Source organism: Prunus mume, linkage group LG5, assembly GCF_029339155.1.
Source record: "Prunus mume cultivar Tortuosa linkage group LG5, ASM2933915v1, whole genome shotgun sequence".
Lineage (NCBI taxonomy): Eukaryota > Viridiplantae > Streptophyta > Magnoliopsida > Rosales > Rosaceae > Prunus > Prunus mume.
In genome coordinates, this window is record NC_142702.1 from 19,793,945 (window position 1) to 20,069,250 (window position 275,306).

At 36.3% G+C, this 275,306-nt stretch overlaps 40 protein-coding genes, 1 long non-coding RNA gene, 2 other non-coding genes and 2 pseudogenes across 73 annotated transcripts; 23 read left to right on the forward strand and 22 right to left on the reverse strand.

The window, feature by feature from the left end:
* Positions 1-1,463: 1,463 nt before the first annotated feature.
* On the reverse strand, positions 1,464-7,887 carry GAUT1 (galacturonosyltransferase 1). Of its 2 annotated transcripts, none has more exons than XM_008234607.3 (11): positions 7,614-7,887; positions 7,376-7,530; positions 5,229-5,263; positions 5,055-5,114; positions 4,813-4,935; positions 4,617-4,680; positions 4,493-4,536; positions 3,926-4,260; positions 3,448-3,805; positions 2,318-2,905; positions 1,464-2,162 (listed from the first exon to the last, which is right to left on the reverse strand). In XM_008234607.3, exons 2-11 carry the CDS (start codon positions 7,515-7,517, stop codon positions 1,887-1,889), a joined length of 2,025 nt encoding a protein of 674 aa, XP_008232829.2. In that variant the 5' UTR covers positions 7,518-7,530; positions 7,614-7,887; the 3' UTR covers positions 1,464-1,886. The 2 variants fall into 2 exon arrangements, with proteins under 2 accessions (XP_008232829.2, XP_008232828.2); XM_008234606.3 differs by having other exon boundaries at positions 4,614-4,680; positions 7,614-7,886.
* A 974-nt stretch (positions 7,888-8,861) lies between these two features.
* On the reverse strand, positions 8,862-11,472 carry SAP18 (SIN3 associated polypeptide P18). The gene is made up of 6 exons (XM_008234608.3): positions 11,276-11,472; positions 11,149-11,181; positions 10,173-10,283; positions 9,866-9,961; positions 9,179-9,250; positions 8,862-9,098 (listed from the first exon to the last, which is right to left on the reverse strand). Exons 1-6 carry the CDS (start codon positions 11,375-11,377, stop codon positions 9,066-9,068), a joined length of 447 nt encoding a protein of 148 aa, XP_008232830.2. The 5' UTR covers positions 11,378-11,472; the 3' UTR covers positions 8,862-9,065.
* Positions 11,473-17,321: 5,849 nt separating this feature from the next.
* AGL6 (AGAMOUS-like 6) lies at positions 17,322-21,850 on the forward strand. Of its 3 annotated transcripts, none has more exons than XM_089052824.1 (8): positions 17,322-17,812; positions 20,234-20,309; positions 20,442-20,506; positions 20,649-20,748; positions 20,861-20,896; positions 21,153-21,194; positions 21,285-21,427; positions 21,540-21,850. In XM_089052824.1, the coding sequence occupies exons 1-8, from the start codon at positions 17,631-17,633 to the stop codon at positions 21,625-21,627; spliced, it is 732 nt and encodes a 243-aa protein (XP_088908950.1). In that variant the 5' UTR covers positions 17,322-17,630; the 3' UTR covers positions 21,628-21,850. The 3 variants fall into 3 exon arrangements, with proteins under 3 accessions (XP_088908950.1, XP_088908949.1, XP_088908948.1); XM_089052823.1 differs by having other exon boundaries at positions 17,328-17,812; positions 20,445-20,506; positions 20,855-20,896; XM_089052822.1 differs by having other exon boundaries at positions 17,330-17,812; positions 20,855-20,896.
* A 2,371-nt stretch (positions 21,851-24,221) lies between these two features.
* On the forward strand, positions 24,222-27,172 carry LOC103331939 (putative fructokinase-7). The gene is made up of 7 exons (XM_008234610.3): positions 24,222-24,543; positions 24,885-25,099; positions 25,262-25,474; positions 25,558-25,755; positions 25,842-25,982; positions 26,120-26,236; positions 26,363-27,172. Exons 1-7 carry the CDS (start codon positions 24,450-24,452, stop codon positions 26,495-26,497), a joined length of 1,113 nt encoding a protein of 370 aa, XP_008232832.1. The 5' UTR covers positions 24,222-24,449; the 3' UTR covers positions 26,498-27,172.
* A 123-nt stretch (positions 27,173-27,295) lies between these two features.
* On the reverse strand, positions 27,296-33,033 carry AGL20 (AGAMOUS-like 20). 2 transcript variants are annotated; one of them, XM_008234613.3, is made up of 8 exons: positions 31,989-33,033; positions 31,695-31,907; positions 28,616-28,703; positions 28,398-28,459; positions 28,178-28,277; positions 28,021-28,062; positions 27,850-27,891; positions 27,296-27,705 (listed from the first exon to the last, which is right to left on the reverse strand). In XM_008234613.3, the coding sequence occupies exons 2-8, from the start codon at positions 31,874-31,876 to the stop codon at positions 27,577-27,579; spliced, it is 645 nt and encodes a 214-aa protein (XP_008232835.2). In that variant the 5' UTR covers positions 31,877-31,907; positions 31,989-33,033; the 3' UTR covers positions 27,296-27,576. The 2 variants fall into 2 exon arrangements, with proteins under 2 accessions (XP_008232835.2, XP_008232833.2); XM_008234611.3 differs by having other exon boundaries at positions 31,695-31,917; positions 31,989-33,030.
* A 7,490-nt stretch (positions 33,034-40,523) lies between these two features.
* Positions 40,524-47,035, reverse strand: LOC103331941 (calcineurin B subunit-like protein). Of its 4 annotated transcripts, XM_008234614.3 has the most exons (14): positions 46,419-47,035; positions 45,662-45,842; positions 45,492-45,551; positions 45,089-45,252; positions 44,942-45,005; positions 44,771-44,839; positions 44,526-44,627; positions 44,257-44,301; positions 43,374-43,444; positions 42,694-42,760; positions 42,005-42,055; positions 41,368-41,478; positions 41,211-41,258; positions 40,524-41,076 (listed from the first exon to the last, which is right to left on the reverse strand). In XM_008234614.3, the coding sequence occupies exons 1-14, from the start codon at positions 46,865-46,867 to the stop codon at positions 40,906-40,908; spliced, it is 1,653 nt and encodes a 550-aa protein (XP_008232836.2). In that variant the 5' UTR covers positions 46,868-47,035; the 3' UTR covers positions 40,524-40,905. The 4 variants fall into 4 exon arrangements, with proteins under 4 accessions (XP_008232836.2, XP_016650293.2, XP_088908733.1 ...); XM_016794807.2 differs by lacking the exon at positions 44,771-44,839; XM_089052607.1 differs by lacking the exon at positions 41,211-41,258.
* Positions 47,036-48,897: 1,862 nt separating this feature from the next.
* LOC103331942 (RNA-binding CRS1 / YhbY (CRM) domain-containing protein) lies at positions 48,898-52,382 on the reverse strand. The gene is made up of 5 exons (XM_008234615.2): positions 51,735-52,382; positions 51,042-51,169; positions 50,164-50,389; positions 49,957-50,084; positions 48,898-49,633 (listed from the first exon to the last, which is right to left on the reverse strand). Exons 1-5 carry the CDS (start codon positions 52,273-52,275, stop codon positions 49,424-49,426), a joined length of 1,233 nt encoding a protein of 410 aa, XP_008232837.2. The 5' UTR covers positions 52,276-52,382; the 3' UTR covers positions 48,898-49,423.
* A 2,868-nt stretch (positions 52,383-55,250) lies between these two features.
* On the reverse strand, positions 55,251-57,320 carry LOC103331943 (glyoxylate/hydroxypyruvate reductase HPR3-like). The gene is made up of 3 exons (XM_008234617.2): positions 56,702-57,320; positions 55,649-56,192; positions 55,251-55,505 (listed from the first exon to the last, which is right to left on the reverse strand). Exons 1-2 carry the CDS (start codon positions 57,173-57,175, stop codon positions 55,668-55,670), a joined length of 999 nt encoding a protein of 332 aa, XP_008232839.2. The 5' UTR covers positions 57,176-57,320; the 3' UTR covers positions 55,251-55,505; positions 55,649-55,667.
* A 1,956-nt stretch (positions 57,321-59,276) lies between these two features.
* Positions 59,277-63,901, forward strand: XSP1 (xylem serine peptidase 1). Its single transcript, XM_008234699.2, has 11 exons — positions 59,277-59,455; positions 59,571-59,665; positions 59,777-59,874; positions 59,978-60,121; positions 60,255-60,360; positions 61,197-61,710; positions 61,927-62,024; positions 62,132-62,356; positions 62,440-62,548; positions 62,640-62,853; positions 63,188-63,901. Exons 1-11 carry the CDS (start codon positions 59,342-59,344, stop codon positions 63,724-63,726), a joined length of 2,256 nt encoding a protein of 751 aa, XP_008232921.1. The 5' UTR covers positions 59,277-59,341; the 3' UTR covers positions 63,727-63,901.
* A 1,007-nt stretch (positions 63,902-64,908) lies between these two features.
* SBTI1.1 (subtilase family protein) lies at positions 64,909-67,851 on the forward strand. The gene is made up of 2 exons (XM_008234618.2): positions 64,909-65,009; positions 65,502-67,851. The coding sequence occupies exon 2, from the start codon at positions 65,507-65,509 to the stop codon at positions 67,802-67,804; it is 2,298 nt and encodes a 765-aa protein (XP_008232840.2). The 5' UTR covers positions 64,909-65,009; positions 65,502-65,506; the 3' UTR covers positions 67,805-67,851.
* Positions 67,852-69,739: 1,888 nt separating this feature from the next.
* Positions 69,740-77,354, forward strand: LOC103331945 (phospholipase D gamma 1). 2 transcript variants are annotated; one of them, XM_008234621.3, is made up of 11 exons: positions 69,749-69,863; positions 70,224-71,917; positions 72,302-72,418; positions 73,083-73,277; positions 73,694-73,945; positions 74,135-74,203; positions 74,293-74,440; positions 75,006-75,154; positions 75,815-75,991; positions 76,143-76,340; positions 76,810-77,354. In XM_008234621.3, exons 2-11 carry the CDS (start codon positions 70,247-70,249, stop codon positions 77,101-77,103), a joined length of 3,270 nt encoding a protein of 1,089 aa, XP_008232843.1. In that variant the 5' UTR covers positions 69,749-69,863; positions 70,224-70,246; the 3' UTR covers positions 77,104-77,354. The 2 variants fall into 2 exon arrangements, with proteins under 2 accessions (XP_008232842.1, XP_008232843.1); XM_008234620.3 differs by having other exon boundaries at positions 69,740-71,917.
* Positions 77,355-77,356: 2 nt separating this feature from the next.
* On the reverse strand, positions 77,357-79,860 carry MEE50 (ARM repeat superfamily protein). Its single transcript, XM_008234622.2, has 3 exons — positions 79,715-79,860; positions 78,709-79,330; positions 77,357-78,560 (listed from the first exon to the last, which is right to left on the reverse strand). The coding sequence occupies exons 2-3, from the start codon at positions 79,313-79,315 to the stop codon at positions 77,686-77,688; spliced, it is 1,482 nt and encodes a 493-aa protein (XP_008232844.2). The 5' UTR covers positions 79,316-79,330; positions 79,715-79,860; the 3' UTR covers positions 77,357-77,685.
* Positions 79,861-80,012: 152 nt separating this feature from the next.
* On the forward strand, positions 80,013-82,793 carry LOC103331948 (RING-box protein 1a). The gene is made up of 6 exons (XM_008234623.2): positions 80,013-80,156; positions 80,954-81,140; positions 81,233-81,283; positions 81,395-81,454; positions 82,160-82,231; positions 82,365-82,793. Exons 2-6 carry the CDS (start codon positions 81,011-81,013, stop codon positions 82,400-82,402), a joined length of 351 nt encoding a protein of 116 aa, XP_008232845.1. The 5' UTR covers positions 80,013-80,156; positions 80,954-81,010; the 3' UTR covers positions 82,403-82,793.
* Positions 82,794-89,723: 6,930 nt separating this feature from the next.
* LOC148917257 (uncharacterized) lies at positions 89,724-94,068 on the forward strand (annotated as a pseudogene).
* Positions 94,069-95,540: 1,472 nt separating this feature from the next.
* Positions 95,541-98,656, forward strand: SYP81 (syntaxin of plants 81). The gene is given in 9 exon segments (XM_008234625.3): positions 95,541-95,702; positions 96,289-96,465; positions 96,552-96,635; positions 96,721-96,825; positions 97,254-97,397; positions 97,666-97,770; positions 97,772-97,909; positions 98,020-98,151; positions 98,312-98,656. Coding segments are annotated over 8 exon segments (930 nt in total). The 5' UTR covers positions 95,541-95,702; positions 96,289-96,387; the 3' UTR covers positions 98,456-98,656.
* A 640-nt stretch (positions 98,657-99,296) lies between these two features.
* On the forward strand, positions 99,297-101,259 carry LOC103331950 (Transmembrane proteins 14C). Its single transcript, XM_008234627.2, is given in 3 exon segments — positions 99,297-99,552; positions 100,271-100,869; positions 100,872-101,259. Coding segments are annotated over 2 exon segments (633 nt in total). The 5' UTR covers positions 99,297-99,552; positions 100,271-100,289; the 3' UTR covers positions 100,925-101,259.
* A 486-nt stretch (positions 101,260-101,745) lies between these two features.
* TCP9 (TCP family transcription factor) lies at positions 101,746-103,632 on the reverse strand. The gene has a single exon (XM_008234628.3). It carries the CDS (start codon positions 103,422-103,424, stop codon positions 102,534-102,536), a length of 891 nt encoding a protein of 296 aa, XP_008232850.1. The 5' UTR covers positions 103,425-103,632; the 3' UTR covers positions 101,746-102,533.
* Positions 103,633-106,701: 3,069 nt separating this feature from the next.
* TRNAM-CAU (transfer RNA methionine (anticodon CAU)) lies at positions 106,702-106,773 on the forward strand. The gene has a single exon. It is a non-coding gene; the product is annotated as a tRNA-Met (tRNA).
* Positions 106,774-107,173: 400 nt separating this feature from the next.
* TRNAM-CAU (transfer RNA methionine (anticodon CAU)) lies at positions 107,174-107,245 on the forward strand. The gene has a single exon. It is a non-coding gene; the product is annotated as a tRNA-Met (tRNA).
* A 1,588-nt stretch (positions 107,246-108,833) lies between these two features.
* Positions 108,834-111,215, forward strand: LOC103331952 (RING-box protein 1a-like). Its single transcript, XM_008234629.2, has 6 exons — positions 108,834-109,044; positions 109,493-109,632; positions 109,744-109,794; positions 109,879-109,938; positions 110,696-110,767; positions 110,897-111,215. Exons 2-6 carry the CDS (start codon positions 109,500-109,502, stop codon positions 110,932-110,934), a joined length of 354 nt encoding a protein of 117 aa, XP_008232851.1. The 5' UTR covers positions 108,834-109,044; positions 109,493-109,499; the 3' UTR covers positions 110,935-111,215.
* A 787-nt stretch (positions 111,216-112,002) lies between these two features.
* On the reverse strand, positions 112,003-115,188 carry SSE1 (shrunken seed protein (SSE1)). 2 transcript variants are annotated; one of them, XM_089053096.1, is made up of 7 exons: positions 114,826-115,188; positions 114,365-114,422; positions 113,724-113,940; positions 113,322-113,620; positions 112,978-113,243; positions 112,751-112,818; positions 112,003-112,368 (listed from the first exon to the last, which is right to left on the reverse strand). In XM_089053096.1, the coding sequence occupies exons 1-7, from the start codon at positions 114,892-114,894 to the stop codon at positions 112,218-112,220; spliced, it is 1,128 nt and encodes a 375-aa protein (XP_088909222.1). In that variant the 5' UTR covers positions 114,895-115,188; the 3' UTR covers positions 112,003-112,217. The 2 variants fall into 2 exon arrangements, with proteins under 2 accessions (XP_088909222.1, XP_088909223.1); XM_089053097.1 differs by having other exon boundaries at positions 114,349-114,422; positions 114,826-115,116.
* A 1,073-nt stretch (positions 115,189-116,261) lies between these two features.
* Positions 116,262-121,018, forward strand: LOC103331955 (zinc transporter). 2 transcript variants are annotated; one of them, XM_008234633.2, is made up of 11 exons: positions 116,263-116,464; positions 117,300-117,492; positions 117,601-117,686; positions 117,954-118,038; positions 118,430-118,508; positions 118,703-118,833; positions 118,986-119,072; positions 119,254-119,366; positions 119,485-119,615; positions 119,909-120,022; positions 120,554-121,018. In XM_008234633.2, the coding sequence occupies exons 1-10, from the start codon at positions 116,412-116,414 to the stop codon at positions 120,019-120,021; spliced, it is 1,071 nt and encodes a 356-aa protein (XP_008232855.1). In that variant the 5' UTR covers positions 116,263-116,411; the 3' UTR covers position 120,022; positions 120,554-121,018. The 2 variants fall into 2 exon arrangements, with proteins under 2 accessions (XP_088909215.1, XP_008232855.1); XM_089053089.1 differs by lacking the exon at positions 117,954-118,038 and having other exon boundaries at positions 116,262-116,464; positions 117,591-117,686.
* A 1,740-nt stretch (positions 121,019-122,758) lies between these two features.
* LOC103331956 (P-loop containing nucleoside triphosphate hydrolases superfamily protein) lies at positions 122,759-126,206 on the reverse strand. Its single transcript, XM_008234634.2, is given in 9 exon segments — positions 122,759-123,318; positions 123,899-123,972; positions 123,975-124,013; positions 124,110-124,178; positions 124,181-124,247; positions 124,648-124,758; positions 124,944-125,094; positions 125,238-125,359; positions 125,812-126,206. Coding segments are annotated over 9 exon segments (1,068 nt in total). The 5' UTR covers positions 126,070-126,206; the 3' UTR covers positions 122,759-123,141.
* Positions 126,207-126,941: 735 nt separating this feature from the next.
* LOC103331957 (SPX domain-containing membrane protein At4g22990-like) lies at positions 126,942-135,032 on the reverse strand. 8 transcript variants are annotated; one of them, XM_089053100.1, is made up of 11 exons: positions 134,781-135,032; positions 132,365-132,435; positions 132,173-132,293; positions 131,328-131,639; positions 131,060-131,173; positions 129,991-130,445; positions 128,820-129,121; positions 128,519-128,703; positions 127,704-127,906; positions 127,489-127,622; positions 126,942-127,307 (listed from the first exon to the last, which is right to left on the reverse strand). In XM_089053100.1, the coding sequence occupies exons 2-11, from the start codon at positions 132,415-132,417 to the stop codon at positions 127,069-127,071; spliced, it is 2,118 nt and encodes a 705-aa protein (XP_088909226.1). In that variant the 5' UTR covers positions 132,418-132,435; positions 134,781-135,032; the 3' UTR covers positions 126,942-127,068. The 8 variants fall into 8 exon arrangements, with proteins under 8 accessions (XP_088909226.1, XP_088909229.1, XP_088909225.1 ...); XM_089053103.1 differs by having other exon boundaries at positions 131,038-131,173; XM_089053099.1 differs by lacking the exon at positions 134,781-135,032 and adding an exon at positions 133,004-133,385 and having other exon boundaries at positions 132,365-132,432.
* A 2,847-nt stretch (positions 135,033-137,879) lies between these two features.
* Positions 137,880-140,449, forward strand: LOC103331958 (membrin-11-like). Of its 2 annotated transcripts, none has more exons than XM_089052056.1 (4): positions 137,880-138,262; positions 138,542-138,662; positions 138,751-138,900; positions 139,704-139,899. In XM_089052056.1, the coding sequence occupies exons 1-4, from the start codon at positions 138,015-138,017 to the stop codon at positions 139,797-139,799; spliced, it is 615 nt and encodes a 204-aa protein (XP_088908182.1). In that variant the 5' UTR covers positions 137,880-138,014; the 3' UTR covers positions 139,800-139,899. The 2 variants fall into 2 exon arrangements, with proteins under 2 accessions (XP_088908182.1, XP_008232861.1); XM_008234639.3 differs by lacking the exon at positions 139,704-139,899 and adding an exon at positions 139,979-140,449 and having other exon boundaries at positions 137,883-138,262.
* Positions 140,450-140,863: 414 nt separating this feature from the next.
* On the reverse strand, positions 140,864-147,291 carry LOC103332012 (zinc finger CCCH domain-containing protein 48-like). Of its 2 annotated transcripts, none has more exons than XM_089052054.1 (6): positions 147,171-147,291; positions 142,483-142,948; positions 142,211-142,396; positions 142,020-142,121; positions 141,743-141,892; positions 140,864-141,577 (listed from the first exon to the last, which is right to left on the reverse strand). In XM_089052054.1, the coding sequence occupies exons 2-6, from the start codon at positions 142,945-142,947 to the stop codon at positions 141,149-141,151; spliced, it is 1,332 nt and encodes a 443-aa protein (XP_088908180.1). In that variant the 5' UTR covers position 142,948; positions 147,171-147,291; the 3' UTR covers positions 140,864-141,148. The 2 variants fall into 2 exon arrangements, with proteins under 2 accessions (XP_088908180.1, XP_088908179.1); XM_089052053.1 differs by lacking the exon at positions 147,171-147,291 and adding an exon at positions 143,417-143,564.
* Positions 144,793-147,171, reverse strand: LOC103331959 (zinc finger CCCH domain-containing protein 48-like). The gene is made up of 5 exons (XM_089052055.1): positions 146,480-147,171; positions 146,192-146,377; positions 146,001-146,102; positions 145,724-145,873; positions 144,793-145,515 (listed from the first exon to the last, which is right to left on the reverse strand). Exons 1-5 carry the CDS (start codon positions 146,777-146,779, stop codon positions 145,084-145,086), a joined length of 1,170 nt encoding a protein of 389 aa, XP_088908181.1. The 5' UTR covers positions 146,780-147,171; the 3' UTR covers positions 144,793-145,083.
* Positions 147,292-148,650: 1,359 nt separating the features above from the next.
* Positions 148,651-153,530, reverse strand: LOC103331961 (uncharacterized). Of its 4 annotated transcripts, none has more exons than XM_089052816.1 (13): positions 153,134-153,530; positions 152,704-152,807; positions 152,570-152,608; positions 152,360-152,452; positions 152,148-152,264; positions 151,190-151,285; positions 150,711-150,824; positions 150,270-150,323; positions 149,992-150,039; positions 149,580-149,730; positions 149,223-149,388; positions 149,073-149,120; positions 148,651-148,970 (listed from the first exon to the last, which is right to left on the reverse strand). In XM_089052816.1, exons 2-13 carry the CDS (start codon positions 152,773-152,775, stop codon positions 148,838-148,840), a joined length of 1,131 nt encoding a protein of 376 aa, XP_088908942.1. In that variant the 5' UTR covers positions 152,776-152,807; positions 153,134-153,530; the 3' UTR covers positions 148,651-148,837. The 4 variants fall into 4 exon arrangements, with proteins under 4 accessions (XP_088908942.1, XP_008232865.2, XP_088908941.1 ...); XM_008234643.3 differs by having other exon boundaries at positions 148,651-148,989; positions 149,073-149,142; positions 153,134-153,528; XM_089052815.1 differs by having other exon boundaries at positions 148,651-148,989; positions 149,073-149,142; positions 152,570-152,624; positions 153,134-153,528.
* Positions 153,531-153,641: 111 nt separating this feature from the next.
* LOC103331962 (SET domain-containing protein) lies at positions 153,642-161,067 on the forward strand. 2 transcript variants are annotated; one of them, XM_008234644.2, is made up of 16 exons: positions 153,642-153,798; positions 153,888-153,978; positions 154,732-154,906; positions 154,992-155,097; positions 155,500-155,582; positions 156,345-156,371; positions 156,493-156,662; positions 156,799-156,912; positions 157,237-157,317; positions 157,665-157,726; positions 158,085-158,141; positions 158,399-158,470; positions 158,623-158,871; positions 159,735-159,850; positions 160,082-160,192; positions 160,715-161,067. In XM_008234644.2, exons 1-16 carry the CDS (start codon positions 153,745-153,747, stop codon positions 160,872-160,874), a joined length of 1,728 nt encoding a protein of 575 aa, XP_008232866.2. In that variant the 5' UTR covers positions 153,642-153,744; the 3' UTR covers positions 160,875-161,067. The 2 variants fall into 2 exon arrangements, with proteins under 2 accessions (XP_008232866.2, XP_008232867.2); XM_008234645.2 differs by lacking the exons at positions 153,642-153,798; positions 154,732-154,906 and having other exon boundaries at positions 153,889-153,978; positions 154,977-155,097.
* A 334-nt stretch (positions 161,068-161,401) lies between these two features.
* Positions 161,402-163,214, reverse strand: LOC103331963 (uncharacterized). The gene is made up of 3 exons (XM_008234646.3): positions 162,881-163,214; positions 162,135-162,349; positions 161,402-161,934 (listed from the first exon to the last, which is right to left on the reverse strand). Exons 1-3 carry the CDS (start codon positions 163,104-163,106, stop codon positions 161,554-161,556), a joined length of 822 nt encoding a protein of 273 aa, XP_008232868.2. The 5' UTR covers positions 163,107-163,214; the 3' UTR covers positions 161,402-161,553.
* A 3,280-nt stretch (positions 163,215-166,494) lies between these two features.
* LOC148917258 (uncharacterized) lies at positions 166,495-167,112 on the forward strand. The gene is made up of 2 exons (XM_089052391.1): positions 166,495-166,668; positions 166,952-167,112. Exons 1-2 carry the CDS (start codon positions 166,554-166,556, stop codon positions 167,110-167,112), a joined length of 276 nt encoding a protein of 91 aa, XP_088908517.1. The 5' UTR covers positions 166,495-166,553.
* A 5,323-nt stretch (positions 167,113-172,435) lies between these two features.
* Positions 172,436-175,450, reverse strand: LOC103331964 (UDP-galactose/UDP-glucose transporter 2-like; annotated as a pseudogene). The gene is made up of 6 exons (XR_016127356.1): positions 175,189-175,450; positions 174,579-174,607; positions 174,291-174,492; positions 173,661-173,903; positions 173,249-173,559; positions 172,436-172,984 (listed from the first exon to the last, which is right to left on the reverse strand). The product of XR_016127356.1 is annotated as a UDP-galactose/UDP-glucose transporter 2-like (transcript).
* A 7,047-nt stretch (positions 175,451-182,497) lies between these two features.
* Positions 182,498-184,858, reverse strand: LOC103331965 (uncharacterized). The gene is given in 3 exon segments (XM_008234649.2): positions 182,498-182,805; positions 182,807-183,198; positions 183,896-184,858. Coding segments are annotated over 3 exon segments (1,272 nt in total). The 5' UTR covers positions 184,664-184,858; the 3' UTR covers positions 182,498-182,693.
* A 3,190-nt stretch (positions 184,859-188,048) lies between these two features.
* Positions 188,049-191,869, forward strand: LOC103331966 (5'-3' exonuclease family protein). The gene is given in 10 exon segments (XM_089053431.1): positions 188,049-188,362; positions 188,752-188,928; positions 189,513-189,683; positions 189,843-190,024; positions 190,157-190,403; positions 190,564-190,699; positions 190,887-191,135; positions 191,138-191,361; positions 191,492-191,635; positions 191,680-191,869. Coding segments are annotated over 10 exon segments (1,869 nt in total). The 5' UTR covers positions 188,049-188,116; the 3' UTR covers positions 191,773-191,869.
* Positions 191,870-192,561: 692 nt separating this feature from the next.
* On the forward strand, positions 192,562-195,160 carry LOC148917259 (two-component response regulator ORR26-like). Its single transcript, XM_089053427.1, is given in 6 exon segments — positions 192,562-192,703; positions 193,017-193,169; positions 193,297-193,542; positions 193,577-193,687; positions 193,780-193,856; positions 194,040-195,160. Coding segments are annotated over 6 exon segments (1,701 nt in total). The 3' UTR covers positions 195,012-195,160.
* Positions 195,161-198,653: 3,493 nt separating this feature from the next.
* On the forward strand, positions 198,654-202,114 carry PFC1 (Ribosomal RNA adenine dimethylase family protein). Of its 2 annotated transcripts, XM_089053104.1 has the most exons (11): positions 198,695-199,025; positions 199,166-199,254; positions 199,331-199,480; positions 199,628-199,684; positions 199,894-199,992; positions 200,146-200,241; positions 200,534-200,618; positions 200,821-200,873; positions 201,037-201,120; positions 201,487-201,597; positions 201,709-202,114. In XM_089053104.1, the coding sequence occupies exons 2-11, from the start codon at positions 199,252-199,254 to the stop codon at positions 201,772-201,774; spliced, it is 804 nt and encodes a 267-aa protein (XP_088909230.1). In that variant the 5' UTR covers positions 198,695-199,025; positions 199,166-199,251; the 3' UTR covers positions 201,775-202,114. The 2 variants fall into 2 exon arrangements, with proteins under 2 accessions (XP_008232873.2, XP_088909230.1); XM_008234651.3 differs by lacking the exon at positions 199,166-199,254 and having other exon boundaries at positions 198,654-199,025.
* A 304-nt stretch (positions 202,115-202,418) lies between these two features.
* On the reverse strand, positions 202,419-207,195 carry LOC103331968 (AP2-like ethylene-responsive transcription factor SNZ). 2 transcript variants are annotated; one of them, XM_089053107.1, is made up of 3 exons: positions 205,971-207,195; positions 204,323-204,444; positions 202,419-202,956 (listed from the first exon to the last, which is right to left on the reverse strand). In XM_089053107.1, exon 1 carries the CDS (start codon positions 206,583-206,585, stop codon positions 206,064-206,066), a length of 522 nt encoding a protein of 173 aa, XP_088909233.1. In that variant the 5' UTR covers positions 206,586-207,195; the 3' UTR covers positions 202,419-202,956; positions 204,323-204,444; positions 205,971-206,063. The 2 variants fall into 2 exon arrangements, with proteins under 2 accessions (XP_088909233.1, XP_088909232.1); XM_089053106.1 differs by lacking the exon at positions 202,419-202,956 and having other exon boundaries at positions 203,564-204,444.
* A 148-nt stretch (positions 207,196-207,343) lies between these two features.
* LOC103331969 (Protein kinase superfamily protein) lies at positions 207,344-210,787 on the reverse strand. Its single transcript, XM_008234653.3, is given in 10 exon segments — positions 207,344-207,775; positions 208,033-208,109; positions 208,460-208,600; positions 209,212-209,330; positions 209,431-209,519; positions 209,601-209,675; positions 209,781-209,871; positions 210,000-210,092; positions 210,094-210,151; positions 210,612-210,787. Coding segments are annotated over 10 exon segments (990 nt in total). The 5' UTR covers positions 210,712-210,787; the 3' UTR covers positions 207,344-207,628.
* A 753-nt stretch (positions 210,788-211,540) lies between these two features.
* Positions 211,541-213,923, reverse strand: LOC103331970 (RING-H2 finger protein ATL5-like). The gene is made up of 3 exons (XM_008234654.3): positions 213,145-213,923; positions 212,455-212,552; positions 211,541-212,232 (listed from the first exon to the last, which is right to left on the reverse strand). The coding sequence occupies exons 1-3, from the start codon at positions 213,298-213,300 to the stop codon at positions 211,875-211,877; spliced, it is 612 nt and encodes a 203-aa protein (XP_008232876.2). The 5' UTR covers positions 213,301-213,923; the 3' UTR covers positions 211,541-211,874.
* An 8,203-nt stretch (positions 213,924-222,126) lies between these two features.
* LOC103331971 (putative xyloglucan endotransglucosylase/hydrolase protein 27) lies at positions 222,127-223,227 on the reverse strand. The gene has a single exon (XM_008234655.3). It carries the CDS (start codon positions 223,099-223,101, stop codon positions 222,454-222,456), a length of 648 nt encoding a protein of 215 aa, XP_008232877.1. The 5' UTR covers positions 223,102-223,227; the 3' UTR covers positions 222,127-222,453.
* Positions 223,228-223,830: 603 nt separating this feature from the next.
* On the reverse strand, positions 223,831-225,053 carry LOC148917260 (uncharacterized). The gene is made up of 3 exons (XR_016127268.1): positions 224,641-225,053; positions 224,441-224,528; positions 223,831-224,093 (listed from the first exon to the last, which is right to left on the reverse strand). It is a non-coding gene; the product is annotated as an uncharacterized LOC148917260 (long non-coding RNA).
* A 2,190-nt stretch (positions 225,054-227,243) lies between these two features.
* On the forward strand, positions 227,244-231,814 carry LOC103331973 (serine/arginine-rich splicing factor RS40-like). 2 transcript variants are annotated; one of them, XM_089052567.1, is made up of 7 exons: positions 227,288-227,447; positions 227,804-227,936; positions 228,929-229,170; positions 229,395-229,507; positions 229,929-230,164; positions 230,651-231,139; positions 231,404-231,814. In XM_089052567.1, the coding sequence occupies exons 3-7, from the start codon at positions 229,146-229,148 to the stop codon at positions 231,438-231,440; spliced, it is 900 nt and encodes a 299-aa protein (XP_088908693.1). In that variant the 5' UTR covers positions 227,288-227,447; positions 227,804-227,936; positions 228,929-229,145; the 3' UTR covers positions 231,441-231,814. The 2 variants fall into 2 exon arrangements, with proteins under 2 accessions (XP_008232878.1, XP_088908693.1); XM_008234656.2 differs by lacking the exon at positions 228,929-229,170 and having other exon boundaries at positions 227,244-227,447.
* A 3,097-nt stretch (positions 231,815-234,911) lies between these two features.
* LOC103331974 (uncharacterized) lies at positions 234,912-238,491 on the forward strand. 3 transcript variants are annotated; one of them, XM_008234658.2, is made up of 3 exons: positions 234,912-235,488; positions 235,672-235,785; positions 236,577-238,491. In XM_008234658.2, the coding sequence occupies exon 3, from the start codon at positions 236,624-236,626 to the stop codon at positions 238,304-238,306; it is 1,683 nt and encodes a 560-aa protein (XP_008232880.2). In that variant the 5' UTR covers positions 234,912-235,488; positions 235,672-235,785; positions 236,577-236,623; the 3' UTR covers positions 238,307-238,491. The 3 variants fall into 3 exon arrangements, with proteins under 3 accessions (XP_008232880.2, XP_008232882.2, XP_088909527.1); XM_008234660.2 differs by lacking the exons at positions 234,912-235,488; positions 235,672-235,785 and adding an exon at positions 236,163-236,319; XM_089053401.1 differs by lacking the exons at positions 234,912-235,488; positions 235,672-235,785 and adding an exon at positions 236,381-236,400.
* A 5,460-nt stretch (positions 238,492-243,951) lies between these two features.
* On the forward strand, positions 243,952-247,415 carry LOC103332016 (receptor-like protein EIX2). The gene is made up of 3 exons (XM_089053404.1): positions 243,952-245,358; positions 245,699-247,036; positions 247,209-247,415. The coding sequence occupies exons 1-2, from the start codon at positions 244,071-244,073 to the stop codon at positions 247,018-247,020; spliced, it is 2,610 nt and encodes an 869-aa protein (XP_088909530.1). The 5' UTR covers positions 243,952-244,070; the 3' UTR covers positions 247,021-247,036; positions 247,209-247,415.
* Positions 247,416-259,037: 11,622 nt separating this feature from the next.
* Positions 259,038-262,417, forward strand: LOC103332017 (receptor-like protein EIX2). Of its 2 annotated transcripts, XM_089053403.1 has the most exons (2): positions 259,050-259,443; positions 261,127-262,417. In XM_089053403.1, exons 1-2 carry the CDS (start codon positions 259,131-259,133, stop codon positions 262,050-262,052), a joined length of 1,239 nt encoding a protein of 412 aa, XP_088909529.1. In that variant the 5' UTR covers positions 259,050-259,130; the 3' UTR covers positions 262,053-262,417. The 2 variants fall into 2 exon arrangements, with proteins under 2 accessions (XP_088909528.1, XP_088909529.1); XM_089053402.1 differs by having other exon boundaries at positions 259,038-262,417.
* Positions 262,418-275,306: the final 12,889 nt, after the last annotated feature.

Here is a 275,306-nt window from a genome sequence, read left to right on the forward strand (position 1 = left end):
ATCATATGTGGGAATCTCCCAATGGACCAAAAAAAGAAAAGAATATTCTGAAAACTCAGTTGTCCCTTAATATCATTTGACCAAGTGTACCATAAAATAAATAGATTTTTTTAATTATTAAAATAAAATAAAAATAAAAATAAAAGAAGAAGAAGAAGAAGAAGAAGAAAAACTGCAAACAAAGAGATGGTTTTGTGACAAATGTCATTATTCTAGAAAAAATATGAACCTTTTGCATTAACATATACATGGGATTCTCAGTTGGATTGGAAGACAAGATAAAATATCTCAATCATTTATCTCATGACATCATAGCCTTTTCACCCTCTTCATTGTCCGTACAGGTGCTCTGTTTGGCTTTGGTTTGGAATTTTAATAGGTGGGTATACAGATAGGGATAGATAGATAAAAAGTGGTGGCATTTCAAGGCCTTAAGATAATGGGGGGCATAGATTATCCCAAGTGTTGATTTGTGGTTGTGGAAGATAGTGGGAGATAAAAGACTTCTGTTGTGCTTGGAAGATAAGAGTATCACATCACATCCAAGCAAAAGAGAAGATTGACTACCATTCAGCCAATGCAACATAGCCACCATATATTTGAAGTATAGTCTAGACTAGTAATATCATTGTTCATGCCACTTTTTGCTTTTAAAATAGACAGAAAAAAAAAAGCAGCATAAGTTGCTCTTTACAATGTAGCAGGAGCACCCAGCCAAATAATACAATATGTGCCCTAAACTCTTTTAGTTTCTAAGAGTTCTATATGAAATGAATCCCTCATTATACTGTACTTCAGATTCTGACTTCATGTATAGAGATGTATGTTTTTATTTAATTGTCAAGAACAATGTTCACTCCAACGGGTTTATAGCTTGAATCGTTAACATCATTTATAATTGCATAATAGGTCTCGTGTTCAATTTCTCATAGTCTAGTGAAAAAGGGTCTTGACTTGCAGACCAGCGATATCAAATTCCAACCTTCATGTCATTTTACTAATGTATGTGAGAGAGAGAAACGACCTTTCCTTTTCTAATTTAGACTATCACTTGTATTAAATACAAAAAGAACAGAAGTTCGTTGCTGAGGACAACAAGTAAATACAAAGATGGGGGATAAGACCGGACAGCCCAATGGACCCAGAATACAAGACAACCCCATATACAAGGGGAGGCCCAAAACAAAGTGGTCTCTTATCTCTTATATGGGTCTCATTATCTCTGTTCTTATCAAGCGCAATGCACATTAGAAGACCAACCACTCATTGCTAAGGAAGGATGCAAAGAAAATTGCCAATAGAAGTACCATTTTCAACCAATTTGCCTCCACAAGTTTACATGTCGGCAATTTCTGAAACGTTGAAACAGTTAAGTAAAGCAGAAGAATAGCCAGCCATCAGATCAGAGCACTCATTTCTCACCTCACATGTATTACATACGACACACTAGTAGAGAACACTCATTCAACAACTGAAAGATCATTAAAAACATGACAAGCTCATGATCCAAGCAATTCATATATCATGTCCCTTACACGTTGCACTATCCAAGCCAGCATGTTGTTCAAAGAATACAGAATCTTGGACATTTAATCCTAATCATGTCCAACATCTTACTTCTGAAACAAAATAAGGTATCGAGTTTATACAGGTCATCAAGGCAAAGGAATTTGTTGTTACCTTGTTACTATGGGTGAGAGAAATGATGGAATGGAATTGAATGAATTACAAAGAAGAATAAACAATGTGGATTATGGTAAAAGAAAAAAAAGGGAATACCTCCTCCCGATGAACCAAACATAACCTAAGTGACTTGTCAGATGAAGGTACCAAGGAACAAGAGAAAGAGACAGAGAGAGAGTTTCCACTATTTACGGTTATCACGTTCATTCACTTATCTTGCAACTGCGAATATAGGGATGATCATACTTAATGTACTTGGTCCAGTATCCTCGATACTTTGTCATCGCCAACTCCAGCCATGGTTTCATGTTGCCATTATAGTGTACAACAGCTGCGTTATCAATCTCAGATCGATCAAGACTTGGATTGTAACCTAAACCAAGTACATGCCATGACTTGTGTAGTGGATGTGTGAGCCCATAAAAGGTAATTAGCCCCGGAGGTAATGTTCCAAGTTTCCAAAGTGTCCTGTCTTCATTCTAAAACCAAAAAAAGGAAAAGAATTATATCAGATGGTCAATTTTCATAGGGGTAAATAAATAAATAAAATATTTATTTAAACAAAAAAGCAATTGCCAAGAGTGATGGTCTTGTGGCTGATTTCACCCCCAAGTGCAAGATTCCAGACTCTCACCATGTTCTGCCACTTGTGATAGATACCAGTAATATCTTTCTTTTTCCACTCCATAAGATCAAACATGTTCATTCCATAAGCCCATCCACATGCGTTTGGATCAAAGTTTCTTGCAATATGAGGATTTGAGAAGTTTAGGTACTTGTCAAACCGGTGGAAGCTCTCACCACAGGTTTCTACTGCACCATTCACTTTTCCATGAAGATCGACAGCCCACAATCCAGTTAAGTCTTTCTGAACAACAATATCATCATCAAGAAACAGGATCTTATCCAACTTGGGATAAACCTGTGGAAGATAGAACCTCAAATGGTTAAGCATCGAGAGATACTTGGGGTTCCTGTACTTCAGATTAGAAGCGCCAGATGAGAGAGTGGTAGGATGGTCAGCCTTGAAGTAATAGTTTTTCATTGCAGCAGACTCGAGCTGCCGCAGAACTGGGCAGTAGGATGAGTTTAACCACTTAAACTCATCAACATTTTCAACATGAATGGTGGCTTTTCCAGGAGGATTCAATAGGAACCACATATTCATGGCTCCAAAGTTAAGCTTATCAGTAACAAGATGGAATACGTGTTTTGATGGATCCTGCAATCACCCAAGAAGCATAAATAAGTCAAATGAGAAAGCAAGAAACCTGCTTCTGAGTTCAGTAATAAACATTATCAAGTACTACAGATGACGAACATGTCGAAAAAGGCTCTACCACAAGCTTATGAGCCTCAGCATAATAATAAAAGTCCAGTCAACTTTTCAAATTTCCCAAGGGTAAGGTACACTAAAGAGGCAGCCCATTTAGAAAATATATGCACAACTCATGATCAAACATCTTTTAATCATCTCATTAGACTTCCACACCTAGCATATTTAAAGATAGGTTATTGGGATAGATAATTAGCATGTGTCTCTTAAGAACAATGGGGTGAATTCTATAATTTTCAGGCCTCATATAACAGAAATAGAACTCCCATAGAAGTTGAGATGCCTTGGATTCTGACCTTCCTCAAAAGTATCATAGTGATAGCAAACAGCAAGCATAGTTAAGAAGAACGGTTTCCAATTCTTTTGGAAACAGACACAAAGACACGCAGAATTAAAACACCAGTATAGAATAAGACAGTTCAGCTCACCTTGGCATTTGTGACAGTAGAGTTGATGACAACCGATGCAGCCAAGACGTTGTCTGAGAAGAGAGCATAATGATAAAGATTAGGATTTTCCAGGTTCTCACTTCTGGGGAATTTTCTCTTCTCAGGAGAAAGGAGGTAATAATCTATGGTTAGGCGCATAGACAAGCAGTGGATTCCATTTGGAATGGTCTTGGCAGCTAACTGACTAAGAAATGTGCTCTGCTTTTTCAAGCTCCGTACTTGTTCATCTGCAGTCTGAAGCATTGCTCTCAGCTTCCCAGTGACCAGGTTGCAATCATACAGTTGCTCTCTCGCTTTTGAAAGAACTTGGCCCATAGCTTTTATTTTCTCGGGTGCACTACAAGCAAGTCAGGTGTTGATTTAGTAAGAAGTGTCATAATTATTAGCACAGATAAAAGGAAGAGATGCAGATTTATATTACACACTCAAGAAAATAACATGCCCACAATCATGCTACCTTTGAGATAAATCTGCATCAGCAGTTACATCTCCCACTGAACGCTGAGATTCTTTGAGTCGAGTCTGTAATTGTTGGAACAGATCAAGCTTGTTCTTCATCTTTGCAATACTTAAGTAGACCCTTGCCATTATGATTTGGTCCCGGATCAAGCGCACTGTTGAATCAGAGTTCTCATTCTCATTTTCTTTCCTCCAAATGCTGTATTTTCCCAGAACTGAAGAGTCAACTGATTTGGAGCGCTCAATGGCTGCATTTTCAAGCTTTACAATTGATTCATCATCTCGTTGTACCAACTCATTTGCACGCTTTTCGCGTCTCTTCTCTCTTAATTGCTGCAGAAGTGCTTATAAAAGCACATATTAGAACCTTTAGAAAAAATAATAAACAGGAGCATACCCAAGTAAACATAACCTTGGTTTAATTAGAGTTTATTTCATTTCCATTCTGAGTTTGCAAACATGGATTAGACAATTTCAAGCAAGCAAGAACCATATAACAAGCTTTGACAAAAAAAAGAAACATATAACAAGCAAAACATAGAGCACACTGGAGTATGATAATTACCCGTCGGGCTAGTTTTGCAGGATCAACAAGTTGAGCATGATCACCTGCAAATCATAATAAAATCAAAAAGAACGCAGAAATGTTTTACGGACAACAGAAAGTAATGTTGTAAAGATATTACCACCTGAAGATACATCCACTTTAACCTTAGGTGTCTCTTGTCTAGCATCTACAGCTGTAAAATTTATCTATATACAGACAATCCAAAACGCAAACAATCAGCAGCAAGCAACAAACGGATGAAATTTTTGCAGAAGTAGCACACAAGATTTATCAGGGATAGTTAAAAAATAAAGAAGAAACATGACAGACATACTAACCTTATCTGTAATTGAAGTCTTTTCCCCAATGACTTTCCATGAAGCTGACAAATTGTTTTTTCTGAAGATATCAAGGCTCAAAGGCCCCATGTCATTTGTGTTGGCTGCAATTACATCAATGACCTAAATGTTGATCCAATCAGTGTACTGGTTAGAAAGAAAACTCAACAAAATATAAAAATTGCCAGCACTTATATGAACGACATGTAGATAACTCATTGATTCAATCAAGTTGAACTTGCCTCTTTTGAGAAAAGAGATTTGACATGTTGCAGCGCCAGCCTTTCTCTCCAATCCACATTCTGCACCAGTCAATTAATTGTTTCTTGTTCACAATTTTTTTATTGGTTCTGCTAGAAGTAGTTATACACTACATAAGATTTGAGACAGAAATTGATGGAAGCATGAAGCAATACCTTTGCACCAGGACTGGATAAAATGTCATTTTGATCTGCACAAATAGCAACAATCAATTAAAGTAAAACTGATAAAAGACGAGTCAACTATGCTAAACGATCCATCGGGGAAGAAAAAAAACATTATTCTGTTTGGGTTTGATGTTACAAAATTTTTCAAGATTCCAACAGGAGTTGGCCCAGGTGTACATGTAAACAAGATATAAACAGGCATTTTTTCAATAGGATTCTTCACGGATTATAAGGTTGACCAATAATTGGCCAAGCATAAAACAATTGTGCAAAAACTGGTAAACAACTTCATATATTTGCTGCTTAGCTATGTTTTGCAGTCTTTGTTGAATTATTTAGCAAGCATCCTCTAGCTAGACCAGTGGACAATTAGTGCTTTGTATCGTTCAGTTCTTTCTTAATGAAATAATGTTTCTTATCAAAGAAACTTCATATCAAAAGATTGAAGAATTAAATTTACAACATTAATACATCTGAGCCAAAGACAAAGGAGCAAACTCAAAACATGGGCACAACGTGTGTTGTGAGTATTGTGACAGAAAGGGGCATAAATCTCTGTTTTTAGACACTCGAATAGCTTTATAAGATTCACAAGTAACTTTCCCGATTTGCATCCTCTCTGACTTCTTGTGAGTCATGATCAAGAGGGTAGGAAGTGCACTCCTGCGACCAACATATGCAATGAACAATACCTCCAAAAGACAGAGAATCCATGACACTTCTTCCATTTTATCACTTCAACAAAACTAACTGAACTTATTCATCAAGACGTAGTCTTGGAAAGAAAAAAACAAAAAAAGTATTGCATAAAGTGAACCATACGAGCCAAAAGAATTTTTGTTGTATATTCTTGTCTACATTATAGTAAAAATAAATATTCTTGTACAATAGGCTGCATGTTCACTTTTTTCCTTTCTATACATGTAACATTAGCAAGAAGTAACTCTCAAAGTGCTATAATTTTTTCCCCAATATCTAAGAATAAACCAGTCTAACACAAAATGGAGTTGGGAACAGGTTTTTCCCAGTAACTTAGCATCAGAATATTGAGCATTCTTTAACCACATATACAAGTATGTGACCCAACTACAACAACCTCTTGTAAAGGTAAAGGTAAAGCATATTAGTCCACAGAATCAAAGTAAAACAGGAGAGATGCGGGACAGTGAGTTATGTGAAGAAATTAAATATATGAATTTAACGCATAAACTCATATTGTACAAGCCTAGTGAGTTATGTGGTTCAGAATATGTACATGTCCAAAAGGAGACTGAAAATAGAAGTTACCACCTACTGAACTGAAAACAGTCTTCACCCCTCAGTTCTAATCTTCTTTATCACATAATATACCCATAAATACAATTTGATTCTATATGTCAACATCAAGAAGAACAAACAACTACTTTAAACCTGGAAATGCTTTGAATAATAGGCTAGATTGGTCCACAACTACTGCTTCATTTTATAAATACTAATCTACTCCAGTCGTATTTCCTAGCCAGCTCTCAAAAAAAACACAAACCAGGAAATGCCCAAGTGGTGCGCAGTTAAGCTCAAATATAATCTACCTACAAGATGTGAATGACTGACTACATAACCCACATACATCACAGCTGTTGGATAAAAAAAAGGTAAATCCTCATCAAATGGATAAGCGCGCTGAAAAATTTAAATTTATCATCAAAATCCACTTATAATTTGCCCACTGATGTACCAAGACAAAGGTAATTTCTCCATTTTAATCACGTAAGGAACAATCAGAGTCATTTGATTCAGAAACAAAGACAATTGCAAAGTCTGAAACAAATGTAGAGCATTCTTCAGGCTTCCAAATACACTAGCATCATATTGCTAACACTTGAAAAACTAACATTCATGGTTATCAAAGCAGTAATTGTATCAATAAGGCATTGACTTTAACCGTTTTCTGATATTCTGAAGCAAAGAAAACAGCAATTGCAATAAAAAAAGGTAATTCTCCTTAATGCGAAGCAGAAAAGGAACCTAATTGAGATCTAGTGCAAACCTAAATTTAAATTTCACACAAACGGCTACGTACATATAGACATATATACACATTTCTCAACATAAATAAAAAAAATTAAAAAAAGAAATTAAAAGAATTGAGCACAGACCAGATATGTGGAGGCCACGGCCGACGAAGAAAATCAACGGAACGAGAAGTGAAAAGAAAATAAGAATCGCAACAGGGAATCGAGATCCGGAGGCTCGGTTTCTCTGGACGCCCGCACTCGACAGCCCGCGCTTCAACGCCATTGCCAATCAATACCTAGAGTTAAAAATCAAGACAAAAAAAGAAGTCAGAGAATCAGCCAGAGAGAGAGAGAGAGAGAGAGAGAGAGAAGAAATTACAGAAGGATCTTGAGGAATTTGAAGTGAACAGTGTGGCTAAGAAAGCCTAATGCGAGCCAGAGACTCAGAATCCATGGAAGGGAAAAAGTGAAGAAGAAGAGAGTGAGGTCTTTGAGGAGTGTGATTTCAAGCAAAATTCCACGGCGATTTTGTTTTGTGTTTTATATAATTTTGGTTTGGGAGTGTTTTGCTTTCCTTCTCGCGTCTCTTTCTTTTCTGTGGCCCAATTACACAACAGACCAACACAGAATTTGATTAATAAAATAATTCATAGTGTTTTTCCTATGATAACGGATTTAACTACGTCGGCAACCCAAAAAAGAAAAACTACGTCGGCAATCGCTTTCACTATAGCTGTCATTGTGGCAACAACAAAAAAATAACACGCCAAAAATCAAAGACCCTGTTATTGTGGCGCTTTTATTCAACACATTTTACAAGTTGCCAAAGAAAAATCAAGGGAAATAAATCACTGTTTTATTTATTTATTTATAACATTTCCTTTTAAGAGGAATGATAGTATACTAAACTCACACATACTGTACGGATGCTAAGACTCGAACCAAAGACCTTTCATGTGGGAATAAATACTCCAAACCATTACACTAGTGAGTCCTTTGCAAAAATCACTATTTAAAGCTTACATTGTGCACGCACCATGTTAAATTGGTATTGAGTACCACTTCACGATTTACTTAACTTCTCAGAACCATCTATATTTTCACAATATAGTTCAACAATCATAACCGTCTATATTTGATGTTTTTCTTCCACGGTCATTCATGTAAAAAATATATATATAATTGGAAAATGTTTGATCATCTAAAATATGCAAAGAAATATGATTCTTACGATAAAACTGAAACAAAATGTGTGAATAATTAAATAGCTAACCTAATCTTATGTTTATGTTGAAAATTATATTTGTTAGTGTGTATGGGTAAATTAGTTGAGCTCTTCCATCTTTATCTATACAGAAAGAGGTTTGAAACCCAGGCACCCGGTGAATATTACAGATGATGTGGTTTTTGCTCCAAAATATAACATTTTAGCGTTTTTTTTTAAATATTTCACCAAAATATGGAAATAATCAATTACATTAACAATTTCAACTCTTTCTATTTTACTCCCAAACCCTCGCGTTATTTGATTCTTATTTTGGTTGCACCCATACCAGTGTTCTTTCCAAACACTACCTTACTCTTAATTTCCATCCTATATATTATACTGAAATTTCAGATGTAGTGCTGACACAAATAAGGTGGAATGTTTCTATGGTCATCTCATATCCCTTTACATCAAGCAAAAAGTTCTTACATAAAATTACCTAAGCGGATAAATATCCGAAAAAGCAATAAAAATATAAACAAATTCAAGCTACCATGGCATCTTCATGGCCTGAGCTTGATGATAGAGGCATGGTCCTATCGTAGAACGATTGCCTCCGCTTCTCTACATAATCGCCACATCCAAGTAATCTCCAATCTGCATATCAGAGGCATAAGTCAGAAACGGGGGATGTCAGTCAGTTATATAATATACGGCATGAAAAATAACATCTTTACCGCAAAGCCAAGTTCAGCCAAAACTTTGGCATCGTCTAATCTTCCATTTCCATAAGAAAGCGTCCTCCCCACCTTCATGATGCAACACTCAGAAGTCAGAATCTAGTCACATATCTAATTTGCTTATCAACCCACAAGAAATATGTGCAGTTACGTTAACTGTAAATATTAGTTGTGATGACTAACTTTTAATTCAAGCTGTCAACCCACACATGGCACAACCTGCTGTCAGGTTTGAATTCAGATTGGCATATCATAAAGAAACTTTTCTCTTTTTATGATAGGCATATCACTAATAGCACCTAAATCTAAATCACAATACAATCAACTTTTACACTGAAAACATCAAACTTACTAAACTAACCAATAAATTCAACTAAAAATTTCATCTGCGCAGTTTTTTTTTCCTTTCCCTTTTTGATTCTTGCGCTATTGATAAAGGAATTTGTAGAAATTGAAGATATATAGATAATAATAATAATAAATAAAAATATTGGCAAACAAGCCACACAAAGATCAAACAGAAATTACAAAACCAATGCAGTATTTGCAGAATTCTGAAGAGTCAGGATATTAAGCATAACCCTTGCATGCATAAACATGGGAAGTTGAGAGATGAAAATAATTTAGCATTAACTACATGTGGTTTCAAGATATGTATGCTGAGAGAGAGAGAGAGAGAGTAACCTCTTTGACCACAAAATGACCATGCCTATCTGGATATACAATAGCAAAGGACAGTTTTGCATTTCTCCTTCTAGCTGCAGGAGCAACCTCTTTGACCTGAAATACACAACCAATTACAAGACCCAAATGGTGAAAATAAAGAATAGTTTCTATGAATAACTATCTTCATACATACATATGGCTATGCTATGAAAAGAAACATGAATATTATACATGTGTACAAATGCAGATACGTAAGTATGTGCATCCACACAATGACATATATGATATACACCACACATGGAAGAGAGAGAGAGAGAGTTTCAACCAGATCAGTTAACTCGCGAAGATTAGCATCTTTCCATGTATAAATTTGAACTTCATCCTTAGGCTCCTTTCCCCTCACTGCAAAATCCTCATTGGTATGATGACTTCCAACCTACAAAAAAAAGCCAAGAAGTAAAATCATAACAATGAGAACAACTTCCACATATGACTTTTTGTCCAGAAAAATAAGAACTATTAGATCTTCAATAAGCAGAGACAGCCCACCATATGTACTATGGTCAGTCAGCTTACATGTTTTCTCTAAAGTTTAAAACAACAATAAACCAGTCTCGACATGTTGTTTTTTTCAGGTCATACAAATTTCTTGACATCTATGTCCCACCTAAGTTTCAAAATGACACTGCCTTGGTAGCGGCAATTGAGAACTGGAAAAATTATGATATACATACAGGAAGAAAGTACAAACAAGATAACACAAACAACATAGAATATCCACAATCACTTGTAAAAGACAAAGACCAAGCTTTATTGAGAGAACTTAGTGAAACTCTATAAAACCATTCAATGAAAGTGTACACATGAGACACAACATTGGCAAAAAAATTCCTTTTTTGCTGCTGCACAGAAAACCGAGGGAAGTATACCACATAATAACCTAATGCCCAACATTGCCCATGTAGATGGACAGAGAGAAACTTCCCTTCTGAGTCCCAGCAAGGCTTCTCCAAAAATTTGAAAACCCATCATATAACAATAATTTTCCCCTTCTAAAAGTATTCTCTAAATAGAATTGATCATGCTACAAAATTATTGAAAGCAAGTGCCCTGTATAATGGTTTTGTTTTTCGAACTTGTTTTAAAGCCTTTATATTTTTCTCACTTCTGAAACCATAATTCTCATGTATCATGAAGAAGGGTTTCTTGAAAAAATTTAAAACTGAAACTTATGAGCAACATAAATCGAATGACAGCCCAACCACACAAACCCAGTTCATATATGAGCATGGGTAACATACCTTAGTGAAAACTCGAAGCAACAGGGGACAAGTCTGCAATCCAATGAGAACCCAAAAAAGAAAACCCATCAATGTAACAAAAAAATAAATTTTTATAAAAGAAAAGTTAAAAAAACAAAAAGGGAACCTTTTCGCGATCGACTGGGGCAAAGCGAGGGCGAGGAGGAGAGCGAGGACCTCTTCCCTGTGGGGCTAGTGCTCTCTTCGGAGCTTGGGCTACTCCAGCCATCCCTACCAACTCTCTCGATTCTTCTTTCTCCAACCTTCTTCTGCTTCTGTTATTCCTTCTGAGCTTTTGTCTTGTTTGTTTTAAATTTTGTTTCTCTGTTTCTAGGCTGAGAATGGTTATGGACTGTGAGTCTGGGTTGTAAAAAATATTCTAAGCCTTCCAATAACAATGAGTTGGGTATACTTGGGCCAAGAGAGCCTAATTGAGAAGGATCCATTGTGGGCCAAATCCCAATTTAGCTTTGAATTTCCTGGTTTTTTTAAAAATTTAAAAAAATTTAAAAAGTTTGATACTCTTGATTTTTTTATATTCATTTTTATCTTTCTGGTTTGAGAAAAGTAGTCCTATATATTTGATTCCACTTAACATTACTTTTTTTTTTATCAACGGGGTCTAGCATAGTGAAAAAAGGCCTTAACTTGCATACTATGGTTTTAAGTTCGAATCCTATGACACTTTAGCAGTGTCTGTGTGAGAAAACCCTACTCCCCCCTAACTTTGGCAACAACAAAAAACATTACTTTTTTTGTTCTACTAAAAATTTGGTTTTCTTTGGTGAACAATGATAGTGTGTGCGCTTTGAGCGGTGGTGTTTATGCTTAGAGAGATACAATATTAGTCTGACGACTCAAACTACCACATTAAGAAAATAATGTACTAGTTAGACAATGTGAAAGTGCAACATTGCACCTGAGAAAAACCCAATGAAAAGAATGAAAGTCACTAAGAGAGGTATAATGCCTCTTAGTTCTTACACCCAACCAGTCAATTGAGCCTGGGCAATTGAAAACATATGTCAAATATGAGTTTTAGTGCAATTCATTTTAAGGGTTTTCTTATTTGTGACTAATTGATATCAAGACAATGACACATTGTTCTTTCTCCTGTTGAATTGTTTCTCCACATCCTTCTCCAAGTCCAAAACTCCACCCAACTTTACAGGACAACCCAGCCATCAAGTTTCAAAACCATATATGCATGTATGTACCCATCATCAGGGCCATCACCACATGAGCTGCAATGCCTTAACTAAAGCTTTCTTTAAATTCCAACCTACTAGGCTGGCAAAGATGGTGCTACAAGTGAAATTAATTTTGGGAAAAAGAGACAAAATATAATTCCAAGAAAGTCCCAATTTCACCTATGTACTCTTTGATCCCTATGGATTACAAGGAAACAAAGACAGGACACTTGGTGATAGGGGCTTGAAAGCTCAGTTGGTGGTTTGTAGAGCAGGAATGGGAAATGTGCATTGAAGAGCACAGCCCACAGCTATCAAAGCTTTCCTAAAATGGCAAGCCCTAACCACACCCCTACCAGTACTTTCTTGGAATATTATACCAAAGGATGGGGTCCTGTTTAAAATGTTGGGCCCCACTTTGGCATATTTATGTGCCACTTTAACAAATGCTATGTGACTATTTTTATTTTATTTTGTTTTTCTTTTCAACCCTTTTCCTATTTGCACACTCTTTGTGGTAACTTTGTGGTAAAAATTGGTGATGTTTGTTTGAGAGGTTTCTATGGCAATGGAACAGGAGTAGTATTGTTTTGCTATCTTCAGTCAATCACAGTCTGTCATGTGGAAAAATTATCACGCGTGACATACCATAATTGGTTGGGAATAGCAAAATACTGTTATCCTCAGTTCATGCGAGTGTTTCTCTTTCTATAGGGATATGAAAAAGAGCAGTATTTACACATCTTTCATACCAATTGTGTTGAATTATTGGCTTTACTTTGTCCAATCTTGTGACACCCCATAAAGAAAATTTGTCAAAAGGGAAGAACTTTTGATTGTGTGGCAATTGCCTCTAGGTGACGTTTTCCTTTTCTTTCTTATTTGGCAAAGTTGGAGCAAACGTACGTATATATGTATCTTAAGATTGTTAATCTTAGTTAACACATAAATGGTTACATTGAGTTTTCATTTTTGCCAAGAAAAATGGTGGTGATGACTTGGAAACAAACTTGGCCAAGCATTATTGCTGACTTCTGAATATGAGAGAGATCCATTGATGTTAAAGATTGCAATGTTATGAGTTATATTCATGATTTCATGTCATAATATATATTTCATCTTTAATGTCCATTTTGTTTTGGTGAATCACGTGCCACATATATTTTGGGTGGAACTCATGACTTGGATAAATTAGCTTTGACTCGTCAAGTGGTCAACCTTTAAATTATTGACCACCAAAATTTTGATATGTACAAAAACATAATATAAGGGTTGTTCAAGCGTGATCAAACATATGAAATCTTCTCATATTAGGGGAGAGGCGACCCAGTCCGACGGTGATTTTTGTCATCCCTACACACCGAAGATCACATGTGAACAGCATTTTTCACACATAAATATTCAAATGGTACATGATGTTGAAGGTTCTTTTATTGTTTGTCACCTTAGTCCAAAATAATGGTACCTACACTACATTAATGGGTGTTGCGTTTCTTGACCAAAACAATGGCTCAATACTAAAAAAGTCTTCCAGTACTCGATGCAGAGCATATGACTAAGTTCTCCTAACCAGTCTGGTTTCACTTCTTTCATTTAGTGTGAATCTAGCCACTGGAATTATTACCTTCTGTCCACTGTGATTTTGGAAAGAAAAATTGCTAGCTTTATACCCTTCTCAACAATACAGCCCATTATCCACGAAATATATTCTTTTACTTTCCCGGATACCAAACACATTGGAATTAATTCTTCAAAATTGAAAATTATGTTATTGCTAAACTGAAATTATTGTTTCCATAATGGTAATATTACATATAGTTGTGGTAAGTTTGTAATCGACCCGGATAATCAACTCTAAAGTTTAAATTCCATAAATCATTACTTGTTTGCATAAGGGAAGAATGCTAATTAAGGTTAGTTGCTCGAACACGCATGGACGAATCAAGATCATTAATGCATTAAGAGCATCACATGTATCAAAGATTAGCAATTCGTTCAGCGCCTACCCGTAAAACAGCTCTCTATAACACGTTTGATTAGTGATTAAAAAAAAAAAATCAATAAAGAAACAAAGGAAATCAATCTCTCACACTTGAGTCAGAGAAATATATAGATGAAAGAGTCCATTGTGGAAAAGGTAGTCTTGCCTGCAACAGAATCTACCATGAAAGTAAATCCAATTTATGATTTATCAATTGGGTAAATGGGTCAGTAAAAAAATAAATGGTTGAAAAATATACCCAAAATTTTTGTGCCCAAATTCAACTGGAGATGACAGTGAACAGCGGGCATGCTGGAAAGTGGAGACTGAAAAGAAAGGCCATCATAATCAGGCCGTACCTTCTATTATGGCCTTTAGCAATTTCATTTCTTTTACCCTTTTCTCCCTCCATTTAACCACAAATGAATGTATCTAATAACTTCTGCTTCTTTTTTTTTTTGGGTGAAAGCTAATAACTTCTACTTCAGGATTCACTTAATCGAAAATACTACCATACCATACATTCAAATATGATTTTTAATTTTAATTTTTTTAATATACAAGCGATATTGAAAGAAAAGTGGAATCGAGAATAATGTTCTTAACCACTTGAATTACAAACAACTTGCAAATATGTTATATTTTAAATGGTTAATTCGTATAACTTTTAATTCAGAATTCACTTTAACTGGAAATTATACCGTACGACCAAGTAAGTATGACATATCAACGTTGATTTAACTGTTCAGAAAGTGCATAACCCTACTCATTGTTCTTACTTTCCGAACACAAAGTAACTTACTTGAAAGTGAGGTACCAATTAGTTATCTCTAATTGTACAAAACAAAGCATGATCAATGCTTGACCAAAAAAAAGCATGATCAATGAATAACTACAAGTATTCTATTGCTAAATACACAATTGACATCGAACAAATCATAATCTGACACGTATATATACGGAATCACATGTATTAACAAACAAGTACAAAATACTGTTTGGTTTGGTGGAAAGTTCCCTATCAGATTAATCATGAGTTTCTTGTTGTCTTCCCCTTTCAACCATATACGCGTCTTAATTCGTCTTTATATATAAAGTTTCTAATTATGCTTGGTTTTATGTTTCTCATCATGAAGAATCCATTTTGAGTTCCTGGGTAATCCCTAATTTTGCCACTCATCTCATACTTGCATCCAATACAAGTGCATGTGTACTAGAAATAAAAGGCATAATATTTCATTATTTTGTTCAAATACATCAAATTCAAACTTCACATGCTAAATGAAAAGGACCTTTTAACCCTACTACAAATATAGAATCAAATTTTGCAGGTCTCAATAATTTAAATACCCAACTACAACCATTTCTATTATTGCTCCTCTAAGACCATTGGCATTAGTGGACTGTGATGCTGACAGCTCAGCAACCCAAGAATTCCATGAATGTATTTCACAAAGAAGAGAGAAAGGCAACCAATTTTTTTAGATTTAGGGCTGCATGTAGAAATTCAAGTCCCCATCATATAGAAATGGCCAATCATACACATTCATGGAATTTACCCAATAAATGTAGGGCAGTTTTTGAAATTTGCCCAACAAAATTTATTTCACTTAAAAATATTCAAGTCACCTTCACGATAGATGTAAACTCTTTTTATTCCAAAGGATAAATTATCATGGATTCGAGTATCTAGTATCTATGTAGTCTGTGAGTTTGATATATTTTCGCACTCTTAATAGAAAAAGTCCTTACAAAATTTAATCTTATTTATATTATTAAAATGAGTTTTTAAGCTTTAGTAAAAAAAAAATTATATAATTTTCATTAAATTTTAATTGATTAGTTAATTATATATTTATGTACAAACAATATTGAAGGAGGGAGAACTTCGGAGTAATAACTAATGTTAACAACGAGGACCAAAATAGATCCAGTGACAAAAAAAATATTTCACAAAAAAAAAAAAAAAAAAGAAGGTGATTGGACTGTAATCGAATGACCAACTAATTATAAACTAACAAACTCTACGCCACCTCGCATTCGTGACACGTCATACTTGTTCATCATTTTGGTTATGTTGATCTTATTGAGCCAATATCTTCCTATTATCTGTCTCTAATTTTCATCCGACAATTTATTTTTGGGTCGCATTCATCCAACAAACCTCAAGCCTAATAAGTAATTACCTCAGATTATTCGACGTTAAATGGCTAATTTCTTCATCTGGTATAGAACATTTCTCTTTAATTAAGCCCATCATTCTAATTATAGACCTCAAGTCAAGTGCCAGAGCTTGGCTTTATAGCAGGCTTTTGAGCTTTAAACCATCCAGCAAGCCTAACATTTCTGAGCATATGTTTCAGAATTAAGACACAAACTTCGAGTAATCTGATAATATAATATTTAATTAATCGTAGCCTTTTTTAATAGTACAGTAATATTTAAATTACTCTAATGTACGAGGAGAGGAATTGAACTCTAGTGCAAGGAGACGTGCACGCTACCTTGATCAATTGGTCTAACTCACACATGCATTTAGTTGATCATAGTCTAATGAGTACTTTTCATATTCAACTTAAAGATTGTTTAAGCTTAATATACACAATGATTGAGTATTTTCAATCATTAAACTTAAATCATTCACAAAATTGAAAATAAATAAATAAAATTGTCTTCTTTTACACTAATTAGGGTTAGGCCTTGGGGAATCTAACCCCAAAATGAAATTTTTTTGTTCTCCTCCATGTAACATTGTTGGCCCAAGTTATGTGAATGTGATACTCCATGGCTAGGTAGCGAAACTGCTTAGCTCTCCTCCACATGGAAACGAATGAAGTAGGGGCGCGTGGGTTTGATTATTATTCATTTGTTGCCCTAACACTTAAGGCAAGCTTGGTGAGGTCACCAAAACTTATAATTTGCTTAAAATTACAAAGAAAAGAAAAGGAGAATAAGCAAAGAAGAATTACTGGGTTTCAATTTTGTTGTAATATTATTATAAGATCACACAGAATTGGCACATGTGCCTCCTCTCTCTCTCTCTCTCTATTATCTCTCTGCTAAAGCATACATCCCATTTCTATATAAGCAAAGGTCCCTCTGAACTCCCACTTCTCCCACACAGACACCTCCATTTTTGTGTAAGCTCCAACAATCCCATCTCTTACAGAGGACATAAAAAGAAGAGGAATCTATATATATACATATAAATATATATAAGAATAACAAATAGACCCACATAAATACAATATCTCAGATAATCTCTTAATTGTTAAAAGAAGAAGAATTGAAGAGGTTAATATTGAGGTAAAATGGGGAGGGGGAGAGTGGAGCTGAAGAGAATAGAGAACAAGATCAACAGGCAGGTGACTTTCTCAAAGAGAAGAAATGGTTTGCTCAAGAAAGCCTATGAACTCTCTGTGCTTTGTGATGCTGAGGTTGCCCTTATCATCTTCTCTAGCCGTGGCAAGCTCCATGAGTTTGGAAGTGCTGGGTAAGATTGCTCTCTCTCTGTCTCTCTCTTTCTCTCTCTCTCTCAAAAGAAAAAACTATTTCTTTGCTTATCTTTTTGGTTGTGTGGTAATGGGGTATTTCTTAGATTTCCTTGTTCTTTTGTGTACACACTTTTTTATTCAAGGTGCATTGGTTTTCATTTGTTTCTCTCAAAAAAATTCATTCCTTTATTACACATATCTATATATATATATTTTTAAATTTCTTTTGGGCTTTTTGGTTTCAGATTTGTTGTTTTCAATGGAATACTACAAGCATCCTGCTTCTTCTGCTTCTCAAACTCTCAAAGATTTAACTTTTGTTTTCCTTTTATTTTGATCTATAGCTTTTAGATTTCTGTGCTGTCTTATGTTATTACATGTCTCTGACATCTCACCCTGCCTAAGCAATATCTTTTCTGGTACTCCTTGTGCTCTATAACGATTTTTGGATCAAGCAAAGAAGGTTTTTCTGCGTCTCTATGTAAGAGAGATCATTACCAGCTTCACCACTCACAGATCGACACGTTTCATCATCTCTCTCTCTCTCTCTCTCTCTCTCTCTCTTCAGCCCTCTAGCTTGCACTTCTGGGTATATGGATGGTTCCTTCTTTCCTGTTGTTTCATATATATGAGAACAAGTTCTCATCATATCATGTGGTTTAAATACCAACCAGCAGCAAACCTGACTAGGAAACTCCTCTTGTACCTCTGTGCAAGAACTGCCCTTTTTTTTTTCTCTCTCTGAAGCACTTTAGCACACACACACACTCTCCCTCTCTCTCCTTCTCTCTCAGAATCCAATGACTATCAAAACTTGTCCTTATTTCTTTAAAGCCTATGATCTTTTGGTTTTAGTACAGTCCCTTTCTCTCTCTATAAACACACCCATATCCCCAGATGTATATACTGGCCTCTTTGTTTCATCTTTTGATCCCTAGGTTCATTTGGATTCTCTCTCTCCCTATAAAAACTTCCAACGAGGCTGTGGCAAGTCAAGTATTAGAAGCTCCAGAGATGAAATCTTGTTCTTCATATCTTTTGTCCTCCAGATCTATGGTAATTTATTTTTATTTTTAATTTTGTTTTTGTTTTAAAAAACTAGGGTTGCTCATTTTCTTTGGTAAAGTCATGGTTTTGGTCCAGATAAGTATTAAGTTTTGAACCAGAGATTTTTCAGAAAAGGTGTTACCTAAAATTGCCTTTTCCTGGAAAGTGAATCCCAGGTTGATTTAGCAAGAACTGGTAGTCAAGGATTTTGGTTTGACAAACTGGATCTCAGTCCAACTTTCAAATTGTATGTTCCATATTGGTGAATGGTATATTAAATGATTTATCTTCTACTGCATATAGCCTGATGATGCATGTTTCCATGTTAATCAATGTATCCCAGTTCCCCCAGTAAATTTTGTTTTGTTTTGCTACTTTGGTGAAATTCCACTCTCTCTCTCTCTCTCTCTGAAAGCCTTTCATGTGTCAAGATTTGCCTGCAATCTGAATCACATCTGATGATATCATCAGTCCAGTAGTTTATAGGTATGCCTTGCCTGTTTAGTGTTTCCCTTACTTTTCTGTACAAAATAATGTCATAGACTCAGACCAAAAAAAAAAAAAAAATAATGTCATAGACCATATATTGCATAGCAAAAATTCCTTTTTTGGTTTCAAAAGTTTATTTCTTTTGAGTTTTGCGTACCTTCTGAAAATAATGTCTGAAATTGGATTCTAAAATGTTTCACTAAAATGAAAGCCAAAAAAGATTCAAGTATATATATAAAAGCTGCAACACTTGTTACAGACCATGTTGCCTATATGAATCAACCATGTATTTTATGGTGATTATCTGAAGATCTTTAGCCGCTCAACAAGGATCTGTGAGTCATGGACTCATTTGTGTATGAGAGAGAGAGAGAGAGAGAGAGAGAGAGAGAGAGAGAGATTCATTCCTTGTTTTTAACCATTGTGCTCAAAGAATGGCTAGTCCAACAGTTAATTTGCTGCAAATTTCTTGAAGAGTTCTTTCTTCACCATAATCACTTGTGTAACTTCTACTTCTTTAATATTTCTTTGTTCCAACTTTAAGTTCTTTAATTTGATTCATGGGTAATTATGCAAATAAATTTTCTGCTCTAGTACCACATTAAAGTTGGAGTACCCAATATATTTATTATTTGTCACATTCTTTCCCAATTTATCATATGTCGCATTGTTTGATTACCATCATCATATGTTACCTTACATAATCAGCACAAAACATTTTATTTCTTAGAATATATGTACATGAAATGCTTGTAACTTAGCTCAACAAAACTTGTGATATCTCCACTGTTCTCTTAGATGTGTTTGGTAAATTGCTTTGAATCAAGTTGCTATATAATAGGCTCAAAACTCAACACTTTTTCCCTTATTCTTTCTCTTGGCAGTATGACCAAAACCCTCGAACGATACCAACATTCCTGCTTCAATCCTGAGGAAAACAGCACTGAACGTGAAGCACAGGTATTTTGACTCCTTGTCAAATTTTCCTTTCGAACCATCGATTTCACGTAATTAATTAATTTGATGTATATATGTTTTTCTTAATGATTCTTCATAAAGCGTTCTTAATTCTTGTTTTTGGCTGTTGATCAGCAGAGCTGGTATCAGGAAGTCACAAAACTCAAGGCTAAATATGAATCCCTTCTGCGCACTCAAAGGTTATGCTGCAACTGATTAGCAATCAATAATTATACTTATATCCATAATTAAGTAAAAACTAATAGCTAGCATCACTGTATAATATCTATGCTAACCTTAGTTTTTTTTTTTTTTTTGGGTGCTATGTTTTTTTTAATCAAGGCAATTGCTTGGGGAAGATCTCGGACCTCTGAATGTGAAGGAGTTGCAAAATCTTGAAAAACAACTTGAAGGAGCTCTTGCACAGGCCAGGCAAAGGAAGGTAATTAAGTGTGACAATGTTAAAGTTTAAACTAACTAGTTATGAATTAATAAAATATAATTCGACATTGAGATATTTTATACATTCGGGCTGTCCTTGGTTGTAGACACAGCTTATGATTGAGCAAATGGAGGACCTGCGCAAAAAGGTATAATTTTATATAATTTATACAAAGTCAACTGTCTTGTACAAGAATTCTTACTTCTAAAAATAAACAGACCAATCTCATGATGAACACATAAAAATTCTACTAGCTAGGCTGGAACAGTAAGATATTTCAAACCCGAATTTATTCTCCTTTTCTTTCTTTTTCGGGTAAAGTTTCGTGTTCAAAATTGTCATGATTAGCATCTAATCCGACGTCCTCTGTGGTGATCATGGTTTCTAATAATTGAACATGGCAGGAGCGTCACCTTGGAGATCTTAACAAGCAGCTGAGGGTCAAGGTAATATATATCGACTGATATTTTTCTTGTTAAAACCAGTTGAAACGTATATATTTAGTATTTTTCTTCTTGCTTTGATTATTATTTCAGCTGGAGACAGAAGGACAAAATCTTAAAGCCATCCAAAACATGTGGAGCTCGAATGCAGCAGCTGGAAGCAGCAGCTTTTCTTTCCATTCTTCCCAAACCAACCCCATGGACTGCCAACCTCATGAACCTGTCTTGCAAATAGGGTAAGCTCTAATTTAGTTTAATTCTCTTCCCCTTTTTTCCAGAAAAAAACTTCAGAAAAAAGTGAGTCAACAATTGTAACTGAAATGATAGTTGTTGTTGTTGTTGAAACAGGTACCATCAATATCTTCCTGCTGAGGGGCCTTCAATGTCGAAGAGCATGGCTTGTGAGACCAACTTCATCCAGGGATGGGTTCTTTGAAAGTCTAATGAATATGAAAAATAAAGGATAATTTATATATATATATATATTTATGATTGTCCATATGCATGGCTTCATTGTACTGGGATCTGCAACTTCATATGTATCTTCTGATGTACCTGCAAGAATATATGACCCTACGGTTGCCCTACGTATATTGTTTTGTTTTTGGAATTGTAATGCTCTCCACATATATATATTTACTCGCTTTCAGATTGCTATATATTTCGTTTTATTTTTCATCAATTTGTTTATTGAATTGCTTCTTTTGTCCACTGTTATATTAAAATTGTAATACAAATTTATAAATAAACCCAATCCTAGACATGTATTTATAAAAAAACCCAAACACTATTTAAACATAGAAACACACCCAAAATCAACAATTGTATATTTTTTGGGTGTGTTTATAAATAAGGTTTGAGTGTGTGTAATGATGGGTTTTGAGTGTGTTTATAAAGTGTTTTGGGTGTTGGATTTTTTTATAATTTCAGCCCTCATTTTGTGGAAATTAGACCCGTTTTACATTCTTTTAACTAAATTCCGAGTTATTTTTCTTCTATTCAAACGGAAGGTTAATTCGATTGTATTTTTTGAGCCCTTGCTCATCCAATTGTTGATATTTCAGTTTGTCCCTTAAATTTTGGACCTCTGTTACTCTGTAAGCCCAGTAGAATTCTTGTTAAGGAGAAGGACCAGTCAATAGGGCCTTCGATCTTAGGTGCGCTTTTAAGTTTATTTTTTATTTTTTTGATCGAGTGGGCTTTGAAGTTCGATAAATAAAATCCAATACATTTCAGAAAATCCTTTTTTTTTTCCTTTTTTTTTTCCTCTCCTGAAGTTCTAAGGAAATAAAATAAAATATATTTTTTTGGACCCCAAAAAAAAAAAGGAAATAAAATAAAACAATTATAAAGGTGGTTTTTGAGTAAATGTTGATTTTTTTTTTTATATAGGGAAATGTGGATCTTTCTATTACTCATGAAACAACAAATTTTCATGAGTACTATGTTTTTCAATTACTTAATGTATTAGAGCAGAGCATGCGTCCCCTTATCTTTTTTTGTCTACACTTAATTTGTTGTAGTACGAGAAGAACTTGCATGTGATCCGAAATAACTCTATTTTGATATCCCATAATATATAAGTTTTTGTTATAAGGAGACATTCTTGGTTGCAGTTATATTTTTGAGAAATTATATATATATATATATATTATTTTTATCCAGAACGATAATTCCATTTCATTCAACAGTAAAAGAGGATACATCAATTGCCAACGAATTAATTAACCATAAAGGGGGAGATCCCTCCCACTTACTCAAACCTTGGGTTTTGGACACAAAGGCAGCAACTAAATGTGCCACCTTATTATTTATTCTAGGAACAAAAGACAACATCACCGTCTGCATCTGCCGCATCAGGAATCTAATATCATGCACAATGCCTTCAACCCGGGAGTCAGAACAGCCAACCCCTTTCAACATATCAATCATGAGCTTGGACTTAGACTCTAGCACCACCCGCTGCCACCTGGTCCACTCCTGCACACGGACCGCGTAATGCCTCAGCCAGCAACTATTGCAGCGCCGCATCGAACACCTCCTTCACCCCCAGCCCCTTTAAACACCCTAAATGCATCACATATCACCCAACCCCACCCACCACGCAAAGTTTGTGACGTCCAAGCCCCGTCACAATTCTAACTACTTTTTAAAGGGATATGATTTGCACTCCAATTTTAACTTTCCATACACCAAATTAATATAATATAATATTTATATACTCCAATTCTAATGAACCTAGGAAAATTTCTATATGGGAGCAAGATTAAGAAACTGAAAAAGAAAAGGGTAAATTACTCAAATGGTCCTCAAATTTATACTCAATTTACATTTTGATCCCTCAATTAAATTATTCGTTCAAACGATCCATCAACTCTATATTATTCTCTCCATTGGTCCAACCGTTACATTTTGTCAATATTTTCGTTAAATATGAAGGCAAATTGGTCATCATTTATCCTAAAATTAGGTTAAATCTAACAGAAAATTAGACGGTAGGATCACTGGGGCGAATAATATAGAGTTGATGGATCATTTGAACGAATAATTTAGTTGAGGGACCAAATGTAAATCATGTATAAATTTGAGGACCATTTGAGTAATTTACCCGAAAAAAATTTATGTTAAAGAATAAGGCCTACACTGGCCAAGATCAATGCAGGTTCAATTTGATCATCTTCTTACAAAGAATTTAGCTGACAGCAGGTTTCCCTTGGCAAGACTGGGTCAAAACATAAACTCCTATTCTATTTAACAAAACGAACAGCAAAGAACACAAAATGAAAGATAAATTAAGTTGAGATTCTGCTGCAGCCAACCCATATTTTGATTTCAAAATACAACCAAAAAAAAAAAAACTCATGAATATCTAAAATAGGGACCATGGTTGAAGCAGTCACTTGGCAAAATTATTAACTAGAAATGAGTTTCTAGTTATTTCGGCTAAAATTAGCTCAAAAATAGAGAAAGTTGTTGGAGATATGGAAGCATTCTAATAATAGCAGAGCAGGCCATGGTGGTGGTGGTGGTGGTGGTGGAACACAAAACCAATGTGCAATATATAAACTCTTTGTTTTAATCTGATTGTGAAACAGGGTTGATCTGGGTTTTGATTTTGTCAAAAACCAACGTTGATTGGCGTTTTTCAACTCGCAATTCAACGTTGGGTCACAATCAAATTCAAAAACAATTTTTACCAAAAAAAACAAAAATAAAAAACAATAACTTGATCAGTTTCTGTAGAGTTGATTCATTATAATGGCCCCAACAGGTTGCAGCTGCTTCCCAGTGACACTTGAGCGATCCAAAAAGGGTAGCTTCAAGTTTGTTAGGAGTTCCTCCTCTGTTGCTGGTATTAATAATTCATTGCACCTTTAAATTATGTGTTATATTACTGGGAATTCTTGAGTTTGAAACAGTTTTATTCTCATCATCTTTTTTTCTTCTTCCTGGGTTTTTTTTTTTTAAGTTTCATTTGTACCCAATTGGATTTTTGAGGTCAATGATCGGACGCTGATAAGTATTTTAACTCTCTCAGGAGAATTTTTGTGCTGATGAGCTTCCCAATCTGAACTAGTTGCATTCATGCATTACCATTTTGCAGTTTCAGATTAGTATTAGTAACTTGCTGTCACTAATTTGGTACTTCTATCAATATTGATCTTTAACTCTTAAGCAAATGGTCCCATGCAGGTTCATTTAAATCATTTTCTTTTAAGAAAAGGAGCACCCAAGAGAAACAAGCACTGATTGTTTGCTTTGGGGAGATGTTGATCGATTTCGTCCCAATTACTGCTGGAGTTTCTCTTGCAGATGCAGAAGGTTTCAAAAAAGCTGCTGGTGGAGCTCCTGCTAATGTTGCAGTTGGAATATCAAGATTAGGAGGCTCAGCAGCATTTATGGGCAAGGTGTTTTTTCTAAGCATGCAAGATCAATATTAATTTTCAGCTTCATTGTTTTGTTTATCGCTAGTTTTATGAACATTTTGGTTTACATCATATTCTTCTCTGATTCTCATCTATCATGTGAGTCTGTTTATAACTGTAAAGTCTCTACGTTCTGCATCTTAGGTTGGTAAAGATGAATTTGGATACATGTTGGCTGATATTCTGAAAGAAAACAATGTGGACAATTCCGGCATGCGTTTTGACCCAAATGCAAGGACTGCATTGGCATTTGTTACACTCAGAAATGACGGGGAACGCGAATTCATGTTCTACCGCAACCCAAGTGCTGATAAGCTTCTTCATGAGAAAGAACTTGACGCGAATCTAATAAAAAAGGTAACTTCAATATTCTCTTTGATGAAAGTTTATAGCTTATAGTCATTTTCTTCTTCAGTTCCTGACAATATTGACTGATGCAGGCTGGTATTTTTCACTATGGATCGATTAGTTTGATCGAGGAACCATGCAGATCAGCTCATCTTGCTGCAATGGACATTGCCAAAAAGGCTGGTTGTATCCTCTCTTATGATCCAAACTTGAGATTGCCACTGTGGCCATCTGCAGAGGCTGCTCAGCAAGGCATTATGAGCATATGGAACCAAGCTGACATTATTAAGGTGCATTTTCCAAAAACCACCCTATCACATTATGATCAACAAATAATATAACTAAGATATGGGGAATAATATTTGCAAAATTGCAGATAAGTGAGGAAGAAATTGAGTTCTTGACTGGAGGTGATGATCCTTATGATGATGATATGGTCATGAAAAAACTTTATCACCCCAATCTGAAGCTTCTGATAGTAACTGAAGGGGCAGCAGGCTGCAGATACTATACAAAGGTAAACATCCACGTTTTGATGCTAACATTGATCTTAAACCTTCTATTCACTGTCAAATCAAAACATTAGGCGTTTTGGCATCTTTTCTCATTCTTTGTCAATTTGTTTTTACTGATCCCTTTTTTACTGTGGTTTAGGAATTTAAGGGTAAGGTTGAAGGCATCAAAGCTGATGCTGTTGACACTACTGGTGCCGGTGATTCGTTTGTCGGTGCCATACTCAACAGCTGGGGTTCAGACCTAAATCTGTACAAGGTATGTAATTTGTCACCTTGTATGACTTGAATCTTGAGTCATATGCCACTGGCTTCGGTATCAAACCAACGATACGACTTGTTAAAATGTCAGTATGGTATTGAAATCTTGATTTTTCTTCTTCAGGATGAAAAAAGGTTGAGAGAAGCTCTCTTGTTTGCCAATGCATGTGGGGCTCTCACGGTGCAAAAGAAAGGAGCTATACCAGCAATGCCCACAAAAGAAGCTGTCGACCAATTTCTTCACCAAACCACTGCTTGAGAGGATCATATAGGACAACCGTTAGATCATAAACTTATATTCTTACACAAAAAAGGGGGAAAACAAAAAATGAAAAAAGCAGAAAAAAAAATAGATTTATTCTTTTAAAATAAATTGGTTTCCATGCTAAAGAAACCAGGTTTGAGGGATGATTGTGCTTGGAGGTGGACTCTGATGCTAAGCTTCTGGTGGTGGTGCACATAATGTTGAAGCTATCATTCATGATATCAAATAGTTGGGGTGTGTCATTTTTTATGAACATTATTAGGAGGGCAGTTTGGGCAGGTAATAGGGTGGCCCATGAGTTTTTTTTTTTGGGGTGAATCGAGTCTAGGGTTTACCCTTCGCGCCCCCACCCTATCTCATGCCATGGGTGACTCATGAGTTTTTGGCTTTACATGCCTCTGCTAGTATTAATTGGCTTGAATCTCCCCCAATATCTTTTACATGGATGTGGCAAGCTGCAATCTGTTCTCTTATATAAATTCTTTCCATCTTTTTTAATCATTTAAAATCATTTCTATCATGTGCTTCAAACAAAGAGAGGGAGAGGAAGCAAGGAAATACCTCAAATAGTTTCAAAGCATTTATCATTGCAACCGAGATCATATGTGAGATTCTCCAACCCGAATATCGGTTGTATATAAACAAAACCAAAAAATAAAGAGGCAGAGTGGGTGTACTTTTAAACTAAGACTATGCTACACATAACTATTAGACTCTGAAGAACATGATATTTAAGAACTACTGCCAGCTAACTGACGATAGATGCTCTGCATTTCATGCAAGCATAAGGGCTCAGGAAATAACACTGGAGAATTTTTCTTTTAAAAAATAAGATACATCAAGATGAGATAGTCCAATAGTATTTCGTGGTCATATATATATGCATCACAATCATTTCAAGAAGACAATTAATATGATCCCTACTACAATACAGTCTTATTGCTTGCAAAGCTCCAATGCAGCAATTTAGCGGAGCAACAATCTAATGCAGAAAACAAAACAATCTAAAAACTATAGAATTTTATATTCCTGCTCAGCCATGGCATTAGAATATTAAGCACTGTGAGGAGAAGCTAGCGCTTTCTTCTTTCTGGCAGTCCAATGAACAATTCAGTCTCAACATCTGAACTTGGACTACTTTCAGTGAAGGCTAAGTTTTCTCTTTGCTCATTTGATGCTTGCCTTGGTTGGATTCTACCACACTACAAAGAAGAATAAAAAATTGTTTTAACATATATTGAGTTTTTCGGTTTCTTGGAAGCAAATTCATGACATCATAGGATGAAAATGAAAACAGAAAAAGTTTATTTATATATAAAATTAAGAAATTGAAAGGAGGCACTTACCTTCTCAATTAGTTTTTCATTTTCAGCTGCTAGGGCTTTCCCCTGAATTTCATCAACCGAAAAAATAAAAGGTTCACATTTAGTTAGCTAGTAGCACAAGCACAAACTTTGAGAATATAGAACAACAAACAGCCCAGAATTTTTTTAAAACTTTTTATTGCGGCAGTTTACCTTTTCTCTCAGTTGCTCAATCTGTTCCTTGAAAACTTGAGTCTGGAGTATTAGGCGAAAAAACAAAAAGTAGGTTAAATATCCATTTAGTAAAAATGAGACTGTTACTATCAGATTCTATTGAAAAATGCAGCACAACGTTTGGTTTAAGATCAACCTTTCTTGCTCGAACATTGCTCACGCTCCTCTCCAACTGTTGCTCAATTTCTTGTAGCTCTTCAATACTGCATGATCCTAGACCCTCTCCCAAGAGCTTCCTGAAGCAATTGCAATTCCAGGTTCAGAAAGAGGCGCTTTGTAAAACAAGAGTAAAAAAAAAAAAACTGACTATTTCAACTACGGCGTGTTATAAGATACAAGAAAAGTTTCAGATGAACCGTTTTGATACTTCAAGAAGCTCTATCTGCTTCATCATGCTAGATGATTCTTGCTTCAGGTGCTGCACAACAATTCAAATGCAAACTCATCAGAAAACCAAGAGAAAAAAAATCTAATGCACTTTCATATGATTTGTTTAGAGTTCAGGGTCCAAAAAGTGCGGCCAGTTCACTCCAGTCAAATTTTGGAAGAAAGGTAATGGTTTCCAAGAAGTCACCTGCATATTTTGGTCAGTGGAAACGGATTTGTTGTTGGTAAGGTTGTCTTTTGTATGCTTCTGATAACGTTCTATGGTTGTCTGCATGCTGAGTATTAAAACCAATGTATTCAAATGAACAAATCCTGTATATGTTATCTGAAAAGATGTGCTTCATAGAATTAGAGATAACATGGCAAGCCAAAAAGGCGTAGGAAAATATATGGTGGTTCATCGTTTCCTCTATTGCTAAAACATTAGCATACACTGCTCGTGGTTTTGATAGTAGTAGTAGAACACTGCACGGGAAACTTGACTTGGGGTTTATTATGACAAGTAAAAGAACGAGAGAATTAATATAAATGAGTAAAAACAAATAAGGCAATCACAAAGAACATAGAGAATTACATTAGGTGGTTCGAATTTTATGTTAGGATAGATTAGTTATGAATGAGAATATCAATCAAACTCAAGCAACCAAGAATGAATTGGAAGATAAAATAAAATGAACACGAAGAATTTAACGTGATCCAAAATATGCCCGCGTTCATAGGCAAGGATGAAAATATCTGCCGATACATCATTATATCTTGAATCCGTTTTTCTAGACAACTACAACTTTCAACATAACAAAAATGCTTGATTTCCACAAAATATTGATTTGAAAGGAAAAAAAAAGGAAAAGGAAGAAGAAGCAAGGATGACACACCCAACCCTAATAATTTCTGAAAAGTACCAATCTAGAGGAAGAAGAAACAAGGATGGCACACCACAAAATACCAATCTATGACAACTTCAGCAATATAATTGGGTTGACAGAATTTGATTCAAGGTGAAAATTGCTGGATATTGTTTCACAAATTCTTAATCTGGCTTGGTCCATATAGTAAACTTTGTGTTTTAGTGAATTATTTGTTTGGCTTGGGTAGAAAAGATTGTATTCGTTGTCATCAAACAAGGAAATTCTGACCCAAATGCAATCACTTCATACATTTCCAGGATACAGAAACCTAAGGATGATTTGTGTGTTGATATCTACTGGTGATTATTTGGGTTTATGCATCTACACTCATGATTTTATGTGACTTAAATTAGAGTTTAAATCCAAACCCTCTACCTACTAATGTTTACCTTATTTTGTTCAGACTTGGAAAATACATTACAAGAGAAAGATAAGAATCTGGACATGCATGACACATCATTTCATGGCATGGCAAATAACTCTACTTTGGCAAAATATGTAGATAGTACAAGAAATAATGAGTGACTCTAGGAGCTTATGTCCTATATGGCGATTACAAAATCTGTCACGGGCACAGCTATGACATAAATGTGTAAAGTACATTGTTGTCTTTATCTCTGTCTCTCTCTACCTTTCACACAATCGTGTCCAAATTATTTTAAGCTTTCCAACTAAAAAACAAGTTACTTTATGCAAACTGTGCTCCCAAAACTGCTACTGCTATAACAGCCCTACCATGGAAGTGGTTTAAAGTAGCTAGGCAGAGTAACAGTATAGTAGCTGGCTATAGAATAGATTGACAAGATATGCATATACTACAGTCAAGAGTTTACTGAACTTTGCATTTGGTTCACAAAAGAAAGTGATAAAAGAAACCCTTAATTAAATCCCTAATGCCTATGGAATCCATCATAGAAAAAGGTTATCAGAATGTTCTACACATGCATAATAGTCTACATTAGAAGGGAAGGGGGTATCTCACACACACACTACTAAGTTGTCATCAGAGTTTGAACTTAATACCACGTATGTAAGTTAACGCCTTTTTCCACTAGGCTAGACCGTGTTGGCAACATATATAGAAGGTTTAGTTATAGACAAACATAGAAACCCTAGTTTCTGTACAAATAACATCCAAGCTGTTGCATAAATTTCCGAAGTTAACTATTAAAAAGCTCTGGAAATACTACAAAACACTACCTTAAGGGGATCCTAAACTAAATGAAAACTATAATAGGGACAAGTTCATGTACTACATGATGAACATAAACGTATGCATGAAAAGAAGGATAATGATCTTTCAAATGTGAAACATGTCATCAATCAGGATACTGTATACAAGTACACGTGTATATCATGAAGTGACTGCTGTTAATCATCCCTTCTGAGGCTATATACAGTGCATTATAAAAGTAAATTGTTTCAACTTTTTTTCGTACATATTTTCATGTGTATTCATTTTGAGTCTTAGTTGATAGATCTCAACAAATACAGTCTAATAATACGAATTTTATGGAAAACATACATGTATGTGGACTGAAATTGATGTTTTTTCAAAGCTGTTTTAGAAAATACAAATCCTATTTTATTTTATTTTTTGTAGTTTTTTTTTTTTAATTATAAAATTTTGCATGCACTCATCGCCATTTATCAAATAATTTTGAGAAAAAAATGAAGATGATGATGATGATGCATTTGTCTCTCAATATATTTTCCTGATGTGCTAAACTAAATAATATTATCTCCCAACTGAAAAAAAAAATTAAAAATAATAATAATAATTACTGTGCACTGGGATCGATTGTAATTTTAGGAAAAATTAATGGTCATCTAGAATGAAAATGATCATATCTCAAGGTTTGGACGAAAAAACTGATGTGGAAATAATGTCTATTCTCTCGCTCTTCCCACATCTTTGTCCTCTCTTGTTAATTAAAATTACAAACAATAAAAAAACTTAATCAAAGCATTAATTGTGATTAAGCCAGGTTTGTTTGATGTAAATCTGTTCGTACATTAGTCTTCCTTCAGTTTCTGAGGATGGAGAAACTCATTAGTAATTAACAATAGCAAGCCAAACTCAGTGGAAGGAAACTAGATTACTGTGCCACTTGTTCAAAGGTTACTATAAATAGAAATGCAAGTGCTAACGAAAAACAAATATGCAACTTAGAGGGAAAAGGAAAAAAGGACTTTATATATAAACCTACAAACCTCGATCGTACAGACCATTATTTATTTATGCTTGACAGTGATTATATATACTAATACTGGATCTATTAATTCTCATTCATAAAAAAGAACATTAATATAAATATATATATATATATATATGTGGGGAAGCTTATAAATAAATACCTCGAACTTGCAAATTCATAGAGCTTTCCCCTTGGAGAGAATATTATGAGCGCAACCTCAGCATCACAAAGAACTGAAAGCTCAAAGGCCTTCTTTAGAAGACCACTTCTCCTCTTTGAGAAGGTGACTTGCCGGCTGGTGGCGTTCTCTATGCGCCTCATCTGGGTTTTTCCTCTCACCATTTTTAACAGAAGGAAGCGCTCTCAGCTTTCACTGCACAAATCTATTCAGAACCCAATGTGTTAAAAAGGGATGAGAGTTGAGAAGAAGGTGAAGAAGTTAATTGAATCTTACCCAATAGGTAAAATTAACCCAAGAAGCTTTTTTTGGGTTTGTTTTGTGGAAGAGAGAGGTTTGTGACTTGTGGGTAGGACTTGGAAAGATGATAAAGATGAGGTTAAATATATTGGATCCTCTTCTTCAATTCAAATAAGCAATCAATATATAGAATTTGTGTAAAGGAAATATGAGCTCTTTAAGTTCTTTAATCAAAATGAAGATATGAAGGGGAGAGAGAGAGAGAGAGAGAGGCGAAGGGGAAGAATTGAGTGTTAAGAAATTGGCCCCAAATAGCCTCTTGGTTACAAACAAAAGAAGGAAGAAGAAGCCCAAAATGGAAAGAAAAGAAACTAAAAGAGACCTTCTCAGGTTTGTGAGCAAAGACTTGGACTAGACCCTGAAAAATACAAATATATATATATATATATATTACATATAATAGGTGGGTTTTTGTGATTGATTGATTCAACTCCGAGAACCAAAAGACAAAGCAAAACAGAAAACTTCTTCAGCTCAAATCTCCTCAACAAGCTAAAAAAGGAAAAACAGAGTTCAAGAGAAGCTGAGCCAATTTTCCAAATATGCAAAAGGAAACCCAGAAAGAAGCTATGGACAAATACGGGAGGAAGAAGATGCCAAAGAAGGAAAGATAGAGAGAGAGAGAGAGAGAGAGAGATGAGGAGGATTGAGAGAGGGAAACCACAAAGACCCAGAAATTATAGAGAGAGTAGGAAGGAAGATTTTGAGATTGATTGACCTTTACTTGGGCTCACACACCACCAAGCTAAGCACAAGCTGTACCTACCTTTCCTTTTTTTCCATATATATCTTCATTAATGTCTTTATTTTCCTACCCCAGAACCCCACCTTGAAAAAGAAACATAAAAATATACTATAATAATATATAAATCAGCGGTTGGCAACAAAAAAGCCCCATATCCTTTGCTTGTTTTGGTAAAACCCACAAAACTGACCAGAAAAAGAAATTCTGGACACAAAAGGCAAAAAACACTCAACTATCTATGAGAAAGGAAGCAACTTCCTCCCCCTTGCTTGATGAAAGTCCCTCAGACACTAAACCAAGTCCTCTCTCTCTCTCTCTCTCTCTCTCTCCCCCCCCCTCTATCTCTCTGTGATGTATTAAATAAATATATATTTTTATATATTTATCTTTAATGATTGTTTATGTATTTAGTTTTGTGTTCTTGTGACAAGAGGGCTGATAGAAAAATCAAAAGCAAAGAACGAAAAAGAAAAGAAAAAAAGGGGTGTGGAGTTAAAAATGGCAAGGATAGTACAATGTTAGCAACACGTCAACATCGTCCGTACAACTACGTACCCATTGGACCAATCAGAAGTCGAAAACGCAACAAGCCTGTATCATTAACTTTCCTTTTCAAAATAAGGGGTGCAGTCCCCACAGGCCACCACCTTTGTCTGGCATACATCACATTTTGCCCTTTTTCGCACTTTTTTTTCTTCTTTTTTTTTTTATTTGTTTTTAAGACCACAAAAAAATCATTGCATTAATGCATCTGGGTGGATGACGTGGATCCAAAGCCTTATGGATGTGAACCTGACGTGTTTTTATTTTTTTCTTTGGTAAAGAAAGAATCTGAAGCTAGGCCTCTACACAAAGTAAAAAGGCTAGTCATAGATTAACCTAATTAAGAAAGGATGGTTAGGTTTTTCTGTAGAGTTTGATTTTTCTTTTTTCTTTTTTCTGGTTGCTTTCTAATGATATGGATGTGACAACGAAAACACAAACAAATGGTGTACACGGCTTGTAAATAAATTGAATTCGTTTAACCTTTCTCTTTGACACAGTGTTACATGGCACGGCATGAAAACGAAATTATGTACCCTTAGCACATGGGTCAGGATATAGTTTTTTTCATGACTTTTTCTTTTCTTTTCTTTTTCAAATGAAGATGAGTTTTTATATGTGGCTGCTATAAGAGTGACCGACGTGTGATAATTATATGAATACTCTTACATGCCGAATTTTGTGTTATTCTTTGAAACGCATCCATTTTAATCTTAGGGTGCTACCGTAAAATTTGAGGAAAAAGGAAAAGACAAAGAAAACAATCATTTGCCTTATCCTTTGAACAGCAAGAAAAAGGAAGATAAGGAATAAAACAATAGTGATACATCCACAAACCCTCAAGTGAAGGGTGTTTTACCAGTATAAATTGCATGAATGTTCAAGCACATGGATGTAATTCAATAAAACACTTATCTTCTTGTGGGGTTATCCTAATCTGATCCCATAATTTGAATCGTACATGTTCAAGTCCCATTCTGATGTCATATATATACTTTTTTAAACCAACCAAATTAAGCAAACAGTTATGTGTGGCACAAAGTTCTTCAACGTCTTTTCTTTCATGAAAATAATTTTTTCATACCATTTATATTATTATATGTTAACGTTATTTGTAAAAGGCTTATAGCTTAAGTAGTTAAGAGTATTAACTCTTGCAGTCGATGTCCTAGACTCGATTCTCAACTCATATCCCCCACTTTCCCTCACCCCTTAGACCAACCATAAGAAGTTTTTATCTTAACATATAACATTATATTGACTTTCAACCAAAAGTGTGTATCACAAAATTCAAACATAATCCTTTATAATTGAGAGTTCAAATAACAAAACTTAAGACTAGAAAAGTAACCGTGAGTTTGTGATACAAGGACCTAGATTAAAAGTTTTTTTTAATATCTAATAAAAAATTATAAGTGGGGATTAACAGTAGCTAGCTAGGCTTCTGTGGAAGGGATTCTTCTCTTTCTTGTGTGATCGAAAGGATAAGGTGAAAATGGCAGCAAAGCCAGCCATTAGTTGCTCTGGAGAAAAACAATGCTTCTTTTTGCACAACACAGCCATTGGACGCTGCAAAGACAAATTTTACCTAAAAAATTGTTTCACCTTAGTATACCAAACCCTTACCAAACTTTTATACCATAATTTCAAATCCTCGAACACTTAAGAAAATAAATACAAGGGTTATATGCCGTTTTGGCCCATGAACAAAATGACATATAACCCTTGTATTCATTTTGAGTGGCCATGGCCAAAATAGAAATGAGGCCCTTAATGGTTTGATTCTACAGTTGGTCATATTCTTGTTCCTTCAAAACTTTCTTCAACAACCGACTCGACATTGCCACAAAATCCCAACCCGATGTTCTCAAGTTCTCAACCTTCATAATCATCTTTTTTTGAGAAAAATTACCGTTATTTAATAGATTGAAGTTATTTTTTTAAATTACGAATTTGCCCTTAATATTGGAGGAAATTTGGGTGCACATCCAAAATTTGACGAACAAGTCCGAAATTGACCTATTTCATATAGTTTAAGTTCTTGATTTAACAAAAAAGAAATCTAAGGGGTAAATTGACAATCATGATATAGCTCATGGGAAAAACAACATATCAGATAACCCTAAGTACAATATATAATGTGTGCTTCTATTACTAATTAATATCATTAATGCCTTTTGTGACAAAACCTCACACATATTAGGGTACGTAGATGGTTAAGTTGAGAGATAATATTGGTGTTGCTAGTAGGGGGTTGATGGTCCATCTCTCTAAAATTTAATATGGTGGTATCATAGCGAGTTGATTGAGGTCTTTACCCTTACCCTTTATCCAATACGTGGTGTTCACATGTTGAGCTTGAATGTTTCACATTACCTCTTACCCAATACGTGGTGTTCATGTGTTGGGCTGTAATGATACGTGGTATTCGTGTCTTAGGCTGCAATTAGAGGTGTCAAATGGGCCGGCCTAACCCGTTTAGAGTCGGTCCATTTAATAAACGAGTCATGCATGGTTCGTCCATTTACGAAAATCATCAATCTCGACTCGAGCTCAATGCCCAAGCCTATATGAGCTGCTATGCTTGTGCTAGGCCACTAAACGGGCCAATGCCAAATTTGACTTACGTATTGCATTTTTTTTGTAATTTTTTTTTATAACTTCATTTATATCTTTTTTACAATTATATATATATATATATATATATACTAATAAGCTTTATTATTTGTTAACAAAAAAAAAGGTTCAATAACTTTATTTAAAGTACATTTAAATAGAAAATTGCTAGATTATTGTTTGTGTTTTAAAAATTGAAACTTGAAAAAAAAACATTATTTTATATATATATATAAAATTATTATTTTATATATAAAGAAAACATTAATTTTTTATATATATTATTAGAGAAAAGAAATAGACTTGAATTTAAGATATATATGTAATAATATTATGTATTATTTTTCTCTAAAACAAGTATAACCTAACCTTTTTTTTTTTGTCTCAAAAGTCAAAATGCAATAATTTGACATCTAATGCCATTGTTTATATGTTTTTTTAAAAAAAATCATAATCATATTTTTGATGTCTTTCATTTTGGGGAAATTACTTGGGTTCTTAATTAATTAAACATATAAACTATCAACTATAAATTAATTAAACAACTTTGGACTTGAAAAAGACAGAGTCAAAATTAGATTATAAGGTTGATATCTAATCAGTACATATGACATATATGCTTCTCTTATAATTAAAGCAAGACTTTTCTTCACATATAAAATAATAAGTTGTTCAAAGTTGAAAAGTTGAAGTGGATTTTGTGTAGTTGGAAACTCTTAGCCAACCCTCTTTTTACATTAGAAGCGTACACGTGTGCCATTTCAAAGAGTCTATTTTAGGTTTTAGTGGCGTTACTATTTCTGATAAATTTGTTTATTGAATTTAGCAAAATTCAAACAGATTATAAAATATCTTAGCCTGGAAAACTCTTGGGCCTGAGTATGGCCCGAGCCGTTTCAATGTGGACTTGGGCTTTGGATCAGGCTGGGATCAATGGTTTTACTAAATGGGCTAGCACGGCACGGCCCAATAAATTAAATAAGCCGGCTCGGCTAGGCATGATATGTTAAAGGCACAAGTTTAAATGCTAGCCCAACTCGTTTGACACCTCTAGTTGTGCCCTACTTAAACTGGTCGTACTCATGCCGTTCTATGGCCAGTTCGATCCGTTTGATACCTCTAGGTGCAACGATTGACTCTGATGTGGGATTTGTTGCAAGTGTGACCTATTATGTGGTGATTCCACGAGGAATAAAGTCCCACATCGAAAACTTAACAAAATAAATACAATAAATAATGAGTGGTTCCACTATTAATATCACCGATACCTTTTATGACAAAATCTCACACCTATTAGTCTATGTATGTGATTAAGTTTGGGATAATATCGGTGTTGGTAGAAATAAACCGGTGATCCATCTCTTTGAAAATTAACAACTAAACTAGTGACTCACATAGCCAACACAAACTTTCTTCTTCTTCTTTTTTTTTAAAAAAAAAAGAAAAAAAAGAAGGGAAAATTAAATGGAAACTTAGAAAATCTATCGCATTAAGGCCTCACATTGGTCATTTTAAGAAGTTTGTAACCCAAGTTGGCTTTTAAGAAAAATTAGGCCCCAATTTGAGACTCGATAAAAGTTAAAGGTAAAGAGACAAAACGGTAGTTTACTCTCAAGATTATATTACATCATGTATTGAATTAGTTTTTGAATTTTAGCAAAAGATTATATCTTATTAATTGTAGATCACTTTTTCTGAAAAATCCATAATGTGTTTCTTCTCACAACAACATGCTTCATGCATTGATATGATAATTAATACCCCACATCCACCATGCATATTGTGATCAATAAAAAATCTAAAGAAAAAACTGCTCAATTTTTCATGTGGAATGATGAGTGGTTGGGGAGGAGCTATCCACATCCCGACCATATAAAGGGGATGCAGGCCATCCCACCCAGAAAAAGAAAAAGAAAAGGAAAAACAGTGGAGGAGCCGGGAGCCAAACCATCATCAACTCCCACTCTACACCTGTCACACCCAGTTTTCCTGATTTCTCTGCACGCATGCTACTCAATACTAATTGTCTACCGAAAATGTACATGTCACGTGTTTTTTCTTTTTGCCTGTAATAAATGTAACGTGTTTTTCTAAAAATGTCGCGGTCATAAATGTCTTTAACCAATTAATCTCTGTCATGAAAAAGACATATGTATTTGTAAGCAGAAGATACATATATATATATATATATATAATTTTTTACCTTGTATTTTTGACGAACCGATATCTTGAACTACTCTAATTTACAAAAGTTGATATTTGAGTTTGAGTGCTATATAGCGTAGACACTCCATCATACTGAAGTGTCGGAGTGTCTGACATGTAAACACGTGGACACGCCTCGAACATGGCTTGGACACGGATCAACGGTTAAGACACTTTTGGACATGGTCAACTGAACTGAAGTCAAGATACGGCAGGGACCATTTTGGATTTAAAATAAAAACTGGGGTCACAACGTAATTATTGAAACAGTTGTGGGCATATTTGAAATAGTTTTAAAAAGTGGACTTTTCTTCTCTCCCAACTAGCCGCATCTTTCATGAAAAAAAATCCCAACTTTTCTTCTCTCCCTCTCCACATGTTCTTTCTTCTCATCTTTATTTTAAATTATTTGAAGTTGAAACATCAATAAATGCTTACGAAGTGCTGTAGGAGCAAGCACAGTATCTTCACCAATATGATCTAATTTACGAAAATAGAGATTTGAACTTGAATGTAATGGAGTAAGCACAATACCTTTGCCAATATAACCTAATTTATATTACATAAAAAATATTTAATTTTCTTTCCTCTTTAATAATATATTATAATTGATTTTTATTTATTCAGCTCTCCTCAAATCAAGTGGAGACAATTACCATTATATCAAAGATTAGTCGGTTAATATGACTAACTATAATTATCTTTTGAACTATGAGATTCTGGGTGTGTTAATATTTGACTATTTACATGTAAGAACTCAACTCATGCGTCTTTATAGATAAATCACAATTTAACATGTGTACATGAATTTTTCTTTTTTATGTATAACGAAGTCAATTTTGTATACATGTTATAGATGCAAGGGGTGTGTAGGTTACAAGTGGTTACCCTATACTGAAAGTCATGTATTCGAATACCCTTTTTTAATATCACTTATGTAAAATAAAAATAAAATAGTATGTATGTATTTATTTATATATATATATATATAAAGCAAAAGACAGAGAATGGTGAAACATTCAAAATACCAGAAAATGCCCTTAATTAATTCAAACATTGAGAATTGAAATTATTAATTAAATGAGGATAATATGGTAAATTCACATTTTTTCATATTAAAAAAATTAAAATTAAAAACAAATAAGATAATAAGTCCTACTTTTATGGAAATATAACTATCCATGTTATCTTTTTTAATTCTAAAAATAAAATAAATAAAAGAAAAAATAAAACCAATTGGCGCATGTGTGAGCATGTGCCAAGGAGCTAGTAATAAATTATGATCGGGGTAGATTGGGAGGTTGGGAACTAAGAAGTGGACCCGATTCTAGGTGAAGGTTGGTATTGAGGATACAAAATTTACTTTGCGAATTTATTTATCGTGTGTGTGACCAAATGATAATAGCTCTGCCTGGCCTTCACAGGATAGATCTTGCTACTGTCAATCTCATCAGCCGAACTGATTAATAGAGGGATGAAGTTAAGCATCAATACATGAAATCATAAAAGAAAATTAAAATTCAAAAAACTTGGTGATAATATCATGGGCATCCATTAATATCTGATTTCACCTATAACCTAGCTAAGAGAGAGTATAATTAAATCATAAGTTTTATTATTATTATTTTTTTTTTGAGAAATAATTTTTATTTAATATGAGAAGATTCGAACACAACACCTTGAGAATTCCAATTGAAAATATCAACTATGTTCCGCCTTTGAGTTTATAAGGCAGGACAATCAAGGAAAGGAAGCACTAAGACAAACAAGTTATTGCAATGTTCAGGCAGTTTTTTTTTTTTTTTTTTTTTGACAAGATATTTTAACTATTCTAAAGTATGAGGAGGGGTCGAATTCGAGTGCAAAGGAGAGAGCACACTGTCTTGGCCATTATATATAATATAGCCCAGTTTCTACCATTTTGGTTGTTTGCTAAAGAATATATGCCAAGATTCTTGTTGGAAGAAGGTGATATTTATCATCTCACTGTCCCACCCAGACAATGAAAGCCCTCCACTTTCTAGCCTCAATGGGGGAGACTGGGACATTCCTTTGGCTTCAGCTGCTGAATTAAGGCAAATACAATGCAACTGAGGCCTAACATTGACCATTCCTTGCCCAAAATAAAAAAATTCTGATGTGGAATTTGCCCTGTGGTGGATCACCACTGCCTTACCATTCTAATTCTAGTTAAAGTAAATTAGTCTTTCCTCTTTTGATAATTGAAGGTGAGGAATTCAAAATTGGAACCTTTTTTCCGTAGGAAAGTTCTGGTTACCAACTGATGTCATTGTCACTTGTCTTCTTCCAGTTTTGGCCTGTGAAAAGTCTGTTTTCAATTTCCTTGACTGGCTCAGTCCATACCTGACATTGGATGCTAGGCCAGGACATGCTCTAAAAAGTTAAGAGAAAAATTGCAAAATTTTACATCAAATTTGATATCACACTTTTGCAATCTCCATTCAGTTTGGTTTAGCACTACATAATCTGCTACAAAAAAATCTATCTGGATTAATGCACAAACTATAATTATGTAAGATCACTTTCTAAACAATGACATATAAAGTTACAGATCAAAAAAACAATTAAATCTGAACTCCAGTATGCGCAACTTAAGGGAGCAAGGTAAAAATATTATGCCCCCTCCTCCCTCCCTATTACTTCACACAACTCGAAGCTCTGCCACTCTCTCTCTCTCTCAATCCAAAATAAAACCAGACTAATGGAGGTTACAAATGGTGCACAAAATCTCCACAAGCCATAAAGAGAATCTCTCTGCATCCACTACACAATCTCCTCCACCAACCTATTACCATCTTGTGAGATGTCCTTGTTAAGCAAACAAGGTGAGAAAAGCGCAATCAGTAGTGGGTTTTTTTTCAGACAGGTCCAAAATTCATCCTTGCTGATCCTTCCATCACCATCAGCATCAAATAGATTAAACAGTTCATGGACCTGCAAGCAATCAATTAACATTAGTCATCTTACCAAAGACACAAGTGGAAGATGCTTTGATGCTCCATTATGTGCAGGCAATGCTTAAAAATCCTAAGAAATTGGATGGAAGCCCAGAAGGGTATGCCCATCACCTCATCCTCATTCAAATCCGGGATTGCAGGCCTGATGGACTCTCCAAACTGATTCCGAAGCAATTAAAAACCACAAATTGCAAGTCAATTCATCATAACAAAGATGTGTGGACTTGAAAAGAAAAACAAGAAGGAAAAATCAATGCAAGCGGCATACTTCTTGTTCTGAAATGTAGTCATTCTCCCCAGAAACATATTCAGAAAAAACTAATTCACAGGCTTGCCGGAACAAGGGCCGCTTCAGGACATGCACTGACCCAAACAAGAACTGAAAGCAACAAAATGATACTATTATGTACAACTTGGTATCATGACATATAAAACCAAAGCCAAAAACAAAATCAAATGCACAAACAGTTGCATAAACCACCAAGTACCATATATGCCTGAGTAACAAGTTAATCATGCAATGAATCTAAATTATTTGGTATCTAAAAATATATGAAATATACATGCATTATAATCTCTAAGGTTTCTCTGTGGATTTCTATTCTAATATAAAGTATCACTTTTCATTCAGGAGCAACAAAAACCTCCCCAACCCAACATGCTTTACTTTTGATTCCAGATGATGTGTATAATATATACAAATCCTGTTAGTGTAAAATTTCATCTCTGCAGCTCACACCATCACTCACCTCAAATACACTGTAGAAAATATTCTATAATGGCGTAATCATTATTAATACACTCAAGCATTAGCGGATGCTAAAAAATGCACACATGCGTATTCACACACACACACACACACAGAAGAAGAGAGAGACAGAGACAGCCTGTGGGTGTTGGAGTACCTGCTTAAACGTGATTGATCCACTTTTTTCAACATCAATGAAAGCAAATATCTGTTATCCAAAAGATTTCCATGTTATGGGAATGACAGGGAAAAGTAAAAGTTATATACACATCGAAAAAGCATTTAACATGCACTAATGTTCAATTGGGTATAGTATACTTTATAAGGTCAGCAGCATGATAATAGAAAGAAAGTAATCATGATAGTTTAAATAAGGAAAAGACAACAGAAAGAAAATATGAAAAAGACAAGAAAAACTATCATGCATTTTCCCCAGAATGAACATCTTGTACCCTGCCAAAAACAGTCACCTGTCCCCATGTCCTTAATCAGGTAGAGACAATGCTAACATACTAACCACAAAGTGCTAATATAGGCCACTGAAGTAAGCGTACGGGGAGAAGGACAAACACGTAGAGCAAATATTGTCAGGGATAAAGCAAAAAGTAAGTCCACCTGGTGACCAACAGAAGGGTATCAAAGGCCATGCAATCATATTTCTATTCTAAAGGAGAGGAAAGAATTTGTTGGGGTGCTTGGAAGCCAAACACACATACAACTCTGATGTGATGATCTCTTCTATGCAAAGTCAAAAAAAAACCCAGAATATATCATATAGCCTGTCAAACTCTTTGCAAAACTACGAGACAAAGGGAAATTATTTAGCAAAAGATCATGGTAACTGACCTCTTCGGAAAAGGTACAGGCCTTGAGTCTTAGAACCCTCAGGAAACCACTGTAGTTAACATGACCTCTGCAAGCAGGATACAACAATAAGAATCTTACAAGTCTTGCGTTTTCAATAAGTTTGAACATACTTACACCATTTGTAAGTATAGTATTTCAGATGTCATGTCATTTAAATAAATTCATTAGTTAGCATCTAATCACTCATTTATGTCAGATTCGTTATCCCAGCTTTGCTCAGTGAACTGTAGAAGTTGCAACTGAAACAATATTCAGGACCAACACTTTACGGACATGAAAATGGTAAAAAAATTTGCAGATGCATGCAATATATAAGCAGGAGGAACACATATAATACCCACATCATAGTAAATGTTAGTAAGACTGATAAAGAAAAAAGAGAGAAAACATACACCTTTTTCCTTGTATTGGTTGGCAAAAGGACTAATATTTTGCAAATAAACACGGAATTCCAATAGCATTTTAAAATACTATCTTGAGCATGCAATTTTAACATACCTAATCGAAATTTTTTTAGGAGAAGGGATTGCCATAAATGTCGTTAAGAGCATACAGAGGGAGGGAAGATATCCACAAGGAAAAAGGTAGAGACAACAACAACTTTCACTCAAAAGATGACTCAGCAACAACTTTCACTTTAATAATAGTTTCAACAGTACCTAGGGTCTGGATTCATAGAAAGAAACTTATCCAGAAAGTCCACAGCTTCCATGCTGCTTATATGGAGTAGCTGCAAAACAAGATACAAATTACTTAATTTCTCTATCAGGTCTCACATACATCATTAAAATAAACAAAGGGCGCATTAACTTATAAATTAATGATAGGAACCATATAAGCTTAGACACTTTTGTATTGCAGCTGCTAGAAATAGCAGATACCATGCAGAAAAGTAGATGCATCAGACTGTATTGAAGAAGCTAAAGCCACTTTCTAAAGTTAGAACAATAACATGTCAATCTGTTGAATCAATGAACTAAGTAGGATCCTATGGGAAACCTTCATCCCTGTCTACTCTTGTATACTTGTGAAACTATTCTGCTTTCAAGCATCATGTCAGTTTGTAGAAGCCCATATATGAAGTAATATAAATTACTATTCTGCTTTCAAGCATCACATCATTATGTAGGATCCTATACATGAAGTAATCTAAAGTGACTTGTGCCTTGAGAATTCAACCACAGAAGCATCAGTCATGGCAAAAGAATTAAATAGTCATCTTCCCTTTTATCCATTAAGGGTACCATTTCAAAGGACTCGCCCTTATTTACTGAATGCTTCTATAAAACTTTGATAAGATCTACAAGTACTAGTTGCTATTTCTGCAATCATCCATAGTTCAAAAAAGATTGTATTCAGAGGAAATAAATGAGACATAAGATAAATAACACACGAATCTCCTCCTAACTTAATTATTATTTTTTTATCATGAAGAGAGATAAAGTTATTTTACAAAATTGTTCAGTTCTAGTTCCAGTTTCTAACATTATATATGCTAGAAACACAAGGATGCACAATTATGAGTTATGTGGAAGGACTTACTGATTTTACAGTCGCCATTTCAACCATATAAGATGCGGGGCGCTCCTGTGGAAGCCAGGATAGAAACGTTTAGTTCAGAATGAATAGGTCATTGAGTAGCTCTTATAACAGTCTAAATTTAAATTAATACATAGAAGCTCATATAATGCTATAATTGATGGGCTTTGGCTTGGGTAGTAAATGAAGGGGGTATAGAGTTAGGGTGGGTCTCAGGTTCATAGCTTGTTACAAAAAATTGGTAAGGCATCACTATAAACAAAGATGTATACCAGTTTCGATTTCGACTGAGATGCTTTCATAAGTAGCATTAAGTCCCCATAAGAATGAGATGTCTGTACAACATTGAGTGAAGTTGCCATAGCATGACAAGTCTGCATATATTTGTATGTGTCAACTTCCATTAATAATCTATAAAACAATGGCATAAAAAGAAAAAAAGAAAAAAAAAGCGATCCAAAACCAAAATCATGGCAAAAGAAAAATGGATTTTTATCAATTTCTGGCAAATTCTCACCCTCTCAGAAAAACAAACAGCACTTTCTTTCTTGTTATCAAGGGGTGAGACAACAGGAAGATACTCTACCTGCTCAATTCAGATCAAATTACCTAAATCAATGCCCATGCAATACAAAAGTTTATGATAAAACGCGAAGAAACAACCATAATATAATAGGAGAGAGATTACCTCCATGAAATTGTGAAACTGTGTGAACATTCTAAACATGAGCTTTGCCAAAGAAATGTGCCCCCTGACCAGAACACCACATGAAGCGTAATAAGATACCACTCAAGACAACACCAACAAAATTTTGAGATTGGAAAAGTGCCATACCAGGATTGGTCAAAGTGTACATGGGGATAGTGTACAGTTACTGGTTGTATGGGGAAACCAGGGATGAATGCACCAAGTTCAAATGAAATAAGAAATCTTCCGTTGGTTGTGGTTCCCTCAGGAAATAAAAGCACTCGAGGAAATCTATCGCTAGAAGCTTTTCTCTGTATTCAGATCCTTGAAAGCACATTTCTGTATCAAATAGCTTATAAAATTGATAAAAATCACTTAACTTATTAAATCCTAAATATAGATTCATGCAATTGCATCCAGTATGCAACTAATTGCGCGAGGATAAATACCAAAGAGGTTTAGAGACAAAAGTTGAGAACCTGTTTATCTAAATTGGTTCATGACTTACTAATCAAATAAGGATATCCAAGAACTAACAGAAACTTTTTACCTTTATTTCACTAACAGCGTGCTTCCTTGACGATGCAGAAAACCTGTTTACATATATCACCTGAGAACAGATAGCAACGAGACTCACCGTTACAACGGAACATAAATACCAGCAACTAAAGTGATTGTAACAAGTTGTTTTGCATATGGAGTGAAGGGACACGAAATTACCTGCATTGCTCTGATGATTGTTCCAACCAAGGGTAGGGAATCATGGGATTCGGATGCCACAATTGTAGGGAATAATTCATAGAAATAGAAGATAGGTTCAATGAATGATACATGGTTAGATACAACTATTGGAGCAATTTCTCTAGGAGCAGGTTTTCCTTTCCGTCTTATCCAATGGTAGCTAAAAGGTGAAAGAGGGAACATCAATCATTAGAAAAGAAAAAAAAAAATACTCTCATACCAATCATTCCACCATTGTCAAGAATGCAAATAAATATTAAAATGAAAAATCAACTCTGATATGAAAAGAGATGCACTGCCAAACCGATTACTTATCACCACCAGCCCAAATCATTTCACTCAATTATTTTCCTCATATTTCTCTCTACCAACCTATGTGAGCAGACCCAAAAACAAACACAGACACACCAGCTTCAAATAGAATTAGATTCTTCCTAAAATTCCTTTCATTCGAATCTAATGAAAGTATCCAGTTCACTTAATTACAGCACTTAAATCTCCCGAAACTAAAAGTCACATATCCTTGCTCAAAATTTTCAGCATCCAAACAGGTCGCCATAAACATTTCAAAAATCATGTCTTCACTTGACCATTTCCACTCAAACTACCTACTTGACTTCAATTAAAAAAATATTCCAAATCCCACTTTCTAATCTTTTCCTCCAAACACATCTTAACCAAAACCAAAACAGAACAGCATAAAAAACCCCAAAAAATAATTCCAGATCAAACTTACCCAAAAGAGAACAGAATACAACGAGTACAGACTCTAGTGATCCACATAATCCTGCACCTCCACTTAGGCATAGGGTTCTTCTTGTCCTTCCATCCCTGAAGAGCCAATTTTGTAGCCACAAACCCAATCAGCAAAGAGGCCCCAAAGAGCACAAGCCGAACCAGCGCGATGGGCAAGCAAATTCCGATCTTTAACCACTCGTAAAGCCCACGAATCTCCAGTGTGTGGTTCCTAAACGGGTCCGCAGTGGTCGAACCGGGTACGGTGAACCCATCCGACCCGAGAAACGCATATGGGTTGCGAAAGTGGTGGTGGGTGCTGTCGCTGCCGTGATTGCCGTTATGGTTGTTGTGGTCTGTGTCAGTGTCGTCTTGGACGGTGAGGATCAAGTGGGGGTGATCGGAGGGTGCAGAAGAGATGAGAGGCGAGGCGAGATCTTTGTCTGCCATTAATTACTGTGTGTGTTTTCTTGGGGTGGTGGTAGCTGTATGTAGCAGAGTATAATGGAATGGCAGATGAAGCAACAAGCTTGAGAGAGAGGGACAAAACGGTATTTAAGGCTAAAAAATGTCGATGACTCTCTACGTGTGGTGGTGGAAGATTTATTATTTCGCCGCGTTTTTCTTTTATATATTTTTTTCTGTTAAAAATAAATAAAAGGTGGCTCCAAATTTTTTTTCGTAGTTTTAATACTACTCCACTTGAGTTTCAATCTGAGAACGGCGCGTTTGGCACAACATGAAATGAGAAGTGGGTCGACGACAATACATGGGTTAATACAAAAGAGTTATTTACACTAACACCCATCAAGTCTTTGACTTTTTTACAAATTTTTTTCAAGTTTTAGAAATTACACGAACACCTTTGAGGTTAATTTTGTCATTTGCATAAGTTTTGTTTAATAAAATCATCAATTTTTGGACATACAATAAACGAAAATGGGTTTTGTGAAAACAAACGGAAGCCTCAGAGGGTGTTGGTGTTATTTTTGAGATCTGAGGAGATTTTGTGAAAACACAAGAAACCTCCGGGGTGTTGGTGTAAATAAATTGTGAAATCTAATTAAGAAAAACTATACATTCTGTTTGGATGGAGAAATTTGAAATAAATGATTTGTGTTTGATAAGTATACTAAATTTGCTTAAAAAACAAGAAACAGATACACTAGATTGAATGAATATGAAATTACTATATGGAAGGAATCATTTATAATTTATTTATTTTCATCATTTATTTATTGCACAAATCTTATTGTAATGGTCTAAACAAACAATGTAACCTTATAATGTCATTCAAATGGAGTCTCATTGTAGTAGTTATGTCGTCAAATGACGAGCAATGACTTCATACTCTTTCAACAAGTTTTTTAAGGAAAAAAAAAAAACTGTCGCAACTTTTTAGATAAATAATTTTTTATGTAAACATAAAATTATTACATAAATATTAAAATCTCATGCACATAATTTGAACGCAGAATCCCTCCACTTTGTTTGATTTGAATGCCTGAAATATAAAAAAATGTATTAATCAAAGAAAAAGGGAGAGGAAGTGTATTTACATATAGACATTGTATTTTTAGGGTCAAAGGGGGTTTTCATTTGTTTTTTCATGACTTTGTACAACTAAAGAATGGGGGAATTCAAAAGAGGCGCGCGGCATGACTTTGTATACATGAAAATCTTGATATTTTTTCGTTTGGTTTTCATATCCAAGTTTTTTTTTAAAGGATATTTCTTATTGAAATGGACGATAATATATTAAACTCGCACACACTATACTGAATGTTAGAACTCAACCTCATAACCTTATCTAAAAAAACAATTACTTCAAATCATTACACTAGTTGGTGATTTGCTATACCAAAGTTTTATTGGTACTTATTTTGGCGACCTATTTAACTTGAGAGATTCTTACGATATTGCAGTGAACATTATATATTTTTTTGGACGAATTGCCGTGAACATTTTGAGCTGTAATCTGAACCAATTCACTACCCCACTCAAATAATATAATATCCACCTGGCCTTTTGGCCTTTTTGGTGGGGACAATATAATATAAGAAGAGAATAAGCAAAAGCAAAGCAAAACACAAACAAGTTGCTGCAATGTGAATTGAATTGAGTGGATGCTTCCCAATCACAAGGCCCAGTTGCAGAGGAGCAGAGGGGTCCCACCAGCAGTCTCAGTGGGCCGACTCCCACTGCTATGGAGGAAATTATGAATTTGTGAAGCACATGCAGCAGCAGCAGCATGGAGACAATGGACATGATGCATTTGGGATGCATGCATTGGAGGGATCTTGGGGTCTACTTATTATGTAATGAAAATGATTTGTCAGAAAAATATTCCATTGCATGTGATGTAAAAATATAAAAAATGTTACCATTTTGAGATTCAACATCATTTCTGTTCTTTTTTGGTCAGGTTGGCATGGTTAACCATTGGCAGAAATAAAATTAGGGTTAAGTTGATCCAAGGCTAGCCCAATTAGGATTAGTATCAGTCTCTGCATATTAAATCTCCGCAAAACTGAGATGTCAGAGTTCACTTGATACATAGAATCACTCCATATTCACTCTTTGAACAATAATAATGCAAACATTTCATTTGGCATCCAAATGGTGAGAATCAAATCCAAAGAATCTATGCAATTCTTACCCTTGGTTTTTTCACCCAATTTCAGTACAGTTTTCTCACTTCAGGTTTTGGCTCCTTTTACCTTTTTTCCTCCACACTCAAACGGAATAAGTATCTCTTTTTTCCATTTTTTGCCTTGCAGAGGGGGACCTGTTAGATCTTGTTATCTAATTTCAATAGGAAGTTTCCTCGCTACAACACAACCCAAAAATGCACCCAAATACCATTTCCAGGATATTGTGGACCGGCTCCACTCGGCTCTCCATGAATTCCAAAATTGCAATTGGGAGAAGAAAAGCTTGATCAAATCCAAGTCTCCAACCGATAACACCCATGTGGTGTCTGTAACTTGTGGCAAGAAGGGACTACTACTCTTCACCAGAGTCGAATTCCTTTTCGCTACTGTTGCCATCTGAGTTACCACACCCCTCTTCTCCTGAAACCAAATCACCTTCTGGATTATCAAACAGTTCTCGATCTGGAAGGAAGTATCCATCCTCTAGAGGCTTATAGTCCTTTCCTCTCCAAACCACAATCTGTTCCTTCTCAAATGTCACCAGGATACAAGGCACAAGATCCTGTATCAATGCTGAAGTATAAGTGGTTGACCAACAAAAATACTAAAGTATAAGTAAAAAGGAAAAAACTTAGATAAACAGAAACAATCGCACATGCAGATACACATTCTAGGTTATGTAGGTAGTCTGCATCAACAAGACCAAGAAAGTTAAGAAAGAATATCATTGTGTCTTTCCCAGATATACAGAAAGAAGGAAAATGCAGTAGGAATTGCCCATGACTAGCCAGTGCAAGCATCTCATTGTACATGGGAGCAATAAAAGTTAGAACTGTACATAAAGCAAGCTTCAGCAGAAAAAGATACAATGGCTTGGAAATTTACCCTGAGTTTGCAGCCTATTTTCTTGTAATCACTCTTCTCAAGACCCTGGCAGTCTATCCGAACCAGCTCACAGCAGATAAAAGCATCTCTAACCATGGATACCAGACTACCATAATAACCATTCTTGGCTGCAGTTTCATCTAGCTTGTAAATGATCATAGAAATACGTATCAAGTCATAAAGACCATAGCCAGAAAAAGGATGTACCAAGTTTTGTTAAAGCAGGGACAGCTAATCCTCTCTTCCTCATTTCCTTTGTTTCCTCAATGCTTAGGCCATCAATTGTAGTTTTGATCAGCCTGGGATATATGGGCTCATGTGGCCTCCACAACATTAATGGAATCACGGGCCTTTTCTTGGGTTTATAGTTCCTGCCTCTGTATAACACAAGTACACCACCATGTCTGTGGATGATTTTTCCGAAGGTTTTGTCCTGCAACATACACATGAAACATGCACTTAGCATTTCTTCCAACTTCCAAGAAATAATAGTGAATCCTGAAACCATTCTCATATGTAAACTAATTCATAATGCAACGCAAACATTTATATGTTGCATTTAATTTATTCATTGATTTTACAATCAGAATTTATGTTTCATAATCTGAAACATAAGTGTCGCATTGTCCTTGCTGTCCCTCAGTGCCATCGTTGATTCTACAGAGATCCCCTTGCAAATTCCACAGCTTATCTTCCAACAGAGTTTGAATTTTTAGTTTTCATTGTGTATCATCAACCCAGATAATGATGTAATGCCAAGGGCATGCACGGTTAAAAGGTGGGTTGCTGGGACCAAAGGTGGATGGCTTCTGTTAAGGTTAATAATAAAAACTATATAACCTTGCAAAAGGGGTTGATAATGGGAAGTAGCAAGAATTTAATGCTTTAGGGAACTATACTATATGCGAAGCAGGGATTGGAATATGTAGCATAAAGTTCATAAGTCGTAAACACAAAAAAGGACCTCTCTGAGGTACAGCATGCATAACCACATCGCAAAAGACTCAAGGAGAAGAGAAAAGTGAAACAACAGTCTATCAGACGCAAGATGCAGTGCAGAGAGCGGTAACTAGAACATAAGATACCTCAAGTTGGGTGCAAACATTTTTCATGTCAACGGTGGGAACACCTAGACATTTTATCCTCACTGCTTCATCATGTTTCCAATGGTTTTGAATATCATTCAGCATATTGTGAGTTAAACCATCTCTGCCTACAAGAAATCAAACAATAGGACACAATAAGACGATAGCAGAGATAAATAAGAGTGAAGATTATCATAAAATACACTGCTTATTCTTGTTTAGGAATTGGGTTGTCATATAGAAAACTTTAAAACGTTGCAAAAGTGGGACATTTGCCTGATTGCCTCAACTTGTTTGAAAAAAAAAAGACGAAATAATACAAGCCTACAAAGCAAACACACCAAATAGAACCCAAGAACCCAAGACCATACACTTATTACTCACCAAAGTAGTAAAACCAAAATCCAAAACAATCACATTAGACAGTACAGAAAGCTCACGCCCCAACAATCAAACAAAGTCAGAATACCCTAAAGCTCAAGAAACTCGAACCTATATCAATTACAACAAAAACCAAAAACCCAATTCAGCAAGCACAAAAGAATATCAAGAAAAAAAGCTCAAATCTGCTCAATCATACAAAATTGGGAGTGCCCATATTATCAAACACTTCTTTTTTTGTTGGCAATTTACGGACCACACTCTAAGAAGCTCATAAAACACGAAACAGAAAGGAGAAAGAAAAAACCATACCCAAATTGATTTGCCTCTTGGTTTTGGGCCTCTGGCACTTGTCCACCAATATTTTCCTCTCGGCCGGAGTTAGAGGCTCTCCCTGAACCTTCTGTCTCCTCCTCTTCCTCTTCTCTTCCAATTTCGGATCCTCCTCTGCTCCCTGCACGGACCTCACCTTGGGGTCCACAGCCGGCGCACACACCCCGATCCATTCCCGGTCAATCCGCCCCGGCCCAAAAGGCGAGTACTTGGGCTCGCGCAGCCCAATGGGCCTCACCGTCGGGCTGCTCTCGGTGTAGCTGTACCTGAAATCGAAGGGCAAATCCGAATGTATCGGCTTCTGACCCGTTCGGTCGAAGGACGATGGCGGGCGATACTGGGGTTTCTGCTTCTTCTTGGGGTTATTATGGTTCGGGTTTTGGCCTTGGGTGTTTGGGGAAAGGGAGGGTGGGGGTTTGAAGGAGTAGCGGTCGTGGAGTTTCGAGGGGTTGGAGAGGTGGCGTGTGAGAATGAGTAAGAGTGGGTTTGGGTTTAGGCGGGAGAGCTTGGTGAGAAACATGGAGGGGTTTTACTGTGAGGTGTGTGTTCGTATGACTCTATAGGGTTAGGTGTCGTTCATTTGAGTTGCAGGCTGCAGCGAGTAGACAAGGTTAAAAAATGTCTTAACTAACAAAACGACCAAATTTTCTTTTTTTAAAGTTGACAGATTTTAGGTTTTTTCTTTTGTTTTAATTTCCTTTAATATAGCCGACCGGCTATACTAGATATTTTTTTAATTTTTTTTAAAAATAGTATAGCCAGCTACTATGTTTACACGTGGTACCTGATTACTACTTTAAATATAATGTATTTAAATCTTATCACTGCACGACTATATTATTTTTGACACGTGGCACCTAATCGCCACTTTAAATATAATGTATTTAAATAGTCTTGCCGGGCGGCTATACTATGATTTTCCTTATAAGAAAAATAGTACGGCCGGTCGGCTATACTATTTTAGACACATAACACATAAACACTAGGTGTCCTTTTTATTTATAAAAAATAGGACAGCGGCTTTACATGAAGTGTATAATTTTTTTTCAAAAATAGTATAGCCGAATGGCTATACGTATTTTTTTAAAAATCGTATAGCCCCACGGCCCTACTATTTTCACACGTCACACCTTATCACTACTATTTTTGACACGTGGCACTTAATAACCACTTTAAATCGTATAGCCGTTCGGCTATACTATGATTTTGCTTATAAGGAAAATAGTACAGCCGCACGGCTATGCAATTTTTGACACGTGACACCTAATCACTAGCGATTCTTTTTTTATATTAAAATCGTACAGCCGCACGGCTATACATGTGTAAATTTGTTTTATGCAATCGTATAGCCGCATGGCTATACTATTTTGACACATGACACCAAGGCGCTGTGCAGCAGCTCTGCTTTTTAAAAATAAATCTATACTCGATTTAGTTATGCGGCTAGACTATATATGTGTATACTGGGATCCTTTCTTTCTTTTAAATTTTTTGCCTTATTTTCATTTATCGAGTAGTTTATAATATTATTCATTACTATGAGGTCATTACTCAAGTCTCTATTGTCCCCGTTTAATTTTTTACTTTTTCTTAGTTATTACCCATGTAAACAATTTAACACTTTCACGTTTAATATTGTACGATACATGCACGTACGTATTTGTAAAAAAAGCAAACATAAGATACTTGTATTGTATATCTATGTTCATATTCCTCATGTTTAATACACGTATTTTTTACAAAATTTTCAATACAACATACAAAATTCACATATTATACAAATAATTATCACACATTATTGAATAAAAATAAAATACATGTTAAAATATTATACAATGGACTATCAATATTTACTTTGGATATGTTGAAACTAGCAAACTAATATCTCTAAAGTATAAATTAATGCAACAAGAAAGGTGTTTTTTGCTTAACTTTTTATTGATAAACAGTATAGCCGCACGGCTGTACCACTATTTTTTTTAAAAATAGTATCGCACGGCTTTACTATTCTTGACACGTGGTGCCAAATCACTACTTTAAATATAATGTATTTAAATAGTATGTTTGACACGTGGCAACTAATCTATAGGGGTTCCTATTTTCTATTAAAATAGTAGAGCCGGACGACTATACCGGATGTTTCTAATTTTTTTTTTAGTATAGCCGTTCGGCTTTACCATTTTTACACGTGGCACCAAATAACTACTTAAATAATGTATTTAAATAGTATTTTTGGCCACTAATCTGTAGGGGTTTATTTTTTATATTAAAAATATTACAGCCGAACGGCCATACTCGATGTTTCTAATTTTTTTTAAATAGTATAGCCGTTCGGCTTTGGCGTTTTATACGTGGCACCTGATCACTACTTTAAATATAATTTATTTAATCTGCAGGGTTCCTTTTACAATTAAAAAATAGTACCGCCGTGCGGCTATACTGGATAATTTTTTTTGAAAAAATATAGTATAGCCGAACGAGTTTACTATTTTTACACGTACTACTTTAAATATAGTTTATTTAAATAGTATGGCCGGCGGCTACACTGCAATTTTCCTTTTAAAAATGGTGTAGCCGCCCGGCTCTACTACTTTTGACACATGGCCCTTAATCGCTAATCTTTTTATATATTAAAAATAGTACAGCCGGTCGGCTATACGCAACGTGTTTAATTTTTTTGGAAAAATCCCGGCTATGCTTATTTTGACATGGCATCTGGGCGGTGTACGACAACTCTGCTTTGTTTAACTCAAGAGTATAGCCGGCCGGCTATACGCGATTTTTCAGTTTTCCCCGAAAAATAGTATAGCCACCCGACTTTACTGGTTTTTTATTTTGTTTTAATTTAATTTAATAAAGGCTATACTATATATGTGTATACTGGGATCCTTTCTTTCTTTTAAATTTTAGTTTATAACATTATCCATTACTATTAGGAATTTACCCGAGTCTCTGTTGTCCCATTTTAATATTTTACTCTAATCTAAGCGGGACAATTCGTACTCAAATGCGCTAGGGTCTGCTTCTAATTTGTTGCTTTATTAAGCTGCAATTTAGTAGGAGATGAAATTACTTTACCAACAAAAAATGTTCTCAAATTTACAATAATACTAGAAACGCTAACTCATTACACCAATTTCCCCTCACAAACACATAATCAAAAGAAAACACATAGATGGTGGCCTCAGAACAATAGAGTAGATCAAATCCTCTGTATCACATATCCACCAAGAAGCCGAAATCTTTCTTAGCACATGAATAAGCAATCCCTACTGGCACATATGCCACATCCTCACAGAACACATTTCTTGCATTAGCTATAGCAGCTCCACAATTCCGGCAGGTCAATGGAGTCAATGGGGTTAAGACCGACAATAGCATGCTCTGAATCCCAAATACTTCTAGTTTGCATTCCTCATTTCAATTAGTAACAAAACATAGAAGGAGGCTAGATAAAAGCAAGTTTATAAGAGCAAGCATCCTTTGAGCGCTAGGTCACGAACACTGAAGCTGATTTATTGATCAATAATTACAAGGCTACATGCAGTTTCATATAAGACTAAGGCATACTGATTAAATAAGGCATGAAACCTGCCAAAAAATCAGATTGAAAATTCAACAATTATTGAATCATAATAATCTATGTGGCGCTGATACGCAGGATTCAGGGGAAGCCCGTATCCGATGCCAATCAGTTCTTCATCCTTGTCTTCTTTCATCCCCTCATTAATTTCATCAATTTTTTGTACCCTGCATTAATTCAGAAGTGCAGAAAACTTAGCAGAAGAAAAGTTAAAACAGTTATTGCTAAAGCTCAATTATGCAAATGGTTTCTGTATGAATGCATGGGAAATAAACCATGATTATGACATGCAAGATATGGATATGCTAACCTGAAAATATAAATATATTTCAATTATTCTCCACTTGAGAAAGCAATGGTTTGTTTGAGAAGAATGCTTCCAAATTCCCTATTACTAGTTCGCGCAACGCCTTGAAACATTCTGGTGTAAGGGCAGCTTGATGTGGTGACAGTACGACATTATCCAATGCAAATAGCTCTTTAGGAACATGAGGCTCATTCTCAAACACATCCAAACCAGCACCTCCAATCTCTCCTCGCACCAAACACTGCACCATTTCCTTCTCATCAATTATAGCCCCACGTCCTACATTCACAATCACCCCCTCTCTTCCCAATGCCAACAAGACTTTCTTGTTAATCATGTGGTGGGTTTGAGCATTCAAACCACAACAAATGACAAGCACATCGCTATTGGCTGCAAGTTCACATACATCAGGAAAGAAAGGGTACGAAACAAATGGTTTTTTCTTCCTTGAGTTATACAAGATACTGCAACCAAAGGCCTCAAGTCTCTTAGCCACTTCTAAGCCAATGTTTCCCAATCCAACAATCCCAACTCGTTTGCCTCCTATCTGAAATTCCCAATCATCACAAAAACCATTTTAAATAACCAACAGTAAAAAAGAAAGATTCATAGCTCAATTATAAAGATGTGAAGAACTGTTAAAAGACATTCCTTTTTCACTACTTTCAGCTTCTAATCTCAACCAAGTTGTCTATAAGAAACTCAAGAAGAGTCTAACATTTTTGACTTTTTATTCTTAGACTCTAAACAAGATAGTGACTTCATGGAATTCTAACATACCCTACTAGATTGGAAACCAATGATTGACAACAAACGAACCAAACTCAATATTGGCTCCCAAAAAAAAAAAAAAGAAGAAGCTAACCAATCAAACTCCACAGTCGATAATCTATTCATCTAAACACTACAAAAAAAAAAAAAAAAAAAAGCAAAGCAAAGCATCAACAGTATACAAATAAACAAAGCTTCACTTTTCACATCAAATCTCACAGAGACCCAACAAAAGTATGTGACTTTATCATTTCAACTTCAAATAACTAGAATTGATGATGACACCTTAGAACCCAGAGCAAAATCACCCTTGCTAACCCAAAACCCATCTCGGACAAACCGATCGGAAGCCGAAATATTTCTCATGACATCGAGAAGCAGCCCCACGCCCACGTCAGCAACGTCCTCAGCGAAGATCTTAGAGGCGCTGGCAATGGCCACGCCGCGCGCTCGACACTCGGCCAAGTCGACATGGTTGAGGCCTGCGCTGATGGTAACGATGAGCTTCAAGGAGGGCAGCAAATGGAGGATCTGGGCAGTGATGGGCGGTCCAATGGCGGAGGACAGAAGGACCTGCACTGAGCCTGCTTGCGTTTCCAAGAACTGGTCTTGAGGGAGAGGAGAGACCCAGGCTTTGAGGAAGTGGAACTTGTGGGAGTTGTTGGCCTCCACGAGAGCGAAGCAGGGGTTTGGGAGAAGTTGCAGAACTTTTGGGAGGTCTTGGCCATGGAGATGATGGGTGTGGTTATTGTGTGCCATTGGATTTGCTTCTTGAGATTTGAGACTTGAGAGATTGAGAAATATTTTTTTCTTTCTGAACTGGGAATTGGAAAAGGAGCTCAAGCTTTCCTTTTTAAGTAAATATTTACAGTGCCCAATGGGAGTAGTAGCATTTTTGTCTATTTTGTTGAAAGAGATTCCGATTCAAATAGCATGGAAGAGAGTTTGATACCTTACTTGGCGTAAGCCAACGGGCCAATTTGATTGATGACGGTGTCTAACTCAGTGAACAATGGTGGAAATAGACTGATAGCTCTAATAAAAACAATGAAAAAGACATGAATAAATTGAATAAAAACAAAACTATAATTATCTACCAATTGGAGCTTAGCAAGTCATTATTGAAACATGCGAGTTTGGTTGTAATTGAATCAAACTTGAGAGGGTTTAAATGAAATTGACTCAAAATAAAAGCACCGCATAACTATTATTTGGTACGCACCCTTTATATAGATATCAAAAACCGACAATTTTAGAGTTGATTAGACTCATAATGACTATTTGATTTAGTGACATTCAGTCTTCACTTTGTTAAAAGAGAACCTAACTTTAAATTTCATGAATAACTATTGTTAATTATTAAAATAAAATAATAAAAAAAAAACTACTTATCAAGCATTTACCGCCCTCTAGATAGGCTAGTCTTTTATTTTATTTTTGGTTAAAAGCACTTTCAAATGAATATGCAAGGAACTTTGACATCATTTACTTCAAAAAAAGAACAAACATGGGCTTTGCGATGATGCAATAAAGTTTATCCAAGATATTTCAAGCATCGCAGGGCCTCTCCTTGATGATCCGAAAGCCCATTTATCCCAAAAAAGACCTTTGATGATCCAAAGCCCACATCCCCTTGCTTCTCCTCTCTTTTTCCCTTTTTCTCATGTCATACTGCATTACTCTCTATAGCTATTTTAAAATCTACGCACCTTTAGTCTTTTGTATCCCTTCTTTTTTGGGTGCCCTTCTGATATATTCATGTTTGGACACTCGGATTGGTTCTTGTTTTACTCTTGTCCTGTGATTGTATTTTGAAAAGGAACATACTTGCCTTGTTTCATTAGAAACTCCTATTTTCTTATCAATTATAGTTTGACATGTGTGTATAAATGTTTCTTTCTGTGCTTGGATAAATCATTTTCGTATGTGTGTCAAATTGTGGTTTGCATGAAGGATGAACGTCTTCAAGGATTTTTTTATAAAACAAAAACAAAAAGGGAAAGGGAAAAAATAACTGTATGCCCAATTTATGCTTAGCAATAGTCCAAATTATGCATATATTTCAAGTCAAGAGTAACAGTCTACAAATGATGCTTGTTTAGAAGTTTATTACACTAGACTTCTTCCTAGTCTGAGGTAAATCCTTTTTAAGATAAGCAAATCCATTTGGTAAGTTGAACAGTCGTTGTTAATAAACCCTTATTAGTCCATTTGATAAGTCATCCTTATTTCTACCAGTGGCAACAGAAAGCCCTTTTTGCTTGAATTGGAATTCAAGTAAAAGGTTATAAACTTATAGGCTCTTTGTTTCCAAGCAACTCATGCTCTAAATTTGACAGTGATCTTTTCATTGAACTTAGAATTTTTTATCTCTGCAATCACTCTTGATTTTCCAATTCAACATATCATAGTCTAAATTCAATAATCTTCGGATGACTCACTATCTAATGGTTGAGAAAGTGCGTCAAAATTTATGTTTTTTTGTGTTTCCCCCTATCCTGACCCATATATATATTCACATGGGCAAATATATAACCCCATCCAAAAAAATGTAAAGTGTAACAAAAACAAAGAGGGCAGTGACATATATATTTTCAGCAAGTTTCTCACAAAGAAGCAATCCCAGACCATACATGACATGACACTGACTTCAGCAGAATTCAAACCTGAACTTCTGTTAACTGACTTTCAAGGTTTCCCAACCAATTAAAACCTCAGCTATGAGGGATGTCAGAAGTTAAGTTCAAGCTTCTTCCTCTTATCTTTTGATTTTTTTTATTTTTATTTTTGTTTCTTGTGAAACCACCTAGGTTGTTATATATAACAAGAAGAGGTCCTCTTGTTGTTACATATAACAACCAAAGTGGTTTCACAAGAAACCAAAAAAAAAGTTGATCTTATAGAGCCAATACTAATCTTGCAAGCATGTGGAGCAAGACAATTAGTTTTCCCCTTCCTCTTGATCATTGGCTGCTGCTTCTTCTTCTTCTTCATTTGATCTTAGTAGGCCTTGCTTGTGTTCAAGGAAATGACCAAAAGGTACACTCCCTAGTCCCTTAATTTCCTTTGTTCCTTTTTTTTTTCTGTTGGCATTTGTAGCTCTATGATCTCATGCATGTACTTGCCATTTCTGTAATTATGAAATATTGAACAGAAGTTTTACATTGTGTACTTGGGAGATCATGCTGTGAATGAGGACTCTGAAGCAGCCCAAACACATATTGATATCCTCTCATCTGTGAAAGAAAGGTTAGTGGACAATTTATCTCATGCGCATATGTAAAAAAACATTGAACTATAATAATATACATGAAATTATATATTGGCATTCTTTTTTACATACATGTTCATGTTTTGCAGCTATGTTGAGGCTAAAGAGTCCATGGTTTACAGCTACACAAAGAGCTTCAATGCATTTGCTGCTAAGCTTTCTAGTGATGAAGCCGAAAGATTATCGGGTATGTCTGTGACTGAATTTGGACCAAACATTCAAACGATAATCTACTTAATCAATGGTTCTCAGATTAATAATCTCGCATGTTATGCGTCGTGAATGTATAGGAATGGACGAAGTTCTGTCCGTGCTTCCGAATAGGTATCACAAGCTGCACACAACAAAATCATGGGACTTCATTGGGTTACCATTAAAAGCTAGACGAAATTTAAAGCTTGAACGTGACATAATTGTTGGTCTCCTTGATACAGGTTGAAAAATTAGTGTTTTTTCTTTTTTTCTTTTTTTCTTACCATTTCTTAAACTATTAACTGATGTTAACAAAACTTACATATACATTGAGTTGTCTTGTTGTGTATATAATCTGTCTGTTCATGCTGTTAGGAATTACTCCAGAGTCCAAAAGCTTTAAGGGCGACGGCTTTGGTCCTCCACCAGCAAAATGGAAAGGAACTTGTGGCCACTTTGCTAATTTCTCAGGATGCAACAAGTAACTTTTTTCAACAGATTGTAGACAACAAAATCATTTGAGAAAATATTCCTAATTACATAAGTTTTTGGCAAATACCCTTTTCAGGTTTTCTCAGAAAGTTATTTGATACACCACACCAGAAACACGTTTCCTACATAATTGTCAATCTACTGTTTTCTTCCTTTTTTCTTCAAGGAACAAAAAACCTGAGAGGGAGAGAAAGAAAATGAGAGCATTTGTTTTCAGTTATTGCCATGTATAAGGGCCTTTCTCCTGAATATTACCTTTCAAAATTAAATTGAAAACGTCTTTTTAAAAATGTTTTTTTTTTGGGTGAAGAAACGGGCTAATGCCCAACAAAGAAATTAAACAATGGCTCGAGGCCTACAGACTCTAAGTAAATCTTCACTAAGAAATGACCTAATACTGTCTGGAGGGTCCTGGAAAGTTGATAGACTCAACTCAAGACATGAACCCAATTCAGCTAGTTTATCTGCTACCATGTTGCACTCACGATATACATGATGAATAGAACAAACCCAGTTTTTGTTTATGTTTAAATTGAAAACGCCTTTTTAAAAATGTTTTGAATCGTCAATATTGACACCTATTCTTTTTCTTTTTCTTTTTTAAATGCCATATTGCATGAGTGAATAATAATTTGCATAAATTTCAATGATTCAAACTTTTTATGAATATGTGTATTTTCTTTTTCACCCAAAAAAAAAAAAAAAAAAACTCTTTGCTAAATAAAGAAGATTCCACAAATAATATTTTGGGACACTATGATTGTACCATATAAGTTTGAAAATGGCCTAACCCATATATGTATTTTACCATTTGGTCACTTAAAGCAAGATCATAGGTGCCAAGTACTTCAAGCTTGATGGAAATCCAGATCCAGCTGACATCTTATCTCCTATAGATGTGGATGGTCATGGGACTCATACCTCATCAACCTTAGCAGGCAACCAAGTTCCCAATGCCAGCCTCTTTGGCCTAGCCATGGGCACTGCAAGAGGTGCAGTGCCCTCAGCTAGGGTGGCCATGTACAAAGTGTGCTGGGCTAGCTCCGGCTGCACAGACATGGACATCCTAGCTGCATATGATGCTGCCATACACGACGGTGTCGATGTTATATCAATTTCTATTGGTGGAGGGGGGCCAAATTACGTTCGGGACAGTATAGCAATAGGTGCATTTCATGCCATGAAGAAGGGCATCATCACTGTGGCCTCAGCTGGAAATGATGGACCAAGTTTGGGAAGTGTTGTTAACCATGCACCATGGTTTGTGACTGTGGCAGCGAGTGGCATTGATAGGCAGTTCATTAGTAAAGTTCATCTGGGAAATGGCAAGGATGTCTCAGTAAGTTTGCATTTCTTCTTAATAAGTGTGTAAAACTTCGAATTTTACCATGGTTATTTTGCCCACAAATTAATTACTAGCTTAATGATGAAAAAAAAGGCTACTTTTGGTAGGTATCTAAATTTTTGGTTTTTTTTTTTTGTTGCAAAAACCCGTAAAACTTAATCTGGATGTGTTGCATGGTGAAGTTTAATTGTGTTTGTATGAAATATGCAGGGGATTGGAGTGAACACATTCAATCCAAAGAAAAACTTGTACCCTCTTGTTAGCGGGGTTGATGTAGCACGAAACTCTCAAACCAAGGAGAGTGCAAGGTATTACTTTGTCTTTGTTCATCAGCTGTCAAGAATAACAAGTTAAATTAATCTGACCCAAAAAAATAAAAAAATAAAAAAGAATTCTGGATGGCCATGTATACCAGGTTCTGTCTTCAGGATTCATTAGACCCTAACAAGGTAAAGGGAAAGCTTGTTTTATGCAAACTGGAAAATTGGGGAGCAGATTCTGTTGTTAAGGGAATTGGAGGTGTTGGCACTATTATTGAAGATGATCAGCTTCTTGATGCTGCTCAAATATTCATGGCACCAGGAACCATGGTCAATGATACAATTGGAGAAATCATAGATGAGTATATACATTCAACAGGGTAAAATAAGCAGCTTAGTTTTTGCCAATTTATTTGATATTTCTACAAAAGTAAATAAGCAGCTTAGAACTTTTGTCATGTAGATCACCATCAGCAGTGATATCCAAGTCTCATGAAGCAAAGAAACGTGCTCCGTTTATCGCTTCATTCTCATCCCGTGGTCCGAATCCAGGATCAGAACGCATCCTCAAGGTCTAGTCTTAATCATTGATTTTCTTATAATCCATATAACTAAGATCAGCTAGAAACTGAGCCTCTTTTTTATGTCATATATATGGTGCAGCCTGATATTGCAGCACCTGGGGTTGACATTTTGGCATCTTACACTCTAAGAAAGTCACTCACTGGGTTGGAAGGTGATACACAATATTCAGAATTTACAATCATGTCTGGAACTTCCATGTCATGCCCCCATGTTGCTGGAGTAGTAGCATATGTAAAGTCCTTCCACCCTCATTGGTCACCAGCTGCAATCAGATCTGCCATCTTGACCACAGGTATGAAATAAATTCGTTTTACGGTTCATCTTAGGAAGACTTATGTTTGGGAGTGCTTTTGATAGTGCCAAAACACCTTAAGGGCTTTCTGGAGAAGCACATGATAGATGCTTTCTTACAAAGCGGTTTCAGGTGAATATGTAAGAAGCATGTGAGATTTTAGTGAACAATGTTATGAAAGCGCTTCCTAAGAAAGCACCTTACATGTGAGATTTTAGCGAATATGTAAAGAAGGATTTCCAAACAAGCCCTTACTCATAGTACTCGAATTTGTTCATGCTGCTCACTTTTGTCATGGTTTTACACTGATTATAATGTTGAAATCTTTGTCAAGCGAAACCGATGAGCCAGAGGGTGAACAGCGATGCAGAATTTTCCTATGGTGTTGGCCAAGTGAACCCAACTAAAGCTGTAAACCCAGGCTTAGTCTATGACATGGATGGGACATTGTCCTACATTCAGTTCCTCTGCCATGAAGGCTATAAAGGGTCCTCATTAGCCCCTTTAGTGGGCTCAAAGTCCGTAAACTGTTCCTCATTGCTGCCTGGACAAGGCTATGATGCTCTCAACTATCCCACTATGCAGCTCAGCTTGAAAAGCAGCAAACAACCAACAGTAGGTGTTTTCAGAAGAACTGTCACCAATGTGGGTCCTGCTAAATCCACCTACAATGCCACCATCAGAGCACCAAAAGGAGTTGAAATCATTGTTAAGCCCATGAGCTTGTCTTTCTCTACCACTTTGGAAAAGAGGACCTTCCAAGTTGTGGTAAAGGCGAACCCAATGCCTAGTATGCGAATGATATCTGGCTCCCTCGGATGGAAAAGCTCTCGTTACACGGTGAGGAGCCCCATTGTCATTCACAGTCCATGAGGATGTTACTTGAACTTGAAGGTACGTAGTATAGGAAATCAATGAAGGACTAAGTCCATGTACAATGAACAAGAGTGAACTATATTTGCATTCTCACATGCTCTCTCAATGTATTGAATGTAAAGAAAAAAGAAATACAAATAGAAATTGAAACAAATAAAAACTTTGTCCTCCACATTTGTTCATGTAACTCGAACACGTACTCGTACTCGCACAACTAATTTCTTGAAAATTGATCAGAACCGAAGGAACCAAAATGCAGCAAACCCTTGAGAGATGAAGTCGGTACATGTAATGTCATGTGTGTTAAGTGCATTCAATTTCAATCAACTTTCATTTCATTTCATGTAATCGGTACCTTAAATTGGACTCAAAGGAAGACTTGGTGATAAGGCCATGCGCTGAATGCTCAAGGAATTCAAACCGAGCGATTTAAAATTAATTTGTGGCCTCACATTTTCTAAATTAATTTTCCCAAAGGTGGATTTAAAATCAATTTACCAGCATGCACCAGTTCCATTGAGAAGGAGGACTAGTAAGTGCACCACCCATACCAATGATGTCATGCCTACAACCAACAAACATCTCTTTTTTTTCAAGGGACAATAATGCAAGGCTGCAAGCCACTTCCTTTTGGTAGATATTTCTCCTGCATTTTAGTATGATATTTGTTTCTCTATTTTATTTGGTTATGCTAAATCAAACATATATGTTTTTTGAAGTGAATAAGCTGAAGCAAGTTGAGGTCCCATCATAGTTCTAATATAAAATCTCCCAATCAAACTTCTATAGCAAGTTGATAGTCACTTGTTTCATGCAATGGTCTTGTATTTCTTATGATTTTCTGATTTTTTTAAACGACTAACTTAGGGCTCGTTTGGGAGTGATTTTGGATAGGCCAAAATAACTTTTGGTGAGAAGCATGTAGGAGGTGTTTCTCCATATAATCATTTAAAGTGATTTTAAGTGATTCTGGGGAGAAATCACTTAAAATCGACTTAAAGTGATTATATGGAGAAGTGATATATTCTAGAAGCCATTTGTTCAGCCATCTGTCTAGTTTTGGTCCAATTGAAGGCGTGCACTTCGGAGGAAAGAGAAAGTGGGCACGCTTCTTGTTGTATGGTAGGCTACTATGCAATAATAAGTGGGAAGAGCTCAAATTGTCAACTTGAAGTCACGCTTACTCTTTTTCTTTCCTATATAAAGAACCTCTTTGTTTTTATGTTGGAAATCTTCATTACACAGAGACTTTCTCCTTCTCTTTGTTGAAGCAAGTAGAGGTATCTATCTGAACATCTCTTTGACTCTGTCTGACTCTCTCCTTGTATCACTCGAGTAAACGTTAGAGGGATCACATTTTCAAGCCACATTAGCCGAGTAAAAGTTGGAATTTTTCTTCTAATTTTTGCTTAGATCAAAATGTTAAAGAGATCGAGCATGAAACGTTTAGGCTTGCTGCGATTGGGAACTGTTCTTTTGGTTTATCTTTCTGTTTTCTTTCCTTATTTTGGAGTCTCAAATAACTTTTCAACTTACTCATCACCTGTATATCTTCATCACAAGTAATTGTTACTTCAAACTAATCCCTCTAGCTAGCCTCATCTATCTGAGTTATAACTTGAGTTTTTCGTATGAGTCCTGGTTTCAATTAGCACCAAGAGTAGAATTTCTCATGTATTATTAATGGTGACTCATTAGTTGACATGTTTTAAGTGTTGTTCCTTGCTTTACTTCCTTATTATTTGTTGACTTATCCCTTTTGTCTTTGACAGCTACCATGATCATCATTAGAACATTCTTGTTCTTCTTGGTCATCATGGCTACAACTAAAATTGCTTTAATGGAAGAACAGACATACATAATTCACATGGACAAGACCAAAATGACAGACTCAGATCATCAACAATACTACCAAGCAGTGATTGATTCCATCACCAAACTCTCATCTCAAGAAGAAGAAAAAGAAAACAAGACACCAACTCCTCAGCTCCTTTACATATATGAAACTGCTATATCAGGTTTTGCAGCAAAGCTGTCAACCAATCAACTCAAATCCTTGAACCAAGTTGATGGTTTCCTCTTTGCCATACCTGATGAGCTGCTAAGTCTCCATACCACACATACTCCACAGTTCCTTGGCTTACAAAATGGCAAGGGACTTTGGAGCGCTTCCAACTCAGCCTCGGATGTAATTGTTGGCCTTGTTGACACAGGAATCTGGCCAGAACATGTAAGCTTCCAGGACTCAGGTATGTCCCCGGTACCCTCTCGCTGGAAAGGCACTTGTGAAGAAGGCACAAAGTTCTCATTTTCAAATTGCAACAAAAAGCTTATTGGTGCAAGAGCTTTTGTCCAAGGGTATGAGGCCATTGTTGGCAGAGTCAATGAAACAGTGGATTATCGATCCCCTCGTGACTCGAATGGGCATGGAACTCATACTGCTTCCACTGCAGCTGGTAACTTTGTGAATCAAGCCAGCTTATTTGGCTTGGCCAAGGGCTCAGCCAGTGGAATGAAGTATACTGCAAGAATTGCAGCCTATAAGGCCTGCTGGACATCGGGATGCGCTAACTCTGATGTAATGGCTGCTATTGACAGTGCTGTTGCAGATGGGGTAGACATTTTGTCACTCTCATTGGGAGGTGTTTCTAAGCCTTATTACAAAGACAATATTGCTATAGCTTCATTTGGGGCAATCCAACATGGAGTTTCTGTGTCGTGCTCAGCCGGTAACTCAGGCCCTTCTAGGTCAAGTGTTAGTAATGCCGCACCTTGGATTATGACTGTTGCAGCTAGCTATAGTGACAGAAGCTTTCCAACAGCAGTGAAACTTGGGGATGGACAAATTTTTGAAGGTTCATCTCTATATTCTGGTAAGAAAACTAAACGATTGCCACTTGTGTATAACAGAACTGCAGGTAGCCAAGGAGCTGAGTATTGCTTTGAAGGTTCACTGGTCAAGAAGCTTGTAAAAGGAAAGATTGTGGTTTGTGAGGAAGGAATATATTCGCGAACTGAAGTTGGAGATAAAGTGAAGAAGGCTGGGGGAGCTGGAATGCTTCTACTGAACAGTGAAGATGAAGGTGAAGAACTTCTTGCTGACGCTCATATTCTGCCGACCACTTCTCTTGGAGCTTCTGCTGCTAAAGCCATCCGAAAATACGTAGGCTCAGCAAAGAAACCCTCAGCTTTGATTGTGTTCCAAGGCACAGTCTACGGCAACACTGCGCCTGTGATGGCAGCCCTTTCATCTAGAGGGCCAAATTCTGCTGGACCGGACGTGATCAAGCCTGAGGTGACTGCACCAGGTGTGGACATTTTGGCTGCTTGGCCACCCAATATCAGCCCAAGCATGCTTGAAAGTGATAACAGAAGTGTTCTGTTTAACATAATCTCAGGCACTTCAATGTCTTGCCCCCATGTGAGTGGCTTAGCCTCTCTTCTCAAGTCAGTGCATAGAGATTGGTCACCTGCAGCAATCAAATCTGCACTAATGACCACAGCTTACACACTAAACAACAAAGGGGCCCCAATTGCTGATATTGGCTCAACTAGTACTTCAAAATCAGCTACCCCTTTTGCCTTTGGTTCAGGGCATGTTGACCCAGAAAATGCTGCTGATCCAGGACTAGTTTACGACATTACCGCTGAAGACTACCTGTTTTATTTGTGTAGCTTGAGTTATAACTCTTCCCAAATAGCTCTTTTCTCCAGTGGGGTTAATTTTACTTGTCCAAAAAATGCAGTTCTTCAGCCTGGTGACTTGAATTACCCTTCATTCTCTGTGCTTTTCAGCAAAGATGCAAGGAATATGAGTGTTACGTACAAGAGGACAGTGAAAAATGTTGGTAAAATTCCTAGTACTTATGCAGTGCAGGTGAAAGAACCTACTGGAGTATCAGTAACTGTTGAGCCTAGGAGCTTGGGGTTTAAGAAGATGGGTGAAAAACTGAGCTACAAAGTCAGTTTTGTTGCATTGGGAGGACCAGCTTTGACCAATTCATCCTTCGGAACCCTAACTTGGGTGTCAGGGAAATATAGAGTTGGAAGTCCCATAGCAGTAACTTGGCTGTAATAAGTTTTTTATTTTTGGTCAAAGCTATAATAAGTTTTGGGGCTAAATCACCATCAACCTCAAGTTTAGGACTAAATGATGGAGGGCACAGAAGTATGTAATTTTAACTGCCATAAATATTACCAGGGATTGCCAGTTAAGCTGGATATTATGCTAGAGAAAGCATGTAATTTCACCTGCCATAAAATATGATGGAGAAAAGTCTATGGGAAAAATTACTAATTTATGTGATTAACCAAAAATTATCAATAAGAATTTTCAAATCTATTTGGGTGTTAGAAGAAGCCACCCCGGGCCATTGCTGCACCAGTTTTACATGGCATCAGGTTCATGCAAGTTTATCATTAAATATTTGTTTTGTTAAACCATAAAACGTATTAAACTATATTTGTTATCGCATTCCTTGTCACATTTTCAACATAATAACTATGAGACCCACCTACGACATGATTTGTGAATGTGATACATGTAGCATTACTCTTAATAGTCTCCCTTACCGCTTTGTGATTACGTTGTTGTGGCAATTGATCATTGGACTTGAAAGAACAATGAGAATGAGACCAGCCACTAACCGGGCTTTTCTTAAAAGTTACACAAAACTCGAGTGTAAGGAGACGAACACACTGCCTATTAACTGACCTAACCCACATTTGCAACTTTCCCTATAGGATTGAATACACACAAAAAATCTTACATTGTAAGGCAAGTTTATATTACTCTTACAAGACACTTCTACATAAGATTACTTATAATACACAAGATTTGCTTTTCTAATTTACAGACAGATTTATCTTGATTATCCATACTATTTTAATCATGTCTATCACAAGAATTTTAGTCAAATGCAAAGTCTTAAATTTCATACTTTGAAACTCATGTGCGACCTAAACTTAGTTGACAAAAACCCCCCCAACCCCACCTAGCAGCATTTTCCACAACAAAACCTTATCTGCTCCTCTGTTTGTCCAATTACGTGTCTCTGCAGAGGCCGATCATATGCTTGATTTTGAAAAGAAAAACACATTCTGAAATAAAAGAAAATGAAGCAAGGAAGTTAGGTGAAAGCATATATGATGCCCCATGCACATCACATGCATAGTCTCATAGCATAAGAAAGAGATGATCACTCTAAAGATCTTTCTGTTGCCATAATGACTCCAATTGGGCATGTTGCAAAAGTATTTCTTCACATCTTAAATTGCCAAACCTTGTTTATAAAATAAATAAAAAACACACAAAACAATGAAATTTCAAAATCAATATCAGCATCTAAACTTTCAATTGATTAATTAAGAAGCACTCTCCAATTTTGTGTATCAATCAAACTATGGCCTAGACTGACTTTGGAACATAGTATGGAACGCAAATTACCTACTTTTAGAGTACAATATCAACTATTATTCACTTATATTATAATACGTGGACGAATTATAATATATAACATTACTTACTATAATTATTCGATAATTAAATTAGATTGTACTTGCATTCAATGTGAATCCAAAGCGGGAGGAGATTCTCTTCAATTGGTTCCAACATTTCTGTCAAATATAACTCATTAAATACACAATCCCTTAGATTGTGTCCAAATTTAAATATTTTCACGTCTTATTATTTTTGCTTTTTAAAGCACTTCTTTCCCTTTCCTTAGGGAAAGTAAGTAACGCGTTATTTTCAATTTTCATTTAATTTCGTACTTCTCGAAGTTCTTAAGACACACGTCAACAAGAAACGTCCATTTGTTGGCCATTTCTACTGTTTTGTCTTATCTATGTTTCATCCGAAAAATAAATAAATAAAAATGAAAGTTTGAGGAAAAAATTAAATAGGCATAGCATGATGCTGAGGTGGCCGTGGGTCCCAGTCTTCATCCAGTCAGAATGCTCCACGTGGACGGCAACGGGCTGAAACTGGAAGTTTGGGCACTGCGTACGTTGTCAAACACGAAGAAGTAATCATAAAGATGTTGATCTAAAAGTCCAGCTTATTTTCTTGGTCTGCATTTCTTTGAAGGTTCCAATACATTCTTTCAATCTTCCAGCATATCAACCCCAATAAGGTAAACCTCTATCTGGGTTTTCTCTTTCTGGAATGCTAAAGCTCTCTACTTTTGGGGATCTTTTAATTGTTATATAAAATATATAATTCTATTGAGCTTCTTCTCTTGTTGCACATAATATATATTCTCTCACTAGGAATCAAAAACCCTTTTGATCTCTTGGTGTATCCTGTTCACCTTCTGTAAAAGATTCATTTTTTTAAGTCCCAATCGTAAACCCTTCATACTATTAACCCTTAGATTTCAAGTTCAAAGCAGAATATATGTATTATAGAAATTTCCTTTGAAAACCCATTAGATATCAAGTTCATGCCTTTTTGATATTTGATAACAAGTTTTTGTTCATTTTCTGCCAATAAGAAGCTAAGAAACTGAATTGTGCAATGGATAATAATGGTTCTTCACAATACCCATACCCATACCCATACCAGAATTCTTACCCTTACCCTCACCAGCCTCCTTCTCAATACCCTCCTCCACCTCCAGATCAATATCAACCTGCTCCATATCCATACCCACCGTACAATCCTTCATATCCTTACCCTTATGCATATCCTCCATCACCTTCTTCATCCTCCCCCAATTCAGGGCCTTTAGACTATAACCAGCCTCCCTATCCGTATCCATACCCCCCGGCTCGTCCAATTACCCATAGTGGTCCTCTGCCATCCATTCAGCAGCATAGCAGTTTCAAGTATGGTGCTTCCCATTACCACTACCAACAGTCTGAGGCTTACCCGCCGCCTGAAAGCCCGCATCAAGCCCCTCTGCGTCCCAGTAGGTTCTCGAATCATCAACGGCATGATAGCTGTCCAGTAGGAATTGGGGGGGCTTCAGTTCATGATAATGGTGCAGAACTCGTGCCTCCTCACTCTTCTGCTTACCCGCCCTTGGATCAGCTTTTGAGTAATGTGCATTTGTCTGACAATCAATCTTTGGATCCCTCTGCACCCCCATCACCTTTAGTGCAAGAATTGGCAACTTCGACTCCCAGTAGTGCAAGGTATGATACTCCGGGGGAGTTGTATGCGTATCCTAATAGCTCATTTTCCAGTAGTTGGGAGATGTCTTATTCCGGTCAGATTGAATCACCGAGTCATTCTGCTTATACCCATTCAAGTTCGTTTAATGGGTCACAACATAGCCAGAGTTTGCAGATTATTCCGTTGCAGAATAAAGGTTCCTTGAAGGTCTTGCTTTTACATGGGAATTTGGACATTTGGGTATATGAAGCGAGAAACCTTCCGAATATGGACATGTTCCACAAGACTTTGGGAGATATGTTTTTGAGGTTACCAGGGAGTGGAAGCAGCAAAACTGATGGGCAGTCAAGCCGTAAGATTACTAGTGATCCATACGTGTCAATTTCAGTTTCAAATGCTGTAATTGGGAGGACATATGTGATTAGCAATTCTGAATTTCCTGTTTGGACACAACATTTCAATGTTCCAGTAGCACATCATGCTCCTGAAGTGCACTTTGTTGTTAAAGATAGTGATCTTGTGGGGTCTCAGCTTATTGGAGTTGTGGCAATTCCAGTCGAACAGATTTACACGGGAGCAAGAGTTGAGGGAGTTTATCCGATCTTGAATACTAGTGGGAAGCAATGTAAAGCTGGAGCTGTCCTAAGACTTTCAATTCAGTACATTCCAATTGAGAATTTGAGCGTTTACCATAATGGAGTGGGGGCAGGCCCTGATTATTTTGGGGTTCCTGGCACATATTTTCCTCTTAGGACAGGTGGAAAAGTAACTCTTTATCAAGATGCCCATGTCCCAGATGGGTGCCTTCCGAACTTGATATTAGATGGGGGGATGCCATATGTGCATGGGAGGTGTTGGCATGACATTTTCGATGCAATACGTCAGGCCCGGCGTTTAATTTACATTGCTGGGTGGTCAGTTTGGCACAATGTTAGATTAGTTCGGGATGTTAGTGGTGCATCAAATTGCACCATAGGGGATCTTCTGAGGTCCAAGTCCCAGGAAGGAGTGAGAGTGCTGTTACTTGTTTGGGATGACCCTACTTCAAGAAGCATTTTGGGTTACAAAACGGTAAGTATTCTTCGACTTTTCATATTTTGGAATGGTATTCTATCAAGGGATTGTGGTTCTAAAAGTTCAGTCATTTTGTTTTCTTTATCTTTGTAATATATAACTCATCTTGTGAAATTCTTGGATGCAAGTCCATTTACTTAGTTTACGTCACATCACAAAAAGCGTAATTGCAATTGACTATTGAATCACAAGATAAATGAATGCCAGAATTTGGCTATCATGATACATTGGTTTAGATTAGGGCAACTGACGTTGTTGATAGAGTCAGTGATATAATCCTTTTGTTGAATTGTTTTACACATTATTTTCCCTTTTAAATTCTAACTGGAAACCTTTGTTGTATGTATTTTCCAATTGAACATAACAATTTTTTTGTTGCAGGATGGAATCATGCAAACCCATGATGAAGAAATTCGGCGATTTTTCAAGCACTCTTCAGTGCAAGTGTTACTTTGTCCCCGCACTGCGGGAAAACGACATAGCTGGGTCAAGCAAAGGGTTAGGAATAATCAAGCATTTTCTGTATATTGCTGTGTTGCCATTTTTCATTACTTAATATTGTGCATCTAATTCTGTTTGTATTTTCGTGGTCCTATTATTTTCTGAACTTGATTTAATTTTTAAGGTAGTTGATTTTCTAGATCTCCATAGGCTTTACAGTTTTACTAAGTTTTGGAAATTCCGTAAGCATTCACAGCTTATTGCAGTTTTGAGAAACGTCAAGCCTTGGTCTATTAGTTGCAAACTAAACAGTTTAATGCTTAACTTCACAATTGTTTTTCAAAATAATAAGTCACAGGAAAGTATTGCACAAGATAATTCTTCTACACTTTCTTTACAGAGGACAAAAAATTGAAATACAGGTCATGAAGACAATAATTTTTCTGAAACCTTATTATGCTTTCCTTCCTCTCAGGTGCTTATAAGAGAATCTTATAATTTAACAATGCAAGTGAAACAACAGATCGATTGGGATTGTCTAAACACTTTATTTTGTAATAGCCGTTGTACAGCTGTTTTGCTGACCTTAATTAGCCTGGATTGAGGGTTAGCTGATATAACCACTTTTCATGTATTTGTCTTCATGTTATACCATTAAATTCTTGTAATTTTTGTCTTTGTTTTGTAATGTTTTGCATTGAATTGCTTCTATATTTTCCAGGAAGTTGGGACGATCTATACTCACCATCAGAAAACTGTAATAGTGGACACTGATGCTGGTAATAGTAGGAGGAAAATCGTAGCATTTGTTGGGGGACTTGACTTATGTGATGGTCGGTATGATACGCCACATCACCCTCTATTTAGGACGTTACAAACAGTGCATAAAGATGACTATCACAACCCAACATACACGGTAATTATGAGACCTTCTCTTTGTAATTGCATAGCTGTATAGTTAAGTTGTAACTTACTTTTCATTTATTGGAACTCCAACTTTTCATTTATTGGAATTCCATGCCAAAAAAAGAAGTAGCTTATAGCTCAAATTTGAACCTTATGTGTCCACTATAGTTGACTCATTGATGGAGGCAGAAATTTAGTTTATAGTCCCAGATATTTTTTTTTTTTTTTTTGAACTTATACCACAAAATCTTCAATACTTCAAATTTGTATTTACAAAACAATTGTTCTCAATGAGATTTGCATGATAACTTCACAATCATTGTCATCAAATTAAGTTTTTTGCCCCAGTTTACACAGTCTAGTTATCACTCATCAATTTACGAGTTGTTCTCTGCTATTTATCTATATGGTTTTATCTCTTCAAAGGGTAGCACTGTTGGTTGTCCAAGAGAGCCATGGCATGACATGCACTCTAGACTTGATGGGCCAGCAGCATATGATGTTTTGACAAACTTTGAAGAGCGCTGGCTAAAGGCTTCAAAACCACATGGGATGAAAAAACTGAAAAAAATTGGATATGGTGATGCTCTGCTCAAGCTAGAAAGGATTCCAGACATCATTGGAGCATCCCATGCTGCTTCCACTAGTGACAACGATCCTGAAACTTGGCATGTTCAGGTAATATGGTTGTAACTGATTATTGAGGTTGCCCCTGAAACTTGTATCGACAGGTAAAGGGGTGGGACCGAGTAGATCCTGTATTCAAATTTTCCAAGGCAAAGAAAAAGAGTAACTATTGAAATTAGTTTGCATATATTTGTGCACTCACAAATGAAAATGTTCTCTCTCTGGTGTTTCACCATGCAGATTTTTCGTTCAATTGACTCAAATTCTGTTAAAGGTTTCCCAAAGGATCCAAAAGAAGCAACAAGCAAGGTGAAGGGACATTTACTGACAGTTTTCTCTTTTCTGTGATCTTTTGGAGGTTGACATTTGGACTGATGATTAATGCTGTATTGTAACAGAACTTGGTGTGTGGAAAAAATGTGCTGATTGACATGAGCATACAGACAGCCTACGTGAAGGCCATCCGTGCTGCCCAGCATTTCATTTATATAGAGAATCAGTACTTCATTGGGTCCTCATACAATTGGAGTTCATATAAAGACTTAGGTGAGGAACATTTTCATATGTAGAGATATGGATAGATATAAATGGGTAAAATGTGCTGCTTTTTAGGATTGCATTTTTAGTCACCTTTTCAGTCAACACAAAATTACAGATGAACATCAGTTTCACAGATGTATAGAGTTGAATATGGAAGCACTCACACTGTCTCAAAAAGTTAGGTCCACAAAAAAAAGCTTCATGAACTCAACCTGCATATAAGAGCTACAATATTACTTTAAGTAGTCACTGTTGTAAATAATTAAATGGAATGACAGCTAGCATTGGAATTTTGTTGGACTCATTTGATGGAGTATCAAAATGCACTCTTTGTCTGCCATGTCCCCAAATCTCCGCCATCTATTATGGCAAGGTTTTTTGGTTTTTGTTTGGGTATCATTTGGCAGTATCGTTAATGGTAAAGCGGGGGTGGGGGGTTTCACCAAGTATAAATTTTGCCACCTGGCCACCTAAGAACTAAAATACCTTATATTGTCAATGTTAACTTTATATATGGAATCCAGAATCATGGTCAGACTTGGTCTTAGTAACTTTTTAAATTTTTATGCAGGTGCTAATAATTTGATTCCTATGGAAATTGCCCTTAAGATTGCTAGTAAGATCCGAGCAAATGAGAGATTTGCTGCATATATCGTCATTCCAATGTGGCCAGAGGGTGTTCCAACAGGTGCAGCAACACAAAGAATTCTTTTTTGGCAGGTAAGCCTTAATTATTAACTTGGTAATTGAATCCTTTGTTTAGTCAAGAATTCAAAAAATTTAATGCTTATTCCATAATTTCTGTAATTAGAAACATGTGACTCAGTGTGTGTGTGTGTGTGTATATATATATATTTTAACATACAAATTGGATTATTTAATATGAAAAAGTCTCTGTTATATGTGAAATCTGAAAGAACTGAGGTGTGATACTCCCCTACCGATGAGGGAAAGGGCATCAGCCTCTTGAGCAACGGTAGGTAAATGATTCCCTGCCACATTGAAAAGGATTGCTTATTGGTAGATGTGTGATTTCTCTTCTAGCAAGGACAGTAGCGGTTAAAGTGGGGAAATTTGTGATACCCCTGAGTTCTACATTGTGGAGGTAGTTAAGTAAGACCCAGGAATCTAAATGTCTACTGAGCTAGACCTTTTAGAGGAGGCTTTGGTTTGTCACATTGGTTTTCGCTTATATTGTTGTTTATAACTGTTGTTAAAAGGGGAGGGAGAGAAAGGAAGGCGGATTGTAAGATAAAATTTCTCCTGGAATAATTAAATTCAATGCTGGATGGTTTCATCATCTACTAATAAAATCTACAGACCCTGTATTGGCTGAGTTCTAAATGGTGTTTTTCTGGGATCTTTTATTGATTGTTTCAGCACAAGACAATGCAAATGATGTATGAGACAATTTACAAGGCTTTAGTGGAAGTTGGGCTGGAAGGTGCATTCTCCCCCCAGGACTATTTAAACTTCTTCTGTCTTGGCAATCGTGAGGCTATAGATGGAAATGACACATCAGTCTCTGGAAGTCCTACCGCAGCAAACACTCCTCAGGTATATATCTTTTATCTTTTAAAAAAATGCTCCATTTAGAGAAAAAGAGAGTTGAAACATTTCTGATGTTTTGTTGTTGAAATTACCATTTGTCCTTGTATCTGTTGTACCACAAATTTACCTATATATCTGCTGTATCTCATGTTTCTAGGCACTTAGTCAAAAGAGCCGGCGATTTATGATTTATGTTCATTCGAAAGGCATGATAGTTGATGACGAGTATGTAATAGTGGGGTCTGCAAACATCAACCAGCGATCTATGGAAGGAACAAGAGACACTGAAATTGCAATGGGGTCCTATCAACCTCATCATACCTGGGCAAGAAAACATTCTAGCCCTCATGGACAGGTAACCATATAACTAGTATCGTTAGTTTTTGAGTTATTATTATCTATATAAAAGGACGTACTGATAAATGTATGTTTTCCACTTGAACTTTATTTAATTCAAGCATGAATAATGGTGAAGAATATTCTAAAGTCATAAGTACCATAGGATTGAGGACTAGGTTCCAGAACGAAGCCTTCTCGATTGTTTTCCTCAGCATTTCGAGGCATTAATAAAATCATTAGAGTGGAATAGATCACTAAGTAAACAATATTGCCAGAAGGATAACGGCAACTTTAAATTTGATTCCTGGAATCATCACTTTTTATTGATGTCGCCAAAAGCATTTAATATGCGATACAAATTCTAAAATGTCATGAAAGAATATATGTTGTTTAATCCAATGCTTAACCATTTAGTTGTTTTCAGCTGTTTCAAATTAACTTAATATATGATATCTAACTTCATGTTGGGATTGTTTGCTTCATAGATATATGGATACAGAATGTCGCTATGGGCAGAACACACCGGAATCATTGAGGACTGCTTCACACAACCAGAGAGTCTTGAATGCGTAAGGAGAATTAGATCAATGGGTGAGACGAATTGGAAACAATTTGCTGCTGAAGAGGTAACGGAGATTATGGGTCATCTATTGAAGTATCCAGTTGAAGTTGATCGAAAAGGTAAAGTGACTTCCCTTCCTGGAAGTGAGAATTTCCCTGACGTGGGAGGAAATATAACTGGTTCGTTCCTTGGAATTCAAGAAAACCTAACCATTTGATCTGCAAATCAAATCCAGTTTGTTGGTTTTGGGAGAACAATTCATTTATGGACAGCACAATTTTGGGTTTTTTTTCCGGGGGTCCTTTTTACAACCCACCGTACAAGTTTGGCCCTTATAGATAGTATATTGTTAGACACCTGCCTTGTAGATTATTATAGTTCGGGTTGTGCATCTTTTGATGTTTGTTTTTGGTCTAAGTACTTTTCTTGTATAAAGCATTAAAGGAAATAATGAAAATCGTATTACAATATTGGGGGAAAAAAAATAGAACTTGATACTTAAAGACGTCTGTTGTGCCCACAAAACTTGTTCAATTCAATACATCCACACGTTCAAGTTCTTAAAGATTTGCTGAACTTGTTCACCACCAAAGAAAAAAAAACCTTTCTGTGCCTCAATTTTCTGTCATGCACATTCCATACCTATGAAATTTTGTTTGCCAACCAGAACAAAATACAAAGAACCACAAGAGACGCCTGAGCTTGGAAAAAAATAATTAATATAAGAAAACCATCAAGCATTTGAGATAGACGACATCAGGGTCGTAATCGGCTTCAGATTAACTACATTCTTCAATCATCATGAGACATTAACAAGCTTTGGCCGTCCAGTTTCTGGATTTACCTCGACTCGGAGACCAAGTCCAGCAATTTCTGGCGCATCAACAGACCCTTGAAGCTCCAATTCAGTCACTACCCGTTTGTTGTCTTCATTCCCTTCCAATAAATTTCTGACACACCAAATTCCCCACTCCTTTAAGAACGGGTTGTCTTCATCAAGACCACACTGTTGCAAGAGCAGAAGAATCCCATCCTTTTGCCTAATCTCATCTTGGACAGGCTTCCTTTGATATGTGCAATTGCCAATCACTGCAACTATATCTCTCCGAAATCCTTTGTACGGACATGGTTTTGACGAACCCGAATTTGTTCCATCTTGGCCCTCACCTTGTTTGATAGCTTTCCTAATTATTGCCGGCGGCTCAAGATCACGAAGTAAACATAAAATTAGTTCTATAAGACCATGGGATAGCAAAACATCAACGGCATCCCCCAGGTCCTCTTGAAAGCCTCTTAAAGTCTTCTGGGCGCACGCATCTCTCAGAATTGTGAGTGAGTATCCTAGAACGTCTATCATACTAGAGCCTGTTGGAAGTCCAGACTGGCCCCTTGTGACACAATTAAGAACCCCAACGGATTTCTTGAATATCCCAAAAACACACAAAGCAAAATCACTAGGGACAGTAATCTCTCTAAGTCGTTCATTTAAGATGTCTGATATGATTCTCAAGAAAAATGCTTGCTCTGATGAGAAAAGGTCTTCTCTAAATTCAGTATCTTCAACATTCTCAGTAGTACTAACAAAACCTAAATTAGAGAACAGTGATGAGAAGTAAGGTCCTTCTAAACAGATTCTTGAGAGAAGCAACTTGAACCAATCTTCTCCAAAGCCAACTGGTAACACACCCGAAGGGTAAAAAGTCACAAATTAGCACTTGTGTCATTAATATTAGGCTTCAGCACAGAAACTCAATCGGTATCAATGAAATAAATGTAGGATACCCAAAAAAGAAAAAGAAAAAAAAAAAAAAAAGACACTTACCTGCAGCAGTAGTCCTTACAATCTCTTTCATAATAGTTATTCCACCATCACCGCAAAGCTTTTCGAACAGTTCAGGGCTTCCATCACAACAAGCAAAGATAACCATGCACAATGGATCACAAGTTTCCCGGCTCTGAACTCTTGCAAGAGCCAAAAATTCTTTTGGAAAAAGTTGCTGCCAAATTGCATGCTGATGTCGTTCTCCAGCCAAAGAAACATTAGCAAGAACTTGCAACCCCATACGAATGATCCCAGAATCTGGCTCCAAAGAAAGATTTGCAGAGTTCAAAACATTCAATATGATTGCAACTCCACTTTGTTCAAGAAATGACTTCTGATTTGAACCCTCTCCCGCACAAAGATTTCTTAGGAGCTTTAATGACAATGTGAGAAGGTGGCGACCGGAAGGGTAAGGGAGAGATTGGATGAGCTGGACAACAGAGGGAAGAACACTCTTAGAGGCAAGGTCCGCGCGACCATCAGCTGTTCTGCAAACTTGTATTAAAGTTTCCAACGAATCTATGAGGGTAGATGAGTTTGACGCACTTAAAAATATCTGGAGAACATCTTCAGGTACAAAGAACTCTTGCAATGCGGTATTATCCATTACGAAACCAATTCACTGATAATGAAACCAAAGAAATCAGAACTTTCAAATCCTAAATTGATGAAAAAATAACAATGTGGCAAAAAAAATCACAAGTGCTCTATTGATCCTGCTCAGATAGAAAACATGATCAAGATGCAGACTTACTACAATATAACGGAAGATTTATGATCACAAAATCATCATCTAACAAGTAAATTTATACTCTTCTTGGTTTACAGACATAAAACAGCAAAACCTACAAACTCAACATCCACTAAACATAGAAACCATCTCCCTTCTACATAAAATCAGCTCACGTTAAAACCAAAAAATTCTTAAATCAGCTGAGAAATCCGATTGATAATGAAATCCCCAATTGATAATTGATGGTGGGAAAAAAAATACAAAATTTTATACCTGGGAATCTCAATGAAAGCCCCACTCGATAATTGATGGCGGGAAGAAAAAACCCTAAACCCAGTTGGAAGTTCTGCTCAGCTATGAAATCCAAATTGTTGCTGAAGGTTCTGTCTTGCTATGAGGGTTTAAAGAACGTTCGAGAAATTTAAAATATTTTCATTTTTTATATATATTAATTTTAGTCTACGTGGCAGTGGCTGAGCTTTCCTGAAAGGTCAGGGGTAAAACTTATATTTCAAAAAGAGCAGGGGGCCAAAACAATCATTATAATTTATAACTTATATGGTTCTCTCTCTCCGACTCTAGCTCCCGTTCAGCAATTTGTAATGTTCTCAGAAGCTTCTCTCTCTCTCGTCTTCTAGGTCGCGACATCTGGCCCACCCATCACTCCCAAACCTTCTTATATTTTCTGTTTTGCCTCCGATCGCCTCTTTCTCAGGTTAGTATTTTTTTCTTTTTCCGTTTCTAAATTTTTTCAATTTGTTTTTTAAATATCTGAAACGCTTATGCTTAATCATGATTATTCTTTAATTGCACTTTTTCTCAGGATTTTTTTGTATTCCTAAACATGGGTTGCGTTTAATTCTTGTGTTCTATCTGTGTTTATCCTTGTATTGATTTACTTTAATTTTTTATTTATTATTCTGCTTAATGGTTTTCCATTTTTCATTGTTTTCAGTTTGTATCTTTGGTTGATTATTTTCCCCTTTTGTGTTTGCTTTTATGTTTCTCATGATCAATGGTTTCTGAGTTGTTGGGGATTTATTGCACTGCTTTGCTCCTCCTATGAAGCTATTTTCATTAAAAGAAAAAAGAAAAAAACTGATAATATTTACCACAAATACATGTGTGAAAGATTTATCTGGGTATTGTACCCTTAACCAGTGGAGAATTGTTCTCAGTTGACTGAATTTGACATGCCTCTGCTTATCACTTCATTGGGTATATGGCCTTAGCTGGAACACAGTTTTAGGGATTGTTCTTTCCAATTCTAGCAACTATGGAAATTTTAAACATCGTCTCCCTGAAAATCCTTCTGTCGTTCAAATATCTTGGTAGAACAAATAAAAGATAATATAAATAAAATCTTCCTTTCAAATCTTATAAACCAAAGAAAAGGTGCTATTTCAACCAATTTTTTATGAGATATTTGATGAAATTTGACTTCCACTTTCTCACTCTTAGGGCATTCTTGTTTTAAACTAACGGGATCCTGCACACTTTTTTCTTTGCTAGTCCTTTCGAAGAAAGAAAGAAACACCCAAGTCCGTGCACTAAGATCAAGGAAAAGCCATGGCAACATTGGATTCAGACGTGCCTATGGTTCCGGTAGGTGAGGCTTCAAGCAGTGCAGGTTCATCGACCAAGAAGCCCAAGCGATTTGAGATCAAGAAGTGGAATGCTGTAGCTCTCTGGGCCTGGGGTAAACCCTAACTCTGATTCCTTTGGGTTTAGAAGTTAATAAATTTGGTATTCCAACCATGTACTGATGTTGTTTTGGTTTGTTGTATGCAGATATTGTTGTTGATAACTGTGCCATTTGCAGGAACCATATCATGGATCTCTGTGAGTAATTTTTTTTAGTTTTTTAGTTGTTATTTTTTTTAGTTTTTTAATTGTGATTTTTTTTCTTGATTATTTGTTTACTTAGAAATTTTGTTGTTTGGTGATGAGTAGGCATTGAGTGCCAAGCAAACCAGGCAAGCGCCACAAGCGAGGAGTGTACAGTTGCTTGGGGTATGATTCAGCTTTCAGTTTATGCATAAACTAATATTTTAAGTTTTTGTTCTGCTTGCTAGGCCCTTGATATTGATTCAGTATAGGAACTTGTATAGATCGAAAAGCTTACTTGCATTTGTAATCAAGACCATTGTGGTTGTTTTTTCTTTCCCAATACATTCTACATAATGGGGAAAGGGAAGGATTTGGTGGATTACAACTTTTCACCTGAGGTCATGCTATATGTACACATGGTGATTATCATATTACACATCTACTTCTCCTTGACATGTTTGGGGCTCGGTTAATGCTTTAAAAGTAAAGAAATAAAAGGAGGACTCCTTGATTAAAAAATAGAGATTATTTTCCTATATAAAAAATGGAGGTTCTTGAAATTGTATTGCAGAACTAATCATCCTATTTTCTCTAACGTCAGCTTGCTTGAGTTTCTGTTTTTATTAAGCATTTTATGCACCCGTGAAGCTCTATGTACCGTGTTTATACCACTCATTCACCTTATGGAACTGGTTTTTAGTTTTCATTTTATGCGCCCTTAAAGCTTGTTTGTCGGTTAACGCTTCTAATGGATGTTGGTAATGATAGTTTTCCTCGGTTTTTTCTGCTTGCTTTTAAAATAGTGAATCAGACATATCATACTTGCATCTGTCATTAAGCATGTGGTTTCTATGTCTCAACTGTTGGTTTTTTTTTTTTTTTCTGTAGGGGTTTGCAACCATGCATTCCACTTCCACTGCATAAGCCGATGGCTCAAGACCCGCCAAGTGTGTCCATTAGGTATGACTTTGCCTTAATCGTCCCCTTCTGAGTCTTATATTAAATTTTCTTTTCCTGGGCTTGTCTTTACAGAACAATTTTTCTTTTTTTTTTCTCTTTTCTAACTCTTGTTGTGGTTATCTTTTTAACCCAGATAATAGCGAGTGGGAGTTTCAGAAGTATGGTCATTAGAAGCTTCATGTGGTTGGGCGTTGGATCTTCCCTGAACTTCATCAAATGTTGGATCTTCCGCACACTTTCTGCTATGGCGATGCCGGCGAGGGTCCTTACCCGTTGTGCCTATTTTCATCCTTCTACTTTGTTAATTCAACTGGAGCCCTTATATTTTTGTTAAGCATTCGGCTGCTCAGGCGTCTGATTGTGAAGTTCCTACAGTCAAATTTGGAACTACCTTACCCTGTTCTTAGGATTAAGCATTAAGCTATAACTTTTCGCCTATATCTCGGTATGCTGTCATGCTTTCTTTCCTATAAATGATCATTTTATCCTAGGCATTTTTCGCTGCATGTTTGTTTGACCAAAGTAACAAACATGATGGTGAAAAGCCATGGGAAAGTAGAAATTCTACTGGCTCTCTCAACCCCGCTTTGACTATGAGAAATTTTATTTTCTCATGAAATTGAGCTTATGGATTTTCACTTTTGATCAAATAAACTGTTCTTTTTAAAATAGGGACATTTTACCCAAAATAATGTTCACTATAGGAGACATTAGTAAAATTGTATGATGGAGATACGATTGGCATATACAATGTGATCTTATTCTTAGATTTGTTGGGTCAACAAAAGGAGGGGGGCCTGCAAAGTTGAAAAAAAATTGTTTGTTTTTAGAGAACCTACAAGGTTGCATAATTAACCTAAAAAGAAGTTGCAAAACCCCTCATAGCATGTATAAACAGTTAAGACACCTAAATCTCACAGAAAATTTTAAAGATTTTGTTAAAATACCAGAAAATACCATTGGATAATTCAAACATTAAGAATTGAAATTATTAATTAAATGAGGATAATAAGGTAAATTCATTTTTTTATATTAAAAATTTTTAAATTAAAAACAAAATCAAATAATAAGTCATACTTTTACAGAATATAACTACTCATGTTATCTTTTTTTAATTCTAAAAATAAAAATAAAAAATAAAACCAATTGGCACACACGTGCATGCGTCAAGGGCTAGTATATGTAATATCTCTTTTAAAAAGGACGCTTCCACCCTAGATGCCACGTGTCAAAAGAGGAAAGCGTATTTTAAAAAAATAAGGGAAAAGAGTACACATGACTATACTATGATATATATATATATATATAGAGAGAGAGAGAGAGAGAGAGAGAGAGAGAGAGAGACCCGCCAACAGCCTAATCCCACGTGTCAAAGAGGTAAAGCCGGACGGCTATTTTTTGGGATAACAATTAGGGAAAACTGGGTACAGCAGTGCGACTATACCCTTTTCTTTTAAAGTATATGTTATTTTTATTAAGTAATACTTGTATAATACATGAATTTTGTGTCTTACTGAAATTTTTGTGAAAAATACGTGTATTAAATATGAGAAATACATGCATACATGTATAATACATTATTAAACGTGAAAGTGCTAAAATCTTTATACGGGTAATAACTTTGGAAAAGTAAAATATCAAAAAGGGACAATAGTGTTTGGGCCAAAAGCAAATCACACGCCAGCCCACTTCTCAAAGGCCCATGAAACAAGAGAAATAAAAGACCTGGGCTTCAAAATTATCAGAACAGGAGAAAGCTCAACCCACGTCTTTTCAAGAAGTGGCAGAAATGTAAAAAATGCCAAAATAAATGGCAATTACGTTCTAGGCAAATCAAGTAAAATAATTAGATTGGGCCAATCTACTACCATCTCTCAAAAAACCCAGGAGCAAAAATCAAACAGATCTTTTTGAAGGAACTATTCTCAAAGAAGCCCACGTGACTTTCTAAACACTTTGAAAGTCAACAATTTCGACTGAGTTGATTAGGAATTAATTAGAAACAGGTTAGTAGCAACAAGGCTTCTCTGAAAACTCTGTTAGCATGAGAACAAATCCCTTCTTATATTTAGAAAATAAATGTTTTTTACTCCAAGAATGGTGACTCTCCCAAGAGATAAGCAGGTCATGCTCTCAAAAGGAGATATGCAGAAGGACAGGGAGTTGCTCAAAATTGGGAAATCAAACTAACCATCACGGTTTTTTAGCTCTTACAGGGGGCAGTTGGAATTAAAGGAATGATAGGTTCTCTTTTAGGAAAAACAGAAGTGATCTTAAGAACTGACTGACAGAATTAATCAAAACTTCTTCTTCTTTATATTTCTTTGTATTTAAGTAAAAGATCTTTTGAAGGATTTACAGCCCATTATTTTAAGAAAGAAACCATACTCCAAAGCAGTTCTTATAAAATTAAGAATGAATGAACAGAAAAAGACACTCAATTTCATCAATCAAACAAACAACAAAAAATCAACCAAAAGCTCACTTGAACAACAAGAAAAACCAGCTTTATATCAGAATTCCCAAAATTCATACTAAGAGAAATAAGTCATTCACAACGAGATCTCTCTCGTTACAAATTTGGTTCAGCAGAAGCCAAGACAAGCAGAGTTTGAGTTTTCCCAAATATGAAAACCTCAACAAATTTTATGCAGTTTCTAGCTCATTAAGTCCTTAAGAATAGCCATTTGTCTCTTCAGATCTGAAGAAGCTGCAGTTCTACCTTCTCAAAAGCCTCCCAAAAGCTTGAAGTAGATTAAAGCTATGCCAAAATTGAATTTTGGTATTGATTTACAGCAGTTGAAGTTGTTAACAGTCCCCAAAGATATATCCAATCCAGCCCTGATCAAAGTCTTCCACCTAGGCAGAAATGGAGTTCCAACTATCTTTTTGTTTCTCTAGTGTTGATATGTTTATTCATAGTTTTGTAAAAGGCAGTTCTGCCTAAAACAATCCAATTTCTTATCAAGTATTCTGGCCAGAACAACTGATTTTATACTGAGATAAATTGTGAAAGTCCTCACCAGTCTGAGGCAATAAAAGAACTTACTTGAGAGATATTCATCACTCAAATTCACAATCGTTTGTTTAGAAATCAGTAACTTGGGGCGCAAGTTATCCATTCTAAAGAAAGTCTGCTAGAATCTTCATTGCTAACAGTGGCACGCTCTTCAGACATCTTAGGAAGAAAATTGATTTGCTAACCAATCAATGGTTGTCAAGCCAATGGGGAACTTTGCTCTTCCATCTCAGGAAAAAACACGAAATAGATGAACAAATAGATACTCGAGTAATGGCCATAATAGTAATGGATAGGGCTCTTGCGCTATCGAGAAATTGAATTAAGACACCCAAATGATTTCACAAAAGACTTAATAAATAGAAATGAATTGCTTTGTGTTCTTTTTCTTCAATCTTTTTACATTAAATAATAATTAAAATATAATTACTAAGCAAAAGTGATTAAAAAAGGCTAAGATATTACTTGATTACGTATAGTAAATTAAAGAAGTAGGCCAAAAAACAAAAGTAAAGAAACAAATTTTATATTTTAAAATATTAAAAATAAAAAAGAGTATAGCCGAGCGGCTATACAATGTATATCTTTAAAAAGGACGCTCCCAACCCCTAGATGCCACGTGTCAAAAGGGTAAAGCCTATTTTTCTTTTAAATAAGGGAAAATGCGTACAGCCAAACGGCTATACTATTTTTTAAATTCAAAAAAATAGTATAGCCGGGCGGCCAAGCATATGAATGATCATAAAGTTCGGCCACTACATAATATTTCGATATATATTATTTTTATTCAACAATATGTAAAATTGTGTGTATAATACATGAATTTTGTGTGTATTGTTGACAATTTTGTAAAAATACGTGTATTAAATATGAAAAATCTGCATGTACGTGTATTGTACCTTTTCCTTGTGTACGGAAAATGGAAGTATTGTTGAAAAATACGTATGTATATGCATAACACGATTATTAAACGGCAATATGCTATACTATTTATTATTTAAAATAAAAATGAAAACAAAATAGGCCCCCTAGTGAAATTAATTAAACTAATCTGAATTAATTATAAAATAAAAAAAAATTGTTAATTCGAAACTAAATAATTAATTTAAATCTTAAATGCCCAAGTGCCCAAGGCCCAAGGACATCTTTTTTTATAATTAAATATTATATATTATATATTCAATTGGCTTCAACTAGGCCTAATTCTCAATTGCCTTATGTGGGCCAACTTCCAAAAAAAATGTATTGCAATAGTATAGCCGTGCGGCTATACTATTTTTCAAAGAAATTTTCAAAAAACTCCGTATAGCCGTCTGGCAATACTATTTATTAAAAGAAAATTAGCAAAAGTACTGTTTCGGAAAACCAAAAAGGTCAAAAAAAAAGTATTTTAATCGTATAGCCGAAGGGCTATACTATTTTTCAAATAAATTTTCAAAATACTCAGTATAGCCGATCGGCTATACTATTTATTAAAAGAAAATTAACAACAGTACTGTTTTGGAAAACCAGAAAGGTAAAAATATATATATATTTTAATAGTATAGCCGACCGGCTATACCATTTTTCAAAGAAATTTTCAAAAAACTCGGAATAGCCGTTCGGCGATACTATTTATTAAAAGAAAATTAGCAAGATTACTGTTTCGGTAAACAAAAAAGGTATAAAAAAAAAGGGTATTTTAATAGTATAGCCGTGCGGCTCTGAGATTTATTAAACGAAAATTACCAAGCGTACTGTTTCGGAAAACCAAAAAGGTCAAAAAAAATAAATGTATTTTAATAGTATAGCCGTTCGGCTATATTATATTTAAATAAATTTTTAAAAAGCCAGTATAGCCGTTCGGCTAGACTATTTTAAAAGAAACTTAGCAAGGTACTCTTTTGGGAAACCGAAAAGGTCAAAAAAAATGTATTTTATCGTATAGCCGTGCGGCTATATTATTTTTCAAAGAAATTTTTAGAAACTCTCTATAGCCGCGCGGCTATACTATTTGTTAAAGAAAATTTTATAAAATCCCCCGCAAGAGTGGGTATGAATCGATTTCTTCTTTTTCCTTTGGCTCATTTACCTTACTACAAAGCATACGAATGATCATAAAGTTTGGCCACTATATAATATTTCGATATATATTATTTTTATCCAATAATATGTAAAATTGTGTGTATAATACATGAATTTTGTGCGTATTGTTGACAATTTTGTAAAAACACTTGTATTAAACATGAAAAATCTGCACGTACGTGTATTGTAACTTTTCCTTGTATACGGAAAATGAAAGTATTGTTGAAAAATGCGTATGTATGTGCATAACGCAATTATTAAACGGCAATATGTTATGCTATTTATTATTAAAAATAAAAATGAAAACAAAATAGGCTCCCCAGTGAAATTAATTAAACTAATCTGAATTAATTAAAAATATATATATTTATTAATTCGAAACTAAATAATTAATTTAAATCTTAAATGCCCAAGTGCCCCAATGCCATCTTTTTTTATAATTAAATATTGTATATTATATATTCAATGCCCAAGTTGAATTTGAAGCCCACTTGACTTCCACTTTGTCCAACTTCCAATTGCCTTGTGTGGGCCAACTTCCAAAAAAAATGTATTGTACTATTATAGCCGTGCGGCTATACTATTTTTCAAAGATATTTTCAAAAAACTCTGTATAGCCGTGCGGCTATACTATTTATTAAAAGAAAATTAGTAAGAGTACTGTTTTGGAAAACCAAAAGGGTCAAAAAAAATGTATTTTAATAGTATAGTCGTTCGGCCATACGATTTTTCAAAGAAATTTTCAAAAAACTCAGTATAGCCGAGCGGCTATACTATTTATTAAAAGAAAATTAGCAAGAGTACTGTATATGGGGTTGATATTGATCCTAGTGCTGAAACCCATTGTGTAAGTGACCAGAGTGGATTTGGAGTGCTTGGTTTTTCTTCAAAAGAGATATTTTCTTATATCTTCTTGGCTTTGTATTCAAGTCATGTTTACGTATCAAAGAATTTAGAAATCGGAAAACTACTGAATCGGTATAGGAAGAATCATTCTCATTAAGCTGTTTACTAAACATATGGAATTAGCAATGGAATGAGATTGATTCCCATTGTTAATGTTTACTAATTTGCATGAATCATAATCCAAATTAATTTTAGAATTATGGTAAAGTGATAAGGTTATTTTTGGAAGTTATTAAGAGAAAACAGGAATGGGAATCATATCGACTACTCCCCCCAAGTTGATCTGATTCCTAGTTTTGAGGGAATGTGATTACGGATTTTGAGGTAGGGCCCACTTATTTTTTAATTCCTAATTGCAAGTAAACGCAGGAGAGTGACTTATATGATTCAAGTTCAAAGTTCAAAATTAGTGATTGGTATTACATATTTAACTCTTGTAGATTTCTTCCTTTGTCAGAACAAAACTGGAACTTGGGGCTGATGGTGCATTTGTGGATTTAAGATCTCGATGTCTCTACTTCTATGAATTTGGATGCAATATAGCACCGCTGTGAGTCTCTCTCCTACCCATTTCTTGTATACATAACTTCATCAGTGTGTTCTTTTTATGCTTTCTTTGAGTTATCTTCTAATAGGTAGTGTGGTAGAGGGTTGAGAAAATGGTATATGACAAGACTCCCATTCTGGATGAACTTTTTTCACTGTGAATTGTCATGATCTTGTTCTTTGTCAATTTGAAAATGAAAACTATCCCTGAATTTGTTCAATTTCTCCAACATCATATGTTCATGCTATTGAAAATTCTGGTGAAGGGATATAAAACCCTCAATTTCTCCTATGAAAGCCAGGTCTATACAATAGATTAATGTGTATATCTGACACATAAAAGTAAATGAGAAAAACGCCAAAAGCGAAAATAGAAAAAGAAAATCCAATATGTATAACGTTGAAAATTGGACATTTATTGATTGGCTTGTGTCACGGCCCGCATGTTCAAGGCCCAACCCGTTGGATTGATCATGCTAGACCTCTTAGCCCACATGTCCAGATTCGTTGTATAGTAGTTGATAGACTACAGTTGGTGACAATAGTTGGTAGATGTTGGTAGGTGACATTGTATCTTAGCCACCTACTGTGGTGGTAGGTGGGATAGGGATAGTATATAAGGGGGATGACACATTGTGTATCCTCACCTCACAACTTGTAAAGCATTTGAGCAGCAATACAAGCATATATTCTCCCAAACTCTGTTAAGCATTCTTACTGTTCTTGCTCTTGCAATTGTTCTTTGCTTGGTTCGATCTTATGTTGTAGGAAGGAGGCTGACTTAGCTTGTTTGAGAGGCGATCAAGTCTAAGGCCGCACGGAAGGAAGAGTCCGAAAAAGTCATCCTATGACAGTTGGTATCAGAGCGAAAGCTCGAATCATTCGAAGAAGCATGTCGAAGAGTGGATCGATGTGGAGACTGATCTGTCCAAGGTCAATATAGATCGTGGGGGCAAATCAAAGAGGGAACGATCTAGAGATGTTGTAGCCATGATGGAGAAGCGGCTTTCTAAGATGGAGATTGCCATGGTCGAGTTCGATCAGCGACTCAAGGAGGACGTCCTTACGAAGAGTGGTTTCGAAGCCTGTGGTGGATGAGCTTCAAGGCCAATTCTAAGGAGCCCTCAACTCCGCGCTAGACAAAGCATGCGGCTAGATGTCCAAACCAAGATGGATCACTTCTTAGCGGAGCTTACTTCGCTTCGTGAGGAGGTGAAGGATGTGAAGGGAGATTGGGCTTTGTGCAAGGAAGCTGTCTTGAACAAGACCCGGACTCCGAAGGAACACAATGTGTTAGATTCTTTCAAGCCCAAATCCTATAATGGGAAGAGGGAGGCGAAGGAGCTAGACACATTTTTGTGGAATATCGAGAGGTATTTCAAGTATCGAAGCTCGAGGATGATGAGCCCAAGATCAACACGGCAACATTGTTTCTCACCGACAATGCTCTCATGTGGTGGCGTCGTCGATCTATGGAGATCGAACAAGGTACGTTTACACTTGAGACTTGGGATGAATTTAAGAAGGATATTATGTTGCATTTCTATCCAGAGAATGCCAAGTATGAGGCAAAGGAGAAGCTGAGATGGCTAAAGCAAACTGGGAACGTGAAGGACTATGTCGCCATGTTCACTAACCTATTGTTCGAGGTGCCTAGCATGACGGATGAAGACAAGCTCATGTACTTCATGAGTGGCCTACAGAATTGGGCCAAGCTGGAGTTACAAAGGAGACATGTCCAAACCTTGTCAGAGGCAATTGCTGCAGCCGAGTCTCTTGTTGAGTTCAAGAAGAAGGATCAAGGCGACTCCAAGTTCAAAGGAAAGAAAGATAGCAGTGGATCTAGTGGGGAGACAACAGGCCAAAAGAGGGTAGCAAGTCAGGAGACAAGTCTGACGGTCACAAGTCATCTGGGAGGAAGAATGACAAAGGTGACAAGGGGAAAGACAAGTCAAAGCTAGCTTGCTACTTGTGCGATGGAGCGCACATGATGCGGGATTGTCCGCAAAAGAAAGCCTTGAATGCTATGAACCAAGAGAAGGAATAGGAGGCCGACAGGGAAGCAAGAATGGGGGTCATTCACCATTTCAATGCTGTGCAGGCCAAAGTCGCCAACCACAGTGTTCAAGCCAAATGTGTGATGTTTGTCGATGCCATGGTGAATGGCAAGACAACCCGTTGCCTGGTGGATACAGGTGCCTCGCACAACTTTATGTCCGTGCAGGAAGCAAAGAGACTTGGGTGTCGAGTCTCGAAGGAAGCAGGCAGTATGAAGACGGTGAATTCAACTGCCAAACCGATTGATGGAGTAGCTCGTGGTGTGGAGCTACACATTGCCACTTGGAAGGGAGTAGCTGACTTCTCCGTGATCTCAATAGATGACTACGATGTTCGTGCTAGGAATGGAGTTCATGGACAAGGTAAAAGCATTCCCCATTCCATTTTACAATACTATGTGCATTGCACAGGGTGGAGCAATGTCATGCATGGTGCCAGTGGTGAGGCAACAAGGCGAGACCAAGCTTTTGTCAGCCATGCAATTTTCCAAGTCTTGGAAGATTAAGGCGAACCGACGTTCCTTGCAACTATGAAGATAGATATAGTTCAGAAAGAAGTCCAACCCGTCCTGAAAGCTGTGGAGGCAATCCTTAAGGAGTTTGCAAATGTCATGCCCAAGGAGTTGCCCAAAACCTTACCACCTAGGAGAGAGGTGGATCATGCCAATGAGTTGGAACGAGAGGTAGAGTTCCTTGGTCATTTGTCCAAGAAGAGGTAGAGTTCCTTGGTCACAAGATACGGGGAGGACAATTGCTCATGGAGGAGGGCAAGGTGCAAGCCATTCAAGAGTGGGAACCACCAATCAAGCTACCTGAGTTGCGGTCTTTTCTTGGGTTGGTCAACTACTATCACAGGTTCATCAAGGGATATTCAGCCATTGCCGCCCCCTTAACGGATTTGCTGAAGAAGAACAAGGCATGAGTGGACGCCGATGCCAAAGCATGCATTTGATGAGTTGAAGAGGGCACTTATGGAGGAACCCGTGCTGAGACTCCCTGATCTTAGCAAACCGTTTAAGGTACACACTGATGCATCAGATTTTGCAATTGGTGGTGTACTCATACAGGATGGACACCCATTGGCTTTAGAGAGTCGGAAGCTCAATGACACGGAGCGGAGGTATACCGTTCAAGAGAAGGAGATGACAGCCGTAGTGCATTGCTTGCGGACTTGGAGGCACTACTTGTTGGGTTCTCAGTTCGTGGTCAAGACCGACAATGTTTGCCACAAGCTACTTTCGTCTCAACCGGTTGTCACCCAAGCAGGCTAGGTGGCAAGACTTCTTGGCGGAGTTCGACTACAAACTGGAGTACAAGCAAGGGAAGACGAATGTCGTTGCCGATGCCTTAAGCAGGAAGGCCACACTTGCAGCTGTTGTACAACCACGAGTTCTCTCATGCAGAGGATACGAGAGGGCTTGTTGCATGATCCCCAAGCCAAAAATATGTTGGAGCTTGTCAAAGATGGGAAGACAAGGAGATTTTGGCTCGACGATGGCATTCTTTATGCAACAGGGAAAAGGATCTATGTTCCAAGGTGGGACAATCTGAGGCGAGAGCTACTGAAGGAGTGTCATGACTTGAAATGGGGTGGACATCCAGGCACTCATCGGACGTTAGCCTTGATGAGTGAAGCTTACTATTGGCCACAGATGCGGGAGGATGTAGACTCGTTCGTGCGGACTTGCCTTGTATGCCAACAAGACAAGACATTGCAGAAGCAGCCATGTGGGTTGCTAGAGCCACTTCCTATTCCAGCACCATGGGAGAGTTTGTCCATGGACTTCATTGTGAGTCTACCCTAAGTCAGAAGGGTGTGGCTCAATTTTGGTAGTGGTCGACAGGTTCACCAAGTATGCTACCTTCATCCCCTGCACTAACGGACTACAATGCAGAGGAAGCTGCACGCTTGTTTCTAAAGCATGTGGTGAAGTATTGGGAATTCCCAAGAGTATTATCGCGACCGCGACACTCGCTTTCGGTAAACTTTGGACGGAGCTCTTCGTGCTACTTGGCTGATTGAACTTTTCTACCACTTTCACCCACGCATGATGGTCGACGGAACGGTGAACGCATTGTTGAGTTATACTTGAGGCACTATGTGAGTGCCAACCAGCGAGATTGGGCAAAGTTGTTGGATGTTGCTCAGTTCTTATACAACTTGCAGCGGTCGGAGTCAACAAGGTCAAGTCCTTTCGAGTTGGCAACAGACAACAATCTATGACACCGAACACATTGGTGTCAGGCTACACGGAGTAGCCCACCTGCATACAAGACAGCCAAGGAGTGGCAAGAGACTAATGAGCGCTCGGACTCAATTGGAGAAGGCAACTCGGAAGATGAAGAAATGGGCGGACAAGCATATGCGAGATGTTGTGTTCTAACCAGGTGATATGGTCTTTGTGAAGCTCAACCCTCTCAACACAAGTCCACTAGAAAGTTACACAAGGCGTTGTTGAGGAGATATGAGGGCCCATTTCCTATCATCCGATCAGTGGGAAGAGCTGCTTACCGTGTGGAACTACCACCCCGATTGAAGATTCATCCGGTGTTCCACGTGAGCAATCTCAAGCCCTACCATGCCGACCTCGATGAGCCAAGTCGTGGAGAGTCTCAACGAGCTCCACCTTTGATGGTGACTTCATTTGACAAGGAGGTTGAGTGCATCATGGCCAAGCGAGAGGTGCGACGCAAGGGTGTACCGAGGTACTTTGAGTACTTTGTCAAATGGAAGGGCCTGCCAGAGTCCGAAGGCAACTGGGAGAAAGAAGAGTCTTTGTGGAAGTACAAAGACATCATCGAAGCATTCGAACGAGAAGGATCTTCCGCGGCGACGAGGACGTCTCCGGATTAGGTGGGGGAGAATGTCACGGCCCGCATGTTCAAGGCCCAACCCGTTGGATTGATCATGCTAGACCTCTTAGCCCACATGTCCAGATTCGTTGTATAGTAGTTGGTAGACTACAGTTGGTGACAGTAGTTGGTAAATGTTGGTAGGTGACATTGTATCTTAGCCACCTACTGTGGTGGTAGGTGGGATAGGGATAGTATATAAGGGGGATGACACATTGTGTATCCTCACCTCACAACTTGCAAAGCATTTGAGTAGCAATACAAGCATATATTCTCCCAAACTCTGTTAAGCATTCTTACTGTTCTTGCTCTTGCAATTGTTCTTTGCTTGGTTCGATCTTGTGTTGTAGGAAGGAGGCTGACTTAGCTTGTTCGAGAGGCGATCAAGTCTAAGGCCGCACGGAATGAAGACTCCGAAAAAGTCATCCCGTGACACTTGGCACTCTTGGTTTAACATTTGGACCTTCACTTTGTAGACTTGGCCTAGTGTGCTTTATGATCTAGTAGGAGGGTATTTAATGTTGACTGATGTTTCTTGGCAATGGGTCGAATTGGGGGTGGGTATGTCATTCCCATTCTCATCCCCATCCCTGTTAAGCTTTTTTCTCCCGTCTCCGCCTTCATACTCGCAATATTCATATCGAGGATTCCCCATCCTCACCTTCGTTGGGGAGTGGGTTCCCCACCCGCCCCATTAGAGAAAAAAAAAACCAATAAATAACTACTTTGTTGAAAAAGAAAAAAAAAACGTACGAAGGCAAGATAATGAATATAAATAATACATACTTACAAGACAATATAAGAATGTTTATATATGTATTGGAAGTTAACTAAATAAATAAGTATTATGGCTTAAGATTTGTACAAATTATATAAGTATATAATATAATAATATAAAATATAAAACTTAGTCAGTACAATCACTTTAATAGCATATTTATATATACTATAATATATATTTATATACCTCATCCAAAATATATATATATATATATATATATAGTCTCGATCTCTTGGATCATGGGAGTCCAAGAGATTTATGATCACTCACCGTTGGATATTAATTCAATGGTTGAATTTACATCTAACGGTGAGTGACCACAAATCTCTTGGACCCTTGTAGTCCAAGAGATTAGGCCTATATATATATATATATATATATATATATATATTCTAAACGGGAAGTTCGGGTTGGGGGACATGAGAGAAACACACCCAAAATCAACCTCAAAGTCAACGGGTTTTTTTATAATTTCAACCTCCATTTTGGGGTTTTAGTGAAACTCCCATTAAAATATCATTCTCGCCCCTCCCCAAACACCATACCCAAAAAATTCCCCATACACATCCCCATACATGTTTTTGGTCCTTCATACTCGACCCATTAGGGTCGAAGACCTTTACCCGCGGGGAAAATTGTCATCCAAAGAACGGTGAAATATTCAAAATACCAAAAAATGTCATTGGTTAATCCAAACATTAAGAATTGAAATTATTAATTAAATGAGGATAATATTGTAAATTCACATTTTTTTATATTTAAAAAATTAAAAAAATAAAATAAAATCATATAATATGTCATACTTTTGTGGAACACAACTACCAATTATATTTTTTAATTGTAAAATAAAATTTTAAATTAAAAAAAACCCGTTGGCTCGTGTGCCAAGGGTGTATATTATATTTTTAATAAAGTAACCATTGATGTTTTTTTTTTTCGGGGGTAAGTTACCATGGTGTTGTGTTGTCATAAGATGCAAAAGTTACCAAAACAAAATAAAAGAAATAGATTTTTAATATTCTAAAATTCACAACAACAAAAAAATCACAAAACCGGACCCAGCTTAAAATACCCGCCCCGATTGAATAAACCGAGCAAAACTCAATTGACGTTTCTCTCTCCCTCGTCTTTCATTCAAAGAAACTCTGGCTCTCTCTCCCTCGTTTATAACTTATATCCAGATCCTTCACCGTTCTCTCACTCTTAAGCTAGCTGCCGTTGGATTCCTTTGTTGCCGATTCTCAAGTAAGCTTCAGATTCCGTAAAAAAGTTTCCATTTTTCGTAATTGTTGAAATTGTGGGATCAAGCATGGAAATATTATTGAATTCTTGTAATTATGTGCAAATTACTAGTGTGTGTTTTGGTGGCTGGGATTTAGAGAATTGAAGTTCTAATTTTCTTTTCCTGGATTATTATTCTTGTTGTGAATCAATGGTTATGAACTCCACTTCTGTGGTTTTAGTTTTGGGGATCACCATGAAAGTGTTGGTGCTGAAAAAAATAGACCTTTTCTCCTATCCTTTGCCCTACAAAAATAATTTACCTGATTTTTGCCCCCCATTTTCTCCAATTGTCAACTAACAAGTCGGTTCTAGTTTCTACAATATTATGAGTCTAATCTCATATGAGAATTCAGAGAAAATCAGCTTCAGATATTCCTGAGTTTACCTATAATGAATTAGGACTTTCTGGTTGCTGGAAAAAAAAGGAAGTAAATTTATTCTTTTACTGCTTCTCTAGGGTTTACCTCAATCTCTCTGCTTCTCTAGGGTTTACCTCAATCTCTCTGCTTCCCTAGGGTTTCTAATTGAACTTTCGATGTTTTTTTAGCTAATACAAGCAGCATCCAGCTAAGCTTTCGGAGTTTTTTGAAGCCCTCGAGAAACTGGGAATTGAGGAAACTTTGGGTTGGGGTTCCAATTGTAAAGAATGTCCAAAGTCCGGGATAGGATGGAAGATTTCAAAGATGCTGTGCGCCACTCTGCTCTCTCTTTGGGTTACAGTGAGGTTCGCAAATTAATTCCATTGCTCTCTAATTTATTGAAATTATGGTTTTTCTTGTGAATCAAAGTCTTTTATCTGCAAATTTACAGTCCAAATTGGCAGCCATTATGGCAAAATTTATTATACATGCACCCCGCCAGAGGTCACCTTTCACCAGAGCCGCTCTCAAGACGGTACTTACACATTTGCTACTCTGCTTCTTCTTCTTCCTTTGTAATCTCTTGTGTTTTAATTCATTTCCTTTAATAAATGAATCAGATGGAAAGCATTGGAGCTCTGGAACAGTTTATGTTGAAACATAGAAAAGATTATGTGGATCTGCATCGGACCACTGAACAGGAGAGAGATAGCATTGAGCATGAAGTAAGTTATCAATTGACTATAATTTAAACCCATTTTGTCTCTGTAGAAATTTTGAGTTTCCACAACTTTGTTGGATTGTCAGTGGATAAGTAAATTCTAGTAAGTTCATTTTACTAATTATTAGTATTGTTTGTGTTGACGAAATTGATTCATTAGGCAACTCTTCAGAAATATATATGTTACAAACTCTACGACTTTGTTTATGCTGTTCAATTTGGTTCCAAAGTGCCTAAATGTGCATGTGTAAAACAAATTATTCTGTAATATTAAAGCTTGTTTCTTTATCATATATCTGTTTCAGTCCTGTGTATTCACTTGCATATATTTGTAAAAACCATGTTTGGTAAATGCTGTGGATTATGATATAATTTGGTTAAGCTGTATGGTTTTGTATTATGCTTATATTTCCATTGTGTCATGATATGCAGGTAAGTGCTTTTATCAAAGCATGTCAAGAACAAATTGATGTTCTCAAAAATAGCATTAATGACGACGAGGCAAACTCAAAGGGATGGCTTGGCATTAGGACTGATTACTCTAATGCTGATACTATAGCACACAAACATGGTGTGGTATGATTATTTCTCATATTGTATTAAGTGTGTCCATTGATGTTATATTCTGTCCTCATAAGCCTATGATCTCTAAGGCAGGAACCCTGCATTTCTCTACCTTGGCTTTGTTGAACATGGGACCCTTGTGCCTTTTAGTTCTTATGGGTGACTGTTAATATTCAATCAAGTTAATTAGGAATTTTATATTCCTCATTGTAAACATATTTGCATGAAATCAATGGCATATTTGGTAATTAATTGTCTAATGCTTATTCTTAAACCGCAGGTTTTGATTTTAAGTGAGAGACTCCATTCAGTCACTTCACAGTTTGATAAGCTAAGAGCCATACGCTTCCAAGATACCATTAATAGAGCAACACCTAGAAGAAAACTTGAAGCGGATTGCAAATTCAGAACCTGCAGATGCTTCTAACTCCAACAATTTGGAGCTCAGGGAACCTAATGAACTTCAACCTGAGCCTCTAACAGTCCAACAGCAACTCTTGGACGATGAAACACGTGCCCTTCAGGTCATCAGAATCTTGGCTCTCTATTGGTTTTTTATTTTCTTGTTGTTCCATTATGTAGAACCCTGAAAATGGATAAAGTTGCTTACTGCTGTTCTTGGTATGCAATGCAGGTGGAGCTGACTAACCTTCTAGATGCAGTTCAGCAAACTGAAACTAAGATGGTGGAAATGTCTGCGCTGAATCACCTTATGTCCACACACGTGCTGCAACAAGCTCAACAGATAGAGCAACTCTATGATCAGGTGACTAGATATATGATATATGTTGGTCCATATAGGTCTTGTTTATTATCTGCTCCCTCTAATTTGCCTTTGAATTGGTGGTATATGTTTAAATCAGACACAAAGTCTTAAGTGTACATTCCAAAGACCTACTGCTAATTATCTCTGTTCTCTTTGACAGGCAGTCGAAGCAACGAAGAATGTAGAGCTTGGAAACAAAGAGATCTCAAAAGCAATCCAGCGGAATAGCGGCAGCAGGACGTTTCTTTTGCTTTTCATCGTTTTGTTAACTTTTTCGGTTCTCTTTCTCGATTGGTATAATTGAATGTACTCATCTTTGTATAATTTTGATTCTATACTTGTTAAAGAGAAATGCATGTTCACCAAACTTTAGCAGAGGTAACCGAGAAAAAAATTCGAAAGTTGAGATTTTTCTTTCTCATCTTCAGTTCCAAGTTATGGAAAAACTGTATTTACAAATGTTGTATTTTTTATTTCTAAGACAAGGAACAAAACTTGAGTCCTAGCTATTTCCCAACTTGTTCCTGTAAAGACCTTCCCAATTTTATGATAGTTGGGACAACAACGATTTGATTTAGTTTAGGCTGGAAGAGAATTAAATTCCCAAAACTTTCCTCTATATTTTTCTTTTTCCTGCTGTATCTGAAGGTGAACAGAACACGCCTGTTGGTAAAACAAATAATTTATGAAGGGCTTAATTGTAATTATCAGCATTGAAAACTTGGTGTCCAATTACCCCCAACACCCCCAACACAACAACCACAACAACCGAGTAAATTTAGGTTTTAGCCAAAAAAAAATATTTTCACTCCCTTGAACCGCCATAAAAATAAAATAAAATAGACCACTCAAATAAATATATATATGAATTCCTTGATTCAATTAATTTATGTCATTTTAAATTTCATCATTTATAAATTTTTTAGTACTCTCAAATTTCTTTATCCAAACGGAAAAATGTGTTTCATAATATACTTTTATATTTAATTTCTATTTTCTGATAGTTATACTCAATAATCTTATGGATTACTGAATTTATATTGTTGTCTAAATTCAATTAACCTTAATTTCTCAACAACAACAAAAATTCAATTACCCTTATATAATTCTTCTCATTAATATTCCAAATAAGCTTTGACCAAAAAAAGAAAAAACGAAAGCCTACTAAAACCAACATCAGCCCTCATACACACGCCCAATTCCTTCTCTCTCTTTCCTTCTGCCAGCAGCTATGCCCAGTCAAAGCTGAAAGCTTGATCTGACGATTGCTACCAAAGCTTGATTTGTTCAAGTCTTCATCAACCCCGTCACATCCAGATCCTTCACCGTTCTCTCACTCATCCCTCTGCTCTCTCACTCTTGAGGTAGCTGTCGTTGGATTCCTTCGTTGCCCATCTGCAGGTAAGATTCAGATTCCGTAGTTTGTGAAATTTTGGGATCAAGCATGGAAATTTTACTGAGTTCTTGTAATTATGTGCAAATTACTGGTGAGTTTTGGTGCCTGGGATTTAGAGAATTGTAGTTCTGATTTTCTTTTGCTGGGTTATTGTTCTTGTTGTGAATCAATGGTGGCTGCCCATCTTATGAGTTGGAAGAATTTGCTTGTAATCCAGTTTTTTTTTTAAGTCTTGTCCTTTAATATTAATATTATGCAGGGAAACATCCTACAATTGTTTCTGGTTTTTTTTTTAAAAAAATAATTGTATGATTTTCTTGATTTTTAATTAGATGGGCTTGATTTAGACCTGACCAACAGTATAATTGTGCTTTCTCAACAAACAAAAAAAAACCATCATTTGTGATTCAAATCCTGGCCAGCCGAAGAGAAGTTTTAATCCTATCTGATCTAGCCTAGGCTTCATGCCATTTCAAGGCACTGGCATGACTTTAAAATCTTACTGTATGACAGTTTGAGCATGCAATGTGTGTAACATGATGGTGAGCAACAATGACAAAACCCGAGATCTCTCCCATTTTCAGATTTGTATCCACGAAATGAAGTCATTTTATATGTAAACTTGGAAGAAATTGACAATGGCAGATAAAATCTCTATGATTTCTTTAAAAATTTGATATATTTCTGTGGGAAATTTCATTAACTTGAATTTAGTTGGTACAGAACTAGTAACCGAAGCAACATGAGAACAATGGCAGCAGCAACGACTTCGCAGCTCTCATGCTTCTCTGCTATGAATCGCCACCTCAACCTCCCCAGACGTTCGCTCCTTTGCCCAACCATTTTTCGTCCCAAGTACTTGTCAACTACTGTTATGAGTCTTGAAGGCGGTTCCAAGACCAAGACTAGTTTAAGTTACACAAACGATGCACCAAAAGCAAAGTCAGATCCCATTTTAGATGATGAACAAATTGCTGAACCGAAAAGAGCGGCCAAGATTCATGATTTCTGTTTCGGCATTCCATTTGGTGGGATTGTTCTAAGTGGTGGACTTATTGGTTTCATCTTTTCTAGAAATCCTGCCACTTTGTTCACCGGCGTCCTGTATGGAGCGGCATTGCTAGCCCTTAGTACCTTCAGCTTGAAGATTTGGAGGCAAGGAAAATCCAGTTTACCCTTCATTCTAGGGCAAGCAGCTTTGGCGGCAGTCCTTCTGTGGAAGCACGTTCAGACCTACTCATTGACGAAGAAAGTATTTCCAACAGGCTTCTATGCTGTCATCAGTGCAGCAATGTTATGCTTCTATTCATATGTCGTCCTGTCTGGGGAAACCCACCACCGAAGAAGTTGAAGCCATCTGCAAGTGTTGCATCGTGATAGAAAGCCTAAAGGTCTGATTAGGTATAAAGGTTACAAAGTTTGTATGACTGAATGTTGTTTTGTTTATATGAATTATAGAGGAATTTGCTCTTGAATAATGTCACTGTTAAACTTCAAATGGAGCATAAAAGGTCAACTTCAATGGTGAGGCGAAACACAGCATGAAATTTGAGCGAGTCTGATATGTCTTTTTTGTACTTTTATGTTGTTGGTCTTAATCAACATGGTTGTCTTTCTTCTTCTCTGTTTCATGAAAGATTTGTTTCTCTTGGAACCCTGCTACTTTGGTGAAACAGGGGCTTGAAATGTCAATTTGAAAAGTTTCAGTGTGATTTGTTTCTCTTGTGGTCTCCCTCCCAGCTCTCTTTCTTTGATTTTAAAAAGAAAAAAGGCAAGAACAAAAGGTTATCAGACAAACATTGTTTTTTAATTTAAATATTTTTCTATGAAATTTCATCACATATCGATCCACGCACTTCTTTTGGATTATGATAACAACAATTAACCCTTCTTTTTTTAATGGCTTAGGAACCATCCATCTTTTTCAATGTATTTTTATAAGAGCAACTGCTGTAATATTGTGACAAAGATTGTGTAATAAGTTGGTGTCTGTAGTATTATTATTTTTATAATTTATTTTTATAATTTTCTTCGTCGACTGGAAAAAGTTAAACCTAGAAAGAGACACATAAAATCTTATAAATTTGTATAACTTTTCTTGAACATAATTCAGTGATTTATAACACCACATTAATCTAATAATGATTTTCATGGAAAGAAGCATGCAAGCAAAGAGGCAAAATGAAAGCTATAATATATGAAATATATAAAGATAGGGGAAGTTAAAAATTAGGTCTAAAGAGTAAATTTACAATTCTCTTGGTGAAGGAAAATACCAAGTTGGGGTTGCATCTAATGCGCCCATCTTCATCCTCACACCGTCACATTTCCATTTTCTGCACCCCCACAACCCCCAAAACAAAAACAAAAAAATTGAAAAAGGAAAAAAGAAAGAAAAGGGTAAACACTAAACGGGCCCCACAATTCTTCTGATAGAGATGGAAGGTGCCCCACAACAAAGAGCACCTACGAAGCCGACACCTGTCGGCATTTCCACCGGACCCATCCAACCTCGATGGGGACCACCACACGCGAAGGCCGCCTTGGTAATGGTGCTTTTGAACGGTCCAGCTGGAGGGCCCCCACACTCTTGGGCCCCGCTCCCACCATCACATGGACAGTGAGATGACGTGGGCCCCGCGTTTTATATTAAAATATAGCTCTCACAAGTCTTACCCACCACCCCGCGACCCACACGGTGCACAGAACAAACCCTAAAACCCACTCTACCCCACCATCACCCGTGTGGTCCCCACCTCCGCCTAATCCAACCCCACTTCGCACGTGCATCGCCTTAAACCCCTCCCTCACGTGACCACGTGCTTCCCCTTTCCCTGTCCAAAAACAAAACAAAAAAAAACTCAAAACCCAACGCTGAGGAAGACGAAGCTAAGCAGATAGCCGTACAAAAACCGTCAAGATTTCGCCGCCAAAATCTGAAATCCCAGAAAAAACGCTTTCTGGGTTTTTCTGGGTTTTGGGCTTGTCAATGGTTTGAAGAGCCAGACATGAATTGAAGCTCCTTCTTGTCGTAAATTTCCAAAGAGAAGTCTCTGAGCGTCTGAGGGGCAGTGGAAGCGGCCATATGGGTCGTTGCAGAAGCCGAACTGGGCCCCACGAAAGAGGATATGGGTCGGGCCGAAATGTTGATAAACGGAGCGGCGGCAACGGTGGTTGGAAATGTAAATATGTGAGGCTGGGTCGAAGCGGAAGGGACCATGAAGAAAGCTCCGGGAACGACGCCGTTTGACGGTATGGCCCACATGGGGAGCACGCCTTGAGGTACCACCGCTTGCACCGCTGCTGTCGGTGGCTGTTGGTGATGTCGTTCCGTTGTTAAAGGGGCTAAACCCGCCGAGGCCGAAACGCCGTCGTTCAAGTCCACGTACTCGCTGTTTGAGTTCCGCTTGCGCTTTTTCTTGTCGGGCGGGTCCTCGCCGGGTCTCGGGTCCGGAGCGGACGTGGGGATTTTGAGCGCCCCATTCACGGACATCGCGATCGCAGGCACGGTTCCGGTGCCGGTGGCGGCGATGATGGCCGGCTCGGCGTGCTCCAAGAGCCACCGGATGGTCTCGCCGTCGGACTTGTGCCCTAGCTCCCGGGTCAGCTGGAAGATCCGAGCCGCGCACGTGGCGGGCATTCGGATCCTCCGGCCCCGTCCCTCCACTTTCGTGTGCCGGTCCTTCGTCGACGCTCTCTTCGGCGCGTGCACCGCCACAGGCATAGCTACGTCCCGCTCGTCCTTGGGCGCGAGCATGAGAGCTTGGGATGGGCCGGCGGGCTCTTCTGAGTCGGATTCTTCTCCGCCGTTGATTCTGAGATCGACGGACGTTGTGGCTTGGTCTCGTTCAAGTTCTCGTTTCTCAGTCATGGTCATGTTGAAGCCGAAAATCAACGAAGACCCAATTGAGAAGGAGCAAAACCCAGATAGAATCACACAAGAAATTCGAAATTCGAAAGAAAAAAACGAAAATTTCGCTGCGGACAAAAAAAAAATAGCTGCAGAGTTCAAGTGGAGCGCAGAGACTGGAGGGAAAGCTTGAAAATGAAGCGTTTTCTCTATGCGCTTAAACAACACGTTGAGGAGGATATTCTCTGTAATTTATATACAAATCAATATCATGGGAGGAGGGATGGGGAGTGTAATTTGATTATTAAATTTTTTACGGTTATTATTAGGAGGAAACAATGGAAGAAATCTACGGTTCGCTGCCCATCACATATCAAGTTAGACCCACAGGTGATGACACATGGCGGGGCCCATTGTAATTGGGTTTATCTGTTCAGTTGAGTCAAAGGTGGTGATGGGTCCAATGAGAAATGCACTATAAAATCGTTTTAGCTGTTTTGATTTATTTTTGTTTACGCACACGGTATGCTATACGTTGTGATTTTGTGAGTGTTTATGCTTACGATATTCTTTTCTCTTCTTTTCTGTCATTTTGAGGAAAATTGGGCTTATGAGATTTAATTCTTAATTCTTTCTTGTTGTATTGTATGGAATATAACGACATGTTATAATATAGGTTGATCGTATGGCCGATATTTTTCATTTCTAAATATGCATAGACAAGTAATGTCATGTGGTCGTGCTCGTATACGGAACTATAATTACTCGTATTGTAGTCAAATTTCTTCGTCATATCTTTCATCTAGCATGATATCATCTGCCTCTCTAATCAATGAATAAAACGAATGAAAAGGAATATAAAAAGGAGGGACCAAGTCAAGCATTGAAAAGGAATATGCCCTGAGATGAATGAGCAAACTTTCTTTATCATTTCACAGTTCCACATTGCCAATAAGTTGTATCCGGAAGGGCCATAGCTCATACTGCATGGACCCAACTCTATCTTCATTTCATGTATAAAAAAACACATTCATCCACAAGTGAGACAACCCTAATTTTTCCTTATTACAGAGGGAATGTCATTGTCCTTATTTTGGACATACAAAACAAATAAATACAAAATAGAAAGACTGTGCGAGCTGATACTCGGTAAAAATACAGAACACAAGCAAGTTATTTTATGGTGCCCCTTAAAATGGAGTTCACAATATCAAAATGGAGTTACACTTACATCAGAGAATATGAGCAACTAAACATGAATCAAAAAGGTAAGCATTGTCGTAATAGATTTATAGTTCTTAAGTAGTTGAGGACAATTACTCATGTACTCAATTTCCCAATCACTCAAATACGGAATTAACTAAAAGCATCTATAATTGGCTCCCTAAATCACCTCTTTAAACAAATTTTAGGGAAGAATTGGAAAAATACAATTCCAACCATGATGCCTATCCACCTCTTAAAATAGAGAGATAGGAGCTCAGAATCTGAGAGAGAAACAACTCCTAGTAGTTCTCTATAATTTAATGCTGCTTTATTTTATGAATAGTTTAAACTTTTAATTAATGCTAACTAGTTTTTCATATTATTTTGCATAGAGATGGACCAATCATAATGAATTAAAAAACAACTATAGTATTTATGACTCCCTAAACTATGGAATATGATTAGAGTTCAAATTTTATAAAGAACTCTTAAAATAACTTTTGTGTATTTTTAGCTAAATTTTAACTAAAGAATAGGGAGCAAGATTGTAGCTGCTCTAACTTACCCCAACCTTCCAACATGTCGCGTTAAAATTGTGCTTCAATATCAAAATATACAGTGCATTTTGATATCTTTTTTGGACCATATATTCCAATCACTTTCATTTCGTATGCTTGGATTAGGCGAATTGTACTTGCGAAGAAGTTTAGGCCTATTTTCTGACTAGTTAGTTACATATATTAATCCTCCCCCGTTGTCCAATAGCCACATACTAGAAGTAAGGTAACAACAACTAATGGCAACGTAAAGAGAGTTGAAAACTAGTAGTACTAGTACTTGTGAAAATGGCGTTTATTAATGGGGTTACCAATTTCAAATGGCCCATTAATGTGCTACAAGGTCATTCCTAGGTGTGTGGACCAAACACCTTTGTTGTGCTGGTGCTTTGAAGAGACCTACCAATTCGACAAGGATTCAATATCATTTTTGTCCTTGTATTTTGCTCCAAACTTTTATTTTCGTTCTATGTTTTGAATTTAATCAATTTCATCCTTGTGTTTTATATTGTTGACAATTTTAGTTTATATTTCCTAATTTAACGTTGATTTATCATGGTAAGGATTTGTAGTTCAAGTAGAGAGTATTTATTTATGCACCTAAGGTCATGGGTTCAACACCTCTTCCAATAGTGCTTTGATAAAAACGTTAATTTATTATTAATGTGTGAGTCTTTGTGAGTGTTACGTTGTCACAAAACCAATCCATTATCAGACAACAAGAAAATATAACAAATTTGCACCAATCGACTTTCCTCTTCCATAAAAAGAGCAAATACACTGCAAAAGGATAGATCTATTATAGATTTACTCCATAAACTAGTCAATGAAACAGATAAGGAGACGATGCCAAGGGGGAAGCAAAGAGGATGGGAATGGGATGAGGTGGAGAGGAAAGGAAAAAGAGAGGAAGATGAGAGGAAAAGCATGGTAGTCCCCAAAACAGTTAACAAATTAAGACGCATGAAATAGATTAAAATGTTCTTTTAAAAATAAATAAAAAATTCTCTGATGGGATTCACTATCACAATTTTATTTTTGTCAACCACACAATTACTGTGAAATGGGTAGGCACATCTTCTAAACTGGTGGGGTCCAACCAATTTGTCAATCCAACCGTTGGATCCGACCACCCATGGTGTACCTTACCTCATTGGCCTAAAAGTTTTCTTATAAAGTGGGCCTACTGCACACGCACTTAAGACGAGGACCAGCGAGTTGCCGCTCGCTGGGGTTCGGTCTGGGATGGGACCCACCGTTTCTACACTAATATTAGTGATGGGCCTCACAGCTTGCGTAGGCCACAATGGGGTATGGCTGAGACAGAGAGAGACCCACTGGCTCAAAACTGGTCCCTGTTTACTTTCTAGATGGGGACCCCTCCTTTTGGGGGCCCCATTTGTTTTTCCTTTCCTTTTTATGCTATATGTGGACCCCATTTACAGCCTTGCCAAAAGAAACATGAACAAATGGTATCTCGACACGTGGCTTTAATGAATTTTTAGATATAAATGGAATTACAGTAAGACATGTATTAATAAATCAGAGTGGCGCAGCGGAAGCGTGGTGGGCCCATAACCCACAGGTCCCAGGATCGAAACCTGGCTCTGATAAAAAAGAGTGGCTTCCAATTTTTGTTTTTGTTTTTTTAGACTTTTTACTTTCAATTCAATCTCCAAGTGATTAACATGTATGAGATGAACAAATGGTATCTCGACACGTGTTTTTAATGAATTTTTAGATATAAATGGAATTACAATAATAAATATATTAATAAATCAGAGTGGCGCAACGGAAGCGTGGTGGGCCCATAACCCACAGGTCCCAGAATCGAAACCTGGCTCTGATAAAAAAGAGTGGCTTCCAATTTTTGTTTTTGTTTTTTTAGACTTTTTACTTTCAATTCAATCTCCAAGTGATTAACATGTATGAGATGAACAAATGGTATCTTGACATGTGTTTTTAATGAATTTGTAGATATAAATGGAATTACAATAATAAATATATTAATAAATCAGAGTGGCGCAGCGGAAGCGTGGTGGGCCCATAACCCACAGGTCCCAGGATCGAAACCTGGCTCTGATAAAATAGAGTGGCTTCTAATTAATTTTTTTCACTATTATACTTAAGCCCTATTGCCCTCTAACCTTAATCAATACTTGTCAAAATCGTACAATATTTTTGAAAGAAAAACCACTAATTTTGTTGAGGCCCAAAAAAGTAATGCTACACATTTTTACCACATTTCTATACCACATGATGAAGACTTAACTTCCATGCCACAAGCTTCTCAAGTCAAGCCATATTGCTAATCCGTCACAACCGTTTGATTCATTGGTGAAAGGGATCCAATGTGTTTTCTAAGGCTCCACGAACCTTTCAAAACACTCTTGGGGCTTGGTTCTCGAACTCATACACAGGGGCAACTCTATCTGTTTTTTCTTTATAGCAACCCAAGCTTATTTGTTAGGCTGTTAAAACAAAAAGACCTCTATAAATTTCAATCTAGTACTCTTGGAGTTAATAATTTACACTATAAGTGAACATAATGTATATGGTTAAGCTTTATGTTTTACGTTTTGTACCCTCCTAAAATATAAAATGTTCACTCCCCTCCTCCTCCTGTATACTTATAAAACTCTAGAAATTTGTATTTTTTTTAAAAAGCTTAAGGTTTATGAAACTATCAGATTGCATCCTTATTGTTTTTATGTGTCATTTGTGATTCTTAAGGTTGGTACGTGTGCTCACAAATGATATCTGCCGTTAGGTTCCATAAAAACTCAGTTAGTTTGTCTGACGTGGCATATATATTTTACAAAACATCCCTGAGGTTCACGCACTTATCACAAATGGTCACTGCATTTTTTAAATTATTTTTTCATTTAAAATTCGTAAAACTTTGGTTTTTTTAAAGAAAATTATTTAAAAATAAATATTGTATTTCAAATACACGTTACACTATATTATTGGAGATGTGGACTCCACATATATGCCACATTAACAAATTAGTGGAGTTTTTTTTTGAAATAATTTAAAATTCATAAAATTTAAAAATGAAAAAACCATTTATAGAAGGATTTTAACCTTGAGGACCATTAATGAACCCTAAACCCTTGGTTTTTTTTCATTTTTAAAATTTATGAATTTTAAATTGTTTTTTTAAAAACTCTCATTAGTTTGTTGATGTGGCATATATGTGGAGCCCGCATCTCCAATAATATAGTGTCACATGTATTTAAAATACAATATATATTTTTAAATAAGTTAAAATTCATAAAGTAAAAAAGAAAACCAAAATTTTATGAATTTTAAATGAAAAAATAAAAAAATTTCGCGGGACCATTTTTGATAAGTGTGTGAACCTTAGGGATGTTTTGTGATATATATATATATATATATATACGTCAAGAATCTAATGAGTTTTTGATGAACATAGATTATTTGTGAAGACACATACTAATTTTGAGGAACGAATGACACAAAAACATTAAGAATGCAATATGATAATTTCGTAAACTTTAAGAATGTTTTGTGATATTAAAGAGATTATAATTTTGGTCACAAAAGCACTAGAAATTCTTATCGGAATATAAGCGCCTAGAAATTATATTGTTTAATAACTTTTATGATAAAAGCTTATCTTCTCAAAATGGCATCATAGTGTTGTCACGGAAGGGATGTCAACATAGTATTCTCATTGAAAAACAAAAAAAAAAGAAAGAAGAAATTCTCATACCCACAAAGAAGAAAACCCGACCCAATTATAATAACCCAGCAAACTCAGTTAGTGTTTCTCTCTCTCGCTCTCTCCCTCGTCTAACTCTGATTCTCCTCATAGAGCGAGAACAAAGCTTCGTTGCCGCTAGCAATTACACCATTCGGTACGTCAAATTTTCAGGTTTCTTTCAATCTTTCTTCAATTTTGTTGTTTGGGATGCTTATTCAGTCGAAGGTTTTACCCAGTTTTGGAATTTCTTTTTGGGTTTAGAAAGATTTTCGTATTGTTTTCAATGGATCATTTATAGTTTCTTGTGATTTTTGTACATCTTTCTGTATAGTTTTTGTTCAACTTTAAAACATGATATGAGATTCCAGAAACCTTGGGTTATAGTTTTGTTATAATTTCTTGCTGCCGATCTGCAACTGAGCTTTCATGAATTCCACTTCTGTGATTGTTGAAATTTTGGGGCTACGCATCGAAATATTACTGAATTATTGAAATTATGTTGTTAGTTAAAGCCCCTTATTTTGGTGTGCTTGCTGCCCATATATGTAGATATTTGGTGTGATACGATGAATTTTGAGTTTTTTGTTTTGCTAATTATGAAGCTAAGTCATGGCCACATTGGACTCTGATGTGCCGATGGTACCGGTAGGCGAGGCTTCGAGCAGCGCTGGTCCTTCTTCGACCAAGAGGCCCAAGCGGTTCGAGATCAAGAAGTGGAATGCTGTAGCTCTCTGGGCGTGGGGTAACCACTCTAACCCTAACCCTAATTTATCTGATTTCCTCATGGTTTAGAATTTTAACTAACTTGGTGTTTAAGTCGGGTACTGATGTTGTTTTGCTTTGTTATATGCAGATATTGTGGTTGATAACTGTGCCATTTGCAGGAACCATATCATGGATCTCTGTGAGTGTTTTTCGTATAATTTTATAGTTTGATTTTTCTTGATTTTTTTATTTAGTTATTGATTTTTTGTTTGGTGGTGAGTAGGCATCGAGTGCCAAGCGAACCAGGCAAGTGCCACAAGTGAGGAGTGTACGGTTGCTTGGGGTATGCTTCAGCTTTCAAACCCTACTTTCCTCAAGTTTATGCATATGCTAATCATTTAAGACTACTATAGTTGATATGCCCTTGGTAGCTAATCACATTTATGATATTTCACCATTTATCTGGCTCATAGGTAGCTTAAAAGTTCACTAGTATTTAATATTTTAATAAATTTTTTGGATACCTGCCTTGTTTTTTATTTCTCATGTTTTCTACCCCCATACATTCTACATAATTGGCAAGGCCGTTCTTTGTAATTCTGTATCTTTGAAGTGTAATAGAGGGAAGGGAAAGAATTATGTATCTTAGACCGTGCAAAGATGGTGGTTAAGACTTTTTCTTAGTGTGGTTAGTATCTCTGTTAGGTGCTTAAATATAAAGAAAAAGAACGGAAAACTTCATTGAAAGGGAGATTTTTTCATAGAAAGAAAAAAGGAGATTCTTGAAGTCGTATTGCAGAACTGTTCATTATATTTTCTCTGGCATATCAGCTTGCTTGAATTCCTCTTTTTGCATTCTATGTGTCCTCAAAGCTGTATTTTGTAGTCTTAGCACTCATTCACCCTATATCGTTGCTTGAAATTGATTGCTTATATCATATTTGATCTATCTGGGTTAATGCTTGAAACAGATGTTGGTAATGATAGTCTTCTTCTGTGTGTGGGCACCTTGGTTGTCATTGCTTATTCTAAAATTAGTCAGTCAAAATTTACTACATCTTCATTAAGCATCTGGTGTTTCTTTGTCTGAATCTCTGTAGGGGTCTGTAACCATGCATTCCACTTCCATTGCATAAGCCGATGGCTGAAAACCCGCCAAGTGTGTCCGTTGGGTAAGATTTATGCCTTACTCATCTCCTTCCCATTCTTATATTATATTTCCTTTCCCTGCTGCTTCTGTCTTTATAGCACGACATTGTCTTATTTCCTAATTTTTTGTTGTGCTTGTCTGGTTAACCCAGATAACAGCGAGTGGGAGTTTCAGAAGTACGGTCACTAGAACCTTCATGTCGTCGAGTGTAGGATCTTCTATGCACTTAGTCGAGTGTTGGATCTTCTGTGCACTTTCTACGCTGGAGGTGTCGAGGAGGGTCTTAACCCCTTATGTCTATCATCTTTTCTTTGTGCTTATTTTTCTTCTCAACTTTAAATCAACCGAGCCCGTATATTTTTGTTTAGCATTCAGCTGCTCAAGTGCGTGATATGGATTTGCTACAGTTAAAAGTTATAATTGCCTTGCCCCGTTATTATCATTAAGAATGAACTATAAATTTTCAACTATATCTATTTTGCAGGCATGCTTTTCTTTTGGATTTAGTGATGTTTATTTATTTTTAACCCCAAGCATCATTTGCCGCATGTTTGATTGTGTCGAGTCTGGTGACTCAGACAAATGACACACACCTTTTGGCTTAAGGATATACATGTGTGTTTTGCCGAACGGCGTGCTTAAAATGCATGATCTTGTTCTCAATGACATGAATAAAATGTCGTTTAATGTTAAAACCTCTTTATCTTTGTTTACAATCAGAATTAAAATGCATGATCTTGCTGTTGGTCGCATACATAGTGAAAATGAGATCTAAGTGCATCTATTTGTTGTAAGATGGCTCCTTCCCTATCTGCGAGGAGCAGGCTTATTTTGGGGCAATGGAAATGAAGGCTTCAATTTAAACAGTGAAGAAAAGCATAACTAATCTTCATCGAACCATACTAAAAAGGCAGCTCTATTTGACATATTTGTTCAAGGCATTTGTTCCACAGTGAACAAGGAGCAGTTTGGTCAAAAGCTCTCAATCGAGCCTGGCGAACCGCATCTTGATTTAAGACCTCTACTCAAATATATTTTCCATACGGCTCCTTTTCATCAAACTAAACACGGACTTTCCACACAAAAAATTATGAAAGCCGGGGGGCAAAGCCCCAGCACCAGAAACCTGAACAGACTCAGAAACCAGCAATCTGTCTTGTGTGACACCTAACATGTCGTCACTTTCCACACAATATTTGACGCGCTAAAATCAACATAAAACCTTTTCCCTTTTTCATTTTTGAGAATGTAAGAGACTTGATACAGCCATTTGACACATTGGTCAGTTTTAAGAAACACATCATACAGCTGGGGGACTTGCTTCACCTACAAGAAATGTGAAAACTCTAATAACCATAACTCTCATTGCAGCCTCCACCTTATGATCCTGACATGTAAGTATACCTCGTCTGAGCTCCTACAATGAGCTCGACAAGTTTGCTGCACAGACCAAAGATTTTGTTTTTGAAAGATCAGATCATGAATACATCAGAAACTCGGCTTGAAAAAAGCAGTAGGGCAACATAAAATGAAAAGGGAAAAGAAAAAAAAGTAAACCAACCTGTAAGAAACCCAACAATAGGAACAGGTTCCAACACTTTCTCGGTGCTTTCGAGTTTTTGCCTGAAATGTTTGACAACAGAAGTAACCAGACACATGAATTATTCTTCCTTAGAAAATTAGCAACCTATTACTAAATTTAATTCAGAGTAGTGGTGCTGTTGTCACATAACACTTTACTTAACCAAACCTCTATTTTAAAATATTTACTTATAAGTTTTGTCTTTCTACAAAATTACTTAAGACAACCCTTTAAGAAAAAAATGAATTTCCCAAATACTGCCATAACTGCTCCCATGGCCCACAAAGATGGTCCTGATTCCCAGGTAGACCGAGTCATACTTTTTCTTCAAAAGAAAAATTGTGAGGGTAGGAAAAACATGTGTGTTGGGTTAGTGGTTTGAAGGGTGGCAATTTACAACTACATTCTGAAATTCAGGATTACCTGGTATACTTGCTGAAAAATGGATCTCTCATGAGGTAAAGTGCCCATAACATCTTTCGTCTTTTAACCTGCACCCATGCCATATTATAAAGAGCTATTCATAACCAGCTGTGATGACAGACTAAATACTGACAAAGGGGCTAATTTTAAAGATGACAGATTAGCACACTCAAGTAAATAAGCCAGGTTCTCAAGGTCTACAAGGTAAGAATTTTGAAAAACCTAACCTCATTCTTTTCAGAGTCAGAAAGATGAAACTGCTGCTCGGTACCACCCCTTGTCGAAGTAATTCGTGAAAGAATGCCCATCCCAGTGAAGTCCACAGCCAGCGAAAGAAACCAAGGAACCCACGAGCGAACTCCATATTTTCGAATAAATAAAACATAGATAAGTGGTCTTGTTATAAATAGCGCTTCCCCAATCAAATAAAACGCCCCATGAAGACCCTTTTTGGACAATATGGTGGAAAGAGTCGGCCTCTTAACCACTGGAGCTGTAAGAAAACAATATCAATATTAAATGTTGTAATTACATATGCTACCCAGTCTGTAAATTATATATTAATTGTTACTTGGAGGCTCCATAATTGCATGCTGGTGTTGAACTCTACGCAACCATACTGGTTCTGAAACCATCCTAGCATTCTCTCCAAACCTACTCAGTGCAGATAGTGCTCTTCCTTCTAAATTCCATGCGTCCTGTCCATTATTATTTCTTAAGTACCCAAGCCCAAGCTGCCCTCCAGGCTTTGTAAAACCATTACGTTGAGGAGTTGATGCAGCCAAATGCTTTTCATCATTTGGTGTCTCTCCTCCATGCAGAAGCATCTTATATCCACTGTTCCGGAATAAAGCTAACCTAACTAGCACCCTGATAAATAATGAAATCCATAATGAGTCAATGAACAGAAAACTACACACAATAAATGCTTGGAAATAATGAGTGATGATGCTAAGTAACAAATGATCCTTACTTGATAGCCTCCATAGCAGCAATGAAATTCCATTTTTTCTCATCACCAAAATACTGTTGAGCCACAACTTCAACCAACGTTTCCAAGTCCTTTAGTGCAGATATACACAATGCATAGGGAAAAGAATAACGCTCAGCAGAGCCAACATGCATTGGAGGTGGAGCTGTTTCGATGATATGTTCATTGATAGCAGTTATTACTCCAAAGAGAGCAGTTACTGCAGAATTCATATTAAACCAAAAATTACCAATTTCTTCATTGCATTGATATGTATATGATCAAGATAAGTACAAATCAGAATGACACATTAGTTATATGTTATTCAATTGACAAGATAACTGTTAGTAAATTTAAATATGCTGTCAAGATTGTTCATTATTCAGAAAACAGAAAAGCAAACGACCTGCTCTCATCATAAGTCTCCTAAGAATCTAAGATTGTTCATTACGTGTGAATTTCAATTTTTTTTGTTGTTGTAAATTTTGATAACTTTCATTCATTTTCTTAGCAACCAAAGTTACTTTTATAAAGGTATAATTACTCAAGAGAAAATCATATAATTACTATGTAAAAGAAAGAATCCCTGCCAATTTCTAAGCTATAACAAGAAGTAGCCAAATGTTACCAAAATTTCAAAAAACCTGCTTCAGGTCCTATCTCTGACTCAGAAAACCGTTCGGGTAGAAGCCATGTGAATCCCTGTACAAATTTCAACATTCAGATAAGATAACAAAAATTTAAAATATAAGACAATTGAAGGGCAGTCATTCCATGAATTTTCTCCAATTATGAGTTACCATTGCAGATAAAGAAAACCCACACATGGATAATATAAAGAAGAAGAAGAAGAGGAAAACCAAAAAGGACAGACAGTAAAATTAACAATACAAAAGACTATAAAGGAGTACAAAATAATTGCGAGTGATTCTTCTAAGATCATTGGAAACCCAGTTAACCATTTCACCTCAAAAAACCCAGTTAACCGAACGGCATAGACAAACCAATAAACAAGAAAAAGCGAACCATATGCCGATAAACTCACATAAATTGATAATCATCAAGAAATAAAGTAGTGAAATTTATAGAAATTAAGATAGCTCACATTGGCCAGAGACTCCAACGAGTGCACATAGTCCTTGTTCTCCCTAACCCATTTCTTATAAGCCTCCATAGCCTTCCAATCTCTCTCGAAAACCGAGATACAGATGCAAAAACTCCACCTTTCCAACTGTAGAACCCAAAACTTCGCTAAACAAAGCCTCGTACTCAGCCTATGCGCGTTTTAGACAAGACCCAGAATACCAAAGATGCCAAGAGAGAAGCCCTTTTAGGTAATTTGGATTTGGACTTTCTCAGCTGCCGAATGCTGTTGCCAAGTTGCAAAATGCACAGTGAGGTCTCAATGAGGTGTGGATTTTCAGTTTATGCTGAAAAATGGGTAGTTTTACCTGGACCGTTGATCGGGTCAGATTTCTCCGATACTGATGGAATTTGAAGGGTTTAATGTTGGCCTACACGAATTATGTGTATATACTTCATACAGTAGACAGCTGGACGGTGTGAATCTGATGGTGTCTCTCCCATTTCTATGGCTGATATCCCATGGACTCATAAAGATTATAGCAGATAAATATATATATATATATATATATAATTTTTGTTTTTTTCAGTTACAAGATAATCAAATAAATTGACGATGGGTTTTGCTCACCCCAATGAATGCATTCGTAAGCGCAGGACCATAGGATCTAGGAAATCAGACGGAAACGATCAGGGTGAGGTGTTTTTGTTTTGTGTTATTACCAACAAGTTTAAGAAAATTTTGGTAGTTTTGATGCTCAAAATATTAAGCCCATTCCCCACCAAAAAACAAAAGTACCAATATTGTTTGGTAATTTTAAGAAGGACTAAATTGGAATACGTGCAAGACTTGAAGAATCAAAATTACTCAAAAACGAGTAAGAGGATCAAAATAACATTATGGTAGAAGTTCACCATTGCAGTTAAAAACCCTAAAAAATAATGTTATTCCCACTTATGCTTTTAAATGTCAATAATGCACTCATTTAGTTGACTCACTTATTTATTGAATTTATATAAGAGTACAAGGTAGGTCAGTAGGACAAGATAATATGCATGCCCCTTTTACCAGAGTTCGAACCTCTTTTTCACACATTAGAATTGTTTGGATTATCATTCTTCTAAAAAAAGTGCAAGATAACTTTTTTATGGAGGGTTCGTACTCAATTTATGCACTACTTATCAGGATAAATATAATCTTTAACTGATTTTTTGGTGTTGATTTTGTGTTTTGAATAGAAATTTTTATTTTTATTTTTTGAAAAAGTAGACAATGAGTGCCTACTTTTTCTTCCCAAGCAAATGTTCTCATGAAAAGAATGGAGATCAGGGAAGGGCCCAATATGAATTGACCCTAACCAAGAGCTTTTACAGAACGGGCCCCGGAAGCCTTATGTCTCCGTTGATGGGCTCATCGACCCAACAACCCCATATCATTACAGAGACTGAACAACTAAAGAAATTGAACTTGGTAGAGAAGAAGCGTTATCCAGGTTTGCTTTCTTCTTGGGTTACTTATGAAGCAGCAGAGGAGCATATTATCAGCGATTAAATGCACAAGTGATTGAATTTTGTAATCAACTTTTCGATTAAGCATTTGTTTCGAAAATGATGTCTCCGAGGCAAATTCCTGAAGATCGAGGATCTTCTCCTCATTTTAGGTAAGCCAATCTCATTCATTTGCATTTTTTTGTTTTAATTTTCAAGGATTTGAATTTTAAAACCCTAGGGCTGTGTTTGATTCCCTAGAAGCATTGTGGAAATCAAACGGAAGGAAATTGCCTGAAATCTTATGCTGTTAAATATCTGGCTATGGAATTCATGAAACTGGCAATGTTTTTCGTTTTGTTTGGGTTGCTAGGAAATTTGGGTTTCAGTGTTCTTGGTGCTGAATGGTTCACGAGTATGAGTAATAGATTAAGTGAATAAATATAGATACACAAGGATAAGATAGAAAACTAAATTTAGCTTAGTCAAATTGTTAAGCTGGGTTGGTTGAGTATGAACTAGTTGTGAATTTTTTTGGTTGGCAAGTAGCTGCTTGGTTTGGCAAAATGTTTAAATCAGAAAATAGTGATGATAATTGCATTTGTGTGGAGGTTCTCTCCGTGGTTAGGTCTAGGTTAAGGAGTTATAAGTTTTCACTTTGTAATAACTAATAAGGAGCATTAAAATAACTGGTCTAGTACAGAAGCTGTCCTCAGGAGCTAAGGTTCAATGTTGAAGGAAGACGTGTAGTTGCTGGATGGCCTAGTTTTCAGTTTGGGTGTTGGTGGAATAAAATTCCTTTTCATCCCCTTCCACCCAAATTTTAAAAACCCCATAATAGAAGGATTTATGAAGTCCTGAGCTTTATCATTTTGTACCTAATATGTCAGCGTGTAAGCACAATATTTTTCTTTTTTCTTTTGGGCAAGATGATTATTTCGTGTGTTTTATACTTCGTTGTTCTTTTTGAGCGCAACTAATTATACCAATGATCTTACTTCAATGTAGGCACACACCCTTGCAAATAATCCATATTATCGGCAATTTCTTAAGAATATGGTCAATTTACTCCCTGTATCGCTACTTATCTGAAACGGGAGCTTCAGTTGTACTTTTCCTCTTCACGTGTCTGATCCCAGCATCCATCCTATTTCTAATTTTGCAAAAGCCTTGGAAGGGCAGGCCACTCTCAAACACACAGGTTCCGTGATATTTTTTCTTTCATTAGAAAATACATGAAAAAGGCATCAACATATTTTATTTATGTGATTCCCATTACATACTTCTTGAGTGTTCCAGTTGTTTTCAGGTAGTGCCTTCTATAATAAATGGTGGCATAACAGCTTTATATTTTGTTTTATGGGGAAAAGGCCTCAAATCATGTGGACCTCTAAGGTAGGTTTGGCTTAATACTAAGCACTTACAACTGCCTGTTTATATAAGTTTCCATTGTATAACAATCTCGTTACTAAGCACTTACAAATGCGTATCTCACCCTCCTTATTATATGCTGGCTACAATATGCTCCTACTGAATTTTAGAAACTATCAGCCAGTAGCAATAAGCATATGGCGACAATATCAGATTAAACCTAATTTGAGCAAATAGTATTTCTTTTGTTAATTATAACTGATTTTCTTTCATCTTTACATATTATGTTAGAGCTATATTAGCGGAATATTCTGGTGCTGTCCTTGGGGTACTGTCTGGAGTATTGTATGGGCGCAAGGGCCACATTTGGAAAAAGGTAGTTGGTTAGACGCTTGGTCCTTTGCTTAGACTGTTTTCTTCATATCAATTATCTACCATCATCTCTGAGCAAATAAGCAAAGGTTTTATGTTAGCATTTTTCTCTTTAAATGAAGGCCTTCAGTAAAGTCCTAGGTCATTTTCTCATTTCATTATAAGATGCCACAATGTTTTATTTAGCTATATAAAATAGTAGTTTAGGAAGGACTTCACTGTCTAGGCTGGTTCGTGTATGGACGTTTCTGTGTTCAAGCTTTAGGAAAGATTTATCCGAGGAATAGAAGTATCAGATCTAAAGTATTGGTGACTTAATATCAATTATTTTAATGGAAAAATAGGAGAAAACTAATTCTTGTTACTCACATGGATGTTTCTTCATCTTTTACCAGGTAGGTGGGCTTATTGCAATGGTGGCATCTTTCTACTTCTTATCTCAAGGGTGGGCCATGGCATCATATTCTCCATTCTATATCCTCTCTTATCGAAACTGTTGTTCTTTCACTACTGTATAGGATTAGTTACTGGTGTTTTATTATTATTATTATTATTATTCCTTCATCCCATTCTTCCATATCATTTTTCCTCATCTTTATTTTGTGTGTGTCTCTTTTGGACACTGATAATATTTTTAAGCGTTTTATTGTGACTTAACCTGAAATTACCATTTAAAGATAGCCTCGATGATGAGGTTCAGACAGAACAACTGTTGGGTATAAAAGAGATGGTACTTCCAATCTTTGCTGGAATCTTATCAGCACTGAGAAGGGTGATTGCGCGGCGTGTTTCACTCAAGGTGATGAATTGCTGATATTCGTCCATCTTCATTTATCTTGTTCATATTCTTTTGCTCTAAGCATACCAAGTAATAAATTGCTGTTTATTTTTCAATTGATTAAAACAGTTAAAAAATCATTGCTGCTGATTGTACCCTTCCTGTGCTTTCAGAATCAACTTAAAAGGCGACTTAATGCAATAACTATTGCTTCTGCAACATGTTTCCTGTTTCCCGTGGCCATGTGGGACATGATCATAGTAAGTTTTATGACATGATAAGCAGTCCTAGGCCGAATTTGATTAGATTTACATTATTGGAGTGACTCTAGTTTGATTTTATGGGGCTTGCCTTGTTTAATGTCTGATTTGTTCTTTATTTGCCCCCTCTCACTTTTTCTTTCACTTGTAATTTTTCCTGTTGGTTTTTTGGAGCACTTAGGGATCACCTTCAAGTACCAGCGATAAGGTGCCATTTTCCACTTGGGCTTTTTTGAGCACCATTCTTTTTGGAGTAATCTTGATATTCTATGTTGATAGTATCGCGGAAGAGAGGTATATATCACAACTTTTCTATGCAGTTTTGTCTAATACTTGGAAATGTTTTGCTTAATGTTTTTAGATCATTTCATATACTTCAAGTTTGATCATTATTGCTCTCAATGTGTTGTAGATTACACATGGTTTTCTCTTCTCCAAGGCATTTAATGGTAGCTGGAGGATGCATAATCGTCATGGAGATTGTGTACAATATGGACTTTTCTCTTCCAGGCTTCCTAATTTGCTGCTTAATTTTGGGCTTTGGTATGTGTGTAGTATGTATTATTGCCAATGTCATGTTGTGATTGAGATTGTGATCAACGTTATACTCATCTCTACTATTGTATCATGTCTTCCGTACAAATTTACTGAAAATGAAAGATGTGTAGATTACTGCTTCTTATGGATGCGATTTATTTATTTATTTATTGATTAATCTGTTAATTTATTCATTTAATTTTTGCACGTCTGCATTATTATTAATAATGATTTATTATGTTCTATTTTTAATTATTAATTTTGCATAACTTGTGTATAAATTTGAATAACACTTGTAGGGATATATGAGGCAACTTCTTTGGAACGTGGTAGAAAAGATTCTTTTCAAACTTCAGATCTATCAAATGGGATGTTGGGGGACGAAATTCAGATGTCTTCGCTTCCAACTTGAAGTATGTTTACTTTTTGACTAAATCTTTGTATTTATGGTTTGCTTAGTTATTTGTCATGTCTATTTGCTATAACAGTAGCAAATTGTTGCAGATGGTAGTCTTGAAAGTAATAGGCATATCTAATATGTTCGTTCCAATTATGTGAGAATTTAAAGATTTTATCAGAGTTATGAATCCTGATCAGTATGAGGGTTTGGAAACAAGGAAGTTGACATAATAATAACGAAGATCTACATCCCACCCCAAAATACCAGAACATACAGTCGGGGTGAACTAATATTGCAATAACATACACACAGGGTGCCCAATGTTTTAGTAAAAAATTTCGCTTATTAGTATTTCATTATAAAACCAGTATTTTAGACGTAGCAGGTAGTTTTGCATTCACTGGATAGTTTCAAGGTGAATGGGTTGGAAATACCCTCCCCTATTAAGTCCCCTTCCACCCAGTGTAAGATACGGCGCATATTGATCTATCTCTTTCTCTCTGCCTTTTTTCTTTTCCTTTGCTGATTATACTTCATCGTGCAGCTGCAATTGTGGGTTAATGTACATCAGTAGCAATTTCGTTGGCAGCAAGTTGCTGCAGAGATGTTGGTTCGTTAGTCGATGTTATAAACCATAACCAGCAGGAAGGAAAAAACACTCGTTGCAAAAACTCCATGCAAATTCTTGATTGTTGAAATGATAGGATACTCCTGAGAAATTTGTTGGCCGTCGATCTCGATCTGGCACATTGGGAGATCAGGCAACGTTGAATCCGTTGAATCCATGATACTAGTCGGAAATGTGCCATACAATTCTAACTGTTCATAGTTTACCATCTGCTAAATAAATATACTTGTACTAACTTCGGAGGAGTTTTAATGACGGGTTTTATAAGGTGATATTCTCTCTCTTACAATTGTTTTTTCAGGCAAATGGTTAGACATGTTAGAACATATTCTATAATTATGATATCATATAGCTCCAGAAACCCAGTTATTTTCCGAGGAATTCTAGTAGCTTCATTATGTCATTCCGTTGGTTAACCATAATTGATGTAGTTCAGCAGCATATTTTCACAGGCTAACTCTTTATTGTTTCTATCACAATCCATTTCTTTTAATTTTGCACAAAGTGAATGGGTTCGATTGTTTCTGCATCCAAATATAAAATGATGTGTTTGTTTAAGGAAATTGTTTCTTTTAGCAACAAAAAAAAAAAAAATTGTGATTGGTATTTGGTAGCATGACCAATTGATTCAATTAAATGTATTTAACAAAAGAAAAAATATTTGTAAGAACCCGGTAGATTGCACAATAAAGTTTCCATCATGCAACAGGTTTCATAACGTGAACCTTTACATTCATAAAACTACGTATAGGGAGGATATTACAGTTCCAAAGATTGTGAATCATTTCTTAAACACAACGCCAACATACTAAGATCCTTTCAAGAAAAGAAAAAAATAGTCCAGCATTCTCTCTTCAACCCCATATCATCAACCTCTAGCCGAAAATATAGTGAGGGTACAATTGTGGAATCTAGATGGCATCATATGCCCTATGATAATAATCAATCGGATTATATTCTCATCACGTAGTAAACTGTTGACATTGATGAATTCATGTAAATATTGATATACGTGTGCTAGCAACATGTATTGTTGGTCAGAGTACTGAGTTATAATGAACTTATGGAATTACTCTTATAGTCTCTAGGTCAATCTCATGACAAAACACCATAACCCATAAACTCTTTAATTCCCTCCAATAACTCAATCGTTTATTGAAATACCAAGCTTTACATTCACAAAACAATATTTTGCGGTACATAAAATTCTTTTGCACAATATGTAGAGGATATTGCAGTCCCAACAATTGTGAATACTTCCTGCAACACACTTTGTAGAACATGTCATGCAAACATAGTGAATAGTCTTCACCATGTGATCGGCATTTTCAATTATTTTAGAAGAAGAAAAAAGGGCAAAAAAAAATCCCAACAAAAACTATTCATGTAACAGTGTTTTCAATTAGGACTACTACTATAGTAAATTGACAATATGGATAGAATATTGATACTTTATTTATGCCATACCAAGAATATGTTGCACTATTTGTTATCCATATAACGTGAACAATATCGACATCATATCGACATATGTTAGCACACAGAATATTGATACTTTATTTATGCCATACCAAGAATATGTTGCACTATTTGTTATCCATATAACGTGAACAATATCGACATCATGTCGACATATGTTAGCACACGGCAACCTCAGCCTGTTCAACAACCCGAATAAGAGTTGGAATATCATGTTAAGATTATGGCTGATATGTGCTCCACAACGAAGTGATGCTTCTAATTTATAACAGAAAATTGTTCACATTACAAAAACTTGTAAGGATTACTACAAACCAGCTTAATTTAGCAAGAAAATCAGGCAACCATTATAAGTTTTCGTCATATCATATCCGGATAGCGGCAAACAAATAAGTGAACTTTCAAAGCCAGGGATCTGAACCAGTTCTTCTCAAGGAAATGGGTTTCCTTTCATTACCTGTCCTGCATAGGCATTCTAACTACAAAAAATTCATCTTTAATACCGGCGTTTATTAGAACAGAAACCAGATTTAGAAGTCACATATAGCACATCAACATTGTTTAACATAGTATTTTGCAAGGATCACTACCATGGTTCAAATTGTGAAATTGTAAAAGCAAATTGTATAGTGAGGCATAATCTCACCTAAGCAAAAAGATTAAATTTCCATAAAATGCCAATTCAGATTCCACAGTGGTGCCAGAATCCAATGTATACAAGCTTAGAATCCATTTACTATTCTTTCCAGAACAAAATTGCTGCATAATCTGATATAACTATCAGGACAGCAAAAAGGAAAAAAGAGTCTCTCCTATAAATTGTTCATTGTGGAAACAACTTAAATGAATAAATTACATTAATGTGGAAGACATGTCAGTTTTCATGATCTAAGATTATAAGAGGGCAGAAAAGAATTCATCAAATAAAGTAAACAACTTGAAGCATCAATCACTTCTCCTGGTAGGCCAAAGGTGGGAGATGATGCCATCTGATGCTAAACTAGAAAGCGGAGTACATGGAACTATTAGACCTTTTGCTTCCCTTTTCTTAGTTTTTCTAGTTGTGCTTCAGCATCTTTCAACTGCTGCCTTAGAGTGGATACCCTTTGCTCTAACGCTTCCACTGTGCTTTCGCTGGTGGAAGGTTGATACGGTGTCAGAAAATGACGTGAAAATGCTTTTATAGCTTCAACTCCGGTAACCTACAAATTCCACATTAATCAAAGGATTGATGAATAATAAGCAACCAATGACTTTAACAGAGTTGGATTTAATCATAGCATACACCTCAACAAAAAATTAGACTCATTTGCAGAGTTCCTCCGAAATGTTCTCCCATTGAATAAGAATACAATACCAAATTTGAATAAAATCAAAGACTAAAGAGGCCTTAAAGATCTGTAGTTGGATATTCTACCAAAAAATATCCAAACATTTGACTTCAAAATAACTAAACAAAAAGATTAAGCACACCTAATAACTGTGAAGAAAATTAAAACCCAAAATAAGGATTAATCCTAAAGAACTACAGAGAACAAAAGGAATCGTAGGTGGGTGAATCATGGGAAAATTCCATCATCTATAGCCCTCTTTCTAGCTAGATGGGTCACAGTTGCTACAATTTTAGTTAGAAAGGGGATATATTGAAGTAAACTTAATACTATCATCACTCAAATGAAAAGTACAGGGAAGCACACTGTAAAAGTAGACCGATCATCAACCCCTGCCTTCCCAGAATAAGAAGTCAACATTTTCACAAATTTTGGCACTCTATGGTTTTACCTCTTCCGGCAGCAATGGCAGCTTGGTGATGTTAAAGTCATCATACAACATGTAGAACTGGTCAAGGTACTTTGTTGCATTCGCATTCTTGCTTTGAGTAATTTGGATTCTGAGCCTACAACAACAGAATTACCGATAGATGGTTAAACCCTGCTCAGAGAATTTACACACAAAAACATGTAAAAGGACACGATGGACATAGTAGGCATACCTTCTTCGTCATAAAGTACTTGGTTAATGATAATATTGTGTGTATCTATCTCAAATTTGGTGAGTTCTGCACCAGTCTCTCTGTTTCATAGAGAGAGAGGAACTCTGGAATGCAAACGCAGACAAAGGTTGTCAAGTCCTGCCAAAAGTGAGATATGAGTGCATCCACAAATGCCTATAACTTGGGACATTCAATTTGGTTTGCAAGCAAGATTGATGAAGTTTGGCAAGTCACTTAAGATTCTAAAATGTACTACAATTTCTTCTCCTTTCCAAACTGACTGTGGTAAAAGTACTCTACATTTATAATAAAGAAGGAAACAAAAGGGTTTAGCTTCTACCTAAATAAGTGGAAAAAATATTTTCCTTCTTTTAAGAACCAAACCCAAACAAGGAAATACTTTATTCTTCTTTCTTTAATTATTTACTTGTTGCCGCTTTACCCTGATCCAAAACATATTTGTTACCGTACAATAGTCATCCTCACCAAAATCAACAATACAGTCAACAGAAAAAGGCAAATGAATGGGGAGACTTACTGGGTCTTTGAATTGCCTGTTAACTTGTTCAATCACATCTTTCATGCCCTCGAGCTTTCCCAGAATTGCATCCTCTCCAAATTCATCATCAACACCAAAGAGGCGGGTCATCTGCCCCAATCAATTTTCAAACACTTGATACCATCAGCATAGAAACAGTTGTAACTGAACAATTATAAGCTTACAGAACTCGGACAAGAAAGTCTGAGACAGAAGTAAAGATTCCACGCGTGTCTTTAACTCATAAATGTTTGCTTGCAAAGGAAGATACAACAAAAGGGTTCAACGATAAATACCTGACTCATTAAACCGCCAAATTTATTTTTCAAAGACATCACTTTTGCCAGACCTTTCTCCAAGGTTGATGGAAACTGCAACAGCCGAAGTGTATGGCCAGTTGGTGCAGTGTCAAATACTATAACCGAATAATCCATTGTTTGGACCAATCTGCAGGGAATAATTTACATAAATGATTTAGAACGATGGTTGGTAAAATATAAAATAAGTAGCACACACAAGGAACTCTACCCAGATAGTAAAGAACAAGTGTGAATTGCAAAGAAACAAACATAAAGGAATATGAATCTTACTTGAGCATCTCTGCAAAGCTCATGGCTTCATCAATTCCTGGAATGGCATTTGCTAGCTCAGAAAACAAATTGTCCATTCCATCTGTTCCCACGTCTTCATGCTCAACAGTAGGATCCACTTCCTACGGAGGATCATAACCAAATAATGAGACTGCACATAATGAAATCCACACACACACACACACACACACACACACACACATGCAAGCATATCGAGATTTTTAATAATAAATACAAATATCAACCATGGATAAAGAGGAAAAGATTCAGCAAGGCAATGACGAATTGGCTCTACTCTCAGAAAACAAATCAAATTCAAAAACAAATTGTTCACAGAACTGAAACAAAACACAGAACCTATGAACTGGGAATCCCTAACGTCATCAAACAGAACCAAATTCTAAGAAATATCCATCATAATCAATCAAACCAATATATCCAACAACTGGGTAATTCCCAAATTCATCAAAAACCCAAAATTCCAACAGAAAAAACCAAAAAATCACCGAAAACAACAACAATTAACCAGTACAAATAATAGAGAAGAGACAAAATTGTGAATCAAAAAGCGTACCATAGCATACAGATTGGTGAACCCATTAACCAAAGTTGGAGTCTTGGTGAACTTCTGTTGAAAAGCATCGCTGAGATTGTGAGCAGGGTCGGTTGAGATGATCAAAACAGAGGATCTGACCCTGGAGAGAAGGATCGAGAGAATTGAGCTACAGGTCGTTTTGCCTACACCACCCTTCCCACCAACAAAAACCCACTTGAGGCTGTCTTGTTCCAGTACGTTCTGAAGAGTCCCCTCCGGTAAATCAGCTGCCGCCATTTATTCACAGAGCACCGTTTACTCTCTCTCTATCTTTCTCTAAAGACTAAACAGTTGGAACCCAGAAATCTAGAGAGAGAAAAAGAAACAGTTCGACAGTGAAAGAGTCGAACTCAAGGACGTACTACCGTGCTAATTTTGGGTCGGGTTTTGAGCCCACGTTCCTCTTAAAAACCTTGTGTTTTGCTGACATGGCAGAAAAAAAAAAACAAAACAAAAAAACCTCATTTACAGAGAAATTTATCTGTCATATTTGAGGTGGTGTAGTTATATATGAATTATAATTTGAGTGAATTGGTGACACTGACATTATTTCTCTTTACGAATTTTTTCTTATATACTAACCATCGTATTTAGGTAAAAAATTATTCTTGATTATAGTATCCAGTTATGCTTGAAATTATTGAAAATACGTTGTGTTTTGCTTTTGAACATCCATTTACGTGCGTATGAACAATTATTAGTCATTGATGTGAATGCAACTTACTATAGATGTTACACACATGAACAATTGACAATATAATTCACAGGCATGACATGAAGTTAATGGTCTTAATGTCCGGTAAAACTTATTAACCACTAGAGTTGGCCCAACCCTAATACCTAGATATGCTTGTTAGACTTGTTAATTTTTTTGAAGGAGAAAAACGCTCTTATTTGTCAGGTCCAAAATTCTCACAAAACTATATCAGCATTATTGCTATGACATCAAATTGGTAACGTTTGTAATTTTGTTGACTGTTCTAATCAATTGTTGATTCTTAACAAACGTAAAGCTTCCCCATCGAAATTCTGTAATGGCTTGGTGAATGCCAAATGAAACCATGAAAATTTAGGCATATCTAAAGTCTGCCGTGTTACTAAATTGCAAAAGGCTCAAGTTCTCATTTTCATTGAAATGATCTGAAAACCAGCAAGGAAAAAGCATTGTTGGCATTGATTTATATTGAGCGAGTCTAGTTTCACTTGGCAACACTATACACAGAGAAGGAATGGAAATCAGTAGAGAGAGTTGTAGGTGAAGCAGGTGGCAACAATGGATGAGACGCAGATGAACAATGCAGGAATCAGGGTGGTATTCAAGAGCTTGCTCTCACCCCAAAACCCAGCTAGTGTTATTGTTCCATCTGCAATTACTCGAGCTAAGGTCCCTGCTTCGGTTGAAAGCAGTCCGCCATTGTATGTCCCACGAGAAAGCCTCGATGACATGACTCGAGATAGGAGTGATAAGTTTACACCTGGATCAGTACAGAAACTGTCATCTTTTCATGTTGGGTAAGCAAATCAAAAGTTGAGCACAAAATTTGATATATCTTAAAATACAGAGAAAAAAAATGAGGGTTTCAGAGCTAAACTTTCAAATGCTTAAAAAGATATACAAGAAGTTAATTGTCCTTCCACAACTATATATTGAATTACCTTCAAGGACTTCAGCTGACACGAATGTTATAAGGGCTGAGCTGACATACTGAGGCACAGAGTAAGGGATCAATACGTGGAAGCTTAGTAGTATACCTATGCATACCAGAATTTCAGATGCCAGTAGAACTTGCCTGCAATCAGGTCAGCAAAGAGAAGAAATATGCATCAGCTGGTGAGTTAATATATAGCAGATAATATAGTGAATTTCATACTTGAAGGTCCACCTTTCTTCAAACATGTTGCTGATGTAGCTTCCAACAACAACGTTGACTGGAAGCACCGTTAGCCCGAGACATGCAAGAAAGATTGCCACACTGCTAGTCGACCAAATAAAGTAATATCCAGTGATGACACTGGATTCAGCAAGTACAATCTCCATTGCATATTTCAGCATAAAATAGATATACAGTTGAACCTGGTGAGAATTAGCAAGATTCAAGTAAGATGTCATGAAGAATGCAGGAACAAGTTCAAATGAGATGAAAGATCTAAACACCAGTAATAGATGGTCCTACTAACTAAAGCAAGCTTGAGAGCTGGAAAAACAGGGGGAATGGATGAAGCGCAGCTAAGAAAATTGGAGTGAAATGTGCTGAGATGATGTAAGAGTGTACAGTTACAACATCATAGTGCTATATTCTTTTCATAAACCTAAACAGATTTGCTTCCAAATATACAAAATACCTTAATCATGTGAACCTACATAGTACATATAATTTTCAGATTTATTTTTTGGGTAACGATATAATTTTCTAATTTCAGCGATGTCGATGATATAATGGGTTCTCTTAATGAATTATCTTAATTTTATTCTCCTGGTTTTAGAGAACCGATATGCAATCTAGTGCCACCCACAAGAACCAGTCATCTAAAAGTGTATTTATCCCTTGATGGATGAAGACTTCAACTACAAGTAAGAGACTGCTTTGTCTCTAAAGTGTTGGTGTGTAAATTTCAAAGGTGGATCTTCATAGAAACTTTTTGATTTCTGTATAAAAATATTAGATTCTTAAGAAATAATCTATACCTTCACTGATGGGGTTAGTAATCTATATGCTGACACAATTGAATTGACTGGTTTTTGGATTTCCACAGGATCTTCTTCAGCATCATCACAATCAGTGTCTCCATCTCCATCTTTTTGCTTAGCTTTGGAGTTTGACAGCAATGGTTGTGTAGGACCATTCTCCACAGAAATATTTACAATTTTCCCTGTTTCAAACAAACTCCACATGAATAATGAAGAAATTGTGTGCCATAAGAGGTGACAAGAATGAACATTAGCGTGAAAGGACTAAGAAAAGAACTAAGAAATCTTGTTTACAAACCAGAATTAGATTCCCGTGGCACAATATTTTCTGTTGTCACACGAGAAGGCTCTTTAAAAGAAATCGACAACCACAGCAAATAGATTAGCCATGCAAGAGCCATAATCCAACCAGGTAATGTGTCTTCGTTGAATGTCAATTTGTAAATCTTGAAATTAGTTTGGAGTAGACAAGCAAGAGCAGGCCCACATGCCATTCCAAGTGCACCGGCACTGACAAAACCAGCAGAAGCCTGCATTCGCAATTTAAGGGGTACGCAGTCACTGATATAACGCCTATTAACTGCTCTTGCAGAACCTAACCTGCAAAGTTGACAAGATGACTGTCCATATTAATAAGGTAAAACGAACATACTAAATCCAAAGATAGGAATATTAAACTTTGTACTAATGCAGGAACTGCACCACAAGATATATTTAATAAGGATAAGCACCAATACACACACTCACACAATTGAAAACAAGTCCATATGCAGATTTGGAGTAAAGCCAAACTATGTTTTCAATAGATTCGGGGATGTGAAACCAAGGAGCATCACTTTTAGAACACAAAAAAGGTGAAATTTTACAGGACCTATATTAAAATAGTGGTCTTCTAGAGTTTTGAAATCTGGTGTTGCATTGCCACTGTCATAGTGGCCACATATCTTAAACAGTCATACTTGTACTAATATTTGAAACTTCTGACAATTCATGATACAATTTCATGTGTGTCAAATCTAATAGTAGAACCCGACCCAAAAAAAAGACCCTAATAGTAGAGATTCCAATTCTTTATTTTCAAGAAAACAGGGCATTTCATTGTAGTGCAATTTCTAAAAAGCTGCCTCAATCTCCATTCAGGCTACCCTTTCTCAAACTGTGCTTATATGCTTATTAATATTCAGAATGGAATTTGACAACAATCAGTATTTACTCCAGTCGCCAGTAAATTAGAAAGGTTAACAAAAGGTCAAGCTTAAGAAAATCCACTGAAAAGCACAAGGAAAATGAACAAATATACTCTAACCACTTACAAATATAGACTATTCATTACTTCTAAGTTCTGACATGAAAACAGAGACTCTGCATAAAATATTCTATAATATCACTCAAAATTAAGTTTGGCATGCAAAAGTAATCAGCTAATCTATACAACCAAATGTAAGTCTCACAATAAAAGAGTCACTTACCCGCAGAATAGTCGACCAATCAGAAGTACTGATATTGAATTAAGATCATAAGCCAATGCATACAAAGTATTTCCCACAAGAAGAATGATGCTGCTAAATACCAGTGGTCTCATGTATGATCTATTTGACCATGCACTGAAATAAACTGAAGAGAACACCTGAGCAACAGCCATTGATCCAATCACAACACCACAGACGGTTGCTGCAGCTCCAAGGGTCATGGAGTAATTGTCAGCTGTTGGGACAATTATATATGTATTAACCATATACAGAAATGTGTTTGCCAAGTTCAAGAGGAGTGACATGAAATGATATCTTCCATCATCAGCATGATCCTCAGATGGGCTTTGTAAATCATCCCCCATAAGAAGTGCATGTTTTCCCAAATAATGAAGGAAACTTGTTGAGTTTGATAACCTGTTTACTGCTGCCCTGATAGAATCAAGGACGGGATCCTGTAAAATCAGATTCATTAGATATTTAGATGTCAGTTGTAATGTACAAAGTGAACCAGCTAAAATTGCCTGCAACTATCATGTGAAATACTAAACAAGATGAACAACTTGAGTCACAAAATTTTCAATGTTTAAACTTCAACAACATAGATAAGTACATGGTTGAGAGAGAGAGAGAGAGAGAGAGTTGAAGTATCAATTTTTTGAATCCTTAAATTCAAACTCAGCTTGATAGAGGCGGATATTGTGCGAGGGTAAATAAATCTTCTCTGCTAACGCCTCTAAATTAAAGTGCTTTTTCATACCAATGCACTTGCTCACACAGAAACACATTATTAAAACTGTAGTTGCAGAAGATCATAAAAAATCGTATTCTCTTCTAAAAGCGGATTGACATTATGAATGAATCCTATCAGAATATTAATTTTCCCCAATATTCATTTCTAAAAACTATTAACATATTGCAAAGGCAGCCATTATCAAATGTTATGCCTTGCGAATTTCAAGCATAATAAAATTCAACTGCTAGCACAAACATTATGAAATTCAATCAGATGGATTAGAAGGAGAGTGTTGATGTTGTATATAATACTTCAATGGATATTAGAGTAAACCGGGTGGGAAAAGGCAGGCTGATCATAAATTGATATGTAGTTCCCACAATGTTGTTGAAAATCTTGAAGGTCTGCCAGGTTTCGAGATATGGCTCCAACAACGGCCCCAACACCCTGCATATTAAGCTTTTAGCTGATGATGCTTGTATTCAATTATAAAGATGGTAGAAGCTACTTTTTGTACTGATATTATAGTGTGCCAAAAAATTCGTAAGGTGCGGCTAAGAGGGAAAAGAAAAAAGAAATGAGAACAAGTTTAGCCCCTTACCACTTGCTTGCAAACTTGGCGTAACTGGGAATAAGGATGATTTGCACGAGTTTTGACATAGTAGTCAGTAAATCTATAACCAAACCGCTTGTCAAACTTCTTCAATATCTTACGCAGACCGATAGCATTCATCTCAACAAAAGAGAGGATTCTTAAAAGATCTCGTCCAACTATTCTATATGCTTCTTGCAGTTCAGGTATTTTTGCTCCATCTACCTGCTGTAAGACAGAATCATACTGTTCTCCAAGATTCAATAACTTGCTTGCAAGAACTCCTTGTTGTTGCAGCAGAAACATGACAATCTTTTCAATCTGAAGTCAACAACAATAACAGAAAAGAAAATCATTCTTACAATATATGATTCAACACCAAAAGTATCCATGAATGTAAATGTATTTGCTACTGGCGAAAATCTGTGCTCCGACCTCAATGAATACAACAATATGAAGGCGATCCTCACCAGAAAACAAAGGAAAAGGAAGCTTGGGAAGTGTATACATTTTTTTTTGGACCATCTTGAAACAGATAATGAGAATGAACAACATACAATGATAAAATTTCAGCATCATCCATCCATACATGCCCTTTTCATTTATTAGATGAGATGCGTTGATATATTGACGTCCCATCCCATGTAGTACAATTTAGCAGAAGCATAAAAAATTGCATGACTTGCAGTTTCATAAAACATCACAAATTGAGATGGAATGATATGGAAGTTAAAAAATGAAATTTAGAAATCCCACGGGTGATTTATCAGTCTGCACATGATAATGGTGTATAACAGACACTGCATTAAACTTGTGAATAAAAGACATAATTCCAATAATGCAACACTGGTTACCTCACTATCTAGCAATATTGAGAAGTCCTTAAGAACAAGGTGGCGATTTTGTGTTCCAACTTCAATTTGTTGTGTATATCGATTGAGCTTCTTCTTCATTAACTTGTAGTCAAGATAGTATCTGAAAAAGAAACAAACAAATTAAAAGTCATAGCAGAGAGCATTTTTGGTTCGAAACGTACTCCAACGTACCCTTGCCACTCTTGAATTTGTGATTCCCTTAACTTCTTCCCGAAGGCAACCATCTTTCAGAATCAATGCTACTGTAAGAAGAGTATCGGCAACACATAAGTTTTCTGCACTACTTTATTTATCAGAGTTGATAAAGCAGCAAATTGAAATCAACAAGTACATGGTAAGTTTTTCCTTCCTCTTAAATGTTAAGTATATGCTTCGTTGACTAAAAATTTAAGAAAATATCTCATAATAATATAAAATTTTCCATTTAGTTTGTAACTCATATCTAACCTGATGAAACTGAGGGAAAGATTGGAGAAAATTTCACTCTGACAGTCAAAATGGAAATAAAATGGGAAACACTGCTAATTCAGACAACCAAATTAAAATCTTTGATTTGCCCATTTTCTCAACTTCACTTTCCTTCAGGGAAAACTTCCAAATTCAGAAATTTTAACTCTGAAGTTCTGTAAAAAATTATTATTTTTGAAAGAACATCAATTTTCCAACAAAGTTTAAATTTAAATAAATAAATAAAAGAACAAACACAAAAACATAATCCCATGTTAACCAAAATGTAATTCTACACCTACAGCAGAGTTAAAAATAAATAAAAACCCAGAATTTATAAGAGCTTAAGAAAGAGAGAATTACCAAATCCAAACTGGAAACCGTTTGTTCATCTTCTACACGAGGTAGGTATGTTCGGTGGAAACAATATGAAAATGAGTTTTGTTTTGAGAGAATGGTTTTTTGCAAGAAAATATGTATGTGGGAATGGAATTCCAAAAATCTTGTAAGCTTCCAGGAAATGGATTCTAATTTATTTTTCTTAATTAAAAAAAACAAAGCAAAAAGAAAACAAACGTCAGAGAAAGAAATAAAAAGAGCTCTGCTCTCTCTGTGTGTTTTGTGCTCTCTCAACTCAAGGAGAGAGAGAGAGAGAGTCTGTCATGACTTAATCAGTCATCAATTGTCGCGCGAAATTGGTTTATGTGGCTAACTTCCAGGAAGGGTAGGAAATACCGTATATATCCTCGCAACACGTCATCTTTTTGCCACTTATGTGCAAACAAAACTAACAAACCAAAAAGTAATGCAACAAAAATGAAGACTTGGCTTTATATACACCGTACACGTCATATATATATATATATATATATTAAATTATTAAAATTATGGAATTGGATCAAGTAAAATTAGGATTTTGATTTGAATATGTGAGATATGCTTGTTTGATCTAGTATTGTAGTTTGTGAGTTTGGCATATAGCATGCAGTCTCAACTCAATGCAATCTTTTGGGGTTATGGGAAGGTACTATTAAGAGAGTTGCTCGCCTATAGGACATGACAAATACTTGAAGTTGAATTGTGACGGTCATATACAGTATATTGTCACGTGGTGTTACTAATGCACGTAATAAGTGATATAATTGATAATATAGTTGTGTTGATATAGTAATGTGACAATATAACAGCTACACTCGTAAATTGTAAAGTGAAATATTGTAGGCCATCGAAAGAAAATGACTTCATGTTTATAAATTAAAAAAAGGAAAGAGTTGGTCATGATGAAGACACTTAAAAGAGTGAAGATTCAATAAGAGGGCTACAACAAGGAAAGTAAATAGTTTAGCACTGGCTCACCCCACGTGATTAAAGGCTATGATGGGTATGGATTTAATTATTGAAAGTGATGTCAAGTCGTATGGTGATACATATGCATGCGCAACTTACAGATGATACTGTGTAACGGGAATGGAAGAAGCTTTCTTGTTTGGGTAAAATCTAATAAACCCAAAGATAATTTATGCATAATATATACACAGTTTTTCTCTTAATGGACGCTATTGTTGTAGCTATATTTCTTACATCAAAAGCTTGTTTTGTATACTCAATGATGCTCGTTGAAGCGTGGAGAAAATTGAGAAATGGACGAAAGCGTGGAGGAAAACTGAAACAACAATGACGTCTATTTAGAAATTTTGGATGTCCAAATATGAGAAAATATGTACATATATAATATGCCGGGAAAATTAATTAACTAGAAATGCTTATGCAAAAACTAAGAATGAAAATCAAGTAATACCAGAACAAGGTAATTACAAGTACTAAGACGGAATTCCTTATTTGCATTGATATTATTTTGGGGGTGGGGAACTCCAAGAAACAAAACCTCAACTCAACTAAGAAAGAAAGGTGAAGAAATGAAGGCTCTGGGCCTAGGCTGTAGGTAAAAATGGAGACCCAAAACAAAAAAGGAAAAAAAAAAAACAGAAGGAGAAGAAGAAGAAAACCCTGAGAAGAGATGAAGGCCATCTGATTGTTAACTGTTTGATAGAGAGATAACAAAACTGAAAACGAAGCTAGCTTTAGAGCTACATGAGCATTTAAAAGCATGCAGGATACGAAACACAGAGGGTGCACTTACAGTCAGTTCAAAGAACTCGGGTCCGCTGATGAACTTTGTTGCCCTGCTTTCACTGCAATAGACTAGTATTTAAAGAAGAACACAATCTAGTGGAGAGAGAGAGAGAGAGAGAGAGAGAGAGAGAGAGAGTTTTTCCTTGGAGTTGAATTAATTATGATTTACATGATGAAGCCGTGAATGAAACAAGGACCTGCCACCAAATTAAACGCAACTTTTACTGTACCGTTTAATGAAAGAATCTTGCTAATTAAACTGATTAACTATTTGTTAGTTTAGTGATATTTCTATTTTTAGAATAAATTAAACGCGGAAATGGATTATTTATGTTGTCCATAAGCAATGAGCCTTTATTTGTGGCTCACAACGAAGAAAATCATAGTTTTCAGGTGAGGGTCTCAAAGTCCCATGATCCTTAGCCACGTGTCGTGGATAAAGGAGTGTGTGGTAAAATTTAAATTTAAACATTCTTTTGTTTTTGTTCAATAAATAAATATAAATTTAAACATGGAGAAAACAAACAAAAAAAATCTTGTTGGACCTAAGTTTAGGCTTGGGATGGAAAGCTTAAAAACTTGGTACTAATAAATTTAGGCTTGTGTTGTGCCAAAATTTATTTGCCTTTATGTAGTTATTAGGGGCGATATACCTTGTGCGCTAAATTAATTATAGGACTTGTTTATGAATGATTCTGAATAAGTCAGAATACTTCTAGATATAATCACCTCTTATGTGTTTCTCTATATAATCACTTTAAGTGATTTAAGTGATTCTGGGCATAAATACCACATATGTACTTCTACATAAAATCATTTAAAACCACTTGAAGTGATTATTTGGAAAAATGATTCTCCATAGAAGCGCTTTTTGGTCTATCCATAATCACTCTCAAACTAACTTTATGTGTGATTACACTCCACCCAATCATAACTAACTCATCATATCCCAGGAAAAATTAGCACTTGTTAAAGTTCGTGTTCAAATTATCATTCTAAAAATACAAGCACACCCAGAGAGGGGAAAAAAAAAGTTAATCTCGTCATTCGGATGTGGAGACACCTCTTGATATTTACGAAAAAAAATAAAAAAATTAACAAACCAGAAAATTCCACGTGTTGTGTATTGCATGCCACATAATATATATGTATGAGGTGTGAAACATAAAAGTTGAAAGAAAACTGGTCATTGTATGGCTTTATAAGAACAAATCTTTTTGTTAGGATACCTTATCTTCCACGTGGCCCATTAATTTACTAGGGACAGAAAATATAAATAGGTCAATTTGGTGGCACGTACTTTATGTCTCGTCCGTCTTATGCATTCACATGTTCATTTTCCTTAATCATATAAATTTATATGGGCCGGCCACTTGGAATATTCTCATTTCCATTTTTTTTTCAGTGAATTTACGATATTATGACATCACTAATCTTATTTATTAATATTTCTGGGTAAAAAAGAAAAGAAAATTGTGGTCAGGAAGCTAGAATGAGCATGAGCCATATAGACAAGCCAGAAAAACATAAGCCATGGAAGTGGAAATTGATGTTCTTAGGAATATTCTTAACTCTTCCAATTACAATTACAGCAGATGAATAGACTGATCAAATCAACTGTAAGATTGACTTTTAGGTTGTGAAATAAAAAGACAAATTTGTACGCAAACTCTCTAAAAGCAGAGTTGATTTAAAATTTTATTTTGCATTTTCAACTTTAAAATAAAAAAAAACTAAAATACAGCCTGATCGATCAAATCAACTGAAGAGGCTAGAATCATCTGACCTAATTTCCCATGGTTGATTTTCTCTCTCTCTCTCTCTCTCTCTCTCAATGTAGGGTTTAATGTAGATTGAGGACTTGTGTTTAAAAAGACAAATTTGAATTTAGGTCAAAAGGAAACTCGGTATGAGTGGAGAATCATTCTATAATTTCTTCCAAATTAGAGTATCAACTTTGAGATTTTTTTATAATTATGTTAGCAAATCAACATTGAGACTTTTATTAGCCTAATATCTCTATTAGGGCAAAATATCAACCGGGCAGTGTTTGTGACGTGCTTGGCTCATTTAACTTTATTTTTTTAATTCTTGAATTTCTTTAAACAAAAAATTCATGTTAGCATATTAAATTTATACAAAAATAAAATAAAATAATATGTTCATATCTTTCTTATATGTAATATGGGACTAAAAATTGAGGATTTGTTGTAGTATTTATTTATTGGCCTCCAAATCAAAATCCATATATGTAGATATCAAGAGGGGGAGGAGGTTAAGACATAGTTTATGTAAAGTGCATCTTGACAAAAAAAAAGTTCTTAAATGGGTTAGGCCAAGCTTGAAGCGGGTTCGGCCAAGCACGGCTCATGTTGGGCAACTCAATCCATTAGGCTTAATTTTCTAATCCCGGCATGACCCAGGCTTTTGTGTTATGCTTAGCACGGGCAGTCAATAATCGTACTTGAGCCATGCCGTACCCCATTTAAATGGGCTAAGTTTGTGCTGTGTTGGACGGATCCGGCACATTCGACACCTCTATATCTAAGTTTGAATTCTCATTCCTTACAGATAAAAAACTGTTATTCACACTCTAAATTAGTCATTATGCACTCCACATGTATTATTAAACTCATTCAATAAAGCTAATTAGTTTCCATCACATTGGTGGTGAATTCCCCCTCTCCCATGACACATAGAAGCATCGAATCCAATAGAATTTCTTTTCTCCAATGTAACAAAGAAAACTCATTTAGAAAATTAATATAAAAACGATACACAACGACTTTTTTGAGGTGCGAATAACAACTTGGTTTGGAAAACATTCGTCGATATTTATCCAACTACACTGCTGAATTATGAACTTTAGTTTATGTCCTACAGTTGGCCAATTTTCTAAAAGCAGAGCAGGTATTGAGGATTAGGTTGATGTAGCCTACACTACAAATGGGCTTGCCATTTCCATTTTGTGCTTAGATTTGGGTCTATCTACACTTGATAAAGTGGGCTTGAATTTCAGCTAGAGTGATCTGTTGTTAGTTTGGGCCTTTAGCCTCCATTGTCTTCTCTCTGTTTCCTCATTTCTTCTTCAGGTCTCTCATACATAAACCCCTGAATTAAGGTACCTACCTGTGCTGCGGTGACCAAAATCAATCGAAATTCAATTCAATTCAATTCTGCAGTGAAACCCAGAAAGAGAGAAAGAAAGAGAGAAAAGTCACCAATCGGAATTGCAATTGTAATGGCAATGTCGGTGGAAATCGGAGGAGGGACGTTATCGGAGATATATCAGAGCGCCAAGAAGCTATTGTTGAGAACAAGAGACGGCCTTGAGAAGCTGGAGAGATTGGAGAACGCAGGTGGCATCGACTCCCCGGACCTTTCCACGTCCGTCAAAAGAGACATTTCTCAGATTCAGTCCTTCTGCGCCGAGATGGACCGCCTCTGGCGATCTGTTGGCGCCAAATCCCAACGCGATCTCTGGAAAAGGTTGGTTTTCTTTCATTGATCCCTTGAACCTTGATTTGGGTTTTTTTCTTTTGCATTTAATTGTAATTGGACTTGGTTTTTTTGTTCATGAATTCCTTGAGTCTTGAGTTGGGTTTTTGTCATTTTTGTATGTTATAATTGTAATAGGAATAGTGTTTTTTTTTATCATCATCAATTCCTTTAGCATTGAGGTGGGTTTTTTTGTCATTTTTGTATATTGTGGTTGTAATTGTAATTGGGTTTCTTTAACTGGATCCTATTTTGCTTCTTGTTACGCAGAAAAGTAGAACAAATAGCGGAAGAGGCTCAGTCTTTGAAAGAAAGTCTGGATAAGTATAATTTGAGGAATCAGAAGAGGGCCCAAGAAGCCAGAGAGAGGGCAGAGTTGCTTGGAAGAGCTGTATGCAACTCCCAACCCTTTTACTTTTTGTTTACTACCTCATTCTGATGTATGCCTTTGTTTAATATGCCTTTGTCTTATGATGTAGAATGGGGAGGGTGCTCATGTTTTGAGAATCTTTGATGATGAGGCGCAAGCAAGGGCGTCAGTTCGTAGTTCTTCTCGCATGCTTGAAGAAGCCAGTGCTACTGGAGAAAGTATTCTTAGGAAATATGCAGAACAAAGGGATTGGCTAAAGGTATCACCCATATTCGTGCTCACTGTTATGCACCTCACTTTGCACCAATTATTGAAAGAAAAACGATAGTGCAATTGCAATTTGTCTCTTGAATATAGTTAAAACATTCATTAATAAGCTTACAGTTAACAGTAGCTCTTCTTTAAAATTGTGCACAATGAGTAGATACTCTGGTTTTATAGAATATTCTAATTACTATGATAGGACAGCTTTGTACTGTTAGAAAATTGATTGAGTTGGCATTTGATATTTTAATTAATTTTCAACAGTCAAACGGCAGGATATGATTCATAGCAAGGACAATTCTTTTAGATGAGTATATGTGATGCAGGACAAGAGATAGAATTAGCGAGGAAGTAGAGAATAGGGAACTTAAACAATGAACAAATTAGGATAACTGAAACCAATAATTTTAATCACTCAATGCATGACAGTAGTCTATCAGTCACCAACTATCATAAATACCCTGCAACTAAGTTCTACTTGAAACACAGTCTGATATGATTCATACTGAATGATTTGAAAACTAGCTAAGTGTGATAATCTCACCACCCATACCTACAGAGAAAATACTTTGATATAGCACTTCCCTAGTTATAGAATTAAATATATGATGAATTGTAACCAAGAGACCTCAGGTGGCTCAACTCCCTGACCTTGAGCACTTTGATACATTGATGATAATTGGAATACTCCGTTGCCTCAAAATAAATTTGAAAAAGAACTCAACAATGCTTTCATATACCAAGAGAATTTCAGAGGCTTAACTCACTGACCTCGGGCACTTTGCTGTATTGATGAAGGTTGGAATCCATGATTGCCTCATAATAGAGTTGAACAAGATCAAAGAAACATGTAATTTCTTCCATTGGATTTTAATCTTCCATCTTTCCCTTTAGAATGAATTTTGTAGCAATTGGAAGTCAAGTCATAGGAAATTGAACTCGATATGGGTAAAAAGAAAAAGGAAATCGAAAAGGCCAAGAGCTTTGATACATAACAGTTAGTGATGTATTACATGTTTGCTGCTACTAATGCTTGTTAAAATAATGGTGAATTCTCTGTTGACTTGTTTCAGAGCGCACAACGAAAAGGATTGGATGTCCTGAACACAGTGGGTCTCTCTAACTCTGTTTTGAAGCTCATTGAGAGGCGGAACCGTGTTGATCAGTCGATCAAGTATGCAGGCATGATTCTGACTGTTGTCATTGTTGTGTATCTCATATGGAGGTGGAGGTGATGATCTATGCTTGAAATGTTGCGAGCCTATTTTGTTTCTATTTTTGTGGGAAGATTATATAATTTCCTAATGTATGTTCTCCCATTTGAACAAGGCAAACGAGCTTGTACAAGACAAACCTGTATAAATATGAATTTAAGCCCAGTGGTGGTATACCTTTTATTTGATTATTTTGTCTTCACGTGGATGGGTTAAATCTTTGGGTCTGAGGTAGCTGTTTGTTAGTACAAGCTGTTATGTAATTTGTAGACCCATTGTATATGGTTGTCTGGTTGAAGATGAAGTTGAAAGATACATCTTACGTTTCAATTGCCAAAATGATGTTCTTTGCATTTGATAAATTTTATCTCTGTATATGGTTGTCAAATTGAAATGGACCCTTCATTTTTATTTATTATTTTGGTAATAGTCTATGTCTAACCATATTTTCACTTGTTAGATGAGGTCCTAACTTGAAAAGCATGGCAGCCATTAGATTGGATTTATTTTATGAGAAAGTGTTTGCTCATCACTTTAGTCAAGGTGTACTCTCCCTCCATGGGTATAACCACGGTCAAGCTCATTATGGACGTGTCAAATACTGAGTATACCTTGGGTTATAATGATGAGCAAAAATATTGATTTTTTTTATACATTAGTTCTGATCAGGCTCTCATACATTTGATAATCCACAATGTAAATTCAAAACTAATATAAACAGACACCATTATGAAGACAGTTAAATCCAAAGAATTTTGCTTTTATCATGAATTTAAATTCTCAATAATGAAAACTTTCACTGTACATTACAGTGTACGAACAAGCATCCTAGAGATCATGTATTAAAAATTGATCCCTACATAAATGAACAAAACTAATCTGAATAACTGACTGGCTGTCAAAAATTTAGATACAGGATTGCTACAATTGTTCATTGATGCCTTCACGGCCACCATAGCAATGGCTCATGCAAACTGAAGGAAATGTTCTTGTCTAAAATATTCACGGAACTAGATGGAGTAAAGTAACTCATGAAGACTCCACTTTGACGGCAGGAGGATCCATCCACTTCCAAACAGAAAGGAGACCAGTTGCATCCCCACTGAAGAATAGTCCTCCAGGTCCTACCTCGACCGTCCGAACTTCTTGTTTTGCAAATAATCTGCCTCTTTCAGTGAATGATGGCAGTTCATATATACGGACAGAATTATCATTGCAAGAAGAAAGCAAGATTGGCTTGCTTTCTGCATCTGTCATTCCGGCAAGATCAAGAACACCCTGCTCTTCATTGTGAGTGTAGGTCACTTCCAAACCGCCTCCTTCAGTGGCAGCCCACACCTTTATCGTGTCGTCCAGTGAGCACGAGAGCAAGAACTGATCCCAGCAAAGAAGAGACATTACCGAACCAGAATGCCCATTTAGTGTCAGAACACCCTGCAAAGTATAAAGGTCCCACACCTGAAACAAAAAGAACATTACAGTAAATTACACGAGGAATTTGAATACAGAAGCACTCCATAATCAGATTATTGGAATAAATCATTTTGCTCCCTCTATTGTAAATAGAGAAGAGGACATAAAGTAGAAGCTGACAAAACTTGTTTGTAGATGCCACAAACTTACCTTAATTGTATGGTCCACAGAACCCGAGTAAAGCCTGTTACGCCCAACAGTTAAACATACCACGGCACCAGTGTGGCCCTTCAGAGTTGCAGCAGGATAAAATGGCGGATTAGTTTCAGTGCTACCTTTCCACACACATATATCACCATTCTGCAATATTAAAAGAAACAGATAAATCAATTGAAAATGGTGCACTATTAATAAAAGGAGGAACATATATCCTAAAATCCCAGCTACGCAATAATTAGGAAAGCTGCAGAATTGTTAGGCTCTTTACCTGTGTCCCGGCGAAAAGCATTTCATTACCAACCACCATAGCATGCACTTGGCCAACAGGTCCATCCAGGTTGAATTCAGAATTTGTCTCAGTATTCCAAACCTGCAACATCAAGCAAGATCAGCATACATATTGAAGTTGAACCAACCAAGCTACTAAAAAAAAGTGCTCCAGTTACAACAATAAAATACCTTAACAAGATTTGGCACACCAGCAAAAACCCATGGGCCCTCACTAATTAAAGAACCTGCTTCACCACCAAGATCAATCACACTGCCACATTCACCAGTATGGCAGTCCCAAACTCTGGCTGTTCCATCTTTACTGGTTGAATAAAGCTTGTTAGTTCGTTCAGGAAGGGCAATACCAGTGACAGCCTGTTAACATAAATTTCACAATTATTATTTCCAAAGAGGAACAGAACAAATTAAAAAAGAAAACATATTTCGAAAATTAAAAATACCTTCGTGTGCCCTTGGAGCTTTGCCAACATGGAGAACCCCTCACCACGGAACCAGTTATGCAAATACAGGCATCGATCACCTTTCACACAATTTCCATCTACCCAGAACTTGCAGACATTTTTCGGAGTAGCATTTCTTTTCTGGGCAGCATTGCTTTTCTGAGGAGCATTGCTTTCGTGAGGAGCATTGATTTTCTGAGGAGCATTGCTTTTCTGAGTAGCATTGCATGCATTGCCCTTTCCCGTGGCAGTTCCTTCCTTCGTCCAAACAAGAGATGACTTCTTTGAAATTTGAGGGTTCATGGATGAAGGCGGTGCATCCGCGTGCAGGAAACGACAGAATTCCCTTGTGCACCTTCCAGCAGCCCAAAAGGCGCAAACAGTTTTTGAAGGTCCTCCTGCAGGTCGAGCATACACTGATCTTTCTGGTCTATTGGTGTGCCTCCTCACTACCTTAGTGGCCATACTATAAACACAAATTTTGAAACCAATAAGAAATCGTAGAGAGACAGCTTTGAAGATCACCCCCTCAAACAGAATTTCAATATTTCATCGATCTTCAGAAAACCCTAAAAATATACGAAACCCGATAAGCCTTGAAATCCAAATCGACGTACGATCACCCTCTAAGAATCGAGAAAACTAGCGAGGGCGGATTCTTCAAATCCTTTCAATCAATTCGAAAACTTTTCAAACTAGCCAGTCGCCGATCCCAAGGCGTATCCTAAACAACAATAAAAGTAACCCTAAAATCGAAACCCTAGATATCCAGTTTGAGCGTGCATCAAACCCATAACCAAAAACCATTATCCTCAAGAAATACGCGTTCGGCGAAAAAAAAAAAGCCTCTTGGGTATCAATTAACGGTCGAAAACGAACGAAACCCTAGAAGGAACAATGCGATTGCAGAGACGCGTGAAGAGAAGAAGCAAACCTGATCGATTCGATTGGGCGAGAGCTTTGAGCTTTGAAGCTATTCGATTATCGTCTGGACTGATTTCGAAGCACAGTCAATCCAAATGGACGAACGATCAAAGAGAAAGAAAACGATCACAGAGAAAGAGAGAAAATGCCTTTTGCTTTCGTTGCGATTGAAACCCTAATTGTAAGCGAAACTTTGATCACTCTGGCCTGAAGCTGATCTTCTATTCTATGTGTATATATATAGTTGGCGTAGGCTGGAGACTTTCCAACTGGCGCCAGGAAATAAGTATTGCGTTCGTTAGACGCGGTGATCATAGAACTGATCGTGACCGTCCGATATAAATCAATTATTCCTGACCGTTAGATCTAATCTAATTTTGTCGTTTCTCTTTATTTATTTTTAAACCAAACTAGCTTTCGGACAGAAAAAAACCTAACTTTTTATCAAAAACAATTTCTTTGTTTGAAATAATGTTACTAAAACATTTTCATCCATGCCTCTGGAAAATCACAAAGTAAAAATATAGTAGATCAGCATGCTAGTGTTTAATAAAATAAAAATATTTAAACTTAAGGAGTTAAAAGGCTTATTTGGATCGAGAGAACTCATATATAAGTTAACAAAGTCTAGTCATGTGAAAAAAGAGTTTGATTTGCATCCAGGTGGCCTCAAGTTCAAACTTCTCTGAAACCTCGATAATATTTGAATACCCTTCCCCTTCCTAACTTTTGAAAAAAAAAAAAAAAATACTAAGATATAGAGATTTAGACAACATTACAAGATCCACTATATGGAGAACCACATTGAAAGATACATCTTGGTTGTCAAATTCAAATGCACCCTTAATTTTCATTTATTATTTTGGTAATAGTCTATGTCTAACCAGATGTTAACTTCGTTAAATGAGCTCCTAAATAGACCTCCTAAATTAACATCATTAAATGAGGTCTTAAATTCAAATCCTCGAATGAACAAGTCTCGCCTCCAACTCCTTCGAGTGCCAAGTGTGGCAGCTATCTCAGATTGGATTTCTTTTAAGTAAATTTAGGTTTTAGCCATAAAAAAAAAAATTTCACTTTTGGAAAAAGCCAAATTTTTTCAAAAAAGACAGAAAAACCTCTCAACTTTCAAATCAAAGACATGCAAGTGTAAATGATTTCTTAGGAAATTCAAAAATAAATAAAAGCAAATTTGTCCATTTTAGCTTCTTTTACAAAATTTCTCTCTTTTGAGTTTTTCCAAAGTCTCCCTTTCTTTTACCTCCTTTAATAAAAGTTCTTATTGACCCGAAAAAATAAAAAAAGATTGGATTTCTTTTACAAAAACAGCCACCAATCTTAGATTGTGTTTGAATCCCTCAAATGACATAGACTGGAAGGGGTAAGTAAATTCAAAATTAGAATTGCATTTATAATGACTTTAAATTCTCAATAATGAATCATTTTTCAGATTGAAAAATTTCACTGTACATTAACAGTGTAAGAACAGACATCACAGAGGGATCATGTATTAAAAATTGATCCCCACAGAAATGAACACAACTAATTTGAATAGCTGACTGGCTTTAGATACAGGATTGCTACATTTGTTCATTGATGTTTCACGGCCACCATAGCAATGGCTCTTGCAAGCTGACGGAAATAAAATTTTCACGGAACTGGCTGCAGTAAAGTAACTCATGAAGACTCCACTTTGACTGCGGCAGGAGGATCCATCCACTTCCAAACAGAAAGGAGACCAGTTGCATCCCCACTGAAGAATAGTCCTCCAGGTCCTACCTTGACCGTCCGAACTTCTTGTTTTGCAAATAATCTGCCTCTTTCAGCGAATGACGGCAGTTCATATATGCGGACAGAATTATCATTGCAAGAGGAAAGCAAGATTGGCTTGCTTTCTGGGTCTGTCATACCAGCAAGATCAAGAACACCGTGCTCTTCATTGTGAGTGTAGGTCACTTCCAAACCGCCTCCTTCAGTGGCAGCCCACACCTTTATCGTATCGTCCAATGAGCATGAGAACAAAAACTGATCCCAACAAAGAAGAGACATCACCACGCCAGAATGCCCATTTAGTGTCAGAACTTCCTGCAAAGTATAAAGGTCCCACACCTGAAACAAAAAGAACATTACAGTGAATTACCCTAGGACTTTGAATACATAAGCACTCCATAATCAGATCATTGGAATTTTCTTTATTAAAATAAAAACACCACAAAAACAAACTAAAACAGAATAAATCATTTTGCTATTTTGTAAATGGGGAAGAGGACATATAGTAGACGCTGACAAAACTTGTTTGTAGATTCCACAAACTTACCTTAATTGTATGGTCCACAGAACCCGAGTAAAGCCTGTTGCGCTCAACAGTCAAACATACCACAGCACCAGTGTGGCCTTTCAGAATTGCAGCAGGCTGAAATGGCGGATTAGTTTCAGTGCTACCTTTCCACACACATATATCACCATTCTGCAATATTAAAAGAAACAGATAAATCAAATGAAAACGGTGCACTATGAATAAAGGGAGGAACATACATCCTAAAAGCCCAGCTATGAAATAATTAGGAAAGCGGCAGAATTGTTAGGCACTTTACCTGTGTCCCGGCGAAAAGCATTGCATTACCAACCACCATTGCATGTACTTGGCCAACAGGTCCATCCAGGTTGAATTCAGAATTTGTCTCAGTATTCCAAACCTGCAACATCAAGCAAAATCAGCATACATATTGAAGTTGAACCGACCAAGCTACTAAAAAAAAGTACTCCAGTTACAACAATGAAATACCTTAACAAGATTTGGTACACCAGCAAAAACCCATGGGCCCTCAGTAATTAAAGAACCTGCTTCACCACCAAGATCAATCACACTGCCACATTCACCAGTATGGCAGTCCCAAACTCTAGCTGTTCCATCTTTACTGGTTGAATAAACCTTGTTAGTTCGTTCAGGAAGGGCAATACCAGTGATAGCCTGTTAACATAAATTTCACAATTATTAAGACTGTCCAAACTCGGAAATAAAGAGGAACAAAACAAATTAAAAAAGAAAACGTACTTCCAAAATTAAAAATACCTTCGTGTGCCCTTGGAGCTTTGCCAACATGGAGAATCCCTCACCACGGAACCAGTTATGCAAATACAGGCATCGATCACCTTTCACACAATTTCCATCTACCCAGAACTTGCAGACATTTTTCTGAGTAGGATTGCTTTTCTGGGCAGCATTGCTTTTCTGAGGAGCATTGCTTTTCTGAGCATTGCTTTTCTGAGGAGCATTGCTTTTCTGAGGCACATTGCATGCATTGCCCTTTCCCGTGGCAGTTCCGTCCTTCGTCCAAACAAGAGACGACTTCTTTGAAATTTGCGGGTTCATGGATGAAGGCGGTGCATCCGCGTGCAGGAATCGACAGAATTCCCTTGTGCACCTTCCAGCAGCCCAAAAGGAGCAAACGGTTTTTGAAGGTCCTCCTGCTGGTCGAGCATACACTGATCTCGCACTTAAAGCCTGGTCTAGTGGTGTGCCTCCAATTCGATGTACTACCTTAGAATGGCTAGCATGGCGGACTCAAATCCTTTAAACATTCGAAAACTTTTCAAACAAACCAGTCACCGATCCCGAGGCGTATCCTAAACCAATAAGTAACCCTAAATAAATCTGCACTGATAAAGCCTCTTGGGTATGAAATAACGGTCGAAAAGGAACAAAACCCTAGAAGGAACAATGCGATTGCAGAGACGCGTGAAGAGAAGAGAAGAATGCAAACCTGATCGATTCGATTGGGCGAGAGCTTTGAGCTTTGAAGCGATTTGATTACCGTTTGGACTGATTTCGAAGCGCAGTCAATCCAAATGGACGAACGATCAAAGAGAAAGAAAACGATTACGGAGAAAGAAAGAAATGCCTTTTGCTTTCGTTGCGATTGAAAACCTAATTGTAAGCGAAGCTTTGATCTCACTGTCTTGGAGCTCCACTTGTATATATATAGTTAGCGTAGGCTGGACTTTCCTACTGGCGCCAGGAAAGATGTATTGCGTTTGTCAGACGCGGTGATCGTAGAACTCATTGTGACCGTTCGATATGAATCAACTAGTCCTGGCCGTTGATCTATTTATAGTTAGCGTCCAATCACATTGTGACATGTGGATTAAAATAATTAAATACATTTTTAATGTCCTTACTCCAGGCTGGACTTTCCTACATTGGCGCCAGGAAAGATGTATTGCTTGGTGTTTGATCTTCAATATTCTTCACTTTGAGTACCCGCGGTGATCGTAGAACGGATATTTCATTGTGATGCTTCCTTGAAGTATTCGCATTCCCAGCTATGAATCAACTAGATAGAGAGACGGAGAGAGAGAGAGAGAGAGAGAGAGAGAGAGAGAGAGAGGCTGGCACGATGTAATTGGACATTGTTCCATCTATTTATTTGTGCCCTTTTGTCTCTTTATTTTTAAACCAAACTAGCTTTCGGACCCACACAAAAAAACGATTGTTAAAAAAAGCAAATTTTTTGTTTGAAATTATCTAAAAACATTTTCACCCGTGCCTGTGGATAATCATAAAGCAAAAATATAGTGGATCATTATGCTATAAAATAAAAATATTTAAACTCAATGAGTTAAAAGGTTTATTTGTTTCGAGAGAATTAATATATAAGTCAACTAAATTTAGTCTTGTGAAAAGGAGTTTGATTTGAATATCAATCGTTTCAGGTTTGAAACTACCTTGACACCTTCTAAAGTTTGGCTAAAAAAAGTATAGAGATTTAGGTAACATTACAAAATTAAATTATTTATTTAAACTATTATAATTCATTGCCTAAAATAAATTGAGAAAAAAGAAGAAGAAGAAGAAAACATCCTTGTGTATAGTTAAATTCATTTAAAAAACACTTAATCTAGTTTTATCAAATCCATTCAATCAAATGTCGTCTAACTTTTTCTTTGATACTCCATCCAAATGTAGTGAGTTTGATGTAAGAAAAAAAGAAAGTAAATTTGTGTTTTAATTTTAGTTTGAAAAAGTAGCATATTGAAGATTTAACTTAAAAATAAATTCATATTCTTTTTTATTTTATTTTACAAACAAATTCAAATGACCCTTTGTTTGTGTTGATCTCAAACATTAGAAAAGGAGAGGATTGAGCTTTGAAACAAAACTTGGATGATAAGAAAGATCTGGACTGGGAAAATAGGTCAAAACGTGAACTTGTGCTTTAGAAATGTAATTGTTGGTGATGGAACTTGGAAGTATGATGTTAGCTAACCTAAGCTTAGAATCAAAGAAAAGAAACTCAAGGTTGAAATTTGTTGCTAAATACACTATACAATGTGGTTGTTGGTTTCAATTAACATCTCTTCTTCCTCTTGGATGCCAGTCATGGGAAGAAGCTGATCAAGGCTTGACCTGCTAATCTTATTCCACTCATTTTCAACCCGAAAAAATATCCATTGAAAGCGCCGAAGAATCTCCAATGCAGTGATTGTAAACACCGTCAAGTAGTTGTGACGGAGATGAGAAGACAATTTGTACGTCCATGTGCATCGCAGAACCAGGTTGCTTCCTATTACCCAGAAATAAACCTGCATTATGAAAGGGAGATAACATCTCCAGTAAAAGCTCTGTCCACCGGCACGTAACGGTGTCTAACTCACTAACACCTTACCCATTTTCGTCCATAGAACATGTTCGAAAGCATACTCGATCTGCTGAACTTGAAAATCCGAGAGAAACCACTGTCAAGCAAGGGGTACAGTTGAAATTGAAGTGAGAAGATAATATAAAGGCTTCAAAATGGTTGAGAAAATAAACATACCTCAAGTCCCAATCTCGAGCTATATCCCAGTAGAAGGAATAGAGGGAGTTAACAACACTTGACAGAAGCCAAAGTGGGGAGTAGAAATTTGTCCACCTATCAGGGAAGACATGATATTTAAGGGCCGAAAGAAAAATCACCGGGACCGCAGTCGAATATTTTAAAGCTGAAAAGCAGAGTTGTATGGTGTTAAAAAGATATGACAGTGTTAGCAGAAAAAGAAAGTAGAGCTGAGGTAACTATTTTTCAAGCTTGGTTGCAATTTATCTGAAAAAAAAAGGGGAAGCCAGAGCATTTAACAATTCACCAGAATCACAACTATAGATAACAAGCACTCAAACTACCAAGAGCTATTACCATTGAAAAGGGTTGTCTTTTCTTTTGTATCCTTGAATTGACGAATACATTGAAATAAACGGCAAAGATAAGGAAAAACAAGCACTAGAGGGATTGCAATTGAGTGGCTGCCACAAACTGAATCAGCTTCAAGCCATGCGATAGTGGCAACCTGCATAATAAAAGAAATCTCATCTTAATTATATCTGCTAGATCAGGAGAAAATTCACACATATAGCGCAAAGGCTAAAATCAAACGAATCAGAATTGGACTTGCAGATGGACAAGTCCATTAATAAACGATGCAGAAACACGAATCAGAACTCTAGATATTAAAAGAGGAATGGAAGAATAATCCTCCCAAAAAAACCAAGGTTAGTTGGATTTTGACAATTGACATGCATAAGGAATGAATTCAATGCTAGAACAATACCTGCCTATGAACCATTCTACAAACCGAACGTTCCAAATCAGAAAACACCTGTATCCAATTAATAATTAACAATCACAAGAAAAAGGAAGGATAAATGCAATTAATCTTCTAAGAACCAAATTATTTCAACAGTAACACTCTGAAGGTAAGATGAGAGATTGGAAAGTAGCAACTTAGATTAAACACAATATGTTTAATATTAAATTGACAGAGTGATGGATCAAAGAGAAACATGTGATGGTTTTTAGACAATTACTATAAGAGGCATAGATTCATACCTTTGCCATAGAAGTAAGGATATCAGCCAAAAAAAAGTCGGGAAATGATATTGCCTGCATTTTGTAAAGATCAAGTTCATTTAAGTGACAAAAATATTAGCACTATGAATTTCATCCACCAAAAGGTGGAATAGATACAGCTTTTTTCCCCCTCTGATTTCCTCTAATAAGTTTTCCATGGTGGATTATAAGCACACAATTAAAAGATCAAATACTTACTGTACTTGTGCACCCAAAAAGCAAAATAAAACTTGTCAATTTGAAGGAACCTCAAATTTTTAACTTATGCAATCTTGTCAAACGTTGAGTACGATTAAGTCCTGAGGGAAGACGTGCAAGCACAACAGTCCATATTATAAAATTTGCCCAAAGACAAATTTTTGTGTGTAAAATGTGCCTCTGTCAAGTACCACAGATGCAAGCTACACGACAAACACTTGCCTGCAATGGAAGAGCTATCCTCCATAGTGTCCTTAACAAGAAGTAACGAGATGACAAATAGAAAATATCAAAGGGGGATATCAGAACCATAGCAACAGCAATATACAGGGATACCTGCAACAAGTATATAGACCACTTAGAAACATTTATCTGATGTGGAAAATAGAATGTCTAGGCTAGTGAGGCATGATTCTAATACCATAAAACAGAGGCACATAAAATACATACAAAAGAACATATATTTGTAAGTTGTACAGCATGATGCAGAGAATTTGCTGCATCACACAGATTCCTAAGACATAATAGCAGACAATATCTCAAATAAAAAAACCATGAGAGTGATCAATATCAAACACATCAAAATATTAGAGCAAGGTAAATTTAAAAAAACCAATGAAAACTACTGTCGTAATCATGCAATCAAAATTCAAGGAAACCAAATCTAGAAACAAGTTTAAGAGACAAGGCGGATAATACACTGGTTGTAATGCTGCCAATGATACATTTCCATTGGAGTAAAAATAAAGGTATGCGGTCATGCTAGTAGGGACAGTGATTGTCATCCAAGTGCTACACTGCATATAACAAAACCAAACAATTAGAAGCTCAGCACCAGGAAGGTAAAAGGAGAAAAAGAAACATGCATTAACTTCTGGTGATATTAATAAGGTCAATTGGGATAAACATACAAGTATAGAGTAACTTATTTGACATAATAATAAGAAATGAAACAAATATTAAATGATGCAGTTCATGAATGGAAGAAGGGACAGATTGCTTTGAGAAGGTAATCACTTACGTGTCACGGGGAAAAAAGGTCACTTATACGTGGTCACTTAGACATTGAGTAATTAATCTGGATTTGCAGTAATGGAATAATATTTTATGTATCTCATAATTGAGTGGTGTAAAGAGAAGAGGCCTAATATAAGAGTTTAGACCAGTAGAGACTTTGAAGGAGCAACTCAGCAGGCCTTGATGTTTTGCACAAGTGTGCACAAATCACATGGTGTAGTAAGGATCTGCCTTGGTGATGCTCAAATTACATATACATGCATACAAGTAACATGCACAAGCTCGTACATTGGAACACATGTGCATGCATATACAAATTGTCCATGTGTAAATCAAGATTGAACAATTCCACCCCGGCCTAAAATTATAGAACCTAATTCCTGAAAAACTTTACCTTAACCTGTTACTTTTTGTCGTAAAACTTACTGTGCACTATAGTTCCATATTAAAGGCACCATTTGGGAAATAATGCATAAATCTTTAGAGAAATGGATTAAGATTTCCACCAAAAATCTGGATAGGTGGTGGTTGCAAATTTTGTTTCTTGCATATAGAGGATCAAAAAAGGTCATTCAAATATTTAACCTCAGCATAAAATTTAATGTTTAATTACAGCCACAAAAGATAAAGAGACCACAGTACCTTCCATATTTCTTTGTGAGTGAGGTGATTTTGATCAAGATCAAATATTTTTGCATAACCAATATTGGACTGTGAAAAAACCCATAAGTTAACTCCCCAGAGCCAAACCATCAAGGTCTGCAACAAAAAAGAAAAGAACTACAGATAACCTGCTATAAAAATCTTTATCTGGAATTAATAAAAAAGAAGTTAAAAAATACTAAAAAACTCACCACTATGAGGAGAGGGTTATAATACAAAAACACCTCATATAAGAACAAATTACGCAAATCTGCACTCATCCTCATGACAGAATCCCATCCAATCTGTTTGAAAAGAAGAATTCAATAGTAACTAAATGATAAAAAGTCTCACCATACAATGCCTTAAAAGTATCCATAACCTCCTAAAAGTATATCGAGAACAGAAGGATTAACACTGACCTTGCAACAACTGAATCCCCATATCATGAAAAGTAGTACCTGAAAGGTTAATGTGCTAAATGTTCAATAATAAAGATGAAGATCAATGCTATAAGCTTGCAAATGACATAATTAAAAAAATAAAAGAAACCAACCTTGAACCTCCATAAAAAAGCTGGAGATGGAAATATTGCAGCACTATTTAGCTGTGAACTTGGACTCTTCATCTCTTGTTTGTTATATCTAGGGTCAGGTGTGCCTGAAAAATTTCTTATAAAATAAATAATCTTAAAAATGTTTTCAAATTAAGAAAAGCAAGACGAATTTATTAAGACCCAAAATAAGGTTCAAGTATCAAAAGGGCACCGAGCTTGAGTATTAAAACATTGGTCATACACAAATCATATAATCTAACAGGATAAGTAATTTATAGAAGCTACGAAATTTGAACACAAAATTAATGTTTAAGATTTTGTCCACCAAAGAAAAAGCAAGCTCAGCATTTCTATAAGTATTAAGCTCAGCTAAAAAAGGCCATGCATGGACATACCGAACATGGCAAAGATCAGTACCAGAGACACATACCCTGAAACCCAGATAGAGAAATCGGCAAAAGTCACAAATTGACGATCACCCACCCATCAGCATTCCGTCTCTAATGACCCCAAAAGAACACAATGGCCTACTAAGAGAATGCAAGGCAATGTCTTTTCTTCTGGGTAAATCACAGAATGCAATGCAATGTCGAAATGGTTGCACATTTTTCTTCAGAACATTTATAAATAAAAAAATTAAAAATTTCAGTAACTACATTTTGAGCAAAAAAATTACAAGATTGTCGCTAAATGAGATCATGCATGAGAACTTTCTGGATCAACTTTGAGGAAATTGGAAATGGGTAAGAACATGTAAAATAAAAGCAAACCAAAAATGATAATACCAGCTTTTTCTCACTGCATGAAATTTGGGTCCAAATAAACAGGGATGATACATCCCCTTTGTTTTTGTCTCCTTCATTTTAGAGTAACACAGGCGCGGCACGTGGCCTCCAACATTCCGACGACAATACATAGAACGAAACGACATAGAAACACTTGAAGCTGCTATACTGCTAGTAAAACCCCATTGCTTGTTCTCTCTCTCTCTCTGTCTCTCTCTCAAAAACCAAGCCAACTCTCAGAGTGGCGCACACGGCAATGGCGAGCTCACTAGAAGAGGCCAAGCTCGAGCGGTTTCTCCAGTGGTTACAGGTGGCCATATGTTTGCATTCTCCTCTAAGCTTTCATCACTGACCAAATACTGCAACTGTGTTTTTGATCATTTGGGTTTTCAAATTCAGGTTAATGGAGCGGAGTTACGTGGGTGCAAGATCAAGTACTCTGATTCCAGCAAAGGGTTTGGCATTTTTTCGTCTAATGAAGTTTCTGATGGTAACCCAGCTCTTTCTTTTACGCATAAGTTATTGGGTTTTTGTTTGTCTATGCTTTTACTATTTTGTTGTCTGAAAAATTCGAATTTGAGTGTCAGTAGTGCATTCTTTAAGAACCATATGAAAAATAAACCAAAGCATTCGATTTCTATGGGTATTGGGTTCGACGAACCTTATCAACTAGTACTTGAACTCAAATTTGGGCAATTTGATCAAATATGTTTGATAATTTGAGTAAACATGGACATAAGTTCTTAACCCCCGAATGAAAGGTTGGGCAAACACGGGTTAGAGTCTATCTGACTTGAGCAACATGAGGAGTTCGTTTTAAACAATAAGCATTTCATGTTTCATATGGTTCTTTGTCTAAATTATTTACAGATACAACTTCTATACAACAAGTTACGTTTGTTTAAATTAGTTATTGAAGATTTTTCTTTAAGTTTGTTTTTTTGTGCAATCTGCTTAAGATACTTTGATTTGGGCAACCCGAGAACTTACTTGGGAAAACATATTCTGTTCCTTGGGCAAGCATGGACATATCTCCTAATTCGGCCAACCCACTCACGTCCACCCTAGTTAAGAATCCATGGGTAAAATGTGTCCCAATAAAATCACACTATGAGAAAAGGGTCCCAAAAATTTCACATTCTAGTTTAAGATGTTCTATCTTTTTTTAAAATGTGTGACATTCTCGGTTGCAACACTCCGAGATTAGAGCATAGTTTTGATTTATTTTTTGAAATAATTTCAGGGGTTCTATTAGTTGTTCCTCTGGATTTAGCAATAACTCCTATGAGAGTTTTGCAAGATCCTCTTCTTGGACCAGAATGTAGAGCAATGTTTGAGGAAGGAGATGTAGATGATAGGTTCTTGATGATTTTGTTTCTAACAGTGGAGCGTGTCCGCAAGAATTCTTCTTGGAAGCCGTATGTATAGAATGCATTTTGTTGAATGATCAATTACAATTTTCTCTTTTCTTTGTTGTCTGAGCTTCAGTTGGGATAACATCAGGTATCTTGATATGCTTCCGACTACTTTTGGCAATCCACTATGGTTTACTGATGATGAGCTTTTGGAGCTAAAAGGGACAACATTGTATAGAGCAACTGAATTGCAGGTAAAAGATATTTGGGCATCTGGCCATGACATTTAAACACTAACTTGTAGATTGTATACATGTACATGCTGTATAATGTGGAAAATTCCATGCAATGATGGTTCATTATGGTCTTCTAAGATGATGAAAGGTATAGATCGGGCTTTTTGGTGCAATTGTAGTTTTTGTGATGTTGATACTGCCATTTGTAGGGGCTTTTAGATTGAACTTGATTGATATTCATGCTGAAAATTACTTCTATGTGGTTTCACACTAAGCTCAGTAGGCTTCCCAGCATACCAAAGCTTTGTTTGTTTTATGTGGTTTTACAAAGTATCTAATTATTTAGTTCTGTCAAATATGGTTTAAGTAGTTTATATTCTTTGTGTAGTATATTTGACCAAAGACAGGTTTATCTTACAGAAGAAAAGCTTGCGGTCTTTATATGATGGTAAACTGAAGACTCTGATGGAGAAATTGTTAACTCTGGATGGGGATTTAGAAAGGTGTGTCAGAAAATTGAATTTTTTTCCCATATAATTATCAATGGAGAATGAAATTAGTTGGTCCTATCGAGTCATTTACATAATATATGTTTCTTACTAGATTTTCAGGGCATGTAAGTATTTATTTCAGCAATCACAGAGGTACTTTATGACATGAATGATTAGTTTAGTAATAATTAATTTTATACCTTTTGGTCATTTTGTTAGAAATTCCAATACTAATATTCTAATTATCCTGCATCATTCTCATTTTGAGCTTCTCGGTAAACGCTTAGAATAAAGTTAAAGGTTTGTGCAAATCTTTTCTTGTGGTGATTGTACTGTCTTGTTTCTTGTCCTAATTAATGTTTGGATCAATAAATAAACTGCTGATGCTGAAATTATGTGAAAACATTATTCAGAATTTCTGATACTCAGACTTTGGACCACAATTTATCATGGAGTCTCTCCAGTTGGTGGACCTATGTAGTTTCATTATAGAGTAATCAGGTGTCTGTGTGCTTGTGCTGCTTTTATATGAACTGACCCTTCTCTTTAAATTTAATGGTCCAAACTCTTGAAGTCTGGTATTTGATGGCGGACTGTCCATCTTTTTTTGCAAATAAGCTTTTATCTGACTGAGTAGTGAATAGTGTGTCATATAATCTTGATAGATGCTATCTAAAATTACATGTTGAACGACATTGTCGATAGTTATATGCATTTTCAATATTACTGTGCTTAGTTACTGATCATATACCATACCTGTTGCTTCTTTTTCAGAGATGTTTGCTTTGAAGATTTCCTTTGGTAGGTACCATCTTCGTGAATAATCTGATGATTTTTCTAATTGAATCCTCTTCTTAATTATGTCTGTTCATTGTGCTCTACACCTTTGTTCCTTATGCTTCACAATTGGCTGTCATGCTAGGGCAAATTCTTTGTTTTGGACCCGTGCTTTAAATATTCCCCTTCCCTATTCCTATGTATTTCCCCAAATTCAAGAAAACAAAAATGATAGTGCTTCAGATGGCAAAAATTCTGAGGTTTCTACTACTCATATTTGCATGGAAGAGTTGGCTAATGGAATGGATGAAAAAGGTAAAGTCATCCTTGGCTGATGCTTTATGAGCAATCTTCCAATATACTTTAATCATTAGATACTTGGTGCTTGATTTGGTATTTCATGATATAAAATGTTCCTATTCGTACTAATAGCAGTGCTTTCTCTATTTAGGATGTCAGGTTGAAGGGGTTGATATTCAAGTCAATGGAGTGACATCCACATCAAAACAAAAAGAGACTGTCTGGGTGGAGGGTCTTGTTCCTGGCATTGACTTTTGCAACCATGGTATGCTAGTTGCTTATCAAGTCTATGAAATTTTAGAAATTTTTATTTTCTGAAATCCACAATATTCTAATAACCTTTGTTCAAGGGTGAACTCCTCTAAATCATGGAGCCCTTGTAGTAGTTCAACTCATTTGATTCTAGCGAATACTGGAGCCTGAACTTGTTTTGTTGTCTTATTTTACGTACCAGTATGCCATGAAGCTTAGGATACTGATGGAACCATATCTTGGAGAGAGAGAGAGAGAGAGAGAGAGAGAGAGAGAATCTTCATTTGCTTATATGCTTGCAGTATACCTTACCAGCTGAAATCATGTGGCTGTTCAGATCTAAAGGCAGCAGCAACGTGGGAAGTTGATGACACTGGATCAACAACTGGAATTCCTTTTTCTATGTACCTTCTTTCTGGTAGTATTCTGTTTCTTTCAGCAGCTCGTAGCTCATTTTTCTTGCTGAAAATCAATATTTTTATGTTGTAGGTAATCATGAGATCTCATATTGGTTTCATAGGGTACATGTTTTATGCAACCGCGACTGTTGCTATTGAATTTTCACAATACTTGTTTCCATTCGTCCACTTCTGTTCTTTTTTTCTATGTAACTGGGTTATGAGATCCCAAAATGGTTTCATTGTGTATACATTCATTTTAACAATTTCTTATGAAGTTTTACTAGTTTTCATTTCTTTTCGTTGGTTCAATTTGCTTGGTTATCTTACTTATATTCCTCTTCTTTTTTCCCCTTCTATTGGAAAGCTGTCCAACCTTTGCAGATTCAGGGAGAAATTTCTATAAGTTATGGTAACAAAGGAAATGAGGTATTGTCTGTTGTCATTTGATACCAAACTTACTTTTAGAATGTAGTGCTTTCTCTGCATACCTCTTAACTGGTGACTTGCTCTTCTTCCTTGTAACTTAACATAATATCCCCAAAGTGGTTGGTTGCCTTTGCCCTCTGCTTGTATTCTGGAATTGTGTTTCATTTGTGCTACTTCTTGCATTGCGTGTGAACTTTTTTTTATCCTTTGAGCATGCATTCTCATTTGGAAAACTCTATTTCAAACTACTTTGTCTCTGCTTAGTGCTATCCCAGATCATGTTTTTCTCATCCACTTCATCATATGAAAAGCTTCATCAACTTTCTGAATGAGAGCCATTATGTTGTGTTTGATGCAGGAACTACTTTATCTCTATGGTTTCGTCCTTGATGGTAATCCAGATGACTATCTCATGGTAATGCCTCTATATTGGATTTAGCTTGTGTGGCCTTGTCGTGAATGTTCTTTTGTTAGTTAAATTAATGACTCTTAGTGGTGATGTTGTTTGAAACTTGATTCAAAGAAACTTAACCTTCACTCTTTGGTGTTGTATGTGTGGAGTTTTTATACCTGTTTCTGTCATTTTGTTCCATCTAGGGCCATATTTACTGTCAACGAATTGCTTTGAGCTGACTTGGTACATGCATAATTAATGGTAGGTTGTTTATTCAGGTCCATTATCCAATGGAAGCAATTCAAAGTGTTCCCTTCTCTGACTCAAAATCACAGCTTCTTGAAGCACAGGTCAGCTATTGTTTGCTTTTGAATTTCATTAATTCGAGGAGAAAATCAACAGTGCGAGTCAAAATTTAAGGGGATCAATGGAGAAATTTCTGAATTACTTTTTCGTTTCCAAAGAAAATGTGATTTATTATTAAAAACGTGGTTGTTCACAGAAGGCCGAAATGAGATGTCTGTTACCTAGAAGTTTACTGGATCATGGCTTTTTCCCAGTAGACATCTCAAATAAAGAAGGGGATGATAAGTGCAAACTTGACCATGTTTGTAGCTATAGTTGGAGTGGTCAGCGCAAGATGCCAACATACTTACACAGATTGGTTTTTCCTGAGAACTTCTTGACAGCCTTGAGGACCATAGCCATGCAGGAGGATGAGCTGTTTCAGGTTTCATCTCTGCTGGAAGAGGTAATATTCTTTACGTATGTAATTTCTTGCATCAAAAACCTTGCCATTTCAGCTTTTACTAGCTAAGCATGTACATAATGGTGTTTCAGTAAGTTGTGGGTCACATGAAGACTTAAACATTATTTCTCTTTCTTTTTTTAAAATAAGAAAGAAGACTTCATAAAGAGGAGGAAAAGAAAAGTAAATTTGAAACTGAAGATGTGCTCGTTAATATGGCACACCATTTAGTGGTCAAATCCTAAATTTGTAGATCTATCAGGTTACATTCTTGTCTTCACAATGGTTTATGTTAGAACTTAATGTTTATCATAAAGTGAAGAGCTGGCTGAAGCAACAAACTAACCTTGCAACGAAAGGCTCAGGCCTCAAAGAATATAAGCTTTGAGAAAACTGAAAATTTTACCTGTTTATGTAATACAAATTTATAAATAAACCCAATCCTAGACATGTATTTATAAAAAAACCCAAGTACTATTTAAACATAGAAACACACCCAAAATAACCCCAAAATCAACAATTGTATATTTTTTGGGATGGTGTTTATAAATAGGTTTTGAGTGTGTGTAATGATGGGTTTTGGGTGTGTTTATAAAGTTTTTTTATAATTTCAGCTCCCATTTTGGGTGTTTTAGTGAAACTCCCTTAATTTCCAATGGAAATTGTGAGAAATTATGACTCTTTCAAAAATATAAATTTAAACGTGTTTGTGGAAGAGTGGTGATTCAATAAGAGAGTTAATGAAAGCCGTGCAACCTGTCACATATGCTTAAAATATTTATATCAAAGTGAAGTTACAAGGGGCATGTCTGTTTTGAATCATTTGCTACCTGATTATTACCCCAAGTTGAATCTCTTATTTGAAGCTTGTAAGATCTGGAGGGGGGAGGCAACCATCTGATTCAGAAGTTCGAGCAGCTGTATGGGAGGCTTGTGGTGATTCCAGAGCTTTGCAATTACTCATTGATCTTCTTAACGTGAGGTAACCAGTAGAAACCATCATCAAATGTTAGTTCGCTGATAATTTAGCAACATATTTAGTAAGGGTGAAACTTCTCAAATCTGCGTGCCTCCACTTGTAACATGAATATGAGATCCATCAGAAACTGGCATGATTGCACAAATCCAAGGGCTAAAGGGCTATTTACCACCTATTGTCCAAAGAAAAAAAAAGTTATATAGTTGGCTACCTAACCAAATTTTTGTATGCAAGGTTGACGGATCTTCTAGAATCTTCTGGTACAGAGGACAGCGACACCAATTTGCTTAAAAATGCACATATTCTTGAAAGTGCAAACCAGCATACAGATGAGAACAGTTTAAGGTACCATCTTTTGACATTATGGTTGGTTTCTCACTGCAATAAATTAGTCATTTTAAAGTTGAAAAAAATGTTGAGTATTGCTGATCTTTTTGAAAGCTTAAGCTGCCCTGTGTCTACCAATCTAAGATGTAAAGTGATTTTTCTGTGCATTCAAATTCTAGGATATGATAGACCAAATATCCTACAAATAACAAAAAGGTGTCTTCATATGCCAACTCTTTGTCTTTAAATTAGTTTTTTCCAGTTCTAACATCAGAAGGAACTTTTGAAATTTTAAGTTTTTTATGTGATGTTGGAAGTAGGAGCACTTCATAAGTTACATGCTCACTCTTACAAATAGAAAGGATGTGATCTAAATTCAAACTACAAATTTCCCTAGTATTTTGTATTTTGCGTCGACGCGATCGTTATAGTTTTCTATCTCTAACTTCAATTGTCTCCTTTCCCAACACCAAAAATCTTGGGAGAGAAACTCAACATGCTTGTTAATCTGGGATTTCTCTTTTCTTTTGCTGGCTGCAGTCAAGAGACAAATGGCAGTGACTATACACAACTATACAAGTTGATGAGTAGAAACGTGTGGGCTAGTATTGTATATAGAAGAGGGCAGAAGCAACTCACTCGATTATTCCTTAAGGAAGCAGAACACGCCCTGGAATTAGCCCTCAGCGAGGGCAACTAATTGTTTGCATAAATTCTTGCTTTATTGCCTACTTTAGCCAGCCTTTGCAGGCAGTGATGTACATCACAGAAGAATGTTAGTGAAGAAGCTGAGTTTTGACCTTTGGTTCTTGTAATTATTCTTTCTGGTGCATTTCTACTCATCATGTATTGATTTTTTCCGTCTACTAAGGCACAGAAGTTTTCCTTCCCAACTTCTTTTGGTTACTGTAGAGGATGCTATGGTCAGTTGCTCATGCACAATTGCTTACTCGAACTCTTGTATACTGAGAACATTGCCTCTCTGCTATGGTCAGTTGCTCATGCACAATTGCTTACTCGAACTCTTGTATACTGAGAACATTGCCTACTCTGCTGAAATGTAAAGAGCTGAAAATTGCCAACTTTGGTGCCAACCATTCTGGTAACCACTTGAATAAACTATGCAGGGATTTGTAGTCTAATGTAGATTGATTGTTAAGACATTTAGTCAATAGTGTAGGCTTTTTATCCCTTATATTTAGGGCGAGACAAAAACAGGAACATAAGGAACAGGAAAATTGCGGGCCACATTGTTCACAGCCCATAACTTCTGCATATACCCAAATATGCGGTGTAGCATACAAAAACATTCCTAGGCACACAAAGGCCTCCAAAAAATTTGAAATTAGGTGGTCTACTCTTTCTCTTGCATGTTGTCTTCAGTTTTCTAGGCCAGCTATATTCTTAAGTGCCCACCCCAAGGCGTAAGCAGCAGCTGCAGCAATGGCGCCATTGAAGAGAGTAACAGCCACAGAAAATGCATAGTTCTGGCCTGCAATCTTGGCCTTTGCAGCCCCGAGAAGCGCTAGGGCAAGCGCAGACAAGATACAAGCTCCAACAAACTTAACCGAGTTGTTGTTCGTAAATGGGATGAGGATGATGAAGGAGAGGAGAGGAGCACTGCCAAACACAAGGAAGGCTGCAAATGTGACCAGGCCATTCTTCCATGGCTTTTCTGCTTCATCGGGCTGTAGCATTCCATGAGCCATCATCTTCTCATGCACCAAGATGTTATTGTATTTGGCGAAAATGTTCACAACCTAGTCAAAGCAAATTGAGTTCCAGCTACTACATTTTAGTCCCAATGCGTATACAATGTTAAACAAGTTGAGCATCACATTCCCATTAGATTCAAAATTCCTTAATTTTATTTTATTTTTATTTATATTTTTTTTATCTCTATTGCATAGGCTTTTCAAAATTTGTTCAAACATTTCTTTAAGTTCTAGAGGAAGCATACCGTAGTAGCGTCAGTAACATCCATCCCAAGTGCTTGATATCGCCGAAGCAACTCCACCAGCTCCTCAGGGCCACTGTGATTAGCGACATCCCATTCAGTCACCGCCTGTTCTTTGGCGGCGACATCCTTTTCACTGCTGCTGGACATAAAATCTCCAAACCCCATTGATATCCCATCTGCCACCAGGTTTGCAAATCCAAGCACCAATACATCCACTACAAACACACAGTTGTAGACGCTAATTATTATAGTCACCTTGGTCGTCTACATTCATAAAAGCTCTACCACACTAAAAGTATGTTGATTATTTTCACCTGGGTTTTGTTTCTGTATCCTTCTTTTGGGTTGTAAGACATACATATAGAACCAATACAACTTCAAAGTGCTATTCACCAAAAAAATTCCCATAAAAAACTTGGATCTCAACTAACATGTTAAATTATGCGTGGTGTTACTGTTATATGCATTAATTTATACTTCGTACCAGTTTGCACCTAAGTTCGAGTCCCCATCCCGTAGATGATTAGATTAATTTAGAGTAATTTAAATTATCGCATGCGTTAAAAATAAAAAAAAATTCTCTCAGGATTATCAAACACAATGACAATTCAAACCGATCAAGATCAATGGCAATATTAAAAGCAAATTCTTCAGGTCATGGGAAATACAAAACCCAATACACATTTTCATTTTCAAGAAAACTTTTAAGACGAGGAAATTAAAGAAAGAAAACTATGATTTCTTACCAGAGGAAATACGACTAGCAGAGATAGAGGAAATGAGAGAGAAGCAAGTGACAATGGCATCAAGACCGGCATACAAAATGCTTTTAGCATACTCCCCTTTCCATGGCTCTTTTGGTCTCTCACTCTTCTTGGTAATATAACCTCCATTACTATTGTTGCTAGTTTCTTCAGCTCCAATAATAATCTCCTCTCCTTCGACTAGCCTGCTATAAGCTGCATCAGCCATTTTGTTTTTTCGAACTCTTTTTGGGGCCAATTTTCTACTGTTTTACTGTTCCAAATACTTTTCACAGTTTATGCATCAGCTGGGTAAACAAAATGAGATGAAGATGAAGATGAAGTCAGCCAAAGGAACCCAAAAAATAGAAGAAAGAGAGGGTGTGCCTGTGCGTTGTCGTTGTGCATGCAGTGCACGTGGCTTGCCACGTTGCCACCTGTATTACTTGATTGGTAGAGTGCCTCATCCAGTTCTAGGCCTCGTGGCTTTCTTGTCTGCCTCAAATAAAAAAAACTGATTATCTGGTTTTAGAGAGTGCAAATTGGACTAGAAGGGAGAGGTTTTTATTTTATTTTATTTATAAACATTTTTTATTTAGAAGGGCGATAACATATTAAAGTTACATACAATACATTATATGGATGCTAGAACTCAAACTCAGGACCTCTCTTAAAAAACAATTGCTCCAAACCACTACATAATAATGGGTATTAAAATTATTTCAATTCTTTCTTCCTCTATATGTTTAAGACAAGTGAGTATTTAAATAATTCTAATTCTTTACTTCCTCACTTACATATATGAAATACAAAATTAAGGGAGTTCTATAGTAAATTCATAATCAAATATCGTTCAAACTAGGAATTAGATTAACTAGGAGGAGTACTTGATCTGATTCCAATTCCTCATTATCAAATTCTTAAGTTCCCTACTTCATGACTTCTCCCATTCAATCGGAAATGGTCTTAGATATTTGAAATTCTGAAATTATATAAATTAATATGTAATGCAAAATCTAAAAAGGCAAATAATTGAACTGGAATCGTAAAATATATGATATTTTTATAAGTTGATTGAATCGTTAAAAAAGAAGAAAATGAGTTTGATATTTTTATTTTTCAACAAACGTTTCATTGGATTATAAAGAAAAATAAAATACTATTGAAAACACCGTTATAGTAAGTACATTATTTCATCAAGTATAAATCCTCCAATCTATTAACTAACTAAATCATTGCTATGTCTCTCACTATGAAGAAGTACTGTCTTCAGTCGTTGCTCCGATTGCTCCCAATTCAGCAGGCGGTGATGAGGGTGGCTTTTGAACAGGGGGAGGCTTAGGTGGCCTGTTTGGACCAACTTTATCAGCTACGTCTGGACGAATATCAAACTGCTACAGGCAGGTCGTGTATCTTCCCCACCAACTCCCGTGTTACCATACCACACAAAATAGGGACCTTACCAATTTTTTCAATTTCAACTGACTCTAGATCTTGAAATTCGCGAGGCACAGTACGTTGACCAGTTTTTCGTTTCAGCTTCGCATATAGTTTATCAACTCGTTTGTTAAAATGTACGAGTCGTACAATGTATGTTGTTCCTCGCTTTATGACAACATTCCCCTTATATTTCTTTTTCATAAACTGTCTTTCGAATCCCTTGTTCACTTTTGCATTAATGTCATGTGTATACTTGTAATCATTTGTGTCAAAGAGGAAGAACAATGAGTTGGAAAGATATCTAGCTAAGGCATCGTAATGATCATCAAAAAGCGCTTGCAGAATCGGTTGGTCATATACCTTCATAGCGTCTGTTACCTTTGTTACCTGAAATCACACTTCATTTGAACTATGGACTTTCAAATTGCAACGATTCAGGTATTTCCAAACATGTGGACCACCACTTCCACTTGCAAATCCCTTGCTAATCGAGGATTTGGATTCTCGCTTAAATTCATCACGACTAACTTCATATACATAAGGAACTTCATGCACATCCCAGCCACCCATAAGCGTAGACACCTTAATTCTATTCCCTGTTGATGTTTGCCCACGTCTGTACTCTTTGGCTATTACTGGTGCACCATGAATGCCATTAACTATTTCCTCACGTTTGCTAAAGTAATCATTCACATGTTCTAACATTTGTCGACTATTATTGACTTTTCCCGCCCTAGTTGCAAATACATTGCAACTTTTCATATGCAAATATTTGTGTGACTCCTCTCCCAATATAAATCCTCTGTTCTCACTAGATGTAGTCCTCGAATCAACACAAATATATATTGCTCCACAACCTTCATTAGCGATAAAAGCGATGTTTGTTGTGCCACATCCCTCTTCCTGATAAAAATTTGAAATTTATTAGATAAAAATAGATAAGGAAAAAAAAAAAGAGAATATGCCTCAACAAGTATATGTGTACAGGTGGATAGGATGTGCATGAAGAACAAATCCTTATGTATATGAAGTTAACAAAAAACAAAAAACTCACGAATAAGAGACCACAAAATCGAACAAGCCATGGTTCAAAGTTTAACCCCAATAATAGGTCCAAGTTTTGAAAGAAAAATTCAGGTTGAATGGCTATACAGACAAAATTCTATTGATGAGGAGGTCCAAGCTTTGCTTGAAGATTGATGGTATTAAGTTGATGGGCTGGGAAAGCGAAGGGATAGGAAATAATATATTTTATTAATTTTCTTATATGAGTTAACAGAGTAATGTTGGTTAACTAGATGGACAGATGACCAAAACATAGGTAGGGAACAGCGAGGGTACGTAGAATTTGGGTTTAAGATATATGGAAGCATAAGTACATATGATAAATTTAACTAAAAAAGTACGTATGATAGAAAAAAGAATAGTGGTAATGTCACAAACCTTCAACTCTTGGCTGGTTTTCTCCAAGTATGCATCAGCCATAATGCAAAACAAAAGTTCAACTGCTCTCCGATCACCAATTTGTTGTGAAACAGAAAGATAAGTTGTTTGTAAGTTTGAAAAAGTTCCACAGGCGAACGCCATCCTTTTATAAAAGTAGAGTTGTTCTTTTAGGAAGTAAAAGAATCACTAAAACTTTCCATGCTTGAACCTTAAGAAATCAATAGAAATCTTACTATTTTGTTAGTAAAAAAAGAAGTCAACAAAACAGGAAATTAATTTAAAATAATTTCCATTAGGAACCCTACATGCAAAATAAGGAAAAAAACTATAAGATGGGGAGACAAAAAAAAACATAGATAACTTTTCTGATCAAATCTTGTACCAAACCCCTCCAAGACCCGTTCATTTTCGCAAGCAATTTCCAGCTATAAGAGAAGAAAGCTAAAAAATAAGAGCCTCGAGACCGAGCATTTTCTGGTGTAGCAAGGTTTGCCAGGATTTGTTCCTACTTGAGTTTTGCAAAATTGGTAAGAAACACTTGATTTTGCAGCAAGATAACCACATTAATTAACTTCCTTTATTTGGACACAAAATATTCCTGCCCTAGTTTTTAATGATAATTTATTATTTAATCAAGACTGAAAGGGTAAAAATAATATTTGGTTATTCAATCAACCGCCTATATTCCTGCTCTAGTACGAAACGCATTCTTTTTTTCTCTCACAATTCACCCTAAACTCAAACCTCCTGTTGTTTTTTCTCTAACAACCGCAAAGCCAAACACCAAGCCATGGACAACGTCTCATCTTTGGAGTGCCTGAAATTCGATTCCGAGTTGGAGGTGCTTGCTAAGGACGACGGCGTGAAGAACCTTTTCTCGCCAGCTATGATCTCCCTCAACTGCGGTATGTCAATAATTGGTATATATGCCTTTTATTTTAATTCAAGGATGACCAAGACTATCTGCAATTCAATTATTTGTGCTTTAAATTTTATGCCTCGCCTTCTGTGTATGGAAAATTATACTTTTACCTTATGTTCTAGGCTCCTTTGTGCTCTTGATTTTTGTTTTTTGGGTTTGTGAGGAAGATTATATGAAATTTGTTTTTAGGGTTTGTGAGGAAGATTATCACCCATTTTTCTTTTCTTTTTTCCTTTTTATTTAACAATGTAATTGTATGTGAGCAGGGAGTAAGCCTGAAGAATCAGAGACTAAAGAATCAGAGGATGAAGAATCAGAAGATGAAGAATCAGAGATTGAAGAATCAGAAGATGAAGAATTAGAAGATGAAGAATCCAAGGATGAAGAAATTGGTATGCTTTTGAATATATTTTTTCTTCTTAAATAGAAGTGATAGTCTAACAATTTTATTGGTAAGTGATAGCCTCCTCCCTCCTCCCTCTAATATTCTTGGTAAGCTTTTGATTTTAGGGACTAAAAAAAATGTGCTTGGAACTTATTCTCTATTCATACATATTCATCTTTTTCTCTCTTATGACATGATATTTATGTATTTGTTTTGAACTTCTTTGACATCGTCACTTCTTTTTTTTTTTCTTTTTCTTTTTTGTATTAACACTATAATTGCATGGATACAGGGAGCAAGATTGAAGAATCAGAGTCTGAAGATTCAGAGGATGAAGAAATAACAAAGGAAAAACTTAGGAGTTTTATTGGTATGCTTTTGAATTTTCTTTTTATTTTAATACAAGTGATAGTCTAACATATAAGCAGAGATGAATTTCTCACACACACTACCAAGGTGTCATGAGGGTTCGAACTTGAGGCCATTGGTATACAAGTCAAAGTCATTTTCCATTAGACTAGACCCCATTGATTTATTGATTTTAGGAGCCAAAAACAAAAACAAAAACAAAATGCGCCAGCAACTTCTCTATTTAGACATTCTTTTTTTTTTCTCTTATGACATAATATCTACGTATTTGTTGTTATCCTATGTAATGTGCTCACAATACTAATTTTTGGGTTTTATCATCTTCATTCATTGTCTTTTATAAAATAATAACAATAAATGATTATTTTTATTGCTTTTATTTTATTCAACAACAGGTGAATGTAAGTATTGTTTACATGTGGGTGAGCACATTTCCCAACTATGCCCTTACAAGTACGATGCCCCAAAGGACGCAACTCTTGGCGAAGGTTGTATGGTTGTTTGTAGTATTTGTTGCTGCCTCCTTAGAGACTCATGTTGTGCTGATTGTGACCTAAGCATAGGATGTGCAGTTCTCAAGGATTGTCCAATCTGTAGGAAGCAAGGTGAACGTTGGCCTTCTACGTGCTCAAAACGCGAGGGGAAACATATTCCCTCTGCTTTTACTTGCGACTTTGATACTGGTTTTTTTCTTCCAACTAATGTCCATTAAAATAGTAGATAATGAAATGTTATTGCTACTCTAAAGTTAAAGCAAAAGATTGAAAAAGATTAAATGTTAATTATATTTTAAAAATAATTACAATTTATTTTTATTTTAAATGTTTTTAAATAATTGTAGTCTTCGTAGACATGCAGAGTAACTCACTTCAAGAAGGACAAAAAAAAAAAAAAACTCCTGCAATATCTAATTCAACTCCTTCTATTTGTGGCCCTGTCTCTCTATAGTTGGAGATGGAATTGCATATAATAAAAGAAAAAGAAAAGGAGTGCTCTTTTACGTGTTTGCTATAAATTCCATTCTTTTGTTTAGCCATGCATTGCATCATACGATTGTCTACTTGGTGTTTTGTTTTTATCGCAAATGAATTGCAATTTGTAGCACATAGCCTATATTATATTCTTCTGCTTGAAGATTTTAGACAGTTTAGACGTATACAGATCCAAGTCATTCGCTGAACAAGCAGAATCCAAAAAACCACCATAATATCCCATCATCTATGATATGGCCTCCAACATATGTCCAAAGAAAGGGCAATTCAAGAATGCTTACAACATAAATAACAGGAACCTACCTACCAAGCACCCTCCTGCCTTCTTCACACCCCACCCCCAAAAACAATGTTAAAGCCCGTTACCACTGTTGGACTACAAAACTGGCCAACCTAATAAATCAAGAGAGCAAGTCCACCAAGAAGTAAACTCATGAGAAATGTCCCCGACGAGGCTACGATGATCTCGACTGTGGAACCATGCCGGCAGATATTACGCTTTACATACATGTGTGTCCTAATAAATCAAATGTGATGTTCTCACTACAAGTCAAATGGATCCATCAAGGTCAGGGCTAGAGGATTTACAACCTGCAACATGAAAACCTGAAAAGAATCAAGAAAGATCAAAGTAATGCGTCACCAAAATAGTTGATTTTTATTTAATGGTCATCTATTGATTTGTATAACGATGTTCTTAATGCGTTAACAGAAAGGGGGAGGTGAAATCGTGATCATTAATTCGTCCCTGGCATCACATTCCCATTAGATTCAAAATTCTACTACTGTTTTTTTTCCCTCTATTGCATAGGCTTTTCAAATTTTGTTCAAACAGTTCTTTAAGTTCTAGAGGAAGATCTAGTGTACCGTCGTAGTCGCGTTGTTAACATCCATCCCAAGTGCTTGATATCGCCGAAGCAACTCCACCAGCTCCGGGCCACTGTGATTAGCAACATCCCATTGGTCACCACCCGTTCTCTGGTGGTGACATCCTTTTCGCTGCTGCTGGACATAAAGTCTCCAAACCCCACTGATATCCCATCTGCCACCAGGTTTGCAAATCCAAGCACCAATACATCCACTACACACAGTTGTAGATGCTAATTATTATAGTCATCTTGGGTGAGTGTCTACATTCAAAAAAGCTCTACCACACTAAAAATATGTTGATTATTTTCACCTGGGTTTGTTTTCTGTATCCTTGTTTTGGGTTGTAAGACTTACATAGCTTGGATCTCAACTAACATGTTAGCTGGTGTTCTGTTTATGCATTCTTTACTTTGTACCAGTTTCTTGCTTCAATAAATTACATTGAGCCAAAATATACAAATGTGCTAACATTAATTGCTCTTTCAGCAGACGTGGATTAGGCCAGTTGATCAAAGCAGTGTGCCCGTTCCCTAACCTAAGTTCGAGTCCCCATCCTATTGATTAGATTAATTTTGAGTAATTTTGATTATCGCTTATATTTTTAAAATAAAACAAAATTGCTCTCAGCATTATCAAACACAATGACAATTCAAACCGATCAAGATCAATGGCAATATAAAAAGCAAATTCTTCAGGTCATGAGAAATACATAAACCCAATACACATTTTCATTTTCAAGAAAACTTTTAAGACCGAGGAAAAAAAAAAAAACCTATGATTTCTTTCCAGAGGAAATACGACTAGCAGAGATAGAGGAAATGAGAGAGAAGCAATTGACAATGGCATCAAGACCGGCATACAAAATGCTCTTAGCATACTCTCCTTTCCATGGCTCTTTTGGTCTCTCACTCTTCTTGCTAATATCACCTCCATTAATATTGTTGCTAATTACTTCTCCATCTCCTATAATAATCTGCTTCGACTAGCCTGTTATAAGCTGCATCAGCCATTTTGTTTTTTCAAATTCTTTTTGGGAGCCAATTTTCTACTATTTGACTGTTCCAAATATTTTTCACAGTTTCATGCATCAGCTGGGTAAACCAAGATGAAGATGAAGTCAGCCAAAAAAACCCAAAACAAAAGAAGAAAATGAAAAAGAAAAGAGGGCGTGCCTTGTGCGTTGTCGTTGTGCATGTGCAATGCAAGTGGCTTGCCAGTTTGCCACTTGTATTACTTGATTGGTAGAGTGCCTCATTCATGGCTAGGCCTCGGCTATCTTGTCTGCTTTAAAAAAATTTAAGAACTGATTATTTGGCTTTAGGGAGTGCAAAATTGGACTAGAATGGAAACTTTGGCATGTCTACTTATCAAACGGGTATTAGAAGTTTAGAATTATTCCAATTCTTTCTTTGTATGTGTTTACTAATACGTGGGTATTGGAATAATTCTAATTCCTTACTTTTCCTCCGTTTACTTAAAAATATGGAATACAAAATTATAGGAGTTCTATGATAAAATTCGTAATCAAATATCCTTCAAAATTAGGAATTATATCAACTAGAGGGAGTATTGATTTGATTCCAATTCTTAAGTTCCTCGATTCATGATTTCTCTCATTCCTTATAAATAAACATGTCAATCGGAAATGGTCTTAGAGATTTTAAATTTTGAAATTATATAAATTAATGTGTAATTCAAAATCTAAAAAGGCAAATAATTAAACTGGAATCGTAAAATATCTTATATTTCTATAAGTTGATTCAAACGTTAAAAAAGAAGAAAAATGAGTTTGATATTTTTAATTTTATTTTCAACAAACGTTTCATTGGATTATAAAGAAAAATAAAATACCATGGAAGAGGCATATGCCATATGCCGCATATATGCTTTGGCATATACACTCTTCTCACAGATAATCCAATGACTACGAGTTATGTGAATAATGTTCTTTTGTCGAACAATCTATACTATAATATAAGGAATTTGTATTATCAATCGCATTGTTAATCTAAACTGAACATTATCTGTTGGTTGAATTTATATGCTCTCTTTTTGGTCATGATGCGTTTTATATGTTATGCCTGCATTATGTATGGTTTGTTATTTATTCAAGTATCGTTGTGTGAGTCAATGAAAAGAAAAAGAAACCAATTCTCTTCTCTTCTCTTCCTCTTCTTCACCACGCAACCCAAACTGGGACCTGATGATGACTCAATTGACGGAGCAGCGAACTTGCAGTCAATACAATACAACAAGAAAAGGAAAAAAAAACAAATATTATTTATTTTATTAATTTCCTTACTTGTCGTTTCAGTCACATGCTGAGCAATAGTAACAGCTAATTTGTCGAGTTGGATACTCGTGTATAACAATCTAAACTAATCAATGGGATTATCTCAATTTACAAATATTTTCTGTATCAATAATTATCTTCATTAACATCATCACCCTAAATAAAATATGTAACCTCATTTCTTAGACATGAACTCTTATTTCCTTGCATTTAATAATTTATTGTTTCATGTATTTGTCTTCTAGAAATGAAGTAGTTGTGTTTTCCAAAAAAAGAGAACAAAAAAAGGAAATAATTCTGAATTATTTAAAAATTTAATCATAAGACATTTATGATGATATAAATTATAAGACATGCGCAAATGCAGGTTAGGCCAGTTTGCTAAGGCAATGTCTTGTTCTTTCAGACTCGAGTTCGAATCCCCTTCCCGTACATTAGAATAATTTAGAATATCATATGCTCTGCTTCAACCTACATATTGGCACCGACGTGCCGTTTAACCTATTGGTAATGGGCTCAGTCTAGGTAGTCAGTTAAGTGGTCATTTTCTTAGGGGTTATTATATAACAATTTAATTTGTACCAAATATCGAATTATGAGTGCAAGAAAGGGTCAACCCATTGGCCCAGATACTTTCATGAATGTCGATCAATCTAGAATGAATATCTTTATAGAAAAAAATATCTGATTTTCAAATTGGGTTTTGTCCTTTTTAGACTTTATCCCTTGCTTTACCATTGAGCAAGCTACAGTTTAAGATTTTCTTTTACTAACAAAATACACCTTTTTGGGGTCATTAGCCTTTAGTGTGTGTAATTATAAGATTAAGCATCATTAAGGATAATCTAAAACTTAAACCATGATCTGATTAATGGTAATTTCTTGTCAGAATTGTGAAATACAGCTTCATAGTACAAAACATTCACAAGAAGATTATAAAAATAAGGGACGGGGGGGGAATTGTTGGCTTACTAACACTGGACAAAAATACAAAGAATTAGAAAGAACGGACGAAAGGTGAAAAAATCTAAATGGAGGTGAAAAAAAAAATTCCTAGAGTTGTTTTTTAGCATAATTAACATTTGCTGAACAGCCAATGATAAATAAGGAACCAATTGAAGAAGCTTATTTTTCAGACCAATTGACTCTTTTCTTCATCTTCTCCACCATTTTCAAGTCGAATCCTTTCATGTTCAGTTGAAGCTGGTTTTGAAATCTTGGGCTGGGCAGATGAGTTTGAAACCCTCTGGTTTGGTTTATTTTCAGGCAAGAGCTTCAATGTGATCCCCATACCTATGAGCAGAAGTCCAGTCCCGTGCTCTTCAGTTAATGGCTTTGTGAATATCAAGTATGATAGCAGTAATGTGACTGCCTTTCTAGCCGTTGTGATCTGTGATTTAAAAAATAAAACAAAGTTCAATGAAAATAAGTAAAATAATTTATATAACTCACATTGTACAATATGCTTGTTCATCAACGTGCATGATATTTAATGTTACCTAGAACCAAGAAACAGGGCTCTTGCTTTCAGAAAATGCCAGTTGAAAATAAAGACTACATCTATACCATTAAATGTGATTTCAAGATATTTATAACAGGTTTTGGTACCACATTGACATATCTAGGCCAAAATAGACCAATGAGAAGAATGTACCATGGCTGTGGTGGCAGCACCAAAAAGCGCAATGAGGGAAAGGACGGAGACTTGGCCAATGAATGTGGCCATGGCTTCGAAGATTAACACGCCGTAGACATATGGATGCTGCAGAATACCAAAAGATTTTGTTAGAAAGTGTAAGGCTTGTGAGGCATGTGAGGCATGTAACATGGTGGAATATTAAGGAGTTTCCAATTGTAAGTTACCTGCCAACATGAATTCCATGCTTTGAATAATTCTCCTGTCAAAAGCATGGGTGGAATCAAGAAAGGCAGGCCAACTACTGTAGAGCAAAACAGCATCTCCATCTGTGGATAACGATAATAGAAAGCACAAAATTGTATGTGAACAATTTTCGAATTAATGTTTAAAAACACACGCAAAAGAGAATTTAGGAAATGATTATCACCTGTGTGGTTTCAGGATTCATGGTAAATATTGCTTCTTGCAAGTTACCCAAAAAGGAATCCATGACTAGAGCACCCGATACCATCAAAACACCAATCACACTGAAGTTGGGAGATGTTTGTGCATCCGCTAAGGTGAATAGGATCAAACCCACCACCAAAAGGACTGCAGAAACGTACTCGTGAGCCGGATACTTCCGTCTCAGACCAGGTATGAAGGCTCCCATTACCATTACAGGCAGAACCTGAGATACCAAAATCATGAAGCTAACATAAGAAGAGCAGAGAAACTGTAAATGGCACTAGGAAATGCAGTCAATTCCGGTTTACAGTTTTAAGCAACAAATTACAAAGCAAGTTCAAAATTGTATTACTCGAAAAAAGTCAACTAGCTTTAAAGATGGCATTATTTACTTAGTTACTGAGATAGAAACTCAAATCAAACTCTTTAACTCTGCATATCTCATTCCCCCAAAAAGAAGAAGAAACTCAAACTGGTCACTCTAAACAAGCAAGTAATTGTTGTAGAAGCCAGTGTATGTACAGTCAATTTGTATTCTAAAATGGCTGCTTTGGCTGCTTGAGCTGTAAAAAAGAATTACCATATTACTTTCAAGGGATTTGCTGTTTACCTTTGTTGATTTGAACATGAGCTGTGCAGGATAGTTGAGAAAAGCCAGGGAGCCTTTGGTAAGACCATGGGAACCCATAAGCACAGCAGATAGCTTCACATAAGTCTTCCATGGGTTCACCATTTGCTTGGTGGTGAAGCCTTGGAGGTAAATCAGAAAAAGATACACAAATCCTTGTACAAATGTGAAGTACCAACCATAGCTGGAACAAGGAATTTACAAAACACATAAACAAACAGGTACTAATCGAATGCCAAAATAAAAACAATACCAATATAATCCCCTTACCTGAATTGTAGCCTATTATACACATATTCCTGAAAATAAGGCAAAAATTAAGATCACTTAGCAATCTTAAAAATAAAAATTTCCAATTATCGATTGCTTTTGAGATACATTGTTCCAAAATTTAATTCATTCCTGAAATGGACGGTCCACATTTTTTTTCAAAACGCGGAATAAAACTAATTCCAAAATGATACTTTTGATTCCTCAAAAAGTAAACGCATAAAAAAATAAAACCCATTGGTCCCATAACCCTACAGAGGATTAAAGTTTCATTAGATTTTTATTTGCTAAACTTTCTCAGCAACCAAACAGAGCTTAAAACAGAGGAAATATTATCAAACAAAAATCATGAATCTGCTAAGGAAAATAAAAAAGTTTCCTTGCTCAAGAGATAACGCTTGAACCTTTGCTTGGTAGCTACGACACTAAACAGAAAAGGAGATAACCAAAGACAAAGAAATGACTCATTCGATCAATTTTCCCAAGAACCAAACAAAAAAAAGCTTTAAACCGCCGATTTTCCTTCATTTTCCAGGCGTCAGTTTTCTCGGCAACCAAACAGGCGCGGATTGCAAAAAATAAGAAACAAAAAGCAGAGTGAAATAAATACCTCGCAGATACCATTAACAAGGTAGCCAAAGAAGAACCCAGAAGAGCAAAAAAGGAATTGCTGCCATTTGGGTCTGTCAGAGAGCGAAATCCCAAAAGAAACCGAGCTTGTTCTTCGTTCTTCATCGCTTTCAATCGTTTTCTCAGAGACCCAACTGAGAACTGGGTTTATTGGGTATTGGGTACCCAACACAGAACTCAAAATCAATGAGAAGGGGCCTTGAAAAATGGTGTATTTTGATCAAAAACCAATGCAAGAAGAATATATGAAATTCATTACAGTTGGTGGTGCACTTGCATGTTTGACCTTCCCAGCACAGAGAAAACGATGATTTTGTGTGTATATATATAAGGAAAATGGTATCGGGTTGATTACGGTAACTATTTATTATTTACTTATAAAGCATGATGCCATATAAGGAAAAATCTAGAGAGAGAGAGAGAGAGAGAGAGAGAGAGAGAGAAAGAAGAGGGAGAGTCTTTTACAGACTCAGAGTAGGAGCTCTTTTATCAATTTATCGCACTCTTTTTGCCTCTTTGAGTTTGCAAGCTGCCAGAATAAAGAGAGAGGTTTACACTGCTGCATATTTCAGAGCTTTATTAGAGGAAGGCTGGTTGGGCTGTAATCTGCTGCGGATGAGCTCATTGGTTCTTTCTGTGTGCCTCTTTTTTCAACTAATCACGAAATGCAATAGATTCTCGTAATATTATAGCATTAGTGGTAAAACAACCACCATTAAATTTCAATTGTATACGAACTTTATATTAGATTTGATTTTACATTCCTTAATTGACTAAGTAGTTATGATTTGACTGTATAATGACTCTATAATGACTGAGTAGTTCTGATTTGAAAAACAACCCTTTACAAATTATATGTATCATATTTCTTACACATCAACTTTTTATTATTTATAGAAGCGATTATTCAAATAATTCTAGTTTACGAAAATGAGAATTGAACTCGATGTAAAGAAACGATCACACTCCTTTGAAAAATTTGACATAATTTGCACCTACCTTACTTTGAATTCAATACTTCAAAAGTTCAATGTTATTTGTAATCTTGGTTTTCCGTGACATTTCGGATTGTAATTAATCTTATAAGATGGTTATAATATGCAAATCAAAATACATTGTACATAATTATTATTTTTTATCTACAATTATTGATAATTGAAGAAAGTTTATGAGCAGGCCAACTTTTGGGATTTTGAAGAAACCCTGTATTACCTAAAAGAAATTAAAAATACGAATTTATGTAGCCATCCATGTACTTGAACCATCATGTCCATGAAGATCAAAGTCAATTAGTTTCGTGATACGCACAGTTCCATGACTTAGGACTTTGAACAATTGGATTAGATCCATATATAACGTTCAGTTTTTCCAACTACATGTGATGGGTTCAGAATTGTTGTACATTAAATATGTGTTCAACAATCCATGTGATATACATATAGGGCAAAAGATATGCCCACAACAAAAACATGAGGCAAACGTTTCATGGTGACAACCATACCATGCGTTTTCATAAACATAACATATATCTATACTATCAGTGTTCTCTCATTTAGACGTTTAGAAGTTAATACCGTGTGAACGTTATTATAAATATGGTAAAAAACAAGAAGGAGTTGTACAAAATATATGACATTTGCATGGTAATAACGTATAGGAGAAAATATATCTATACTATAATTATTATTTAGTAAATGAAAATTAATTTAACTAACATAAAATAAATTCATATGTGTTCCTCTCATTTTCCACTACTTATTTTTCCTCTTATTTTCTCTTATTTCTTCCACAATAACGGTTTCCACATCCATGTAATATGGGATTGAACAATTATGAAAATGACATACCTAGCCCCGTTATCATCCCTAAAAGATATACAACTTTATGAGAAATTGACATTACCCCTCATATTTGATAATGTTCGTTTTAACCGAAAAAAAGGCTCAATTTAAATGGAGTAATTTCAAAAAATATTAATTCAGATGACATTATAAGGTAAAAAAATTGTATGAACTATTACAATTCATGTATGAGAAGATTTGGAAGAAATAGATTTCAAATTATTCCTTGCCTGTAGTTATAAATCTCATACAATTCTAATTTTAATAGCAAATTTAATCTTATTATCAAATCTAATAGTATGTTTACTAATCAGGAATTGAAATTCCACCTATGGAGGATTCTTGGGTTTACTTCACATTAAGGAATTAAAAAGTAAGTGGAGCCTATACAAAATCAGGAATTCAATTCTTGGACGGGAGGTGATATTCTAATTCCTAAAAAACTAACCCATTAAGAATTCATTTTTTTTACCCATTATATCCTCACACAATTTTAAAAATTCTAAATTTGTCACATACTTGAACCTAACAATAAGGATATTTTAATAATTAACACCACTCCTACCAATCCAACTCATCTTCAATATAATTACGAAGTAATAAACATACCATAATTCTTTCTTTCAAATTCGAACCCCAAAAAAAAAGGCAGTGCGGTTTCTGTGGATCCTCAAATGAAAAGCCGCGTGAGACATTGAAGAGGATCACGATTCTCTGAGGCTCTCTCGCTCCTCCTTCTTCTCCCAGCCAGCTCCTAAATTTTAATGTCCACTTCTCCTCTCACACTTCTCAAGCTCCCAATGACACGTTTTCCAGGCGTAACCAGATGTCGTTTTAATATAACGCCTCCTAGATTGGATTTTATGCCACTTGGGACCTCTTCCTCCACCCAATCATTTTGCGCCACGCGGCGAACTATATGACAAGCTTCAACGTGAGCCTACGTACAACGGGACAATAAACCGGGTCCGGGACTCTTCATATACGACAGATCACCGCATGTCTCTGGAGACACGTCAAGTCCCTCACGTCAAATTAGCCGACTAGGCTTAATTAATCCCTGTTCCTAGTCCATACCATAGTCCGTCGCGCACGTCACAATATGACTTAGGGATACTTTAGTTTTTTGTTTTATTAGCTTTTTCCTTTAAGTATTTATTGGCTCTTTATTTTAGCACCAAACATATATATATATATATATATATATATTGATGGGGTATATATTTTTCTTGTAGCATCTAAATGCTAATGCATATTTTATTGTCTTTGTTCTTTTTAAGTTTCTTTATGTCTTTTATTTTTTTTTAGTTAACGTCGGACGCCCAATTTTGAGGTCAATCAACATTGTAATTATTAACGATTATAATTTAACCCAGCTACATTCCTAAAATTCAAATACCACGAACTAACATTTATATACTTCAATCTTTGTTTATTTTTTAATAGAAAACATCGACGATACGAGGGAAGTTTTATTAATCATCAAATGAAAATTAGGGGTATTTAAAGCTTTACTGCTATTACAAGCATAAAAAAGAAGACAATCGTGAATATTATTCGGTGGTTTCTCAAACCATTCTACTTTAGAATCATAAGACGGTGCACTCCTTGCAAGGTGGTGTGCTATCTCATTAGCTTGATGCCTAATGAACAAAAATGAGGAAGGATATTGCTTGCCTCCTTTTCTAGGAGGATATTGTTTGCCTCATTCCTTAGGACGAGATACTCCTCATTCCAGCAAATCACGATTTGATATATGCAAAAATAATTCATTAAATGCACAAAAATAAAAACTTATACACACATGTCATATTGTTATTGATAGGAATATAGGAGTTTCAACTTACAGGGAAAGGAGGGAAATATTTTCCAAATAGGAATGGTCTTCATCCGTACGTGCAATAGCTGAGATCACTTGCAGACAATCCCCTTCGAAAATCACTCTTGACAAACCAAAAGATTGCTCAAACATCACAGCCTCTCTTGCCGCATAAGCTTCAGCGATGTCCGCCACCAAAACCTGCGGAATACGCACTAACGTAGCAGCCCAAAAACTGCCCATCTATATACTACAATCTTTCACTTATTTAATTTCTTTGCTTAAAACGATAAATCTAAAATTCAAAAAATAATGTAACACATCTCCATTCGTAAAATTCAAATTCAAAGCGGCGAAGAACAAATAGAATTTGCTAAAAAAAGCCGGCTAACGGGGTTATAATACAATGTAATTTTCCGTTTTCTAGTTTATGCACAAGTACTCAATAATTATAGTATACTCTAAATTTTGTAGAAAAAAAGTATAACAAAATAAAAGAAAAGGGTATATGCATGTTTGCTTCTAGATAAGGAGACAAATACAATTAGGAACTAGACGAAGACATAAAGGAATATAATAGAATCAGAGTAGAACAACGTGCATTATTAATTATTTTATGTGACATCTTCTTACGTCGGTTATTGAATGAAATCCAATTATCTTGATAATAAAAAATGGTATTCTAGTGTTAAACACGAAAGAGTCCAAAGGGCAAATACCGCACACCACTCAAAATAAGGCACAAATGTGAAGGATTCAATCAAACAAAACCTCACAATCAACAGAGCACAACTTGCAGAGCAATCTTAACATTTCCCCATTGAATGTCCAAGAATCTCTTATATACAAGGCAAATTAGGGTCAGGTCATGGGGCCAAAGGGGCCCTTAATTTTTGGGTCATCCACATTCCACTCCAACCATATGAAGAATGGGATATGTTAAAACCGCCCCAATAGCCAAAAGTGGTCCATTTGTTGCATTTTTAAAATCTTGCCTTGAAATGACCTTTGCTTAAGAATGAGCATTTTTGGTACCCCCATATAAATTGAACTGCTAAAACCGGAAGAATTGTCGGTGGGGTGGGCATGTGAGCCTCCCCTCCTTGTGTGAATGTGAGTGAAACATGAGGCTGTACTAATAGTGTTGGAGGAAGCTCAAGAAATGGGAGTTTATTTAGGGTTCTTGGTAAGACACTTTTACCTCGAGTTAGGGCACTGTTGATTGGCTTACATTTATAAATAAATAAAAATTAGTATCTCTTTTATAGTGTTAGTAACATACTAATTGTTAGGTTTTTCTTCATTTTGTGATCCAAAACGTAAAATAAATAACAAATCTTATTCTTCTGTGTTTTCTTCTATTTTTTTTTTTAAAAATACAGAAAACCAGTACATTACAAATAGAAACTTCTTGATCAAGCTGACCTAAAGAGATCCAAATAAAAAGGGAAAGAGCAAGACATAAGCAGCTCATGCTCAATTTGGACGGATAAAACCCGTGGCCAAGAGTGTTGGCAGTAAAGTTGGCCTCTCTAAACACATGTTTAAAATTCACTTCCTCACATAAGGAGCTTAACAAACCAATTCTTATTATAGGTTATATTTATAGGTAAGTCTGTGTGGTTATCTGTATTTGTACTGGCTCTTGTGACTGACAACCTTTGTGCCTGAATTATAAATGCAATCTATTGTCTTTATCTTCAAAAAAATCGGAACAATTTTAATTAGGATATGTGTACGAATAATTATGCTAATTAATTGAAATTGTTAGATTAAAAAATTATTCTAATTATGCATATACTTGAGAAGGTGTCTCCAAGGCTGAACACAAATATTTGGATTGACTACAAAATGTTGGATGAAAGCTTAGCATTAGGCGTCCTTACGTTCTTGAATCATGGGGACATTGAATGGCACATTTACCACAAACACATGGGAAATTCATGCCCTCTCCACCACTACACATATTGGATTTTTCATTCAAATAATTTAATTTATTTTTAATTCAATAATATTATAATATATATAATAAAAAATTAAATTTTAAAAATAAAAATATTAAAAATATAAAAAAAAAACCCTTCAAAGTCAGAATATCTTCCAAGTTTGACATATATATATGGAGCCTTTGGTTGTACATAAACTAGTAGACTTTATAAAGGGGAACTAGTAGACTTTATAAACAAGCAAGATTTTTCTATCTTGCATAAGTTTCTCTATGTTATGCCCTAACTGACGGGCATACCTTTTTGCTGCATTCATCTTTCTTTTTATCAAAACCAATTACCGTATTTGCCTTTCACTTTCTCTATTTAGTCAAAGATAAAAAGAACTCTTCTGTTTCGAGCATTTCTTATGCTTGTAGCACGATAGCCCCTAACATATGCCCTTCACTATGCTTGATGATGCAGCTATAATTAAGGAACGTTAAGTCTTACGTAGAGTCAAGTCAATCAAGAATGCTTAATAAACGTGAAGTTTTATTTTATTTTTACGATCGAATTTAACATGTTATATTGTGAAACTTTCAATCGATGAGATGATATAAAATTAGATTTGATTTTTGGCATGGATAAATATTTAATGAGAACATGGGGTGGGAAGGGATGGAACCCAACAAGTACCTTTCACATGTCAATTTGCTTTTCTATGTGCCAAGCATACTTTGAATGGAATCGGTTTGACAAAAATGCACAAGAAGGTGGCTATCATTGGATACTGACTGGTGTGGTAGGGGTTCGGCTTTATTAAATGTGGTGCACTAAATAAACCACAAGGAAAAAGTAAAGTGAAATATCTTAGGAGAATGGAATGAATGTTTCAAATATGCCATGTGCCTTTGAAAATGACCTGAATAAAATTGTTTTGAGTCAATGATTGTGGAAATTGATATCTAAATTTGGGCTTAATTTTGTGCTCAACTTCACCATGAAGATTGAAATCCAAAGAAAAAAAATTAAAATTGTAACCCAATTTAAGTATTGCTTTGACAATTGCATTCAAATCAAGGAAGCCTATAACCTTCAGAACAGTCCATAGTGGAAAAAATAATTTACAAAGTTAGCTCAAAATCCGGCCCGGCTCGATGTTTAGCCCCGATTGGCTCAGTCTGCTCTAAGATTGAGTAGGACTTGAGCAAAGGGTTTGAAATCTTGAATTAAGTTAATTTTTTAAAATATTTTATAAAAAAATTGTTACAAAAAGATATATAAAAAAACTTACGAAAAAAAAAGGTCGGCCCCATCTAGGCCTATGGGTGGCCTAATTCGGCCCGGCCCATAAAGCTCGTTTAGATCCAATCCAATAAACAGGTCCGAATTTTGACCTTTGAAACCTCAGTCCGGCTCGATAAATGAAAAACATGGCCGGAGCTAAAAAATTTCCAAATATTTGTTGTCGCTATTGTCAGTGTTTAAATTTCCTTCTTATTATATGTGTTTATTTATTTTCACAAATGTTTAACATCAGACCCTACAAAAAGTGGGCACAAGTTATGCCTCTCACTCCCAAATTCTTGTTCATCCTATCTTTACAAGCCAAAAGATGAAATTCTCAGAGATACAAACAGATGCTCACTTTAAACTCATATATCCATCCACTCTATCCGCATCTTTAGCCAATGGCCACAGTTAGATACTGCTCCTATCTATATATCATCATAACACATGTCTCATTCATGGCTTTATTTTGGGCCATTTCACAGACTACTTCACTAATGCAATGTTCTGCCTTCAGACACCCAAATTTCCACTATGCCAATGGGGACCCAAATTGAGTGACAAGGTTGAGACTTGAGAGCCATTTGATGGAAAAAAATAAAGAACTTTATCTTGATAAGAGATCAACCAGAAGCTCCTCCATCAAGAAATCTGACATGGCAGTCTCAATTTCTAAAGCCAGCTCCTCTTGCTCATACTCAAACTTGTTCCACCTCCCTTTTATGCATGTCTCTAACACAAGCTTCCTTCTTGTGCTCTAGCCCCCACTCAAGTTCATTGTGTTCTCCACTCACCCAAGCTTTTGCTTTGCTCACCATCTCCCATTGAAATCCATCATCAGTTTGATTTCTTTGGACACTCATTTCTTCTCTAAAGAAATCCAACAGCAGTTTATCTTCCAAATGGCCTTCCTCACAGCTGTCTGGTGATGAGCTAGTTGCTTTGACATAATTCAACAGCTCCATGGCCATTTCTTCATCTTCATCACCCACATTGGCAAGGCTTTGATCAAAAGTACTTGAAAATGAATCTTCTTCATCTTCCCCAAATTGAAAATCAAGCACTGAAACTGGGCTGTGCTGTTCATCTTCATCACCCAGCAGCACCTCAACCTGCTAATGTTCACACACCAATCAAATTCCGCAGAGTGTACAATTCTTATGAACAAAATTTAAAAGTCAACATTTTAAAATTATGTGAACTAATTAGGCATAAAGATAATAAATAAATAATAAAATCCTCTTTTATTTCAGCATTTGCCAAAGTGACAGAAATTGTTGTTACCCAAAAAGGGTGACAAAAACTGTTGCTTTGGACATACTTAAATTTGTATTTAAGAACTAAATCCTCACCAAGTACATAATAAAATATCAGATAAAAGTACTTTGGGATCTAAACTTAAATGTCTTTTAGGTTAGTGGTAAACTTCTATTTTGTCTGATATGCATGATAAACTCTGTGATATATGCTTAGCCAAAGGTAAGATCAAAATAACCAGGAGATTTACCATGGTTCATGGTTAAAGAATATTTTTTCTGGGGTCAGAGTTTAGAAGAGGGACGGGAGGTGCCATTAGAATTTGAACATGAGAGTGAGACTATTAATTTGTAGACAAATTCTCTTACTACTGAGCTATGGACCCATTTAACGGTGGTTAAAGATGACTAGTAAAAATTGTTCTCCTATGGCCCACCAAGTACCATAAAGTACAACCAAGGGCAGGTCAACCAAGTTAATAGCATCAACAGGACCGTCAACAGCAGACACACAATATAAATATAGATGCGGTGCACTAAATAATTGCTCTACCTGGGGTCCCAAAGCAATATTGCAACTTCCTGTCCCTGTCGTTGATGCCTCCTCCTCCGTGAAATCCTTGCCGACACATGGTAAATATTTTTTACCACCGTCCTCATCAGCTTGAGGGTCAGACTTACTACAAACCCATGACTGTAAAAACTCTGCGGTAAAATCACTGTCACACCAGCTTGACCCACTACTGCTGCTGCTACAAGTTGTACAAGTGGTAGTTGTGGACCCTGTTATGGTGGTGCTTGTGGTACAATGGAGAGGTGAAGAAGCATAATCCAACGGTGGAGGTGGAGGTAACATTTCATCGCGGAACGATGTCCACCGTATGATGTCCTTGACTCTCACAGTAATTTGGACTTGGTTTTGACGCTGCTTCCTTGATGAGCTCTGAAATTTTGACTGCAGCAGCCTCCTTGAGAGGCTTCGAGGTAAAAAGGAGGGAGATTTTACCGTGGTAGGGATGTTTTTAACTGCATTCATGAGGGACTGGAAGGCTGAGATTGTGGTGCAGGCTGCCTTTGATCTGCTTCTGAGTAATTTGCTGGTAATGGTGGGGTTATTTTTTGAGTTTGAACTTGTTGGTTTTGGATCAAATTCAATGAGGTTCTTCTGGGGACTCCTGGGATTGAATGGTGATTGTTTTCTGGGGAATGATTTGAATCCACTTGAAGAACATGAGTTAGAATTCTCATTGAGGAAATCTTTGAGGAGCATTCTAGGCCTGCGCTCTATTGGACAAGGCTTTCTTTGATGCTGCTGCAACATTTTTTTGTGAGATGAATAAGTAAAGAGATTGAGAAAATAATTATTACCCAACAAGCAATTTTTGTGGTTTGAGAGCTTCAAGCCTTCAAATTGGATGATCCAAAGATTATAGGCAGACTTCAAAGGTGAAATGATCAGAAGAGAATTGTGGGAGAAAAGGGTTGGTTTGAAATTAAAGAGTGAAGTGGGAGAGAGTGAGGAGGGAGTGGAAGAAGAGAGGAAGGAGGAGCTTATATTTAAAAGGGTTTGGTGAGCATTGCAATAAGAAGATGAAGAAAGGGAGAGGTAGCTTCTAGGTGGGGATCTCCAGGTAGTTCATGAGGATGAATTTCAGAAAGACAAAAAGAAGCAATAAAAATGGGGAAAATGACAAACAAGTGTGGGAGGGTGGATGCTTCTATTTTGCAGTTATTTTAAGTGGAGGAAGAAAGGACTGGGTGAGTGATTATGTGAGATCTCTTGGTCTTTTGGACTCAGAAGCATGTTTTTTTGAGAGAAAGTGGTTTGACCTTAAATCAACTTGGGCATACTTAATATCTGTACTTGTGAGTTTGATCACATTGTCACATGTAGGAAAAAAGTTTTTTTGTAACAAGGATAATACTGTTTTGCTATCCCGATAATAATACAATAACACATGAGAGAGATTGTTGCATGAGAATTTCTCTCTCCACATGTAGGATTGAATTTGTATTTTGTACTAGCACATTGATTGATTGCATGCTGCTGCCCATAATGTTCTTAAGACTGATCTTATTCCAATAATAATTTTTGAAGAGATTGCAGCAAGTGTCATGAATCTCATGCTTGTTAATTTAAGTATATTTAAGCAAGTTTTAGAGGAAATTTGAATCAAATCAAGATTAATGTAGTACAATAGGAAAATGTTCCACACAAATTATTTGGCTTTGTTGCGTTATAAGTCTATCAATCTAAATGATTGATTTAGTGGATTTTTGTTTACATACATAATCTAAATTGTTAGTATGATAATTTATCATGTAATAAACATGTCTTGATATAATCTAATAATTAGATGATATAATGGGATGGAGCATGACGACTTGTTATATAGAAAAACCTTTCTGGGGTATGAAATTTATGTACACATATCAAACTATACTTTTTGTTTGTGGAAAAAATAACTCGTTACGAAATAAAATAAGGAGTAAAGTATTTTTCATAAGTGCAACCACAAAATCGTGGTGGGTTGCAAGCATGGCCACTTTGGCCATTGACAATTACATTGTTGTATGATCAGTCCAAATTCGTACGAGATCTTTAAAATTTTGGAACTTGTCCACTAGTTCACCGCCAGGTCATTTATGTGATCACATGTGGCTGATCCTTATAAGCCAATATGTTACACATGCAATTGGCTGTGGGCCCCAACCATCAGAAGGATATCTGATTCCGATCACAAATGGTGGACTCCGCGCGCCAGTGTCGGCTCCTCTAGTCCGCATCACACCCACACGCACAAAATTTTCATAGCCGGATTTGCCTAAGGTTGATACGGTAATTTCACCACTTGATCATCAATATCAAATATGGAATGCCATGAATGGGTTTTATGTTTCTCAACCAAATATTCACATTGTCTGCCTCAACTCAACTATCACATAATCAATGGAGAAATATTCCCATGGGCATGGTGATGCATCCATCTCTTAGGTAACTAGGGCATAAACAATTAACTTTTTGCCGCAAGCTAAAATTCCTAGATGCGAGTCTTAAATTTCACTTAGAAGTTAATTGATCATATTTGATTTCATGATTTTCACTTCAAATATTGAACTACATATTTTACGACAAACAACTTTTGATAAAATGGAATGCAATACGAATAAAGATATATGAAGCGACTTATGGTCACAACAACATCCCTTTCACTTTGAATATGTATGAATACATAATAAGATCAGAAGGGATATAATAATTCGATTAGTTAATGATATTATCCGTTTAATTGTAGTGTACATTTGTTTGTAGGCTTTTTAAATTAGTTTCATAATGAATTGTCCATGAATTATGTTGAGTTTAGTTTAACCCATGACTTTGTCATTTTCAATGCCTCATCATCACTTTGTGTTCGTGTCTAATCCCTATTACAAGGACACAAGTCCCATTCATCCTCAGCATTTTCTTTTTGGGGGTTTTCCCCCCCTAGAATGATCTCTTCATATTCATGGAAGTATTATATCCAAAACTTGACCGTACAAAATATTTTATTGTTCTCTCTTAATTTATTTATTTTTTCTTCCTTTGTTGGGTTTTCTTTTAAGCTTAATTTTCAGGTAACCTCCTAAGCTTCAACAATTTTACAAACAGGCATATTCAGAGCAAACAGGTAACCTCTCTTCTGCCACTCCTCTATGTCTCTTTCTCCCTCTATATATAATATAATATCTATTTAGTTCCATGTCATCCTGTTTTTTTGGTACCTTCCATTACTATCTAAGAAGATGTATTGTGATAATATACACTAAAAGGATCATGCACGTATACACAAAATCATGGAAGTTATAAAAAGAGAAATTGAGATATGTAGAATGAAAGTAATTGGTAACAAGTGCACATTTGTTTTCCCTCTCATTACATTAACGAATCTTCTCTATACACGTGTCATAAATGAAATCATCAATTTTCTAAATCACAATTTAAAGATCATCCCTGCAAACCAGTTAGCATTTGGTCTACTTATATTTGTCAACAAATAATGTGTGCAATAATATAATTTAGTAGCATTCGAGAGAATGAGTTAAATCAAAGGCAAACTTTCCCACAAAAAAAGAAGAATAAAAAATTGAACTCTCAAATTAATTTACTATGAAATTTCTCTCTTCAATATTTGTTTTGGATATGTAGAAATTAGCAAATTAATATATATAAAGTATAAACTAATGCAAACAGAAGGGTCCTTTTTATAACAAATAGTATAGCCTCGCGGCTATACTCCTTTTAAAGATCATATATTCACGTGGCGCCGAATCGATTGGCGGGCGCTAGGCGGGTTCTTTACTCGGGATTTTTTAACAAAAATGATTATAGCCGATCGGCTATACTGTTCCGCTTGGCGGCGCTAGGCGAGTCCATACAAATAGTATAGCCGCGCGGCTATACTCTGATTTTCTATATATAGCCGCTCGGCGGTAGTATAGCCGAATGGCTATACCGTTCAATTTCAGAGGTCCCTGTACCCGAACTCTTCCCACGTTAGTTTCAGAGGCCCGATTTGACAGGGATTTTTTGGCCAGTCCAAATTCATAAAATATTTTATGGGCTAGACTTTAGTTCATGTTTTCAACCCAACCCAGTTGTATCCAAACCCAAATTATGTTGAACGGAGAAGCCCTACCCATTACTAACAAACAACCCAACGGCACAAGACCGAACGACACAGAACCGTCTTGTCGTCTTCTTCCTCCTCCACCTTCTCGGTTAGTACGATGAATGTGTAAGCCGTCTGTTTACTGCCAGACCCATATTTGCAATTCCAGAGTGATGGGTGTTGGTGGTAAATTCTGGGACTTGCTTAAACCCTACGCCCGGCATGAGGGTTTTGATTTCTTGAGGAACAAGCGGGTTGCCGTCGACCTCTCCTTCTGGCTCGTACAGCATGAAACCGCTATCAAGGACCGTGCACGAAGCCCCCACCTCAGGCTCACCTTCTTCCGTACCATCAATCTCTTCTCCAAGGTTCAGTTTTCTCTCTTTTTTTTGTGTTTTCTGCTTGTTTTCCGAGAAAATGTGAGAAATTCAAAGAGAAAAAAAAAGTTGGGTTTGTGGCTTTTCCGTTATACACATTTTGGGTTTTGGGAATATGAAAGTTGATTCAAGTTGTTTGACAGTGTGAGCTTATTTTAAATTTACTTATATAAACTTCAATGTATAAAGTATGGGAAAAAAACGGAAATTTGATTGAGTTTTTGTGTTTTAAATAAAAAAATTACCTTAACTTGGCCAACTATTTCTTAAGCTCTCTAATTTTTGGTGTTTTATGTAATGCTGTTTTATTTGCTTGACTGAGATAAAGTTACAGCCCTTGAATTGAGAGTGAGCTTAACTATTGGTCAGTGTTTATGCAGTTTGGAGCATTTCCTGTCTTTGTAGTTGATGGAAGTCCGTCACCTCTAAAGTCAGAGGCGAGGATTGCAAGATTCTTTCGTTCTTCTGGTATTGATTCATCAAGTTTGCCTGTGGCTGGCGATGGTGCTTCAGTTGAGAGAAACAGCACATTTACAAAGTATATTCAAGAATGTGTGGTGAGTTGTTTCTGAGGTTATGGTTTGTGATCAGTTTAATAACTGCATTTTGTGTTTGTGCATTGACAAGTAATGTTTTCGAACTTTGGTGCAAACTCTTCTTTTGGTTGCTTTGAAAGTTCTTTTTTATGTCAAGAAAAAGTTTCCATATTTCCCACAAAATTTGTAAGTTCATTCCACTTGAACCCTTATCATCCAAGATTCAAGATTTTAATTATTCAGCTTTTCAAATTGTGGTGGTGATTATATGGAGTAGTCTTACCTTTGACATATTTTCCGCACTTGTTGGCTAACCCTATACGAATGAGATTGTAGTGAATTGCAGTCCTTTTATTTGCTCATGATTTAGTAGCAGACTGAGTGTTCATGCTTATCCATATGCTTTCATTATTTTCCTTTACAACATGTACATCTGAATGAAAATTTGTGACCAGTTTTCTTTTTTTCCTGGTCTGAAAAGTCTATGATCAGTTTAATTCTCTTAGAATCTGTATTATATCTTTGTGAATAATAGATATTTTCTTTTGGTTTGTTGCCGATGCATTTGCATGCTTATCAGTTATTTACTAAAGGTGGTTTAATAGGAACTGCTTGAACTGCTTGGGATGCCTGTAGTAAAAGCAAAAGGAGAGGCTGAAGCACTGTGTGCCCAGTTAGACGCCGAAGGTCATGTAGATGCTTGCATCACATCTGACAGTGATGCATTCCTCTTCGGGGCTAAGTGTGTGATAAAAACCTTTCAATCCAATACCAGAGTAAGTAGTAATGTCTTAGTAAGTTTAACTGTGCCCCAGTTGGGCAATTGATTCTGCTCTTTCATATTAATTTTTTATTCTGCGAACTCATATCTCTTCTCTTGCCATTTCTGTTGCCACCATCTTTTTAGGCCACTCAGAGATTCCTATTCTGTGCAGGAACCATTTGAATATTACTATATGTCAGATATCGAAGCTGGTCTTGGTTTGAAGAGGAAACACTTGATTGCCATCTCTCTTTTGGTCGGAAATGACTATGATTTAAATGGGGTGCAAGGCGTTGGGCTTGATACAGCTCTTCGTTTTTCCCAAACTTTTAGTGAAGATGAGATATTGAATAGGTCAGATACTAAATGGATTCATTCATATATGGCGTTTTTTGGTTTTCTGTTACAAAAGTTATTTTAATTGAAATGTAATTTTTCTGCTCAAACTTTTTAATTAGTTAAGTTTGTATTATAAATTTCGCACAGGTTACATGAAATTGGAAATGGTGATGCTTCTCTCTTGCAAGGTGAAATAAGATCTGTGGATGATAGTGTACCCAGTCCAGATGAGAGCTCATTAAAAAGAAAATTCTCTCATTGTTCCTTTTGTGGGCATCCTGGCAGCAAAAGAACTCATTTCAAGTCTTCCTGTGAATATTGTAGTACCACAATGGGTGAGGGTTGCGTGAAAAAATCAGAGGGTTTCAAATGCAGTTGCTCTTCTTGTGATATGGTACATTTATTTTCCCTTCTGATACCTATCCTTTATAGTGCATTTTTTTGCGTCAACATATCAGGCCCCATCATAAGTCGAATTCAAATAGTCTGTTACAATTTTTGGCAATGTGCTCCATATTGCGTCCTTAAGTATAAGCTTTTAATGGTAATGGCAGGATCGTAAAGAAAAGGAGCAGAAGAAGCAAGATAATTGGCGATTGAAAGTTCTCAGCAAGATTGCACTGGAGCCGAATTTTCCCAATGATGCGATTATTGAAATGTATTTGGGCAACAGCCATGGTTACTTCACTGGTATGTTTTAACGTTCTTCCTAAAACTGGGACAAATAGTATGAATTCTTTTTCAATAGCATGGACTGAATATGACTTTAGAAAATTATGTCTTCTTCAGAAAAGGAGCTTTTTTCTGGCATAAGTTGTTTTGTGAATGTATCTTGTCAATTTCAGTGCACTATAATGTTTTAGAATTCTATGCACAGAAAATGATGGACCCTGCATATCATGGGGAAGTCCAAAAACTGAAATGGTGGTTGATTTCTTGGCTTATCATCAGCTGTGGGAACCATCTTATATTCGCCGGAGGATGCTTCCAATGTTATCAACTATTTTTTTAAGGGAAAAGGCTAAAGATCCTGTAAAAAGTTTGTTATATGGGCAGTATGAGTTCGATTCCATAGACCGCTTGAAAATAAGATATGGGCATCAATTTTATGTGGTCAAGTGGAAAAAATCGCACCTTCTTTGGGTTGTGTCAGTTGCACAGTCCCTCTGGAGGAGTCAGATGTGCAACAAGATAATGTTATGGAAGTTGATGAATCCATTGATCCATTCGATGAGTCTGATGTTCCTACGATTGATATCAACAATGGTTGTTGCTTTTTGTTGACTGATGAAAATACGGACCTTGTCCATGCTGCTTTTCCGGAGGAAGTTGACAGATTTTTGCAGGAGAAGGTGTAATTTCTTTCCCTTTTCATTTCTATGTGTTTTTTGTTTCTCTCTTATTTGTGGTTTCCTTTTCCATCTTGCGTACCTGTTGAAAATTAAGGAAAATCTTGTATGCTTTTGTGCTTAAATCTTGCAGGAACTGAAAGAATTGAAAAGAAGAAAAACTGGGAAGCCAGAAACAGCAGGATCAAGAGGCGTCCAGCTAAATATCACAGAATTCTACCGTTCGGCCAAAGTGTATGAGACAGAACCTGGAGAAATTCTAACCAAAAGACAGAACCTGGAGAAATTCTAACCAAGAAGACAGAAGCTGGAGAAATTCTATCAAGTCAGAGAGCTGAAACTAGCAAAGAAAAGAGAAAACCATCAAGCTCAAATCTCCCCAAGTCTGTAAGACGCCGTCTTTTGTTTGACTAAGGCATTTTCAGATTTTGGGCCTCTTGCTGCTGTTTAGTAGGAAAATTAATTGAAGATGTAAAGTTATCGCCTCCTTCTACCCCTTACTGAGCTTAGCCTGATGTGTAATTTCTGTAATTAAATTTTAGATTTATATAGGGTAGGTGCTGAGCAAAAGTTGCAGGGTTTTGAATCTTCCTTGAGTGAGCAATGCAAGATTTCTAGTGCGTTTATTGTAACATTTTGTATAAAGGTAAATTTGTCATTTTGAGATTTTTTTTTATTTTATGGCTTCAGCAATTTATGGACGGAATCTCAACGTAATGGGTTTTGTGAAAACAATTTGAAATTTCAAAGGGCATTAGTGTAATTTTTGAAACCTCGTACAGTTTTACAAATAACTCAAAGGTGGGGAGGGGGGTGTGTAACGGAAGGTATTAAATGAAACACACATTTTACATGTGAAAGAATTTACAATCTTCTAAACATGGGAAATTCATTAGTGCCCTTGACCTTTTCATTCTATAATTGGCAGTCGTTCGTCAAGATAATTGTCATGCTATATATGCTTTTGACTCTCTTGTAGAAATTATTTGAAAAGCTATGGATGCTCAAACCTATTGCCAACTTATCTGATTTGTAACAATTGCTCTAATACTTTTCTGTCATCAAAAGCCAAATTGTAAGAATAAACACAACTCTTTCTTCTGGTAAGTTACAACACATTGAGCATTTCAAAACACTACAGAGATGATGGGTTATTATTATCTTGTAATTTTTTTTTTTGAAGACTATAACCTCGGTGACGCCATGAACGACGAGAAGGCCATCTCAATTGAATCTGTGAACAGTTCTAGTCCAAGACTTGAAGCTGTCAGTGTTTTGGTTGTTGATGGTGATTCTGCATGTCTTGCAATACTATCAAGAATGCTCTGTAACTTGGGGTATAAGGGTAAACATTTTTATCTTTTTCTTTTTGTTGAATTATTTGGTTTCATTATGGAGTCTTAATTGTTTTTCTTTTCCTGCAACCGCAGTCAAAACCCATTTCATTTTTATATTAACATATAATTAATTAACCATGTAATTCTAATTTCCTTCAGGATTATTATGCTTACCTTGTTTGCCAAGGAAGTTTTAACCATTTGCCACATATGCTATGAGTCTATGACTTCCAAAATTTATTTTTCTCTCCAACTGTTTGCTTTATTTTTCGCAAATACAGTTTTTTTTCTAACAGTTTCCTGCTTTACTCTTGCTAGCAGTTATGACAGCCAAAAGAGCCTATGATGCACTATCCATAGCTCAGAAGAAGGAAGATGAGCTTCATCTTGTGCTGACAGAGGCTCACTTGCCTGACATGGATAAATATGAGCTCTTAGAGAAAATGAAGGCAGTTTCCAAAGTACCAGTTGTTAGTAAGTTCTCAGTTTCAAAAACCCCATTCATGTTATTAGTTTGTACTCACCAGAAAACATTTTATTCATGGAGTTAGGCCTCTCTGATAGCATATGCTGCTGACTTGGTTTCTATTTATTTATGCAGTTATGTCTGATGATGACGATGAGAATACTATGTTGGGTGGGCTGTTTAAAGGAGCTGTATTTTATTTTGTTAAACCACTCACAATCAACAGCCTAAAAAACCTATGGCAGTTTGCATTCATCAAGAACAGAAATCATGTGGTGATAGATCTCACTGAAGAGGAAAGTAGTGTTTATGGTGAATCCCAGCAGAGAATACATCAAATGAGGGCTTGGAGAGTGACTCATTCATGACAAGAGACCGATGGTTGAAAAGAAAAACCCTGAAGGGACATACAAAGATGAGGATAAAGAGAATTCTGATTCAACTTCCCAAAGGAAGTCAAAGATAGTTTGGACCAATGAGCTACATAAGAGATTCTTGCTAGCTGTCAGATTGCTAGGAGTTGATAGTAAGAGCCCTCTTGATATTGGTTTTGTGATGAATTTTTTACTTTACTTGGAGCTATTGAAACTAAGATAGCTAATTTATTTCTTGACTTAGGTGCTCATCCAAAGAAAATACTTCAGCAGATGAATGTCCCTGGACTCAGGAAAGAAAATGTTTCAAGCCATTTACAGGTTTGCTTTTTGTTGTATAGGATTCAGTACCTTTAATGCAGGATTTTCAACTTTATATAAGGATAAACAACTTTTTTGGTCAGTGATTTCTGCAACATTCTTGGTTATCCATTTTTCTTTTTTGAGAGAGAAACATCAACACATTCTTGGCTCTGCACTCCTTTATAAATGTTATTTTTGCAGAAATATCGCCTCTCGTTGAAGCGGGAACAAGAAGCAATCATGAAGGCCAGGGCCAGAGGTCCCAAAAAATCAAAGTTCCCATCACACCAATCTTTATCAACATTAAATTTTCGAGGAGGCTGTTCTCATACCCTGAACCGGTACTCGACCTCAACAGCATATCAACCAAAACGCAGAAGCCATGTTCAGGACCTCAGTAGTCACATGTCTAGACCTTCCCCTGCAGGTTCTGTACGTTTTCCAAGTCAAGTTTACTCAAGTGGACATCCAACTCTAGGCAATGAGTTAAGTTTTCCATCAATGCCATACCATTCAACTTATAAAAATGGGCAACCAACTCTATACAACCAGCTAGATTATACTAATTATCATAATACTAATCACATTGGAAATAGGATCACCAGCAACAAGGAATTGGCTGGCTTTAGACAGGTGGGGAGCTTTGTCAGAAACAGTAATTTTGATGGGAACAAGAACTTCTCTACTTTTGGTGATCATGATCATTCAAATTTAGTAGTTTTCCCAATATTCCTGCATAATTCTACACAACAAGAAGAGCAACAGCAGCAGCAACTTCAACCACAGGTTCTGTTCTCATCACCATTGCAAATGCCTTCTCCGCCGCCACAGCCACAGGAGCAACAAGAAAATGACCTTCTTGGGCAGGAAAGGCAACTTCAACCACAGTTTCTACCATCACCACCATTGCAAATGCCTTCACCATCACCTCTGCCAGCAGCAGCAGAGCAGCAAGGAGAACAAGATGACATTTTTGGGCTTGAAAAACAACTTATGCAGTCACCACAATGGCATATGCCTTCAATGCCTTCAATGCCAGCAGCACCAACAGTACATGAGCAAGAGAAAGATGACATGTTTGGGATTGAAAGTGAAGAAACTGATGACTTATTTGACATTGCAAAAGGCACCACTCAACATATCAATGATGCTGATTTTGTTGATTTATGGTGAGTGGTGATCAAGCGTCTGACTTGTGTTTATGCTCTTGTAAAGTAAGCTTCAATTAAAGGTGGACATCTCCATACATTATTAGATAGAGACTATACGGTATACTCGCTTGTAAGCTCTTTCTCTCATCTCAATGATAAAGGAAGAGGATAAACAAGGAATATATATGAGAAATGTAAGTGGACAAGTTAGTCTTGAAGTAATATACAGCTTTAGTTTTTTGATTTATTATCATGATTAACTTACATTATTATATCTTTGTTTTTTTAATATAAAAAATTAGCGAGAATCGAACCATAAACTTATCCTAATCCTAACACATTAATCCACCCTCTCTCACCACTTGAGCTAAACCCAGAGACCTTTATGTCTTTTAATTGTGAGTGTATTCGAACTTACTAAATAAATTTTCTATGCTATATATACTTGTCAGTAATTAAATTGTCCCATATGTTACTACTCCTGACCCAAAAAAATAATAATTATTTGCATTTAAAATTGATTCGTTATTTGAGTATCATCAGAATATTTTTTAATTTTATTTATTATAAATTCGTCTATTTACTCGATTATAATTTAATGTCTATTTGATTGTTGGTTTAATTAATTTTTAAAAGGATAATCTTCAACGAGGGCACTAAATAATTGTAAGGAGCGACTGAAAAAAATACTGTGGGCCATGTTTATGCATTTTCTATAAATAAATTTCAGTTATTGATCAATTAAAAAGAAATTCAGGTCATTGAAGAAGTTTTATTCATGGTTGTCATATTATTATTGGGATGACTCTCTTTTACAGTTTGAGTCCTTTGTACTCTTTATTCTTATTGATCTAATAAATTGTTATCGCATTTTTATCAAAATACAAATTTTAAAATTTTAATTTGTCAAAGAAAAATGGGTTTACCGCATCCACACCCAAAAAAAAAAAAAAAAAGGCCGTGCAAAATTTTTTGAAATGAGAGGGGAAAACAATATCAAACCCAATTTGTTGCCTGGGGATTGGAATCAAGGACAATATTTAGAATAATCTGGGCTATAAATCGGTATATGTAACTTACCCAAAACAAAATCGGTAAATGTTAAAATATATTCTAAAATAGGCAACTAAAAAAAAAAAAAGGGAAATATTGGACTGGTCACCAATTTTTATTGGGTAGATTACTTGAGGACCAATTAAGATTTTCTCTCTCCGTGTTACATTTTCACTCATACTTTCCTAATCACATATGTCAATCTGATTTCCTTTGGTTACAGAGATTTATTTGGTTTCCTCAAACCGTTTGTATTGGAATTAAAACTTGGTTCATTCCATTATTTAGGGTTGGCATTAACTTGAAGCCCAAACCTTCTATTTCCAACTCACACTAGGATTAAGCAACTATATAACATTAACCCTTTTCACTTGTGTCTCTAAATTTGTTAACGGGTTAGCGCTTTCTTCATCGATAACATTGATGAGAAAGATTAGAGAAGAGAAGATGAGTTTGGTGAGTAAGGTAGGTTTTGTTGATGGCTTGTCCCCTCTCGAGATTTTGTCGGAGACGGTTTGTAGTATATTCAAGGTGCATCAAGAGAAACAAGAGCATTCTTTAGAATCTCCAAAGAAAGGAAGCTCCTCGTACTTCAATTTCTTGAATGATACGTCTAGCCCTAGCAATACTACTCCTGTAAGTATTAATTTCTCTGATTTGCTTTCACATATTCAGTAACTTTTCGTTCTTCTCTTTAGTATTTTTTCTAAGCTATGCAATTATTTCTTCACATTTAATTTAATTTATTTAATTTGTCTCAGAAAAAAGGCAACGGGCCAGTAATGATCACGAGAACAGAGGCGATATTGGAGAGTCCGAGCAGTCATGACGAGGATGATGATGGCCGCCAAGTCCTACTCGTTGATCATGAAGAAGAAAGGTCAGAACTGACTTTTCAATTACAAATTCCAGAGTATGTATTCTCTCTCTCTCTCTCTCTCTCTCTCTCTCTCTCTCTCACAGACTTTCCCTACATTTATAAAGTTAATGATTAATAATGAACTGAATACGTTCATGATTAATTATGCACTGTGCATGCCAATTACTTAATTTGCTGCAAGTTTAATTTCTCACTATGCCTGTTTCTCCTACTTTAGGGGTAGGCCAAAAACAGTTGCAGCGGTTGAAACCAATCAACCAAACTAATTTGAATGGCTTATAGCTAAAACATGTAATCTCGACCCAAATAAAACCAAGTCGTGCACAATAAAATTTGGTTTGATCTATTTAGAAACTAAACTAAACAGCATATATTAAGCTTATTGTGTTTTTCTACACTTGACATTTTTTTTTATGGGTTAATTAACTAATTACGTGTTGTAATTTCTGTCACAGTTTAGTTAAGGAATGTTTTCCACACCCTAAGAAACGAAGGTCTTCATCACCTACTAATATTAATAGCATCATCCTATTTGGACAAAAGATAACAATGAGCATGAGTGGACGTGCTAGCACTAGTGGTAGTAGTATTGAATTTGATCAAATTCATCAAGAGCAGGCAATGATTGTTAAGAATGCTTCTTTGAAAAGAAGATATATTTTTGATGAGGATGATAAAGATTGGGTTGCTGCTCCTGATAAGAAGAAGAAAAAGGTCAAGTTTTCGGTCAACATGAATTCAAGCAAAGGCAAGGGCAAGAACAAAAGTGTACCCGAACCAATTCATGAGTTGCCTGAAGAATTCAAGCAAGTGATATTGGGAAAAATGAATGGGACAAAGCTCCAATTATTGGCACAGAAGAGTTTGTTCGAGGCTGACATAAAGTCAGGCCAAGGTAGGTTGTTGCTGCCTCGAGAGCAAACCACATCAAAGAACCCCAAGAAGTTCCTCAAGAGCAAAGAGAAGGCCAGACTTGACAAATATAAAATGCAGGTTTCATTGATAGATCCCGTGCTTCAGCAAGAAGATATTACCTTGGCGTGGTGGAAGCTATCAAAGAAACCAAAAAAGCGATCCTTTGTGTTGACACATACCTGGAATCACATTGTTAATAAGCATCATCTAGATAAAGATGATTTGGTTCAAGTTTGGTCATTTCGGGCTATTAACCCTAATTTTAAGCATGATGATCTTGATTGTGATTGTGACCGTGATAATAATTGTCGTGATGTTCAGGATTATGACAATGTTGATGATGATCTGAATGACGATGATGGTCAGCTTCATTTGGCGCTTGTTTTGGTTAGGAGAGGTGATCATGTCTTCAAAGAAGAAGGCAACAAAGAAAGTAGTGGAGGACAAGAAGTTGTAGGTGGCAGCATTTGTGGAAGTTGCAGCCCTGAAAATTTTGAGAGCAGCAGCCTTGAAAAAATTGGTAGCAGCAGTCCCAAAGTTCGGTGAAAAAAGATCAAGAGACTTTTAATCAAGACTCTTTTATATAATAGATTTTTGTAAATTTGTTTAGAATGAGCTATTCGTAGCTACAACTAGCTAAATTTGGTATTTGCAGTATAATTAAGAAATTAACTAACTAGCTTTGTATGTAATAGTGATGAGATTATGAACGGATCCATGTACTACGCGTACAATTTGTAGAATTAGCAATTGACAATGGGAAATGTTTCATAAGAAAAGCCCCAAAGAAGGCACCAGAGAACTTACTAAAAGCCCCAGGCTCAAAAGACCTTCCAACAAACTAGGAAGGAAAATAAGGATTATAAATAAAAATATTTACAACCCCAACAGTGAACACTGAACAACAGACATGAACTCACCACCTCTTCTTCTTCTTCAGCAATCTCTCCCGCCAATATCCCCCACTGAAAATCTAATTCAACTGAAATCTCCACTCACGGTGCACATAGCACACCCGGCGCACGAACACCTGCATCATCATCATCATCACTTTGTTATATAAGAGCTTGCTCTGGTAAAACAACAAGAAGAGTAGGAAGAGGAGGAAGAGGAAACCCAGATGACTACCATGCCACTCTCACTGCTCTCAACTCCAAAGGCCGCTTCCCTAGAAAATCCCTCGGCCAGGTTTTTCACTTCCTCTCTCTCTCTCTCTCTCTCTCTCTCTCTCTCTCTCTCTCTCTCTCTCTCTCTCTCTCTCTCTCTTAATAATTTTCCCTTTTTTCTCTTTGTTTTTTTTATGTTTCAAATTCTGTGTTCTTGTGTAGGTTCTTAGACAATGTGTAGAAGATAGTATGTGGGTTTGGTTCCAATTATGTTTCTGTAAAGTTTGTTTTCCAAAATTTAGTTAGAAATGGTAAGCAGCCTCGGGTTATTTTCTGAATGATTTGGTTTTGAATTTTCTTAGTTCGTTTAATTTGTGTGTATTTCAGCATTATATGTTGGATTCTGAGATCAACGAGCAGCTCACTGCTGCGGCTAATGTTGGAGAAGGTGATGTGGTGCTAGAAATTGGGCCAGGAACAGGTTCTTTGACTAATGTGCTTATTAGTGCCGGTGCATTTGTTCTCGCAATCGAAAAGGTTTCTGTGTGTGTTTCTTCTTGGTTATCCAATTAGAATCCTGGGTCTTTGAATTTGAAGCCCTGCAAGAAGAGTGGTATTTGTTCAAATTTGACAAATTGCTTTTAGTATTGTACACTGATTTGTAGAATTTTTTATGCGCTTTAGGATCCACACATGGCTACTCTTGTGAGTGAAAGATTTTCAGAGACTGAACGGTTCAAGGTAAACCACATTTTGGTCATATTTTGCTCTGTCTTATGCTACCAAGAAATGAGCTCTTCTTTAGCATTCTGACAAACTTGGTAGTGATATCACTGATATGTTTCTAAAAGTGCTTTGCCTTTGGAGCAACATCTTTGGATTCTGAACAGGATGGAATTGAAGTTTTTATGCGCTTTATGAATCATTGTTTTTATTTTTGTAATCTGTAGGTTTTGAAAGAGGACTTTGTCAAATGTCACATTCACTCTCATATGTCATCATTGTTGGCAAGTATAGAGCCATCCAGTGCAGATTCAAGATATGCGAAAGTAAGTACCCTTCTTGGTTGATTAAAATGAATTTGACTTCGTAATGAGATGCATGCTAATTTCACAACATTCCGTGATCAAATGGAAACACTTGGTCTTTTCTCCATTTTACAAATATCCTAAAATATGGCCTATTTGAGTTTCTGATTGCAGGTAGTCGCTAATATACCCTTTAATATAAGTACAGATGTTGTCAAACAACTTCTTCCAATGGGTGACATCTTTTCTGAAGTAGTACTCTTACTCCAGGTTGGCATTATTCTATTGATCTATAATTCTAATTGTTTCAGGTTATGTAATTACATTATGTAGCCCTGTATTAATAATCCTTTCATGATTGGTAATGTTATCTGGATTGTATATCTCATTCAAGCATAGCCTGAAGCTAACACCTTAATAGGGTAGGGAAAGGGATAGAGAGAGAGTATGAATTTGAATCTTTAATGAGTAGAGCAAATCGAACTAGATCACTAGTAATTTATGGATCTGATATGATTCATAATTTGATTCCTTCATCACGATAATGGTAAAATTATTTCAGGAGGAGACAGCTTTGCGGCTGGTGGAATCATCTTTGCGAACATCTGAGTACCGGCCCATCAATATCTTCGTCAATTTCTATTCAGGTATCTCTATGTTTGGAATTAATTTGGTATTTATCCTCTACAAACCAGAACCTATGAGAAAAGGGTGATAACTTTTATATGGTGAAAGATTCAGATGAGTTGCAGCCTGATAAACTTTTATGCCAGTGAGATGCAAGTGTATATACTTCTGTTCCTTTTTTGTTTTTCTGACCTGGGTTCTGTTTTTCATTTTCCTTTTCAGATCCTCAATTCATATGTAAGGTTCCAAGGACAAAATTCTTTCCTCAGCCTAACGTAAGAATTTGTAATCCCATTTGGGAAAATATATGCCTTCTAACACTGTCAATATTACTTGTTTGAATGAGTTGAAAAAATAGCAGTACAGTTTTTTTGGAAGTTAAACCAAAATAGTAACTAGCCACAAATTCAGATTGAGCTGATATTGCGTGTGTTGCAGGTTGATGCTGCTGTGGTTAAATTTAAGCTGAAGCAACCTGCACACTACCCCTCAGTTTCCTCAACTAAAAGCTTCTTCTCAATGGTTGTTCCAATTTCCATAAATCAATATCAATCATTTTAGATTATCATTAGTATTACAGATTTTCATTGCAAAAACCCTGTAAATGGACGCAAGCAGCAGATGCTGCATTTTCAACCTGATTAATATCTGACACACAGTAGTGGGGATATTAGGTTTGACCCACGGTGTCTTTACGTAAAAAAATTTGGTCAATCTTCTTGTTATTCTCACTCAATTCTTCCATTAGTACATCTCTCCAGAAATACGTAAGTTATGATTTGAGAACTCTCCCAAGTGTAGATGATTTCATTGCCAGAAAGACCAATTAGGACACTGCCTTTCCTTTGGGCTGTCATTATAAGATGCCTTGTTTGTATTTTGATACAGGTAAATTCTGCTTTTAATGGGAAACGTAAGATGTTGAGGAGATCACTTCAGCACATATGCACGCCCATGGAGATTGAAAATGCTTTGGGAAACGTTGGTCGTCCTGCCACGGTATTGATTGCTATTTCTCTGCGTACCAATTATGTTGGAAAAGGGTTATATAAGCTCCTGCCTCTGGAAATTCAGTCTACTAACTGTTTTGTTCTTATTGTTCTTTTGCAGTCAAGACCAGAAGAGCTATCCATGGATGATTTTGTGAAGTTGCATAATTTGATTGTGAAAGCATGACATTTGTGGTTTCTCTAGAAGGCCGATACATTTCACACACATGCAAGCCGGTTCTACCATACTAGTTGCAGCAAATCTCATTCAAACAGCGACCGCAACAATTTGTAGAGAAAGCTGGACAAAATTCCATAGAAGTGTTTCCTGCAAGAGCAAATTGGAAAGGAAATGGATCATTGGCGGACTTGTTCTTCAAAAAATGGTTTTTAGGGCCCTTAGCAGTATGATACAAGCAGAAGCAGCAGCATTTTTTGCCTATAAAGCAATGATTTGTGCATACATTTGTATCCCATTAATATTACCAAATTGTAATCCAGTAACGAAAGTAAAGAACAAAGAAAATTGAGTTGCTAGTTATTATGTGTTGAATAATTTCTTTGTTTCCTGGTGCTTGAATTTGAGGTTGAAGGGCGAAGAAATTATTTATACTTTCCTAAGGCCTCGGAGGTCCTCGACATACCAATATCACAAACAAGAGTGCAAGTTTAACTAATTTTTTACAACAATGCAAATTTTGGTAGGTGAACAAACTTTTGGCATGTTGAATTAAACTTTTGGCATTAGATGAAGAAATTCTATTCGGAACTATTATATGTCCAAGGTCCAATATTGAAATAATTTCAGAGGTTTTCCTTGTCAACAAACTATTCGAAATGCCTCGTTATCGGCAAATATGAAACTCTCTGTTTACGTGCTTCTCTTTCCATTTTATTAAGAAGATCATGATTTACAGATAGTTGCTTAGCCATACCATTCTTACAACATATAATAGCACGAGAACTGCCGACATTGGCTACCACCAGCATCCACTCGTCATGGTCGTTCATTAATATTGCCGTAACAGCACTTGAAGCCGATATCTACCTCAAATCTCTCTCCACAAGGTTATTGTTGGTTATAACTTATAAGATATCCTCTCCTCACTGCATATGCAGTGGATAACCAGAATTCAGGCTCCGCTATGATATTCTTAAAGAGATAAGACTGCAAGTATTCTTGATGATGCACCATTTTCTTTGGTACGAGTATGTGATGATGAATCTTTACTTAATTCAATTTTATGTTTTGGATTAGGGACCACCTAACCCAACTTTTTCCTTCATCTCGTGGAGAATTTTATCAATTCTTGAATGTTGTAGGGAAAATACTGTCTTCACTAGAATCAGAAGCAAGAGAAGAGAAAATCTGGGGAGGATGTAGAGAGAAATGAAGAGGGTCATGATCATCATCTTCCACAGATACTGATAGAGTAAGCACAGTGATAGTCATAGACATTATCCATGCAAGTCTACCAATAGCAATTATTTCCATAGCTCAAATCTTAGTTCAGATTTCCAAAGTCATTAGAAAAACACAATCTAAAAGGAAAATCTGTTTTATATTAAAAAACAAGAAAATTTTATGTTCAATTAATTCTTTCTCAACTAATTAGGAGGAACTTTAAGTTTTCGGTGCCAATAGCAGTACTGATTGGATAAACCATTAAATTAAATTGAGATCATTTTCTATATAAATTGGAACTAATCTTAGCAGCTTTTAGCTAAGGCCAGCGGCTGTATATGTAATATTTTGTTGGATGTAAAGAGCTATTTCCAACAATGACATTATGGTAATAAATTCAGCAAGTGTACTTCACACACAAGTGACTTTTTACAAGTTTTAGAAAGAAAAAAAAATGTCAAGTAACTTCTGGTTTTTCATTTTGGCTATATGGTATGTTTCATTCAGATCAAGTATCCTATGGATAGGCCAGCCAAGGCCAAACGATCAATATATAAACGTAAAGTAATCATTAAACAATCCAAAATCTTGAGGTTTTCCCCCTTCAAATGTTAAAAGGTCAAAATTCATACAATTATACCTCAGCAATGCGACGGTCAGCAAGAAAATACAGAGAAAATCATAAGAAAATGCAAATCACTACCATAAGGAAAACCAAAGAGAATCATCATGAGCCGTTTTTCAAATTGGTTTTACTTTGCAACGTCCTATACTATGAACGAGGCACAGCCGGCCTTGACTTTTAAGTGGCCTTGGATCAGAAATTAAAATGAGGCACCTTTCCCTTTTTCTTGTTAAATCACAATTTAACAAGAAAAAAACTATGCACATGTACTTTCCTTATGGCCTAAATATGTTAGTTGCATTAAACTAAACAAAGAGTAGTACATGAATCATAAAGATAAGCCACGGCATAGATTATATCCGACTTCATTTCAGCTGCTCGGGCCAAGGATGAGACTTCTCAGTTAACAACTAGATTTTCTGTTATGAAGATAAGCAAGTGTAGCAGAAAAAAAAACTAAGGAAGTTGAAGTTATAATATGTAGAACATTTATCTCATATAACTTTTGAAGCTTCTGTTATGATGAACTACTAGTCATGCAACAATGAATACCAAATTTATATTTTCATATGACTAATTTACTTTAATGATCATGTAAGAACAAACAATAGCAACACATGAAAATGCACATTCAGAAATAATCTGATTACTGTAGCCGACTCAAGCAAGAACGATATAACACTAAGCGACAAAAGTTTTATTCACCTTCCTCAAATCGCTATGACTAGAAACCCCTTCAAACTGTAGTTCATCAACAGGTGCGCCTGTTCCATGTGCTGTACTTTCAAGTCTAAAGGCTTGAATTTCATACCTTGACTGAAAGAGACCTATATATAGCAGAAGAGAAAACACAATCAGTCTTTTAACCAAACACTTTTCCTACATGATGTAATATTGGCCACTGACTTCCTTTCTTCATTGAAATAAAATACAAAATTAAAAGAAGCAAACTTATAAATGGTAACCTGGCTTTGCAAAAACTTTACAGTGACCTTATTACAGGAAAACTACTCCCCTATTTATCTTGCTTGACACTGCAGCATTGAAAACAGATACTATTTTCATTTGCTTTAGCAGCAATCACTTGGAGACTAAACTTCATGCATGAATTCAAGAGATAAATGATCAAGGAACACTAGTTTTTGTGATGTTATTGTAAAAGAGTACTGTATCTAGTCATATTAGTTAATGGAAGAAGGTTACGCATATAGCAAGGCTGGGATCATTACCTTGCTCGATAATGATATCAATCACCAAGGAAAGGGGTGCATCCTTCTCAATTGACATAACAGAACAAATTCTATCAAAACTTTAACCAAATACTGGTTAACAACAAATGATTGAAATTGAGCTGATAAATCTTGTGCTGCAGGTTGATGCTGCTGTTGTTAAACTAAGCTGAAGCAACCTGGCCACTACCCCAGTTTCCTCCACTAAAAGCTTATTCTCAACCAGTATTTAAATTTCGATATTCAAGAACAAGATCATGCTCCTTGGAATATATTACAGAATTTCATGCATGAACAAAAAAAGAAGTTCCTGTCATGAAGCAAGCAACACAACTACTGCTGTCTCAACTGCATTAACATCTAAAACACAGCAGTGGGGGTTTTAGCAGTCATTCTCCAACAATACATCAGTTAAGATTTCATTCCTAGCAAGATCAACAAGAAACTCCCTTTTTACCATCAGTCATAATAGCATGCCAGGGTTGTATATTGACACAATACATTCTGCTTTTAACAGGAAACGTAAGATGTTCTGCTAACTTTCTTGCAACGTTTTTGCAGTCAAGGCTAGAAGAGCTATCCAGGGATGATTTTTTCGATTGAATAATTTGATTGTTAAAGTATAACAACATATAGAGCAAGCCTGTTCTACCACACGAGTTGTAGCATATTTCATTCAAACACGATAAAATATAGAGCAAGCTGGAAAATTTTCATTATATTGTTCTAGGAAAAGAACTTATCGTTGGTGGACTAGTTCCTAACAGGATCATTTGAACCATAAACCACGTTTTTTTAGCTCAGACAATGATTATGACTTGTGCATTGCATAATGCTGCAAAGTCATCCAAACTTATCACTTGTGCCTTTGTGTTAGTTATAACTAAGAACCCAATAAGAGAGTTACCCGAATTAAAGTTTATGCACAGATATTGAAAATTAGAACAATTTTTCTCATTGAACATGATACTAATATTTTTCTATAAATCAAAAAAAATCCATAATAATCAAATCCACAATGTATGCATCTCTGAAATACTATTCTTTTCCATGTCACACACCATAACATAAATAAAACCCTAAGCCAAACCTTAAGGAAACAAACAATATCAACAAAAACTCACTGTGTCCATTTCTTGCAAACCCATCCATCATCACAGTGCAAATGCAAAACAGAACTCCTCTGTTTTCCCCTGCTTTCCCCTGTTTCACCCAACTCACCCATGAAACTGGTACACAAGCTCCAAAGCCCTCAGCTTAGACTCATGAGGGTCAAAACCCTTCACACTCCCAACAAACCCATCACCATTCAGCCGCCTATCCTCTACCACGGCAGCAGCAGAAGGCGAAAGCCGCCTTTTCGGCCGCTTGTTCTTAATGAAGCAATCCCTCATCTGCTCCTCAACCATATCAATTGTTGCGGCCCTGGAATTCCCTTCTCCAACGCCATCATCAAAATCATCATCTTCCCCGTCCCCAACTTGCATTGGCTCGTTGCCGGTGGCGGAGGAGAGAGAGTTCTGCGGTTGGAGTTGGGGGAATTGGGGTGTGGAGAGAAAATTTGAGAGGTGGTGGTGGGCTTGGTGGAGAGAAGAGTAGATATGGAGAACGTATGTGGGGTCAGAGATGGTGGGGAGCTGTTTGGCCATGTGGGTTGCTTGTTCTAGGGAGAGAATAAGGTCTGCTAATGGTGGTGGTGGTGGTTGAGGCTCTGGTTCTGCCTCTACCATGGATTCCATTGAAGAAGTCTCAATCTTTTGAATGATTTAATATCAGTACAAATCAATCTGTTGGTTTTTAAAAAATAAAATACAATTTAATGAGGACAATCTGTTGGCTTTAACTGGAATTGATGATTGCTGTTTCTGCTTCTCTCAAAAGCTGTTTGCTTTTCTGGAGCGTGTGTGGCTTCTTGGCTTATTTGCTTATTGGGCTTCAGTCTTCAGAGGGGGAAGATTCTTATTAGAATCAGACTGCGTTTGAGTCTGTAGTTCTTCCATGACTGGTTGGTTCTGTTTTTGATCTCTTGTTACTTTCCACTTCGCGGTCATTGTTGTCCAGAGTGGTTTTTTTTTTTTCTCCAATATTTTATTTTAGTTTGAGACAAATTCTTAAACAATTTTGTTAGCAACCAAACGTTTCTTCCTAAAAATTTGTTCACCTTTTTTTTTTTTTTTTTCTCCGACACCAAAATTTGAACTTCATACATTAGTATAATATAGCACTTTCTTTTTTAGGCCAACCTTCAGCTAGCCTAAACCCTTTGATTAGAGCCCAACTATGCTAATGTACCTGCAATTATATCCAAAGAGCCCGTGAAGGTATAATTGCAATTCAATCTTCTTCCATTCTTCCATTTCAAGTTCACAAAAAACACCAGTATGAGTTTTGGCAAGTTAGGGCAAGTGTGCTCCCCACTCTGCACTCGAATTCAATCCCCCTTCCCAGACTTTAGATTATATTAAAGTAGAATATCGATTGTATAATAAATAAAAAATTTAAAAAAACCCAGCATAAGCTTATGTTTTATCCACATGACTAGTATAAAGTATACATAAAATGTTATTCTTTGTAATAGGCTTCAAGTTCAAATACCAAGTGTTGCTAGAGGAAAGGGGAGTGGACCTAAATCTGCACAACTCAAATAACATAATTGTTTGAGGAGGATGTTAAAAGAAGAAAAACAAATTGGTGACAATCACAAAAGTGGAAACAGTAGTGCCAAAGACATACGGATGAGCTTTTCTACAATGATGACTAAAAGTAATTCTTTCCATAATGTCTAAGCTTTTAGCATCCGAAGATAGTCATCTATTATAGACATTGCAGATGAACGATAACCCGAACCGAAGAGGTTATAGTGATTCAAGTAATGATACAACATATAAAGATCTTTCCTCTTCTCAAACCCTGGTTGTTTGGGCATCACCTGAGGATACAATAAACCATTAATGAAGACATGAAGAATTAAAACGGCTTGAAAGGCATTAAACTTTACTTTTAAATGTGAGTTGATAATAGGAAGCAACTTCAGTTGGTTTGGTTGGATTTATCTTTTCTTTTGACAGTTATGTGCTACTGCCACTCACTCAAACACCTTTGCATGAACATTGGGAGCCCGGGTAGGTGGACGAAAAAACAGAGCAGAGTTTATTTTGAGAAAGAGGAGATAAAGAAAGGACCTACCTCGAAATAGGAACTGTAGAAAGATCCTCCAAAACCAGCACACCATGACATTCCAAATTCTGCCTCACTATGTCCATCTATAAAAAATGCAAATGATAACAACAGTGCACTTAGTGTTTTAAACAGCAGTTGCCACACTATATGTCACAATACAAGCTACATGAAACATGTTGCATTAATCATTTTATAATCAGAGACAATCAAAATGTGTGTGTCTGCTTGTTTTGGAGTGATTTGAGAGCCTCAGACTTTCAACTGGTCCTCTCCCAGAAGATACCCGAGATCAAGGGTGGAAATAATGTATGTACCAGTACCATATTTTCTTGTATACTACAAACATAGGTTAGGCTTCAACAATTAGCAACACAGTTCGATTTCAAGTGATCTATCCGACAGCAAACTGATATCTGAACTAACTTTAACTTACAGTAACATGCTGGGTCAAGTATAACAGGCTCGCCATTCTTGTCAGAGCTGATATTTCCGCTCCATAAGTCCCCATGTAACAAGCATGGCTCAATCACTACATTATCAAAGAGAGGTCCAATACTTTTCACCAATCTCTGTCCTGTTAAACATGATAATCCAACAGCAAACATAACTTTTATTTATAATGATTTGAGAGGCTACAAATGAATCTTCAGAGTATTTTCATATGATAATATTGGAAGAAAAGGCATCTCAAATTTTGAAAGTTTTATTGAACTAAAGATTGAGTGAAAAAAGAGAAACAAGTTTCCAACTTACATGCAAAAACATGTCAGTGCTTACTCATACTTTTCTTCGGAGATACTTTTTCTTTAAAAAAAAAACAAGATGCCAGAACCTAAAATTATACTTTGAGTTCACAAACTAAAGTTGAATATCACATCTTCTGTGATTGAAGAAGCACTTCTCCAAATACAACTCTTATTTTTCTCATTTTCCATAGAAATTATTTGAAAGTTGAGACCTGGACTCCCCATTGAAACTTGTGGGCAGTTGGATTACTAAGAAGTAGGTACAAAAATTGGAAGCAAACTTCAGATCCTAATAAAGGTTGGATTGCACTTTGATATGGTGCTAGCTCATGATTTCTTTTCAGTCGACTTATCGAATTATATCATCTTCCTAAAAGGTAAGCTGAACTAGGCATGATTTGGGATTGACCATCGACGTCAAGAAATAGACAATATTTACCTTTTTCATAAATGGTACTATCACCATACTGGTCCAGTGCCAGCTGCAACTGATAACCCAGTCTATGCTCCCCATAAAACTGAATCCAATCTGATGACCAAGTGTTTATCTGCGGAGTACTGCAAGGCAAAGTGTGTTGGTTCCATATACCTTGAGTAATTTTCCTTGAATTTCGATAGTTGTGTGTGTGCAGACATGCACATGATCCAGAAAGACTACCTGCCTACAGTGTTGTTAACTTCAAAACCAAAACCTTTTTCAGATTTTCCAGCTTTATGCATTTCAGCAAGCTTCCTGCCTAGCACAGACTGAGTACCAATATACCATTAAAATTCGATTACAAGTTGTTATCACCTATATAAATACATGAAAATTTTCCCCATCCTCACCTGATTACTTCTACGTGAACCAAATTCAATAAATTCCATAATGATGTAAGAACCACCAGTAGGTAGGGGCCCAAACTACAACACATAAGAAGAGGTATCTAAGCTTTAAGCATTGTCATGGACTTCATGTTCACATTCCACTATGGCTTGATAATTTAACAAATTTTAAAACTTCCACACCTTGAATGGCTTAGGGACACGAATTGTTCCAGTTTCAAACATGGCACCTAAACCAAGAGCCTCTCCCTCAAACATCGATGGCCCAATGCTCCTGATTCAATGCTTTATTTAAACATATTTATGACTTCGAAATGGAAATAAGGATTCAAACAGCATATGAAACCGAAATTTCCAAAACAAATTAGAAGCAACTTTTGTGATCATTTTGATAGCAAAAACCTGTTTGTTTTGACAAAGAAAGAACCCGCATCAGTGTCATAGTGACTTGCACGATTGATGCAACCTCCTCCTACTGGACTAATTCTTGTTATCTGTTGCATTTCCTTCTGAGAGAATCCATTCACGAACCGGATCCTCACTCACCACCGCCACTGCCAAATAACTATGACTGGTGAATTTAATCAAACACAAGTCAGCTTGACAGAGGATCAGCAAATACATGGAGGCATGACAACAAAGCTTAAAAGCTGTCATTTCAGTGAAAATCAGCTTCATCAAAGTTGCAATCAACAACAGCCCCAAATTCAAATGACTACTTATTGAATTGAAAACAAAACAATTATTCAAGACAACCCACATATAACAGAGAGACTTCATCAAATCTACCATAAAAAAAAACCCGGGAACTCATTACAAAATGGATAATTTTTCTTAAACACCACGAAATGACTGACATTTAGCTCAACTACATAAGAATACACCAATTCAATAAGCAGAAAAAGGCTCATACTGCATCAACTAAGTCATGGTTGTTCTTTAAAAAACTCAAACAACGACCCCATTAGAGCTCGAATTAGCTAAAATGAAATATGGGATTTTGTTTATACTCACTGGCAAAAGTTCTGTGCTTGGTGGAGGACAGTCGAGGAAGGCGAGGCAGAGAAGGTAAGCAAGAGGAAGAGAGCGGTAAGAGCCCAACGTGTACCACCATTATGACCCTCTATGTAAAATTCTACACGCTTCTTTTACTAATGGTTCGGTTGGATTTGTCCATGTGGTCTCTAGCTTCTTTTGGTTTCTGGAGTTTATAGTGTCTGTCGTGAGAGCAGAGGAAGACAACGATGTGGTCGCTATGGTCACTTGAGGTTTCATGGAATTTGGTACAGCTTTCATGTATGTGCTCCACGTGTATGCTTCATTTTGCTTATTTTATTTTATTTTTTTGAGAGACATTTTGCTAATTTTATTAAGGAAACTCATTTGAGATTCATCATTCATTAAAAAGGACGGCAACTCAAACTAGGGATAACTCTAACCTAACCGTAGGGGAGAAGTCTTACTAGACCCGTTCCAAAGTCATGAAATTTGGTGGAGCATTTGCATATTCCATTTCGTGTCCATGCCATGTTTAATAGGTCATGTATTGGCCTAACATGGCTGCTTGTAGTTGTACCCATACCACATTTATTGGGATCGGACTAATTTTTGCACTCAATGTCCTGTGGTTAAATTTATAAGAGATTTATAGCTTAAATGGTTTAGAGCAGTTATCTATGCACTCGAGATTATGTGTTAAAACTCGCTCACTAATATCGCTTGTATAAAAATAACTTTTTGGCTGTACTCGTACCAACCCAACCCGTTTTACAATTCTATGATACCAGATGAGACATTTCATTTAAGTTTACAAACCATCTGTAGTTGCAACCTCTAAAATAATTGGTGTTTGGTTCTCACAAGATCATGCAACATCACTAGTTACTTGAAACCAAATTTCCCTGTGGCCCAGTTAATTATCAGACTTGAAACAACAGCAAAAATTGAATTCAGGAAGTTGGTATGTTCAATTATGGAATTCTTAGAAAAGATGTACTCTCATAGTGAGCAGAATGAATGGCTCAAAACAGAGTATGAACATTCTACTTCTGTGAACAAACTTTATATATACAGAAATCAGATTATATTTGTATGCTCCATTTTCCAACTTTCTACGCAAAAATTCAGAGTTTTGTCACAGTGATTTAGCACAACCTCCGCCGCTCGTACCATCTACAACAGATAATAACATTCTGTGCAAGGTATGAGAATCTCCAATCAAACCTACCTGGCCTACCATGTGGTTTTTACTGGTTCTCTGGATCAAACTCTTTCATTTTATCGTGGCGTTGTTTCTGGTTCTCTAGATGGAGTCGGTTCGGAAGGGTTTCCAGGAGCAGATTCTGAATGCCCTTGGTTGCTAACATTACTTGCTGAACGCTCAGAGCCAGGTAATAGCCACAGTTGTGAATGTTCAGTTGAAACCTCAGAATCATCAAACGATCGAGGCATGCTAAACGTTGCTGATCTCACATGTTTTATTCCAAGGGATTCTTTTAATGGCAAGCGGCAAACTGGACAGGTAGACTGTTTCCTCAGCCATGTATCAATGCAGGAGAGATGAAAACTGTGGCCACATTTGGGCATGATTCGCAATACTTCTTTCTCTTGGTACTCCCCCAAGCATATTGAGCACCTGCAGGACCATAAAGATTAAACTTCAATCTAGCAAGCGTCCAAAAGGAATGAAATGACTACCAAAACTCAAGGACATTCCATAAAAAAGAGCGGCAAACTAACGTCCTGTAAGCTATAATAAATGTAAGATCTTTTCAATTAACTAATTCAGATTTTAAGGTTAGGTGGGAAACAAAGGAGATTCCTTAAGCACTAGAAGAAAATAAATTGCAAAGCTTACTGCGCATCTTCCAAGGAACTGAAAGCTTTGTGATCAAACTTCATGGTAGGGATTGCAGAAACCACAACTTGTTCAAGGCCACTGGCCTGATGCTCTGGCTGCCAGCAAACAGTGAAACCTTAGAATCCATTGCTCAAAACTTAAGTTACAATGACAACACGAAAAACTCTCAAGTTTTGGTGGAATGGCATCAGTAGCAGTGAACACAAAAGCAAAAGGGCATGAAGGAAACCAATTCAGTCTCTTGGGTTATCAAAACTAAAAGCCATGAAGACTTAGGAGTTCTTGTATGATTCAAATAGAACAATCAAATATCAAAGCTATTGTTCAAGGCCACGCCATTTTTTATTTATCCTTTCTTTTCAGTAATTTGTATTGTCTGCACACTAAGGAAAACTAGTACATTGCAACATATAGCAGAGTTGACTCTCTCAACTACAGCAGAGTTCATATCAAAACAAGAACATAACAAGCCATCAAAACAAATGAAAATCATGAAACACAAACCAGCCTACCCAAATAAGGTACTGAGAAGCTAACTCACATATTGATCCCAGTACAAAACAATATTCAGCAAATCAATGAAAACAAAATACATCAGATATAAGAGGTATTCATAATTGAGAAAACTACCTCAAATCAGATTTCCTAGCTGAGAAAACAAATATAGGACAGGCAATTCAGACATACCTGCTCAACATCTATCCTTGATTCAATCTCGAACATAGGCCGTGATTCGCCACCTCTTAGCCTGCCACAAATGATTCTTGTGCAAACAAATACTATAAATGTTGCACTCATACCAAAACCAATAACAGTAGTGATCAAGTTCATACCCGAACCCATATCTGCAAATTCCTACTTCTCTCACCCAAAAGTCCCAAAACCAAAACAAAGACTCACAAGCCCCAAGTAACTAAAGGAAGCTGGAAAAAAAAAACCCACTAAAACAATGAAAATCCACAACTTAAAACAACAAATGAATGGTGAAAAAAAATAAAAAATGAAGAGTGACAAAGACCCAGATCAGAATCACTGAAGAAATGGCTAGTTTTGAAAGCAAGATTCAGGAAGACCAGTCACAAACAAAGCTACCCATTTGGAATCTCAATCGCTTTGGATAGACTCAAAGCTTAAAACAAAGTCATGGAGGCTTTCAATAGATGTTGAAGATGAGAAAAGGGAGTTGTGGAAGGAAAGGAGGCAGTTCATTGTCTTGCTCTTTGGAATCGCATTAATATGGGGTCCATTTCATTGGGACCCAACAACAAAATATTAACAGGGGTTATATATCTGACGGTTGAAACAAAAAAGAGAGGATTTTGTAAAGATTCCCATGTTTGTTTAAGGTAGAGAGAAGAAGAGAATCTGTGTGTATCCTTGCTCCTCTGCTCCTCTTACCTTTGCATCTTATGTGCTTTCTCAACCATACTACTTCTGGATAAGGCCTTAGAATTGGGTCCAAAAAGTATCTTCACATGTCTGTTCCTGCAATTTTGCAAATATTGAAGGGCCAATATTTTATTTCAATGTGTGGAACGCTTTTCTTTGCAGCCATTGGTCATGAGCTGGCAAGAATAAGATGGATTCTTATAGTTTATTACATTAATATTTTTCTTTCCAATCATTGTCTTTGTTGTAGTTCAACGGCTGGGAAGAAGTGTTGGTTGCTTGCTACTTGCTTAAATCTAAGAGGCCAAAGTAGATAAAACTAATGCAGGAAAACTTGGAGCTCTGTCAAAGCTACTTGTTCTATGGACTTCGATTCTCATATGAGCATCCAACTTTGTGTTTCTTCTTTTGGCCTTTTTATCTTAACATATGTGGCTTTATTGTTCGTTTGTTTTGATTTCTGAAAGACCAACACTTGTCACCTTAACCGCATAAAAAAATTAAAAAAGACACTTGTCACCTTAAAGAAACATCTTTTTTTTTTTGCCTTTATGTCTTCATCCTGGGTTTGATTGGAAGGGAGCCGATGTGGGAATGAATCTTTTTAGAAAAAACTATCTTCTTCATAGTGTAATCAATCTTTGGGATGGAACACATGATTCCATCCTATTATTATATAGTACTAGTCATCTGATGTTGGTACAACTATGCTATATGTGTACTTTTTGGCACATAAAAAAAGGGAAAAACAAATAGGGTGGTACGCTCCATGAGGAGAAAAGTCTTTGGGTGCCGATGCTCGGAAACACACTCACATGGAGGTGGGATCGAATGAGACTCTTATACATGGATCTATATAACGAGTAAATGAATTAATAACGTCACATGATGTGTTGCATTTACCCACAAATTATTTTATGCTCCAATGACAATATATTATTTGCATTCTAACACAGGATTGTGACATTGTTGCACTAACAATGTCATTTGCACCTCTAAGAAAAGTGCGGTTCCCAAAAAAATATAAAACAAAGACTTTGTTTTAAAGGGAAAAAAAAGGGTAAAGGAAACAAAGACTAAATATTTAATGGTTGAATCCCACCAAAAGCAGTTGACACGTAATGGTTTGGCTATGGCACGTTATGAGATCGTAATAAGCTGTAAATAGACTTAAGTTGGCTAGAATCCTAGAGCGAATGTGCTTCCCACTTTGCACTCAAGTTCAAATCTCTCACCCATAGTTTAGTTTAGATTATATTAAAATATAATATCATTTCTATAAAAAAAAATTGCACCACTCATGCTTACCGAAATTGACTTCATCTCACTTTGGCAATTTCTAATTTCTATTTCCTCTCAATTTTTCTCACCTCATGCTCTCAGTGGTTTTTCCAATCTCTCAAGTCTTAACCTTTATTTCAGGTCCACTATTGAAGGGCATTTGTGGTAAATTTTCATATGTATGGTTAATGCATTTTCATAGAAGAAACTATGAAAGTTTTCATCCTAAATTCCTAAACAAGTTGAAGTGACAGAAAAAAGACATGTAGGATTGAGTTTTGCTCAAATTGAACAAAGGGCAATGCTCTCTATGTCAATAATTTCTTTGCTTAGCTATTTTCCTCAAGCCTTGTCGGATGCCCTGTGAGGTCCTCTCCCTCATGATTAAAAAAGCATGTGATGCTAATTACTTACAAGGTCTAAAGTTTGGAGGAAGTGGACCTATTCTCTTTCACCTTCTCTTTGCAGATGATGCCCTTTTTTTTATCAAGGCTAATACTCAGAACTGTCGTAATATGCGATTGTTGCTTGACGGCTATTGTCAGGCGTCTGTTCAAGCAAATCAATTTCGGGAAATCAAGTCTTTTCTTTAGTCCCAATACACCTGCAAGTATTCGCATGCAGTTGGGTGTCATTCTTGGTATGACTATGGTAGATAACCCATGTAAATACTTGGGCCTTCCTACAATGTGAGGGAGGTCTAAGACGGAGGCGCAGCAGTTTGTTAGGAGATGACAGGACCCGCCCGAATTTCCTCGGAAATCGGGACGGACCCGCCTAATTACCTACATCACCCGATGCCGGGCCCACTTACTAAAGACCGAGACTTTCTACCAAAAAAATTTGGCAGAGTCTCCCCTATAAATTGAACATTTTCAAACTTCAACCTACTCAAAATTTACAGTTAATAAACCCAACCAGAAGATGCTTTAAAAGCGATTAAGCGATTTACAACAAAGGCCTTGGCCTCACAATTCAAACCCTAAGCGGGCGATGAGCATATCTAAGAAATTCAAATACAACAAAACAGAATTCCACTGGAAAAGAAAGATGAAGGAGTCCTCCAAGACTCAAGGTTGAAACACCAATCCGGCTCATTGCGGAGCTCACTACTCTTGGCGCAAAACAGAAAATTGTGAGTGGACAGAAAAAATAAAGTTCAATTCAAATAAATCAACGTAATATAACCCCACCATTAGAAAATCATGCAAGAATTCCAAATGCATCTTAAAATCGTCATAAGCAAGTATATAAACATATACTAAAATAATACCGGATACCAAGTCCGAAATCCGTGAACAACACTTCACAAACCCACCATTCAAAACTTAAAAGTCCCGAAAGATTAAAGTCTTGAAAACATATCCACTGGCACGACCGGCGAGGAAGTATCCTTACCGAGAAACAAGAACGAATGAATATTCATAATAATAATAATAATAATAATAATAATAATAATAATAATAATAATATATAAATATAACCAACATTTAGTTGTACCGGGGAAACAATCCAACCGGGGTCTTGTTTGACTAGTCCACATGGCAGAGCCATTCCTCAATTCACCATGTGACTAGGGAACGAGCCGTCCAACTGGGGGACTAACTCTTAGCCGACGCATACCGAGACACTCAAAGCTTGTACGCCTGAAGAAAAAAAAAACAGTCCTACGCACGCAGACTACCCCAAAACCAGGATCTACAGCAACATCACATCAAGGATGTCCCGGGTTCCGACAAATCCAAGTATCTCAAGTATCAGTAACCAAGTTCCAAATTCGGGGAGGTACATACGATAGTGCTTAAAGCACTCCAAACAGATATTTCAATACTCAACCCTTTCCACAAACTCATTTTAACAACCCAAATACCCCACACATAGCCAAACATATATAGAGATTCTCAAAATCCAAATATATATATATATATATATATATATATACTCAAGATTAATGGCGGAGCTAGAAGCTAATCTGTGGGGGGGGCCAGTACTATAAATGCAATATTATATAGAGTTATATTTTAACTAATATTGTAATTGATGCTTAAGAAGTAATAGGGTTTTCATGGAGTTTGGAGGGGCCATGGCCATGGCAGGCCTGCATGTGGCTCCGCGATACTCAAACATATCAAAACCCAAAATACATGCCAATACTTCATAAAAATATCAATTTCCATCATTGAATAAATAATATATCCAAATATACCATTAAACATTATGCATAAATTTTCCCATCATAAAACCATGCGTATTATTTAAAAACAAAGTCCACTCACAAGTAGTCCCACGCTGCTTGACCTTGAGAGGGTCTCGCCTGCTGCGTATGCGTGGTCGAAGTACCTATTTGAATCACGAACACGCGATTAACATCAAGCGCTTCGAAACAGAATTTTGAATTAAAAACCTAGTTTCCCGGGTTTCTAGTGAATGTACGAGGAATGAGACATTCTAAGGTCCAACTACCCAAATCGGACGATAGAAAAGCCTCGGGAGACACTCTGTCAACCGGGCGATCAAACTTCCCAAATGGGTCAACCGGGCCCACGGGACCCACGACCTCCGTTTTGAAATCCGCGAAATCCTACACGCTCGTGACAACCTAAGGATCTCATCAGGACATTTAGCAGCTCCACCAACCTTGCCCACGCGCCAGCAACGCGTGGATAGCTTGATCAATTTCCGGCGGCCGGAAAAACTCCAAACTGCAAGCCCAAACTCCTGTCCTAGGTATAACACTATATTTGGAGTCACTTTTGTTCTTGGGCCTATCTCAAAAAGTGGCCGGAAGTAATCGGAATTTCAATTTGAAAACCGGCCACTGGGATTGCTCTAGCCCCAACTCGCTTAACTTTGGAGTTCCCGAAACAAAACCGTGAGAGTAGAGAAGAGGGCCCAAAGCGGACAATATCGTGCTATGGCGGAGCCGTTCCCGGGATGTGACAGGAGAAGTTGTTGCGTAAGTTAAGCAGATGGAAATAATCCCTTCTCTCACAAGTTGGTAGAGAGGTCCTTATCAAAGTCGTTGCTCAAGCTGTCCCGAATTATCCTATGAGAGTTTTCTTATTCCCTAAAACGTTCTGTACGAAGATGGAGTTCGAGATTGCCAATTTCTGGTAGGGCCGAAACAGGAGGAAAGGAAGATCCATTGGGTGCATTGGACCGAATTAGGCCTGCCAAAGCATGAGGAGTATGGGATTCCGTGACTTTCATGATTTCAATTTGGCTCGATTAGCTAAACAGTGTTGGCGGCTTCTCACATAACCGAATTCTCTCTGGGCTCGTTTAATCAAAGCTTGTTATTTCCCTGACTGTAATTTTATGGAGGCCACCGAGGGTAACAGGGCGTCGTGGGCGTGGGCTAGTCTCATTGAAGGAAGAAAGGTGATCCTAAATGAGGCAAGATGGCAAATTATGAATGGAGCGCAAGCGAGAATATGGACTGACAAATGGATTACCAACATACAAGGAGGTGCTTTGTGTCCTGCTCTTGGTGCCTTTATGGATAGAAATGCTGCTGTATAGACTATTATTGATTGGAATTCAAGAACGTGGAAATTGGATTTAATCCGGCCTCTATTATCGACTGAAAAGGCTTTTGCCATTCAATGGATCCCTATCGAAAACAGCTCGGTAGTGGATCGCTTGGTGTGGCCGGATGAGAAAAATGGAAAACACTCGGTAAGATCTGGTTATCACAACATTCATACCCATCATCACCGTAGCTCCGTGTGTAGGCCTTCTTCTCCTATGTCCATTGACCAAGGGGTCTGGAAGTTGATTTGGCACGCGGATGTCACACCAAAAATTCGCCATTTCTTTTGGAGAGCTTTAAATGGCCACGTGGCTGTCTTATCTATTCTTTATAAGAAGAAGCTACGCAACTCTTCCTTATGTCCAATTTGTTAGAGTTTGTATAGGAAAATACACTTGCATGTAGTCCCACATTGGAAGAAAGTAGTTTTCTTCCATAGTTTATAAGCACCAACACATTAGAATTACTAAATAAAGTATGGGCCTAGTGGAGGCAAACTTGAGTCTCAACATGGTTTAATAAATATATATATAATTAATTGTCAAAAGATGGGCCTTGGGCCTTGGGCCTCTTGGGCTCTGTTGATTTAATTAATAATTTATTTTTATTAATTGAAAATTCGGTTTTTTCAGATAAAACCAAAATCTGAAATTCGAATTAATTAAAACAGTTAACATAACTGTTGGATGAAGAGGTGTCAGACCTCTATATAATGACAATACGATCAAACCAGAAAGACACCTTTGAACTGCATCATCATTCTCACATTTTACACTTCCTGAGAGAATTCATACCACTGTTCGGAAATCAAGCCACTGTGCTTAGGCTTAGATTTAAGATAGTTTAATCTGGTGGACAGACTCCTATCGAACTACAAGCACAAGGGTAGAGGAGAAATACTGTCTAAAGGACACTGCAAATTTGCAGGACTCTATCTACAATTCAAGTCAGTATTCTACAATCTATATTATTGTTGTATTGATTCAATTATATCTATATAAAATATATTCGTTGGTTTTTTATTATTCTGTTATTTTGGTTTTATATTGATTGTTCTCCAACACAATTTGCAATGATCATGAGGAGACAATTGAGCACATGTTATTGCTTTGCCCTTGGGTTGAACCTGTCTGGTTCGGAGGCCTAACCTATAGAGTTGATAGGCAGCAAATCTCTTTTCTGCATACATGGTTGCGGGATTGCATGATCACATGCCTTAACACAAAAGAGGAGAGAAGCCGAATTTTCTGTCAAATTACATACACATGCTGGAATATATGGAAGACTAGGATTAGGGTGGTGTTTGACAATTACACACCCCAACCCCAGCAAACCCTCAAGGCCATTTTCGACTAGGTAAATGAAAGATTCTCTCTAAAGCATCTAATCACCTCTTCCATCACAAGATCAGTTCATCCCTCTGTCCAGGCTTCTTGGGCAGCCCCTTCTGAGCCCTTTGTCAAAATAAATGTTGATGCCGCTTGGAGGAAAAGCACTTGTCGTGCGGGGGCTGGCATAATTATTCGAAATTTTGAAGGGAGATTTCTTGGGGCCAAATATGTGGATTTTCAAGCGGAGAATGCTCTTATAGTTGAGGCAACAACGTTATAGGAGGGCTACAAATTTGCTAAGGAGCGGGGTCACAACATGGTTTGTTTCGAGTCGGATTCTTTGGAGCTTATCAAAAGTGTTCGTGGCTCTTTTGGTCGAGGGAGTTGGACTTTGTACCCAATTCTTACCCTCATCCGCGATAAGCAACGATATTTTGAAGAGTGCAGGTGGAATTGGACCACCAGGAATTGTAATCAAGCGGTGGATCATCTTGCGTCGCTGGCACTATTGAAGAGGAGTACGGAAGTTTGGGTTGAATGACCCCCCACCTCTCTTGTGCACATCCTTGGCAAGGATGGACTCCCTTGTCCTCACCATGCCTAATTTGGCTATTGACTGGTCTTAATCGTTTTGACATCCTTATGGTTGGATTGTCTTTCTGGCACTTTTCTTCTTGATCAGTCTAAATGTATTGGTTGGTTTTTGGACTCTATGTTTTGTCTGTTTCCTTGCATGGACAGACTTGTTTTCCTTTGAATGGGCGCGAGACTCTTGTTTAGGGGTTCTTGTGCTTTGAATATAAGATCTTTTCGACCAAAAAAAAAAAAAAAAAAGCTATTTTCCTCATGCTTGCCAAAGGATGACTTAGAAGGCACACAAAAAGAAAAATAATAGGGAAAACTTGTATGCAGCTTCTTTGCACATGCATCTGCTGAAGCCAGGCCAATGAAATGAAAAAGGTTCAAGCCTTCAGCTGCTACAGTTATTATTCTTCTATGTGGGTTTCCAATATATTTGGAATTATACCAATTCTATTCTTATAGGTTACTCAAGCAATCATTCTTTGTTGTTAGTGATTTCTGCACTAAAGAAATGGCCATTTCCAAAAAGAAACAGCCAAACTGAAGTGCACCAACCAATCTGTGCACCTTCTTCAATACAAAATTCAAGGCTCCCTGTGAGTCACCATAAACAGAAGGACAAAAAAAAGTGCACAGAACACAAATGCTCTCAAATTCATGTCACAATTGCAAAACTTCAAAAGCAACTACATGAGACACTAAATGAATAGAAGGGAAAGCTTTTCAAAATTTAAATTTAAACTACCTGTCATTACAGTAAAACTTTCAATAGAAAAGTTCCCAAAATGAAAAGAAAATCAATGAAGTAAGTAACAACACTGTCATCAGAAAGCAGACAACAACATAAGCAATCAAACTATCCAATCTTTCAATAGAGTTAAAAAAAACATAGCACTGTAAACCCAGTGCACACACAGACACACATAACCAAACAGTAAAATTTCACATGAAAATTCAAATCCTTCTGAAGTTACACTTTTGAAGGTGGCCTTCCCATTAGCAGCATTAAAAGTATATAGTGTGCAAGTGGGATGAGGATAAACTTATTGTCAAGCAAATCAAACATGGTCCCATGAATAGCCAACAGGGCTAAAACACATGCGTAGGTACAAAATCAATCAGAAACATACCACTTTTGAAGTCAACTAAGAATAAATTTCATCTTACATCACTATTTTGCGTGGCCTTATCAATGTCAAAACAGCCAGCCAAATCCTATTGGATATTTCATATTTTTCCACACCACACCAACTACACAAGTGACCATTTTACTACTTAAGAGTCAGCATATGTACTTTGTGTCACTCTTGGGATCAAGACACACAACAAACTGCAACTAATTCATTCCCATCTATCTCTGTTTCTCAGCTAAATAAAAACTCATCCAACTTTTCCAACCCCACTGATTTGTCACCATCCATTCATATACATGTACTTTAATTTCCTTCTCTGCCCCAAGCAAAATCACATATATTTTGACAAAGAAAGACAGTTCTAAATCCAAATATATATATACACACACACACATTAAAGTAAAAGGGATCTTCAACAAACTTAAAAGGAAAAAAAGTTACCATTAAGAAATATTTTAGAACAAAAAGAGGGCATCCTCCCAAGGTCAAACAAGCCTGCATCCACTTTGACACCAGAAAACACCATTTCCTCTGTCCACCAGATCAAGCAAAACAAAAACAAATGCATAACATCCAACACAGTTGCACAAAATCAACAACAAACCCATTTTCCCAATCTGGCAAACAAACATGCCCATAACATCAATTCCTTCCTTCCATCATCCATACCAATCAAAAAATAAAACCAACAACCCACCATTTTATTTAGATTTTCAAAGTACCCAACTTTGCCAAACCCAAACAAACCTTAACCCTCCACAGCACTTTTAACAGGAACATGAATGTCCTTATAGAGGCAAACATAAGGCGCATCACACCCGATGTACTTGCCAGTCCACCTCCCCTCCTCAATATAACTAGCATCCCAAACAGAAGCATACAAATACATAGGCTTGTGAGGAAAAGCCTCACCCTTTTTCCTCTCTACCCTCCTCACCAATTTCCCATCAACCAACCACTCAATCAAATCCTGACCCCATTTGATCACATACAAATGAAACCCATCAGAACAATCAAAACCCAGATCATGAAACTCCTCTTTGTTACCTGTGCCGCCAATGTAATAGTTAGTCTGCACAATTGTCCTGTCCTTGCCCAAAAACTCGAAGTCAATCTCGTCCTGTGACTTGTCACCTTCCAGGGACGAGAGGTAGATGTTGAAGTTGAGGCCGCTGGTGATGCCACGTGGGCACTGAATGAGGGAGCTGAAGGTGCCGTAGAGGAACCTTGTGGTGGTGCGCCACCGTGAGCCGCCGCGGTGGTCGTAGGTGAGGGTGATGGTGTTGGCGTCTGGGCAGTGTGTGCAGGCCTCCGGGGTGTAGTCTATGGCGATTTGCTTCAGGGGTTGGGTTTGGTTGTGGGTTGGGGTCTCTGGGTGCAGCGCTGGGTCTGCCATTGAAGATGCGAATAGAGAATGAGAGAGCTTGAGAGTGATGACTATGGCGGGAGCGTTAGATCTAATATATGCGAGTTTTTGTGCCAATTTTTTCCTATTGGATATTTCATATTTTGAGTTTTCATACTTTTTTTTAAAGGATATATTTATCATTATTTCCAGCCAAAGAGAAAATAGAAAACTATTGAAATTATGATTATGATCCTGCAATTTCACCAAAAGTTGCAAAATAACTAGTTTACCAACCTTTGCGATTTAAGGATACAAGTGATATTGAGAGAAAGGGAAATCAAACATAAAACATCAGGTGGAGAGCTATAAGGGCCCGTCAGTAACGTTTTGATAAGATTTTGAGAATGTTTTCATAGAATGAAAACGAGAAAATGAAAACGCATTTTCAGAGAACAAAATGCGTCTGGTAGCTTAGTTAAAAACTGTTTTCAGAGAGCAAAAAAGTGAAAACGCGTCTGGCAGTAATTTGTGAAAATGATAAAAAATAGTGAATATGCGTTCGGTAAGAGGATTTTATTTTATTTTTTAAACTAACATTTTCACACATTTATGTATGTAATTAGTCCAACACCTTTTTTATTATGCACACCAAACATGTTTTTCTCGTTTGATCTATTTTACTAAAATTAAAGAGCTTGGATTAAGTTAGATTTAAGAAAAAGTGATATATCTATGCATTTGGCTTAGTTTAAATTAGTCGATTGTCTAGACCAAATATTACAAAAACTTGTTCATTGACACACAAGAAAAAAAATTAATAATAATAAAAATTAAAAATTACAATAATATAATCAAGAGCCTTGGGTGAAATCACGCCACAAATCTTGTGCAATCTTATCTCTAATGTTGGTCATTTGTGCAATATTTTCCGGAGACATATCTAAATTTGGTGTAGCCATATCTTCACCCTCAACAATGATGTCTTCTACTTGAAACTCTTCGAACAACCTATCACGACGTGCTTTTCTTCCAAAAGTAAACTGAATAACAGACCACCATATACAAAACCCAACTCAAAACTATGAAAATCATTCTCAAAGATCCCAAAAAAAATACACTACAAGATATATCTCCATTAATAATGGCATAAAGCCAAGGGCTTTGGTATCCATTATCATGCGATTTTTTTAAGCAATTATCATGCCATAATTTCATTATATCAACTCGTGGGTTTGCCCACCATATACAAAACCCAACTCAAAATTATGAAAATCATTATCAAAGATCCCAAAATTAAGCACAACAAGGAACCCAATTGAGAAAATTATAAAGCTAAATTGCCCAAATAAATAATGAAGCACCAATGAGAAGAAAAACGAGGAATTACCTCAGTTAATGTGAGGTCTGCGTCACTCCTCTTCTTCTTCTTCTTCTTCTTCTTCTTCTTCCCAGTAATTTTTAGATGTATAAGAAACCTAATTTACAAAATACAACAATTATTTTTAGAACAGCCATGAACAAAAAACCCTATATCTAAAGGCACAAAATACCCAAAGCTAGAGAAAGAGGAAAAATATAGAAAATTACCAAGATCTTCCAAGAGCAGCTGTGGTCTGTGGTGATGGAGCAATCAGACAGAACAAAAAGCCTTAGTGGTGAAGAGGGGAAGAGAGACTATTGCCAAAGAGAGGAGTGAGCCAAGCCAGATAGAAGAGTGGTCAAGAAAGGGGGAAAGAAGAGAAGGGTGAGTGAGGAGGAGAGAAGAACGATTCTGATAGGGAGAGAAAATTGAGAGAGAGATTGAGCAGAAGTCTGTTTTGAGCGTTTGTTTTCTAGGAGAACAAAAACATTTTTTTTCTGTTTTGTAGAAGTAAACGTGAAGTCCAACTCATTTTATGAAAACGTTTTTGATGTTTTCTATTTTTATTTACCGAACATGTTTTTGCTCTGTTTCTGTTTTTTAAAAACAAAAACGGGCCTTTAAAACATAAACGAACAGGCCCTAAGTCTCTTGCTTGTCGAATTTTTCAATAGAATTAGAATGCAAGTAGCATATGTAAGGCTAAGATGGACTTTCTAGAAGCGTAAAACACCTCCCACATTGCCTTCACATGCTAATTTTGTCGAATTTTTAAAAAATAATTAGGTAATTGCGCTTAAATTGCAATAGATAATAAACTAAATAAGTTAAATCACAACAATTAAAACTACATAGAATAAAATGTTATATTGCCAAAAGCTACATAGACCAAACTTATAGTTTGGCACTTTTTTTTAATAACTTAGGTCTTGTTTGGTACCTTATTCAAAAAGCAAATTCAAAAACTATGATTCTTTTTAAAAATATGAGTTTTCAAATAGTGATTTTAAGATTTAAAAATTTGTTTGGTATTGAACTCCAAAATATTTTTAAGATCTAAAAAAATTGAAATTAAAATCAGAAATTAGAAACTCTAGATTCCTAAATTGAAATTAACAAAGGAAAAGGAGAGAGGGAGTTGAGAGAAAGAGACGGGAGAGGGAGGAGAGAGAAAAAAAAACTATAAAACCTCACTTTTTTGTTTTTAATAGTGGGGTGGTTTTTGAGTTTTACTTGAGTTTGAATTTTTAAAAATAGGCCTACTTAAAAGGGTTTTTGTGGTTTTAAACTTTTAATATGTTTTTGAGTTTATAAAATTGGGTTATTCGTAGCAATGGTCCCTCAACTATACTCGAAGTTACATTTTGGCCACTCAACTCAAATATTAGTTGCAGAGGTCACTCAATTGGGTGTTGTGTTACACCATTAGTCCCTACTATCAATTTTGTGACTTTTTATGTTTAAAATAATGACGTGACAAGCATATCTTAGATTATTGATGGGCAAATGTGACTTTTCAGTTAGGATTATTTGTAGCAATGATCCCTCAACTATATCCGGAGTTACTTTTTGGTCATTCAACTCCAAAAAATAGTTATAGAGGTCACAATTAGGTGTTGTGTTGCACCATTAGTCCTCACCGTTAGAGAAACTTGACGGTAGGAACTAATGGTGCAATACAACACCCAATTGAGTGACTTCTGCAACTAATATTTGAGTTGGGTGACCAAAATGTAACTCCGAGTATAGTTGAAAGACCATTGCTACAAATGACCCTATGAAATTATATCCAATTAGGATACCAAACAACCCTTAACTTCTTAAAAAGTAAACACCAAATTTTATTACAAAGAGAATCTTACTTCTTTTTTTAAAAGTAGAAATTCTTACTTTCATGTTAATACAATTTACATATGTGTTGAACTATAATTTACAAAAAGGATGAATATCTACTTTCAAATAGTAACATTTGGTCAACACCCTTTTGCAAGACTGTAACTACCCAAGGCCATCCATTTAATGGGAAACGACCATCCATTCTAAATATCTTGAGAAAATAAATGCAAATTGTGATTTATAGATGAAAAATGTTACAAAATCCATTTATAGAGAACAACTTGTGTATCATCTCTTTAATAAGAGAAATCTCATGTTATGGGGATATCACTTTTTGCTATTCCCAACCAATAAAGCAATGACACATATAATAACTTTTTCACGTATCATTGTTTTATTGGTCTGAAATAGCAAAATAGTGCTATCCTAATTGCATGTAAGTTTTTTTTGCTCTAATAGAGGTGATACTATTATATTGATGGGCTCTATCTTCTATTAGAGTTTTGATACACAAGTTAGTCACTCTAGCAATGGACACATATCAAATGTTGAGAATGATGATGATAATACAACTTGGGGTAAAGTAATGAGCAAAAATACTCCCCTTATAGAAAGGATGAATATCTCCTTCCAACTAGTAACATCCAAATCAACACCCTTTTGCAAGACTGCAACGGCCACGGGCCATCCATTCAACGGGAAACGACCATCCATTCTAGATAAAAATAAATACAAATCGTGATTTACAGAAATAATGAAGATCTCTTTCCAACTGACTAGTAACATCCGGTCAGCACCTTTCAACCCACTGAAGAACGAAATATTTAGTGAGAATTGTCGGGATCAACCCACTCACGTCAAAAATACAAGGAAAAAGGGCAAAAATAAAACTAAAACAAAACTCTACCAACTTTAAATCATACAAGGGTAAAATGGGAAATTTGAAAATTTTGACCTAGGGTGTAGTGAGCAAATAGTGAATATTCTAATAATTGTTCCGTTTTATTATTACTCTTTTCTTTCGGCCTAATTTGCTAAAAACTAATAGGGCTTCATATCATACGTCGCCGTTCGACTGACTTTGCCTCTGTTTACTCTTACTGTCCGAATTGTGCAGGAGCTCCCCAAAGCGATTCGAGAGCCGTTCGTCCAATTATTCCTAGGGTTTCTCTGAGCTCTCTCTCCCAAAGACTCTAAGGTATGAAAGCTCGGATCTTTTTCGTCTAATATGTTCAGCAGATCTAGCTTTTTTCTATTTTTGAACCCTTATTATTATTACTTGATTGTGCCCGTTTGCTTTAGGATGTAACTATTATGATCCCCACTTTGACTTCTTGTACTAACTTTTTGTGTGTAATTAAGCTTCATAATCATACACCTACTTGATCAAGTCAAAAATATATTCCTTTCTGAAATTTCCCATTGTGTTTTTTCGGTGTGGTGCATTTGCTTGTGTTTTTGTGTTGCTTAAGAGTTGGAGAGCTCACTAAGTGTTTGTATAAATGCCACTGACACAAGGTATTTACCTAATTGTCCTGTTATTGCATCTGGAAGGGCTTGAAAACTTTGAAGCTTGAAGAAATGAGGCCAATATTTTGCGGCAACTTGGATTTTGATGCACGGCAAGGGGATGTTGAGCGGCTTTTCAGGAGATATGGGAAAGTTGAGAGGGTGGATGTTAAGTCTGGTAAATAAGTTTTCTGATTAAATAACTTATTTTCTGCTGTGTTTTCATCATGGTCTGTTTTAGTTCTCGATCAAAAGTACTAGTTTCGTTGGCTATTGGTAGCATACTTGTAGTACTGGGTTGTTTGGTTTACTTCGAATTTTCTGTTGTGTTTGTTGGGTGTGCATTTGGCAGCCAAGATAAAAGCCTTAAAGCTTTTTCAAGCTGTTGTTTTTTGTGGTGAAATCTGAAGTGGGGCATGGCTGAATCTTCCTACTGGGATATGGTCTGTATGAATTAGTAGAGATTTGAGGTTTGGGCACCATATATTTATCTCTACGAGATGATACAGATTTGGGTAGATAAATAGAATACATATGGTTTAACAGCAATGGAGTAATTGAACAGGGGAATTCTGTCATCATGCAGATGTGTCAGCTGCTAACAAGGATTTTCTGCTGTGTCTGAAAATCTATTCCGACCTTATTTGTGAATGAAAAGAGTTTCCTCCTGTATTGAGACATAGTGGGGTTCCTGGATATGTTTTAGAAAGGAACATATGGTGTACAACCTGAAAAAGGTTCATTTCAAGATTTGGCTCATTGACCCTTTTGTATATAAGCAAATACGTGCAGAAATATGAAGTCTGGTTGTATTCCTCGGCCTTTTTTCTCCTTTTCTTCACAACATATTGACATGTAGAAATTCCCTTTCTCCTGTAAATTGAAAATCTATGAGAGATGTCTTTAAGGAGAACTGTAGGGGTGGGAATGCAGTGGACAGTACATATCCTTCATTTTAAGAAACATGAGCTCTTTCTCTGGGCTGTTAGATTGGAGTAAATTCAACAGAGGGCATATTTACTAAGAAAATTAGCTGTTATTCAAAAGGGTCAATATGTTATTCCTTAACTTATTATTTAGATGGGTGTACACACTATTTTCCCTACAGAGAAGCAGGTTACTTTTTTATTGCAGTGTAAACCTGCATACTCAAGAATTTCTTTGGCGCAGGGTTTACTTGGAATGTCCATGCTCTTCTTGGATGGGTCCGCTTATCTGCATTTCTTTTGTAGCATGTGCCCAGGCTTCACTTATTGTATTTTACCAGAAGAATTAAACTGATCTGCCCTAGTCCTGCCATCCTACTTTACCTCAGACACCATTGCTTTTTCATTCCTCATGAATTTTGCTCCGTGTTCAATTTCCGACATGTTCCAACATAGATTCCATGATGATATCGCAGCCACTGGCAGGTTTTGTGTTACTCTCTAGCAGATGATTTTGTATGCACATAATTTTATTAGTGTTTGAGAAGTCAACATTTCCTCATAGATTCTATGGTGATGTTTTTCTTATACTAAAAAAAACATGTATGCCTAATAAACTTGCATAAAATTGTTTTGGTGACTTTATTTTACGTGCTTTGGTTACTTACCACTCTGGTTTTAATAAGATTTATTCAATATTGGTTAAATAGGATTTGCTTTTGTCTATATGGATGATGAACGAGATGCTGAGTATGCCATTCGGAGACTTGACAGGACAGAATTTGGTAGGAAGGGACGCCGACTTCGTATTGAGTGGACCAAGGTAAAATCAATGATATGGTTGGGTTCTAACAAAATGATTTATCACTTTATGGTCTCTTTCATAGCATAGTTGCTGAGCATTTTGGCATCGCACAGAGCACGATCCTAAACATAAAAGTATAACACTGGATCCTGACTTTTCTGTCTGGCATGGAAATTTTGGCTTAATCTATTCCTTTACATAATTTTAATATTGTGATTGTGTTGGTCAAAACCATATTCCCTATACCTCCTTGCTATATTTTCTGAACTTATGCATGCAAAGGGTACATATGTTTGTAACTGCTTCGTGATGCTCGACTCCTCTCATTTATATAAGTTGGTATTACACAAGATCAAATGGATAAACAAAGTCACAGGATTTACTTGATTATTTTGTCAGAATTTGCACTCATTTAATCACATTTTATTCTGTATTGAAGCATGAAAGAGGGATTAGGAAACCTGTTGATTCAAGAAGACCTTCAGCGAACACGAAGCCCTCGAAAACCTTGTTTGTTATCAATTTTGATCCAATCCATACCAGGACAAGGGATCTGGAGAGGCACTTTGATCCATACGGAAAAATAGTGAACATAAGGATTAGAAGGAATTTTGCATTCATTCAATATGAATCACAGGAAGATGCTACCAAAGCATTGGAAGCAACAAATTCAAGGTTCTATTTTCCTCGATAATCTTCTAGAATGATGTTTGCTTGATTTACAAATTCCAAGGTTTTTGCCTCTGGACAACCATATCAGCATATGATTGTTTGGAAGTGACTTCAAAGGGAGAATGGCTCTAACTTCTGTAGGAAATTCAGTTTTGATTGAGTGAAAAGCCATGTCATTTGTAGGCATTTCATTGCAGCAGCTTAGTCTAAACATTGTTTACAAGAAATTTTTACCAAAAGAAGCTGGTATATGCGGTTGCAAAGAAAATGAAATGAGCTTCTTGGTATTGTCGTTAAAAAAAGTCTTATAAATTTATTCTTGAGATTTAAGTTTTTCTCTTTTGAATTAACGTTTTAAAAGAAGAGACAACTACTTTTAGATAATATTCTCAATGGTTTTATTTAGCAAAAGATATTCTGTATGAATCCATCTCAACAATTTGCAACTTGCTTCATATTAACTTTAATTAATTTCTTTTTGAGGTACAGCAAGTTCATGGACAGGGTTATTTCTGTGGAATATGCTGTTCGTGATGATGATGATAGAAGAAATGGACACAGTCCTGATAGAAGGGGCCGTGACATGTCTCCTGAAAGAAGAAGCAATGATCGTGGGCGATCTCCAAGTCCATACCGCAGAGATAGGGCTAGCCCTGATTATGGCCATGGCTCCCGTATAAGTTCTAGATCTGATCCAAGAAGAAGTCCTGATTATGAGAGAGCTGAAAGCCCAATCAATGATAGATCCCGTCCTAGTTCTAGACCTGAACCAAGGAGGAGTCCCAGTTATGAGAGGGCTGCTAGCCCAGTCAATGATAGATCCCGTCCAAGTTCTAGACGTGAACCAAGAAGAAGTCCCAGTTACGAGAGAGCTGCAAGCCCAGTCAATGATAGATCCCGTCCAAGTTCTAAACCTGAACCAAGAAGAAGTCCCAGTTATGAGAGAGCTGCAAGCCCAGTTAATGATAGATACCGCAGGTTTGAGCTTTTAGATCCCGAAATTATGATTTTTTTTTTTTGGGGTGTGGTGGGGGGTTGGTTTTGGGGTGTGTTGCAATGCATTAATAAAATCACGTTCAACTATGTGTTTAATTGCTAGAGGGCACCAATGGTATTCATCTCTTTTAACATGATTGATTTCTGTTTGCATTTCCTTCTGATTTGTCAATGTTGTATTTATATGTGAATATATTACATATAGTAGCCCCATTTTGAGTAACCTTTTTATTGTTGATAATGCAGCCGTTCACCCCCACCGCGGGAAAGATCCCGTTCCTGAGAACCAGCAGGATGGAGCCTCGTTGTAGTGGTTAGCTGGTCTTCTCTTTCATTCGTAGTTGACAACTGAAGTTTGGTTATTCCTTTGTTGTTAGTATTCAGAGATATGATGAGTTTGAACTTTAAAATGTTTTCAAAGTGATAAATTCGGAAGTTTATTAAGTAGCCAATCATGATTTATGAGACTCTGTTTGATTTGTATTTGTTTTTTAGTATATTTTCTATAAATTTAAACTTGGAAGTTCTCAGTTGTACGGGAGCTAGTGAGGGTAAGGTCAATCTGTATCATTGTTATTTCGTAAGCCTAGTTTGGCATGAATGTTGGAGGTTGCACCTCAGTTTAAAAATACATCTATGTTTTTTCCTTGGAAAGAAGGCTCACTTTATAGATTTGGGAGGAGATAGAACAGTCTTTTTTGGTACTTTGCACACGGTGTGATTCTTGGGTTTTGTATCCTGGAATTAGATGGGTTTAAATTTTTTGAAGTTTGAATTTGTACCATCTTCGGGCATAATTTAATAAACTTGCTAGTTGCTAGTTGTTTATACATAGGGTTTGGGGTATCAAATGACAGGCAATTTTCGACATTTTTGAAGCTACCTAGGTCCAGCCTGAAACCACCACTCTTGGGTTTGGTATGTTTGGTATTTTATTCAAATTCTCTGTTGGATTCGAATGTTTATGCCTCGTTTTACTCTTTTTTTACGTACAACATAATTTGAAATTAGCATCTACCAGACCACTACTCTCTCATCTCAATGTTACTTAAGAGTTCTGCATTGACATGAGTCTATAACAGGAGGTGAAGTAAAAAGATCCATCTTGAAAGTGGGTGGCGGTCGGTCGCTGATGTAAGTGGCTCTCACAATACTGACCGGTGTACAGCTCAACCAACCGCTTAGCGCCTTACAGCTAAGCCAACCTCTTAGACTTAGGCGACTGTTGTTATCATAACTCATATAAAGGCAAGCATTAGAAGCACCATCGTCAAACGCTGATATGGGAAGTCTAGTTGTAGTCCTATAGTGAGGAAATGGTGGAGAAAAGTGGAGCGCGAAAATGACAAGAGAACGTGTGAAGGATACACAGCCGACAGGCAACATCGTCACGTCCCCGGCCACGCAAGGCCGAAGCCCAAGGCGTTTGTCTAGATCCACTCGCTCAAACTCTAATTTCAATTTAGGCTCCTCCTCTAATCAGTGGGCCCCATTTATGAATTCCCAAAAGCTAGGTGCTTTGCTTTGTTTCCTGCAGCCATTTTGAAATTGAAAGCCAGCCGACAAAAGAACAAGGACAGTTTACCACCTTAACCAACGACTAGTTGATTACTTTATTATCAGCAAAAGCAATTTACTACTTGATTAAATTAACTCAAATTCAGCAAAAATCCCAGCCACAACCGAAAAAGTCAGTGAGAAATAATACCATGAACTGTTTTTTTTCCTTTTGAGCAATGATCAGCCCTCATAGTCAACTGGGTGCCATCATTTGGGATATGTCAATTGTAAAATGGTAAATTTGAAGTTGATGGGTTAAGTGTCCATTTGACAGTCCATCCGAAATGTCAATAAAAATAATTTTATTATTTTTTGAGCTGGTACCTATAATATTATTAAGAAAATAGAGAAAATTTTAGTGATGCCCCCTAGATTATAAACCTTGTTCCATTTTGCCTTTTGAACAATTCCTCTAATCTTTCAAATGTGCTACCTTTCGTCAAATTTGCTAATTCCTCTGTCAAACTCAAAGGCTTTTTTATTCATTCAAGTTAGGATTTGATTTGACCCACTTAAACCCATAATTAACTTGGCCCATTCTTCCATTCAAACCTCGTTTTCATTTTTTTTAATGTCCATTAAAAATACAATTTGAAGGTATAATGGGCCAAGTCAATTAGGATTTAAGTAGGATAAACTAAATCCCATAACTTGAATGGACAAAAATACTCTTGAATTTCATGAAGGAACAACCTAAATTGAAATATTAAGGAGGCCAAAACCAAATTGAAAGTTGAGAGGGGAAAGTAGAACATGGTCTATATATAGTTGAGGGGACATTGCCTAAAAAACCGCTAAGAAAATATAATCCCCACACCCAAAAATAAAAATAAAAAACTGAAAGACAACTATATACATAGACTATTTACAACAAAGTTTAGAATATAAAAATAACTATGGTAAATAAAATAAAATTAAAAAAGAAACACATATCCTAATTCTCAAACCATCATGATTCACCATACATGAGTATACCATATGTTTTATAGTTTACTAAATTAATCTAGCTTTATTGTCAATTAAATTCTTCCTTTAAAATCCTTCCACCTAAATGAATTTGGAATTTGTTAAATAGTAACTTTTAAACCATTTGGAAGACTTATTTATGGTGAATCATGTAAATACTCATGTAATTTTTCTTCTTCTTATAATACAAACATAACAATTTAATGTTAGCCTAAATGACTTTGGACTAATCTTCTTGTCTTATGATGAATCGTGTAAAACTGGTGTATTTTTTTGCTTCTTTTTATAGTAAAAATACAACCATTTATATCTATACCTCAGTGACTGAACCAATCTCCTTGTCTTGTCTATTCTTATTTTTCGTTGCATGTTTTTGGCATTGTGATCATTTTGATTCCTAACTTCCACTATGTTTTTGGCATATAATTATTTTGAATATTGATTTCTCATGTGTTTACTAGCGCATGGGGAATAAAATATCAAGTTAATTCAAAGATTAAAATTCATAATTCAATACATGAAAATCAGGAATTAGATTAATTAGAGAACAATTCATCTCATACCTATTCATTCTTTCCTTTATTCCAAACTTTCCGGATTCATGATTGAATTCCTAAAAGACACTAGCACCACTTTAGTTAGAAAATAGAATAGATTTGAAATATATTAGGTCATGGCAATTCATCCATTCATTTTCACTCCACGTCTGTTTTTTTTCTTTTCTTGTAAATTAGAGTAGTTTAGACCATATCTCGTTAAAAGAAATTTCAATTTGTAATAATGTTCGTAAATAAGCCTCGAGCTTGTGGGTTTATTTTTGCATATCATTAAGGGGTTTTTTTAAACCCCCGGATATATCAGTAATCTTAATGGAAAGAAGTTGAGATGATGCCACATCCATCTTCCACACCACATTCAAAAGATCTTCAACTTCTGTGAACCATATCAAAGGTTATATAGGTAACTTCACTAACATGTCATTTCCCAACGAACTATCCCTCTCACGGAAGTGACCATCTTGAAAACTCACAAGCCGTCCCCACCTCACACGTGGCTACAATTCCACGTAATCACATCGGTAACGTAACAATTCGAATAATTAAAAGAACATTCAAAATTTACACTATAGGCAACGGTCGGATTTTCTGTCCCACTCGTAGTCACAGCCGTCCGATACCGCATCATGTTCGACATTTAAAGCCTGTTGCCTGAAGGCTGAAGCACGAGCACACATTTCTCTCTCCACAATGCATAGTGAAAAGATACTTCCTTTTCTTAATTATTTTCTTCCATGTAGAGAGAGAGGGACAGAGACATTTTGTCATTTTCATTTTGAGAGAGAGAAATTTGAATGTTAATGGGATTTTATACGTGTATATATTTCTCTTGTCTGGTTGTGTTAAAAAAAGCTCGAAAATTTGAAGTGGGTTCAGTTTGAAATTGAGCATCCTCAAGTTGTTGAAGATTCGTCTTCTATTTTTCAATCTGTGTCTGTTTTTTAATGGATTTCGACCGTTTCGTCCTGTTTCTCTAATAGCAAACAGAAATCGTTTCTGGGTAGTTTCTGAGTGAGAGAGAGAGAGAGAGAGATTAAGATCCAGCTGCTTCTTGATTGCTGATTTGGGCTGCAATTCGTAAAGAGAGGGGAAGAGGGTTTTAGAGAAAGGGAGGGGTTTGAAGGTCAATTTGATCTGGGTTGCTGACACTTGGTCACAGAAAAAACAGAGAGGTTTGAAGGGCAAGCTATAGTGGGTTGCTTTTTAAAGAAAAAAGAAGACACGTTTCTGTCTTTCTGAGTCTTAAAGGTTAGTTCTTGGGCTTGTTTTTTCATGCTTTCTTTAACCCCTCCACTTCAGAATGTAAAAAAGCTCATTTCTTTTTCATTTTCTCTGGATTTTGTGATAATCAGTTTTCACTGATACTTCATAGCTAGATATTTATCCCATAATTCAGTTCTGGGTATCATTGTTTCCCTTTTGTGCTTGCAGGAACAGAAGGGACTGATAGCGAGAGAGAGAAAGAGAAGGGGGCATTGTCTCATTGCTTGTGGCTGTCAATGGTGGAACCATTTGAATTTTTAAGAAAAGTCAAATCAACTTGAGGTATTGTTTCAGAATTTTTTCTTTGAATTTTCCTTGAAAATAATTTGTGGGGTTTGGTCCATCTTGCTGAAGTTAAACACACTCTAGTTATACAACTTGGGATAGAGACTGGAACCTTCTCTTCAAAGTAAAGTCTAACTTCCTCTCTCTCCACCCACCTAGCTTCATTTATGAGGAAAAATGGCAACAAAGCTAAGAATCCCTACTTTCCCAGTCTCTTTCCAAGAAATCTTGACCCTTGGATGTCGATCAAAATCAAGTTAGTGAAATCCAGTAAGCTAATATGATATCACAGTAACCATGGTCATGGTTGAAAAAGTAAATTTGTAACAAAAGAAACATGTGCCAACTACGGCTTCTTAATTGGACGGCACTGCTTAGCCTTTAAAAGCAACTTCCTTTATTGTCATCAACAATTTCATATTATAAAGTTCAATGATCATTATAAATCTTATTTTTTTCGGATTTTAATTTCGTTTGGGCATTTAATGATCACTTACCAACAGTAAGATGGACTCCTTGGGCATCTTTTAGGTATTTTCATATGGTTGGTCGGATATGGTTTTCAGCAAAGCAAGCTTGCTGTGATCATACAAGATTCTCGAAGCTCTTGATGTTGGCCCAATTGTTTTATTATAGCTGATATTATTTAATTGCAGCCCTGATACATAATTTATGTTTTTATGATTGCAACTGCTCCACTGCCTTTTTAGTTTTATATGCACATATCTTTACTTTGCATTTTCTTATCCGTTTAATCCTTATAGGGCTTTGTTTTCTTCAAATTTCAGGTGGTTGAGCTCTGGTCGCCAATTTGATCAATACCCATATTGAAATCATGGTGGAGAATGGTGGCAATGAGGTTTTGACTGGTACCCGGTCGGCTGAAGAATGGTTATCACATGCACGGGAGCTTGTTCCATTGGCACTGAATAAGGCAAGAGAGGTTAAGGGATTTCCAGGTCGGTGGAAGATGATCATTTCAAAGTTGGAGCAGATCCCGTCACGTTTATCAGACCTGTCTAGCCATCCATGCTTTTCCAAGAATGCTCTTTGTAAGGAGCAATTGCAATCAGTATCTAAGACACTGAAGGAGGTTATTGAATTGGCAGAGTTTTGTGTGGGGGAGAAATATGAAGGAAAACTTCGGATGCAGAGTAATCTTGATGCGTTGTCTGGGAAATTGGATTTGAATTTGCGAGATTGTGGGCTTTTGATCAAGACTGGGGTGCTTGGTGAGGCTACTTTGCCTTTAGCTATGGCTGGTTCTTCAACTGAACCTGAGGCTGCTGCTCATGGTAACATAAGGGAACTGCTTGCACGGCTTCAGATTGGGCACTTGGAGGCAAAACATAAAGCTCTTGACAGTCTTGTTGAGGGCATGAAAGAGGATGAAAAGAATGTATTGTCAGTTATGGGTCGTAGCAATATTGCTGCTTTAGTCCAATTGCTCACTGCAACATCTCCTCGTATCCGTGAGAAGACTGTAACTGTAATCTGCTCGCTTGCTGAATCTGGAAGTTGCGAAAATTGGCTTGTTTCTGAAGGGGTTTTGCCACCTCTAATAAGGCTTGTTGAGTCTGGCAGCGCAGTGGGTAAAGAGAAGGCTACAATTTCACTTCAAAGATTGTCAATGTCAGAAGAAGCAGCCCGTGCAATTGTTGGGCATGGTGGGGTTAGGCCACTGATTGAGATATGTCAGACTGGTGATTCTGTTTCTCAGGCTGCTTCTGCTAGCACTTTGAAGAACATATCAGCTGTCCCCGAAGTTCGGCAAACTCTAGCTGAGGAAGGGATTGTAAAAGTTATGATTAATCTCCTTGATTGTGGAATTTTATTGGGTTCCAAAGAATATGCGGCAGAGTGCTTGCAGAATCTCACTGCAAGCAATGACAATCTAAGGAGGTCTGTAATATCAGAAGGTGGAATTCGGAGCCTGTTGGCTTATCTTGCTGGTCCATTGCCACAAGAATCTGCAGTCGGGGCATTGAGGAATTTGGTTGGCTCAGTTTCTATGGAGGTTTTGGTTTCTCTTGGTTTCCTCCCATGCGTGGTTCACGTGCTTAAATCCGGTTCACTAGGTGCACAGCAGGCTGCTGCCTCCGCAATTTGCCGGGTTTGCAGCTCAACAGAGATGAAAAAACTGATTGGTGAAGCCGGGTGCATTCCTCTCCTTGTGAAGATGCTTGAAGCTAAATCAAACAGTGCCAGAGAGGTTGCTGCCCAGGCAATTTCAAGTTTGATGACCCTTTCACACAATTGCAGAGAAGTGAAAAGGGATGACAAATGTGTGCCAAATCTGGTCCAACTGCTTGATCCCAGTCCACAGAACACAGCAAAAAAGTACGCAGTTTGTTGCCTTGGATTGCTCTGCTCAAGCAAGAAATGTAAGAAGCTGATGGTCTCATATGGAGCAATTGGGTACCTCAAGAAGCTCACAGAGATGGACATTCCCGGAGCCAAGAAGCTACTTGAGAGATTGGAGAGAGGGAAGCTGAGAAGTTTCTTCACAAGAAAATAGAGGGAAGAAATGCAAATGTACCTCTTGTAAGCCCTTTTTTAAAAATCTCTTTCTGCATATGTAGTTGTTTCATGGTCTATATGAAACGTAGTTTATCGTATTGAACTGGAATGCGCAAGCCTGGTAATATATGTTATGTTGTCTATGTTCTATTATTTAAAGTAGAAAATTTTATGAAAACATAATCTCTACAAGTCTATTATGCTTTCCAAATTTGGAGCTTTCTGCCATTAATTTGTAAATGTTTCTGGGATGCCATAACAGCTCCTCCAGTTCTTGAAATTAATCAACTCCAAACAACCTAACAGCTAACTAATTATGATCTGATGTTATGTAGCGGATCAAATCAGATCAACGATAAGTTGAAAAGGTGATCAAATCAGATCAGGTCTATAAGATCAAAGCAGATCAGATCTTCAATTCCTTGAATCCAAATATCCAATGGATAATATGTACCGGATCTTTGCAGATCAACGATAAGTTGAAAAGGTGATCAAAGAATATCGAATTTGTGGTATAAAGAAAGAAAAACAATTTGACTGCCTTGGTCCAAGCAAGCAGGCATCGACTCTATAATTACGTCTATAACCCACCCTTCTTTTCCACCAACCGCCCTTCCTCCCTCCCTCCCTCCCTCTCTAAGAAAAGAAAAGAAACAGAGAGAGAAACAAAGGGTATTCATTTCATTTGAACCCTAAAAATCAAGAGAGAGTGTTGAATTTGAATTAGAGGAATATTAGAGATGATGAATCAAAGCAAACTAAATTAAATGTTACTAAACTAATTAATTAAGATTCTACGTACGAGATGATGAATCATCTGATGGATTCATCAATCCCTCCAAATATCTAATGCACTGATCTTCATCTTCATCTCAGTTTAAATTCAGTCGACCACACAGAGGTTCTGATACTCTTTGTCAGCTATGGCTGCTTCCATGAGATGGCGCCGGCCAATTTCCCCACCATTGTCCAAGAAGGACTTAATCAATGTGTCGGAGATGCCAGCCAACAGTGTCACCCCTGGATGAGGTTCTTCTATACGGGACATCCACCCCCCTAAGTCGTAAATCTGCCAAAGCAAAATGTGTGGCATCGCATCATCCCCATACCCTTGCTCCTTAAATTTGCTCCGCGTTTCCTCGTACAGTGTCTTCCAGGATGTGCTGCAGAACACCTTCTTGATCATCTGCTCTGCCTTCAAGTTCTCATTCACAGCCACTTCCAGTATCAAATCACACACCTTCTGAAAATCAACACCCTGGTTGTGCTTGCTGATGCATGTCCTCATCATGAACTCGTACTTGGACTTGAGATCACCGCCTTGTAAGGAATGCAGCAGCGGCAGCTCATCGGGTAATGGACCGAGACTGATCACCTTTTGTTTCCATGCCGGCTCTTCAGTTGGTTCAGACACCAAAATTCCCAAGCTCGCCGCCAATTCTATGATTGGTGCGCCCATGAAATCAGTGATGTTACAAACTGCCAAGCAGTTTTTATATTTGCCCGAACCCTACTTCCCCTGCTTTTGCTTTAGGTACATGTCCTCCACCATTGCCTTCCACTGAAGCTCCGCTGCTTCGCCGACATCCTTATCTTTTACATACCTTATGATATCATTTGGAAGCAAAGCATACGGCTTTATGATGCTGCTGCCGCCTGCTTTCACCTCCTCCAAATACTTCTTAACCACACAGGGCTTCCGAATGAAATACACTCGTCTACGATGCTCGTCCAAGGGCTCCAAAAACTCCTTTCTAAGGAGTTCCCACTCTTCTGATTGATTCAACTCTGGCGGGAAAAGTCTACTCCCAAGGCTTTCAAACAGCAAAATGGCGCGTCTGGTGTGGTCGTCTTCGCTGTTGTTGGGAGTGCAACAGGCTGCAGCCCCGGCAACAAAAAGAGTAGTACAATCTTCTTTATCATCATCTTCGGATGGCGGTTTCAATTCCGATTCCATCCTTAGCCTGTGTTGCTTCAATTTGTCAATATCAGACTTCAACTGCTCCTCCAAGAGGTCCATAACGCGGTCATGTAATAACTTATAGCCCCGGTCACGGTGAAGCCTCTGCGCCGCAGTGTCTTGGCCTTGTTGTAGAAGAAGGCCGTAGAGAATCTTGACAAGGTCCCACAAACGAGCTAACAAGCCAGAGCTGGCAAAAGGGAGGGAACATTGCATAATAGCGTCTTGGGGTGATTGTGGTGGAGCCAAAATGCGGCTGTGTAGAAGGCCTCCGGATAATGTTTTCCGGTTTGAATAGAGGCAGAATTGAGATTAAAGATGAGTTTGAGGGTGGTTAGCGGATTGTGGGACCACGCCACGGGCAGCAGTTGCTTCAGATAGTTAATGGAGGCCTGCTTCTTCTGCAGCTTTTTCATGGTTTCTTCATAGGTTGGCTCTGGTGGTGTCACGTGGAAAAGCCAATCGGTGCTGCACCAGTCTGGCGACGTCACATGGAAATACAGATCATGACAGGGATCATCGTAGGAAGGAAAGGAGATGGAGGAGATGTTCTTGGCCATGGCCATGTCAGTGCTGGAGTTGGAAGCCATTAATCTTCGAGATATTGAAGTTGGAAGTGCAAGAGCAGGAGGAGCCAATACTTTGAGAAGCCTGGTGAAAGTTGAACATACTTGCAAAGACACCGGTTTCTTCATCTCTTAATTGCTCTGGTTCAAATTCAACACTCTCTCTGTGTTTGGCGTTAAATTTCCACACACAAAAAAGAAAAATAATTAAATAAAATTGATTGCATGCCAAAGAGAGATTTGGTGGCCATTAAGAGTAGATTGCAATCAAAATTAATTGATTGAAATCAAAGACAAGTATCAAGAAAGGCTTGCAAGAAAAGAAAAAAGATGTGAAGGAATTAATTCTCTGTGCTCGTTTAATTTGCATGCAACTTTTATGTGACATGTATAATTCATTCTTTTTGTAAGTCGGAAGACAATCGTTTTAAAACCATAATTTTTAGTCGATCTTTGAAGCGTAGTTACCACCACATAGAGCAACACCTCAGACATAGATTTTGCTGAGAGCAACAGTCTCAATTATGAATTCATAATTATTGAATTTGTAACATAGAAACAAGAAAAAAGACCCAAAAAATAAAAAAAATTTGAAAACAGCTGCAACCAAATTGAAAGCGCAAACCAAATTAAACTAAATCTTACTAAAGTAACTAATTAAGATTATTCTACCTACGAGATGATGAATCATCTGGTCAAAGATCTTATTCATTGATCTCGCTTTAAGTTCAGTCGACTACTCTTTGTTAGAAATGGATTCTTCCATGAGATGGCACGGGCAAATTTCCCCACCATTGTCTAAGAAGGACTTAATCAATGTGTCGGAGAGGCCAGCCAACAGTGTCACCCCTGGATGAGGTTCTTGTGTACAGGGCCTCCATGTCCCTAAGTACATAAATCCCAAAGCAAAATGTGTGGCATTGCATCATCCCCGTACCCTTACTCCTTAAACTTGTTTTATGTTTCCTTATATAGACAAATTCAATCGATCATACATTATACATACCCGTGAATCCTTTGTTGATCTATTGTGAATCTGAAAATTAAGAAGCACAAGAGACATATCGATGGTTCTCAACATTTTTAAAAACATGGAGAGAGATAGGAGCTGATAGCCCCCATATTTATTGGCAAACTAGGAGTCTTGTGTGTGCGATCGTAGGTTGTATTTTCATTGATGGATCTTCTCTTTTCTTCAAAACACCTACCTACTCTACCACTATATAGACTGTAGTCTATTGTCTATTTTAACAGTATGGGTCATTTTAAGGTCCCAGTAGTGAGATTGGGCCAGGACTTACCTAGCTTTCAATTTGCTAATGGCATGTGCTAATTTATATAGCTGCATTTTTATTTTGACGCATCCATTCACATGGGCCTACAAGACTGTATTAACTTATTGATTAACCATAATTCTGCAATTTTACTTTTATGTCAACCATGGTATAGGGGAAATATTAGTAAGATAAAAACTATTATTGTTCCATAACGTGGTATTTTCTCACTTTAATTTCAACTAAAATGAATTTTGTTTGACAAGTTCAAAAAAGAAAGCACACTGCTTCGTTCTTACCTGGAAGAAAGTATTTTTACAAATCAAAGTTTGACACATATGCAAAAATAATTTATCAAAAACATAAAAAAAAAAAAAGAATCTCAACACACATGTCAAACTGTGATTAGTAAGAAGGTAGAAGTTCCTACTTCCGAGGAAATGAGGCAAGTGATAAAATAATACATTCATAAGACACCCATCAGCCCAAGAAAAAAGAGCAAACTACTCAAGACACCCAACAACTGTGCACTACACCTCATTTGAAGACTAAAGAGCCAGCTCACTCCATGCTAACGTTGAGGGGATATGGATGAATATAGCATATTTCATTTCTATATACTTATTCTAGAGACTTCTTATATAGGATAAATATACACACATTATAAATGTACACAATATGTAAAGAGAAAGATTGAGACAACGAACATAATAAAAAATTCATATTCAAAATTCTAGCTGAGCAATCTTCTTCATTTTTTTGAAAACTTCAGTCCTTTCTTTTCTCCATAAATGAATATATCCCTTCTAGTGTAATTTCTCACAGCAAGTATTTTCCCAATAATAATAATAATAGATGGACTGGAAACCAAGTTTCGATCAATCTAGATACAGTAGACGGTAGACCCAAACTTAGACCGAGTACAAAAAAATTATCTAATCATTGGGATTGAGATAATTTATTTTTGTTGGTTGAGTCTGGATCTGGATCTATGTTGATCGACTGAAAGTTGGGTTCCAACCCTCCATTATTTTTCTTCCATTGGTTCCACTTCCTTCGTATCACTCACTGTTTTGTAAATGGTGTTTGTTTCGTGTTCCAGCGAAATTCTTTCATGGTGCCAAAATTAAGAGCATCAATCTATCTCACAAAGGATAGCCTTTAGTTCATACAAGACACTGTATATGCAGTCCTTTTCCATGTTCTGCAGAGTATTTTAAATCGCCGAAAGCAATTAAATTTCTTTCTTTTCTGTTCTCCACCATCTCATTCTCACAGTTTTGCTAGCCTTATGCAAATCCTGTCAAACTATCTTAAACATTTTCTTATCAAAGTAATAAAATATTTTTATATCCATGTATACATTATAATCAGACAGAGACATGCGAACTAAAGCCTAACTAAGTACAACCAATGGCAACCACATTTATTATTAATACCAATAAGAAACCATGAATAAGCTAGCTAGGAATCTATCATTATGCCGAAACTAAGTAAATTAATATGGTGGCCAACTGCCAGATAAATAATTCCAAGATCCATTCAATTACTGAGTCAAGTTAATTGAGGACGGCAGTGGGATCGGTTGGATTTTCCCCCAACATCTCTATCAATATTCTGTATTCCAAATTAATAATTCCATGATTCATTCAATTACTAAATGAAGCAGATCATCACATTTGACGGACTCCTTCTCATGGTTTTGTCTTATATGAACATCTTGCTCTGTTTTAGCTTTTCAACTAATTATATGCATATGCTTCAGTGTGAATGCTTTCCTTTTGTTTCTCTATATATATGGAGAAGAACGGAGACAACCATATATCAATGTACTTTCAGTGTTTGCATGTGCAAGTGCTTTGGTTGTGCTCCATCTTCGCCATTATATTATATTCCATTTCATAAACCCTAAACAGTTGTGCCTATTCGACATATATTCCGTTGGCATTTGAATCTATTAACATGCAAGGCCACGGAAGGTGCTTCAAACTCTTTCTTGCATTTGCTCTGCTTTTGCTACAGTACGCCCAAGGAGGAGAGATGGACCACAATAAGAGGGACACTAACGTGACCAGGAGGTGCATAGAGAGGGAAAGGCAAGCACTCCTTGCATTCAAACGTGGCCTGGTGGATAAGTCTGATTTCCTCTCTTCGTGGGGTTCAGAAGCACAAAAACAAGATTGTTGCAGATGGGTGGGAGTCTCTTGTAGCAACCAGACTGGCCATGTTCTTCAACTTGATCTTTCAGACGAAGTTCAAAGCGAATTTGACAAAGTTCAAGGTAAGATGATTAGTCCTAAACTGATTGAGTTGCACCATTTACAGCATTTGGCCCTTCCTCGGATTGATTTCAATGGGAGCCAATTTCCATATTTCATTGGTTCTCTAACCAATTTAAGATACCTTGATCTGTCTTGGACTCATTTTGGAGGTAAGTTTCCAAGTCAGGTCGGAAATCTTACGAACTTGGTGTATCTGGACTTAAAATATAACAGCTTTACAAACGTAGAAAATCTCGATTGGCTTCCTCGTCTCTCGTCGTTAAGATATTTGGACTTGAGTGAAGCGAATCTCAGCAATGTTTTTGATTGGCCGGAAGCCGTTAATAAGCTTCCTGAACTAACAAACTTGACACTAAAGGAATGTGATCTTCCTTCTCCAATTCTTTCCACTCTTTCTTACATAAACTCTTCTAAATCTCTTGCTAGCGTTGACCTTTTTTACAACCGTTTGAATAATTCTTCAATATTCGTATGGTTGTCCAACTATAGTGCCAGCCTTGTTCATCTTGACCTCTATGGGAACCTTCTAGCCGGTTCAATTCCTGATGTTTTTGGAAACATGAGCTCTCTGGCACATCTTTATCTCTCTAATAACCAACTTGAAGGGTCATTACCTAATCTTACAAACCTTTCGTCTTTGGAAGACTTGTTTCTTCGTAACAATCAATTAAGCGGAGTAATTTCAGGAACTCATTTATCAAAACTTTCCAAACTACGGAATTTGGATTTATCTTCTAACTCGCTAGTTTTAGACATCCATGCTGATTGGATTCCTCCTTTCCAACTGCACTCCATAAATTTGGAGTCTTGCAAGATGGGTCCGCATTTCCCAAAGTGGCTTCAAACTCAAAAAAATATATCATACCTTCGTATTCCTAATGTCGGAATTTCCGACATCCTTCCAAGTTGGTTTTGGAGTTTATGTCTTACTGTGGAATATATGGATCTCGCACGCAACCAAATTAGAGGTGCATTTCCAAATTTGACATTGGAGTTTTCATATTCCCCAGAACAACATCCTGAGTTCGAACAAGTTGGAAGGTACAATCCCCTCAGTTCTATTAAATGCCCCATATATGGATTTGAGTTCGAACATGTTAGAAGGTCCAATCCCCTCAGTTCTATTAAAAGCCTCATATCTGGATCTGAGTTCGAACAAGTTGGAAGGTCCAATCCCCTCAGTTCTATCAAATGCCTCACATCTGGATCTGAGTTTGAACAAGTTGGAAGGTCTAATCCCCTCATTTCTATTAAATGCTCGACATCTGGATCTGAGTTCGAACAAGTTGGAAGGTCCAATCCCCTCAGCTCTATCAAAAGCCTTATATCTTGATTTGAGTTCGAACAAGTTGGAAGGTCCAATCCCCTCAATTCTATCAAAAGCCTCACATCTGGATCTCTCTAATAATAAACTTTCAGGGTCAATTTCGTTCTTGTGTTCAAGTGCAGCTATTGGTTTATTCTTTCTTAACCTCTCAAGCAACAATGTTTCTGGACAAGTTCCAGATTGCTTGACACATTTGGAGAATCTAGTCATGCTTGATTTGAGTTACAATGTTTTGTCCGGGAAAATTCCTACAACAATAGGCTCTGTATTTCGTATTGAAACACTCAAATTAAGAAGCAATAGATTTGTGGGACAATTGCCTTCGTCATTGAAGAATTGCACAAGTTTAGTCGTCATTGATGTTGGGCTTAATAAATTATCCGGACAAATACCTGAATGGTTAGGGGTTAGCTTAAAGTATTTGGTTATCCTGATGCTTTCGTCTAATCACTTCAATGGAAGCCTGCCCTCACAATTATGCCATCTAACACACATTCAAATTTTAGATTTCTCCATGAACATCATCTCTGGAAGCATACCCAAATGCCTCACCAATTTAACTACTCTGGCTCAGAAAGGAAATCCAAGTTTGAACATCTCACATTATTATGTAATTTCACATCGTCGTTGGGGAAAATTGTATAACGATGATGCAACCTTCATGTGGAAAGGAGGAATGCAGACATACAAAAGTACTTTGGGGCTTGTGAAGAGAATTGATCTGTCAAGCAATAAATTAACAGGGGAGATTCCAAGTGAAATCACTCAGCTTGTTGGGTTGGTTTCTTTAAACCTATCAAGAAACCAATTAATTGGTCAAATAACTCCAGAGATCGGAAACTTGCAGTCAATGGATTCTCTTGATGTGTCACGAAACCATATAAACGGAAGAATTCCAACAAGCCTTGCTCGGATAGATCGTCTTGGTTTCTTGGACTTGTCATATAACAACTTGTCTGGCAAAATTCCAGTCGGGACTCAGCTCCAAGGCTTTGATCCCTCTTTTTATGTTGGGAATCTTCAACTATGTGGACCTCCACTTAAAAAGATGTGTGCTGATGAAGTGGAAAAAGGTCCAAGAAAGCACACTGACTTCATCAACCAAGAGGACAAGGATGAGCTAATAACACTGGGATTCTACATTAGTATGGGGCTTGGATTTGTTGCTGGATTTTGGGGAGTTTGCGGCACCTTGATATTTTCAAGGTCATGGAGATACGCATACATGAAGTTCTTGAATGGTTTAAATGATTGGCTTTTTGTGAGGATAGCTTTGTTGAAGCGGCAATTGAAGGATGCTTAATTACTAAAGAACAACGGTAAGTAATCTCTCTTTCTCTCTCTCATTGTTTATTATTATCTTATTGACTTAATCAACATGCATGATTAATTTGGTTTTTCTAATTTTATATATATATATATATATTCATGCAAACTAACAGGTCTTTTTTTTTTTTGTTTTTTGCGGTGGCATTTTATCTTTTTATCCAGCATCTTCGGAGACATGTCTTCCCTTCAATCAAAATGGTGCAAAGTTGCCATGGACAGTTGGAGTGTCTTAACTCCTTAATAAGAAGATTAGTGGGTGGGTTGGCCCGGAACTGTTTGTTTTGGTTTGTTGTCGTAATTATTCCCTGTTTTGTTTAGATGTTGTCGTTTCCTTTCTTTTGTAATATATGGGCGCCCTCTTTGTTTTGAGTATAATACTGAAGCTCCCAGTGTCATATCCCGGATCGGCTCGTAGCACGATATTGTCAACTTTAGGCCCCCTCTCTGCCATCACGGTTTTGTTTCTAGGAACTCACGAGCAACTTCCCAGTAAGTCCATCCTGGGATTGCTCTAGCCCCAACTCGCTTAACTTCGGAGTTCCTATGACTTCGAAGCCAATGAGCTCCCATAAGGCCTCGTGCTAGATGGAGGCGGGCATATACATATAAAACATATCACCCTCTCTCTATTGGTTGATGTGGGATGTTACACTCAGAGCATTACTTGGCATGTTAGTGGCCTTCGCCTTATTAATATGAAACTTATTGGTCAAGAATTGGTCCATTGCCAACGGAATCCAGTCTAGTGAAAATTCACTTTTCTTAGTATCGTTTGTACTAAAAAAAAGTAGAAAACCAATTTTTATTTTCAAAATTTGAGGATGCGTCTAATAGCTTAATCAGAAATAGTTTTAGAAAACAAAAACAATGAAACCATTTTTGTTAGGTTTAATAAACAAATTGTTCCAAAAATGATTGCCCAAATCAAGCACAGTAATATAGTTATAATGAAAGTGGATTTTTATAGCCGGAGAGCATGATAAATGCATGCCAGCAATTAATAATAAAATCCACATATTCTCAGTCCGCACATATGAAGGATTTTTTTATATTCCTTTTTTGGGTCAACTCAAATCTCATCACATATTTCATGCGGGAGAATAAGGCAAAAAAAACAAGACACGTCCAACTTCTTTTATTTATATATTTTTATTTTTTTTGTCAAAAAGACAAGTTGAACTAAGGGCTAGTTTGGCATTCTGTTGTGAAAATAATCATCGATTTGTTGTGAGAGAAAGCAGTTTGGCGTTTGGTAAAATTTTTGTTAAAAGTATTGTTGGTATTGATTTTATGCATAATCAAAAAATGATTGCCGCACAATTATTAAACTCAACGCCTCTTCCGATTTCTGATAATCGAAAATGAAAGCACCTCATTACCGCTTTTCCTAATAGCTTTCTCGCATCAATTTTTAACAATAAGTAATTTTTTTATAGTTTACCAAACGGGTTGGGCTCCTCAAATTTTTTTAAAAATCACTTATCACCCAAAATAAGCAATGTCAAACTGGCACTAATTCAAAGAATTTACAATAAGTTATTTATGTTTATAACTGAAATTATTAATTAAATGAAGATAATATGATAATTCACACTTTTTAATATTAATTTTTTTAAAATTAAATAAGATAATGAGTCCTATTTTTATGAAACACAACAACCCATTATCTTTTTTAATTTTAAAATAAAAATATAAAAAAATAAAACCAATTAGCACACGCAAGGGATTGGTAATAATAAGTTATCAATGTTATCCTCTCATTTATTTTTGAAAAATTAAAATAAAATCCATCATACATGTAATTATATTCAAGGGCTAACAACATTTTAACCTATGAAGGTTTGGGGTTATTCACATTCTTTTTTATCCTTCCCTTTCATCCTTCCTTTTACATACTATCAAATTTCCTACATTCTTTTCATCCTTCCTTTCACATGCTGACATGTGGATGTCACAAATGCTATCTGAAAATATTATGGTCTAAGTAGTATTTTAATTGAAGTAACCAATATATTTAAAGAATATACTAAAAATTAATAAAATATTAAGGGAGCTATGATTTATGGAAACGGTAAAACTATAATCCAACACTATTTTTAGAAAAATAAAATAAAATTGTGGATTAAGTTTTATGGATGTGTTATGTTTAGCCTTCAACTACTGGAGATGGCCTAAGTATAATTTTGTGCTCTAGAATCACTTTTTCTATATATTTATTAAAATTTATAACAAAAAAGGTATCTCCAATGTAAAGTATGAATAAGCATCGACATGAAAAACATGTCAGTTGGGTTATGTTTTGGGATTGAATCCAATCCGACCAATAATAACATCAATCTCATTGATTGGACGGTGGGCCTCTCCTTAAATTTGAGCTTTGGAGTTTTGGCCCGAATTCAAATCTGGGCTATTAATATAGACCCAAACAATTGGATTTGGAGTTAGTAACCCAAATTCAGATTCACTCCTACCCAAACAAACGGCCTAAAAATTATTTAAATTCTCAAATTTTTTTCAGCAAAAAAATTAAAGACTTGCAACTAAACATAATCAAATAGAAATATTGTGCTCCCAACGACCAAGGGCGGAATTACAATGTGGGCTTTAGTAGTTGTTGAGGCCCAAAAATTCAAGGGGCTAAACTCAAATTAATTCTTGGCCAAACACAGATAAGAGGGTATAAAAAGGGTTTAATCGAAACAAAAGAGAATTTGTGGGACCCGCTAATACATGCTACCAGCCACGTGTCATGCCAAGCAAGCATATACAAAAGGGCCAAGAGTATGCCAACATTACAAGACCACTCTCATATATCTCTTCGATATTACTTGGCCCAATTATAAGCCTATCATGGCATAATAAAACTCAAGCACAAGCGTAGGCATCATGCGAAAAGAGCCACTATTCTAGCACTAAGCTATGTCACAAGCCTAAGTGGGCCCAAGCCACAAAATTAACCGGGGCTTACTGAGAAGGTTGTGGTATAGAAGGGAACAAGCGATCACAGGCCCATTGAGGGTTCGAGGAACACAAGTTTTAAGCCACTTAGGGGCATTGAAACTCAAGCCCGTTCCTAGAACCCAAATACATGGGTTAGCATGAGAGAGAGGAAAAACAATCCAAAACTTTAGGAAATCACCTAGTAGCCCAGCCCATATCAATAGATTGCTTAAAAGAATAAAACTGTTTCCAGTGACGAAACTTATTGCACTGGAAGCAACAAGCTAAAAGACCCAATACCATGTGTACAAGCCCAGCCCAGTGACTTGCAAAAGTCGCGCTAAGTCTCATTCCAGTAAGAACTCCAAACTACGGTCACGAGGGAACCATGGCAGGATCAGAGGAAATCCACGGGGGTGAGAGGAGTGTCCATCGGATAAAAGGCTTAATCTCTCATCTTTTCCTTTGTAAGCTCTGTCTTGAAAAACCATAAGGAAAGCAGGTGGCGCCTTCCCCTCTATGGGAAGGTCCAGCTGCGTCAAACCATTGGAACCACAAAGGGTTCCTTACCCATGCTTCTTGGATGGAGAAATTCATCAAGGAGGATAAAGTGGAAAAGGGCAATGAAAAAGGAGAAAAAATTGAAACAAAATTAGGGTTCCTCGTGGCTATAAAAGGGGCCCATTCTACCCAGAGAAGATCATCATCCAGAGCCTGACCAAGCTTTGTCAACCAGCCTGGAATTTACTTAAGCCACCCAATCTTTCTTCTTCGTTTGTTTTCTATTCTTCCTTTAGGACAGAAATCGTTCTAGTTCTTCTCTGTCTTACTTCAGATTTTCACTCCCAGTAGGAAATCCATGCTTCTGTCTCTCACTCAAATTACTAAACTTGTGAAAGCTTAGCTCCCATGCCACAAGCTGCTTAAGCTAAGCCATTGATTGATTTTATCATGCTTATTTGGCAATTGGTGAAGAGAACCTGAGGGTGTTCTTCTAAGGTTTATAAAATCTTCCAAAAACTCCTTTAGGAGCTTGGTTCCAGAACTGGGACACTTGGGGAATTTCTATGCGTTTTCTTCTTACAAGAGCCTGCCCATTCGTCATTGGAACAAAAAGACTCCTACAGTAGTCCATTGATTTTTTAGTGGAAAAAAATAAAAAACATCAAACCTATATAAGTCAGTATCGTAATCTAAAAATAAGTAAAAATACACAATTTTATACATTGGCAACACCAATAGAATAGTTAGAGGTTTTTCACGTTTGTATATAGTGTCAAAGACTGTCTCAATACCAATAACCCGCAATAAGGGTAAAGTCCTTAGCTCTAACTCTCCAATTTTATTTTTTTTGATTGATTTGTCTCCAAAAGAGAACCATTTTTCTAAATTAAACTTCCTTTCATGAATAATATGGCTCTAATTTCATTTTTTTTCTTGTGTTTATAACTAGCGTGATTTGTACTAATGTATACTTTTATTTATATAAAGCCTATAGAAATTGTAAGTAAAAAAAAAATTCATCATTGGATTTTAAGCTAATAACTTTAGCTAGCTCATCCGTTGATAAATTCCTAATTCCGCCCTTGGACAAATATCATATGCAACCACAGTAGAGACATGACATAGCTAATGCATTTGAAAATGAATAGAGGTGCGCAACCGAAACATATTAAATACCTCTGAATTTTTTTTTTAATAAATAGAAATGGCAACCTCTCATTGATTTATGAAAATTTGAAATAGAATCCAACCTATGTAAATTTGTAATTATGTTCAATCTTAATCATTGTTTGAATAATTATTACTATGCCGAGAGAAATACAATTTACAAATTAGACTAAAAAATAATAATATTACAAACTTATAATTACAAAAATTATAGACTAAAAAATAAATCCAAAACTAATTTAACTATTAGCAAAGTCTTCAACCAATATAAATTCAAAAGTCATCAAGTACCAATAACATAAAAATTGGATGCAAGGAGATCTATAATCAGAGCACAAAGCTCAAAAGATGCACAAGAATTCTTCCAAAACAGAGATAGAATTTGCACATCGTCATGCTTCCAGACACCTAATGCTAATGCAACCAGAGCACAAAGCTCAAAATATGGATTCCTCCATGGATCGGTAGACAGAGAGAAAAAACATGTCTAAATATATACGTTACATAAAAGAGAAAATCTATAGAAAATTTTACTTATCATAAGAACCATTATAATAATCAATACAAAGGAAAGTTGAGTTAGCATATATAATAGATGGTTCATGTTGAAGGCATATGCAGAAGGAACAGGGTTGAGGGCTGATGATTCAGCAAGTGATTTGATGCTTGTTACTTTCGATCTTCACCCTCACGGTTTGAGCAGCAGCAACTCGAGCCATTGCTTGAAATTTCAGACTAGTATTTGTGTGAAAAAGAGACTCAGAGTTTTAATTAAGAAAATGAGAAAGATATCGACTTTCACATTGGAAAGTTGATTTTGTTATATATTCTTTAAAGATTTGAGGGTTTCTTCCAAATTGACAATGAAGTTATAAATATGAAAACGCGTTGAGAAAGATTGTAATGTATTTCATGGAAAACATTATGCATTAATATATGAACTTTGTCTTCAGTATGGCGTTGAACTTTTTACTCTTACTTACTTTGTTGTTTGGAGATGCCTAGTTACATATAGTTTTATTATATTATTACCTTAAAAAAAATTTAAAAATATGGAGAAAAAAAAAAAGTGTTAATACAATAACGGCAACGTGGAGGCTTCGGAATAAAAGTAATTCGATGATAGAAAAGAATTATTCCAATGGAGGGTTGGTTAGTTTCCAATTTTTGCTTGTATCCAAACAGTCGATATTCAGATGCAATGCCTGCCACTAACGTCCAATATTTGCTCCATCTCTACTCTATCCATCACCACGAACGAGAACAGAAAATTGGATACCTCATTTAAAATTTTTAAACAAACAAATAACAAATAAGTTCGGCCAAGAAAAAATAAAAAATAAAAAACCAACTTGTAGAGGTGATCAACCATCTTGTTACCTCTATTATTAGTCTATATATCAGCAAACAAGATGCAATCTTCCTTTTATAACATGGATGCTGAGAAAATAAAAACATTTGATGATGCATTGAACACTTTATTTTTCGTTAGCTCAAAGTCAACGGGGTTAATATCTGATGAACGAGTTCTGTGGAAAAAAAAAAATACATATATATATATGAGCTTCAGATAGTTTATGGAGGCCTGCTTCTTCTGCAGCTTTTGCTTGGTTTCTTTATAGGTTGGCTCTGGTATTTTTATATTAAAAATAAAATAAAATAAAATAAAATAAAAATCATATATTTAAAATAACAATAAATGAAAATCAAATAAAAAACTAACAAAAAATAAATTAATAAAATTTGGGGGGAGTAGAAATCGGGGTAGAGGGCGAGAGAGAGAGAGAGAGTTTAATTTTAATTTTTTTATCCATATTTTAATCAATTTAATATAAAAATATTATTTTGCCCCTGCATTTAACATAAAAGTTAACAAAATTGACTACAGGACCATTTATCCTAATAGAACTGAAGTTGAAGGACCACTGGAATGATTTTGGAAATTGAGGAACTCAAATGCAAATCGGGTCTAAGTTCAGGGACCAAATAAATAACATTATAGATTACTAAACTAATTAATTAACATTTTAGGTAAGCATAATCCAATTCTAATAGCTGATCATATCATATCATCAATTCATACCAAATTTCAGAGATTTATAGTGGTTTGATTTTGATGACCTTTAGATTTCCTTTCAAGGAGAGAATTTGGAATAACTTATTTTTTCTTATTTTTGGTCCTGAAAAGCTCCATAAAAAAGCCCAAATACATGGCTAAGAAACAAGACAGCCCAAAGTTGGAAGAACCAAGTGAAAACAAGCTAACAGAGTCTAAGGTTCCAAGCCCACGAAACGAAAATCACACAAGACCAGAGTGACAAATTGCCAAAATTATAGGGCTTAAATTATACAAGTAATTGATCTGAATGATATTGCCCGCGTGATACTCTCAAAGAAATGAACTTGCCAAGCAATTCCCATCAATAAGGGAGTTTTAGCAGGATGTCTGAGCACAAGTAGAGGGTGATGATGATCAATATCAACAGGATGGAGAAAACTGATGCGAGGTTTATTCATGAGGTCAACTGTATAGACCAAAGAATTCCTGTATCACTAAATTAAATGGTATCCCTTTCTTAGGTCATTTTCTTTGTTTTCTAGTCTATGTGCACTTACACATGGAAATGAAAGGGAAATTTCTTCTTCACTTTCCCTTTTTTCCACAAGGAAGAAAATAAGTCAATGATGAGTAAATTTATTAGTTTGTATCTAGGCAGCTACTTTCTAGCTTCCATCTATTCTTCCTTCTTTTATGGTACTTGAAGACAATTTCAATTAACCAAATAGCTTTTAAGGCCCAGTTTGGGATTGTTATCACTTATAAAAAAAGTTGCTTCTGTTGTGCTTTGAAAATAATTAGTAAAGTAAAGCACTCGTGTTTGGTAAACAATATTTTTAAAGTGCTGTTAGTACAAAAAGCAGTGTCAAAACCGTTTGGTAAGTTTTAATATAAAATTGTTGTAACTGTGAATAATGACTAAAATAGACATGATGTTAAAAGTGTTATGTAGTAATTATGTGATAGTAGTGGTAGTGATGGAGTGAAGGTGGTGGTGGTAGGGATGACGCTTGTGGAGGTGGTGGTGGTGACAGCATGGTGGTGGAGGTGGCAGCATGGTGGTGGTGGTGGTGGTTGTGGAGGTGGTGGTGGATGTGGAGGTTTTGAAGGAGGTGGTGGTGGTGGTGGTGGAGGTGAAGGTGGAGTTGGTGGTGGTGGTGGTGGAGGTGAAGGTGGAGTTGGTGGTGGTGGTTGTGGTGGAGGTGGAAGTGAAGGTGGAGTTGGTGGTGGTGGTGGTGGTGGTGGAGTTGGTGGTGGTGGAGGAGGTGGTGGTGGTGGTGGTGGCGGTGGCGATGGCGGTGGTTGTGGAGGTAGTGAATGTGGTGGTGTAAGTGGTGGAGTTGGATGTGGAAGTGGAGGTGGTGTTATTTTTTAAAATAAATGATGGTATTTTGGGAATTAAAAAAATTTATTAAAGGTTCATCTCTGCTTCTTTTGAAAAGAACTCATATGCTTTAAAAGCGATGTCAAAGGCCACCGCTTTTAAAATAATCGAAATATTTTATTTTTATCAAACACCTAAACCGCTTAACTTTAAAGTGAAGCAGGTTTTTGGCGAAAAAAAGAAATGAAAGGGAAATTTCTTCTTCACTTTCCCTTTTTTCCACAAGGAAGAAAATAAGTCAATGATGAGTAAATTTATTAGTTTGTATCTAGGCAGCTACTTTCTAGCTTCCATCTATTCTTCCTTCTTTTATGGTACTTGAAGACAATTTCAATTAACCAAATAGCTTTTAAGTATGTTATTCTCAATTTGACCAAAAAAAAGGTATGTCATTCTCAAATTTTAGAAATAATGACTACTTTTGGTAGAATTTAAAGTTGAGATTTATGACCTCCAAATTCCATGTTTTTTCTTACATAGAATTTAGATTGCTTTGATTTTTTAATCCAAACATGGGACTTGGTTTATGTCATCAATTTAGAAATTTTAATTTCCTGCAAAATCCCAAGTTTATTTCCCTCATCCAAACTCCGAACTTTAGAGTTAGCACTAAGTATGCTATTGCTTCAAGAATCTCTTTAAAATAACTATAATATGAGAAACTTTCATGTGTAATCGTAAGGCCCCCACACTCTATGTAATGTAACATTAATATGTGGTTCTGTTTTGATCTCTTGTATGTGTGTGAATATTTGAAATACTTTACAAGGACAGGGAAGCATTTCAAAGGAAGGAATCCCATCCCAAGTTGAAAGGATGTGCCAACTCAATCAACTTCCAATGCAAAATTTCCACGAGTCTTCTAGTTCCCAACTCAATCAACTTCCTATTCAGACCCAAGAAATAAGAAAAAAGTGATCATTTGATTTGGATACTCTTCAACATGCATCTTGCTTTCATCTATCAAGTCAATCAGTATGCTTTCATCTATCAAGGTAATCAATATAGTGTGATCCAAACTAATTGAGAATTCGAAAACTAATCAAGTAGTAGAGGCTACCCTATATTGCTACGACCAAGTTTTTCCTTTTGAACAATCAACAAGAAGACAGCATACGGCACTTAAAAAGATATAGGCAGTCCGTAGCTCCGAAGAAAATCAAAATGGTTAGATATTTATCTAGATAATAACCAGATTGAAGGAGGACACTTGAAATCTTTTGCTGGGCTATTGCCTATGTGTGCTCAAACTCATTAGAGTTTTTGGATATCTCCTGGAATGGCCTTGCGGGGTCATTAACTAATCTTACGAGCTTTTCATCTTTGAAATTCTTGTATCTTAATATCAATCGATTAAGCAGAAGAATACTTGAAAGTCTTGGCCAAATGTCCCAACTGATACAAATCGATTTTGGCATGAACTCTCTGAAAGGGGTGATTTCAAAAACCAACTTCTCAAAACTCTCCAAATTACAGTATCGGAATTTATCATCTAACTCATTAGTTTTAAACTTCATGGATTTTGATGACAAATTCAAATGGAAAGACTAAAATACCTTTAAAAATGAATGAAAAATTAGATGGTGTTAAAGTCATATGACAAATCATGGATTTTGATTAACTAAGATGACATTTCTCTTAAATTTTTCTTTAAGGTGACAAATTGAAACTAAGGTATAACTTCAGTTTAGATGACATGTCTACAAAAATCTCTTTATAAAGAGATCCACGTAATTTTGTCGAAGGACACGTATGTACCACGTGTATAGGTATTATATTCTTTTTTGGTACAATCTCACTTAATAAATTGGAAAATTTTAGCACAAGCCATGGGACATGATTTTGGGGCGAACTTAGAAATACGCACCCCAAAATTTCGGATTTACTTAGAGGGAAAGTTAGCGTTATTCCAATTTACTCGTGAAATTCAGTAATAAAAGTCTATAACGTCAATGCACATGATATGCAAGAAGATCATCCTTTTACTCGTTATTCCAATTATTATTATTTTTTTAACAAAATCATCCTTTTCAGTTAATTCAAGTCAATATTTGCAAGAAGATATTTGTGCAGAGTGAAGTCAAGCCAAGCCAAGTCGAGTCAATACCCGCAAGTCGGGTAATTAAATAGTTTGGTGCATGTAGGAAGACAAATCACCATATTAAGTCTAAGTCAATAGTTGTGTGGGGAGAAAAAGAGCAAACATTGGGCCAACGTTCTAATAGGCACTATCTAATAAGTACAGAAACTTATTTGTCAAGAATTTACTCCGATGCATTAAAAAAAAAAAAAAAAAAGGTTGAGTTCCATTTAGCATACCCTCAAACTTTTCTCCATTTTCCATATAAAAATAGAAGTGATTGAAATATATTGTCTAGCAACATTTTCAACAATAATTTCTTTGTAATTATCTCCCACGCATTCATGCAATCTCGGAAAAGCACAATTATTAAGAGCATCACTTTCTCTTTTGTTTTTCTTTATTCTTCCAATACAACTTTTCCACGAGTCTTCTTATCCATTAGTCCCCAACTCAATCAACTTCCCATTCAGACCCTACAAATTAGAAAAAGAAAAAGTGATTATCTGATTTGTATGCTCTTCAGCGTGCAGCTCCTTTTTTTTTCAGAAATTTATAATAAAACTCAGTCCTTGCCTTTTATATATAAACCTATAAATTGAAGACAGAAAAGAAAAAAAAACTAGTTGTACTATATGTTTAATTTATTTTGAATAATGTGTGAAATACCATTATTATCCTTGCATTATATAATTTTTAAGAAAAAAAAAATTATGATGGCAGTACTGTAATTTTCAAGTTTTTTTAAAGCTTGTATATTTGGTCCCTCCTTAGTTTGGGGGAAAAAGTGAAACAATTTGAGTATTGTAGGTGTTTTTTTATTTATAAATATTTAGGGCCCTATTTATGGGCTTACTTACATATGAAAAGCTCTTGTTTTTATCTGTCAAGTCAATCGAATATCGATATAGTGTGATCCAAACTAATTGAGAATTCTAAAATTTATTCAATTACGTAAGTCAAGTCAATATCTAGCCACTTAATTGCATTGTGAAAATTAGTGTGTAACTTAATTTGCAGCAGGGGCAGATGATTCGTGGTCTTTTTCTTGTCATGTCTTGTGTAAATATATGGCTCTGTTTTGGTTTCCTGTCTGTCTGTGTGAATATCTCAATCACGTTACAAGCATTTGAAAGGAAAGAATCCCATCTCACGTTGAAAGGATGTGCGTTCTCAAAAAAAAAAAAAATATATATATATATATTGAAAGGATGTGCCAAAATTAATACATGCTCATCTTTTATAATATCCCACACTTTCAGTCTTATCGTTCACTCAAAAAGATAATTCACTTTTTAAAAATATTCTTTTGGTAAAATGGGTTTTTTTTTAACCTACGATTTGAGTATTGTAGGTGTTTTGTTTATTTATTTATTATTATTTATATTTATGGCCCTATTTATGGGTTTACTTACACAGGATGCAGTTGTATGAAACCATCTCAAGTCAAGTCAATACCTACAATAATTTGTCCTCATTTTTGGCGTGGAACTCGGGATTCTCAAGTCCGTGAAGTTAAAGTCTTATGTGGAGCCACACACACGCATTCATTCGTCCAACCAAAACCAATACCACGTTTGTGAAGTTAAAGTCTTATGTGGAGCTATACACATTCATTCTTCCAACCAATACCACGTTTCCACAAGTCTTATCATCCAATAATGTCCCCAATTCATTGAAATACATGTTCAGACTAGAAGAAAAAGAAAGGCTACTAATTAACTTTAATCCCAAAAAACCACTGGAGGATTAGAAATCATTTTCATAAAATGTTTTTATAAAATAAAAACGAGAAAATGAATTAATTCCCCAATTCATTGAAATACGTTAGTAAAGACTTTCTTTTTTCCCCTTATATATATGGAGAAGCACGGAGACAACCATATATCAATAATTAAATCCTAAACAATTGTGCCTCTTCTCTTCATTGGATCGTGTTCATCTATTAACATGCAAGGCTACGGAAGGTGCTTCAAACTCTTTCTTGCATTTTCTCTGCTTTTGCTACAATACGCCCAAGGAGGAGAGGTGGACCACAGTCAGAGGGATACTAACGTGACCGGGAGGTGCATAGAGAGGGAAAGGCAAGCACTCCTTGCATTCAAACGTGGCCTGGTGGATGAGTCCGATTTCCTCTCTTCATGGGGTTCAGAAGCAGAAAAACAAGATTGTTGCAGATGGGTGGGAGTCTATTGCAGCAACCAAACTGGCCATGTTCTTCAACTTGATCTTTCACCCAAAGTCATAGTCGAAGTTATTCAAGGTAAGTTGATTAGTCCTAAACTGATTGAGTTACACCATTTACAACATTTGGCCCTTTCTTCGATTGATTTCAATGGGATCCAATTTCCATATTTCATTGGTTCTCTAACCAATTTAAGATACCTTGATCTGTCTTTGACTTATTTTGGAGGCAAGTTTCCTAGTCAGGTCGGAAATCTTACGAACTTAGAGTACCTAGACTTAAGTGCTAATCGCTTTACAAATGTAGAAAATCTCCATTGGCTTCCTCTTCTCTCGTCGTTAAGATATTTGGACTTGAGTTTCACAAATCTCAGCAATGTTTTCAATTGGCCGGAAACCGTTAATAAGCTTCCTGAACTAACAAACTTGACACTATATGGATGTGATCTTCCTTCTCCAATTCTTTCCACTCTTTCTTACATAAACTCTTCAAAATCTCTTGCTAGCGTTGACCTTTCTTTCAACCGTTTGAATAATTCTTCAATATTTGTATGGTTGTCCAACTATAATACCAGCCTTGTTTATCTTGACCTCTCTGGGAACCTTCTAGCCGGTTCAATTCCTGATGTTTTTGGAAACATGAGCTCTCTGGCACTTCTTGATCTCTCTCATAACCAACTTGAAGGAGGGGACCCGCATTCTTTTGCCAGGTTATGTAGTTTGCAATATTTGGATCTCTCAAGGAATAATCTGAGTGGACAACTTTCTAAGTTTGTTCAAATATTATTCTCCACATGTGCTCAAAACTCATTGGAGATGTTGGATATTCGTTATAACCAATTGAGAGGAGGAATACCTGAAAGTATAGGGCTATTGTCTCAGCTCCAATATATTGATTTTAGCATGAATTCTCTGGAAGGAGTGATTTCAGAAACTCATTTATCAAAACTCTCCAAATTACAGAGTTTGGATTTATCTTCTAACTCGCTAGTTTTTGACATCCATGCTGATTGGATTCCTCCCTTCCAACTGCACTCCATATATTTGGGGTCTTGCAAGATGGGTCCGGATTTCCCAAAGTGGCTTAAAACTCAAAAAAAATTCTCATACCTTGATATTTCTGATGCTGGAATTTCCAACAACCTTCCAAGTTGGTTTTGGAGTTTATGTCGTAATGTGATATTCATGAATCTCACAAGCAACCAAATTAGAGGTACATTTGCAAATTTGACATTGGAATTTTCACATTTCCCTGAACTACATCTGAGTTCGAACAAGTTGGAAGGTCCAATCCCCTCAGTTCTATCAAAAGTCTCATATCTAGATCTCTCTTATAATAAACTTTCAGGGTCAATTTCGTTCTTGTGTTCAAGTGCAGCTATTGGTTTAAGCTTTCTTGACCTCTCAAACAACAATGTTTCTGGACAAGTTCCAAATTGCTTGACACACTTGGAGAATCTAGTCATTCTTGATTTGAGTTACAATGTTTTGTCCGGGAAAATTCCTACAACAATAGGCTCTGTATTTCGGATTCAAACACTCAAATTAAGAAGCAATAGATTTGTGGGACAATTGCCTTCGTCGTTGAAGAATTGCACAAGTTTAGTAGTCATTGATGTTGGGGATAATAAATTATCCGGACCAATACCTGAATGGTTAGGGGTTAGCTTAAAGAAATTGGTTATCCTGATGCTTTTGTCTAATCACTTCAATGGAAGCCTGCCCTCACAATTATGCCATCTAACACACATTCAAATTTTAGATTTCTCCATGAACATCATCTCTGGAAGTATACCCAAATGCCTCACCAATTTGATGGCTCTGGCTCAGAAAGAAGATTCAAATTTCAACATCTCACATCATTATGAAATTTCTATTGGTCAACTCGAAATTAGAAATGGTGACTATGAGGATGATGCAACATTCATATGGAAAGGAGGAATGCAAACATACAAAAGTACTTTGGGGCTCATGAAGAGAATTGATCTGTCAAGCAATAAATTAACAGGGGAGATACCAAGTGAAATCACTCATCTTGTTGGGTTGGTTTCTTTAAACCTATCAAGAAACCAATTAACAGGTCAAATAACTCCAAAGATCGGAAACTTGCAGTTATTGGATTCTCTTGATTTGTCAAGAAACCATATAGACGGAAGAATTCCAACAAGCCTTGCTCGGATAGATCGTCTTGGTGTCTTGGACTTGTCATATAACAACTTGTCTGGCAAAGTTCCAGTCGGGACTCAGCTCCAAGGCTTTGATCCCTCTGTTTATGTTGGGAATCTTCAACTTTGTGGGCCTCCACTTAAAAAGATGTGTGTTGATGAAGTGGAAAGAGGTCCAAGTGAGCAAACTGACTTCATCAACCAAGAGGACAAGGATGGGCTAATAACACTAGGATTCTACATTAGTATGGGGCTTGGATTTGCTGCTGGATTTTGGGGAGTTTGTGGCACCTTGATATTTTCAAAGTCATGGAGATACGCATACTTGAAGTTCTTGAATGGTTTAAATGATTGGCTTTTTGTGAGGATAACTTTGTTGAAGCGGCAATTGGTTTTTCTAATTTGTTATATACATGCTGCAACTCAGCGAGCTGGGAGGAGGATGTACAATGAGGTTTGGGCTTCCCGCCCCCCATCCTCTCTGGTCTTTGTGTTACAAGCTGACGGCCTTCCTTGCCCCTAGGTGCTAGTGAGTCTGTGCTGGATGCTGACGAGCTCCCCTTATGGAGGCATCATAGTTATTGGTCTCTAGTTTGATCTTTTTCTAGTTTTTGTGCTTCCTGTTGTCGTTTTTCCTTTCCAACTGCCTTTGGTTTCTTTCTATTTTATCCTCCTATTGTCTTTCTTTCGTTGAATGAAAGTACTTTGACCCCCAAAAAAAAAACATGTTTTTGTTTTTTTTTGTTTTTTTTGTTGTTGCATTTAATCTTCAGTCAAATGGCTCTGTAATGGTAGTCGTATTATAGTAGCAGGAAATGGGTTTTTATAGCCGGAGAGCATGAGAAATGCATGCCAACAATTAATAATAAAATCCACATATTGTCCACACATATGATGAATTTTTTTATATTCTGGTTTTGGTTCAAACTCAAATCTCATCACATATTTTATGAGGGAGAATAAGGTGAAGAAAAAAAAAAGACAAGTTAGACCAAAAAGTTATTTATGTTTATGTTGAATCTATATAACTGAAATTATTAATTAAATAAAGATAATATAAGAAATTCACACTTTTTCATATTAAATTTTTTAAAATTAAATAAGATAATGGGTTCTATTTTTATATAACACAACTACCCATTATCTTTTTTTAATTCTAAAATAAAACTAACGCTCACGCGTGTGCCAAGGGACTAGTAATAATAAGTTATCAATGTTATCCTCTCATTGGTTTTTTTAAAATAATTTAAATAAAATCCATCATACGGGTAATTATATTCAAGGGTTAACGACATTTTAACCTAAGGTTTGGGGTTATTCACATTCCTATCATCCTTCCTTTTACATACTATCAAATTTCCTACATTCTTTTCATCTTTCCTTTCACATACCGACATGTGGATGTCACAAATGCTATCCGAAAATACTAGGGTCTAAGTAGTACTTTAACTGAATTAACCAATATATTTAAAGAATAGACTAAAAATTAATAAAATATTAAGAGAGCTATGATTTATGGAGACGGTAAAACTATAATCCAACTCTATTTTTTTATTTAAAAAACTATAAATTGTGGATTAAATTTTATGGGTGGGCTATGTTTAGCCCTCAACTACTAGAGATAGCCTAAATATAATTTTGTGCTCTAGAATCACTTTCTATTTATTTATTAAAATTTATAACAAAAAAGGTATCTACGATGTAAAGTATAAATAAGCACTGACATGAAAAACATGTCAGTTGGAAACTTGTTTCTCTTTTTAAGAGAGAGAATTTGGGTAATGTTTCGGGATTGAATCCAACCCGACCAATAATAACATCAATCTCATTGATTAGACGATGGGCCGGTCTTTAAATTTGGGCTCTGGAATTTTGGCCCGAATTCAAATCTGGACTATTAATACGGACCCAAACAATTGGATTTGGACTTAGGAGCCCAAATTCAAATTCACTCCTACCCAAACAAATGGCCCAAAAATTATTTCAATTCTCAAATTTTCTTCAGCAGAAAAATTAAAGACTTGCAACTAAACATAATCAAATAGAAATACTGTGCTCCCAACGACAAGTATCATATAAATCATACGCAACCGAAACATGTCAAATGCCTCTGAAGTTCTTTTTCTTTTTTGAATAAAATAGAAATGGCAACCTCTCATTGATTTATGAAAATTTGAAATAGAATCCAACCTATGTAAATTTGTAATTATGTTCAATCTTAATCATTGTTTAAATGGTTACAAGAATTATTACTATGCCTTTATGCTTCAATAATATTATTTGGTGGACCAAAATGATACTAGGGCAATAATTGGAGGACTATTTATGTCGAAAATCCTTTGATTTTTTAAAAAGAAAATAAAAGGAATAACGCTTTTATTATTATATATTTCATAAAACGACAAGTAGTTCACTACAGAATAAACTCTAAACAAGCATCTCTGTCAATGTCTTGGAATGATCTGTGGTTCAAGGTAATCGATTGTATTTCAAGGGGATGATGTCATTATGAATCATTTGCTTTCTTTACTTCCACAACATCCCTCATGTTGGATTTAGTCATGTCTTATGTTTAGTGGAGTGCTAGACTAAGGACTGGATTGGATTCGATTGATCTTAGTCATGTCCTATGTTTAGTGGAGTGCTAGACTAAGGGGGACTAGAGGCTATCAAAGTCTTCAACCAATATAAATTCAAAAGTCGTCAAGTACCAATAACATATAAACTGGATGCAATGAGATCCATGCCTTCACTCTAATCCTTCAAAAGATGCACAACCAGAACTCTTCCAAAACAGAGATAGAATTTGCACATCGTCGTGCTTCCAGACACATAATGCTAATACAACCAGAGCACAAAGTTCAAAATTTGGATTCCTCCATGGATTGGTAGATAGAGAGAGAACATGTCGACCTGTTGGAAACATTTTGTGGCCAAGGATAAGCCGAATTCCGAGCGGGGATTAATCCCACCCATTGATTGTGGGGACACATCGTCGATTTACCCCAAAAAAAAAGGAAAAAAAAGAGAAAATCTATAGAAAAAATGCAGAAATTTTGTACTTATCATTAGAACCATTATAATAATCAATTAATGCATATATAATAACGGAAAACATTTTGCATGAATATATGAACCTTGCCTAGTTACATATAGTTTTATTATATTATTGTCTTTAAAAAAATTTAAAATATGAAGAAAAGAAAGAGTGTTAATACAATAACGGCAACATGGAGGCTTCGGAATAAAAGTAATTCGATGATAGAAAAGAATTATTCCAATGGAGGGTTGGTTAGTTTCCAATTTTAGCTTGTATCCAAACAGTCGATATTCAGATGTAATGCCTGCCACTAACGTTCAATATTTGCTCCATCTCTACTCTATCCATCACCACGAACGAGAACAGAAAATTGGATAACTCATTAAAAAAATTTAAACAAACAAATAACAAATAAGTTCGGCCAAGAAAAAATAAAAACCAACAGGGTACCCTTATCTTATTCATTTTCTTCTTCTGTTTTTTTACTTCTTCTTTTTTTGGGCGACGGATAACTTTCAGTCAACCGAAATTAATACAACCAAGCTCATCCGAAAAAATAATAATAATAAATACAACCAAAGTTACAAAGTAGAGGTGAACCATCTTGTTACTTCTAATATTAGTGTATATAGCAGCAAACAAGATGCAATCTTGCTTTTATAACACGGATGGTGAGAAAAATTAAAACATTTGATGGTGCATTGAACACTTTGTTTTTCGTTAACTCAAAGTAAAAGAGGTTAATATCTGATGAACGAGTTCTGCAAAAAAAAATACATATATATTTTTGAGCTTTAGTTGAGGGATATTCTTGTAGGCCTTATTCCTTATTGTATTTTACTAATCCAAACTGTCTATTTGTATATATTCATTCAAATATCATCTCTACAAAAAATCATTTAAATCAAATATCATTTGATCACTCAATTAAATTATTGAATTTTAATACTTTCTTGAAATATCACCTTCATTGATTTTGTAGGACAAAATTGGATGTCAAAACGGTTTCCGATTTGTCTAATTTTTTGCAAGCATGATCTATGAATGTAGATTTAAAAAATAGATTGTTTGGATCATTGAATTTTTTTTTGTAGAATACCCTAAAAGGGGTCCTTTAAATAAAATTATTTAAGAGATCCCTTAATAGAAAGGGACTATATATATAATGTTTTTCGAGTTGATAGCACACCGTAAATTGAGATCATCCAATGAATTTATCCAATATAAATGTTGGGTAGAGAGATTCTTTGCACTAAACTCAAATATTTAAATTGATTCAGATGCCTTGAATAACACAAGTAAATACATAGTTTGCCTTAATCATTTGCAGTCATGTAATTCTTCAAAAACAAGAAACTATTTTTCTTTATATATACAATGATGATAAAGAAAAGGGAATGCAATCTTCAGTCTTGTAACTTGTAAGTACCTAATAAGTGCCTTTTTTTATTATAAATAAGTGTAAGCATGCAAGTCCTCGAACTAGACAATGCCAGTTCTCTAACCTAAAACTTTAGTTTTATCACAAAACCAACAAATCTAGAACCAACCTTTAATTTTCTTTCTTATCAATCAACCTGAGATATTGAAGTTTGAGATGATTATTTTTTTGTTTGATAATATTGTTCACCGTTGAGACTCACCGTATAACATAATATAATAATTTGAATGGTCTTTTTTTTTGGGGTTTTTGTTTGTTTGTATGGGAAAAGAGAGGACCAAACAAGCCATTATCAGCAGTGGTGAAGCCAGTGATTTCATGTGTGTGTGCCTCTTACAAATTATAAAGAATCAAAAGTTTGAACTCACAATACATACGAAAAATAGTATATATATCACATATGTCAAGAATTATATTTCTTATTGGTTGAAATTATAATTGTCTTCGACAAAGAGATAGATAGATACATTTTAAGCAAGAAAAATTGTAAGAGATAGACAAAGAGCAGCGAGTTAGCAAATATCTTTAAAGCTTTTTTCCCCATTAAACCCAATAGAAAGAAAAAATCAAAATTTCACAAACTAAAAAAAATCTTAGGTCCCTTCATGCATTCATATCATATTATCATATATGAAAAAATGTTTTATGTAAAAATATTGACTAAGTATGAAAAATGGTTTTTCAAAATAATCATTTTCTCAAAATAATTTTTGGCGGCTTTTATTCCTTACACATCAAATAAGAAAACTCGATTTTATGGAATTTTAATATAAAGTATACATTGACTTAATGAGCCATCATTTTTAGCCTAAATCGTATTTTGCACTAAAACCGATTTTTCATATTTTGATTTGGTGGGATTTTGATTTTCTAGTATTTTTATTTGAATCCAAATAGGGGGTACTTCCTTATTTACATTGTAAACTTAAGTAAATGGAGTAATATAAAAATAAATTAAAGTAAAAGGACAAAGACATTTACTTAAATCTGAAAATGGAAATAAGGTAATCTGTCTGGTGTACCACCAACTAAGCAAAAGGCGATTTGAAGCACCCATTTGTGCCTTAATAGAAGCCACAACACACGGATACATATCAAAACGTAAAGTATTTGAAATAATATACATATAGTAATACATAACAGTATATTACTTTAAAAATATATAAAAACTTGAGTGGGGGCCCAGGATCACACTGGTCCCAGTGTGGCTCCGCCCCTGATTATCAGAGCCTATCAAAGAGAAGAAAACGAACTGACGGAGCTGACGCTCTAAAGAACCAGACCAAAGCCACCCCTTTCAGTTTTTGCTGTTTCGAGGCTACTTCCTTGGCACACTCTTCGGTACTCTCTCTCTCTCTCTCTGGATTTATAGATGGGATATCACAAATTCTATACCGTTGATTGTTGTCCTGTAGTTTAGGAACCAGAAAGAACATACGTTTAGGTACACAGACTTTGATCTAATCTCAAGCTTAAAGCTTTTATTTTTTGTTATGTTCTTTCTGATTTTGAGGAATTGGCTACTGGGTTTTGTTTCTTGATTTGTTTGGTCGAATTTTGATTTGGGTTATTTGGTATTTCTTGTTTTGGGTCATCTTGTTGATTTGATGATGATATTGATTGCTCATGAGTTTATCTGGTCTCTGTTTGGTTCTCGGAAAGTGATGACATGATTGCTGTTATATGATGGGCTATGTTTAGCCTTCCACTACTGCTGTGCTCTAGAATCACTTTTTCTATTTATTTTATGAAAATTTATAACAAAAAAGGTTTATCTGATGTAAAGTTTGAAACTTTGTTTCCCTTTTTAAGAGTGAGAATTTGGGTTATGTTTTGGGATTGAATCCAGCCCGACTAGTAATAACATCAATCTCATTGATTGGACGGTGGGCCTCTCCTTAAATTTAGGCTCTGGAGTTTGAGCCCGAATTCAAATCTGGACTATTAATACAGACCCAAACAAATGGATTTGGAGTTAGGAGCCCAAATTCAAATTCACTCCTACCCACACAAACAGCCCAAAAATTATTTATATTCTCAAATTTTCTTCAGCAAAAAAATTAGAGACTTGCAACTAAACATAATCAAATAGAAATTTTGTACTCCCAACGACAAATATCATATAAATCATAATTCACCAAAATTTTATTCCCCTCCAACTCATTCGCTTTCTTTATTACTTTTCTTCATCTGGGTTACCACTTTTCTTTTTCAAAAGAAAATAAAAGGAAGAATGCTTTTATTATTATATATTTCATAAAACGACATGTAGTTCACTTCGGAATAAACTCTAAACAAGCATCTCTCTCTCCTCATCTCTGTCAATGTCTTCGAATGTTCTTCATCTGGGTTACTACTTTTTTACCTTATCATTCAAGCCGCTCAAAGAGAGCTTGACCTTTCGAGAAACCACAATTATGTAGTAGGAAATGGATTTTTATAACCCCAGGACATTCAAACCAAATGAAAAGGCATGCATTCTACGCTTTCTTAGCTGGCATGCATAATTCGTGATTGTAGTAGAAAATTTTACTGATCATAAGAAGTTAAGAACCATTATGATAATCAATGCAAAGGAAAGTTGAGTTAGCATATATAATAGATGGCTTATGTCGAAGGCATATGCAGAAGGAACAGAGTTGAGGGCTGATGATTCAGCAAGTGATTTGATGCTTGTTGGAGGATTGGTTAGTTTCCAATTTTTGCTTGTATCCAAACAGTCGATATTCAGATGCAATGCCTGCCACTAGCGTCCAATATTTGCTCCATCTCTACTCTATCCATCACCATGAACGAGAACAGAAAATTGGATAACTCATTTAAAATTTTTAAACAAACAAATAACAAATAAGTTCGGCCAAGAAAAAATAAAAAATAAAAAACCAACAGGGTACCCTTATCTTATTCATTTTCTTCCAACCGAAATTAATACAACCAAGCTCATCCCAAAAAAAAATATACAAATTTATAAATAAATCCAATCCTAAACATGTATTTATAAAAAAACTCAAGCACTATTTAAACATAGAAACACACTCAAAATCAACCCCAAAGTCAACTTTTTGGGTGTGTTTATAAATGGGTTTTGAGTGTGTGTAATGATAGGTTTTGGGTGTGTTTATAAAGTGTTTTGGGTGTTGGGTTTTTTTTATAATTTTAACCTCCATTTTGGGTGTTTTAGTGAAACTCCCAAAAAAATATATATATACAACCAAAGTTACAAAAGTAGAGGTGATCAACCATCTTGTTACCTCTATTATTAGTCTATATATCAGCAAACAAGATGCAATCTTCCTTTTATAAAAACATTTGATGATGCATTGAACACTTTATTTTTCGTTAGCTCAAAGTCAACGGGGTTAATATCTGATGAACGAGTTCTGCGGAAAAAAAATTACATATATATATGAGCTTCAGATAGTTTATGGAGGCCTGCTTCTTCTGCAGCTTTTGCTTGGTTTCTTTATAGGTTGGCTCTGGTATTTTTATATTAAAACAAAAAAAAATAAAAATCATATCTTTAAAATAACAATAAATGAAAATCAAATAAAAAACTAACAAAAAATAAATTAATAAAATTTGGGGGAGTAGAAATTGGGGTAGAGGGCGAGAGAGAGAGAGTTTAATTTTAATTTTTTTATCCATATTTTAATCAATTTAATATAAAAATATCATTTTGCCCCTGCATTTAACAGAAAAGTTAACAAAATTGACTGCAGGACCATTTATCCTAATAGAACTGAAGTTGAAGGACCACTGGAATAATTTTGGAAATTGAGGAACTCAAATGCAAATCGGGTCTAAGTTCAAGGACCAAATAAATAACGTTATAGATTACTAAACTAATTAATTAACATTTTAGGTAAGCATAATCCAATTCTAATAGCTGATCATATCATATCATCAATTCATACCAAATTTCAGAGATTTACAGTGGTTTGATTTTGATGACCTTTAGATTTCCTTTCAAGGAGAGAATTTGGAATAACTTATTTTTTTTTTCTTATTTTTGGTCCTGAAAAGCTCCATAAAAAAGCCCAAATACATGGCTGAGAAACAAGACAGCCCAAAGTTGAAAGAACCAACCAAAAAAAAGGTATGTCATTCTCAAATTTTAGAAATTTTAGCTTTTAAGTATCTTTTATGGATCTCTCCTGGAATGGCCTTGCGGGGTCATTAACTAATCTTACGAGCTTTTCATCTTTGAAATTCTTGTATCTTAATACCAATCGATTAAGCAGAAGAATACTTGAAAGTCTTGGCCAAATCGATTTTGGCATGAACTCTCTGAAAGGGGTGATTTCAAAAACCCACTTCTCAAAACTCTCCAAATTACGGTATCTGAATTTATCATCTAACTCATTAATTTTAAACTTCATGGATTTTGATGACAAATTCAAATGGAAAGACTAAAATACCTTTAAAAATGAATGAAAAATTAGATGGTGTTAAAGTCATATGACAAATCATGGATTTTGATTAACTAAGATGACATTTCTCTTAAATTTTTCTTTAATGTGACAAATTGAAACTGAGGTATAAGTTTAAGTGACATTTCTACCAAAATCCCTCTATAAAGAAATTCATGTAATTTTGTCGAAGGACATTTATGTACCACGTGTGTAGGTATTATATTCTTTTTTTATAATCTCACTTAATAAATTGGAAAACTTTTATTAGCAGTATGCCCACGAACTCCAGTATCGCTTTGTCGTTTGTTTTTCTTTATTCTGGATGACACAAAACCTTGTCCACATATCACACATTCATTCTTCCAAATATAAATTTTCCGCGAGTTTTCTTATCCATTAGTCCTCAACTCAATCAACTTCCCATTCAGACCCTACAAATTAGAAAAAGAAAAAGTGATTATCTGATTTGTATGCTCTTCAGAAATTTATAATAAAACTCATTCCTTGCCTTTTATATATAAAACCTATACATTGAAGAAAAAGAAAAAAACTAGTTGTACTATATTTTTTATTTATTTTGAATGATGTGTGAAATACCATTATTATCCTTGCATTATAATTTTTAGAAAAAAAAAAAACTATGATGGCAGTATTGTAATTTTTAGGTTTTTTTTAAGACTTGTATGGTATATTTGGTCCCTCCTTACTTTGGAAAAAAAAAAGTGAAATGAGTTTTCCTAAGATTTGAGTATCGTAGGTGTTTATTTAATATTTGTTGTATATTTAGGACCCTATTTATGAGCTTACTTACATATGAAAAGTCCTTGTTTTTATCTATCAAGTCAATCGAATATCGACAAAGTGTGATCCAAACTAATTGAGAATTCCAAAATTTATCCAGTCACTTAAGTCAAGTCAATATCTAGCCACTTAATTGCATTGTGGAAATTAGTATCTAGCAATGGCAGATGATTCGTACTCTTTCTCTTGTCCGGTATTGTACAAAAATATGGCTCTATTTTGGTTTTCTGTCTATCTGTGCAAATATCTTAAACACGTTACAAGAATGATGGAGAAGCATTTGAAAGGAAAGAATCTCATCTCAAGTTGAAAGGCAAAAACTTCTCATCCTCATCCTCTGCCTAGTCCCCATCAAGGATTATCCATCCACACAAACATTGAGGATTGAGGACCATATTCCCCATTGGGAATCTGTTTCCATCCGTATTCATAAAGAGTCGGCTAAAAGTCACAAATAATCCATGTAATTTTGCCTTGATTACTAGGGGAGACCATCTTTATAGACCAACTTGTGCACCATCTCTCTAATAAAAGTGGAGTTGGATACAAAATGAAGGACACTTTGACTTCCTTGCTCCGAAACTTTAGCGATCAAATTCAGCATTAAATATATACAAATTTATAAATAAACCCAATTCTAGACATATATTTATAAAAAAACCCAAGCACTATTTAAACATAGAAACACACCCAAAATTAACCCCAAAGTCAACTTTTTGGGTGTGTTTATAAATGAGTTTTGAGTGTGTGTAATGATGGGTTTTGGGTGTGTTTATATGTTAAATAGTGCTTGGGTTTTTTTATAATTTCAACCCCCATTTTGGGTGTTTTGGTGAAACTCCTTCCTACTTAAGAATTTTGTGATCATCACTATAAATTATAATATGAGAAATTTTATGAATAATTGTAACACTACATGTAATATTAATTTATCTTAGTTTTAATATGTGATTGGTGGAAGATTTATGCTTTACTATATAAGTATCAATAGATATATAGACATATGTTTCAGTTAAGTCAATGTCCATATTTGCAAGAAGATAATTGTAGCTTGTGCCCCGCCTTAGATGGGATGCAAATTTAAAAGGTTGAGTGGACACAAAAATGCACCGTTACCAACTTACCATGTCAAGTCAAGTAAAGCCCAGTCAATAACTGCAAGACAATAGTGAGAAAGAGTCTGTGCGCCTTAGAAGGCAAATCACCATCTCAATTCTCAAGTCTAGTATAGATTAATAGTTGCGTGGGAATAAAATTAGGAGGAAACTTGTTTGTGTGGATGGTCCTACTAAGTAAGCATTGATATTTTGTCGGTAGACATACCTTTCACAAAGGCTGGTCCAATTAATTTATTAGTAGCAGGCTGCCAAAATACACGAAAACTCATGGGTCTGTGGACAGCGTCCACGCTGATGAAAGAGTCATACGCCTTCTGTCCACAGCTTTTCAAGGAGACATGATATTTTGGCATATACATTATTTTCTACCCTAAACCCTTGCTATGACCAAGTTTTTCCTTTTGACCAATCAATAAGAAGACAGCATACGGCACTTAAAAAGATATAGGCAGTCCGTAGCTCTTAAGAAAATCGAAATGGTTAGATCTTTATCTAGATAATAACCAGATTGAAGGAGGAAACTTGAAATCTTTTGCTGGGCTATGTAGTTTGCAATCATTGTGGCTTCAAAGAAATCATCTCAGTGGACAACTATCCAAGTTTGTTCAACTATTGCCTATGTGTGCTCGAAACTCATTAGAGTTTTTGGATCTCTCTCGAAATGTCGGTGTCTTTCTTTCCAGCCACCATACGGCTCGCCTTAAGAGGGAAAGTTAGCGTTATTCCAACTGACTGGTGAAATTCAATAAGAAAAGGCTATAACGTTAATGCACATGATATGCATGTGGATGCTAAATTACACAAATTGACAAAATTGATTGTCTCTAACCAAAATTGGTAAAGGGAGTAAAATTTACAAACTTTGCTTATTATTATTATTATTATTATTTTACAAAATCATCCTTTTCAGCTTATTCAAGGCAATATTTGCAAAAAGATATTTGTGCATGTAGAAGTCAAGCCAAGCCAAGCTGAGTCAATGCGTACAAGTCAGGTCGAGTAATTAAATAGTTTGGTGCATGTAGGAAGACAAATCACCATATTAAGTCTAAATCAATAATTGCGTGGGGAGAAAAAGAGCAAATGTTGGGCCAACGTTCTAGTAGACACTATCTAATAAGTATTGAAACTTATTTGTCAAGAATTTATTCCGATGCATTTAAAAAAAAAAAAAAAAGGTTGAGTTCCATTTAGCACACCCTCAAACTCTTCTCCATTTTCCATATAAAAATAGAAGTGATTGAAATATATTGTCTAGCAACATTTTCAACAATAATTTCTTTGTAATTATCTCCTACGCATGCAATCTCGGAAAAAGCACCATCTATGTTCACTTTAATCCCAAAAAACCACTGGAGGACCTGAGCACCTTAACAATACTGGGAGTTTTAGCAGGATACCCACGACCACGAACTCCAATAGCACGTACAATACAAAGTTGCCACAATTATTAAGAGCATCACTTTCTCTTTTGTTTTTCTTTATTCTGGATGACACATGTTTACACCATGATTAACCAAGCGTGATTGAACACCAAAGTAGACATGTCTTCCTCCCCGCCAAAGGGAGATGCTCTTCCGAAGGGACAACCACCTGCCGAAGCCTCCGAATGCCTTGAAACCTAAAACACATGAGACACGTATCATCATCACAGCAACTTGCACAAAGTCCCACATCGGAACTTTGTGCAAACCTCCTACCTTTACTTCCCTATAAATAGGAACAGTAACTAAGAAAATGGTAACTTCTCTCTCTCACTATCGCTACTTTGCAATAGTCACTCACCCTAGACTCAGCATCGGAGAGCCTTGGCACGGCACCACACCTGTCCAAACTTAACGATTGCTTCTCCTATCTTTGTCTTTGCAAATAGCCCCTACCAAGGCCCAGCCCTTCTCTTGCTAAAGACAACCCTCTCTCTAAGTTGACCCTCCCTAAAAGGAGCATCATTTGCCCGTCTGTGGGAAACCAATACTTGAAACCCATTTTTCTCTACCAGCCCAGCTGGCTCCTTCACCTATCCGCCCCGTCGCCTCTTCTTCACTCCACACTCAGCCATGCCTACCGAGGATAGCCGCGATGCCCAGCAGATCCTCGCAAAGAAGGTACCTCTCGAGGGGACCATCGGCGAGACCTCAACCTCGGGCGGTGGAACTCCTCCTCCGCTAGTGTGGTCAAGATGTCCGAGAGGTGTGACCATCTTCACTCCAGTGAATGTTGGCCTGGAACACGACTACTGCGTCATGGCCCCGGCGAACTCGAACCTAAGCCTGTGGCTCCTAACGCAGCCCTACCCAGAACCCTGGCGAGCACACAACCAAACCAGTGGAGCATTCCCACCATGGCCCCCAATCCAGCTGGGCCTAGCAAGGGTAAGGACCCTCCATCCGTGAGGCGACCAAGTCGCGCCTTCTCCAGATCTCCCGCCGAGGAACCGCCTCATGAACTAACGAGGTCACAGGATTGCAGGACCGTGATCTGGACCGTCGGCCGACGGACCCCTTTATCCCGTTAATCTCCAAGACCCAGGTGACACACCTAGGCCCCCACCAAAACCAACCCATGTGCCTACTGGAGAGGGTATGGGGGACTCGGACGATTGGGAGCATGATTACTCAAGAGCGAGCCTTATCACACCGAGGAGTTCGATGGACCTGACCCTTATCTAGCTCTCCACACACACACTGACTCCAAAGAACGAGACTCTCCCCATGCCGACCGGCAAGAATGAGACTTCTTTGAGAAGGTCCGACGCCTGGAGAATGAGCGGCAGCGCAACCACCAACCACTGGGCAAAGCCACGACTGGCCTTTACCAAGCGCATCCCACTTCCACCAGAGAAGGAAATCAGCCCCTCCGCATTGCCTTCTACACCGCACGGAGGATCCTCACCCACATACATTCTTTCCGACGACATGGGATGTAAAGGCTTCACTGACGAAGGCATGTGCCTCCTCTTCCCATC

What these genes read in the sequence shown, in the direction of transcription:
- LOC103331962 (XM_008234644.2), top strand. Translation starts at nt 153,745, where the DNA reads ATGGCGAGCTCACTAGAAGAGGCCAAGCTCGAGCGGTTTCTCCAGTGG. An exon ending in ATAGAGCAACTGAATTGCAG is followed by an intron (nt 155,098 to 155,499) that starts GTAAAAGATATT and finishes TTTATCTTACAG; the next exon opens with AAGAAAAGCTTGCGGTCTTT. An exon ending in ATGGTAACAAAGGAAATGAG is followed by an intron (nt 157,727 to 158,084) that starts GTATTGTCTGTT and finishes TGTTTGATGCAG; the next exon opens with GAACTACTTTATCTCTATGG.
- LOC103331948 (XM_008234623.2), top strand. Translation starts at nt 81,011, where the DNA reads ATGGCAACATTGGATTCAGACGTGCCTATGGTTCCGGTAGGTGAGGCT. An exon ending in TGTAGCTCTCTGGGCCTGGG is followed by an intron (nt 81,141 to 81,232) that starts GTAAACCCTAAC and finishes TGTTGTATGCAG; the next exon opens with ATATTGTTGTTGATAACTGT. An exon ending in GAACCATATCATGGATCTCT is followed by an intron (nt 81,284 to 81,394) that starts GTGAGTAATTTT and finishes GGTGATGAGTAG; the next exon opens with GCATTGAGTGCCAAGCAAAC.
- LOC103331939 (XM_008234610.3), top strand. Translation starts at nt 24,450, where the DNA reads ATGGCCCCAACAGGTTGCAGCTGCTTCCCAGTGACACTTGAGCGATCC. An exon ending in ACGCGAATCTAATAAAAAAG is followed by an intron (nt 25,475 to 25,557) that starts GTAACTTCAATA and finishes TGACTGATGCAG; the next exon opens with GCTGGTATTTTTCACTATGG. An exon ending in GCTGCAGATACTATACAAAG is followed by an intron (nt 25,983 to 26,119) that starts GTAAACATCCAC and finishes ACTGTGGTTTAG; the next exon opens with GAATTTAAGGGTAAGGTTGA.
- LOC103331945 (XM_008234620.3), top strand. Translation starts at nt 70,247, where the DNA reads ATGGATAATAATGGTTCTTCACAATACCCATACCCATACCCATACCAG. An exon ending in CAAAAGAAGCAACAAGCAAG is followed by an intron (nt 74,204 to 74,292) that starts GTGAAGGGACAT and finishes GTATTGTAACAG; the next exon opens with AACTTGGTGTGTGGAAAAAA. An exon ending in CCGCAGCAAACACTCCTCAG is followed by an intron (nt 75,992 to 76,142) that starts GTATATATCTTT and finishes TCATGTTTCTAG; the next exon opens with GCACTTAGTCAAAAGAGCCG.
- LOC103331942 (XM_008234615.2), bottom strand. Translation starts at nt 52,275, where the DNA reads ATGTTTCTCACCAAGCTCTCCCGCCTAAACCCAAACCCACTCTTACTC. An exon ending in CCCTGCTTTAACAAAACTTG is followed by an intron (nt 50,085 to 50,163) that starts GTACATCCTTTT and finishes ATGAAACTGCAG; the next exon opens with CCAAGAATGGTTATTATGGT. An exon ending in AAATAGGCTGCAAACTCAGG is followed by an intron (nt 49,634 to 49,956) that starts GTAAATTTCCAA and finishes GCATTGATACAG; the next exon opens with GATCTTGTGCCTTGTATCCT.
- LOC103331941 (XM_008234614.3), bottom strand. Translation starts at nt 46,867, where the DNA reads ATGGCAGACAAAGATCTCGCCTCGCCTCTCATCTCTTCTGCACCCTCC. An exon ending in AGTTTCACAATTTCATGGAG is followed by an intron (nt 44,840 to 44,941) that starts GTAATCTCTCTC and finishes TGAATTGAGCAG; the next exon opens with GTAGAGTATCTTCCTGTTGT. An exon ending in CCTGTACCTTTTCCGAAGAG is followed by an intron (nt 42,056 to 42,693) that starts GTCAGTTACCAT and finishes TTTGGATAACAG; the next exon opens with ATATTTGCTTTCATTGATGT.
- SSE1 (XM_089053096.1), bottom strand. Translation starts at nt 114,894, where the DNA reads ATGGAGGCTTATAAGAAATGGGTTAGGGAGAACAAGGACTATGTGCAC. An exon ending in AGAGATAGGACCTGAAGCAG is followed by an intron (nt 113,941 to 114,364) that starts GTTTTTTGAAAT and finishes TGAATTCTGCAG; the next exon opens with TAACTGCTCTCTTTGGAGTA. An exon ending in TTTTTCAGCAAGTATACCAG is followed by an intron (nt 112,369 to 112,750) that starts GTAATCCTGAAT and finishes CAAACATTTCAG; the next exon opens with GCAAAAACTCGAAAGCACCG.
- SAP18 (XM_008234608.3), bottom strand. Translation starts at nt 11,377, where the DNA reads ATGGCTGGAGTAGCCCAAGCTCCGAAGAGAGCACTAGCCCCACAGGGA. An exon ending in CCCCAGTCGATCGCGAAAAG is followed by an intron (nt 11,182 to 11,275) that starts GTTCCCTTTTTG and finishes ATTGGATTGCAG; the next exon opens with ACTTGTCCCCTGTTGCTTCG. An exon ending in TGGCTGAACTTGGCTTTGCG is followed by an intron (nt 9,099 to 9,178) that starts GTAAAGATGTTA and finishes TCTGATATGCAG; the next exon opens with ATTGGAGATTACTTGGATGT.
- AGL20 (XM_008234613.3), bottom strand. Translation starts at nt 31,876, where the DNA reads ATGGTGAGAGGAAAAACCCAGATGAGGCGCATAGAGAACGCCACCAGC. An exon ending in CCACTGACCAAAATATGCAG is followed by an intron (nt 28,460 to 28,615) that starts GTGACTTCTTGG and finishes ATTGTTGTGCAG; the next exon opens with CACCTGAAGCAAGAATCATC. An exon ending in GCAATGTTCGAGCAAGAAAG is followed by an intron (nt 28,063 to 28,177) that starts GTTGATCTTAAA and finishes CTAATACTCCAG; the next exon opens with ACTCAAGTTTTCAAGGAACA.
- LOC103331968 (XM_089053107.1), bottom strand. Translation starts at nt 206,585, where the DNA reads ATGGAATCCATGGTAGAGGCAGAACCAGAGCCTCAACCACCACCACCA.
- LOC103332016 (XM_089053404.1), top strand. Translation starts at nt 244,071, where the DNA reads ATGCAAGGCCACGGAAGGTGCTTCAAACTCTTTCTTGCATTTGCTCTG. An exon ending in CGCACGCAACCAAATTAGAG is followed by an intron (nt 245,359 to 245,698) that starts GTGCATTTCCAA and finishes CAATCCCCTCAG; the next exon opens with CTCTATCAAAAGCCTTATAT.
- PFC1 (XM_089053104.1), top strand. An exon ending in CAGATTCAAGATATGCGAAA is followed by an intron (nt 199,993 to 200,145) that starts GTAAGTACCCTT and finishes TTCTGATTGCAG; the next exon opens with GTAGTCGCTAATATACCCTT. An exon ending in CTTCGTCAATTTCTATTCAG is followed by an intron (nt 200,619 to 200,820) that starts GTATCTCTATGT and finishes TTTCCTTTTCAG; the next exon opens with ATCCTCAATTCATATGTAAG.
- SBTI1.1 (XM_008234618.2), top strand. Translation starts at nt 65,507, where the DNA reads ATGATCATCATTAGAACATTCTTGTTCTTCTTGGTCATCATGGCTACA.
- LOC103331958 (XM_008234639.3), top strand. Translation starts at nt 138,015, where the DNA reads ATGGCAATGTCGGTGGAAATCGGAGGAGGGACGTTATCGGAGATATAT. An exon ending in CAACGCGATCTCTGGAAAAG is followed by an intron (nt 138,263 to 138,541) that starts GTTGGTTTTCTT and finishes CTTGTTACGCAG; the next exon opens with AAAAGTAGAACAAATAGCGG. An exon ending in AACAAAGGGATTGGCTAAAG is followed by an intron (nt 138,901 to 139,978) that starts GTATCACCCATA and finishes GACTTGTTTCAG; the next exon opens with AGCGCACAACGAAAAGGATT.
- XSP1 (XM_008234699.2), top strand. Translation starts at nt 59,342, where the DNA reads ATGTGGAGCAAGACAATTAGTTTTCCCCTTCCTCTTGATCATTGGCTG. An exon ending in TGAAGCCGAAAGATTATCGG is followed by an intron (nt 59,875 to 59,977) that starts GTATGTCTGTGA and finishes GTGAATGTATAG; the next exon opens with GAATGGACGAAGTTCTGTCC. An exon ending in TGTTGGTCTCCTTGATACAG is followed by an intron (nt 60,122 to 60,254) that starts GTTGAAAAATTA and finishes TCATGCTGTTAG; the next exon opens with GAATTACTCCAGAGTCCAAA.
- LOC103331970 (XM_008234654.3), bottom strand. Translation starts at nt 213,300, where the DNA reads ATGGGTTCGGGTATGAACTTGATCACTACTGTTATTGGTTTTGGTATG. An exon ending in CAAGGATAGATGTTGAGCAG is followed by an intron (nt 212,553 to 213,144) that starts GTATGTCTGAAT and finishes GTTTGCTGGCAG; the next exon opens with CCAGAGCATCAGGCCAGTGG. An exon ending in AGTTCCTTGGAAGATGCGCA is followed by an intron (nt 212,233 to 212,454) that starts GTAAGCTTTGCA and finishes ATGGTCCTGCAG; the next exon opens with GTGCTCAATATGCTTGGGGG.
- LOC103331955 (XM_008234633.2), top strand. Translation starts at nt 116,412, where the DNA reads ATGATGTCTCCGAGGCAAATTCCTGAAGATCGAGGATCTTCTCCTCAT. An exon ending in GGCCACTCTCAAACACACAG is followed by an intron (nt 117,493 to 117,600) that starts GTTCCGTGATAT and finishes AGTTGTTTTCAG; the next exon opens with GTAGTGCCTTCTATAATAAA. An exon ending in GATAGTATCGCGGAAGAGAG is followed by an intron (nt 119,367 to 119,484) that starts GTATATATCACA and finishes AATGTGTTGTAG; the next exon opens with ATTACACATGGTTTTCTCTT.
- LOC103331974 (XM_008234658.2), top strand. Translation starts at nt 236,624, where the DNA reads ATGGTGGAGAATGGTGGCAATGAGGTTTTGACTGGTACCCGGTCGGCT.
- LOC103331971 (XM_008234655.3), bottom strand. Translation starts at nt 223,101, where the DNA reads ATGGCAGACCCAGCGCTGCACCCAGAGACCCCAACCCACAACCAAACC.
- LOC103332017 (XM_089053402.1), top strand. Translation starts at nt 259,131, where the DNA reads ATGCAAGGCTACGGAAGGTGCTTCAAACTCTTTCTTGCATTTTCTCTG.
- LOC103331943 (XM_008234617.2), bottom strand. Translation starts at nt 57,175, where the DNA reads ATGGCACACAATAACCACACCCATCATCTCCATGGCCAAGACCTCCCA. An exon ending in ATTTTGCTCTGGGTTCTAAG is followed by an intron (nt 56,193 to 56,701) that starts GTGTCATCATCA and finishes TGGGAATTTCAG; the next exon opens with ATAGGAGGCAAACGAGTTGG.
- MEE50 (XM_008234622.2), bottom strand. Translation starts at nt 79,315, where the DNA reads ATGGATAATACCGCATTGCAAGAGTTCTTTGTACCTGAAGATGTTCTC. An exon ending in TGTAAGGACTACTGCTGCAG is followed by an intron (nt 78,561 to 78,708) that starts GTAAGTGTCTTT and finishes GTGTGTTACCAG; the next exon opens with TTGGCTTTGGAGAAGATTGG.
- LOC103331961 (XM_008234643.3), bottom strand. Translation starts at nt 152,775, where the DNA reads ATGAAGAGTCCAAGTTCACAGCTAAATAGTGCTGCAATATTTCCATCT. An exon ending in AAAGACAACCCTTTTCAATG is followed by an intron (nt 149,389 to 149,579) that starts GTAATAGCTCTT and finishes TCTGCTTTTCAG; the next exon opens with CTTTAAAATATTCGACTGCG. An exon ending in TGTTCTATGGACGAAAATGG is followed by an intron (nt 148,990 to 149,072) that starts GTAAGGTGTTAG and finishes TTCATAATGCAG; the next exon opens with GTTTATTTCTGGGTAATAGG.
- LOC103331957 (XM_089053100.1), bottom strand. Translation starts at nt 132,417, where the DNA reads ATGGTTGCCTTCGGGAAGAAGTTAAGGGAATCACAAATTCAAGAGTGG. An exon ending in CAAATTCAAGAGTGGCAAGG is followed by an intron (nt 132,294 to 132,364) that starts GTACGTTGGAGT and finishes TTTCTTTTTCAG; the next exon opens with ATACTATCTTGACTACAAGT. An exon ending in GCCAAGTTTGCAAGCAAGTG is followed by an intron (nt 131,174 to 131,327) that starts GTAAGGGGCTAA and finishes CTTAATATGCAG; the next exon opens with GGTGTTGGGGCCGTTGTTGG.
- LOC103332012 (XM_089052054.1), bottom strand. Translation starts at nt 142,947, where the DNA reads ATGGCCACTAAGGTAGTGAGGAGGCACACCAATAGACCAGAAAGATCA. An exon ending in GTGTGCCAAATCTTGTTAAG is followed by an intron (nt 142,122 to 142,210) that starts GTATTTTATTGT and finishes TTGATGTTGCAG; the next exon opens with GTTTGGAATACTGAGACAAA. An exon ending in TGCTTTTCGCCGGGACACAG is followed by an intron (nt 141,893 to 142,019) that starts GTAAAGAGCCTA and finishes TTAATATTGCAG; the next exon opens with AATGGTGATATATGTGTGTG.
- GAUT1 (XM_008234606.3), bottom strand. Translation starts at nt 7,517, where the DNA reads ATGGCGTTGAAGCGCGGGCTGTCGAGTGCGGGCGTCCAGAGAAACCGA. An exon ending in AGACTTCAATTACAGATAAG is followed by an intron (nt 4,681 to 4,812) that starts GTTAGTATGTCT and finishes GTCTGTATATAG; the next exon opens with ATAAATTTTACAGCTGTAGA. An exon ending in AGTGGATGTATCTTCAGGTG is followed by an intron (nt 4,537 to 4,613) that starts GTAATATCTTTA and finishes TATGATTTGCAG; the next exon opens with GTGATCATGCTCAACTTGTT.
- LOC103331959 (XM_089052055.1), bottom strand. Translation starts at nt 146,779, where the DNA reads ATGAACCCGCAAATTTCAAAGAAGTCGTCTCTTGTTTGGACGAAGGAC. An exon ending in AGCTCCAAGGGCACACGAAG is followed by an intron (nt 146,378 to 146,479) that starts GTATTTTTAATT and finishes TTATGTTAACAG; the next exon opens with GCTATCACTGGTATTGCCCT. An exon ending in GTGTACCAAATCTTGTTAAG is followed by an intron (nt 146,103 to 146,191) that starts GTATTTCATTGT and finishes TTGATGTTGCAG; the next exon opens with GTTTGGAATACTGAGACAAA.
- LOC148917258 (XM_089052391.1), top strand. Translation starts at nt 166,554, where the DNA reads ATGGACAACGTCTCATCTTTGGAGTGCCTGAAATTCGATTCCGAGTTG. An exon ending in TATGATCTCCCTCAACTGCG is followed by an intron (nt 166,669 to 166,951) that starts GTATGTCAATAA and finishes GTATGTGAGCAG; the next exon opens with GGAGTAAGCCTGAAGAATCA.
- LOC103331963 (XM_008234646.3), bottom strand. Translation starts at nt 163,106, where the DNA reads ATGGCTGATGCAGCTTATAGCAGGCTAGTCGAAGGAGAGGAGATTATT. An exon ending in TGCTAGTCGTATTTCCTCTG is followed by an intron (nt 162,350 to 162,880) that starts GTAAGAAATCAT and finishes GTGTGTTTGTAG; the next exon opens with TGGATGTATTGGTGCTTGGA. An exon ending in ATGTTACTGACGCTACTACG is followed by an intron (nt 161,935 to 162,134) that starts GTATGCTTCCTC and finishes TGCTTTGACTAG; the next exon opens with GTTGTGAACATTTTCGCCAA.
- AGL6 (XM_089052822.1), top strand. Translation starts at nt 17,631, where the DNA reads ATGGGGAGGGGGAGAGTGGAGCTGAAGAGAATAGAGAACAAGATCAAC. An exon ending in TGGAGGACCTGCGCAAAAAG is followed by an intron (nt 20,897 to 21,152) that starts GTATAATTTTAT and finishes TGAACATGGCAG; the next exon opens with GAGCGTCACCTTGGAGATCT. An exon ending in GAACCTGTCTTGCAAATAGG is followed by an intron (nt 21,428 to 21,539) that starts GTAAGCTCTAAT and finishes TTGTTGAAACAG; the next exon opens with GTACCATCAATATCTTCCTG.
- LOC103331973 (XM_008234656.2), top strand. Translation starts at nt 227,831, where the DNA reads ATGAGGCCAATATTTTGCGGCAACTTGGATTTTGATGCACGGCAAGGG. An exon ending in GAGGGTGGATGTTAAGTCTG is followed by an intron (nt 227,937 to 229,394) that starts GTAAATAAGTTT and finishes TTGGTTAAATAG; the next exon opens with GATTTGCTTTTGTCTATATG. An exon ending in TTGGAAGCAACAAATTCAAG is followed by an intron (nt 230,165 to 230,650) that starts GTTCTATTTTCC and finishes TTTGAGGTACAG; the next exon opens with CAAGTTCATGGACAGGGTTA.
- TCP9 (XM_008234628.3), bottom strand. Translation starts at nt 103,424, where the DNA reads ATGACCATGACTGAGAAACGAGAACTTGAACGAGACCAAGCCACAACG.
- LOC103331952 (XM_008234629.2), top strand. Translation starts at nt 109,500, where the DNA reads ATGGCCACATTGGACTCTGATGTGCCGATGGTACCGGTAGGCGAGGCT. An exon ending in GAACCATATCATGGATCTCT is followed by an intron (nt 109,795 to 109,878) that starts GTGAGTGTTTTT and finishes GGTGGTGAGTAG; the next exon opens with GCATCGAGTGCCAAGCGAAC. An exon ending in GGAGTGTACGGTTGCTTGGG is followed by an intron (nt 109,939 to 110,695) that starts GTATGCTTCAGC and finishes GAATCTCTGTAG; the next exon opens with GGGTCTGTAACCATGCATTC.